At 45.9% G+C, this 235,907-nt stretch overlaps 2 protein-coding genes and 1 long non-coding RNA gene across 10 annotated transcripts; 2 read left to right on the forward strand and 1 right to left on the reverse strand.

The window, feature by feature from the left end:
• Window positions 1-1,013: 1,013 nt before the first annotated feature.
• Window positions 1,014-73,646, forward strand: RASGEF1C (RasGEF domain family member 1C). Of its 2 annotated transcripts, XM_044777520.2 has the most exons (14): window positions 1,014-1,169; window positions 41,832-42,014; window positions 42,172-42,294; window positions 43,448-43,585; window positions 50,358-50,558; window positions 51,619-51,693; window positions 56,659-56,748; window positions 58,048-58,150; window positions 58,640-58,719; window positions 58,800-58,895; window positions 63,542-63,637; window positions 65,470-65,593; window positions 72,465-72,537; window positions 72,944-73,646. In XM_044777520.2, the coding sequence occupies exons 2-14, from the start codon at window positions 41,838-41,840 to the stop codon at window positions 72,966-72,968; spliced, it is 1,401 nt and encodes a 466-aa protein (XP_044633455.1). In that variant the 5' UTR covers window positions 1,014-1,169; window positions 41,832-41,837; the 3' UTR covers window positions 72,969-73,646. The 2 variants fall into 2 exon arrangements, with proteins under 2 accessions (XP_044633455.1, XP_070373005.1); XM_070516904.1 differs by lacking the exons at window positions 72,465-72,537; window positions 72,944-73,646 and adding an exon at window positions 66,027-66,162 and having other exon boundaries at window positions 1,097-1,169.
• Window positions 73,647-94,075: 20,429 nt separating this feature from the next.
• LOC106843733 (uncharacterized) lies at window positions 94,076-108,870 on the reverse strand. Its single transcript, XR_011505692.1, has 2 exons — window positions 108,239-108,870; window positions 94,076-96,695 (listed from the first exon to the last, which is right to left on the reverse strand). It is a non-coding gene; the product is annotated as an uncharacterized lncRNA (long non-coding RNA).
• A 5,064-nt stretch (window positions 108,871-113,934) lies between these two features.
• Window positions 113,935-229,023, forward strand: RNF130 (ring finger protein 130). 7 transcript variants are annotated; one of them, XM_044777137.2, is made up of 9 exons: window positions 113,935-114,625; window positions 144,177-144,371; window positions 159,082-159,332; window positions 174,166-174,237; window positions 176,374-176,456; window positions 183,977-184,073; window positions 186,219-186,423; window positions 189,889-189,982; window positions 190,340-193,248. In XM_044777137.2, the coding sequence occupies exons 1-9, from the start codon at window positions 114,382-114,384 to the stop codon at window positions 190,434-190,436; spliced, it is 1,338 nt and encodes a 445-aa protein (XP_044633072.2). In that variant the 5' UTR covers window positions 113,935-114,381; the 3' UTR covers window positions 190,437-193,248. The 7 variants fall into 7 exon arrangements, with proteins under 7 accessions (XP_044633072.2, XP_070373007.1, XP_070373012.1 ...); XM_070516907.1 differs by lacking the exon at window positions 190,340-193,248 and adding an exon at window positions 196,845-197,029 and having other exon boundaries at window positions 114,304-114,625; XM_070516906.1 differs by lacking the exon at window positions 174,166-174,237 and having other exon boundaries at window positions 114,302-114,625; window positions 190,340-192,210.
• The last annotated feature ends 6,884 nt before the right edge of the window (window positions 229,024-235,907 follow it).

The raw sequence follows: 235,907 nt of genomic DNA on the forward strand, positions 1-235,907 counted from the left end.
CCCAGGCAGGTGCCTGCTCTCTCCAGGCCTCAGTTTCCCAAAGTGTGCAAGCACGGCTGGACTCTGTTGTTCTTGCTTGTCCAGTCTTCTGGAAACAGCCCTCAGCGCGTGCTTGGAGCAGCTGCACTGGAGAAGCTCAGAGCAGGCTGCACCCCCGTCTCCAGGCCTGGAATTCTCACTGACCAGGTCTGCAGAAATGGCCCGCGTGCAGCAGCCCTGGGCTCCCGCTGGAACTATCAGGCAGATGTGCTCTTTTTGAGATTGTCAACCTAGGGCTGCTGGGGGCCATTCTGCCACAGAGGGTCTGGTAGATGGGAGAGATGGATTCTTATTAATATTGTGCAGCTGGATCCAGCTATTCCTGAAAGCAGCATATCTTGGCATTTTTAATACTTCATGAGCCAATAAATTACTGTTGCTTAAACTGGTTGGATTTGGTTTCCTGTCACATCTTATAAGGCAGATCCTGATTGAAGCAGAGGACAGATGTCCTGACCTCTATGCCGGGACAAACCGGGAACTTCTAATGTCCACGTGGGGCCAGTTGAGGAAGGTCCCTGGATCCTGTTCAGGCCCCTCCCCCATTCTAAACGTGAAATGGCACACCTTTACACTCCTAGCACCCCAGTGTCTTCAAGCGGTGTCCTCCCCTCCCTCCGTCCCTGCCCGCAGAGGGCGCTGAGGGTCCAGTCTTCCTCGCCCCCTTGATGCCCACCTTGTGCCCACAGGACTCAGGGACACAGCCAAACCGCAGCTCAGTGGCCGTCGCAGAAGGAGGAGAGCCCAAGAGGAGGGCCCAGTGCCCAGCCTTGAGGAAAGGGAGTCCTGGGTGCCAGCGGTTGATCAGGCGAGGGCGTCGGCGGGCAGTTCGGGCGCAGAGACCGGCAGGAGCCGCGCGCAGAGGGGCAGCGTGCGGTGCTTGGGGGGGGTCCCCGCCACGGGGCGGGAGGCGAGCCTGCCGGCGGGGGCCCTGAACGCACAGCTGGCCGCCTGGCCGCGGCCCTGCGGCCTGGAGAGGAGCCGAGGACGACAGCGCCCCGCCGCCCCGCCCGCCGCGCTCCCCGGGCGGCCGCGAGGGGGCGCCGCGCTCTCCGGGCCGGGCCAGCGCACGGCGGGCGCGGCGGCGACCCTGCCCGGGGGCAGGCCGGGGTGCAGGCGCGCAGGGACCGGTGAGTGGGGCGCGGGGCTGCGGGCGCGCGGGGCGCAGGTGCGGGGACGCGCGGGGACAGGGCGCACGGCGGGCGGGGGATGTCTGGGGCGCGCGGGGCGCAGGTGCAGGGACCCGGCGCGCGGCGGGCGGGGGTGTCCGGGACGTGCGCCGGGCGGGCGCGGAGGGGACGCGCGGAGAGGCACCGCCGGCCGCGGTGGCGGGAGACCCGCTGTGCCCGCGTCCCCGGCCGCTCCGCTCGGCGCCAGGAGCAAGCCTCTTCAGCCGCTCAGGTGGCAGGAGAAGCCCGCCTGGACCCGAGGCCTCCAGCCCGCGCTGCACCTCAGTTTCCCGGTCTGTGAAGCGGGAACAGCAAGGCTGACCTGCCCCGTGCTTGTGAAGAGGGGAAAGGGCCTTGTCCATGGGGAAGAGGGTGCTGTGGGCTCTGAAGCTGGGATCGGAGGGACGACAGGATCAGTGCTTCCATCAGAGAGCCTGCAGGGACGGTGGGGTCAGCTCGGGGACCTGGGCGTGGCCCTCACGCAGTGACAGCGGACAGGGTCAGGGGACCCTTAGTCCACTCCGCTCTGTGCTCAGGCGGAGCAAGGGAGGCCTGGAGGGGAGGAGGGGATGGTCTGACCGTGCCCCACGCTCAGCGAGGGGGACGGTATGGGACAGACAGACCTGGCAGCTTGCGGTGGTGAGGGGCTCGCCCAGCCCCCGCCCTCCTGCCTCCTGGGCCCTGAGGCAGAGGTTCTGCTGAGCTTCAGGAGCCGGACAAGGGCCCTGGGAAGCTTTATCTGCCGGGCAGGTGCCGTGCCCCCCTCTTGCAGTTGAAGTAACTGAGGCTTAGAGAGATGACGGGACTTCTTCAAGGTCTCAGGACCACGAAGTGGCAAAGCTGGAGTTCCAACCATGGTGGGGCTGGCTCCAAAAGCCATACTCCAGCCACAGTGCCAGGGGACCAGGGGAGTCCTGGAGGTGTCCACTCACTCACCTAGAGCATTAATTGCCCACCTACTGTGTACTGTCTGCTCCCTGCCCCAGTAAGTGCTTACAAGCAGATGCCAGAGAGGGAAGCTGAACGACTAATCAGAGGGAAACGGGGTGTGGCAGAGGGTAAGTGCTCAGGAGAAAAGAAAACGGGGTGATGGGGGCGGAGGGAGACTGGGGTGGGCAGAGCCTTAGCCTGGCCGCCTGCAGTGAGGTGGCTGTGATGTGAACAGAAGAGCAGAGCCCACAGGAAGGATCTGAGGGAGCAGCAGGTGCCAGGTCCCTTAGGCAGGCACAGAGGGTGGATAGGAGGAGCTGGAACAGAGCCTGTGAGGGGAGCTCTGGGGTTTGGATTTTCTTCAGGGTGTAGTGGGCAGTCGCTGGAGGGTTTAGAGTTGCGTGTTGAAAGGATGCCCCCGAGGCAGGTAGAGAGGACTCAGGGAGCAGGAGAGGATCAGAGAGGAGGTCGCTGGAGTTGGCCAGGCAGAGCTGCGGGCACCTGGACCAGGTGCTGATGAGGTGATGGAGAGAGAGTTTTGAGGAGGAGCCCAGTGGATGCCAGATGTGGAGTCCACTCGCTAGGGCCGCAGCCACACGGAGGCCTCCACCCTGGCAGGGCCAGGCACATGAGGAGGGCAGGGTCTCCTGTGGGTGGTGGAGTTGTCAGCTGTGGTGGACAGGGAGCCTGGTTTGGGCTCAGCACTGCCCCGCTCCCTGGTGCGCCTGTGCAGCTCTCGGACCTCCCTGTGCCCAGCGCAGAATCTGCAGAGATCAGAGGAGATGCCGCTGGGTCTCGGGCTGGGTCTCGGGTTGGCCTCTGCATCCTTTTGACGTGTTCCCATAAGCATTTGAGCGTCGGTGCTGCTCTCGCTTGTACTTTGACCCAGACCTGCAGTCAGCCATTTCTCCAAGAAACCTTGGTGCCTTTTAGTGGGCGTGGGTTTTAGAAACGGGTATCCAGGTACTAGATGTGCTCATTGTTCCGTTGGTGTCATTGTGTTTGAATATCTGGTTGGGCTAGTCACCCTTCCATGGCTTTTTATTTTAGGGGTTTCCTGGCTATCCCAGTGTATTGCTTGTATCTTTTGTTGGAATCATATTAAATTTGTATACAATTTCAGGATAATTGATGTCATTATGAAGTCGAGTCATCTTACCCAAAAACAAGCAGTGTCTTTCTATGTGGTCAAGACTACTTGGTCTTTCATTTATCAGGACAACCTTCAGGAGCATTTTGAAGTTTTCCTCACACTTCTTGTTAAGTTTATTAATGAGTATTTTACCTTGTTTGTTACTATTAGTAATGTTTTTTCTTCCATTATATCTTGTAACTGGTTATTGTTTTGTGTATGTATTTTATATCTATCTACCTCACTAAATTAATTTTGTTGTTAGTTATCATTTAGATAAAATGATAAAGTGATTTAGATAGCTCAGGTATTCTGTCATCTGAAAAGTGAAATAGTTTTGCTTCTTTACTGATTTTTATGCGTCTAATTCCTTTCTCTTGTCAAATTGGCTAAATACCTCCAATTCAACATCAAATATTGGCTATAATGGGCATCCTTACCTTGCTTCTGACCTTAGTGAAAAGGCCTCTAGTACTTCTCCCGTTAAGAAAGATGCTGACTTTAAGATGGGGAGACTTTATTTATTTATAGTTATGGGAGTATCCATTAATTCCTGTTTTATTGGGTAGTTTCTTAAAATCCGAAATGGGTGTCAATTTTTGTTGAAGCCATATATGGAGATAATTATATGATATTTCTCCTTAGCACTATCAGTAAGATGAATCATATTAATGGATTTCCTAATGTCAGGTCCAGGATGAGAGTGAGGCAAACAATAAGACACAAAATGTATTAATGTGAATATTAAGCCATCCTTGCATTCCTGAAATAGAAACCACTTGGGCATGATATATTTTAATGTGATTGTATTAGCTATCTACTGCTGTGTAACAAGTTACCATAAACTTAGTAGCTTAAAACAACACACATTTGTTATCTCATAGTTTCTGTGGATCTGAAGTCTGGACGTGGCTTAGCTGGGTTCCTGCTGGTGTTGGCCAGGACTGAGTCCTCATCTAGAGGCTCAACTAGGAATGGATTCACTTTTCCACTCATGTGGTTGTTGGCAGCATTCATTTGTTTGTGGTTACAGGACTGAGAGCTTGAGTGTTTTGCTGGTGGTTAACTGGAGTCTGCCCACAGCTTCTGGAGGCCGCCCACAGTTCCTAGGGACCACCTGAAGATCCTTGCCACGTGGGCTTCCCCAGCATGGCCTCTTGCTCCATCAGGCCAGCAAAGAGAGTCTCTAGAGTAAATCTGCCGGCAAGACAGAGTCTTATGCGCAGAGTCACAGAAGTGACATCCCCTCAGCTGTGCCATAGTCTGTTGGTTAGAGGAAAGTCAGAGGGTCCAGCCACACTCAAGGCAGAGAATACCAGGTGACAGGGATTGTCGGTGCCCTAGAGTGTGTCTGCCACAGTGCTATTAGATTCTGTTTGCTAATATTTATTTTTGCTAGTTTCCCCAGTCATCCCTTGGTTTGATGAAGCTTGGCTTCTGTGGTTCTTCAAGAAGGGCTTGTGAGTTTGGCATCCCTGGTCTCTTTCGTGTTGAAATTGTTCTGCACCCTTGACACCTGCAGGGTAGCTTGGCTGGTTATAAAATCCTGACTCACACTTTCTTTCCTTGAATTTGTTAAAATGTTGCTCTAGGTTGTAGTGCTTTTTTTTTTTTTTTTTTTTGAGGAAGATTAGCCCTGAGCTAACATCTGCTGCCAATCCTCCTCTTTTTGCTGAGGAAGCCTGGCCCTGAGCTAACATCCATGCCCATCTTCCTCTACTGTATACATGGGACACCTGCCACAGCATGGTGTGCCAAACAGTGCCATGTCCGCACACGGGATCCAAACCAGCGAACCCTGGGCCACTGAGAAGCAGAACATGCACACTTAACCACTGCACCACCAGCCGGTCCTGGGTTATAATGCTTACGTGTTGTTCTCAAGAAGTCTGATAGAAACTGCTTTTCTTTCCTTTGTATGTGACTTGATCATTTTCCCTGGAGCTCCAAAGGGTTTTTTTTTTCTTTATCTTTGAAGTCTAATCATTTTACTAGGAAATGTCTTGGAGTTGATCTTCAGTATCAATTTTCTCAGAGTCACGGGGGCCCTTTGAATATGCAGATTCAAGCCTTCTTTTATTTCCAGAACGTTTTCTTGGATAATAATTTTAAATGTTAGTTATTTTGTTTTTCTTCTTCAGGGATTACAATAATATGTCTGTATGCTGGATCTTTTTTGCCTGGCCTCTATATCTGTCACTTTCTCTGTGATTCTCTTCACTGCGGTCTTTTTGTCCGTTTTGTTGTGTGGTAGCTGTCCTTCATTTCCTCAGTGAGCATCACTGAGTTCTGTCAAATTTGTCCTCCCTAAGAGAGCTTCCGGTTCAGTATTCATTTCTGAGATGACTTTGTCATTTTCATTTTCTTTCCTGAGTTTGGGCAACTCTATTGCACATTTACCTAGTTTTTTTGTCCATTTCTCTTCTGAGTCTTGTAATTTATACTTCAGATGTCTCAGCACGCTTTCTGAAGGCGATTCGAGCTACGGTGCCCTGTGAAGTGGTTTGCGAGGAGAATGGCTGTCAGCTCCTTAAATTGGTTTTGTGTGGCTATTGTCTGTCATCGTCTGTTGGCTTAGAAATGTCTTTATGTTTGCCTGGACTGGTGATAACGGAGGACGGTAGGCGGGAATTGGGGATTTGGGTAACGGCAGGTTTCTTGGTTCAAGAGTGCCCTCTTCTGTTGGTTTAGAGAAGTGCGGAGCCCTTAATCTGGGAGTCCTCAGTGCCCGGAGTGCTTGTCTTGAGTTTGCCATTCATTTTTGCTTCTGCAGGACCTTAGGTTTCCATGCTCCTTCTTCCTGTCCATTTACCACCAACCCTCTAAAGACCTGCACTTCTGAGCCACGTGCCCCAGAGGCAGGGCCTCTCTGAGACAGCCGCCTTGGCCCGTACACTTTCTGTGCCCTGTCAATTCCCCACTACCTGGCGCTCCCTCCCCACACCCCGTCTCAGCCCTGCTCTCAGAATCTCCCCAGCCTTTCTCCTGGTGCTGTTTAGTCTGAGTTCTTGGCCTGGGCGGTCCTCGCTCCTCTGTCTCCTGGTTTCTGCCTGAGCTCCGTGCCAGGGGCTCTGGGTCAGGCTCTGCAGGCTGGGTCTTCTTGCCTCATTCACACCAGTTTCAGGCAGCAGCAGCCTGTCTCCTGGCCCTGCCCTCAGCCTGGTGTGGGTGGCCGTGTTTGCTTCCTTGGTCGATCTGTATGGAGAGGTTTGCACTGAGGAAGCTGCCATTATCTATGGGACCTGGAGGTGTCCCAAACTTCTACTTAGGGAGTTTCACGCAGATTGGGGCACTCTCCACCCCAGCCCGACACTTGCTCTCGTTTTGCAGCGCTCGCTGCATCTTGCACTCGTCACCGCGGCTGAGCCACTTCAGGGTCAGCTGCCAGAGTTATGCCTCCCCAAACCCGCAGCACCCCACGGAGCAGGCACGCTCCTGCACAACACCGTGCTCACTGAGGAGCCTGGCCGTCACGCAGATGCACTTCCTCCTGCCTGGTCCTTACTCGACGACCCCAGCTGCCCCATTAGTGCCCTTCGAGCCTTCTTTGGGTCCAGGATCCAGTCCGTGGTCAAGCATTGCACTAGTTTATTGTGTCTTTCAGACTCTTTTAATCTACAACAGTTGCTCCACATTTCTATTCCTGTCTCCTGACATTCACTGTTTTGAAGGCTCTATGTCAACTTTTTCCCATAATCTGGATTTGTTAGGCTTTTACCTCAAAACTCAGTTCGGGCTAAGTGTTTTAGGTCAAAGTTGTTTTAAAATTACAGACTGTGATGCGTCTCCGGGAAGTGACGTACCCCCTACCTTCCACCTCCCCGTCCTGTGCCCTCCTGGGGGCCAGGGCATCTGCCAGCAGCTGTGTGGGAAGGGGGTGTTGGGAGGAGAGGCTGGGCCCTGGGGCTGATGGCTTTACTGGGATGTCCTGTGGTACTGTTGGGCTCCCGCCTCAGTTTCCTTTCCCACCCTCCAGGCATCCTTCCCAGTTCCCTTCCTGTCACTGTCACTTAGCCCTCCCAGGGCTGCCTCCCGCTCCCCTGGCCTCTGGTCCTGGCCTTGTGGGCCCGGCTCAGCCTCAGGGGCTTCTTCTTTCAGCAAAGGCGCCCATTCACACCCATTTCTTGCAGGCCCCCAAGAGTCCTCAGGGCACCAGAAGTGGCAGAAGGCGCCAGGTCGCCGAGGCCAGGTTCAAAGCCACCACTTCCTCGCTGGGTGACTGCTCCTACACTGCAAGATCTCTCTGGGCTTCAGACACCACACAGGGCCTGTAATGTTGGTGTCTGGCACAGAGTGGGCGTCCACTCAGCCAGGCAGTCTTAGGGACTAACCTGTTAAAGGCTCATGAATTTTGGGGGCAGGAAGCCTCAGTGTTATTGTTTTCAAATAAAACTAAAACAAGCTCCAGGGTTGCCGGTGAAAGACCTCTGCACCCCGTGCCGGGATCCTCCTAACTGGCAAACTCCTGCTTTGCATGCAACGGATCTCCCCAAGGACCAGAAGGAGCGCAGCCTCTTGGAATCCGCTAAGTATTGCCCCTGCAGAGGAGATATTTGCTTGATTTATTTGGCCAGTAAATTGCTCATTTGCTTGTTTTCAAATCCAGACAGCATTCAGAAGTGCCCGAGTCTGGCTAAATAATAACAAAATGGCCATTCCCGCTGTGGTGGTGGAAGCACCTGCACAGACATGGTGACTGTACCTGTGGCCTCAGGTGAGTCTCAGAGTAACTTCCATCTACTTTAGAGATGAGCAGACAGAGCTCAGGGGAGCAAGGGGACTTCACAGGCCCCGCCAGCATAGGCCTCTGATGTGAGTCTCTGAGCTCTAGACCTTCCTTTCAAGGGCTCACCTGATTAGGTCAGGATCATCTCCTTCTTGATTAACTCAAAGTCGACTGATTAAGGGCCTTAATTAAATTTGCAAAACTCCCTTCACCTTTGCCATATAACATAAGTAATCACAGGACTGCCATCCATCATATTCACAGGTCCCACCGAAAATCAAAGAGAGGGGATTATACAAGGTGTGTACACCAGGAGTGGGAATCTGGGGCCATTGTAGAATTCTTCCCAGCGCATCTTAACTTACCCCAGTCGAACCTCAAGTACTGTGGTGTGAGGACCTTCTGCTAGTGTACTTCCATTCTCCCCTCAGCCTTTGTGCTTGTACTTCTTTCCCGGGGCTGCAGAACGAAGTACCACAAACTGACATGGCTTAAAACAACAGAAATTTATTCTCTCACAGGATAGAAGTCCCAAATCAAGGTGTCTCAGGGCCAAGCTTCCTCTGAAACCACTAGGAAATCCTTCCTTGCCTCTTCCCAGCTTCTGGTGGTTTACTAGAAGTCTTTGACGCTCCTCAGCTTGCAGCTCCAGGCTCTGCCTTCCTTGGCACGTGATGCTTTCCCAGTGTGTCTGTGTCTTCAAGCAGTCACCTTCCTATGAGAACACCAGTTGTATTGGACTAGGGGCCCCTCCTCTTTTAGTGTGATCTCATCTTAACTAATTACATCTATAGTAACTATTTCCAAAGGACATCGCATTCTGAGATATGGGGGTTAGGACTTCAGCATGTCTGTCTGGAGGGGAACAATCCAACCTATAACAGTGCTAGTGTTGTCATACATTTTTTTTCCCTGTATTTACAAACCCCATACTACATTATTTTTTGCTTTAAATACTCAATTGTATTTTAAAGATATTTAAATGGAAAGAAAAAAGCCTTTATATTTACCCGTGTAGTTACCATGTTCTTGATTCCTTTATGTAGATATGGGGTGGGACTGAGGCCAAGCGGGCCTGGTGCATCACCACGTGGCCACCTCCTGATCGCCAGCGATGGGGGCGCAGAGCAGGGCCCCGAGCTGGGTGTGCAGCCCACCGTGGCCACACAGGTGGGCATGTGGGGCCTCTCCTGTCACCTCTTTCCTGCACTTGGTGTGCATATCCCTCTGGGCGCTGTGCGTCTCAGGCTTGGTTTTGACAGCGGTGGTTTCCTATGTGCTGATCCCTGTTCATTTTTCTTTCCAGTTGAAGTTAAGTGTTAATGCCTGTGAAGGGCTCAGGCAGGACTTCTGGGGAGCTGGAACTGTGCTGTTCCTCAACCTGGGTGCTAGTGGCACGGGGGTGTTTCCTTTGGGAGAACGCACCTCGCCACACACCTCAACTGTGTGTGCTTCAGGACGCTGGCTGTGCTTCAGGACAGAGCTAAACAAACCAATGACACAAACAAGGAACAGCTAAGGCCGAAAGAGAAGCTGAGGACCCCCGGGCCCTGCCCCAGGGAGTGGGCTTGGCCGTCCCTAGGGCAGCAGCCGGGTCCGAGACTGCCCCCTCGTGGCCAGCCTGGGGTGGGGGCTTAGCTCCCTGAGCCTGTGGGCGGGGGCTGGGACTCGGGAGCAGCGGTGTCTGTGCAAGGACTCTGCAGACTGCAAAGTGCGCCTGCCAGTCGGAACCCCGTCAGGACAGCTGGTCTTCTGACCGCTTTGGGCCTTGCAGCTCAACTCTGGGCCCGCCCGTGCGCCGGCCTCTGCCTTGACGGGTGACTTGGAGTCCAGCAGCCCTGCTTTTGGTTAAACACAGATGCTCCCTGCATACTTCTTGCTGTTGTTACCTCCGCAGACTAATCAGTGGCTGCAGAGAGAAGACTGTGTCCACTGCCTGTCAGTGGAATCGGCCGGCGGGCAGGGCAGCTCCAGCAGGCTGCCTCCTCCCCGTGCCCGCCCGGGACCTGGAGCTCCTGCCCTGCCTGCGGTGCCACCCTGCACCTCATCTGTCTGCTCTCTCTCTGTCTTTCCATTCTTCTTTTCCCAAAATGAAAACCCCTTGAAGCTTCTCTGTAAAGTAATACAAGCTCATTGGAGAAAAAAAGTCAGAAATGCAGAAAGGGGTAAAGAGGAAACTAGGACAACTCACTAGCCTCTCTCGTCATTGAACATGGGGGACTTTTTCTCTGGGGGAGTGGGGGTATACTTCTCTTTTGCAAAGATGAATTTGTACTCAGCACGGCCTGAAGTATAACTGGCTTTTCTCACTCTGTAGCTCACATTCTTTTTTTTAAAGATGGAATTTTTCCATCCAATTCATGAAACCTTGAATTCTTTTTTTTTTTTTAAGTATGCTTTTTTGGTGCGGAAGATTGGCCCTGAGCCAACATCTGTTACCACTCTTCCTCTTATTCCCCCCACCAAAGCCCCAGTACACAATTGTCTATCCTAGTTGTAAGTCCTTCTAGTTCTTCTGTGTGGGACGCCACCACAGCACGGCCTGATGAGCGGTGTGTAGGTTCGCACCCAGGATCCGAATGCACAACTCCCGGGCCACCAAAGCGGACTGTGCGGACTTAACCACTTGGCCACCGGGTCAGCCCCTCACATTCTTCTCAAGGTCTCCTGTGCCCCCGAGAGCTGTGTGGTGCTCCAGTGAAGGGAGGACTGCACTGTGCTGGAGCAGCCCCTGTCGCTGGGCACTCCGGGCCCGCAGACTCTCAGCAGGTGCTGGCGATGTTTGTGCTCTGCCTGGACAGGGTCTCGGAGTAATTGCTAAGGTCAGGGTTGTTGACCCAGGCTGGCTTCTGCTGTCATGCCATCCACAAGTTGCTCTGGAGGGTCCTCAAATCTCGGGGCATTGCCCGCAGGCTCGCTGTGCCTCACGCTCCTCCTCCTGCCCTGTCTGCACACTTGGTGCGCTGATCAGCCCTTGCCTCCTGCACCACCCTGCTCTGGGCTTCCAAGACCCCCTCCCCAAGCTTCCCCCTCTGCTCCCGCGTCCCCCCACCCCTCCATCCTCTTCCCGCTACAGTCACCCTGGTCTCAGTCAAGTCACCCAGGTGGTCAAATGCAAACCTAGTGTCCTTTTCATCAGCGATCCCTCTGCCATCCAAACATGGCCTGTGGGTGTCACCTTCCCAAACTGTCCAGAATGCAGCCATTTCCCTCCACCCCGATTCCAGCTCATTCCACACCCGTGACTCCCCCTCCACCCTTCTCCAGCAGTCAGAGACCCTCTAGGGCCACCGCACAGCCCTGGGACCAAAGTCCCCTCCTCCCAACCCCGTGCCCCAGGGCAAGGGTCCTCACCACCCCCTCCAGCCACAGTGGTCGTGCTCTTCTCGGCTTGCTCCCTCCTCAGGGCCTTGGCACTTGCTGCCCCCTCCATACACACCCTCCTCCATTCCCAGGATGTCCTTCCCACGGCTGGTCCTTCCTGCCCTTGTGTCACCTCCGCACATGAGCCTGAGAGCTGGGCCATTAGGTCCACTTTGTGAGAATGTGAGAGGGAGAGTGAGCTCCCTAGGGTCTCACAGCCAGGGCCCAAGCCCACGTCCTGCGTGTAAAGCCAATGCACTCCTCACAGCCCACAGCTGATTCCGTATAGCTCCTGCCTGCTGATGATGGTGTACTTGAGAAACAGGCCTGTCTCCAGAGCCTGGGGAATTACAGTTCTTTTTACTGCAAGTACAGAAACTCAGCTCAATCCGACTTAAGCACAAAAAGAGAATGTATTTGTATCTGTAAATGAAAAGCTCAGGAGTGGACTTCAGGCATGGCTGGATCTAGGACATGGTCTTAACCTCTCCGCATCTTGGCTCTGCTTTCTCCATGTGGGCTCCCTTCTCAAGAAGGCCCACAGCAGCTTCACACTTACCTCCTATCCTTTCCTTGACCTGAGCAGAAAGAGGGAGTCTCTGCTCTGACAGTTCAAACAAATGTCCCCAGAACCGAGTCTGGGGGCCCACTCAGGTGACATGCCTACCCATGAATCTATCCCAAAGAGGGGATGGAATTCACTCAGTGGCTGGGCCTGGATCACATGCCCATCCCAAACCATCATAGGCCGAGGCAATTCCTACTGTAAGTGGACACCAGGGCCATGTGCCCTCCTACTACAGGCAAGAGAAGGAGGACAAAATGGGCTCTGTTGACAAAAGAAAGAAGAACAGATGCTGGGCAGGCAGAAGTCACAGAGGCCTGTGACCTTGGGCAGCTGCAGCAGGGCCAAGTCTTGGCGTGGGACCAGGAGGCCAACCCGATCTCCCTCTGGCACGCCAGCACTTGCTACCCCCCGCGTCGCTCCGTCCATGTACTGGAGCGGCCTGGCCAGAAGGGTCATGCAGACACTCCTCTGAGGGCCTTCCCCAGCCTGCTGGAGCCGAGAGGAGGCTAGAAGTGGAGCCAGCTAACAGCCCGCTTCCTTGGGGAAGCTGCTGGCTGGGCAGAGCATAAGCCCTCAGTGAATTCAGCTTGAATAATCAGTGACCAAGACAGGCCAGCCCCTGCGCTGGGTGGGGGCGGCCCAGAGAGGGACAGGATTGCACCTGCTGTGCAAATGGCCCCAAGTTCATTCTTTCCCAGGGTGGATGTTTCTGGAAGTAGTGCCAGTTGCTCTGTGGCCCTCAGGCCAGCCTCCCCCTCCCTGCCCCTCACCTAGTCCCTCCTGCTCACTCTGAGGGCCGCCCCCCACCTCGGCCCCCAAGTGCTGGCAAAATTGCCATTCCTGGAAGCCCCTCTTGTCTGTAGTCCCTTCCTTCAGGAGGCCAGGGTGACTCAGGTGGGGCCGGGAAGGCCTGCAGGCAGGACTGGCCTCTGCCAGCCTGACAGCTGCAGTCGCCAGCACAGTGGTGTTTTCATGGCGTCTGCAGGCTGAATCTTTTCTGAAGAAAAGTGTTAGCCTGGGAAAGCCAGGGCCCCCTGACACCCAAGCAGGGGCAGTCTGCACAGGTGGCGATTCCTCCCTGCCGCGTCCTGGCAGGTCTGGGAAGTGTGACAGGTGGCTCCTGGGCCAGCCCACTAGTCCTTGCAGAGCCCGGAAGTCATTGTCCTGATGACAGGATTGACAACCGCCTAGGCCAGTCTTGCAAGATTCAGCCCGCAGGGAGGGGCGGGCTGCGGGGAGGGCGTGGCCTGCGCAGCCTCCGCCTCAAGGACCCCCCCGCGCAGAGGGGTGGCCAGCGGGGGCCCAGGGGCGTGGCCTCCTGCGGTCTCGGTCAGGTCGAGGAGGCAACGTGATTGGCTTTGGAGACCCCAAGGCAGGAGGTCTGGAAATCCGAGCCCCGACAGCCGTGTGTCCTCAGGAGCCAGCAAGGCTGCGTCTTCAGGCTGGGCTGAGGACTGAGCACAACACTGCCTTGTCCCCTGTTCAGTCGTCATCATGTGTTGAGGGTGTTTATTTTAATGCATTGTAAAAAGCACACAGCACGTTAGACCCGTGAGTTCACAGTTGTTATCGGTAAGGATGATGCTAATCCTGAAATGTGAATTGACGTGAGGAACATGATGAAGTGAATAGCTGTGCAGAGGAGTCAGGTCCTGAAAGTCACCCTGTAGTGGCTCGTCTGACAAACACCAAAATGAGTTTTGTGTCCCGAAGGTCCTGAGCCTGAGGCTGGGCTCTTGGAGGGACCCAGGGGCCTGTCCAGGGCAGGTGTGCCCAGGGGAGCCCCACCTGCATCACCCTGCCGGTACCTGGCATGCAGGTGTCCCCAGCCCTGCAAAGGCTTCTCTTCCTGGTGGGTGTCCTCGCTCCCCAGCACCCCGGGGGCCTCCACAAGCTGCCACAGGGGCCCAGGGCCAGCAGGGACAAGGAGAAATCGAGCGGGGCTCTGGGAGACACCTTCACCGTGCCCTGGCTCCCCAGCGCCCCGCACTGCAGGGGTGAGGCCCTCAGCCACAGTCGCCTCACGTCAAACAGGCGAGTGAGAGCAGCCGCATGGCAGGTGGGCGAGGACTGAGTGAATCCACATGATGGCTGAGCAGGGCAGCACTGCTGACGCGGTGACTCGCTTCCCACTGTTCTTGTGTTCACTCTTACTACCTCACTATCGCCCCTGCTCCCACTGGAAGGTGTGGCGAACCTGTGGGGGCCCTGCCGCCCCTATTTCCAGGGCGCTGTTGTGCTCTCTTACCATTTGCGTGTTCCCCTTCAGGTGCATGTGTGTCGGTGGCATCTGGACTGGGCATCGTGCACAGCGACTGGTTCACACCTGTGCCCTCCACCCACCCGTGTGATGTGGAGCCCTGTGTCCACTTTATCAGAAGCTCTGAGGGGGAAGGGACTTGGCCAGGGGCTCCTGGGCAGGCGGTGGAGCAGGTCTGTGGGTCCCCAAATCAGAGACTCCTTCTTCTGATGAAAGACCTGGCCGGGCTGAGCACTGGAACCGCCCGGACTGATGAGGAGCCGGGGCGAGGCCCAGGCATCCACATTTTCTGGCAGCTCCTCTGGTGCCTGCTGGCCTCCAGCAGGTGCTGAGGGCGGGGCAGATGTCCAGGGCCCACAGCTGACCAGGACGGCCCTTCCCCTGGTGGTGGGAGGTCTCAGCCTCAGAGGTAAGGGCTCGCCACCTCTGCAGAGGTGGCCGTGGCCAAGTGGCCTTGCACAGGACCCAGTTCTGGCACTCTCCTTGCCTGTGTCTCAGGACAGCAGCTGGAGGCCTCACACTGCCTTGATCCCCGGGGTTGACCCTGTGCAGCGGGCAGCCTCCAGGCCTGAGGTGTGAGTAGCCCACCATCCAGCCTTGGCCTTTCCCCACGCAGCCTGCCTGGGGCCCCTGCGTGGAGACCCTCCCAAATCAGAATCAGTGTCTGCTGCAGGCCCACCCTGGACCCATTTTCAGAAGATAATAAAAGCCTAATGATCAGTTGGAGTCCCCAGAAGGGTGGGGGCCCTCCTGTCTCCACCACGTTCCAGCTAGGTCAGGCCCTCTCTCCAAGCCTCACTTTCCCCTTCTGTGAAGCACAGATAATGACAAAACTGCTTTTCGGGGGCCCCTTTCACAAGGGGCCCAGATCCGCAGCCGTGTGTGCGCACACCACCCAGGGGTTGGCTGGGCGAGGGCCCCACCATCCCAGAGGCTGGGACTGAGCCCAGAATTCCAAGTGCAGCGCGGCCAAGGGTTCAGACGTGCACACTCGTGCTCCCAGCCTTTCTGACAAGGGCCTTTTCTCTGTCTGCTGGAGGTCTCTGAGAGAGCAGACAGAAACAGTATGTTTCTTTGTTTTGTTGTAACGCTGATGACTTCATCTTCCCCTCGTCTTCCCAGAAAAGAGATGACGCATCTCGAGTCCCACTGTGAGAGCCCCCTCTTACAGCGAGAACGAGAAGTCCTGAAAGCAGCTTCTTGCTTCTGGGAGTTCTTTTCAGAGAAGCGGTCGTGCTGGGTGTCACAGGCCCCAAGGCTCATGGCGGCTCTCGCCTGCCATCGTGGGGGGAGGGGAGGCTGGAGCGCTGCAGCCAGCTGCCTGGCCACTTGGCGCCGGCTTTCTGGGACTGCCCTACGTGTCCAGCCCCTCACCTGTGGATCCCACTCACAGGTCACCGCTAACAGGAAGCTGCACCACTTTTTAACTTGTTCCCCCAGATTTCCAGATTCAGAGGAGAAATGAAATTCTTTCTCTGTCCTTTAAGATGTTCCAGACCCTTGAGAGCCTTCTCTAGCTGGAAGGAAAGGCCCCAAGGGGTGATGTCTGTGCAGCCGTGACTCTGTCCTGACTCCGGGGCCCTGCCCCTCCAGACCCCACTTTGTTAGCTGGGTGACCCTGGGCCCTGACCAGCACAGCTGCAGGCGCACCAGGCCAGGGCCTGGTCTGGGCCCGACCAGAAGCCAGGGCAGGACACGTGGCAGTGGAGGGCCAGCAGCAGGCAGGGGGCACTTCATGCCTGAGGGGAGGAGGGGGAGCAGGCCAGGGAGACCCCCGGCTGTCTGGGCATGATGGGGGCCTCAGTGTCTCTTGTGACGGAGAAAGTGGCCACACTGGTCCTCCTCGGTCCACCTTCAGGCACAGCGGGCAGGGTGGAGGGGTGGGCAGGGCCACCCTGGCGGGGCGCTTACCTGCTCCTTGCCGGGAGAGCGGCCTGGAGCCCCGCTTCGCAGAGGCACCAGCCGGCCCAGGCAGCGGGGGGCTGTCCCACGCCAGCAGGCGGGATGGCGGCCGCACGCCCCCGGGGCGGGTCCGAGGCCCCGCGGTCTCCCGAACCACCCTCGGGAACAACTCCCAGAGGCCGCAGGGAGAAAGCAGACGGTTGTTTTGCCCACTGCCCGCCCCGCCGAGGCGCCGCGAGGGTCTGTCCGAGGCGGTGGCTCCTGCGGACACCGGGGTTCCGGCGGGGGTGGCGGGCCGAGCGCTCGGCGTGCAGGTCCCAGAGCGGCGCGGGGGGCCGGCGGCCGGGGCCCAGGGCGGGGAGGGTCCAGGCAGCCCAGTGTGGGGTGGGGATGAGGGAACAGGCCGCTGGAGGGCTGCGGCTGCAGGAGCCATCGCAAGGTGTGACAGCAGAGGGCCCTGCGGCCAGGCCGCTGGCTTCAGGCAGTGACAGGAGGGGGCAAGCAGGCCGGAGGGGCGCCCGGCAGGGGCGAGGCAGGCAGGGCTGCCTCTTGGCTGGAGGCTGAGGGACACTTAGCGCCTGCACCCTGGGCCCCTCATGCGTCTCAATGGCGTGTGTTTTCACAGGAGACTGGTATTCATTCTCTGCAGTAAATGAGACCCTCGTTGCCCCTCTCAAAACAGACCGTGCTCCTCCCCTCCAGCTGCCACCTGGGGGCAGCCTGGTCATCACCATCAGCCTGGGCTGCTGGCCAGGCTCCCAGAGCATGTCTTCTGCTCTCCTCTGTCTGCTGCTGCATCCAGTCACCTCCCACTGACTGTCCTTCATTCATTGATCCAGCAAGTGTTGACTGAGCCCTGTTCCAGCTGCTGGGGGAGCAGCCATGAGCAGCATAGACAAGCCGGGCCCCAGGGGAGCTCATAGTTCTATGGGGAGGAGAGGAGACAGACACATAATGAGGCACGTGAGACTTCAGACTCAGACAGATGCCGCAGGGACACGCAATGAGGTCAGGGTGGAGAGGGGCAGCAAGTGCTGTGTGGACCAGTGCTCAGGGAAGGCTGTGATAGAGGATGAGAGGGAGGCAGCCGTGAAGGCCTGGAGGAAGGGCATCCGCGGTGGGAGAACAGCAGGCACAGAGCCCCGAGGCAGGACTGAGCATGGCATGTGCAAGGGGAGAACTGGGGACGAGGCCAGAGGGTGGGCCTGGAGCCTCATCGGTGGGACCTCACTGGCCATGAGAAGGACTTTCGGGAGGGGCCCAGGCGTGTCATGTCGCTGGTGGTGGTGCTGACCAGGTCCCAGCGCTGGGCTGGGCACATCTGTACACAACCTCTTCATGTTTCTAGGGCCTTATCAGCCCAGTTGTGCATGGGGGTAAACTGAGGCTCAGGGAGGAGCGCACACACACCCTCGCCACTCACATCTGCCTGCCTCCCCCTCTCCCAGAGGACCGGCCCTCGGCAGGCCTCCGGCTATAACCCCAGCTGCTCAGAGGACCCTTCCTCACTCATCGCCTCTCACGGCACCTCCAGGTGCAATGGCCCCAGCCCCCTGTCGACTGCATTTTTGAAGGTTGCTTCCAGGAGGGGACACTGCAGCTGGCCTTCCAGGGGAACGGAAGGGTGTTCTGCAGTGGGGGAGCCATGCAGACCTGCCTCTGAGTGGGGTGCAGATGGCGTGATTGGGGCACAGCAGGCAGGCAGAGAGGTCTGGAGGTCCTGACATACTCTTTCATAAAGTCAATTCATTTATTAAGATGAACATATTTTGTAATGAAATTTTACATTCCTACCGAAATCCCCAGGATCACTTCCCATAAATAGAAAGTAACCATAAGAATGAATGCAATCAAAACAAACATTATTGATTTTTAAAAAGAATAAAATTACAAAATAAAATATAAGCCCCAGCATTATGGTTTTAGGACATACTCACTCTATCTTGCCCGCTGAAGGCAGCTTAAAATCTGACAGATACACAGAGCAGCGATTTAAAGACTTCAAAAACTAAATAATAGCAGGCAGATTAGGGAAGAAAGTCAGGATTTGGAGAACCACTGAACTGGCAGTGAGTCTCACATTTTTCCTCCACTGGGTGGTCCCCAGCCTGTGCTCCGCACGGCTCGAAGGCCAGAAGGGACGTCAGCACCAACAGAGAGCTCCAGGAGAAACCCTCTGGTTCTGCCTCACGGAGCAGGAAAGGTCTCTCTTATTGCTCAAAGAGGGTGGAAAAATCTATTTTAAAAATCTTCCCTCTGCTCTTTCATACCCAGGCCACAAGCAGTCCCACAGGACATTGCATGGGCCCTGTAAGCCTAGAACCCTGGGGGAGGGGAACGTCCTCTCTGCGGAGGAGCTGCTGCCCCACGGCAGAGTGCACTGCCTTGGCTCCTCCTCCCTCGGACCTCCTACCAGGTGGCCCCAGATGCAGAAAGAATCATGGGAGTGCATGGCAGAGCGGGGTGAGTAAAGCCCTAGCTCTCTGGCTGGAAGACCAAAAGGGGAGTCCCAGGCAACTGGAAAATACCACAGAGATTGTCGAGAGGGAGGAGCTCAGGAGAGCAGCCCCACAAAGTTGTTTATGAACTCCTGGGCTCACCCCCAAGCTGCACCGGTGGGGATCTGAGTCCACACAGCACACCCTGGGCTTTGATAACTAAAGGACAAGACAGACCACTGGCCTGGTCTCAGGCTGGCCACTATGTGGCACAAAATCTGAATACCAACTCAGTGGCTTTGAAAATTAACATCAAAACCACAACCATAGAAACCTCACGCGAACTTTTGGCACAAGCCCAACTAGGTCAGTTGCCTGCTAAAAGAAAAACATAAATATTCTCATAGGATGTAAACAAGACCCAGAATTTGAAAACATAGTGTTCAAAATGTCTAAAACCCCATCCAAAATTACTTGACATATCAAGAACTAGGAAAATCTCAACTCACATGGGAAAAGATAATGAGCAGATGCCAACGCTAAGGTGAAGTAGATGTTCAAATCATCTGATGAAGACTTTAAGGCAGCTGTAATTAACATACTCCAATAAGTAAGGGCAAATGCTCTTGAAACAAATGGAAAGACGGTAAGTCTCAGCAAAGAAGTACGAGGCATAAAGAACCAAATGGAAATCTTAGAACTGAGAAATGCAACTACCAAAATTTAGAAACTAACTGGATGGGCTCAGTAGCAGAATGGCAAGGACAGATAAAATGATCAGTGATATTGAACATAGTTCAATGGAAATTATGCTGTCTGAACAGCAGAGAGAAATTGAAAGAAAAATTAACAGAGCTTCAGGGACAATAGCAAAAGGTCTAACATTTATATCAGTAGAGTCCCAGAAGGACGGGAGAAAGACTGCAGTGCAGAAAAAGCATTTGATGAAATAATGGCTGAAAACTTCCCAATTTAGGCAAAGACATAAACTCACATATTCAAGGACCCGAAAAGAAGGTGAATCCCAAACAGTATAAAACAAAGAAATTCACGTCCAGACACATCAAATCAAATTGCTAAAAACTAAAGACAAAGAAAAAAAAGAAGCTGAGAAAAAGGATGCTTTCCTTATAAGGGAAGAGTTCAAATTACGGTGGATTCCTCATTAGAAACCATAGAGGTCAGAAGTAAGTGGAACAATATTCCGGGAGTAAATGCTGGAAGAAAAGAACTGTCAACCCACCATTCTATATCCGTAGAAAATATCCTTCAGGAATGCAGATGTTGTAAGACATACTCAGGTGAAGGGAAACTAAGAATTTATTGCCAACAGATTAGCTCTCTTGCGTTGCTAAAGGAAGTTCTCCTGGTGAAGGGGAATGACACCAGAAGGACACTTATAACATCAGGAAAGAAGGAAGAGGGACAGAAATGATAAATGTCTGTATAAACGTGATAGACCGTTCTCCTCTTGAATTTTTTAAATATGTTTGCTGGTTGAAAACAAAGATGCCAACATTGTCGAATGGTTCAGTTTCGGTGTAGGTAGATGTAAGGAATAAGATGCCTAAAACATAAATGAGAGAGGGCAAAGCCGCCTACATGGCAGTTACGTTTTCTGTATTTCCTATGAAGTGGTGAAATACTGATTCTAAGGAGGCTGTTGAAAGTTCAGGATGTCTATTGTAATCCCTAGTGCCACCTTGAAAAGAAATACACGGAGAGAGATAGTAAAAAACCAAACAGAGAAGTCAAAATGGAACGCTAAAAATTGCTCAGATGATTCAGAAGAAGGCAGAAAAGAGGAAACAAGAATTAAAAACAGAGGCAACAAAAGGAAAAAGTAAAATGGTTGCTGTGAACCTAAAACTGCTCCAGAAAATAAAATCGATATTTAGAAAATAATAGAATGTCAGCCCTGATCCAAACACACTGATTAGTGCATTAATTATAAGCAGTTTAACCAGACCAATTAAAGGGCAGAAATTGTCAGAATGGATTTTTTACATGATCCAACTTTATGCTATCTAAAAGAAACTCATTTCAAATATAATAACATAGATTAGTTCAAAGAGAAAGAATGGAAAAAGGATATAACATGAAAATACTAATCAAAGAAACCTGGTGTGGTGATATTAATAACAGAATAAACTTCAGAAAATTACCAAAGATAAAAAGAGACATTACATAATGATAAAAAGGGTCATTTACGAAGAGGACATCATCCTAAATGTGTACGTTCCTAACAACAGAACTTCAAAATACTTGAAGCAAACTGACTGAACTGAAAAGCAAAATAGACAAATCCACAAATACAGTTAGAGACTTCAATAGTCCTCACCCATTACTCGTTAGAACTAGTAGCCAGAAATCAGCAAGGATGGAGAAGAACTCAACACCGCCTGGATCTGATTGACATTTACACGCCATCCCGCCCAACAGCAGCAGAATACACAGAATTCCAGCGCACGTGGGGTATTCAGCAAAACACAGTGTGTCTTGGATCACAAAATACACCTTAACAATTACAAAAGTATTGCGCTAACACCAAATATGTTCTCTGACTGTAGGGGAATTAGATTAGAAATCAAATACAGAACAATGACAGAAAAATTCCCAAAAACTTAGAAATTAAACAACACATTTCTGAATTATCCATAGATAAGAGAGGAAGTGTCAAGTGTCATTTTGAACTGAATGAGAATGAAAATACAACATGCCAAAATTTGTGGGATAGGCCTAAAACAGTGCTTAAAAAGAAAATAATGGCATTTAATTCTCGCAGAAGGGAGGAAAGTTCTTGAATCAATAGTTAAAACTTTCACCTTAAGAAACTAGAAAGAGAAGAGCCAAATAGACCCAAAGCAGAGGGAAGGAAGGAAATAATAAAGATGAATGTAGAAATCAATGACATTAAAACATAGTGTGCTCATGGGTGGGAACACTCAACATAGTAAAGCTATCAGTTCTCCCCAAATTAATCTACAGATTTACTGCAGTTCCAGTCAAAATCCCAGCAGGATTTTTTGTCAATATAGACGAGGTCATTCTAAATGTATATGGAAAGGCATCGGAGCTAGAATAGCTTAAAACACCAAAATATGAGTTAGTAATAAACATAACTATTTGTGACAATGCATACCTGTAAAAAAAAATCCTTAATAGGACAAAGGGAGCCATTTATCAAATGTCACTAATGAAAGGCTGTTTGGTTTTGATTGTTTAGGGTGACACATAGGGGCTCTGAGAATCTGAGACTCCCACCTGGCTTGTTCTGCATGGTGGCACGTGGTCTGTTCTCTCCCTCCACCGCCCAGGAGTGGGCATCCTCGGGGCTGGAAGCCAGAGCTTGGATCTAGAGTGCAAATGTCCCCTCGCTGGCCTCAATTAATCCACTCCCGGCCCAGCTGGATTCTCACCCTGGCACTTTGAGACTCAGTGGTGAATGCCCAGCCTCTGCGTGGAGCCTCCATGGCCCAGGAAGATGGGCGGGTGGCAGGTGGCTAGAGGCAAGAAGACATCATCCTGCTTTTCAGAAACAAGGCAGCAGGGCCTGTGAGCAGGAAGCCAGGTTGCTGGTGACTTTGAACAGTCCTCGTGTCCCTGTGCAGTCCAGAGCTAGGCAGCCCCGGGGACCTTCCCACCCTGGTCCCACTAGTTGAGTGAGAAATGAGGCCCAGAGAGGGGAAGCATTCTAACCAAGGCCACACTGCAGGTCAGCAGCCAGATGGGAGCAGAAGGTAAGAGTCATTCATCCGCTCACTCGTTTGTTTCAGACGTGTTTTGAGGTATCCTGCACGTGCCCAAGCACAGTCCGGGCACCGGGGATGCTGCCGTGGGTGTGAGAAAGCATGTTCCAGGGCTCGCCGTCTTGTGGGGAGACAGAGAAGAAATAAGTAAACAAACAGAGTGAGAACCTCAGTAGGTGGCAAGGACGGTGAGAAAATGACCGCAGTGACGTGACGTTGAGGAGCCACCACAGGCAGGTCTGCATGATGCGATCCGAGAGGTTCCGGTGCGCGTTTCTCCTTTCCCCTCACGCTGTTCTCACACTCACTGCACTGCCGACACGGGGTGAGCGTCCGACAGTTTAACGCCATGCTGACTGTCCACCTGGAGACTGCATCAGGTTGCACAGGTTAAGGGCTCAGTCCCGCAAGACTGGCCCCACTTCCGACTCCAGGTTCTCACTGTGCTTCTGTCCGACTGGCTATAAATCAGAGGTTCCTACCACCTCCTCCTCGGTTCAATTAATTTGCTAGAGCAGCTCACAGAACACAGAGAAACATTTACTTACATTTACCAGTCTATTATAAAGGATGAATATATTTCTTTTCATAGGTCATGGTATCCCAGAGGCATCCCAGCGGGCTCTGAATGCTGGAGAGCCAGCCGGGTGAAGTGAGGGAAGGATGCTCCTGGCAGAGGGACCTGCAAATGCCGGCACAAGAGTGCTGTGTTCCAGGAGCAGGGCGATGTAGGGGGGGCGAGATTGTATCTGATTCCCCTCAGAGCCCTGGCAGTCCCCCAGCCTCCTCGGATCTCGGATCCCGGTCAGTATGGCCATCCGCCCTCCCGGGGCTGCATCCTGGACCCTAAGGTGTGGGGAGCTAGGGATAGAAGCTTGATGTCAGAGGCCCCAAGGCTTCCATGGCGATAACCACAGCCTGTCTGGTCCACACGGGGGAACCACGTGCCGGGCCTCATGGGTCTCTGGAGCAATTCCCTTCTGGCTGCCCTGCTCCTCCCGCCACTGGGAGCTCCCTAGGCCATCCTGGGCCTCATGGAGGCAGATCCTCCCATGGCCATTTCTCGCCAGCTCTCTTGGAAACTGGCTCAGGCTCCTCTACCTTCAGAGCCCACTCATCTGTCTGGCTGGTTTTCACCTCTCAAAAGGTGCTCCGGGAGCAACATGGTGGGGTGGCCGGGTGCCGGGATTGGGGGTGAGGGGGTGGATACCTCCTTGCCTGTATCCCTGATGTGTCTCCCAGGCATATAAAATGCAGAGGCCCCAGAAGAGAGTCCTGTTCCTCTGCTCTCTGCTTCCGCCCCCTCTCGGGGCTCCAGGGCTGCAGGGTTCCGTGCACAGGCTGGTGGTGTGAGTGGGGAAAAGGGAACGCTGTGGGGGGCAATTGGTTACTCTCTTAAGCCAGACGCCTCCTCCCTTCAGTATCCACGACCTAAGGTTGGCTGAATGTGGACACGGGCCCCTTCTGTTTCCTGTCTTCCCTTTTGTTGATGCATTTCCCTAATATCACCACCTAGTGTTATACTGTAAATACAAATGCTCTAAATATATATGGAAATGTCAGCACGCCAAGGAAAATAAATGCCTTAAACCACTCGCAGGACACATCTGTGGATTCATACTGGGGACCGTCCTGGTTTTCACAGGCAGGTCCTTGGGCCGGGTGTGGACTCTTGCTGGTATGAGACTCTGTGGGGAGTAGATGTGCTTCTCCGTACTTTTTTCCTCCCATTTGTGCTCCTATCTAGAGATTGATTTTCTATTTGTTAGCTTTAAAGTCATTTTAAAAGTTTTCCTAACACTGTATTGTTGGTCACAGGCATATTGTATATAGCTTATCTGAAATAAGGGGCCAGTTTTTTCTTCCCAAAGGCAAAGCTGACATGGATAACGGAGATGATGCTGGAACTGTGTTAGGATAGAAATCTGGGTGAGGGAAGCTCATGGGTCTTTCCCAGGAGGCTGTGCTGCAGGGCCAGGTGAAGTGATCCCAGGTGTGAAGCAATGGCCAGCACAGGGGATGTGTCCCTAAGACAGAGCCCAGCCCTTCACAGCTGGAGATGCTGTCTCAGCTCACAGGACAACATGTGCAGGTGGCTGGGCAGCAGGGGGCATCCAGTCTGGAGGCCCCAGAGGCCAAATGCACAAGGAAGGAAGTGAGTGCCTTGACTGGACCCTGGAGCCCTCAGTGACCCCTGTCTATTCCTCAGTCCCAGGCAGAGCCAACAGGCTTCTTGCGGGAGGGACGTGGAGGGGTGCTGGGCTGAGCAACCAGGAACGGGGGGCATCTGCAGGAAGCACTTCCACGTTAGCACAGAGAGACTGTTCCGCTGGTATGGCCCTGTCCACCTTGCATGGGATAAATGAGGCCACAGGTGGGCAGCTGTGAGTCCTGCAGGCAGGAGTGTCACCTGGAAGAAGTTTTTGGTATCAAGATTCTTTCCACTTGTAGTGACAGAGGCTCAGCTCAAATTGACCAAAACAAAACATGGGAATTTTCTATTTCACATAAATGAAGTCTCCCAGCGGGGTAACTTCGGGTGCAGCTGGATTCAGGGCCCACACACTGTGCTCAAGGCTTGTCCTCCTGCCCCCTCTCAGGCCCACTTGCCTTGAGGGGGCAGGAACGGGGCACCCGGCCTCCCATTGGTGGCTGGATAGCTGCTAGCAACTCAGGCCTTCATCTGTTCTGCCTCCAGTGCTGCTGGGAAGAGAGCATCAGGAGGGCAGGCTGAACACTCAGTCCCCCCGAAGCCCCCTAAAATACTGTAATGGCACTTCTGTTGACACACAGCACAAGGACAGGGAGAACAGGAGCAGTGACAGTAGCAAGAAACTTTAGGAAGGTGGCTGAGGAACCAATGAGAGAGCAGAGCTGAGGGAGTCAAATCCCCAGCCTGAGGATTAATTAGTGGCTGGCTACAGTCAGGAGTCACCCCCACAGCTCCACTTCCCAACCCCAGTATCAGAGTTCCCCCAAAACAGCCCTCCCAGATCTCCCCCAGTGAGATCCCCCTGCTCCCTCAGAGTGTGCAGTCTCCACCTGGCAGCCAGGGTTCCCAGACACAGAGGAATGCGCTCAACATGGCAGACGGAGACCAGGACAAAGTGGGGAAAGGCAAACTGGAGGAAACAGAGGCAATGCAGGGAGAAGGAAACCTCAAATAAAACTTGTTACTGATATCCTGAGGGAGGTAAGGGAAGATGCTACATCTATGAAAAAAGAACAAAATGTTAGACATTTAATAAGGAGCATTCAAAGAAAAAAATAAATCACAGAAATTAAAAATATGTCAGCAGAAATAAGTAGAAGATTTAGAATATAAACTTGAAAAACTCAGAAAGCAGAGCAATAAGATTTGTTTATTTATTTTTGCTGGCAGATTCACCCTGAGCTAACATCTGTTGCCAACCTTCCTCTTTTTTTCTTTCTTCCACCGCAGAACCCCAGTACATAGTTGTATATTATAATTGTAAGTCCTTCTAGTTCTTCTATGTGAGCCACTGCCACAGCATGGCTACTGACAGACAAGTGGTGTGGTTCTGCAAACAGAACCAAACCCAGGCCACCAAACTGGAGCATGATGAACTCTAACCACTAGGCAATCAGGGCTTACTCAATAAAATTTTTTTAAATGGAAAATAGAGAAAAGATTAAAATTGAAGGACAAGTCCAGAAGGTCTGACATGAATACTCAGAGTTCCAAACAGAAAAGGAAGGAGATGAAGTCATCAGTGGAATGACTTAATGAAATTTCCCAGCACTGAAGGGCGTGAGTTTCTAGCTGGAGAGACTGGAAACTGCCCCACACAAGGGATGGAAAAGACCCATATCAAGGCACATCACTGTGAAATTTCAGAAGACTTGGGATGGGGGTGACCAACCATCTTGGTTTGCCTAGGACTGAGGGATTTCTTAGGATTTGGGACTTTTAGCACTAAAATCAGGATGGTCCTGGGCAAGCCACAATGGTTGGTCACCCTACTGGGACAAAAAAATTCTACGAAGTGCAGAGAGAAGCCAGAAAACAGTGCATTCAAAATTCTGAAGAAAAATGACTTCTAATTTAGAATTCTATACCCTGCTGAACTATCAACCATACCAACAAGTAAGATGGTGATGTGAGAACATTTCCAGGCATGTAAGGTCTCGAAAAATTTATTTCCTAAGCACCCCTTCTCAAAAGCTACTGGGGGATGACCTCCATCAAAGTGAAAGAATAAACCAAAAAAGTGGAAGACCACAGATGGAGGAAGCAGAAGACCCAACATGAGAGATGAGGAAGGAATCCCTTGGTGAAATGATGATGAAAAGCAATCCCCAGATGGCAGCTCTGCACCAGACCTGGAGGGCAGCTGAGCCACACTGCAGCAGTGGGACCCAAGAGATGGACTGTCATCACTAAGACCCCACTTCCATCGGGCCGTCTTCTTACCCCGAGGACGGAAGGCCCAGGAGAGCTTGGCCCAGAGTCTCATCAGCCCTTGGTTTGTCTTGGCCATGGCTGAGGAGGGTCTCTCCCTCGTGCTCTGCTGAGGGCATGCACATCACTCACAGAAGTTCTCAGCTTTTCCCTGAGGGCTGCAGGGAGGCCACGGTGGGCTCAGAAGTGGAAAGTGCAGAGCAGCCCGCTCCCTCTGTCTGTACTGCAGCTGCGTGTCCAGTGCCTGGTCTGCACCTCCGTCTTGCCGGGCGCCCGACTGCGGAGAGCCCTGTGTTTCCCAAGACTCGCTCGTGACCTTGCTCACGACCTCCCCAGAAGGGGCCTTGTCAACTCCCAGAGAAGCAGAAGGCAGACCATGACCAGGAGACTGTTCCGCTCACCTCCACCTGGAGCCTCCGTCCAGCGGGGCAGTGCTGCCCTCTCCTTGCAAGGCTGGTGGGTGCTTGCCCTCCATTTTCAAGACTAGGCGGTGCATTGCCTGGGGATAGACTACATGAGGTGGGTAGAACTAGAAAGAAAAGAAGAGAATGATTAACATGAAAGTCAGGGTGGTGGTCACCTAGAGGTTGAGGCGGTAAGAAGTCGGCTTGATCAGGGAAAGTGCTTAAGGGATTTAAGGTCCTGGTAATGCTCTTCGTATTAGCCTGGGTATAGGTTCACAGATGTTCATGTAGTTATAATAACAATAAAAATAATTATTATTTAAATTGTAGATGTGTTTGTGTAGACTCTTTTGTGTTTACTTCTTTAAAAAGTAAAGAGAACACCTCTCTCTTGTGGTCCAAACAAGGCCCAGGATTTACTCTGATTGGATAACCTGGGTCCCCTGCTCAGGGATGGGAGGAGGGGATGCTGCTCTCATGGGCCAGGACTCAGTTCACCCCCCGACCCACCCCACCCTAACCAGGGATCCAGCCAGTGGGAGAAGTGGTTCTGGAAGTCAGGAAGCATGGCAGTTGGGAGGCCAAAACAAAACCCCTTTGCTCAGGTTTAGGGGAGCAATTGGGTCATATATTTTGATTCCCTTGAAAGGACTGATGTCCTTCGGCCCAGTGCCTCTCCTTCTAGAAGTGTGTCGTCAGGAAGTAATCAAGGATGTGGACCAAGATTAAGGGACTAGGATTATGGAGCAAGAGAGTGGCTGACTTTTCCCTCTTTGAAGAGCTCTATTTTTAGTTCCCGACCTGTGGTGGGTCTTGCTGCTGTCAACCTGCACTCGACAGATTGCCTGCAAGCCTGGCCCTGAGCTCTCAGAGCCTGAGATATGGAAGCAGAAGGCTCTGTCAGCAGGAGCTCAGGGCTATATGGAGCATACAAATAATTCAGGCCAGTCCTCTGCTCACAGGCAAGTCTGTTGGGTGGCCTCCTGAAGGCAAGGCCAGGTGCATTCCCAGCATAGGCAAGCGCAACATCTGGGCTCAGGCCTGAGGGAGGCCCTGGCACCCCCACAGCATCCCTTCAGGCGCCAGGGAACAGCGGGGAGCCCTTCATGGGACCCAGACTGGAATGAGGTAAGTGTTTTAGCTCCAGGCTGTGTCAGGGAGGGTGAAGCAAAGGACGACAGGGTTTATTGGGGCTGAACAAGATGCTGCCACCGCTCAGAGCAGCCATGCTTGAGCTGGCATGGTCCACCCCTACCCCAGGTGGACTCTTTCCTTCCCTGAGGCTCCTATAAGAGTTGGGGAAGGGCTTGCCTGTGAGCAGAGGTCTCTCCTTCACCTGAGTCCACCACAGACTGCTCAGGGGGCTCCCTGCCTCCTGAAGGCTCAGCCACTTTGGGGTTCCCAGTAGTCAGTTGCCCTCCCCAAGTTCCAAGCCACTGAGCCAAGCTCCCCTGCTGAATATCTGGGCCATGTCTGTCTTCCACTCAGCCTTTACCAATTTCCCTTCCCTGAGCCAGGGCCAGGAGCTTGGGCTGGAGGTGGGAGCCCAGTGATCCAGGTACTAGTCAATAGCTGGTAACCTTGTCCATTCCACTTTACTCTTCAGGGCCCAGGTGTGCTCATCTGTGAAGTGGGCAGTCATTCCCATATGGTTCTTGTAAGGATTAAGATAAGAACAAAAGACACATGAAGCATGACACAGAATCTGTTTCTTCTTGAACTGAAACCTCTGGGACTCAGAACCTGTCTGGGTCAGGTGGAGTGGGAACTTCATCCTGGACCCTTGCAAATGGCCCTGAGTTCAGCTCACCATCCCCTAAGGGCACAGGGACTGTCCCTGTTCCTGCAGATGCATCAGAAGCAGTCCCAAGCAAAGATGCACATTTGGCCCTCTCAACCATGCCTTGGGCCAGCTGAGGCCCCAGACACCTCACCTGGGGTGCAGGTCTGGCCTGGACTCTGTGAGAAAAGCTTGGAACTTAGGCAACTTCTCAGAGCTCCTAGAGGCCCTGCAAAGATAGAAGTAACACTGAACAGAGGCTGAAACAAGGGCTCTAAGGAGGCCCTTCTGGGTTGGGCAGCTCTTTCTCATGGCAGGGGAAGGAGGAGACCTGGGCATTCAGGACACATGCAGATTCAGGGGATGTGTGGCCCCAGCTGCTCCCAAAAAGCTGCGGGGGGACTAGGAACATCATCCTAGAAGGGCTCTCAGCTCTGTCCCCAGAGCACATGTGACCCTGATGGAGAGACAGAACAGTATAAGGTGTTTATTCTCCCCAGTATTGTTTCTGCTGTAAAGTTTTGTGCAATGCATTATGACAAAAAAAGGGAATGATGTTTCACCACCAGAACGGAAGAGATGAAATTACCATTAATTGTAGACATGATTGCCTTCTGGAAAACCCAAGACTCTTAGAACTAATGAGATTTAAAAGTCCATATTCCAAACCCAATAGCAATATCCAATTAAAGACATAATGGGGGACATCAGGGAAGAAAGTATAGTAGGAAGTGCCAGGATTCCACCTCAGCTATAGGACAGCTGAACCAGCAGAATCTGTGAGATGTAACTATTTGAGCGCTCGAGTCTTTTCAGAAGCTTGAAGCTTCCGGAGGAAAGCTTGGACTTCCCAGTTACTTTTGGTCAATTTCAGGTCTTAGCATGGCAGCAGCTACCCATCCTCCACCCCTCAGCCTCACGGCAGGCAGCCATGCACATGCTCTGGGAGCAGCTCGCAGGAGCCAAGGTGGGCAATAAAGACCTTGACTCCAAAGAGCAGGGCTCTGGATTCTGATGCTGATCGCTGCTTCTGACCACGGAGGTACAGATACAGGGGCAGGCCACTGTGGTTGTAATCCCCACTGAATGAAGAGGCTTCCAGGGGATTTAAAGGGCCAGAACCTGGGTCTTTTCCTCCTTCTTTTCCCCCTTTCTCTCCTTTTAGGAGCCAGGATTAGAACATTCAAAAGCACCCCATATGGGGGGAATTTTAACAGTCATGGCACATGCTCATGGAAAGGAGCAGGCTCAGAAAAGACCTTAAGTCTGCACCTCAGGCTGATCCCAGCACAAAGGCACCCTGCAACAATTAAAACAAACACAGGAAACACTGAGGAAATCTTATTTCCAGAGTTACCACATTATAAGATTCAAACATCCAGTTTTCAACAGAAAAATCACAAGACATAGAAAGAAACAGGAAAGTATGGACCATTGAAAGGAAAACAAAATAGATCAACAGAAACCATCTCTGAGAAAGACCAGATGATGGACTGGTCAGTTAAAAGATGAGTGGTCAGTTAAAAAACTATGTATGAACAAAATAAAAATATTAATAAGGAGATGGAAAACATAAAAAGGAACCAAAAAGACATTTTGGAGCAGAAAATTACACCACCTTAAATGAAAAATTCACTTTGGAATAGACATGTTCCAAATCAGATTTGAGCAGACGGAAGGAAGAATCAGTGAACTTGAAGACAGGATGATTTAAATTATTGGGTCTGAGGAACAGAAAGAAAAAAGGTTGAAGTAAAGTGAACAGAGCCAAAGGGACCCAGGGGACGCCATTAAGCAGACCAGCATACACACTGTGAGAGTCCCAGAGGGAGAAGAGACAGAGAAAGGAGCAGGGAGATTATCTGAAGAACTGATGGTTGAAAACTTCACAAATCTGGAGAAAGATATAAATATAAACATTCAAGAAGCTCAACAAACTCCAAGTAAGATAAACTCAAAAAGACCCACGATGAGACACATTATAATCAAACTGTTTAGAAGACAGAGAGAGAATCTTGAAAGCAGCAAGAGAGAAGCAACTCCTCACATGCAACGGACCCTCCATAAGAGTTTTGGCAGATTTCTCATCAGAAACCTTAGACGCCAGAAGGCAGTGGGTTGAAATATTCAAAGTGCTGAAAGTAAAAACATTGTCAACCAAGAATCCTATATACAGCAAAACTGTCCTTCAAAAAGGAGGGAGAAATTAAGACGTTCCCAGATAAACAAAAGCTGAAGGAGTTCATTACCACTAAAACTGTCTTATAAGAAATACTAAAGGGAGACCTTCAGGTTGAAATGAAAGGACACTAATCAGTAACTTGAAGGCATATGAAGAAATAAAGATCTCTGATATAGACATCTACATGGGCAATTATAAAAGTTAGATATTGGTAACTTTGGTTTTTAACTCCACTTTTTGTTTTCTACATGATTTAAGACACATGCATTTTAAAAAAATAATTATTAGTCTATGTTTTTGGACACCAAATACATAAAAATATGATCTTGTGACATCAACTGAAACAGGGAAGGGACAGCGCTTACAGAGGCAGAGTTTTGTATGCTATTTAAGTTAAGCTAGTATATGTTCAAAGTAGAATGTTATAACTCTAGGATGTTAAATAGAATCCCCATGGTAACCACAAAGAAAAAGCTATAGAATATAAAGAAAAGGAAGTGAGAAAAGAATTAAAATATTTCAAAACAAAACACTAACTAAACACAAAAGAAGATACTAATACAGGAAATGAGGGACAAAAAGCTAAAGGCATATAGAAAAAAGAGCAAAATAGCAGAAGTAAATCCCTCTTAATAGTTATTATTTTAAATGTAAATAGATTAAACTCTCCAGTCAAAAAGACAGATATTGGCAGAATGGATTAAAAAAAAAAAGCAAAAAAAATGATCCAACTATATGCTGTTTACAAGAGCCTCATTTTAGATCCGAAAATATAAGTACAGTCATGTGCTGCATAACAACATTTCAGTCAATGACAAATTGCATATACAACGATGGTCTCATAAAATGAGTACCAAATAGCCTAGGTGTGTAGTAATCTATACCATCCGGGTTTGTGTGAGTACACTCTGTGATGTTTACACAAGAACAAAATTGCCTAATGACACGTTTCTTAGAACGTGTCCCTGTTGTCACGTGATACATGATTGCATGTTAAAAGTGAAAAGATGGAAAATTATATTTTATGTAAATAGTAACAAGAAGAGAGTGAGATGGTTATACTAACAGCAAAAAAAAAAAGACTTTAAATCAAAAAAGTTTACAAGAGATAAGGAAGGACGTCATATATTAACAGAAGTTTCAATCCAGCAAGAAGATATAACAACTATGAACATTTACACAAGTAAAAACAGACTGTAAAAATATGCAAAGCAAAAATTATGAGAATTAAAAGGACAAATAGACAGTTCTACAGTAATAGTTGGAGACTTCAATACCCAACTCTCAATAATGGATAGAACAATGAGACAGAAGATAGGTAAGGAAATAGAGGATTTGAAGAACACAATAAACCAACTAGATCTAATAGACATATACAGCACACTACCCAAGAGCAGGAGCACACGCATTCTTCTAGAGCACAGGGGACATTCTCCAGGATAGACTACATGTTGGACCACAAATCAAGTCTGAATAGATTTAAAAAGATAGATATCATATAAAGTATGTTCTCTGACCACAGCAAGATGAAGTTAGAGATCAACAATAGAAGGAAAACTGGAAAATTCACAAATTTGTGGAAACTAAACAATGCGTTCTTAAACAACCAATGGGTCAAAGAAGAAATGAAGGGAAATTAGAAAATCCTTAGAGACAAATGAAAACGCAAACACAACATAGTAAAACTTATGAGATGCAGTCAAAACAGTGCTAAGACAGAAATTTGTAGCTGTGAAAACTTACATTAAAAAAGAAGAGAGATTGCAAATCAACAACCCAACTTTACAACTAAGGAACTAGAAAGAAAAAGTAGAACAAATAAATCCAAAGCTAGCAAAAGGAAGGTACTAATAAAGATTAGAGCAGAGAGAAAGAAAATAGAGAAGAGAAAAACAATAGAGAAAATCAATGAAACCTAAATTTCGTTCTTCAAAAAGATTAACAAAATTGACAAACCTTTAGCTAGGTTGACAATAAAAGAGAGAGAAGTCTCAAGTTACTAAAATCTGAAATGAAAGTGGGACACCACTTCCAATTTTACAAAAATAAAAGGATTATAAGAAACTACTATGAACAATTATATGTGAACAAATTGGATAACCTAGTGAAATGGACGAATTCCTAGAAACATAAAACCTACTAAAACTGAATCACAAAAGAGAAAATCTAAACAGACCTCCAACTAGTAAGGAGATTGAATCAGTAATCAAAAGCCTTCCAGCAAAGACAAGCCTTGGACCCGATGGCCTTTCTGGGTGAGTTCTACCAAACATTCAAAGAAGAGTTAGCACAAATCCTTCTCAAACTTTTCCCAAAAATTAAAGAGGAGGAACACTTCCTAACTCACTCTATGAGGTCAGCATTTTCCTAATACTTTGCTAGGCAAAGACACAGCAAGAAAAGAAAACTATAGACCACTCTCTCTTATGAACATTGTTGCAAAAATCCTCAACAAAATACTAGCAAACTGAATTCAGCAGCGTATTGGACAGATTATACACTACGAGCAAATGGGATTTATTCCTGGAATGCAAGGATAATTCAACGTATGAAACTCGATTAATATAATACATCACATTAACAGAATAAAGGAGAAAAAAACCCCATGGTCATTTCAATTGATGCAGAAAAAAACATCTGAGAAAATTCAATACCCTTCAAGGATAAAAACGCTCAACAAACTAGGAATAGAGGGAAACTACCTCAACATAATAAAAGCCATATATGAAAAACCCATGGCTAACATTATTCTCAACAGTGAAAGACCAAAAAGTTTTTCTTCTAAGATCAGGAACAAGGCAAGGATATTCGTTTTTGCCTCTTCTATTCAACATAGTATAAGAAATTTTAGCCGGAATAAGGAAAAGAAATAAACGGCATCCAAATTAGAAAGGAAAAAGTAAAATTAGTTGTTTGCAAATGACATGGTCTTATATGTAGAAAGCCCTAAAGATTTCACACAAAAAACCTATTAGAACTAATTAACAAATCAGCAAGTTAGGATACCAAATCAACAGCAAAAAATCAGTTGTGTTTCTACACAACTAATACTCCAACAATGAACGATCCAAAAGGAAATTAAGAAAACAGTTCCAATTACAACAGCGTCAGAAAGAGTAAACTTAGGAACTTATCCTTACCTCAACTTAGCCCAAGAGGCCAGAGACACTGAAAACTACAAAACATTACTGAAAAAAAGGAGAGAAGACAAATGAATGGAAAGACATCCTGTGTTCATAGATTGGAAGATTTAATGTCGTTAAGATGTCAATACTATCCAGAGCGATCTACAGATTTAATGCAATCTGTATCAAAATTCCAATGGTACTTTTCGCAGAAATAGAAAAATCCATCCTAAAATTCATGTGGAATCTCAAGGGACTCTGAATAGCCAAAGCAAGCTTGAAAAAGGAAAAAAAAATATGGAGGAGTTGCGCTTCCTGATTTCAGAATTTACTACAAAGCTACAGTGATCAAAACAGTGTGGTACTGGCATAAAGAGAGATATGTAGACCAATGGAACAGAATAGAAAGCCCAGAAATAAACCCCTGGGTATAGTCAAATGATTTTCAACAAGAATGCCAAGACCATTCAATGGGGAAAGGACACTCTTCAACAAATGCTCCTGGAAAAACAGGATATCCACATAACAAATAAGGAAGTTGGACCCTTACCTAACACCATATATAAAAATTAATTCAAAATGGATCAAAGACCTAAACATAAGAGCTGAAATTACAAAATTTTTAGAAGAAAACATTGGGGGAAAATTTCATGACATTGTATTTGGCAATGATTTCTTACATATGACACCAAAGGCACAAGCAACAGAAGGAAAAGTAGAGAAATTGGACTTCATCAAAATGAAAAACTTTGGTGCATCAAAGGACACTACCATCAGAGTAAAAAGGCAGCCCACAGAATAGAAGAAAATGTTCACAAATCACAAAGGTAATGAGGGATTAATATCTAGAATACATAAAGAAAATCCTAAAACTCAACAATGAAAAAATCAAACAGCTTAATTCAAAAAGGGGCCAAGGACTTGAACAGACGTTTCTCCAAAGAAGGTATATACAAATGGCCAATAAGATGCTCACCATCACTAATCATTAGGGAAATGCAAATCAAAATCACAGTGAGTTACCACTTCACACCGTAATGGACAGTTACTATCAAAAATACGGAAAACAGGCCTCCGCCCCATGGCCGAGTGGTTAAGTTCCTGCGCTCTGCTTCAGCAACCCAAGGTTTTGTAGGTTCGGATCCTGGGCACAGACCTAGCACTGCTCATCAAGCCATGCTGAGGTGGCGTCCCACACAGCACAACCAGAGGACCTACAGCTGGAATCTACAACTATGCACCAGGGGGCTTGGGGAGAAGAAGGAAAAGCATAGCAACAGAGGTCAGCTCAGGTGCCAATCAAAAAAAGAAAATACAGAAAACAAGATGTGTTGGCTTTGATGAGGAGAAATTTGGTACCCTTTTACATTGCTGGTAGCGATGTACAATGGGGCAGCCGCCGCTGAAAACTGTATGGCAAAGGTGGAAGCAACTCCAACGTCCATTAACAAGTGAATAAATAAAGAAAATTTGGTATAAATATACAACGGAATATTATTCACTCTTAAAAAGGAAGGAAATTCTGACATTTGCAATAACATGAATGAACCTTGAGGACATTATGCTAAGTGAAATAAGCAGCCACAAAAGGACAAATACCGTGTGATTCCACTTAGAGGAAGTACCGAGAGTAGTCAGATTCACAGAGACAGAAAGGAGAACAGAGGTTCCCAGAGGCTGGGGGAGGGGCATGGGGAGTTATTTAATGGGTATGGAGTTTTAGTTGGGGAAGATAAGAAAGTTCTGGAGATGGATGGTGGTAATGGTTGTGCAACAGTGTGAATGTGCTCAATGCCACTGAAGTGTACCCTTAAAAATGGTTACGCGGTAGATTTTGTGTTACGCATATTTTACCACAATTTTAAAAAAGATATAATGGGGGACTGGGGAGAAATGGTGGTATGAGAGTGTGAAAACGTGTAAACTTCTGCTACATCTCAAGGCAAGGCCGGAGTGGCTCTGATGTGGAGCTGTGGGCCCACGACAGCTGAGGCTGACTTGGCGGGGGTAGTCCCCAGCAGATGCCGCAGCTGCGGGGCTGGACGAGCAGGGTAGAGCCATCAGGCCACAGCGAGCCAGGACACCCTGCTGAAGCCCAGGAGTCCAGGTGACAGGCTTTTTTGGCACAGAACCTCCTTAGCAGTTGGAATTACTACCGGGTTGTGGTCCCAGGCCCTTGCAGGTGGGGAACGCCCGTGGGGGATGCGCCTTGAGGGCCCTGTCTCCTCCCAGGCACCGTGCTGGGGCTTTGTGCACGTGGTCTCACCAGCTCCTCTCCTAACCTGGGAGGAGGGACTCTTCACCCTGTTCTCAGCGTGAAGGCACCTGATAGAGCTCAGAGGAGCCCACCGCAGCACGGGGTCCCCATCTGGGAGTATCCTTTACCTCTGTCCCCTTGGCCACGGCTGGTCCAGTGCCTGCCCAGGAAAGGAAGCCCGAGAGATCATCTCCTCTCCAGGATCATCGCCCAAGACATGCTGCACTGACCCCTATGTGCTTCTCTTGCGTGGATTCGATAGATTTCCATCTTCTGCTGATTTTTAATGCCAACCACCAGTGCCAGGGGCCATGACAACAGAGTGGGAGTTGTAGACTGGCCACCTGGGAAATAGAGCTGTTATCTCTAAATGTGCTTTTGGCCCCTGGTATGGCTCCCACAGGAGCTTTTGTTGTTGTTGTTGTTGTTGTTGAAGAAGATTGTTGAAGCTGAGCCAACATCCGTGCCCATCTTCCTCTGTTTTATGTGGGTTGCCACCACAGCATGGCTTGACGAGTGATGTGTATGTCCACACCCAGATCCAAACCAGCGAACCCAGGCCAGTCAAGCAGAGCTCAAACTTAACCTCTGCACCATCCGGCAGACCTACAGGGGCTTTTTCTTTTTTTTTTAATGAATTAAATTGCCACTCTTAAAATCAGAATACAAAACATAGAAGTCAGGAGTCCTGGTGTCTCTTCAACCTGGAAGGTCTGAGCCTGTGGTGGCCCCAGGAGCTGGGTTTCCTCACGGCCACAGCCCTGGCTGCTCACTACCGGCCTCACACTGAGGAGGAACCCCAGGGCCCTCAACAGCCTCTGCCACGTGCTTTTGTATGACCAGATGAAAAAGAAAGTTACATATTTCTGGTACCCACATCTCCGTCAAAAGTTGGGGAATGAAAAAAAGATCATCCTTTAGGACTGTGCCTGCCTTGTAATCCTGACATGTCCTGCACTTGTCACATCTCCCCAGTTCCCATAGAGGAGTTCAGCGTAGGCCATGTAGTCCCAGAAACGTGGCGGGTGCCAGAGGCCCAGAGCAGGTGGTCTGCCAGTGCGCAGCCCTAGAAGGATGGAGGCCCGTTGGGCGCTGGTGGGGCACTGGCCGCCCACTGCAGGGTGGTGGGCAGGGTCCTCTCCCCTCATTCCACCAGCCTTCCCACCAGTCTAGTCCACACAATGCAGGCTGGCTGCCCAGGTGTAACTGTTTCGGGAGCCCCAGGACCTCCAGATGCAGGGCCTGAGACCTAAACACGGGGAGACACCGAGACGCCTGAGGGGGTGGGGCTGGGCAGGGAAACGGAGGCAGAAGCGCATGCCTAGGAGGGGGGAAGCTGTGACTCTTTCACTCTCTGAGCCTCAGTTTCCTCATCTGTGAGAAGAGAGGGCAAAGGGGTGAGGTGGGGTCAGGGAGCGGGGAGTGGCTCTATCAGCCTTCCCAGGCCGAGACCCGAGCTTCTCCCCAGCTCCTCCCTCCCACCACTTGAACGCCTGGCGTATGGGCCGCCCTCACCACCCCAGTGCTCGCTGTGTGACTTCAGGCATCACCGCTTCCCACCTGCCTCGCTGAGTCACTTGAATGCCACACATCTTGACCCAGCACCCACTATGTATGTGCTAGGCATGGGGCTGGGCCCTGGGGGTGCAGCAGGCAGCAAGCCAGGCTCCTCCGAGACAGCATGCAGTGCGAGGCCTGGGGGACAGGAGGCCCGGGGCCCCGGGAGTCAGGAGGCGCGCCCGGCAGGCAGGTCCAGGGCGTGTGAAGGGATGGTGCATTGCTCGTCCTGGGGCAGAGGGCCTCACTGGACAGGTCAGAAAGTGGACTTTGCAGTTCAAACTGTGGCTCGGCCACTCTCGGTTCTGAGCCAGAGCAAGATGTTTCCTCTCAGTGTCCCCTCGGTGGCCCCATCACAGGGCGGGCATGCCCCAACCCCCACCCCGGGATTGGTGCAGGTGTTCCTGGGGCCCTTCATGCTTCGGGTTCATTTGATGGCTGAGCTTACCTTCGGCTTGAACGAATGGCACTAAAACAGAAACAACAGCAGGGCAAGGGGGTGTGCACATCAACGACACGGCGTTCAGCACCCGGGGCGTTCCGTCCACTTGAATGGGTTGTCTGCATTGTGTCGGATGTGCAGTCCTTGCCTGCCTGTTCACTTTGTTATCCCAGAACCCGTTTCTGTGTTATCGCCGAGGCTTCATGACCATCATTTCAACAATGACAGAAACTCCACTAACGGGTATGAGAATGTCCTTGTCCGTTCTCATTTTGTTCATCATCTATAGCACTCTGGATTTTGTTCACTGCTTATAATTAACGCCGAAGCAAACTCCTTTCCATGCTTTTCCTCTTTAGATAATCTTCTTGGGTTATATTTCCAAGGATTGGGATTAAGGTGAAAGGGCACTATTGAACATAAGGCTCTTTGCACATGGAGCCAAATCGTGTACAATTCAGAGGGACCATGACAATATGCAGCCCCACCCAGCAGGGTTTAAAGGGCTGCTCCAACTCGCCAGGCAGCACTGGGTGTTTTCATCAGCCTTGTTCATTTACTGGGTATAAAGTGGACGCCCACTGGAGTCATACCATGCACATGTCTGTTCTCACACACAGGGCCCTGCGGCCCAGCAAGGCAGAGAGGGGACGGGAAAGTGCTCTTCAGAGGGCGCGGGCGGAGCAACCAGTCCGCCAGCCACCCAGTCTGTGGGGGCGCTCGGTGCAGAGTCCGTCCATGCTGGCCCCAGACTCCCGGGCCCACTCACCTCACCACGCAGGCTCTGTCCACAGAAGCACAGACTGGGGGGGCTTACTGGTGATTTCAAGGATTTTCAAGGGAAATTGTGACAATAAATAATTTTCCCATCATCATTTCCCATCATGGCTTTTTTTAAAACAATTGTGGTAAAATACACATTACATAAACTTTAGCATCTTAGCCATGCTTAAATGTCCCGTTCAGTGGCATTAAGTGCACTCACATTGTGGTGCAGCCGTCACCACTGTCCATCTTCAGAATTCTTTTGATCTTGTAAAACTGAAACTCTGTCCCCATTAAATAATAATTCCCCATTCTCTCCTCCCCCAGCCCCCAGCAGCCACCGTTCTACTTTCTATCTCTCTGTATCTGACTCCTCTAGGGACTTCCTGTAAGTGGAATAATACAGTATTTGTCCTTTTGTCACTGGCCAATTTCACTTAGTGTAATGTCCTCAGAGTTCATCCATGTCATGGCATGTGTTGGAATTTCCTTCCTTTTCAAGGCTGAATAATATTCCATTGTGGGGATGGACCACAGTTTGCTTATTCGTTCATCCATCGCTGGACACTGGGTTGCTTCTTCGTCACTGGCATTTAAAAACTATCCCCATCCAAACAATGGAACACTGTGAGGCAGTTAAAAAGTAAAAAGAATGAACAAGCTCTATCCTGCCAGGGAAAGCTCTCCAAAATGAGTTGTTAGGGAAAAGAACACAAGAGAATGTGTACAATGAGCTACGTTTTTCGTGTAATAAAGACCGAAAAGAGGGAATATGTATTTATATTTTCTTGTCCTTGCTTAAAGAAGCTCTGGAAAGATAGATAAGAAACTAACAAAAGCAGTTTACTTCTGGGAGGGGCATCCGGAGGCTGGGGGCCTCCATCTCCACGTGGCTGCTCTCACACCCCAGTGTGTGATGCCGCTCCACCCGCACTCTCCCTGGTCCCCCACTTGGTCGCTCACCACTGTGCCTCCAGGACCCACAGCCTGGCTCCTGCCACCTGAGCACACACTCCCACAATCACGCCATTTGCCCCCAGCTCTGCTGAGCCTTTGTGCACGCTGGCCCCCACCTGGCAAGTCTCTCTGCAGGCGCCTTCTGCCCTCTCCTGAGCTCAGACACACACACACCCTGCCCTCTCTGTGCTTCAGGCAGGCTGGAGCCCCTGCTAGAGGGAGGAAGAGGCTGGCTTGCACTCCCTGGAGGTCCTCATGCAGAGGCCAGCGGTGGGCCCCCGCCACCCTGTCTGCACCAGCACACCTGGGAGGAAAATAAAGTTGTGCTGTCCCTAGGGCCAGGACTGTCCGGACTGCCATCTAGACTGATTCCTGAGCCCTGCCCCGGCTGTAACTCAGTCCCCGCACCCTGCACACTTACAGCCTTGGGACGGCCCTCCACGGGGCTCCCTCTGATCCCCAGTGTCAGCTCTGATTCTCCATGTCCATCTGTCTCTACTCTCAGGGCCAGGTCACCCGTGTCAGGGTCTGCCATGAGGGCAGCAGGGGCGAGGTGAGCAGGGCAATGGGGAGGCAGACCCTCAGAAGTCCCTGTGGTAAGCCCACAGGACTCCATGGTTAAGAATGTGGGGGCAACTTGAATGTCCGGCAAAGGGGATGGTCAAACAGTCCCAGGCTTGGCCAGGCCTGGCTGCTGTGAAGGCCCTGGCAGGCTTTGTTCAGGAAGACTGGCCTATCGGGTCCGTAGAAGAGCCTGGGAGAGGCTGCACTGCACATGCGTGGATGGGCTCCTGCCGTAGGCCAGGCCCTTGATACAGTGCCAGGTCAGAGCACATGCCCCGACCCCTGCCCAGAGGAGGTTTGGATAGAGAAATCCCTGCACGACCATCGCGGGTGGCCTTTCTCTGACCAGGCACCAACAGCAGAGCCCCAACACTCACAGTGCTGACAAGAGCCTCAGCCGTGTCCAGATGGAGGGAGGAGTGAAGATGGCAGGGAGCCTTCTTGCAGGAGGGCACAGCTGGCTGAGTCAGCCAGTCCTAACCACAAAGAGCCTGGGATGCCAGAATACAGAGGGCAGCCATTTGGCTGCACCTGAGAGTAAACCCAAATTAAACAGGCTCATGTAATCAAGAATTCCACAGACTGGCTGCCGGCACAGCAGGATCCAGGGCCTCACACGCCAACCTCAGGAACCTGCCCACTTTCCTGGTCCCTTATGGGGACAAGATGTTTCCAACAGGGCCATTCTACCAGCTCAGGGGTCCCAGGGGAAAGAGTTTCCAGGCACCACAGAAGTTCTGGGATTGCCCCTGAGCTCTCCAGTTTGTATCAGGCCCATCTCTGATCCAATCTTTGTGGCCAGGGGCAGGGGGACTATGCTGACTGTCCAGGCCTTGTCAAAAACAACCTTCATTGGGGGTGGGGGTGGACACTGAAAAGAGTCACTCCCTAAACGGCTTGGACTGAGAGTGAAGGAGAGATGGTTCCCAGAGGATGCTGTGCTGTGGGGTGGAGGTCCCTGGCAGCCCTCCCAGGAAGTGATCACTGGCCTCAGGTGGGCACAGATGTGCTTGTGGGAGGCAGGGTCTGCCCAGCCAGGAGCCCAGGGGACCAGCAGGCCCCAGCTCAGGTGTGCCCCAAATGCTGCTTGCCGTTGTAGGCAGACATGCCGCGGACACTGAGCGCCTCCGACATGGTCACCCGCAGCAGCCTCAGCCCCCCGCCCACTGAGCCCACAGACGGTGAGCAGGCTGGGCAGCCTCTCCTGGATGGAGCTCCATCCTCAGCCTCCCTGGACACCCTGATCCAGTACCTGGTGCCCACAGCCGATTACTACCCTGAGGTGAGCGACCCAGTTGAAAGCAGGGGCGGCACATTGGGCAGCCGTGGAGAAGGCAACAGGGCTGGGGCTGGTCTGGGGCCTAGGGGATGGGGTAGGCTGGGAGGCATGCCCCCCATGCCCTTGTGAATACATGCTGCCTTTCTCTCTGTCCCCTTAGAAAGCCTACATCTTCACCTTCCTGCTGAGCTCCCGCCTCTTCATCGAGCCGCAGGAGCTCCTGGCCCGGGTCTGCCACCTGTGCATTGAGCAGCAGCAGCTGGACAAGCCGGTGCTGGACAAGGTGAGGGGCAGGCAAAGCAGGGGGCCTCTGAGTGTACCAGCACTCCCCTGACATGCCCTCGGGCATCAGCCTCTTGGAGAGGCAGTGATTGTGCCATTCTCCTGAAGGAGCCCACGGGGGTTTCTGACTTCTCTGAGGCCCAGAGCCAGAGGGACAGAGTCAGAATCTTTAATGCAGGTGCCATTATCCAGTGCCCTATGGGAGCCCTTGAGCTCACACCAAGCCCAGACCCGGGCCCACAGAGCCCCATCAGTAGGACCCCTGCCATCTGGATGGCCCTGCAGCATATGCCAGGCTCCCTGCCCCCAGCACCCTGCATTCCACCCTTCCCTCCCCTGGGGGTCCGCTGATGGCCCAGCCTCCTGTGGTTCCCCATATCCTTTCCTCTGTCCCTGACCAGGTGCCTCAGGCTGCACCTGTCTATTTATACATGTGTGGGTCAGGCTCCACTGTTACAGTGACAGAAACCCAACTTCAGCTGGCCCAAGCAAAGGGACTTTACTGGCTCATGTAACTGCAGAGTCTCAAGTACCACCTCCTTAGAACGTGGTCCTTCTCCTCCAGCCCTCCACTCCGTTCAGCCTCCTTCTCGGGCGCTCGCCGCACAGTGACAGGTGGCCTCACTGCTCCGGCTCTCAGCCCACCTTCACAATCCCTAGAAAGAGCGCCCACCCTTGGTAGGGTCCAGGGAAAGACCCGATCTCATTGGCTTAGGCCATAAGCCCTTCTGTGAGCCTGTCACCGCACCTGATGTGGGTGTGCGTGCTCTGATTGGCTGGCACTGATCTGGGCCCACTCCCGGAGCTGGGGTGGTGTCAGCTGCCCCTGAACCCCCGGCTGGGAGTGAGGGAGAAAAGGCAAACTGAGGTGCTGTCACCACGGAAAGGAGGACGAGATGCCAGGCAGCAAAAACAGATGACCCCTCCCCAAGTGTGCCTGCCCTCTCTGCTCCCTGTGGTCTGCCCCATCCCCACGACCCGTCCCTGTCGCCTGGCACAGAGAAGTCATGAGGCCTGTACCCGCCTTGGCCACTGCCACCCAGTGGCTCAGACCTGGGCACAGAACAAGCAGGGAGTGGCAGAGGTGGTGGCTGAGGTGGCCCCCCTCGCGATCACCCCTCACCCACCGTGGATGCCCCTCACTTGCCTTGCAGGCTCAGGTCCGGAGGTTTGGCCCCAAACTGCTCCAATTGTTGACCGAGTGGATGGAGACCTTCCCACGGGACTTCCAGGAGGAGTCGACCATCAGGCACCTGAAGGATGTGGTGGGCCGCATTGCCCCCTGTGATGAGGTGGGTGAGCATCCTTCACCTGTCTGTACCCTGACAGCAGGCTGGCCCCTTAGGGGCGTTGTCTTCCCACCTGCACACTGTACCTCCTCTCAAATCAACCCCTTTCTGCCCCATCAGGGAATTGGGCACTGCAGACCTGGCAGGCAACTCAGGCCTCGGGTCCAGGCCAGGGCTCTTGACCTCTCTCCTATCTTGCTCTCATCCAGGGCATCAGATGGTGGGCGAGGGAAGATCCCCTCACGGGACCTTGTGGTCACATGGTCAGGCTGTTGGTCTGTGGCCCGTTAGGCCAGCCTGGCAGAGCCCTCGTCCTGGGCCTAGTGCCACGGAGGCCTCCCCCTCCTGCCCCTGCACCACATCCAGGGCGGGGCTGGCAGTCAGGACTCCTGGACCAGGTCCCTCCAGTCAGGGACAGAAAAAGGCTCTGCAGGATGAACCAAAATAACAGCAACAGTGGGAATAGCGGCCACTTGCTGTCTGGGCAGGTTGACTGGCGATCCTCTCGGCCTCCAGGGGTAAGCTGTAAACCCTGCAGGGCTGGGCAGAGGAGGAGAGAGTGCCCCCTGCAGCTAAAACCACACTTCAGGGTAAATGGCCCTTGCACTCCAGTGGCTTGCGAGGCAGTCGGTGTACCTGGGTACCCGGTGTACCTCTGCGCCCCCAACCCTGCCTGGCTCTCCCAGCTGTGCTACACTGGGGAAGGCACTTAAAGGTCTCCAAGCCTCACTTCCCTAATGGAGGAAAGCAGGACAAAAATTCCCACCCCAGGATTATGGTGAGAATACAGAGAAGGGCCCTGTGAAGGGGACAGAGGTCTCCTGGCACCTTTAGAAGGGGCAGGTTTATTGGCCACTCCAGAATGATGCTGTGGCCAGCACTGATGCTGCTTTATCTGGAAGGAGAGAACAGTGCAGGGAGTGCATGTCAGCAGCCCTGGGAGGAGGCTGAATGTGGCAAGCTAGCAGCTAGTAATGTGCCCCAGAGTGCGTCTGGACATGGCAGAGCCGGCTGCACGTGGAGCACAGGGGAACTGCTAAGGCAGGCTGGACTATGGAAGCTCTAAAGCAGAGGGCTAACTGAGGCTCAGAGAGGGAGGCCCTGCCCCGGGGTCACTTCACAGAGCAGGCAAGTAAGCTAGCTGTTCTGAGGGCTCAGTGAGATGAGGGTCCTCTCCTCCTCCCTCTGCATCCCGATTCATCTGGGGATCATGTCACTTGGCTTAGGATGCAGCAGGGAACAGGGTCAGGGAAGGCTCCAGGATTGGACGGATCAGGATGGAGAGGTAGAAGCAGGGAAGGGAGATGCTTGCTGACTGGCTGGATAGACAATTGGCTACTTTGACGGATGAGTAGAGGCGGGAAGACAGATGTTTGAGTAGTTGGGTAGGTAGGTGAATTTATGGGACAAGTGGATGAGGAAAGACTGATGGAAAGAAGGGAGGGGGAAAGGTAGGAATGGTGGATAGGTAGGTGGGTGGATGGATGACTAGAGGGATGGGAGGGTAGGTGTATGGGTGTGTGTGGGTGTCAGTGGGTGGCTGAGAACATGGATGGGAAGGTGAGTGGATGGGTGAATAAGGATGGATGTACAGATGAGTGGGTAGGAGATACATGGCTGATGGATGGATGGATGAGTGGGCAGATGGGTGAGCAGGTGGATGGATAGTTGGGTGGGTGGATGGATGGATGGATGGATGGGTGGAGTAAAGGGTACATAAGGGGGGAAGAGCCCCGTCTCCTGCTTTCTCCCTCTTCCCAGGAGGCCTTCAGCTGCCTGAGGTCTAAGCCAAGATGGGATTACCCACCCTTATCAGGCCTGCCTCTGCCACTGGGGGAGCCATTTCAGAGGCAGACCCTGCCCTTCTGGCTGCACTGGTGGAGGATGGGTGTAAGTCCTGGGCTGGTTTCCTCCAGAAGCGGAGCCTCCTCACCAGCTCCCAAGAAGCTGTCAGGGCTGTGCTGGGAAATCTTTTCTAACCACCTAGTGGACGAAAATAAGGTACAACGGAGCCCTGTGAATGGAGAATGGTCATCCCCCAGGCGTGGGTTTTCAGAGCAGAAAAAAGTCATTCAGAACATTTCCTGCTCCTTCTCTTGGGATCCAGTTAGGTGTGCTGAGCAGTGTGGGCTGGAACCAGAGTTCCCCGGCTCCGCCCCACCCACCCTGGCCTGGGACGGGGGTTCTCCCACGTGTCTTTGTGCTCCTCAAGCTGCCCTTCTGCGGAAAGCACCTGCTGCAAGGGGGATGTCCTCCAGGGCTGGCCTGCCCTGAACGCTGTAGGTGGTCTGCGGCACCTCCCAGCTCAGGCCGGGGCTCAGCTCAGAGGGGAGCTGGGAGCCACAGGCCAGACTGACAAAGCAGGGCCTCAGGACTCAGAGCATGAGCCAGATGCAGGCTTGGAAACCATAGCTGTGTGACCTTGGGCAAGGTGCTTCGTGTCTCTGAGCTTCAGTTCATTCAACAGTCAAATGGAGACGACAACGGTCCCCACCACGCAGGTTTGCAGCAGAGTCCCTGAAGTCACCTGAGCTCTTATTTCAGCACCTGGGAAATGCAAGCTATGATGAGGGTCCAATTCTTTCCAAAATTCAGGCATATTGGGATTATTTTTAACTTTCATGGAACTTTTGTCATGGAACATTTCAAATATACACAAACAGAGAAGAGCAGCCATGAATTCATGTGAACCCTCAGCTGGCTTCAACAATTATCAGCATTTTGCCAAACTTGTTTCTTCTATGCCTTCATGCACGTCCCCCTCCCTCCAAATTATTTTTAAACAAATCATAGACATTATATCTTTTGCTCCAAAAATATTTCAGCATTTTCTTGTAAGGATTCTCACACAGGCATAGAATCAAATGACATAAAGTGCTGGGCACAAGGCAGTGAGATGAGCACGAGTGTTTTCAGAGCTGTGTATCTTTGGGCAAGTTACTTAACCTCTCTGAGTTTTAAATTCCTTTCTAAAGAGGGAGGATGATAATCCCTGCCTCATAGGGCTGTGAGGAGAACAATAAGCTCAGGGATGTGGAGGCGACAGCACAGGGCCAGGGTCAAGTGGGCCTCCCCATCAGTGCAGCCATGACAGGTGACACCTGTGCCTCCTCCTGTGCCCTCTGCCATTTCCTGGAAGGTTCACATCCTCACTGTCCTCCCCACCACCTCTCAGTAGCTGGGAACAGAAGGCTGGAAGGAGTGAGGAGGCCCTTCTCCATGACTGTGGGTTCTGGAGACCCGTGGAAACCTTTCCAGCACAGAGCTGCTGCAGCCAGACGCTGCTCCGGACCACCTGTGCCGGGCAGGGGAGCCTGCCTTGGAGGGGCTCCTGGTAGGTTAGACTCAGCAGTTTCAGCTCAGGGAAGCTAGTCCCGAGGCTGACGGAGGCTGGGGGAGCCCAGAGAAGGCCCAGAGGTCGCAGCTGTGGTGAGGGAGACAGGACAAGAGGACAGAAATGCTCTGGCCACACCCACTGGGCCGGCGGAGCAGGCTGACACCAGGCAGCCCTCCTGGGACTGATCTTACTTTCCCACCCATGTGACTGTCTGCTGGACCGACCCCACTGCCTCGGAGGCCTCCCCCGAGGGCACAGGTGGCGGACAGCTGACAAAGAGAACAAACTGGGCTCCGGGTTCAGAGCTCCGACTCATGCAGAGCTGCTGAGCCCACTGGACGTCGGCCCTGGGCTGCTCCGAAGGAAGTTTGCAAGAACTTCAGAGAACAGGGGTCTGTGCTTGTCCGGCCAGAGCCAGGGACTCTAACCACGACATGCCCGGTTCCAGAGAACCCGGAGACACCTGGAGAGCTGCGGCTGCCGCCCTTGGACAACCTCTGTACTGGCGCCGGGTCTGTGCACACAGGAGGCGGCCCGGGGAAAGGGACGAGAACACAGCCCAGGCCCTGTCCCCCAGGCACGCAGGCACGCTGACCGGGGTGCTGCGCCATGCCAGGCATGCCCTGTGCTCCGTAACGTGGGCTCCTGGCAGGGACAAGGGACGCCTCGACGGCCTCAGGGGGGCTCTGGGTCTGCTCAGACTCACTGAGGAGCTCTCCGGGCCTCCGCCCACAGTGTGCAGAAGTCAGCGAGAATGTGAGAGGAGGTCAGGGGAAGGGCAACACTGTCCCCAGCCTCAGAGGACGAGCAGAACATTCAGGAAAGACCAACAGCTAAGCTGGAGGTTGACCCACTGGAAGACTTCTAAATGATTTAGAAAACAGGCAACGGCAATTCTTTGGGGTGAATATTGGTTCAACAGAAACAAGTCCTGCTAAATTATCTGAGTATTTTTTAAGTAGCGTAAGCGCATGGTTTTGTCAAACCGTAGGCACAGGCACCCTGGACGTCAGGAGGGCCCCGCAGTCCACCCTGGAGAGGCTGACTGACCCAAGGCAGGTGCAGGCCACGTTCGTCCAGTCAGCAAATGCGGGCACCTCCTATGAGCCAGGCACCGCCCTTCATGCTGGCGATGAGCAAAGAGCGACCCGGTGTTGTCTTCACGGAGCCAGCAGTCCCACGAGGGGATACAGGAAGAGGGTCGTCCTCCGGCGTGGCGCGGGCAGGGGCTGCGAGGGAAGGGCCCAGCACTCTGAGCTCCAGAGATGAGAAGAGCATGCCAAGAGGGAGAAGGCTGCCGAGTAGGGGTAGAAAAGGGGTCCAAGGATGGAGGAGGGGCCTGCGTCTGGAGCACAGGGAAGGGGGGCAAGGGCCACGTGGAGGCCACTGAGCGTGGCCAGAGCTGACCTCAGGTCCTCCAAGCCATGCGGGGCTTTCGTCTCTGCAAAAGCATGGAGGCATTTTAAGGTCAGACGTGCATTCTGAACAGACTGCTCTGGCCGCAGAGGGCAGTGGAGAGAGGCCAGCGTGCGCGTGGGGGGCCCCCGCAGCCGCCAGGGAGATTACAATGGCCTGGACCATGGAGCCCATGGTGGGAGACGAAGCATGGAATCAAAAGAAAGCAAAATCAGGAGGGCTGGTGGCAGCCTGGGGATGGATCCGGGCCGTGCACCTGACGGTCGTGCTCCAGCCACCGAGACCAGGGTGTGGGCAGAGGACGCGGCTCTGGGTGAGGAGAGCCCCAGGCAGATCGGGGTGACCCCAGGCCACGTGGCACATGCAAACTGGGCCTTGTCCACACACGAACACCAAATAACACCCTGGACATGAGCCAGCGAGCCAGGAATGAGAAGAATGGACGAGGCCAGGAGGAACTCCACGTGCAGCCACAGCAGCAGCCAGGCCTGTGAACAGCCCCGCGTAGGAGGAACAGGGGGCTGAGGCCGAGGCCAGGGCAGCTGCAGCCTGAGAGACGGCCCCTGGCTTTCTGGACAGGAGGTGCTGGGGAGGCAGCAAGAGCAGCCCGGAGGCTGAGGGAAGTGGAGCCGTTGCGGTGGGGGAGGAGCGAGTGGGAGATGAGGGGTGTGATAGCCAGTGTAAGCCCCTGAGACACCACTGGCTGGGAGAAGGAGAGAGACGGGTGGCGCAGGGGGCTCACAGGTGGCAGACTGTCGCTGGGGCTGGCTCACGCTCCCACACACAAAGGCGGGGGAGGGGGGCAGCAGGCTGGCAGCACAGAGCGGGAGGGCTGCTCCTTCCGCAGCACCAGAGGGCCCTGGGAGCTGGCGTTAGGGGTCGGCTAGGCAGCCTCCTGTCCTGTTCCCTGTGTCGTGATGGCTCCACCACAGTCGACGGGGCCACTGCACAGAGAAGCACTTCCATAAGGGGCTGGCGAAGCCACCACCACACCAGCACTCTGGGCTCTAACAGTGCTGGACTCAGTGGCCCCTTGAGCCCCAGCAGGGACTTGAGGGACCGTCAAGACCCCCAGGCACACTGGGCCCAGCAAGCCAGATGAAGTGCCGCTGGGCTTGTGTTTTCCATCTGAAACTGCCTGGTCGTCCTGATGGCCCACCACCAGGTCTCCTCCCAGCCCCTGAGCCAGGCCGGCGGGGGCCCACCCATCTGCAGGGGGCCAGGCCCTGATGCCCACTGCCACCCCCACATCGGCTCCTGGGCTCGTGGGCTCGAATCCACCCAGGGGGGCCCTTTGCTGCTGACCTGGGGGCTCATTCTGCGGGTCACTGCCCCACCCCTTGGGAATATGCAGATGGCTTGCTTACTGAACCCAGCTGGTCTGATGGCGCCTTCCTTAGAAATAGGGGTCTCTGAGGGGGAAAAAATCAGCTTCCCCATGGGGGTGGGAGGGTGGGCGCCCTCGAGGGTGGGGTGGTGGCCTTCACCCCTGCACAGCCCATGGCGGCCCAAAGCAGGGGCCCAGCCATCTGCGTGAAGGTGAGGGGCTCTGTCAGCACGGCTGCCGTGGGCACACGCCCACTGCATGCGTGGCTCTAACAGCACAGAGATGGCAACACAGACTCCCTGCCCAGGCCAGGCTGTCATTCTCCTGGGGGTGTAAACAAACCGTAGGCAGGAGGGACCCCCATTAAAGCAAAGGCCAGTTACCCAGGGCAGAGCCCGTTCCACATCTCCTCTGTCCCTTCTTGCCCCTGGCAGTGCCCACTCTGCTTGCTGCCCAGACAGCAGGGGTGGCTTTGGACCCTGGTCACCCTCCCTGGCCGAGTTCCTCTCAGCTCCCACTGGTAACCCTGCAGCCTCCTCCCCAGCCAGCCTCAACTGTGGCCCCTGACCTGCCCTGGACTGGGTCCTGCTTCAGGTGGGGCAGCCCATCCCTGCCAGCCCGGGGCCTGACCCCTCAGATGGGAGAGAGGCAGAGATGGGTGTTGGGCCTGAGCGCCCCTCTCTCCACCCCTCTAGGCATACAGAAAGAGGATGCAGCAGCTCCTGCAGGCTTTGCACCAGAAGCTGGTGGCCCTGGGCCAGGGGCCGGAAGGAGTGCTGGGTGCCGACAAGCCCATCTCCTACAGGACCAAGCTGCCAGCCTCCATCCATAGGGAGCTCCTCAGCGTCTGCAGTGACCCCTACATGCTGGCCCAGCAGCTGACCCACGTGGAGCTGGTGAGCAGGCCGACGCTGCCCTCCGCCCAGATCAGAGCCAGGAACAACTGAGAACAGCTGACACCCTTGGCCCCATCCGGCCCCCGGCTTGTCTCAGCATAACCCAGGGCCTGAGCCTGTCACAGCAGGGCCAGCCGGGCACCTCCAGAGGGCCCTGGACGCTGGAGCAGCCTCTCACCACTCCCGGGGCAAGCAACAGGAGGGCTGGAGGTGCCAGCCCTGCCCAACTTTGACCCTGGCAGGCCTGAGACGCAAAGACTGGGACAGAGGAACTGGGTTCAAATCCTCGCTCCAACTCCCCTGCTGTGTGACCCTCCCAGGGCTGCTGCCTTCCTCACCCAGGCCTCAGCCTCCCCCACCGACCCCCCCCCATGACTCACACAGACATGCTGTGCCCACCCAGCTTTCCAGAGAAGCCAAACACGCCTTCCTGCTTGCGAAGGGGACGCCCTGGCCCAGCCTCCAGGGCGTTAGTTTCCTTGCAGATGCGGAGGTCAAGGGCAGAGAGGAGGCTGGGGAGTGGGTTTCTTTTAAACCTCCACATTTATGGTGCCCTTGCTGCCTTCCAGGCACTATACCCCACACCGCCCTGCCATGTAAGTACTATTATTATTCCCTTTTCACAAATGAGGAAACTAAGGCCCAGAGAGTTTAAGTGATTTGCCAGAAGTCACACAGCAGAAGAGCCAGAGCCAGGATTCAGTTCTCAGCCAGACCCCATGCTCTTAGCCATCAGGCCTCCCGCCGAGGAAGCAGGTCATCAGTTACCCCATTTCAAGCCTGGTTTCCCAGGTATCGCACCCCACAAGCACTCCCTATAGGACATTGCCCACTGGCCCCATGAATTACAGCAGCCCCGGGGCGTGGGAAAGAGGGGCTGCCTCCTTCAGGGACGGTGCTGAGCTCTGTGACAACCCAGAACAGGGTCGTGGAGCCCCAGTGAGAAGGGAGGTGCCCACTGGGAGGCAGGGTGCCCACAGGAGCACCTTGCCAGGCCCCCAGGGGCACCCCCTCCCATACCCTCCCCCTGACCTGACTCCTCTTCTCCTTCCCGGTGCAGGAACGGCTGCGACACATCGGGCCTGAGGAGTTTGTCCAGCCTTTTGTGAACAAAGACCCTCTGGCCGGCACAAAGGTAGAAGGTCCTTGGATGGGCTGTCCCAGCAGTGATCCCCACCCACTGCCCTGCGGGGAGCTCGCGAGCATCAGCTAGGCGAGCTTCAGGGGCCCAGAACGGGCCATGGGCTTGAAGAGGCGCGTCCACTCCGCCCGTGCCCCTCCAGCTCGCCCTGGCTGGAGTCCCGAGGAAGCCTGGGAGGGCAGCACGCGCCCAGCCGGTCACCCACCCAGCGAGGGCGGAGGGGTGGCGGGGAGCTGAGGGAGGGAGGAGGGTGCCCGGCGCTCCGGCCACGCGCGCCCTCCCCGGGCATTCCGGTGGGCGTCGGGCCCTCCAGTGGCCACTCAGGGAAGCGCCGGCTGGAGCGCGCAGCCCCCGGAGGGTCAGGGCGCGCTCTTGCCTCGGGTGAGTGCTGTGGCCCTGGGGCCAGGCGCTCGGCCGCCTCCGCACGTCCATTTCAGAGTCCGCCCCTCCACTCTCAGAGCCCAACCACCAGGGTGCCTGGTGCTTCTCAATGGGTTAAATCCTAGCAGAAAGTGGAAACGTGTCTTCTGCCCTGGCGCCTAGTAGAAGAAGTGCAAACTGAATACGCCATGGCTTTTTCACTGCTCACAGGAGCAAAGATACACTGTGACTCTGAGCAAAGATTAAACACTGTGAGTGCCGAGGGAAAGGGATGCTCTCATACGCGGCTGGTGGGGGTGACACTGGCACAGCCGCATTGGAGGGCAGAGTGGCAACAGCATCAACGCTTGAAGTGTGCACTCTGGACCTCAACTTTCCACACCTAATACTTTATCCTACAGATATGCACACCCATGTACACAAAGATGTACACACAAACGTATTTGGGATATACAGTGTTTTATGGCCAAAGGCTGGAAGCAAATTATTTTATCATCCATGGGGACTGGACTAAAAATTATAACACATCCGTACACAGCCAGCCCTAGGGCTCTAGTGGTTAAGATTCGTACTCTCAGCGCCACCTCTGGGTTTGTTTCCCCGCAGAAGTTGTCCGACACTGTGGCAGCTGCATGTCGCTGTGATGCTGAAAGCTCTGCCACGGGGATTTCAAATTCCAGCAGGGTGACCCATGGTGGACAGGCTTCAGTGGAGCTTCCCGGTTAAAACAGACTAGGAAGAAGGATGGGGCCGCCTACTTTCAAAAATACTGGCATGAAAACCCTGTGAATGGCAGCGGAGCACTGTCTGGTACAAGCTGGAAGGGGAGAGGATGGTGCAGAAAGACAGGCAGGATTCCGCGCTGCTGTCCACACGGCGCTAGGAGTTGGAATTGAATTAAAGGCAATAACGAAAATCCATGCAGGGAATGCTATGCAACTCTTAAAAAGAATAAGAATGACTGTAAGTGTGGAATAATCACCAAGATCCTTTGTCAAGAAAAAATTAGAGTGAAAAGCAGTAACAAAGCATATGTGACCATTTGTGTGACAACAACAGAAGGGTGCGTGTGTGATCCGGATGTGCTTCAAATGCGTGTCGCCGCCTCCAGGAACAGCCACCGCTTGGAGCCCAGCGCGGGCCGCGGTGGGAAGGCAATTTTGCTGCTCATAGCGGGTTGTTTGCTCTTGTTTTGTTTTGCTTTTTTGGCCATTTCCAAATATTTGTTATTTTTTATTGTAAAGGACATCAAGACTGCACGCGGCATTTACTCACCCGCTCTCCTGGAGGTGGACGTTTGTGTCGTTCCCAGCCTTTCGCTGTTGTGGATGTTGCTGCCATGGGCCTTCTTACACGTCTCCTGCTGCACACGGGTGCATAGCTTTCTAGGGCGTCGGTTCTCAGATGTTTCAGTCCCAGGATGCCTTTCCGCTCTTGAAAACTACGGTTGACCCCAAAGAACCTTTGGTTTTGTGGATTATATCTGCCGATACTTATCTTATTAGCCATTTACTTATCCCAAAATGACAATATCTCATTACATGTTAATATAAGTAACGTATTTTATGAAAAATAACTATATTTTCCAAAATTAAAAAAAAGTGCTGAGAAGAGTGACATTGTTTTACAGTATTTTTGTAAATCTCTTTAATGGCAGACAACAGAAAACAGCCGGATTCTCTTGCCTGCGTCTGCGTTGTCTCCTAACCTGCATTGTTCTGGTGGAAAATCCAACTTCACGCAAATACGTAGTTGGAAAAGGGGGCAGTATTTACAGCCTTTTCAGGGGGTTGTGAATATTCTCCTTTGCTACTATGCTGAAACTGAGCAAGTGGTAGTTTTTTGAGATCAATTGCTATTTGCAATCTGAAAATAAGCCAGTGGACGTTCTGTTAATTCGAGCCCACTGGTCCGTCTTGCAGCTCGAAGGGATTTCTTGCCCAGGCGTGACTTTGTAACATCGTCTGTTGGTCGTTTGGGAAATATGAGTTCACTGAACCAAGAAGTTCTTAGGAATGTTGGCACGCTTCATTACATGATATTTGTAAATCACATTCATTAATATCACTACTGATCTCAACCCAAAAAAGTCCTTAAATATTAGGAAGCTGTCAAGGTACTGAGGCGGATACATGTTCGACAAGTTTCCAATTTTCTCTTAAAAATGTGAATTTTATCATTGGCAACATATACTATCACTTGTTTTCCTTGAAGTGACAGGCTCATTTTGTTCGTTTTCGAGACAATATCAGTCAAATAGTGAAGTCTGGAAACCGTAGGTGGTCAGTCCTTCCGTCAGGTGGGAACGGTGTCTGTGGGGAAGCGGTCGTTCGGCTCCCGCGGCGCTCGCTCCGGGCCTTCCCTCTGGACCCCATCAGACCGCGGGCGGCAGAAGGCGTCCAGGTGGTCTCCTTTCGTCATGTAGAACACGCCAAAGACGTGTACTCAAGGGCTGAGATTTCATAAAAGTGAGAAGCTTTGCCTCCTCGAGGACGTTCTCAACTCACACTCGCTTTTGTCCTTTACTGTGAGTGTGTGGCAGTGACAGACGCAGTGACCACTGGAGTGGCCTGGGGCCTCTGCCTTGATTCCGGCTGAAGTGGCAGCAGTTTTTTGCACCATTCTTTTCCACATCAGCGCAAATGTCAACACCGAGAAAGGGCAGTAACACTGTGTAAACATGGAAGTTGCTTTGTCCTTGTGGACCTCTGAAGGGGTCCCAGGGCCCCCAGGAGTCCATGGACAGCTCTGAGCTCTGTTGCCCTAGGCTTACCTTGGAGGGGCTCGCTGCGTGCATCCCAGGCTGGGCACGTGGCTGCGCCGTTCACACTCCCAGCAGAGAGCTGTCCTTGCTCCACGTCCTCACAGACACTGGAGATTGTCAGACTTTCTCATTTTTGTTAAACAGTTAAATGGAGCATCTTTTCTTGTGTTTTGGACATTCTTGTTTTCTCTTCTATGAAATGTCTGTCCCTGATTTTTGTCCAGTTTTTTATTGATGATTTGTCTTTTTCTTAGGGATTTTTAAGAGTTTCTGTGAGGTTTTTTTTAATATGTACTAGTTAATTATCCTTTGTCAGTTAAACAGACTGCAAATTTTCTTCTCCTGGTTGGTTGCTTTCATTCTCACTACTATGTTTTTTGATGAACAGGTGTTCTTAATTTTCTTCTTATGAAGAACTTTATCATTATTTTTGCTTTCATATTTTGAAGCTATGTTATTTGGTGCAAACAAATTTAGACTTGTGACACATTCCTGATCAATTGGACCTCTTATCATTGTGCCAGTATCCTTTAAACTCTCCCAGTGCTTTCTGCCTTAGAGTCGTTTTTTTGCCCTAAAGTCTATTTTGTCTAATAGTAATTTAGTTAGGTGATATTTATCATATGTATTTTTCTATTTTTTCACTTGTATCCTTGGGCTTGGGGTGTGTCTCTCAAAAATAGCAAGAGGCTGGATTTTTTTCATTGCAGTGCATGTAATTGCTGATCTCTGTGGATCTGTTTTTACTCTCTTCTTTTGTACTTTTCAATTATGTTTCTCATCTTTTCTGTTTCCTTTTTTCCCTTTACTTCTTGTGGATTCTTTTAAATTATGGTACATTTATACAGTGGAATATTCTATATCGATTTAAAAAATTATATTTCCAAATGATAGTTTATGGCACATGGAAAGGTTCATGTGGAAAAATATGGACCTATATCTACAGTTACATACAGATAGATGGATACATAGAGACATACAGTTGATTCTTGTGGTTCACAGAAGTTACAGCCTGTGGTCGTCGTGAGCACTGAATTAGTGAGCACAGAGCCACCGTTTCTGTGGAAACGCAGAGGCAGGCTCCTGTGAGCCTCTCATCACAAAGTTTTCATCAACCAGTCGGTATATAACCTGTGTATGTGTGTTTCTGTCTAAAGATACCTTATTTAATGCACTTTGTTGATTCAGTAACATTGGGCTCATGCCTACAGCACTGCCACTCATGTCTGGACGAAGCCTTAGCATGTTCTCTCCTTCGGGCCCATCACAGCCTTCACGGGCTTAGGGAAGCGACACAGGGCGGAGGCACTGTGGTTGGGGGCCACTTTAAGTGGTGAAATATCCATGACACTAAATAGACCGCAAAAAGGACACTTGTTTACAGTGTTGGAGCTGAAATGAGAAGGCAGGGCGTCGCCCAGCTCAGCCTCAGCTGGGAATGCACAGGTGCGGCCGGCGACTCAAAGGTTTTGCCACTCTGCACATGCATGAATGACAGTGACAGTGATCAGAGTATTAATTTTGGGGTTACAAACAAATTTTTAGAGAGTAGACAGATTTACAAATACAGAATTCAGGAATAATGATCAACTGTGTAAATATATATATATATCTCATATTAATAGATCTCATATTAAATTACATCTTTAAGTGTATAGAAAAAAGGCTAGAAAGATACACATCAAATTATTGGTATTTGTGGATGGTTTTGAAGTTTCAACGTTTTTCCGGATTGTCTATAATGATCATGAACTGACTTCATGTTCAAAAAATTATTGACAGAAAAACTGAGTGTGGTCCTACGTCTTCCCCAGCCTTGTTTCAGTGACAAGACTAACAACCTAGAGGCTTATGTGAAGTGGTTCAACAGACTCTGCTACCTCGTGGCAACTGAGATCTGCATGGTGCGTAGAAAGCCGGGGGCATGGCCTGGCACAGCCAAAGGTGGCCGGGTGTGGAAGGAGCCCACGGGGAGGGAACCAGAGGGCATCCTGAGCCCATGCATCTCTAAGCCCAGGGCCAGGCTAAGCATCCCTCCAGGTCACCCGGTGTCACCCAGCTTACCTGCAGTGACATTTGCCCCCTGGGTAGAGCCTGGCAGGGATCCACTGGCCTCTGACGAGGGTGTCAGAGACTGCTTGCTGAAGGAGTGAGGGGCAGCTGATGTTCCCGCAAGGGGCTCTGCTTCCTGCATCTGGGCCTGTCTGCCGTGGTGGCCTGGGCTGCAGCCACATTTCGTCCCTGGCTGGCTCAGGACTGAGAGGTAGAAATGACCTAACTATTAAGAATTGGGAGATTGCACCTACAAAGTCTAGGTCCCTGGCTTCTCCTGGAAAGCAGGAAGACCCAGCAACGCTGAGCCAGACGTGCTTGTCCCTGGGCCACGGTCCCACCGGGCCATACCCTTCCACCCTCTTCTCTTCCTTACAGCAGAGGGACCTTCCTCTGAACCCACTCTCCCGTCAAGCCCCAAGGCCACTTGTCAGGGAAAGATCACAGGCAGCGTGGCTGCCAGGTTGGGCTCTCCGGAAGCAGATGCTGAGACAGAACTTGGGGGACAAGGTGTTTATGAGGGGTCGGCACCTGTGACAGAGAAAGGGGAAGAGGCAGGACTGCTCAGAAGGAGAAGCTGATCTGCGATGCCTCTCCCTGTGGGAGTGTTTCCTGTGGGACAGCCCACCCGGGGCCGGAAGGGTTGGCCTTTATCCCCCACCCGCGGGAGGACAGAGTTTGGTTCTGAGCCATCAGAGAGATTGATGTCTCAACCTCGGCCACAAGCTGGGGTTGAAGTCACACAGTCATTCTACAGAAAGCGGTGGAGGGGCTACTCAGAGGACAGGGTCTGGCGTCAGCACGTGCCCCCCCATCATGTGGGGAGAGCAAGCTTGGTGCTGGGAGGAGGGCGAGGGAGCCATGCTTTCTGCTTCTGGAGGGGGCGTGCTGGAGCTGGGCCTGAAGGCAGACATCCCGGGGAGCCCTCAGCCCCAAGAGAGTCCCACCAGGCCGAGCTGAGTCCTCCATGGCATTGGGCTCTGTGCCGGCTCTGCCCAGGACGTGCCTGAGACCCTGAGCCCTCAGTCTATGAATTGCCCTGGGAGAGCGCCTCTGCTATGAAACAGGCTTAGAGAAGGCTGACGAGCAGAGGTCTAGGCAGGGCCGGGTGGGAGCATGTCATCACTGAGCCTCAGGCTCCCTGTCCCCAGCCAGCCAAGAAGAAGCAGAGGGCGCAGGTGATCGAGTTCTTCATTGACGTGGCCCGCGAATGCTTCAACATTGGCAACTTCAACTCCCTGATGGCCATTATCTGTGAGTCTGTGTGGCCGGCCTGGGGCCCCCCATGCACGTGCCCCCAGAAAGGTTGGAGGGGGTGCACTCAGGCAGACAGGCTGCAAGCCAGAGTGCTCCTCTGGGTGGGGTCGGTGCCGGCTGGGCCCACCTCCCATCCCAGAGGTTCAGGGGAGGTGCCCTTGAGGCCGGCTGAGCCTCCTCAGGGTGCTTGGTAGGGCTTAGCAGTGCGTCCCCAGATCCAGGAGGAGCAGGGACCCAAAGCAGGCCCTGGCCACAGTATGGGGCCAGTGTGGTGGGGACGGGGACAGGGACCTGCATGCACAGAGTCACAATGTCCACCACCATCCATCCATAGTCTGGCAGGCAGAGGCCACTGCGGACCTCAGCCTTGGTCAGGGTACAACCTGAGGGGCTGGGCCAGCTGGGACCCGCAGAGGCCTCCAGCCCGAGCGAGTGAGTAGGACTGTGCAGCCCGAGTTGCCCCCAGCTCGGCCCTCCATCTTCCAGCCGGCATGAACATGAGCCCTGTCTCCCGGCTGAAGAAAACCTGGGCCAAAGTGAAGACAGCCAAGTTTTTCGTCCTCGAGGTAAGCAAGGTTGCTGGGCAGCCAGGGGCCACTGGCCATCCCCAGGATGCAGCAGTCCAAATGCCTCTGTCTCCTTGCAGCACCAGATGGACCCAACAGGGAATTTCTACAACTACAGGACAGCCCTGCGCGGAGCAGCCCACCGCTCGCTGACCGCCCACAGCAGCCGGGAGAAGGTAGGTCAGGGCCTGCCCGGCCCTCAGAGCTCCTCTCTTGGCCCAGGTGGGCTGCATCAGAGAACCTGGATGCTGACTGGACAGTCAACTGACCCAACCCCTTGCCCTTCTACAGCATTTGTAATAGACAGCCTTTTTTTTGTAATGTTGCCTTACTTGCATGCCTCCACCATGGGGAACTCACCACCTCCCAAAACAGACCAGCCCACACCCTAGCAGCTCAAACTGGAGAGCAGTGCTTCCTTACGGGGCCACAGTCAGCCCCTGGGGCCGTCTTCTCTGGAGGGCCACGCAAGCGAGGCTGCTGCCCCTTCTACCCACCAGTCCTTCAAAGGCCCCAGGCCCCTCCCTCCTCCTCCTGAGTCAGTGGCCCTATGCCCTGACCGGTCCTACCCTGGTCTCCAGTTCCTTTCTCACTAGGGTCCCTTTGACCCCTGAACTGCTCCATTGGTCAGAGTTCCTTCTGTTTCAGACCAAATTGTGGTGCCAAGCACACTGGGTCTTACAGCTCCGTATTGTAGATGCAGCACTTCACTGATGTGGCCTCAGGTCGCAGTTGGTCTCCAGCAATGACTACACCAAGCTGCTTGCTCACTAAAGCTGCCTTTCACGGGTCCTGTGCTCACACATTTGCATTTGGGGGCCTTCGCTCACCCCGACCAGTATTATTTCTCCTGCAAATTCTCCTCATGGCCTCTGATAAAAGAAACCATGCCCAGGCTCTGGGATTGCAATGATCCTCGGGCTTAACCCTGACACCAGCCCGATGATTAGAGTTGTTTGTCTTCACGGGGAGGAAACCTCAAGACTGCCAGGCCTTTTCAGTCTGGTCTGTCGCAGGAACGTTGGAGGAGCCAGGTCCCTGCCACGGTTTGTGGAGGTCTGTTTCCAGCTTGAGGGGTAATAGAACCACCTGTGTTCCTGAGATTCTAAGTCACTCTGGAATTGTGTCGCATGGAGGCCAGTGGCCAGGTTTGGGGAGCAGGCCGAGAGCGGCACGCTTGTGCCACCCAGCAGGCCTTCCCAGCCCTCCCCCAACTCTCAGTGGGGCGGTTCTACACAGACCTGGCCACTTGGATGGCTGTGGCCTGTGCAGCTGGCCCTTCCTGTGCAGGCTGTGAGCACTTCAGCAATGTGGTCCCGAGAGAGCTGATGTGGAGGGGACGGCATTCAGTAAGGCAAGACTCAAATCCCAGGGCAGATGAGCCTGTCCGCCAGGACCCAGGAAGCTGGAGAACCAAGGTAGCAGGGACAGGGACCTCGCGTCACTGAGCACCCACCACATGAGGGCCACTTGCCCTCCAGCCCTCATTTAATTCTGACAACTACTCCGTGCGATGGATTTCAGCATTGCCATTTCCCAGCTTAGGAGACTGAGTCTCAAAGAGGGGATCTCACTTGTCACATGGCGAGGAGGTGGCAGAGCCAGGAGTCGGACTTCAGCCTGCCTGGCTCTGAATCTTGGGGTCTTTGTGTACCACCGTGTTGCCTCCCATTCCCAGGGTGCAGGAGCTAGGTGGCAGGCACAAGGGCCCTGGCATATGGCCCAGTGTTGGACTGTGGTCTGGGGTGGTAGAGGTGGCTGCAGCCCTTGGTCTGAGGTGTCAGCCATGGCACTGGCACTCTGCACTGTTTTTCTTCCATCTGTGCTGAGGTAGGTGGCCGCGGGGCAGAGTGAACAGACTGGGACTTCGTGTTCCCATGCTCTGAGCCCCCTTCCAGCTCTGGGGTGCTGGGACGCTGTGCATTTAGGTCTGGCGCTGTCAGTGGGTGCTTTACAGAGCTGTGCATATAGTTTCACTGCATTCTCCTCTACCTTCCATAGAGACATGGACCATGAGCGAGGCCCACAGAAGATGGTTCATAAATGGATGGAAGGCTAAAGGATGAATGGATGGATGGATGGAAGAATGGATAGACAGAAGGATGGATGGATCAATGGAAGGATGGAAGGAAGGACAGAAAGATGGATGAATGGATAGAAGGGAACTTACAAGGAAGGAAGGATGGCTAGAAGAGGGACGGATGCTTGGGGATGCTCTTGCAGCCCCTAGTGCCCCCGACTGAAACTTTGAGGCCAGGAGGTCTCAGTGGTTGTGGCACTCTATGCTTTCTTCCTGCCTGTGGCCAGCTCCTCCCTCTTCCCTGGTCTCTGGCCCAGGGCCCGCTCTGCACAGGCTTCTCTGGGCCACCTCCAAGCTGAGCTGGGTTCTGATCAAACTGCTCAGGTCTGGAAAGCAAAGGCAGTGGGTTTACAGTCACGCCGTGGGGACAGGGAGACCAGCTAGGGCACTAGAGCCTGATGTGATGGGCCTGGACCCAGGTGGACATGGCAGACATGGTGGGAAGTGCTCATGTATGGAAAATGCTAGTGCTCTGGGCACCAGCTCCAATGGCCCTGCCTCCAGGAAGCCTGCATCAGGCCCGCAAGGAGCCGTCTCTGTCTGTGGAGTCCCACTGACCTTACTCCCATCTCTGTCCCAGCACTTCTCCCCATTCCGACCCCATTTAGCCTTCATGTACTGACACTGGGCCTGGGACTCGGCACCAGTGGTGGAGTTGGGGAGATGGACAGAGACCATGCTCCCTCCTGGCACAGTGTGGAGGCAGGCAAGACAGGGGCTCTGGGGCTGAGCCACCTGAGTCCTAGTCCTGCCTCTGCCCCTTATTGCTGTGTGAGCTTGTGTGAGTTACTTAACCTCTCTGGGTCTCGGCTTCCTCATCTGTAAGGTAGGGTAATAAGAGTTCTGCTTCACAGGACTGTGGCAAGGATGAAACACAATCCTGTGTGCATACAGCTCAATGCAGTGAGGCACTCAGGCCCACCACCAATGCCCCTGTGACAAGGGCGTAGGCAGAGGGCTCTTTGGGAGCACACACAGGGACTAAACCCAGCCTGGGGGAAGCAAAGACCTCCTCACTCCGTAGGCTGTGTCCGTGACTGTGTCCTGCTACACAGAGGTCAGGGATGAATGTGTCTGGCATGCCCTCACTGCCCCCAAGCCCTGGGCCTGGCACAGAGAAGACCTGAGCCAATGTTTGTGGACCCATATAAATCTAGGGTGACCAGTTTGTCCTGGCTTCCTGGGGACAGCCCCAGTTTTAGCACCGAAAGTCCTGCGTCCCAGAAAACACCAGGCAGTTGGTCTCCCTGCTAAATCTGGCTCTGGTCCTGGTGGTCACTAGCTGAGGGGCCCCAGCCAGGCCCTGCCACTCTATGGGCCTCAGGTTCCCCATCTGCCCTGCCCAGCTGCGCCATCCACACTTCTGTGCTGTGCAGAGTGCTCAGTGCTGAGGTCTTCACTCAGAGTCCTTGTCAGCTTGGATGGGGTTGACCTCAGCACTCCCTGAGCCAGAAATGTCAGGTCCTGGTGCCCAGTCCCAAGGGTGACGGGCTGGAGGCTGGTCCTGACTGGAGCCCCAGGGCAAAGCAGCGTGTCAGTTTCCTGGGCTGCCGCAGCACAGCACACACACTGAGTGGCTTAGAACAACAGAAATGTCTCCTCTCCTAGTTCTGGAGGCCACAGTCAAGGCTGGCGGGGCTGTGCTCCCTCCAGAGGCTCTAGGTGGATCCTTCCTTGCCTCTTCCAGCTTCTGATGGTCTTGGGCATTCCCTGGCCAGTGGCCACATCACTCCCAGCTCTGCCTCCACCTTCACATGGCATCTTCCCTGGTGTGTCCAAACTTCTCTCTTATAAGGACACAAGTCAGTGGATTAGAGCCCACCTAAACCAGTATGACGTCATCTTAACTTGACTCCATCTGCAAAGACTTCCTCCAAATGAGGTCCTGTTCACAGGGTCTAGGACTTGAATGTATGTTTTGGGGGGACACAGTTCAACCCAGAGCAGCAGGGTAGACCCAGCAGGCTCCCCAAGGGTGGGGTGAGCTGTGAGCGGTGCGTCTCTCTCTCCTAGGAGTCAGCAGATGCAGAGCAGAGAGGAGAAGCACGTCCACTCCTGAGACAGAGCCCGGCCCTTCACAGGCCCCGCTCAGAGCCGCCCTCAGGGCCCGGCCTTCCCACGGTGCAGCAGCATCAGATCTTTAGCATCAAGAAAGACATAGAATGACAAATTGTTAAATATATATATATGTTTTGTTCAAAAAGAGGCCACAAAACTTCACAACACATGATTCATAGTCCATACATATTTAACAGTGTGCTCAGCATGCACCGTTCCTCCTGGTGCACACGAGCTGGGAGGCCTAGGTCTGTGGATCCCCGGATTGTGGGGGGACGCTCCCACCAGCCTCTCCCAGCAGGCGAGGGAAGAAATGGTAAGGGTCATCGGAACTGCGTGTCTTTCTCCCAGCCCCAACACCAGGAGGAATGGCCCCGAATACGGTAGGAGCTCAGTCAGCCCTGGGGTCTGCTGGGGCCTGGGAGGGAGCAGTCTGGCCCCAGGGTAAGAGGGCCCATGCCTGCTCTCTCTGTGGTTTCCACATGGCCCCATGATGCACACTTAGTAGCCTGTAACCCAGGAAGCCCCGAGGCTGCCAGCCTCGCCCAGGGAGTCTCTCCAGCCCCTGCCTCGGGGTTGCGCCCAAGGTCCCTGGAGCAGGTGGCTGCTGGCGAGGCTGCCTCCTGCCCGGGCGGCCCTGCAGGGAGGCCAGTCAAGGGCCAACCTGCAGCGTCTCCCTTCCAGATCGTCATTCCCTTCTTCAGCCTGTTCATCAAAGACATCTACTTCCTGAACGAGGGCTGTGCCAACCGCCTCCCCAGTGGGCATGTCAACTTTGAGGTAGGATCTTGGAGCCCCTGTGGGTTACGGGCCAGTAAAAGCCCCCAAGCAGGCGCACCAGCCCTGAACAGTTGGACTAAAGGGTCCCCGAGAGGAGTGCAGCCAGCCACTCACAGCCGGCCCTGAGGTGGGGTCATCAGAGTCCCCCCACCTACATTGTCCAGAGGGGGAGACCAAGGCCCATGAGGCACTGACTCCCGCTCCGTGTGGGCCTTGTGCCCAGAACAGGCAAAGCAGACTCATTTTCAGCCCTTGAGGAGCACCAGCCTGGTAAGGAAGACAGCCCTGCAGGGCCACAGTGACAACTGGCGAGGTGCCGTGACAGGGGCTGCACACGGGCACAGTGCACGGGGCCGGGGAGGCCTCCCAAAGGCAGGGCCCTGAACAGCAGGAGGAATTGGTCAGGCAGAAGGCAGAGGGAGCAGAAGGAAAGATTCTTCTCCCTCTGCAGATGCTCGCCACTGTCAGCTCAAGTGTCTTCTCCTCCAGGAAGCCCTCCTTGACCTCCCAGGCAGAGGGAGGCCCATGCACAGCAGGTTGGACATCCTTTGGTCACAGCACTCCAGTTCTCAAGCTCCTCAGAAGCAGGGCCAGGCTGATCTGCTCTGTGTCCCAACCCTCTACACAGGCCCACGCAGCACAGGTGTCTCAGAGTGGCTGGTAGGCTAGGTATGGTGGGGGCGGAGGCCCAGGAGCCCTGAGGGCATGGGACAATGCGGCATGAGGTAGCTGCGTCAGACAGGCAGAGCACGCCACGCCGCAGTGTGCTCTCCCAATCTGTAAGGAGCGGCTCTTCTCCCAGAGGAGGGCAGGCCCCACCCAGCCTCCATCTCCAAGGGGCAGGCAGTCCTGGGCTGGCCCCTTGCTCTCTGAGTCTCAGTCTCTCCCTCTGCAAAACGGGGCTCCAACCACGGCCGCACAGAGGGGCCAGGAGGGACGGACATGCTTCGAGGCCCACCAAGGCCTCTGCAGGTGTCCCCTGCTGACAGGGCCCCCGGCCAACACCTGGGCCCTTTGGCTGGAGTCACCTCTGCTTTGGGGCCTCACACAGATACCCCACAGACCTTCACATACTGCCCACAGGGCTGGTGACCCCTGAGGGCCAGTGTAGCTGGAGAAGTCCAGTCCAGAGGTGGCCAAGGCTCTGCATCCTGGGGGGCAGTCCCGTGAGGCCACGTGAGAGACTAGGCTAGGGTGAGGCTGCAGGGCCCAGGGGACCCCAAAGCACACCAGGTGTGGGAGCCCTTGTCTTTGCCCTTCTTGAACCAGTCCTCAGAACTGAGGCCAGGGTGGGAGAGGCAAGACTGCAAGGTGCTCCTGTGGCCCCAGATCAAGGCACAGGCAGTGCGAGCTGGAGCTGGCCACCAGAATTTACTGAAAATTCTACTTAAATGAATTTCCTTAAATTTTATTTAAATATATTTATTTAAAGTTTTTTGCATCATTCTCTAAATAAACAAACGTGTCATACGTAGGGCTATATCACTTGTCATAAGTAAGGATGACCACAAAAACAAATGGAATGGAGCTAAAGTAATAGTCCCCTTGAGATGCGCAGCCAGCCAGCGGCCCAGCTGGCTGCTCTCTCCCACGAAGAGAGCGCCTGGTGAGCCCGAGTGTCAGGTGCGGGGATTCCTCAGGGGGAAAGAGGAGACGTGACAACCACCTGGGTTTTCCCGATGGGTGATTCGGTCATTTATTTCCCAGTGGTCCTGCCTGCCCCAGAGGTGGGCCTCACTGAGAGTGTTGAGAGAGCCCGGCCAGGGCCCAGTCTCACAGGTGACCTCCAGGCACTGGGGGGCACCCACTTTGTGTCTCTGTGACCCTGGCAGAAATTTCTGGAGCTGGCCAAGCAGGTTGGAGAGTTCATCACATGGAAACAAGTAGAGTGTCCCTTCGAACAAGACCGCAGCATCATCCACTACCTGCACAGCGCCCCCATCTTCAGCGAGGATGGTAAGGTGGCCCACGGCCTCCCTGACCCCCGGCTACAGGACTCTTGGGTGGTCTCATAGTCACATCGCCATTCAGGGCCCCTGCTCTAAGCAGAACGCACCGTACCCACATTTGCTGGCTCCAGGAGGGAGCAGAGAAGGCTGCATCCCCCAGCTGGATGGTTGCCACCCTCAGAGCACAGGACAGGGCCCGAGGAGCTGTGGGTTGGGACTCCAGGGCCAGGCGTCCCGCTGGACACAGCTTGGACGCTGTTGGGCATCATAAATCTGAACCATGCCTCTGTATGACCCACTTTCCTCATCAGTGAAGTGGGGGTGATGATAAGAACTGCCCTCCCAGGGTCACACGGGGCTGGCAGAGCACTGGGCTCATGGATCTTTCCACAGCTGATGTGCATGCACATGTGTGTGTGTGTGTGTGTGGTGCACAGCAGCATGAGAGCAGACACCCTTTCTCCAGAGTGCCGCTGCGGTCCATCCCTCCAGCAGACCAGCGTTCCCACCTGGTCGTTTGTCAGATACAGCACATTTGCTTCTGAATTTGCTCAGTGAGCGTCCTCCAGGACCCCCTCCTCCAGGAAGAGGAGTGCTGGAGAAGCAACTGGTCATCTGGGCCTGAGCTGATCGTCCCTGTGGGGGCAGTGTGGCCCCATGGCTAGCTGCTCTCTGGGTCTAGGATACTCTTGAACCACCCTGAGAGGCCCCCACTCAGCATGCCAGAGGCCTGGCTCCTTGCCACAGCAAGCATTTTACAAAAGGACCCACACCCATACTCAGGAGAAGATGTTCTGCCAAAAATAAAAAATTAAGGGGAAGTATTGTTTAATGATTTTATTTCTGAATTATTAATACTTTCAACTTTGCCATATTATTATTCATTTTGAAGCCTTTTGGTGGGGCTCTCACCTGCATCTGGAGTCCCTCCCCTCACACAAGAAGCTCAGCAACCTGATGTATTCATCAACCAGCCTGGGCTGCTACCACCCCAGTGAGCTGTGTGACCCTGTGCAGGTTCCTCACCCTCTCTGAGCGTCCACTGCTGCATCTATAAAGTGAGGAGAGAACATACTTCCCAGGGCCGCAATGAGAATTCCTTAAATTGGCACAGGCAAAGCCTATGGGACTACACTCCATCGATACTAGTTGTATCTGTTTCCTATTGGTGCTGTAACAAATCACTACAAACTTGGTGGCTCAAAGCAACACGAATTTATCCTCTTACAGTTATAGAGATTAGAAGTCCGAAATCAGTTCCACTGGGCTAAAGTCAAGATATTAGAGCTGGGTATTTCTGGAGGGTCTGAGGGGAGAATCCATTTCCTGGTTCTTTAGGACTTCTAATGGCTGCCTGTATCCCTTGGCTCATGGCCCCTCCCTCCATCTTTGAATCACATCAGTCCAACCTCTGCTTCTTCCATCATATCATCTTTTCTCCCCTGTAGTCAAGTCTCCCTCTTAGGACACTAATGACTGCATTTAGGGCCCAGCCTGGGTAATCCAGGATCGTCTTCCCTGCTCCACTTCCTTAACTAATCTCATCTGCAGAGTCTCTTTAGGCTGTAGATAGTAACATGGTCACAGGACCAGGATTCTCTGGGCTACTATTAAACCTCCTACACTAGTTGTTATGATGATTGTTGTCATTAGCCACTGACGTCTTCATGGAACTTGGGCAATAAGATGTGTCAAGGGCACGTTAGGAGTTGGGCAGGGGGGGTGTAGGGGAAGAGAGGGAAGAAAGAAAGGGGCATTTCATTCACTCGTTCAGTCTCAGGATTTCTAGAGAGTCTGATGTGTGCCAGTCAGCAATTCTGCTGTGAACATGCAGATAAGAGCCTAGCCCTTCTGGAGCGCCCTAAGAGAGGAACACCTCCCATTTTGACCCTTTCTCCTGTCCCTCCCCCCACCCCCAAAAAGCAGAGAAAAGCAAAAGAGACCTCAGATGTATTGAGCCCTGACTGCTTCACAGCCTCTGACAGAAGTGCCCCCGGGCCCTCAGCCCCAGGCCTCCCCTGGCAGGGCCCTCCTGGCAATCCAGTCAGCCTTGAGGCTCCTTGAAGCAAATAAAAATACAGAAAGTCTCAGCAAAGAAACAGAAGATATGAGGAAGAGCCAAATGGAAATTTTAGAACTGAAAACTACAATAACTGAAATAAAAACTGAGTAGATGGGCTCAACAGCAGAATGGAGAGGACAGAGGAAAGAATCAGTGAGCTGGAAGACAGAACAATAGAAATCATACAATCTGAACAACAGAGCCTCAAGAGCCTCCGTGGGGCTATAACAAAAGATCTAACACCCCTGTCATCAGAGTCTAGGAAGGAGGGGGACAAAGAAGGCAGGGTTGAAAAAGTAATAGAAGAAGTAATGGCTGGAAAGTTCTCACGTCTGGAAAAGACACAAACCTGAAGATTCAAGAAGCTGGGTGAATCCCAAACATAATAAACCCAAAGAAACCCATACCAAGACACATTGTAGTCAAACTTCTGAAAACCAAAGAAAAGGAAACAGATCTTGAAAGCATTGAGAAAGAAATGACACTTTACCTGTAGGGGAAAACCAATTCAAATGACATCTGATTTCTCATCAGAAACCATGGTGGCTGGAAGGCAACGGCACTCTTTTCAAATGCTGAAATAAAATAACTATCAACCCACAATTCTACATCCAGTGAAAATATCCTTCAGGAGTTTAGTAGAGATAAGTCAAAATTGAATTCTAAAAACTGTTTGGGCAACCTCCAGGAGGAAAAATAAAACAGAAACAAAACAAAGAGAGAACACACAAAAACCAAAAAAAAAAAAATGAACAAAATGTCAGATTTAAGCCCTATCAATAATTATATTAAATGTAAATGGTCTAATACACCAAGTAAAAGACAGAGATTGGAAGAGTAAATTAAAGCCATGGCCTAACAATATGCTGTCTACAAGAAACTCGTTTCAAATATAATAATACAGACAGGTTAAAAACTAAAAGGATGGGGAGACATTCATCAAAGGAAAGGAGGAATGGCAATATTAATATCAGAGGGAAGAAAATTCACAGAGACAGAGAGGAACATTATACAATAATAAAAGGGTCAGTCTCCCAAGAAGACATAGCAATCCTAAATGGGTTTCCACCAAAAAACAGAGTTGCAAAATTTATGTAGCAAAAACTGATAGAACTGAAAGGAGAAATAAACAGATCCACAATATAGTTGGAGACTTCAATGCCCCTCTCTCAACAGTTGATAGTACAACTAGACAGAAAATCAGCAAAAACATCAAAGAACTCATCATACCATCAAACAACAGGATCTAATTGACATTACAGAACACTCCACACGACTACACATTTACAGAAGACACATTTTTTCAACTGCCCATGGAACATATACCAAGATAGACCATATCCTGAGCCACATAAAATAAACTGCAAAAAATTGAAGTAATTGAAATCATACAGAGTGTGTTCTCTGATCACAATGGAATCAAACTAGAAATCAGTTAAATAAGACAACAGGAAAATCTCCAAACACTGAGAATCTAAACAACATGTTTCTAAATAATCCATGAGTCAAGGAAGAAGTCTCAAGGAAAATCAAGAAATAACTGAAGTAAATGAAAATACAATCAAAATTTGTGCGATGCAGCTAAAGCAGGGCTGAGGGAAAGAAATTTCACAGCACTGAATGCGTATGTTAGAAAAAAGGAAAATACTCAAATCAGTTATCTAAGTTCCCATCTCAGAGCCTAGAAAAGGAGGAGTGAAATAATCCCAACGCAGCAGAAGGAAGGAAATAAAAGCACCAGAGAGCAGAAATCAGTGAAAGGGAAAACAGAACAATAAAGAAAATCAGTTAAACAAAAAGCTGGTTCTTTGGAAAGAACAAAAAAATTCCCATCCTCTAGCAAAGAACCTCTTGACAAAGAAAAAGAGAGAGAAGACAGAAATTACTAATATCAGGAATGAAACAAGGGGTGTTACTACAGACTCTGCCAACGTCAAAAGGCTAATAAGGAAATACTATGAACAATTCTATGCACATAAATTTGACAAGTTAGATGAAATGGACAAATTCCTCAAACAACACAAATTACCACAAATGATAATTTGAATAGCCCTATGATATTATGGGAATTGACTATTAAAAATACTCAAAAACAGGGCCAGCCCAGTGGTGTAGTGGTTAGGTTCGTGTGCTCTGCTTCGGCAGCCCGGGGTTCACAGGTTCAGATCCTGGACGCAGACCTAGCACCACTGGTCAGGCCATGCTGTGGCAGCATCCCACATAAAGTAGAGGAAGATGGGCACAGATGTTAGCTCAGTGACAATCTTCCTCAAAAAAAAAAAAAAAAACCCCAAAATGAAATCTGTAAGCCCAGATGGTTACACTAGAGAATTCTATTAAACTTTTAAAGAAGAATTAATACAAATTCTGCACAATCTCTTTCAAAAAATAGAAGCAGTGGGAACTTCCCAATTCATTTTATGAAGCCAATATTAGCCTGATACCAAAACTACACAAAGACAGGATAAAAAAAGAAAACACAGATCAATATCCCTCGTGAATATAGATGCAAAAATTCCCTAACAAAACATTAGCAAATAGAACCTGGCAATATATTAAAAATAATTATACATCATGACCAAGTGGGTTTATTCCAGAGATGCAAGTCTGTTCGAGATTTGAAAAGCAATCAATGTAATCCACCAAGTTAACAGGTTAAATGAGAAAAATCATTTGATTACATCAATCGGTGTAGAAAAAGCATTTGACAAATTTCAACAACTATGCATGGGAAAAACTCTCAGGAAATCATAAAAATAGAAGGAATTTGTCCACTTGATAAATTGTATCCACAAAACCCCTTCAGCTAACATCATATTTAATGGTGAAAGACTGTCTGCTTTCCACCTGAGATGGGGAGCGAGGCAGGATGTCTACCCTCACCACTCTTATTCAGCACAGTAATGGGAGAGCTAATGCGTGCAAAAGGCAAGAAAAAGAAATAAAGACATACAGATCAGAGATGAAGAATTAACACTGTCCCTATTTGCAGAAGATGTAAAAAAATCCCAAAGAATCTACAAAAACTCCTAGAACTGAGTTCAGCAAAAGTCACAGAATGTAAGATAAACATGCAAAAATCTATTGTGTTTCTATATATTAACAATGAATATGTGGACACCGAAATTAAAAATACAGTACCATTTATGATTGCTCAAAAAATGAAATACTTAAGTGTAAATCTAGCGACACGTGGACCAGATTGACATGCTAAAAACTACACAATGCTAATGAAAGACATCAAGGAGCTCAACAAATGAAGAGACGGAACGTTCATGAATTGGGAGACTCTACATGGCAAACATATCAATTCTCCTCCCCAAAGTTAAGTACAGGTTTAATGCAATTCCTATCAAAATTCCAGCAGGATTCTTTACGGATATAGACAAGATTATTCTAAAATTTGTATGGAAAGACAAAGGAATTAGAATAGCTGAAACAATTTTGAAAAAGAAGAATAAACTAGGAAGAATCACTCTACCCCATATGAAAGCTGCTGTTATATGGCTACAGGAATCAGGAGAGTGTGGTCTTGACAAGACAGGCACACAGGTCAATGAGCCAGAACAGGGGGCCCAGGAGCAGACCTGCACAAATGCGCCTAGTGATTTTTGACAAAGGTGCGGAAGCAAGTGAGTGGAGGAGTGATAGCCTTCGCGACAAGTGGTGCTGGGGCGTTTGGACATCCATAAACCAAAAAATGAACCTCATCCTAAGCCTTACACAAAAATTAACTCAAAATGGATCACAGACTCAAATAGAAAATGTACAACTATAAAACTTTAGGAAAAAAAGCAAGAGAAAACCTTCAGGATGTAGAACTTCAGGAATTCTTATAAAACTACGTAGGCAGTGGGGCCGGCCCCGTGGCTGAGCGGTTAACTTCACGTGCTCGGCTTCGGCAGCCCAGGATTTCGCCAGTTCGAATCCTGGGCGCGGACATGGCACTGCTCATCAAGCCATGCTAGGTGGTATCCCACATGCCACAACGAGAAGGACCCACAACTAAAAATACACAACTATATACCGGGGGGCTTTGGGAGAAAAAGGAAAAATTAAATCTTTAAAAATAAATAAATAAACAAACAAACAAAAAAAACTATGCAGCTCCTATACGACAGCAGTTGTACTCTTGGGCTTTTATTTATTCCAGAGAAATGAATACTTACGTTCACACAGAAACCCATTCACCAACACTGATAGCAGCTTAGCATGTTACAACCGAACACTGAAACAGCCCAGATGTCCTTTAGTGGGTGAACAGTAAACCAACTGTAGTATATCCACACCATAGAATACTATTCAGCACCAAACAGGCCTGAAGTCCTGGTATACCCTACAGCATGGACAACCCTCCAGAAAATTACACTGAGTGGAAAGAGCCAACCCCAAAAGGTTACATATTGTACGATTCCATTTATGAATATCATATTCCTGAAATGACCAAATACAGACATAGAGAACTGATTAGTAGTTGCCAGGGGATCAGAAAGGGGTGGAGATGGGAGGAAAGTGGTGGGGCCATGAAAGGCTACATAAGGGATCCTCATGGTGATGAGATGTCTGCATCTGGACAGTATCCGCGTCAATATCCTGGTGCTGAGCCTGTCCTGTAGTTTTCCAAGGGGTTGCCATTGGGAGAAAGTGGATAAGGGGTACACTGATGGCTCTGTGTATCTTACAACTGCATGTGAACCTACAATTATCTCCCAGCAACAAGTTTGATGTAAAAACTTAAAGCAATTCAGACTCTGTGTATAAAATAGATTATCATCATCAACCACAATTGCCTAATTTTACTTCATTTGCTGACTAGGTCTTTATCTGGCTTCTTATGAAAGCGAGAGCCCAGAGAACCAAACAGAAAGAGAGAGGTGGAAGTCTCTAAGGTGAGTCTGTGCACCGCGCCGGGCCGGGTGGCCGCAATGCCTGCGTCTCAGCCCACAGGAGGCGGGCAGGTCAGGCCAGGGTCTTAGGAGTGGGGGCAGAACTCAAGGGCTGGGGTAGGAGAGGCGGCTAGGACCACAGGCTGCCCCTGCGGGTGGTCAAGACGTGTCCCGGGGCCAGAAACCCCTAGTCCCTGTTCTCACACCATAATGTGAGACTCACGCCATCTCCTGCTTGTTGGGCCTGTTAACCCAAGCCAAGCAGAGGTGGGAAACGATCCACAGCAGTGGGCCTTGAGGACCGAGCCCGGAGGATTGCACAGCACCCGGGGCGGGAGGCCGCTGCTGGAGGGCAGTATGGCCTGGCCGCGGCAGGCTCTCCCCACCCTCGGCACCTTTCAATCGGCAGGTCTTCTATTTTGGGGAAGACATGAGAAGCGCTGAGCTGCAGGAGGAGGAGCGGAGGAAGTCAGCAGCAGGCTTCTGCAGCCCTGCCTCAGCCGCCCCAGCGCAAGGCAAGGGTGTTGGTGCCTCACTGCTTTGCAAACCGTGAACCTGTGGTCTGGCGCCACCACAGCGACCACGTGGCACAGGAGACCTTTTTCCTTTTGTGGAACCTCAGCCCTGGCAGGGCCTGGGCCTCCAGACGTGTGGATGGCACCTGCCACGGGGGCCCTGCCTTCAGGACAATGTGACAGCAGGTCACATTGCTGGTCAGTTTGTCCATCCTTGGCAAGGACACAGCACGGCCCCAAAGTGTTGGACGACGGCAGTCTTGATGTCACTGGGTGACATGTGCCGCAGAGGCCGACACCCAGTCTGTTTCCAGGTGGCCTGGGAGCCCCCACCTCTCCAGCAGGCATCACAGTGATGTGAAAGGGACCAGAGCCCCCAGGGCCCCTGCCATTCTAGGATGGACCCTACCCTGCCCCTCGCCATGGCTGTTTTCTGAAGCCATGTGCACCCCCTTTCTGGATCCTGCTCGTATCAGGGGATGGCTTTTTGGTGACAGCTATGATGCAGGTCACAGGACAAATCTGAGTCACAGAGCTGACAACACGTACAGTACATTGTAAACTTCAGAGCCGGTATAAACACACATGAGTACACCCTGCATGTCCACATCCGCACCGTGTCTCTCACCCATGGGCCTGAGGTGAGCTTCCGCCAGGAGGCAGGCAGTTTCCATGCTCAGTTTCCCAGGAGTCAGGAGGGGGACGTGGTGGCCATTCCCTCCCCACAGACCCCACGTTGTGCTGACAGGACCTGGCGAATGGATACTGACAGCCTGTGCGGCCAGACGCCTCTCTTCTTGGGGAGTGGGAGGGGAGGCTCCTCTCATGGGCCCCCCCCAGCCCCTCACACACCGAGTCAAGCTTCTGTGCCAGGAAGCAGTGGTCATGGAGCTGCTGAGCCCCCACCCGGCATGTGACCAGGTCACCCAGCCAGGAAGTCAGGACGGGTGATGTGTGATGCAGGTCAGGCCCTGCCGGGCACAGCAGGGTATGTTGGGGGACACTGACCCACCCTGGCCAGCTGCTGGCCACGTCAGGCCACGCAGGGGCTGGGCCCGCTCGGTACCAGACTTGCATGTCCTGGCGCCATGGCTTCAGCATAGACACTCAGCACCTCAGATGCCTCCGCTGACGCAGGGAATTCTGCCTGGTGAACCGGGCCGGGACCTCGGCCAGGCCCCAGAAGAGCCTGGCAGCCTGGCAGAGGTGTGGGACCGCTGCATGTTAGGGTTGAGCCCCAAGAGCTTCCCCCCTTCCCATCTGAGCCCCAGAGAGAAGGTGAGTGGTGCAGGGAGCAGGTGGCAGGGCGGGGGCCGGGCTGCCACTGAGCTCAGGCTTCCACCCACCTCACACCATACTGAGATCCCAGCAGGGGCCTGGAGGGTCCCAGGAGCTGGCTAGATGTCTCCTCATCCCTTCCTCCCTACCCAACATGCTCCCTTGGTGCCTGGCATCCCCTGGGGCAACATTAGACAGGACCCTCTGCAAACATCAGCAGGGACTGTCCCTGCCTCCCAGTCACACTGAGCACTGCCTGTCAGGAGCAGGAGCATGTGGTGCGAAGGAGTCAGGCCAGCCTCAGAGACGCATGATGGCAGGTCCAAGTCCGATGCCCATGGAGCTCTGGGAGGCCTGCCCAGGGCCCAGCTCCCACAGAGGAGGTTGTCTCCCACCCAGCCTTGGGGAAACAGGACACTCTGGAGGGGCCTCCCAGGCCACCCAAGGGCCCAGGCCTTGCCAGTCGCCTGGCTCCAGCTCCTTATCCCTGAGCAACTTGGTACAGGCGCCTGTGAGGGAACCCCAGGATGCTCAGCTTGGGGAGACATCCGTTGAGGCTGAGGGACCTGGGGGCAGCTGGCCACGGTGCCCTCCCCTCCTCATGCGATCCCTCACCCAGGCCCAGGCTCCAGCTCTTTCTCCAAGGCCAGCCCCCAGATGCCTCTTCGCAGCTGTGCCCCCAGCAGCCGAGGCCCATCTCAGCCCTCTGCATCTCCTGCCAGGAGATTGCAGCTGCCTCCTCCCAGGCTGCGGGGAACATGAGGGAAGGGTGTTGGAGAAAGCAGTTCAGGGCCTACCATTGAAACTCCAGTGGTTAGACCAGGAGGCAGGTCAAGCTTGTCAGTGCTAACAGGGCAGGGCTACAGCCCTATTGCTGCTGGGCCTGCAGCCCCAATGCAAAGGAAACATTGTTTCCTGTTCTGTGGCCTTGCACATGCTGTTCCCACCACCTGGCATGCTATTCCCACCTTGTCGATCTCGTCAGAGCAGCAGCCTCAGGTTTAAGGCCTGTCTTCTGGAGTGGGATTCCTAACATGCGGCCCCTCCTCCACGCCTGCCCCCTCCAGCCTGCCCACTCTGGGTGACCCAGTGCAGAATGGGTGTCAGGGGAGATGTCAAGGTGAGGTCTGGGCTCACCCCAAGTTGGAAGAGGGTTCAGGGCAAGAGAGAAGGAGACAGCCCACGGCCAGCCTCGCAGAGGACGCAGGGCCAAGGGGGCTCGGGCTGAGTGTGTTTGCGTCTCCGGTTCATCCAAGGGGCCCTTGAACCCTGTCTCCACCTCCCTGAGCAGCCGCTGGGTGGCAGACCTTGTGCGGCCAGAAGTGGGGCTTCTCTCAGACGACCCACCCAGCAGCCCCCCAGGTGGGGATCATGGTGCCACTTCTCCAGGTGCAGCCTCAGAGCCCAGAGAGGGACGGTGCTCAGCTCACAGCCACACAGACGGTTCCTTAGCCACATCCAGGACTCGTGGTCCTTCCCTGCAAAGGTCCCTTTGTCCTCTTGCTCTCCTGGTCTCAGTCCCTATGGCCAAGTCAGATGGCCCACAGGGACTCCGAAGGTGGGTCCCACGCCTGTGGGGCAGGTGTCAGCAGCACTGGTGGTGCCCAAGACTAATGCCCGTGAGGCCCAGCACAGCGCTGGTGACACAGACCCCCGACCCACAGCACAGGGTCTGAAGCCACCCAGCTCAGCCACGAGGCAGGCATCTGGGTGCCAGACACCGGGCATGGGGACAGCCAGCAGCCCCACTGCGCCCAGGAGGCCAGGGAGAGGGCGGGGCCAGGGTCTCTCCTAGTGCTTTTCCCCAGCCCTGCAGAGAGGGAACAGCGGGGGTGGGGGACAGGAGGACGTCCCTGACGGCTTTGCCTCGGAGGCCGCTGGGCCTGGCTGGGGTTCAGAATCGGCCTGTTCTACACGGGTGCTCCGCACCTCCTCTGAAACCACGGCCCCACATCGCCCATCACTGGAGCCACACTCCCACCAGCCCCCACCCCGCCAAGCTCCCTGAGCGAGGGCATCCCTCTCACGACCAGCGACTCAGCCCTGTACCCCAGCCACACCAGGCCTCTGCAGAACCTGTCTGTCCCTCCAGGGCAGGACTCCAGGTAACCCCAGGGGACACCACAGACCGCCTCCCCCCCCCCCCCCAGACCTCAGGCCACTGCGTCCCTCACACTGCAGGGTGCATATGAGGTTCTTGAGGGCGGGGCGCCCTCCCCGGTCTCTAACTGCACCGACACAGCCCGCCGGTGGGTCGCGGGGCGAGGAGCCATCCCTCAGTCAAGAGCTGCGGCCGGGTGTCCCTCAGCTGGGGCTCCACTGCACCGAAATGCAAACACTTCCCTCGCCGGCGCCGAGCTCCAGGCCTGGCACCACACACAGCCTAACAAACCCCACGAGGGAGGTGCTCTCACCGTCCACTGGGCAAGTGACGAAGCAGGAGTTCAGAAAGGCAAAGCCACGGCCCGAGGACACCCAGCTCACAGGGACGGGCCTGCCCCTACGAGGGTCCGTGGGCTCCAGAGCTCTGCTCCTGAGGGTGCGGAGGAGCCAAGGGGGCTCCGACAGGCCGCCAGGTCTCCCGCAAGCACAGACACCGTGACACAGGTCTGTCCTCCGCTCCTGCCCCTCCTCTTTTCTGGGTCCCTGAGCCCCCAGTACCCCCTGATGTGTCATTGTGTTTAAGACAAAGCTCCCACTCCCCCTAGCTCCCCACTCCCTTCCGTGGGCCCTGCCGGGCAGTCATGCGTCGTCCCCAGCAGCAGAAGGGAGCAGGCTCACGTCCCATCGTGTCATCCTTTGTCACGGCACCCGTGCTGTGAGGGGCAGGCCCAGCTGCACAACGTCTTCAGTGAAAACGGCTTCACTTTCAGTTCTCAGGACTTAGGTGGGGGCCTGGGGCCCTGGGCCGAGAGACGTCCCACAGGGACACCTGGAAACACAAGCACGAGAGGCCTCTCAGCCACAATCAGGCCCTTGCCCAAGGGCTGAGCGGCTGCCTGACGCCATTCTCCTCTGGCATCCCACCTGGGCCTCCAGGTAGGAACAGAGAGGTGGAAAGATTAACTGGGAATGAGCAGACCTGAGGCAATAAGCTAGAACCCTCATGTTGACCAACAGACCGTCCCCACGTGCGCAAGCTGAGAGAATACTTCAACAAAGACGGAGGAGACAGACAGCGGTGTGTGGGGCAGAAAGCAGGGGCGGGAAAGGCCAGCAGAGGCCAGATGGTGAGGGATCCCACGGGGCAGACCCAGCAGCTTGAAGCTGACCATGAAGGGTCTGGGGGCCCCTGAAGAGTTTCAGGGGTGGATGGGTGGTTACTTTTATGTGTCAACTTGACTGAGCCAGGGGGCCCAGATATTTGGTTAAACATTGTTCTGGGTGTGTCTGTAGGGTGGTTCTGGGTGAGACTGACGTTCGAATCAATCAGTGGACTCAGTAAAGCGGATAGCTCTCCTCAACGTGGGCGGGCCTCAGCCCATCAGTCGGAGGCACGAATAGAACAAAAAGTGGAGTAACAGAATTCACGCTGTCTCTGCCTGTTTCCAAACTGGGACATTGTGCCTCTCCTGAATCTGGATTAGACTCTGCACCATTGGCTCTCCGGCTTGCACAGAGCAGATCGTGGGACTTCTTATCCCCCATAATCATGTGAGCCAACTTCTTATAATAAATCTCTATCATCTGTCTATCTGTCTGTCTATCTTCTGTCATGTCTCCTATTGGTTTCTCTGGAGAATCCAGACTAATACAGGGAGTAACATGGTCCGTTTTAGAAAGATCTCTTTGATGTCTTTTACCTCAATAGTTCTACTTTTGTAATCTATCCTAAAGAAGAAATCTGTTAGCACAATATTTGCATAATGGAGAAGTAACCAGTGATTACTTTATTCCTGTTCCTGTGGATTTTGCTCCCAGCCCAGGCCAGAGCCTGGAGAGCTCAGTCAGAGGCTCCCAGCTGGGGAGGAGCCGAGCCTTAACTCCTTCTTGGAGCCCAGAGGGGAGACTGGTGCGTTCTCCTGGCCTGCGCTAGCACACAGGATGGGCTGACAGCGAGCGGCTAAGTACAACACTAAGATCAGTGTAGCCAAGCGATGCAGAAAGCTCTCCAATAAATTTCTTTACTCCTATTGCTTTTGTGGACAATTACACTCTACTTATTTTAATAATTATTTACCCTTTTGGATTGGAACATAAATAACATACAGCAATGCAGAGCACAGTCTAAATCAACATGGCTTAATGCTAGCATGTACAGCCTCTCTGTCTAAATCTGTCTCTCAGTTACTCCCTGAATCTCACACACCAAGGCACTTAGCAAGGAGACCCTACTAGGAGCTGCTGACATGAAGCTGGTGAGAGAAGAGACAGGCTGGGCCACAGTGGAGGGGGCAAAGGGGGCCGGATAGGGGACATATTTCGAAGGTAAAGGCAATAGGGTTTGCTGATGAGGTGGAAGTCAAATGTGAGAGAAAGTGAGGGGTCAAGGCTGACTCCAAGGTTTTTGGGCCTCAGTGAATGGAGGAATGGAGTTGCCATTTACTGAGATGTGGGAAGATTGAGAAAGGAGCAAGAGTGGAAAGGAAAATCAGGAATTTGATTTGGAGCATGTTCAGTTTGAGATATCCATTAGACAGCCCAGTGAAGACACTGAGAATGGATGGGAATGACAGGATTCCAGGGTTCACAGGGGAGATCAGGCCTGGATACGTAACTCTGGACGGTTTCCATGTGCAGGTTGCTTGCACAGCCAGGGGCCTGGATAAAGCATCTGTGGAGTAGGGTACCGAGAGAAGATAACTGAGCCTTGGGGCATTCGAATGTTTAGAGGTTGAGGAAATAAGGCAGATGCATCAAAGGACATTGAAAAGGAGTTTCTAGAAGTTAAGAGGAAAATCAAGGAAGAGACAGAAGCTGATAAAGAAAGATCCAAGAAGGAGGGGCCCGTCAGCTGTGTCAAGTGCTGCTGAGAAGTCAAATAAGACAAGAGCCAATTGCTGACCTGTGGGTTGTCAACACAGACGTCAACAGTGGCCTCAACAGGAGGCATTCCAGGGAAACGTCGGGGGTGAAAGTCTGACTGAGATGATTCAAAAGGAAATGAGAAGATGGCCTATCCAACAGAAGGATGGGCAAGAGATTACAACTGTTCACAGAAGAGGAATTGCAAATGACTCAAAATTTTGAAAAGATGCTCATGGGTGATAGAAATGCTCAGTCTCACTCAGAAGACCACATTGGCGCACTGCTTTTACCTTTTAGCTTGACAGAAAAACAGTTTGTAACATTGTGTGGGCTTGCACCCCAACATTGCTGCTTGGAGTGTAGACTGATACACTCCAATGGGAGTGGATTTGGCCATTTTCATCAAAATTACAAATACATGTGTGCTGTGACATAGCAATTCCACCTCTAGCAATTTATCTCACCATCTCGCTTGCACACCTCCTAAAGAATAAGCCTGCATAAGGCTGTTCATTGCCGCACTGAAGGCAAAACGTTGGAAATAACCCAAGAGTCAATAAATAGGAAAGTAGGGGCCGGCCTGGTGGCATAGTGGTTAAGTTTGCCTGCTCTGCTTTAGTGGCCCAGGGTTCGTAGGTTGAGATCCCGGGTGTGGACCCACACACCACTCATCAAGCCATGCTGTGGCAGCATCCCACATATAAAACAAAGGAAGACTAGCATAGATGTTAGGTCAGCAATGATCTTTACAATTGCTTATATTACATTAAAAATCTCTTTAAAACTTTAAAAACATTTAAAAATACTCAAAGACCTAATAATAATAGTTAACTTTTGGGAGATGTGGACTGGGTCAATAGAGAAAGACCTTCTGCTTTTGAACCATGCAATGTATTACCTATTCAAAAATTAAACTAATCAATTAAAATTTAACATACAGAAAGAGAGAAAGTATATATTCCAAAATCTGAGGGGAGGTGACTTCCAACTTCCAGCTGTGGGAGATTTCTCTGCATGAGGACAGGATCTGTATATTCTTAATTTCACAGAATATTGCAATATTGCTTTCCAGAATGATTGTACTAGTCTATGCTCCCAACAGAACTCAGGGCCCTCCCCTCAAATCCTTACCAACAGTCACTGTCATCAGGATATGCTCCTGCTGCAAGATATGTGCACCAAAATGAGGAAATAAATCAAGGAAGATGATGAGGGTCAGCAGTCATAGGATCCAACACAGGGAGAGAACAAGGCAGGTCCTGGGGAGACAGCCCGGCAGCATCTAGAGAGCACCCAGTGTAGACTGGAGTGAATAGGAGGGCAGGGCTCCCAGAGAAGAAGCCTGACTGAGACCTGGCAGGTGTGACCATCCTAACCTTTACCACACAGAGCCTCTAGGGGGAGGAAGAATGCAGAGGATGGGGAGACAAGGGATGTCTGGCTTTTGGTATAAGCCCTTTAACACTATAAATTATTTTCAAGTAATACTTTGATTTAAAAAATTAATTTTAAAAATAATTTCTAGAGACAAGCCATAAAATTCCATTCAAGCATTGTACAACAAAAAATTACAGTAATTCACTGGGGGAGGTAGGGTGGGACTCCCAAACCTGAGAGAGCCTGTGGCCTTGCAAGGGACTCCACACCTAGAGTAATGAGCAGGAAAATGGGGAAGAACAGGGACTGCGAAAGATGAATTTATCCCTCGAATGTGTCTCCTTCCAAAATAATATGATCCCAAACACACAGGGCTACAAGAGCAGGAAACACCTGGGCACAGAGGACAGGGGAGGGAGGGCCAGGCAGCTTCTCAGGGCAGTGCTGGGGAAGGACCTCCTCCAGCCATCAGGAGAAGAAACCTCACAGAGCAGGCTGGAGGAGTTCCACCTCTAGCATGGTGGCATAAGGAGCTCCACAGACCCGTTCCCCAGTAAAACAAGTCTAAGTGGTGAAAATTATTTTTTTAAGTCTCTGGAAATTGTCTTAAGAGTATAGAGTAAATGAAGAAAATTTATTTAAGAAAATCTACTAAAATTTAGTAAGAACAGTGTGAGTTTATTGGGTTTGAACCATGACCCACCTCCTCACTCTTCACTCTCAGCTCAGTGTGACAGAAGCTCCACTCCAGGCAGGTGCAGCCAAGAACACAGGGCCCCCCTCCCCACCCCTCAGGTCACAGTCAAGGGCTAGTCTATCTCCCCAAGAGAAACAGACCACAAGCATTTCTCATCCCTACCCCCAGCTATGTGTTGCAAAAGTGGATCCTGAACACGTGCAGCTGAGAGGTCAGGGAGGCCCTTCTTCCACCCAGCCACCATCGCAGAGGGGAAACTCTACCCCAGGCACTTCAGTCAGAGAATATTGAGGCCCTCACTGCCCTCATACCAGCTCACTCATAGGGTGGAGTTTCCACATTGAGAGACACAAACCTAGAAGACCAGAGGCTACAGCCCCTACCCAGTGCTCTGCTCACAAGGCAAGGGTGTCACTCTGAGAAAGTGGGCCACTGTCCCCACCATCCACTATGGGGCAGTGGCTTAGAGATTTTTCCCGGGGGGAGAGGCAAGCCATAAGAACAGAAAACTCCCAAGCTCTGCCCAAAAGAAATGACTTTATCTGAAACAGAGTGTAGGGAAGCTCAAGCCTAAGGGCACTCTCAAAAACAACAGATTTTAGGGGCCAGCCTGGTGGTGCAGAAGTTAAGTTTGCATGCTCTGCTTTGGAGGCCTGGGCTTCACGGGTTTGGATCCCAGGCACAGACCTACACACTGCTCATCAGGCCATGCTATGGCAGCATCCCACATATAAAATAGAGGTAGATTGGCACAGATGTTAGCTCAGCAACAATCTTCCTCAAGCAAAAAGAGGAAGATTGTCAACAGATGTTACTCAGGGCCAATCTTCCTCACGAAAAAAACCTCAAAAAACTAACAATAGATTTTAGTGGTAAGCCATTAGTAGGAGACTCATGTAGCTTCATGAGTACAATAAACTGAACCATAAACCAGCTAGTTTACCAGAGAGAACCATGGAAAAAAACAGCCATGAAGAACCCACCTGGGGTCAGAACAAATCTCAAATACTGACCTGAAAAACTACTCCTGAAAAGGGGGCCTTCATTTAATTGGATCAGATTGTACAGTAGTTTATGTCCCAAGACATTGTTGAAAGCAAGAGAACAATCATCCAACAATTAGTGAAATCTAACATAGAGGTGTGATATGGAAAAAGGTAGACAGGTAACAGAGAGATGAGGGAAAGAGACAGTCAAAGAGAACCCTGCCAAAGCCACTGTCATCTCGGGATGACTGTACACACACCCAAGCCTGAACCCTCTGAGGAACAACATCAGAGCTTCACGCTGCAGAGGAAATAGATTTACTGCACTAAAACAGTCCACATAAGTCACCAAACAAGTAAACAAGCAAACAACCACCACATGACTAGCCCAGGGGATGGGGAGGAGGACCAGCACCCAGAGTTGCTAAAATATATTTTCCAAAATGTCCAGTTTCCAACAAATTTACAAGATGTGAAAAGAAACAGAAACGTCTGCCCATGCATAAGGGAAAAAAGCAGGCTACACAAACTATAAACGAGAGGACACAGATGTCAGATGTAACAAAAAGACTTCAAAGCAACCATTGTAAATATGTTCCAAGAACTAAAGGAAAACATGCTTAAAGAAATAAAGGAAGATACAATGACAATGTCTCATAAAATAGAGAGTATCAATAAAGAGACAGAAATTATAAAAAAGAAGAAAATTAAAATCTGGAGTTGAAATTATAACTGAAATGAAAAAAATTGCTAGAGGGGCTCACCAGTAGATCTGAATTGGCAAAGGAAAGAAACAGCAAACTGGAAGATATGCTGACACAGATTATGCAATTTGAAGAACAGAGAGAGGCAGGATTAAAGAAAAATGAACAGAGCTTCAGGGAAACATGGGACCCCATTAATCTCACCAGTGTATACATAATGCAAATACTAGAAGGAGAGGAGAAAGAGAAAGGAGCGGAAAAAAAATTGAAGAAATAATGGCTTAAAACTTATCAAATTTGATGAAAAACATTAATTTACACATCTAAGAAGCTCAACAAACTCTGCCTAGGATAGACTGAAAGGCTTTCACATACAGAGACATCATAGTAAAGACAAAGAGGAACAAGTTTGAAAATCTTGAAAGCATCAAAAGAAGAGCAATCTGTCACATACAAGAGACCCCCCCCACCCCACCCAACCCAGATAAGATTAACAGCTAACTTCTCATCAGAGACAATGGAGACCAGAAGGCAGTGGTATGATGTATTCAAAGCACTGAAAGAAAGGACCTGTCACCCAAGAATCTTATATCCAGCAAAACTATCTCTCAAAGAGTAGGTTGAGCTCTGGGAAGGGTCTTGTGACTAAATGGCAGGTCCAGGAGTGAGGGGATAGAAAGCTAAATAGGTGGCTGATGCATGAAGAGGTGTTTAGCTCTTACTGTCTAGGTCCTTGGGATGCAAGGGTCAGAGTCCCTGACAGAGTTACATTCTTCTCCAGAAATACAGTTCTATGGTCAGTATGCCAGGTGGGAAAGAGAGCACAGCGGGGGAACAGGGAAGCTAGCAAGGAACTGGGGCAGAAGGAAAGGAGGAAGGGGGGAAATGTGGCTGAGTGGATAGATGGACAGATGGAGCAGAAGTGATGGGAACAGGCAGTGTTAAGGAAGTAGATTGAACAGGACTTCAGCATTGATTGATGTGAGGGAGCAGTGAGCGAGTAGTGTGCTGGAGCCCAGGACTCTGGCACGTATACCCCAGAAGAACTGCCACCACCCTCTGCTCCTATCCTTGCACCCATTTATATCCTAGGTAATCAATATTAACAGCCTGCTGGGTGTCCTTTTTCATCTTTCTCCCTGTTCTTATAAATGTATACAGATGAATACATAGTAGTAAAGCGATTTTTAACCGAAATTGCATCTTACCATACACATTACTCTACAACTTACTCTTTTCTGTTAATGCAATAGATACAGATATTACATAGACAGATAAATAGAGAGAGATAGATTGATAGAGAGAGATACTCTCACTCTTTTTCTATAGCTGTGTGACACCAAGTATGGGTGTCCCTCAACATATTCAGCCTTTTTCCTACTGATGACATGGAACAGGGATGGAGGAGTGAAGGAACGGACTCAGTTTTTTATCACTATAAACAACACTAAAATACTATGTGTGTGCAACCTGCTGTAATGTTTTGTTAATTCTATGGAAATTAAATGGATGCAGCAAAAAAATCATTGGATTCGATGACACAAAATTAAGGATTTCTGTTCAAAGAAGTACACACGACAAAGTTATGGACAGATAATAGACTGGGAGAAAATATTTGTGAAGTCTGAAATTGACAAGGGTTTAATACCTACATTCTACAGCAAACTTCTGTGACTCAGTAGCAACAATATAGTGAACACAATTAAAAAATTAACAAAGGAGAGGCCGGCCCCGTGGCACAGTAGTTAAGTTCATGCGCTCTGCTTCAGCAGCCCAGGGTTTTGTGGGTTTGGATCCCAGGGGCTGATCTACACACCACTTATCAAGCCATGCTGCGGTGGCATCCCACATACAAAATAGAGGAGGATGGGTGGTGTTAGCTCTTCCTCAAGCAAACAAAAACAAAAGAGAGAGAGAGAGAAAAGGAGAAATACTGGCAAAAGCATGAAGCTTGAAAGAGTAATAACTTTATGAAAAAAATCAAAACTCTCTAAGAACCAGGAAAAAAGCAAATTAAAACCCAAATGAAATACCACTTTATGTCCAAATGTCAAAAATTAGGAAGGTAGATAATATCAAACATTGCTGAGAACATGAGGGGCTGGAGCCTCTCATGCACTGATGAGGAGGTTACAGGACCATCCCGCCAGCAAGGACTCCAGCAGCATTTTGAACAATTATGTACCTATATTTCCTTCAAACCAGTGACCCCAGTCCTCGGTATAAGTCCCCTTGCTCCCTAAAGTGATTGCACAGGGACATAGGATATAAATCGATCAGAATCCAGACAAAATAAAAATCATGCTAGCATTTCAAATGAGGGTGTTTAATATAAGGAGCTGATAAAAACAATTAAATGGATTTCTGAAAATGCAGTGACAGCTCCAAGGGAGAAGTGCGTTTTAAATTTTAATAAATATCAACAAATTACTTTCCCAAAATGTTGTGTCAACACCCAGTCTCCTCAGTCATAAGGGAAAGAGACAGTCAAAGAGAGCCCTGCTAAGGCCACTGTCATGCCAGGATGCCCCGGACCCCCAGGGAGGACATGATCGTGACCTTCCACGATGCCGGGGCCAGCGCCAGAGGCTTGTGCTCGCTAACTTTTGCTGAATTTCCAATAAAACTTTATTTCAAAAAAACAAATGGCCAGAACACTGGCAGCAGCTTCCTGATTTAACTTTTTAATTTTGTATTAAAATATTTCTCTTGCTCACCGAGTTTTCGGTGCCCCCTAGATTCTGCAGCTGGGTCACAGCCCTGTGGAGTTGTCCACCCGAGGCGGGGGCGGGGCGGGCGCTGCCCGGCCGCCAGGGAGGCGCGGTCCCTCTGGCCCCCCAGCTCGGTTCAGGCGTGCATCCGGGGAGCAGCCTCGGCTCCCTCAGTCCAGCCGCCGGACCCCAAAGCCATGCTGGGCCTCCTGCGCCACGAACGCCAGGGGTCAGGGTCTGCCTGGGCGGGGAAATCCCTCTGCCAACCCCCGATCAATTGCTCACGGATCTGGGTCCAATTCTTCTCCAAGACGCCGGGCGATCTCCTCCCTTCTCTCCATCGCGCAGCCCTCCCTGAGGTCTAGCCTCAGCCCCTCTCCCCTGGGACCCTGAGGGGCGTCAGGGGTCTGCGGCCTCGCAGCTTGAGACCCTGCCTCCCAGGTGAAGCTGACGGTATGCCCCCTGCTCACCAACAAGCCCGTCCCTCCACCGGGCGCCAGCGGCCTAGAGCGCGCTGGCCCCCAGCCCTCGCCGCCCGCACCCTGGAGGGGCCGAGGGGCATGCGCGCACAACCGCCGCCGTCAAGTTAGTAATATTTTAATGCAGTGTTTTTAAAAATCAAAACTAATGCAAAATATCCATGATGAACAGAATATCAACCTTTGAATAGAGACAAGATTGGATTTTGCCTTAGGCTCAGCACTTGGGCTGACCCTGTCTTTGACTTTTTAAAATATTGCATAAAAACATTATTTATGCCGATGACTGATGTTTTGGGCACCCATCTTATTTCGTACCTGAGGTAAGGGCTCCACTCACTTCACCCTGGCAGATACAGTCAACAAACAAGTCATTCCAGTAATAATTTCAGAAAGTGCTGAGAGCTCTAAAGAAAATAAAACATTACCACTGACCCAGCAGCTCTGCTCCTAGGCATATCCCCAAGAGAAATGAAAACAGACGCCCACACAAGGACACATCCACGAATGTTCATAGCGTGTCATTCACAACAGCCAAGGAGTGAAAGCAACCCCAATGTCCATCCACCGATGAACAGATGGACCAATGTTGTACATTCATACAACGGAGTATCCTCAGCCATAAAGAAGATGGGGCGCTGCCACGTGCTACAGCGTGGATGACCCTTGAGAATATGGTGTGAAGTGAAAGAAAGCAGACACAGAAGGCCACATACTGCATGACTCCATGCATATGAAGTGTTGAGCGTAGGCAAATCCACAGAGACAGAAGGTAGGTTAGTGGTCGCCAAGGGCTGGGGGAGGGGGATGAGCAGCAAATGTTGATGAGCATGGGGTTTCTCTTTGGAGTGATGGACATGTTATGGAATTGGGCGGTGGTGATGGTTGCACAATGTTGTGAATATACACTGCAGAATGGAAAATTTTATGTTATGTGAAATTTTATGTCATGTGAGTTATAGCTCAAGTTCAAGAAAAGGGAAATAAAGCAGGGTGATAAAGAAAGGCTGAGAGGTGGGGTGTTAGAGAGACCAGGAAGGCCACTCTGAGCTAAGGACACTTGATGGGATCTGAGTGACAAGAAGGAGCCAGCTGTGGCTTTAGCTAGGAGGAAAAGCACTCCAGGCAAAGGCACCAACTTACGCAAAGGCCCTGAGGCAGAAACCATCTTTCTGTAGTCCTTCATTCACTCTACAAATCGTTACTCAACAGCTGCTCTGTGCTAGGCACTGTTCCCTGGGGACACAGCAGGGAACAAACATCCTATAACATGATGTCAGAATGTGAAAGCAGTTCCAGGCTAGGAAGGAAAATAAAGAGGGAGAGGAGAGAGTGTGGGATGGGAGGGGCTGTGTTATATAGGGTGATCAGGGATAGCCTTGCTGAGAAAGTGACATTTGAGTGATGGGGTGGGGGACAGCGAGGGTCTGAGGCAGAGGGAGGACCGAGGACTAGACTGCGAGTGTCGGGAGCCGCTGGAGGTTGAGCAAACAAGCGGCAGGGCAGGATTCATGCTCAAAAGATAGAGATCGCTCTGGCTGCTGTGGGCACCACGCTCCCGCCCCTGCCTCAGCACAGCTGACGTCAAACTGTATTTTGCAGGTGGAGTTGCTTTTTAAAGGAACTCATGTCACATAAGTCCCAAATATGACACCGATTAGGGCTCAACAGCTCTAGATTCCTCAAGGCCCACAGTGGACCTTGGCTGGGCTCTGAAATCTGGCAGTTTTAAAGGAACTATTGCTGTGGCACTTATGGCAGAGGCAGGGTCCCTGGCCCCACCCATGGGACTCAGGCTCAGGGATCCCAAATGGCCTGGGAGTCAAGTTGTGACCTGTGTCCCCAGGTGGTGCTGACACAGGTGGTCCACAATCCCGGCGTTGGGGAAACAGCAGCCTGGGCTCTGCAGAGCACAGTGTCGAAAGCCCTGAGCACACAGAGGCCTGGGGGAAACACATCCCAGACCCCTTTAGCCTGACCTGTGTGGTGATTACAGTGCAATTACCAGCAAACATCTACAATTGGAGATGATACGTACAAATCTGGGTCTCAGGCTCCTCCTTAGAAGCTGCACTGTCTGCCAGCTCCGGGCCACATCTCCAGAAGGCAATTCTACACAGCCCCCAGCAGCCTTCTTGCCCACTCTGGTGGCCCACCTGGGCTGCGGTGGGTTGGGTTTGGGACCCTGAGGGGGCCCTGAGGATGGCATTCATGTGTTTTTGAATGAAAACAGCCTTCTGTGATCTGGTCTGGGCTCAATTTCCCATCCACTTGAAAATTACACTACTCTTTCTTTGTTTTTTACACCCAGAAGAGAAGTTTCCAGAGTCTGTCAGGTCTGTCTGGATGCCCTTCCTTAGAGGTGGATTCCGAGCTGTGGAATCAGGACTTTTGTTGGGAAAGTTGCACAGAATAAGTCAGGTTGGCTTCCAGGTAAGGCAGCCGTCCGTCCCCGGAGCTGGACTCACCACGTATCCCACAGGAGCAGCTGGTCAGGGAAGGAGGGCAACTGGGCGGCGTGGGCATCCAAGAGGAGGGCCTGGGCTGTGAAGGGTCAGGAAGGAAGACAGAGGCTCATATCCAGACCTCCAAGAGGACAGAGGGCTGGGTCATGGTCCCAGGCCAGAGGGGAACTGACCTCTTTCACTGTGGCCAGCAGGTGCTGTGGAGGCCTCATCGGTGCTGAGACAGGCAAGGGAGATGAGCAGTGGTCTCTAACCCTAGCCAGGGGGATAGGCACGTGTGGCAGGATGAATTGAACCTTTTGCCCTGGCCACTGGTCTTGGGGCTTAGAGAAGTCACACAAGCATAGCGTCGTTCACGGAGACACTCAGGAGGAGGCATTTCCAGTTCCTATGGGGACCCTCTGTAGGGCAGAAGGAGGCATATGCACCATAAGCATCATAATGCCAGGGCGACTGCAGAGTCTGAATAAGGGCTCCCAGAGATGTCCACGTCCTAATCCCGGGCACCTGTGACTGTTACCTTACATGGCAAAAGAGGCTTTGCAAGTGTGATTAAGGATCTTGCAATGGGAGATGATCCTGAATTATCCAGATGGGCCCTAAATGCCATTACGAGTGTCCTTATAAGAGGGAGAGGGAGTTCTGACTCTAGAAGAAGGCACTGTGATGGTGGAAGCAGAAGCTGGAGTGATGAACTTTAAAGATGGAGGAAGCAGAGACCGGCCCAGTGGGGCAGAGGTTAAGTGCGCACATTCTGCTTCGGTGGCTGGGGGTTTGCCGATTCAGATCCCGGGTGTGGACATGGCAGTGCTTGGCAAGCCATGCTGTGGTAGGCGTCCCACACATAAAGTAGAGGAAGATGGGCACAGATGTTAGCTCAGGGCCAGTCTTCTTCAGCAAAAAGAGGAGGATTGGCAGATGTTAGCTCAGAGCTAATCTTCCTCAAAAATAAATAAATAAATAAAATTCAAAATTAAAAAAAAAAAAAAAAAGCCATAAGCCCAGGAATACAGGGGGCCACTAGAAGCTGAAAAGGCCAGGGAATGGATTTCCCTGGAGCCTCCAGAAGGAACCAGGCCTGCCAACACCTTGACCTTAACCTAGCAAGACTGGTTTGGGACTCCTGGCCTCCAGAACTGCGAAAAGACAAATGTGCGTGGCGATTTGTACTGCAGCTGCAGGAAGCTAACACAGTGACTCTCCCTCCACGCAGTGGGATCTAATCCTGTCAGCAAGAAGAATGTGTGGAAGACCTCAGTGGTCTGCAGAGAAAGCTGAGTGGTCATGAGGTGAGTATGTTTGACTCTAGAGGCCCTGAGAAAAACCTGCTTCAGCTCTGCTGGTGCAAGAGCCTGAAGCTGAGAGTCCCAGCCCCTCCACTGGCCGGAAAGCAAAGCCCACCCCTCGGTGTTGGCAGTGGCAGCTGCAAAGAGGTGGGTCCAGGGCTTCACCCCAACGGGAGTCAGGACCCGCCATCCTGGGGAAGGGGCTGGCCCTGGGCAGAGAGGGAGGAAAGAGGGGCCACTGGGGACTTGTGAGGAGGACAGGAGGGAGGGCAGCAACTCCTGCGGTGCCCTAAGGGCCCATCTGGGAGTCACATCTTCCGCCTGCCCCAGCCCACGCTACCTCAGGATGTGACTCGAGGCCTTTGGCAAGAGAACATGCTGAACCTCTCGGCCAGGGCAGGGTCAGGCAGGCTTTGACAGGGAGGGGATGTCTGTGCCTTGTCTGAGGAGAAGTGCAGAAGGAAGAGCAGGTGGTGAGGGTTGTAGGCTCAGGGCCCCCTGGAACTCAGGGGCCTGGCTGCCCCTCAGACTGCCAAACTCTCCAATACATGCTGGCCATTGTGCCCCGGGATGCCCATGGCCCAGCTGCCCCGTGAAGAGTCTCTGCCGACCCTATGCCTCCTGGAGGGCCGCCCCCAGGCTGTGTGCCCACCCTCTGGCTCTAGGGGACAGGACGGCAACATCTGCCGCATGGGCTTCTGGGGTGAGGTGAAGCCACAGCGTGTCAGGCTTTGCCTTTGATTTCAGGAACCAGAACCTGGGGCATCTGTGTGGCCACTGGAGCAAGAGGAGAACCTGTTCCTGCCCTGTGAAACCGGCCTCAGGGCTGGATGTTCCCTCACCGCTGCGCTCTCCTCCCAGAGGAGCTTGGACTCAGAAGGAAACCCTCCGCCCGTCCTTGCCTTTTTTCCTTCCTTCCTCCCTCCCTCCCTCCCTTCCTTTCTTCCCTCTGTGCTATAGAGTGAATGTTTGTGTTCCTCCAAAATTCGCATGTTGAAGCCCTTGTGAATAGGATTAGTGTCCTTCTAAAAGTGTCTCAAGAAATCTCCTTTGCCCCTTCCACCATGTGAGGTTACAGCAAAAAGACAGCCAGTTAGGAAGTAGGCTCTCACCAAATTCTGCACCTGCTGGCACCTTGTCTTGGACTTCCAGCCCCCAGAACTGCAAAAAATAAATTTCTGCTATTTCTAAGCTACCCAATCTATGGTATTTTTGTTATAGCAGCCCACATGGACAAAGACACTCCAAAACCAAATAATGTTCCCACTTTTGGTTACTGAAATTTGTTCCAGTTAGCTATTGCTGCACAAGAAATTACCCCAAAACTTAGTGGCTTCATAAAAACAACCATTTTATTTTATTTCACAATTTTGTTGGTCATAAATTCAAGGAGGGCTCAGTTGCAGATTCTTCTGCTCCACGTAGCATCAACTGAGGTCACTTGGTGGTATTCAACTAATAGATGGGTTGGTCTCCGAGAACCTCACTGTATAAGAAAAATCCAGATTTTTCCTTCCTATCTTGGGAAAAATCCAGTTCTTCCCTATTACGAGTTTCTTCTCTCCTTTACTACTGCCTACCACTACTGAGTCTCCTTTACTACTGCCACAGAACGCTTGACTTCTGATTGACCACCAAATGTTTGGAGGTTTTTCCCCACAACAAGCAATTCTCTGTGACACCAGCTTGGTGTCCTACGACTCAACTCAATTCTGACACAAAGATAGTGTCAGATCCCACAGGTGAAGGGCTCAGTCCCACAAGACTGCCCCCCGCTTCAGACACCAGTTGCAGGCCCAGGCTATCACCGGTGCTTCTGACCAACCAGCTACAGATCAGAGGTTTCAACATCTCCTTCTTGGGTTGGATTAATTTGCTAGAGCAGCTCACAGAACTCAGGGAAACACTTACTTAACTTACCAGTTTATTAAAGGACATGATAAAAAATACAGATGAACAGCCAGATGCATAGGGCCAGGGCTGGAAGGGTCCTGAGCACGGCAGCTTCTGTCCCCGTGGAGTTGGGGTGCGTCACCCTCCCAGTGTGGATGTGTTCGCCCACCTGGAAGCTCTCCAATCCCCTCCCGTTGGGATCTTATGGAGGCTTCCTCACTAGGCATGATCAGTTACTAACTCCATTTCCAGCCCTTCTCCCCTCTCTGCAGGATAGGGGGTAGGACTGAAAATTCCAAACTTCTAATTATAGCTTGGTCTTTCTGGTGACCAGCCTCCACCCAGGATCTCACCCAGGGTCACCTCAACAGAACAAAGGTGCTCCTAGTGCTCTTATCACTTAGGAATTTACAAAGGTTTAGGAGCCCTGTGTCAGGGATGGGGTCAAAGACAAATACTAGAACAAGAGATGCTCAGAGTGCTCTTATCATGTAGAAAATTACAAGGGTTTCAAGAGCTCTGTGCCAGGAACCAGGGGCAGAAACCAATGTATATTCCGTATCATCTCATACTCACTCATATGAGGAGCATACTGGAGGGATGACGGTAAGGTTGCGCTCAGCTGAGACTGTCCACTCGAGTGCCTACGCTTGTCCTCTCTGTGTGATTAGCCAGCACTCCTCACAGCATGGTGGTCGCAGGGTAATCAGGCTCTTGCACGGCGGCTGGATTGCCCCAGAGTGAGCATTCCAATGGAGTAAGTGGAAAGTACATGATTTCTTATGACCTAGCCCCAGAAGTCCCAGAACATTACTTCCACTGCATTCTGTTGCTCAAGTGGGGTCTAAGCCCAACCCAGATGCAAGGAAAGTAGAGCAATAGGTTTTACCTCTTGATGGGGAAATTGCCTGTGTTCAGGGTGGGAAGTAATTGGTGAGAGACATCATGGAGACAAGTTACCACAAATAGAAAATATCTAAACTGAAGCAGAGATTTTAAAAAATAAAATAAAATACAGAAAAGAGTGTTAGAGACATGTGGAACCCAGGAATAAGAACTGAAACCTGAGAACTGGAGTCCTGTAAGAGAGGAGTAAGAATTGGAGCAGAAGCAATATTTGAAGAGAATGACTGAGAATTTTCCAGAATTAATTAGAGACATCAAAGCACAAATTCAAGTAACACTGCAAACCCCAGCAGGATAAATACAAAGAAAAACCACACTTTGTATAGTAAGAATGCTGAAAAACAAAGGAAAAAACAGTAAATCTTAAAAGCACCCAAAGAAAAAAGATACATTCCCTTCAAAGAAGCAACAAATAAGATTGACAGCTGACTGCTCAGCAGAAAGGACACACAGTGAAACAGCATCTCTGAAATACTGAAGCAAAATAATTCCCAACCTAGAACTTTATAACCAAAGAGAATGTCCTTCAAACATGGAGGGAAATAAAGACCTTTCAAACATACAAAAACTGAGAGAATTTCTTGTCAGTAAATTTATCATTAAACCTAAAACTTCAGAAAAGTTCTTAAGACAGAAGAAAAGTGAACCAATAGTGAATTACAGAATTGAAGAAAAGAATGAAAAGCGCAGAAAGGGTAAATATATGGATTAAAATAAATGAATATTGACTGAGCAGTGACTATACAAAACAATAATGGTAACATTATGTGGGGCCTAAAATACATGTAGAAACAAAACAGAAACTAACAGTAATGCCAAATCCAGGAAAAGTCTATGGAATTGAAAGGTTTTAAGCATCTGTAATTAATAGAGAAATGGTAAAAAGTAATAACTTGCATTAAGAAATGGTAAAAAGCAATAATTTGTTGCATTTGCAACAAGAATTCTTGTTGCAGTCTCTAGGTTAACTACTAAAAGAATGATAAAAGAAGTATAGCTAACTATAAAAGGAAGCAATTAAAAATATTTGATCGTCCAAAAGAAATCAATAGTAAAAAGAAAAAAAAAACATATAACCACCACCGGTTATAAAGAGAAAAAAATTAATAAGGTGGTAGATATCGACAAAATTATGCATTAAATATGAATAATCTAAATATTTCCAAGTAAAAGATCACAATTGTCAGACTAGATTTTTAAAAATCAATCATATACTACTTAAACAAAATAAACCTTAAATACAAGGACACAAAAAGATTGGAATTAAAAGGATGGGGGAAAATATACTAGGCAAATATTAACCAAAAGAAATTTAGTCTAATCACAGTAATATCAGACACAGGAGAATTTAAGGCAAGAACCATTAGGAAAGGTAAAAAGAGACACTGTATAATGTCTCAGGCCATCCGCGCTGCCATAACAAAGTACCACAGACGGGGTGGCTTATAAACAACAGAAATGTATTGCTCACACTTCTGGAGGCCAGAAGTCCAAGATCAAGTTGTCAGCATGGTGGCCTTCTGGCGAGAGCCCTCTTCCCTGTTCACGGCCAGTGCGTTCTCACTGTGCCCCTGCATGGTGCAGGGGCAAGGGAGCCCTCTGGAGCCTCCTTTGTAAGGCACTAATCCCTCATGACCTAAGCGCGTCCCAAAGGCACAGGGGTGAAGTTCGCATGCTCCGCTTTGGCAGCCTGGGGTTCACAGGTCTGGATCCTAGGCGCAGACCTACACACCGCTTGTCAAGCCACACTGTGACAGCATCCCACATACAAAAGATAGAAGAGGATTGACACAGATGTTAGCTTAGCAAAAATCTTCCTCATCAAAATAAATAAATAAATAAAAGAAAAATATGTGTATCCATCTGAATCTAGTCGGAGAAGGGAACCACCGAGAAATGTGGACAGGCAAAGTTTAACACAACAAATAACTAACCATTCCAGGGCATGGGAGTGACAAGGGGTTGGCTGGTAAGTGGTAAAGAGAACTTGAAAGAATAAGAGAATATTATAAAGAACTTCATGCTTTAAAAAAAATGACATGATAAAAATGTAGTTTCATAGAAAAACAGAAGTTATCAGAACTGACGAGAAGAAATAGAAAAATCTGAATAGGCCAGTAATCTTAAAGTATTCGAGAAGCTCTGCACTCTGTTTTATTAAAGAAAAAGGCGTCTTCTCAGAGACTACGTCTGCCAGGATTCTTTTGGTTGTGAAGAATAGGAATCCAGCACAAACTGGGCCCAGCAAAATTTCAGAGTCCTTGGCTCAAAAAACTGGCAAGTCCAGCTCAGCTGTGGCCTGAGGCCCACCTGCACCTGCGATGCTATCGAAGCCTGCTCTCTCCTCTTTACCTGACTTCCCTCTCAGGCAGACCCTCCCCAGGTGCAGGGACAGCACAGCCCCCTCCCCACTGTAGCTCAAAGCTGGGCCTCCATGAGTTTGGCAATCTTCCTCCGCAGAAATTCCAGCAAGGATCTTGGAGTACCCCTTGCAGTGCCCACTCTGGGCTTCCTGCTGGCCTGGGCAGGGCTGGATTGTGACTTCTGTGGGGCCCTGGCACTTCCGCCTTTGTGGGTCCCTTCCTCCATAAGATATATTTTAAAACTTATTTTACAACTGCATTTCTGTGAAAACAAATATAATCTTGGGCCCCTGAAAGGTCGTTTTTTTTTCCTTCTGATTTTAAGAAAAATTAAACATTTCCATGAGCCCCTGGAAGTACCATGGGCCCTAAGCTCTGTGCTTTCTGTGCCTAAAGGACAAGTCAACCCTTCATGGGGTGACCTGGTTGGCCAGGCCAGGGCAACGTGCCCACCTTGCATCTAGGAAGGTGGGGCCCACCCAAACCACATGAGTTCCTCAAAGAAAACTCAAGGGTCTGTCCCCAAAGAAAGCAGCATGTAGAGAGTTCCCGTGAAGGCAAACCACAGATGACCCAGGCCAGGCACAGCTGCAGAGTTGCGCCCTTCTCAGACCCAGACTTCCCTTACCAGGCCTGAGTCTGAGCTGGGGAGGTGGGGAAATGACAGTAGGGGTGAAGACATGGAGGAAAAGCAGCGTGAGCTCTGACCTGGAGGGCTTCACATGAAGGACATCTTTCCCTGGAGATCTATCTTTTTGAGAGTAAAACCCAAAGGCCCTTTCTCAAAGTGCTGGTTGGACAGCAAACCTGGGGCTGAATTCATTCATTCATTCTGTCAGTCAACTCTGGTGGAGTGTTAAAACCTTCAGTTTAAAAGGGAGGCACAAATAGGGCCTGCAGGCCACACGGCGCTTGACCCGGGAGCGGAAGGACACGTCATACTTCAGTGTGTCTAGTGTTTCCTTAAGCTTGGAAGCAGTTGCCTTCCCACTATATGGCCCCTCATCCTCTCTTTATATGAAAGTTGTCCTATGCATTATAGCTACATATATTGCAAAACCTATCCAACAATATTACAATTTTCTCTTTAACAGTCATTTATATTTTTAAAGAATTTAGGAGGAGAAAAATACTCTAGTATATCTACCCACATCGTCAGTGTTTCTGTTGCTCTTCTTTCATTGCCAAGTCTCAAGTCTCCCCCCTGTATCGTTTCCCTTCTCCTTGGCAAACTCCCTTTAGCATTCCTTTTGTAGCAGCTCTGCTGGTGACGAACCTCGGTGTGCTGTCCCCTGAGAACATCTTTATTTCACCGTCATTCTTAAAGGATATTTTCTCTGGATATAGAATTCCAGACTGACAATTATTTCCTTTCAGCACTTTGAAGATGTTGCTCCACTGTCTTCTGGCCTCCACGGTTTCTGATAAACAATCCACAATCCACGGTCATTTGAATTGTTGTTCCCTCATATGCAACATGTCACTTTTCTCTGGGTAATTTCAAGATTTATTCTTTTTTCCACGTTTATTGAGCTGTGACAGACACAAAACGTTGTATAAGTTTAGTGTACACAACGTGATGATTTGATACACTTATATATTGTGAAATGATGACCACATTAAGGTTAGTTAACACCTCTATCACCTCACAGTACCTTTTTTGTGTTTTTGTGGTGAGAACATTTAAGATTTACTCTCAACTTTCAAGTATATAATACAATATTGTTAACTATAGTCACCATGCTGTACATTAGAGCCCCAGAACGTATTCATCTTATAACTGAAAATTTGTAGCCTTTGACCAACATCTCTCCATTTCCCCCACCTAGCCCCTGGTAACCACCATTATACTCTTTGTTTCTATGAGTTTGGCTTTTTCAGATTCCACACGTAAGGGAGATTCTACACTTTTTGTCTGTCTCTGTCTGACTTATTTCACTTAGCATAATGCCTTCAAGGTCCATCCATGTTTTCACAAAAGGCAGAATTTCATATTTTTTAATGGCAGAATAAGAGTCCATTGTACTTATACATACCACATTTTCTTTATCCATTCATTTGTCGATGAACAGTTAGGTTGTCTCCATGTCTTGGAGAATAATGCTGCTGTGAATATGGGAGTATAGATATCTGTTCAAGAAAGTGATTTCATTTCCTTCAGATATGTACCCAGAGTGGGATTTCTGGATCATTTGGCAGCTCTAATCTTAATTGAATTTTTGGGAGAACCTCCATGCTGTTTTCTGTAGTGGCTATACCAGTTTACATTCCCACCAACAGGGTACAAGGGTTCCCTTTTCTCCACATCCTCAGTAACACTTGCTATCTCTTATCTTTTTGATAATAGCCATTCTAACAAGTGTGAGGTAGTAGTTTATTGTGGTTTTGATTTGCATTTCCCTGATAATTAGTGATGTAGAGCATCTTTTCATGTACCTGTTGCCCATTTGTACGTCTTCTTTAGAAAAATGTCTATTCTAATCCTCTGCCCATCTGTTAATAGGATTATTTAGTTGTATGTGTTGTGTGAAATGTATTATATATCTTATAAGTTAGATGGTTTGCGAATATTTTCTCCCATTCCATAGGTTGCCTTTTCATTTTGTTAATGGTTTCTTTTGCTGTGCAGAAGATTTTTAGTTTGATGTGGTCCCAGTTTTGATTTTTGCTTTTGTTGCCTGCACTTTCAGTGTCATATCCAAAATATTGTTGCCAAGACCAGTGTCAAGCAGCTTTTTCCCTATGTTTTCTTATAGGAGTTTTATAGTTTCAGACCTTATGTTTAAGTCTTTAATACATCTTGCGTTCATTTTTATGAGTGGTATAGGACAAAGGTCCAATTTCATTCTTCTGCATGTGAATATCCAGTTTGCCCCATATCATTTATTGAAGAGATTATCATTTCCCCACTGAGTATTCTTGACTTTTTTATCAAATATTAGTTGACTGTATATGTGTGGGTTTATTTCTGGGCTCTCAATTCTGTTCCATTGGTCTATGTGTCCATTTTTAAGCCAGTACCATACTGTTTTGATTACTATAGCTTTGTAATAAAGTTTTACATCAGTAAGTATAATGCCTCCAGCTTTGTTCTTCTTTCTCAGGATTGCTTTAGCTATTTGGGTTCTTTTGTGGTTCCATACAAATTTTAGGATTTTTTTTCTACTTCTGTGAAAAATGCCATTGGAATTTTGGTAGGGATTGCATTGAATCTATAGATGGCTTTGGATAGTATGGACATTTTAATAATATTAATTCTTCCCATCTATGAAGACTCAAGATTCAGGATTTATTCATAGTCTTTAGTTTTCATCAGCTTGTTTATGATGTGTTTGAGTGTAGTTTTCTTTGAGTTTATCCTATTTGAGATTTGCTAAGCTTCTTGAATCTATAAATGTTTGTCTTTCATCAAATTTGGGAAATTTTCAGCCATTATTTCTCCCATTTTTCTTTTGTACCAATCACTTTCTCTCCTCTTTCTGAGATGCCAATAACACGAATCATAAATCTTGTGATATTGTCCCATGATCTCTGAGGCTCTTCTTTTTTTAACTTTTTGTTTCTCTGTATTTTTTCAAGTTGGATGATTTCTAGTGCTCTACCATCAAATTCACTATTTTCTCTGTTGTCTCCATTTTGCTATATGTCCCACCCAGTGAATTTTAAATTTTAGATATTGTATTTTTTGGTTCTAAAATTTCCATTTGGTTGTTTCCAGGTATCCGCTGAGAACATCTGTCTCTCCATTTTTTTTCAAGAGTGTTTCCTTTTACCTCCTGGAGCATAGTTACAACAGCTGCTTCCACATCTAGATTGTCTTGGGGCGGGGGTGGGGGTCGGCGGGGGAGTGTGGCATCTTTTGTTGATTGTCTTTTCCCTTGAGAACTGGTCACATTTTCCTTGTTATTGGTACTTCAAGTAGTTTTGGATTGTACCCTGGACATTTTGAATATCATGTTGTGAGATGTGACATTCTGGGTACTATTAAAACCCTCTAGAGAATGATTTTTTTTTTGTGGCAGTTTTAGCAGTCAGTCAAACCTGGTTAGGTTCAGACCACAAGTTCTGCCTTACCTTCTGTGTGTGGAAGATACAATGTCACCTTAGTTTTCCAAGGCTTTGCTTGGTGGGAATGTAAAATGGCACAGCTACTCTGGAAAATAGTTTGACAATTTCCTGTAAAACTAAACATGCACTTATCATATGACCCAGCAATTGTACTCTTGGGCATTTATCTCAGAGAAATGAAAACTTAGGTTCATAGAAAAACCTGTACCTGAATGTTCACAACAGCTTTATTTATAATAGCCCAAACCGGAAACAACTGAAATGCCCTTTATAGGGTGAATGGTTAAATGATCTCTGGTAGAACCACACAATGGGCTACTACTCAGTGACAAAAAGGAACAAGCTCTTGACACATGTCACAACTTGCATATATCTCACAGGAATTACAATTAGTGGAAAAAGCCAGTCTTAGAAGGTAATGTCCTGTGCGATTCCATCATACAACATCTCAAAATGACAAAACTACAGACACGGAGACCAGGTTAGTGGTTGCCAGAGGAAAGGGAAGGGGATGAGGGTGGGTACAACTGTAAAGAGAAAGCAGGAGGGGTCTATTTGTGGGGATCGAGTAGTTCTGTGTCTTGATTGTGGTAGTGGTTACACAATACATGGGATAAAATTGCATAGAAACACACACACACGAAAATGCATATAAAAGCTGGCAAAATCTGAATAAGGTCTGTTGTCCAGTTAGTAATATTATACCAATGTTACTTTCGTGGGTTTGATATTGCACTACACTTACATAAGATGTCACCATTGGGGGAGCTGGGTGAAGGGCACAAAGGAGTTTCAACCTCCTATGAACCTGTAATTATTTCAAAATAAAACCTTTTCAAAAAACGTTTCCATGCTGCTTGGGTCTGTTCTGTGCAGCTTGGAGATGAGTCAGGGACAGGCATTGGCTCATCCGCTGAATTAGGGATCCCTCCTCCAGCTCTCTCCTCTCTGGGATTTGCCCCTCATGCTCTGGCTCACATGGGTTTCCTCTCAGAGTTTTAGGTGTTCATGCTGCTGGCACAATACTGCAGCTTTGCAACCAGGGCTGTCCTCAAGGCAGGGGCAGGAGAGAAAAAAGGAAAAATAAAAACGAGCTCAAGGATTCTCCCACACACACTTCATCTTGCAGAGGCCCCTTTCCCCGGCCTCTGGCTAGACAGATGGTTTCTCTGCACAGCTGTATATTGGACCTCAGTTCAAAAACAAGAGACAAGAGAGGAAAAGAAGAACTGAGACTCCCAAGCCCATATGGTTCATTCTTCAAGTTTTGGCTCTTCCTTCCAGTCCACCCCCATTGTGGGTGCATCAGAGTCCATGGCTGGTTACTTGTTTACTTTGTCCAGAGTTTTCAGTTGTAATCAGTGGGGCAGACAGATTGTAATGGTCTTTCTTCATCTTGGCCAGAATCAGAACCCATAAATTTAACTTTTAACCTTCTCAATTATCGTGCGAGATAGATATTAATTCCTCCATTTTAAAGCTAAAGAACTTGAGACTTAAAGAGGTATAGTCACCTGCCCAAACCCATATAGCCAACGCTAAGGTGAAAATATACATACAATTTGAATTAGCCTGTGGAACAGGTGTGTGGAGTGGAGTCAGAAAGCAGGAGAGGGCAAAGCAAAAAGGAGACAGGAAGTGGAAGAACAGAATGGTAGGGAGAAAGAGCATGAAATGGGAGAGAAAGGGAAGAAGAGGCAGAGAAGGAGGAGAGAGTGGAGAGAGGGGGAGGTCTCTTTCCCACAGGTCAGGGCAGCCTCAGGCAACAGCAGCTCTGCGCTGAGAGGACCTGTCCAGAGCTCGCCCCGTGACAGACATCCCTCCTCCATAAAGTTAATGTGAGCAGGCCGGCCAGTCTAAGCAACGAAGTAATCTTAGCCCCCTTTCCCATCAGGGCAATCAGTCTTGGCTTTTCTTTGTTGACCCTATTTGTCCAGGGGCAGCTGGACAGGTCACCTCAACTGTCTGAGGATGAGGACTTTTATTCTACAGTTGAGGGATTGCTTTCTCTCTCTGTACCCAACAGGAATGAGAAACTATGTTGTTCCAGCTACCGCTGGCATCTATCTGCAGCTGTGAGAGGAGACAGCCTGGGGACAAAGCCCACGCAGGCTAGCCTGCCTGGAACCTCCTTTTCCTCTGGATCTCCTTCCCAAGTGAACCAGTTTAAGTCAGGGCTTTTATTACTTGCAGCCGAAGCACCTTGATTGATTCCAAGCCTGAGCCACTCTTGGACGTGTTTCAGGGGCCACCCATCCCCAGGGTGCTGCTGGAGAACCACCTGACTCTGAGCCAGGACAAGAGCAAGCCTACCTCTGGTAATAGGTAGGGTCTCCATGTGCATCTGTTATTGTCCCTACCCAGATCTACATCCCATATGCTTACAAGTGCATGCTTGAGTTTTTGGTTTTGGTTTTTTTCCCCATACCAATAACCAATTCTTCAACTCCCTGGACACCAACCAATCCTGACACCAACTGAGTGTCCCACAATCCAATTCAATTCTGATGCCAACTCCAGGTAGTTAACTCCACAGGTTACGGGCTCAGTCCCACAGACTGGCCCTCCTTCAGATGCCAGTCACAAGTGTCAGATCCACACGTTACCTGCACTTCCATCTGACTTGGCTCAAAGTTGGGGGTTCCTGCAACCTGCCTCCTACTTCAAGTTTGATAGTTTGCTAGAACAATTCATAGGACTCAGAAGAACACTTTACTTACTATTACCAGTTTATTATAAAGGATACAACTCAGGAATAGCCAAATGGAAGAGGTGCATAGGCAAGGGATGGGGGAGGTATGTGGAACTTCCATGCCCTCTCCAGGTGTGCCACCCATTCAGCACCTCCATGTGTTCCTCAACCTGGGAATTCTCAAAACCCTGTTGTTTAGAGGTTTTATGGAGGTTCCAATACATAGGCACGATTGATGAAATCATTGTCCATTGGTGATTAACTTAATCTCCAGCCCTTTTCCCCTCCCGAGAGGTTGGCCAGTAAAGCTGAAAGTTCCAACCCTCTAATCATGCCTTTCTGGAAACCAGTCCCCATCCTGAAGCTATCTAGGGGCCCCTAGCTACCTCGTCTCCTTAGCATACAAAACACACTCTACCACTCCGTAGATGCCAATGGTTTTAGAAGCTGTGTGCCAGGAACCAGGGACAAAACCCAAATTCTGAGTCCATGGGGTTGGGTCAAGGGGACTCCATGTCTGCCTCCAGGGGTGAGCATGTGGTAAGGTCTGGCCAATCAGAGTATTTTATCCACTTGATCAGAGCAGTTGGCTCAGTGGTGAACTCATGTCATGACACAAACCAGTGAGACTCAGAAGATGGAATGAAAAGTCCATTGAGAAAGAGAAGGATTTTCTTTCCTGCTGTGCCCTTCTGGGATTCTGAGAGAATAGAATGTACCCCCTGGACCTACTGGGGGTCATCTTGCACCCAGATGAGGAGAGCCCACCTGAGAATGAAGGCAACTGAGAAGAGAGCAAGGTTGAGAGGTCGCCAGAGGAAGCCCAATGCTGACAATATCACTTGCCCTCCTAGATTCAGTTGTGCCTGAGGTTAGACCAACCTCCAGACTTTTCATAAGTGAACAAGTAAATTCTCCTCCACAGTGAGTTGAATTTCTGATACTTGCAACTAAAATGGCCCCAATCAGCACATACCTCCCTGCACTTGCAGGGCCACCAGCCTGCTGCAGGGCCTTCCCCACCTGCCTTCTCCACTCCTACCCAAGAATCCCAACTCCTTCTTCATTCCTATAGTTAGGTTCCCTCAGTCAGGAGGAGCTCCCTTCTCTAGGCAAGGCCTAATTTGGGAGTCTTTTAAAATGAGTAGTATGGGGAAGACTGCAGGATGCCAAGCTACCTAGAGCCCAGGCAGAGAGTTTTTCTGTGCCCCTCTGCTCCACTTATCTCAGTTAAATAGATAAATTTATTTTACCGGGTAGGACTGTGTTCAGATGCAAATAATGGGAATCTTTCCCACAGTGGTTTAAACAAAGAAGTGCAGAAGAATGCAGAGGGCACGGACCCAGGTGCCTCTGCCCTTGCTCCTCCGCCACCCTCGTTAGGCACAAAGTGGGGGTTCTCTGCCTGATATGTATAAAGAAAAACCAATTACAACAGCATCAGCCTTTGAGAAAAGAAAAAGCTTTTACTGTGAGGTCGGCCAGCAAAGAGACAGGAGGCAACACTCTCAGAACTGTGTCCCCAATCCAGGGCTTGGGGCAAAATTTAAGGGATGATGGGCAGGATGGTCTGAAATGTGGAGATAGATGATTGGAAGTAAGGAGAAGTGAGGTAATTGATGATCTGCACAAGCATAGTTACGCTCCATGGCTCTTCATAGGACCCATGTTTAAAGATGGTGTGTTAGTGTGATCTGAGGGTGGAGTTTTCAGCCCCTTGACGTCAAAAGGGTTACTCATCGGGCATTTGCACAGGCCCCCAGTTGATGGGTTGGTGGTCTCAACCAGCCTGAACTGGAAAAGGGATAGTATCTCAGTTCCTGAAAAACAACTTTTAATTACTCTGTTGATAAGATAGGGTCAGTTGAACTGGTCCTAGTGGACACATGGTTATACCCTTAGTGTGTGGCTACTATCCTCATGATCCCTTGTGGGCAGGAGGAAGGGGAAGTTGTGGCCCAGCAGACCTTCCCTCTCAGTACATTGGCCCGAAATGCATCTTGGCTGGGATGTGCCCTGAGGGTGGGGATCCTTGATCGTTTGCTTATATATTCCAAGGACCTAGAACTGCGGCTCAGTAAACATGTGCCGAACGAATGAGCTGTTGCAGGAGTGCATGGGTGTGTGCGTATACAGGAAAACTGGGTTTTTACTTCCTGTAGCCCCTACAGTGGGGTCAGGCAGGGAAGAGGTGGCTGGAGTGGCACCAAATCACCCCTCACAGCATCTGCCACCCATTCTCCACGTTGGCACGCAGTCTTCTGTCATTCCCCATGGGTCTTCGTCCTCTACAGGTGAAATCTCTTGGGAGATTTCTTTTTTTTTATATATCTGAGCACATCTAGAGACCCCCACCCCAAACTTTCTTAGGAGATTCTTAGCCACCATGGGGCATATACTTCTCTAGGGAGATGCATTCTCCACCTTTTTCTAACTTTCCCTGGGGCAAAAATGATTGGCAGGAATGAGACCCAACTGTGATTTCAGCAGAGGTAACAGCTGGCCCGTTCTGCCTTCAGTAAAAACCAAGCTGGCACAGTTTTTGAACAAGGACTTCTTACAGGAACATTGCCAGTATTCATATCCCATGTGCTACAATAACGTGAGATTTATCTTTAGCAAAGGTGCACACAGTCAATAGACCAAATTTATGTCGATTTTCTTCCCTCAAGGAATAGTGATAGAATAATTAAATGTATGGAGAGTATTAGGCCTGTGAAGGAGAATTTGACTCAGGATCATCTGGAGCCACCCACAACTCTGCCAGCCCAACCCCCACAATAGCCCCACCTTCCTACCCTTGGCTCCACCTGCCACAACCCACAACTTCTATTAGGTTCCTCAGTGGTCTCTTGATGGATCATCAGAGAGATCTTCTTTACATGTAATTGCAAAAAGCACACATTTTGAAAATAGAAAAAAAAAAAAGGAAAGTAAAAACAGTCACCCATAATCCTCCCAAACAAACCAAACTATTTTCATTTTGCTAGTTTCCTCTGGGCCTTGTTCACACACATGGACTTACTTTACAGAGTGACAAGAAGAGATTTATTTTGTATTCTGTGCCTGCACTCAACAGTACATCATAAGTGTTCTTCACGTTGCTACAGCTTGTTTGATATATTAATAGCTGCATAATCATCCTCATGTTTCTTGTACCATAATTTGCGTAACAAATAAATGAGTTTATTTCCAACTTTTTGCCCCTGTAGCTAATGCAGCAATATACATCCTTGTGTACATGGTTTTGTTTTATTTTTATCGTGTTGAATGTTGTTTAAAAGCAGCATGAAGGCTGCTGTCAGCTCTGGGCTGGCAGCTTGTGTTGCCCTGCTCCACCTGAATCCCCAGGCTGCCGGTCAGAGAAGAGCTGCTGGGGCCCTCATGTCAATCTCTCAGCTGACCACAGACCGACTGGAAGTGGCACTATCCCCCAGCTGGATGACATGTCTGAAGAGAGGGCCTTGGAAGCCCATCTCCACTTCTGGAAGAAATCAGTGGCGTTCACCTGGCCAGAAGTGGGATCAGGTAGCCTGTGTGGTTTCCCTGCCGCAGACAGAGTTGCCCTTGTCTCCTGTGCCCAATGGGCTATGTTGGCTCTTGGGGACTATTCCTCCACTAGATGCTCTCTTGGCAGGCTGGCTGTCAAGGTGTCTTGCGTTTCTAGGATCAAGTTACGGGCACCTGACTCAAACTAGACAGCTCAGATGCCTTCTTCCCGGAGGGACGTAACGCTGACTCAGCCTAGCAGCAGTGCCCTGATGAAGCCACCCCTCTGTTCCAGCTCCCAGATCCCCAGAGTCACCTGGGTGCTGTCCTTTGTGAGCCCGCCCCTACTACCTTGCCTTCCCCCAGATAAGCTGCCCTGCAGCCTTCCAAGAGTCTCTTTCTGTTCACATCTCTGCCGCCCTTGAACAGAGGGCCCTCCCAGATACAGCAAGATCCCAGACAGAGGTGCCCTGGGGACCCTGGGGACCATCTCAGGTCAGCCTGGGGACCAGCAGTCAGACACGAGGGCCCACCTGCCCAGGCCAGCTCAGCCCACCCCGCACCTCCTCTCTCAGCTCTTTCTGGCTCAGTCATTCATCACTCTGACCAAACAAAGCTTGACAAAAGACAAGGCGATGCCTTCGATCCTCTAAAGGCAGCCACCCAGCAGCCTGTGCCCACTCAGCACTGGCCCCAGGCCCCACTCAAATTCCTGGACAGAGACTCCCGCTTCCTGGGCTGGGCCGAGTACCAGGAAATCCAGGCGTCGGCTGCATCCTGGGCCTGGCATGACCTGTGGCAGTGAAATGCAGGGGTCCTGGAGCTGGGGGACTGGCTCCTACCCCGGTGCCACCACTCACTTCTTATTAGCTGTGGCAAGGTCACTGGGCAAGGAGCTCACTTCTCTGAGCTTCTGTTTCCTCATCTGCAAAACTGGTGTGAAAATCCTTGTGTCCGGGTTTCCTACAGAAAACTTAATTCCCGGCCCTGGACCATGACAGGTTTCAAATCTGAGCCATTTTGTCTGTCTACAGGGGTTTTCACAGAGCCCCCCCAACCCGATCCAAGCCTGCTCTCACCGACGTGGCCTGTGCACCCTGGGCTCAGAGGACAGCCGGCCGGCAGCCACCTGCCCGCCGCGACTGCCTTGGCCCCCAGGAGACGGAGGAGGCAGCCGCCTCCCTCCTCTGGGGAACTCTGGGAGGCGAGAGGAGCCTGGGCTGTCTCCAGTTTCTGAAGTTCCTGGTATATTAAAAACAAGGAAAGTTGCAGTAACTGTGGTATAACTTGTGTCTACACACAAAAAAAGTATGATACAATATATTCGTGTTATCAGCAGATAATTGCAGAACTGAACACATTTTCTGGTGAACTCTGAGTGGTACGGTCTGGGTCAGACACAACCTCAAAGCCACAGACGGGCCATCTACTTATAATCTGCTGGAGCTGGGGCTGTACCCTCAAAGTCTGAACTTCCAGAAAAAGATGCAACCAAACCCAATGCAGAACCTTCATCAGATCCCATTCAAAGAAAACAGTAAGGGGCGGGGACTACTTTTAGATGTTTGGGAACATTTGAACAGGGTAGGATGTAGGGTTATTTTAAGGAATTACCATTCACTGTCTTGTCATGACAATATAGGAGAACTGTCCAAAGTGTCAAAAAATGGTTCAAGAAAAAAATTTTCAATAAAAGCACTAGACAAGTAAAGCATTTATGACCAAACGTTAACCATGGTTGAACCCAAGTGGTGGGGAACAAGTGCTTCACTGTGTCAGCCTTCCGACTTCTTATACTTGAAGTTTTTCATTAAGAATGATTACAAATTTTGGGTTGCTGACACAAATGTATTGCACATTTTTCAAAATAAGATGCTATTATGTTGTGCGCCTGCTGGCAGTGCGGCACCTGGTGGCTGAGTGTGCAGGACAGCGGCCGGCCTGAATGTCTATTGTTGAGGGCGGCTCGTTCTGGGTGACGCCTGTGGGAGGCAGTGCTGCGGTCCTCACCCAGGCTGACGCCCGACCCCATCACAGGTCTCTGGGCCACCAGACAAGCCACAGGGGAGTCGGGGTGGCTGCGCTAGCTGTAGCCTCCAGCACCCATCATCCAGAGCTAGAGAGGGAGAGCTCATCAGGCCCACTTCACAGAGGAAGGCTGATCCCAGAGGGGACGGGAGCTCACAGAGGCCGTGCAGTTGACATGTGGTCAGGCAGGGATTTGAACCAGTGGCATTCTGGTAGACCACTCTCAGAAAAATAATAAAAAGAGAGAGAGCAAGCGAGGGAGGCAGGGAGGAGGCCCTGATGCAGTGTCTGCCGATTTCTGTGGTGTAAAGATAACCCTACCACCACAGCCAAGTTCAAGGCATCAGTGGTTAACAAACGGCGTACAAAACTCCTGAAGATTTAACAGTCAGCACCATTGATTTGAACCCAGTCCTGGGAGCCCGTCTCCGTCAGCTTTCCTACTCTTTGGCACTTTGCACACAACTTTTACAGTTTTGCCACACCTGTGTTTCACCTGACTTATTTATTAAGTATTTTTCTCTAAGACATCTTACTTTTTAAAGAGAGATGACATTGCTATCATTGAAAGCAAAATGACTTGCTATAAATTAGAACATAAAATTAAAGTCAACATTTAATTATTAAAATTAAAATGTTCTTTGCACTTCTTAAAATACCCTTCCCATGTGGGGCCAGTGACCTAGAGGCTGCATTTTGGGGACCTGGGTCCTGTTCCTCTGCCCGCCTTCTATAAAGGCCACCATGTGAAAGGCCCATGGCATGTCACTGGGTCCTTCAAAAGGAGGAGACAGCAAACCTGATGTGAGTGTGAAAGTGCTCGGCCAGTATTCAGAGACGTCTCTTGTACGGTCTTGATGCCTCTGCAGGGCTCTCCACCTGCAGCATCTCTCAGGACTTCAAGCTCCAGGAGGAACACACTGTGAACACCTTCTTCAGGACTGCCTGCCCCATGGGAACTGCACTGGGTTTCCCCAATCATTTTACCTGCAGCCACAGTTTAGGGGTGGTGTGTAATAATCAGCAGCAGCAATGCGGACAGCCAACGTGGACCAAGACCTTCAAGGGATAGAGCCTGGGGGAAAGCAGAAAAGAGAGATCAGACAGGGGTGAAGGGAGGGCATCTTAAAAAGACAGTGCTGGTATCCACCAAAGCCAGCTACATGTCTTCCATGTGATGCAGCCATTCCACTCCAGAATACAGACTCTCAGAGAGGCATACACATGTCCATCAAAGACACCCAGAGTCTTCATAACAGCTCTGGCCATAGTAGCCCCAAATGAAAATGAATACAAATGCTTATCAACACAAAAATGGACAAATCAAGTGTGGAATACTATACAGCAAAGAAAAAGATCAAACTACTACTACTACATGCAAAAAAATGAAAGAATCTCACAGATAAAACGTTAAGAAAAAGAAACCAGACACCACAGAGTACATATTGTGTGATTCTATTAAATCACACAATTTGATCTGTTTGATCTATAAAGTTCAAAACAAGGCAAACTAATCTATGGTGATGGAAATCAGAATAGTGGGTGCTAATAGCTGAGAAGCCTAGGGAAGCCTTAGCGGAGCTGGCAATGTTCTCCGCCTTGATCTAGATGGTAGTTACAAAGGTGTTTTTACTTACTAAACAATGGTTGAGCTGTACACACAAGATTTTTTGCACTTTAGCTAAGGTATGTTATATTTCAATATAAAATTTAATAAATAAGGTAAGAAAAAGTAAAAAAACATCAGCATAGTGCTGGGTGAAGAGAGTGAGAAACAGAATGACATAGATAACCAATATTGTTTTCTAATTAGGAAGCACATGTACACTAAACAACGCCACACATAATGCAAGAACGCAAATGTTATACATTAAGCACATTAGAATGGCTGCTTGTGGGGTAAGGAATGAGAGAGAGGGGTAGTGATAGAAGAGAACACGTAAATAATAAAATAAGACCAAGGCCTTGCTAGGACCAGAGGGGGATCATGTGCCATCTGAGAAAGAAAAGGAAGAGGAGAAGAGGGGGGAGGAGAAGGAGAAATTAGATTTTGGGCAACCCTCTGAGGTTCCTGACACTGCTCAGGGAATCCAGCTGGGGCTCTGATCCCTGGAGCTCCAAGTGCTACGTAGTCTGCTTTACACACAGGCTGCCCCTGTCTATGGCCCTGGAAAGGCAGACATTGCTCCCAGAGGGGGCAGATCGGCTCCTGAAGGACAGAAGCCCTTATCAGGACCCGGACCTGAGAGGCTGGCAGCTGGGACCACTGGAGCTCCGCAGATAAGGGCAATTCCAGCTGGAGCTTACAGGTGACTTGGGATTTTTTGGAAGACAGGAGATGGGAGCAAAGGCGGGGGGGAGTCATGCATGGTGGATTCAGAGAAATGGCCCCACAGAGGAGGGAGTTTCATGGACAGTATGGGCCTGAGTCAGACCTCAGCACGTGCCCTTCATGAGATCTGCCATAGCCAAGTACCACCTGTGCGTTTATTTACTTCAGACTTTTAATCAACTCACTTTTTTTTTTTACTTAAACCGTTTAAAAGGCAGTTTTGTCCAAAGTGTTGGTATGGATGTGGAGAATTTGGAAGCCTTATGCGCTGTTGGTGGAAATGTACAATTGTGTAGTTACTATGGAAAATGGTATGGCAATTCCTCAAAAAATTAAACATAGAACTACCACGTGATCCACAAATCCCACTTCTGGGTACTTAGGCGAAAGAATTGAAATAAGGATCTTGAAGAGGTATTTGTCCATGCATGTTCATAGCAGCATTATTCACAATAGACCAAAGGGGGAAGCAATTCAAGTGTCCACCAACAGATGGATAAAAAAAGAATGGTACAGTCATGCATGGCATAGAAACGTTTTGCTCAACAACGAACTGCATATATGATAGTGGTCTCATTTGATTATAATGGAACTGAAAAATTCCTATTGCCTAGTGATGTCATAGCCATTGTAAAACCTCAGTGAGAGAAAAGGAAACTGCAGGAGAAGAAAAAGAACTCCCAAGAAAATTCACAGTGAAGGGTGTAGCAGAAGCTTTTACAGATCTCAACAAGCTGCTTAAAAAGTTTGAAAACACGACCCCAAGACCGAAAGGTTTTCATTAATAGAGAGGAATGATCAGGGTGCATTATCTGCTTACAAGCAAATCTATGATGAAAAAAGAAACAAACCAAGCAAACACCATGGACGTATTTCTGAAAAGAGTGACTCCTCCTCAAGAAGAGCCTCGGGCAGGTCCCTGAGGAGGTGTTCCAGAAGAGGCCTTGTTATCACAGGAGAGGACAGCTCCATGCGTGTTATTGCCCCTGAAGACCTTCCAGTGGGACAAGATGTGGAGGTGGAGGACGCTGAGATTGATGATCCTGACCCTGTGCCGGCCTAGGCTAATGTGTGTGTTTGTGTCTTAGTTTTTAACAAAAAAGTTTAAAAAGTAAAAAGAAAAATAAAAAATTAAAAAAGAGAAAAAAGCTTATAGAATAAGGATACAAAGAAAATATTTTTGTACAGCTATACAATGGTGTAGTAAACTGTTACTGCAAAAAAGTCAAAAAGTTAAAAAATTAAAAGTTTATAAAGGAAAAAAGTTACAGTAAGCTAAGGTTAACTTATTACTGAAGAAAGAAAAATATTGTCTACAAATTTAGTGCAGCCCAAGTTACGGTGTTTGTAGTCTTCAGTAGTGTCCAGCAACGTCCGAGGCCTCCACATTCACTCACCACTTGCTCACTGACTCGCACAGAGCGACCTCCAGTCCTGCAGCTCCGTTCACTCGGTGCCTGTACAGTGTGCCCGTTTTATCTTTTATCCCGTATTTTTACTATGCTTTGTCTATGTTTAGTTATGTTTAGATACACACTGTGTTACAACCGTCTGCAGCACTGAGTATAGTAACACGCGGCCCAGGAGCAGTAGGCTGTACCACAGAGCCTGGGTGTGCAGCAGGCCAGACCATCTAGGCTCATGCAAGTCACTCTATGGTGTTCACACAACGACAAAATCTTCTAAGAATGCATTTCTCAGAACACATCCCTGGCATTAAGTGGCGTGTGACTGTATATACACACAATGGAATATTACCCATTCTTTAAAAGCAAGGAAATTCTGACACATGCTGCAACATGGATGAACCTTGAGGACATTATGCAAAGTGAAATCAGCCAGTCACGAAAGGAGAAATACTGTGTGATTCCACTAACAGGAGGTACCTGGAGCAGTGAAATGCATAGAGACAGAAAATAGAATGGTGCTTACCAGCAGCCAAGGGGAAGGGAGAATGAGGAGTTATTGTTTAATGGGTAGAGAAAGTCAGTTTTACAAGATGAAGAGTCCTAGAGATGGATGGAGGTGATGGCTGCACAACAGTGTGAGTGTGCTTCATGTCACTGAACTGGACACTTTAAAATGGCTACGATGGGGGCCGGCCCCGTGGCCGAGTGGTTGAGTTCACGCGCTCCGTTTCAGCAGCCCAGGGTTTTGCCGGTTCGGATCCTGGGCGCAGACATGGCACCACTCAATGGGCCATGCTGAGGTGGCATTCCACATGCCACAACTAGAAGGACCCACAGCTAAAATGTGCAACTGTGTACCCAGGGGGCTTTGGGGAGAAAAAGGAAAAAATAAAATCTTTAAAAAAGAAATGGTTACGATGGTAAATTTTATGTTACGTGTATTTACCACAATTCTTAAAAGGTATCACTACTATAAATGAAAAGCCTCTTGCCCCAAAGGCAACGTCTGCACACAATTGAAGACAACTACATGACCAAATGCAGGGCATTGTTAGCATCAGCCCAGGGTGTTTAAAAGGGAGGTTAGTAAGTGCCAGAGAAGTGTTAAAAGTATTCCAGAACCATCTCTCTCCTCGACAAATTCAGAAGGGCTGAGAAGGACTTTAAAGGAAGCCTCTTTCTTCTGACCTGATTTAACAGAGTGGTGTCTGGGGGCCTCTACAATCCGTTCTCTTGCCAGGGGCCATGGGCAGCCCACACTTTGAAAGACCCTTTAAAGAACAAGGAGGGGCCAGCCCCACGGCCAAGTGGTTAATGTTCTGTGCATTCTGCTTCTGCAGCCCAGGTTCACCGGTTCAGATCCCAGATGCAGACCTACACCACTCATCAAACCATGCTGTGGGGGCATCCCACATACAAAATAGAGGAAGATTGGCACAGATGTTAGCTCAGGGCGAATCTTTCTCACAAAAAACAAAAACACAAACAAAATAATAAAGAACAAGGGAGTAGAGGGCATGAGCATCACAGGCAAGGGCAGGTCAGGGCATGCCAAGCGAGAGGAGCAGAGCAAGGAGACCTCCACTGGGGAAGAGTCCCATGCAGGTCCCAAGTGGCCCAGGGCTGTTTGGAAAGGGAATTCCAGGTCTCCGGTACCTGAGCTTGGGTAACTTGGTCTCATGGACTCCTTGCCCTGTGAGGAAGGGTCCAGCTGGAGGAGGGTCAGAGCAGAGCCCCGTGTGAGTGCTGGCCAAGGGAGGCGGCCTGGTTGCTTTGGTGAAGGTAGGGGCTGTGCTTCCTGGAGGCAAGGAAGCAAGTACAAGCCAGTCTCAATAAGCCAGGACAGGGACTAGAGAGACCATGGTAGTCAGGGTGGAAGGGAAGGAATTGGAGGGAGAAGCTGTGAAGCACGTCCCTAAGAAGGCACTCATAGACATGTGATGTTTTAGCCTGCACTGCATCCACATCCTTTCCTTGGAAACAGCACCTCAGTTTTCCTTTCGGAAGCAGCCTCTCTCCAAGATCCGCAGTACACGTGGCTATGCAAAGCTGACTCTGCCCTTTTCCTACCATAGGAGGCAGGAGATCCAGGCCTGGCTGGTCAGAAGATGCCATCCTTCCCCCACCCCACCTCCCCACCAGAACGATGACGAGTACACAGCCCAATATCCTATAAACTCCTGAATTCAGCTGTACCTGAAGCTAGACCCACCCTTCCCCTTAGCTTACGCTTTAGAAGGGTGCGTAACTTTAACTGACACGCAGCGTGTGGATGGTGGAGTGTGTGCGTCTAGGGGATCTCACCACAACCTCCTCCTTGTCCAGGGCCTCTGAAAGGTTCATCTAGTCTGTAGTGGTCCTTCCTAACCACTCAGGCGTCCTTACAGTTCCGAGTGCAGCAGACCCCCGATAGTCTTATTTACAGAGAAACACCCGCCGTGTCAACTATAAGAGTTGCAGTTGACCAGCTGAAACGGGAAATCTCATGGACGTTTAATTTTTTAAGTTAATTGTAAACCTTTAGCTTTTTTTCTTCTTTATTCTAGTCTCAAACTTCTCCATAGGCCCTTGGAAAGCTCCCACGCTCTACGCCCCGCGCCCGTCACGCCGGACTGAGGACCAGGGCCCGGCGCGGGGCGGGCGAGAGGCGCGGGCCGAGGGGTGAGCCGGCCCGCTCGGACCCTCGTGCAGGCGGGCGGGAGCGGCAGGGCCTCGGCGCATGCGCGCGGGGGCGGGGCTGCGCCGGGCCTGCGCGTTGCCGCTCGGCCGGCGGCGGGGTGGCGGCGAGCGCGCGCCGGCGGCGGCAGCCAGGAGCGGGACTTTGTGCTCACAGACCCTTCTCCGGGCGCGTCCTCCCGCCCCCGCCGCGTCCTCGCGAGGCGCCCCCACTGCGCGGGCCCGGGCCCGGGCCCGGGGGATGGAGCGAGCCCGCTGCCAAAGCCCTGGAGGGGGCCTGAGGAGACGGGCGCGCGCAGCCTGACCGGCCGTCCTCGCCGAGGCCCCAGGGGCGCGTCCCCGCGGGCGGGCCGCGGACGTGAGGGCGGCGAGCGGCGGGGCCACGGCTCCGAGGAGGGCCGTGCTCGTGCCCGGGCCCGCGCAGGCTGCGCGCGCGCGCTCCCGCCGCAGCGCCGGCCGCGCCCGCCCCGCCCCTCGGCGCCGGCGCCGGAGCCCGGTCCGCGAGCGGCGGCGGCCGGAGGGACGATGAGCGCGGCGCGGGCGGGCCCGGCCCGGCTCGCCGCGCTCGCGCTGCTCACCTGCAGCCTGTGGCCGGCGCGGGCCGACAACGCGAGCCAGGAGTACTACACGGCGCTCATCAACGTGACGGTGCAGGAGCCCGGCCGCGGCGGCCCGCTCACGTTCCGCATCGACCGCGGGCGCTACGGGCTCGACTCGCCCAAGGCCGAGGTCCGCGGCCAGGTGCTGGCGCCGCTGCCCATCCACGGAGGTGCGTGCGGGCGACGGGAGGGCGGCGGGGGCCGGCGGCCCCGGGGCGGGCGTCCGCCGTGTGCGGCCCGGCCGCTCGGCCTGGGAACGAGACTCCGGGCGCGCGATGGGCGGCTTTCTGCTTTTTAACGACTTCGGGAACGTTCCTTTCCGTTGAGGTAGCTTGTTGACGGGAGGGCCCTGGAGCGCGAGTTGGCGGAGACAAAGGCGGCGGCGAGGAGCGCCAGCCCCGCGCGGAGGACGCGGCGGGCGCCGGCGGGTGTGCCCGCAGCCCCGGGCGGCGCGGCGTCGCTCTCGGGGTCGGCCCTTCGCTCACGTAGAAGCGGGCCGTTTCCCTCCGGGGCGCGCGGAAGGGGGAGGAGGAAAACGGGCATCCTCCCTGGTGCTCTTGGCTCTTGTCTGTAATTGACGTCTGAAAATCTCACGTTATGAGGAATCTGGTGCCAATTGGAACTAGTAGCCAAGTCTCCAGGTCGCGGGTGCCGGCCGGAGGGGAAACAGGTAAAATTTTCCAGAATTGACTTTGCCGCCGCTTGGCTTATCCTCGTGTCTTCCTATAAACGTGGGCTCTGTGCAGTTATTTCATATAAAACGTATGTCTGAATTACTGGTCACGTCTTGAAGGAAACTTTTCCACACTGTGGAGTATGATTTTTTTGTTTTTTGACCCACTGCGAACTTTTTGGAAGACGTCTGCTCTGTTCTCCACCGCCACTCTCACCCTGAGAATGCTGAGAGGGAATTTTTTTTAAAGCTGCTATTCGTGTTAAGATGACCTAAACTATGCAGCGTAAATAAGGTAATGGTGTCTGTTTTTATTCTGTAAAATATTGAAAAATCGTGCCCCTAGTGAGATCTGTCTTTGCGTGCTAAAGTGCTGAGCTGTTTTCTTCTGTGAGGCGGTCTGGCTGAGGAAGGAGAACCGCTGTCGGGCTCTCACTGTAGTCTGTCCCCACTTTAGACCCGCCCTTGGAAAGTTCACTTTTACACCAGTGATCAGGTGCTTAGGGTGCGTCTCTCATCTCCACTTTGTTCAGATGGCAGGCAGGGTCTCAGCTTGCCCACAGAAACGTCTTTGGTCCTTGGTTCATTCAGTAAATATTTGTGTATCTGTTCTGTGCCAGTCACTGTGGCTGGGCCGTGTTATGTTGCCAAAGCATGGCACTAACAATGGTAGCCTATTTTCTGGTGCGGAGAACTGGGAGGGTCACGTGGAAGGGGAGGAAGAGGAAGAGAGAGAGGCAAGCTGTTCTGGAGCAAGAGCTGGCCCTGTGCAGTGTTTTGAAATCTGCGGTTTGTCTTTGGGGCTTGGTTCCCCCAGGCATCCCAAATCCATGACCCTCACTTTAGATTCTTGCCTCCAACATGTTCCATGTGCCAGAACTACTTGTTGCTTGCTTGTCACCCCAAACAAAAGCCCCATCTTTGAGAAAGCTTCTTTAGGTGTTCGGATAGACGGGTATTGGGAACTGATGTGCACTGGTGTGTACATGAAGGTTAGTCCTGTTGCCCTCTCACTGGGGGATAAAGGTTCTGAGTCGTGCTCTACATAAAGCGTGTGACACCAAGAAAGTACTGTCTGACACTAGGAAACTGATTTGGTCACTTAGCCTCAGTTTCATCTGCAAAATAGAATGATGAAATATTTATCTTGTAAGGTTGTTGAAAGGCTTAAACGGTTCCTGCATTCTTAAAAGAGGAGGCTTGTTAACCTAAATGAATCCTCAGTTGGTGGGGTTTTAGACTTAGCATCAAATGAACACATCAGGACAGTGTGTGAAGACCGAGTCTGGGTTCAGTTCCCCTGAGTGTCCATCTTCTCTTCCTGTCCTCCATTCTCTAAGATTCCTTTTGTATTTGGACAACACGAGATTGTTCCAGATTTTCTCGTGGTGGTGGTGGTGGTGGGATCCTGCAGGTGGTTTGTGTGGCTTTGTACCAAGGGGTCTGCACACATAGGTTCTTTCAGTCCAGCAGTCCTACTGTGTAAGAAGCACCATTCAAGGCATTGTGGAAGAGAGGGGGGCAAGAGCAGTGAACGGATAATGTCTCTCCTGTTCCTGAAGCTCACATTTTAGTGGGGCTCTTTATAAGTCAGTTTACCTGTAAATTGTTTCTAAACATATGGGTTTATGTGAAATCCAAGACATTTTTCTGCTTTTGCAGCAGGAAGCTAAGAATATATTTTAAAACAAGAATGGTGATAGAAATCCATTAAAATTATTCGTGTTTAAGAAAATGGCTTATGTCAGTTATATAAAAAAGAATGAAAGAAAATGGCTTAAAATTGGAATAATGTTAAGGTATTTCACATTATGATATTGATTGAGTTTGAAAATTTTGTATTTTTAGAAGAAATATTGCATTCCCTCTGACCTTTATAGCTGTTAAAATTTTGAATTGAAGAGAATTCTTAACATGTTTGTTGAGGGCTTACTGTGTGTTGACACTGAACAAAGTAATGTTCAAATTACAAAAAAATGATATGAGGCAATTTCTGGCAAAAAAACGGCTATGGTCAATAGATGTGAGATTAATGAAAATTTATTTTGGGGATAAGTGGTAGAAATGAACATAAAAACAAAATAACTTTACAGTTTTCGTAGAGCTTAACGTAATGACTCATTTTAAATCTATGATTTGGTTTATGAAAGTAGACACCTTTCTTGTTATTTTGCAGTGCTCCTATCAATTAGGCATGTATGGTTAATTACTGAGCAAGATTTATTTGTCCTATACCTTTAAAGGGAAAATTGGCAATTTTTTTCCTTTCATGCTTTGGTATTTTCGAAGTACATTTTGGAAAGTGTTAAACTTTATATTTCATCAACAAGCAATGTGCTTTGAAAATATATTCTTTATCACTAAATAGAATGCATTAGTAGATGGAGATTCATTTGGTGCTAACAAATTTCATATTTTAACTGATAATTTATTTTTAGAAATGGGCTTTTGGAAGGCAGCTGTGCTCACCACCGTACCACCAACGCTGTACAGCTAGAAACAGACTTCTGAAGGAGCATGTCCTGCATTTGCAGATCACAGTTGCTTTTGTCTTACTAACTTACTCAAAGGGGTGAGCTTAGAACTAGAAAGAAAATGTAAACCAGCCAGTGTCTTCTGTGGAGCAGACCTTGTGCATGAAGTTTGTGTGTGCACGCTGATTTTCTGTCTGAGCCTGTGATGGGGGTTGGGCCAGGAGGAGGCCCTGTGTTGATGATGTCGTTATGTATGCAGATATGCTGCTGGGAAGAATTTGGTATCTGCCGCTTTTGCTTTACATAGAAATTTTCATGATTGGGTGTTACAGCCTTAGAGAATGATTTTACGAAATGATAAACTTTTTTGTATTTGCCATTTTGCTGACTATAGGGGTGCAATAAAATTTTTTTTTTAAATCTAAGGTTTTTGTGTTTAAAAAAGTGATTCTGTTTGATGAGTCCATTAAACCTGAACGTGGTTTTCAAAATTCTGATAAAGAGTGAAGGACATTAATGAAAGGGATCATGTAATATTAGAATTCATAATGGCAAAGGCTGGGGCTATAGGATATAGTTAGAGATTTCAGAATATTCAGAGAAAAAGTTGATATCATCCTGGGAGCACAGCCTCTGAAAGGAGAGAGAATTCAGATGGAGCTGGAGGCTCTAAAAACCAAATTTTGACATGAATTAACCAAGCAAGAAGATAAAGGAGATATATACAATAAATTTATATTGAATTTTACAACTTAGAAACTGTTTTTACGTACTGTATTTTTCCTTCACTTTTGAATGATCCATTAGTATATAAATATTTGAATATTTTTTAAAAAAACATTTGACCTCCCCACCAAATATCCATCCTGCTACCATCCCATTTCTGTTTCTCTTTGTGGCAAAGCTTCTCGTAAGTGTTGTCTATACTTGCTGCCTTCAGTTTTTCCTCCTGCTCTTCTTTACATTGCAAAGGTGTTTGCTGTGCCAGTGATTTTGTTAAAGACATGGCATATTTAACTGATGTTGGACTGCAGGATCCCTAGGATCTCAGTGTGTGGAATGGTGGGCTGAAACTAAAAAAAAGTTAATAACAATGAATATATAGTCCTGCACTGAAGAGAATTGAGGAGAAATAAGGCCTAGCTACATGTCACAGGACACAGCCTATGAGCTCTCACTGGCCAGCCCAGTCTAATTTTGTATGCGTTTGGCCATGTGGATCCTGGGCAGCACTCGTCCCACTTCACATAGGCTAAACACACCTTTAGTTTATATTCTGAATGAGCTTTAAGAGATGAACAACCTACAGAGCAGTGTTTTGAATATTACAAGAGGAAACTACTTCATTTCAAGAAAAGTTAGATTAGACAGCTTCCAAAATCTTCCAGCTTGAACAAGATGTGACGGACTATAAAGTAGTTAGACAGATGTCTTTAAACAAACCTGCCAGAACACACCCATTAAGAAGAGAGTAGTTCTTTTCAAACCAGTCACATGGGGATGTCTGGGGGTGTGCATATATACACACACGTATTGTACAGCGATGAAAACATAAATTTAAACACTTAGAATTTGTTTTGTTAGGTTATCTTTTTGATTGAATAATTTAAAAAAATATGTGCAGTGTATCAAATCTTTGTCCTTTGTAAACAGATTTGAATTTTGACAGCAATTGAAAGTTATTTTGAGGCACGTTTTTTTATGTGCCTGTGAACTCTCTCTCTAGCTCATGCTCAGAGAGGAAGCCTGTAGTGTTTGGGCCATGTCCACATCAGTGGGATGGATGGATGGTCCTCAGAACTGGTTCTTTTAAGTCTAGCAATCTTGACTTATTTACAAAATGAAACTAAGTTTTTTAGGACCATAAGATTTGTTTGTTTTATCATCCTTAGAGTATTTTCTGCAATAGACATTATTTCATAAAGAAAGTGAAGCTTTCTTTACTGTTGGAAGCGATTTTGAATAAAGTAAAGGGAACCCTTCAAATGTCAAATGAATTCAAGTACTTAGTAAGCTCCTACCTTGTGCTTGTGTTATGCAAGTCCTGTGGTGTATACAAAAGACATGGTATGTGATTCCTGCCTGGGAGAACTTGGTCATCTTGTTGAGATCAGCCTCGTCTGGATGGCACAACTAGGACATGCCATTGTAGAACATGATTTGGGCTGTCTTCAGCTTACAGGTGGGTTTTGTTCTAAAGCAGGAGTCTGCAAACTACACCCAGGGGGCCACCCACCCTGTTCTTGTAAATAGAGTTTATTGGAACACACAGTGTCCATTCATTCACATGTCTGTGGCTGCTTTTGAGCTGTACTGGCAGACTTGTGACAGGAGCCTATGTGGCCTACAAGCCTTCTCTATTTACTCTTTGACCCTTTAAGAGAACATTTGACAATCCTTTTTCTAAAGGTTTGTTTATACTGTAGTTTTTCCCATTAAAAACTATGTTATGAATTTATAGATGAGAATTTGATTCCTGAGTTGTCCCAAACTGAGCTCCTGGACATGAGGAGCAATGTCTTCTTTGTTTCAGCCGAGCATCTAGGACTGTGCCTGACACTAGCAAGCCCCTGGAATGTGTGATTGCATTTCTTCTTGTGGGGGTTGATGTGGTAGTGAAACTGATGGCAGGCATTGTAGGATGGTGGGGGGGTGGGGGCGGGGGGAGGAGTTGATGGACAGTGTGTACTATAGGGCCTCTGTTATTGTATTAGATTGTAAATGGCACAAAGACCAGAAAAATTTAAAATTATTTGGACTTGTAGTCTAAAAAGGTTTCATTGGAAATGTGGAATTTGAAGTCAAACTTGATTAGTTCTGCTTCCAGTCATATTGGAGTAAAAGGCACCAGGTTTACCTTTCCACCTTAAGTGACTGGAAAACCTGACAGAGTTATGAAACAGCAGTTTTAGAAATAGGTCAACAAACAGCACAGGACAGAGATCCCCGAGAGAAAGGAAATAAACAACAGAGCCAGCCCTGTGACTGCCCCAGCTTACCGCCTGGATGTTTCTGAGCGGCAGCACAAGGAGCAGGAATCCAGGAAGAAGCTGGTGGTCTCCCTGAGTTGATGAGACAGAGTCTAGAGCTCAGGTAGGCTAGTGTGGCTCTAATGGGCTGGAGTGTGTGAGAAGGGAAAGTACTGGTGAGGAGGGAGCTGCATAGAGAGAGGATGAGCTCTGGAGAGCTGTGAGGGTCTCCTCAGGCCTTTGGTTGAGTACTGATCTGCACGTTGTCTGAGGAACTCTCAGAATTAGCAGGTGGAAGAATTCTGGGAGTTCACACAAGGCTGGGAATAGTTCATATTCTTGCTAACCGGAGTACAAAGACTTCCTAATGCACAGGGCATAAAGTGAAGCCACATTAACCCTAGAGGAAAGCCTGTTCTGGACCCACCTAACAAAGCTTAGAAGCAAACCTTGAAAGGAGCAGACTGATTCCAAGTAGCTTAACTGGTCTAGAACAAAACCAAGCAGTAGGGAGGCGGCCCCATGGCCAAGGGGTTAAGTTCGTGCACTCCACTTCAGCGCCCAGGATTCACTGGTTCGTATCCTGGGTGTGGATCTACACACAATGCATCAAGCCATGCTGTGGTGGCATCTCACAAAGAGAAACTGGAATGGCTACAACTAGGATATATAACTATGTACTGGGGCTTTGGAGAGGAGGAATAAAAAGAGGAAGACTAGCAACAGATGTTAGCTCAGGGCCAATCTTCCTAGGAGAAAAAATAACCACATTGGGGGAAAAAAAAGTACTACCTCATATGTTGAACTTAAAAAAAAATCCAGCAGTATTTAAAGGAATACAACAAAATCTGGCTCCCAAAAACATAAAATCCAAGGCTAACATCCAATCAAAAAGTACCAGGCATGCTAAGAAACAGGAAAATATGACCCATAACCAGCAAAATAACAATCACTAGAAACAGGCCCAAGAATGGAACAAATGATGGAATTGTAGAAAAGGATATTAAAACAGCTATTATAAATTTACTCAGTGTGTTCAAGGAGATAAAAGAAAACATGAACATGAGGAAAGAAATGGATATAAAAGACTCCCATTGAACTTGTAGCAGTGAACTCAAACCTGATGAAGTGTAGTATTTATATTGACAGAGGAAAGAAGAGGATAGAGCATGCAGAGAGGGTGGCGTTTTCTGCTTTGGTGCTCTCCATTCATCTCAGGCAGTGATCAGTTCACACGCATTGGGCACATACTGTGTACCAAGAGTGGTATCAAGTATTGTACATGGGTTGTCATTTGATCCTTGTGACAGCCCTAGCTGGTACGGTATCCTCATTTTGTGGATGGGTGGATGAGAATTCAAGGCACTCCAGTCTCTCACTTAGTGTGTTTTTTCTTTGTAGCACTTAACATGATTGGAAATTATGTATCTATTTTGTTTGTTTCTGAGGGCAGGGATCCTGTCTCTGTGTTGGCTCCTGTCTACTCAGTGCTTAGAGTGGCATAGGGTGAAAGTGTTGGATGAAGTAGAGCAGTGAGGTGACCCATCAGCTGTGTGGCGCTGGGGACTTAGTGGAGCTGGGGCTTGATGGAGGTCTGTCTGACTGCAGGCTTATAGTTTAAGCAATTCTTTGTACTGCGTCCCAAGTGGGTTTAGTAAATTATGATATATCCACTCAGTGCAGTGTTACACAGCCATTAAAAGGGATCGTCATGGGGGCCGGCCTGGTGATTAAGTGCACACGTTCCGTTTCGGTGGCCTGGGGTTCACCAGTTTGTATCCCAGGTGCGGACATGGCACCACTTGGCGAGCCATATTGTGGTAGGCATCCCACATATAAAGTAGAGGAAGATGGGCACACGTGTTAGCTCAGAGCCAGTCTTCCTCAGCAAAAAGAGGAGGATTGACAGCAGATGTTAGCTCAGGGCCAATCTTCCTCGAAAAAAAAGGGGGGGATCATCGTGAAAGCTGTGTATTTCCCACAAAAGTAAATATATAGTGATTGAACTGTGACTGTATTAAATTTGTTTACAGTGGACAAGAACTCAAAGTAATATGCAAAAATAAAAATGGTGTTATAGTGATTGTATCATCAGTGACATTTCTCATTTTCTCTCTTTTTTGGGAAATTGTTCATTTGCAATACAAAGCCTTATTCATGGGGGAAAGTCAGACTCTGAAGGGAACAGGGTAAGTGTCTACAGGTTTATTTTTTTTTAAATTTATTTCCTAGCTTCAAGAAGAACAGAGTGAATTCCAAGCAATGGTTAGAATGAGTGGGAAACTGGAAGATTCTAGGAATATGTTGAAAAGGGCCTGTTCTTCCCTAGTAAGAAAACGAGGAACTCTGAGGCCAAGAATACTTGGTCCAAATGTGAAACAAGCTAAAATGTGTTTTGGTTTTGAGCAATTAGTCAATCCTATAGAGGGAAATGGAATCCCAGCACCAGACTCAGCTTTTTTGTAATTTTTATGATTATAATATTAATGTTTTTGTTGGTTTTGTTGGGTTTTCATTGTTTGAAATCAATCTATAATTAAAGCATGGAAGACTTAATTATACTTGCAGAACAGAAAGTAAATGTTCTCAACCTCACAACTATCAGTAGGTGACGAAAGTGGAGAAATGCAAGAGAGAGAGGAGTCAGGGATGGACGAGCGAGCCAGTGTCTTCATCTCATTGCACAGGGGGAGGATTCACGGGATAGTCTGTAGTTGCAGAAACTGGAAAGGTTTAACCACAGAGGAAAATAGTAAAATAATGAAATCAGGAGAGAGGGAAGATGGAGAAGCCTAAGTGAGCAGAATCCTAATTTGTAACATCATCAAACCACAGATAATATATAAAGTTGACAAACTAAGAAATAATGGCTATAAGCCTTTTTGGAACTGTTGGAGGGTGACCACCAGAAGAACTAAAAACAGATAAAAATGACTGCCTCTGGGGTCTGGGGTGATGGGTTGAATGGGGCAGGTGCAGTTCATCGTATGCCAGTGGACAAATTTGTCTTTTTTCATCCGTATGTACAATTAGAGTCCTACTCTTTCCCCTTTGCATACTGCAAATGAAGAAGCTCCCTATTTTCCCAACATCTGAGCTCTTCTCCAGCTCTAGTGACTTGCTATGGTGTGTAGGATTCTGCATAAACTGAGCAGTATTTCAGGAGATCCACTTAGTAAGCACTGACATAGACTGTGAAATCAGGAACTGCTAGCATTGAATTAACTGATTTTATTTCATAAACAAATCTAAGTCCATGGACCCCAAAATAATTTATTATAGTAGCTACTACATTGCCTGGCTTATAGTGTTTCTCTTTTCTCTGGCAACTCCCTCTCCCCCCATCCATTGTCTAAGCCATCATTCAGCACTGATTGAACTGAGCATTGTATGATCCCATCCCTTGACCCCCAGTGCATGGAGCGCCCTTCTTGGCTTCTCACTTCTCTCCTTGTTTGATGTAAATTCCGTGCTTCTTCATGAAAATCACCACTTTTTCCTTCTATCCTGTATCATAGTCACTTGGCAAAATCTCAGTCCTGGATGAAACCATGTACCATTCATCTTCTCCATGCTTCCTATTGCCAAACAGCTGAATGTTGCTGGCGAAAATCTTAGAACCCAGCTGACTGAGGTTTGAGATCATAAAATTTAAGCAAAAACAAATGAGCGCTTAACCATGTCCAGTAATTCAAAAATATTTTCTTCTAAAGAAATGACAGCTCTCTGCGACAACAGTTTTTTCTCTGTCCACATGCCTCCTCTTGCCTCTTCCTGTATCTTTACTTTTAGCGTACTCCCCTCCTCTGAGTTCTAGATTCATACGTTCAACTGCCTGCTTGGCATCTTTAACTTAAATGTCTCAAGGACATCTCCAGATTGATAAGCCTCAGATGGAGCTTTAGATATTTTTTTTGCCTTCCGTTCTGCTACTGCCGTTCTGCAGTCTTCCCCATCTCAGTAAATGACATTGCTGTCCACTCTTGTTATTTAAACATATTTAGAAGTAATCCTTGATTCTTTTCCTCACATTCCTCATCTAATCTGTCCTCCACAGTTTACCCTCAGGATGCATCATGTCTATCTGTTGCTTGCCATTCTCACTCTTGCCATCTTAGTACAAGCAGCTGTTGTCTCTTACCCTTTCTTGGTCTCTCTGCTTCTTCTCTTAACTTCCATCAACCTTTTCTCCCTACAGTAGCCAGAATAATCTTGAAGCTTCACTCAGTTGTGTCACTCCTTGCTTAACCCCCTTCAGTGGCTTCTCATGGTCCATAGAATAGACCTTACTGTGGTGTGCAAGGCTCTCGCTGCTGGGTCTGGCCCCAGCCTCTCCCTCCCTCAGGACATTGATATTACCTGCTCACCATGTTGAAGCTGTTTTGATGTTCTTTAGTTTCTGGGGCCTCCAAGTTTTCTTTTCTTCTTTTTCTTTTTTTTTTTGAGGAAGATCAGCCCTGAGCTAACATCTGCTGCCAATCTTCCTCTTTTTGCTGAGGAAGACTTACTGTCGATGTCTGCCTTCTGGCTGGCATGCCACCCATCTCCACCCCCTACTCCTCCACACAGTGTTTGCTGTATCAATGGAGCTTTATGGTTCTTTGGTTCTATATAGTGGCCAGTTAAAGGGGCAGATGGAGACATGAGATAGGAGTTGTAGAATCTCAGAACTTAGTGGTCATCAGTGATCATCAAGTCTAGCCACCCATCTGAGGTCTCAGCATTTCTATCCGATGATTGTGCAGCTCCAGCTTGAACAAATGAGTAACAGAAATCTACCACATTCATCTCTGGAAAACAATGTTAGGAAGTCTTTCATCTGGAAAAATAAATTGGTTTTAGTATTTATGGTCAATAGTTGATTTCCTTGTCTGACTCAAGTTCTCTAACCCTTAGTCTTCATATCCCTATTTCTTTGACCCTTCTTAAGGATATGATGTCATAAACCTCAGAATGCATTTGTCTATCAGTATTCCACTTAAAGGATGCAGTGGGTTGAATAGTGTCCCACAAAAATTCATGTCTACCTGGAACCTCAGAATATGGCTTTATTTGGAACTAGGATCTTTGCAGATGTAAGTAGTTAAGGATCAAGATAAGATTATACTAGTTTAGGGTAGACCCCAAATCCAATGACTGGTGTCCTTATAAGGAGAGGAGAGGATACAGAGAGACACACAGAGAAAAAGGCCATGGGAAGATAGAGGTAGACAGAGTTTGGGGTTATCCTGCCATAGCCAGGGAGTGCCATGGATTGCTGGCAACCGTCAGAAGCTAGTAGAGAGGTGTGGAACCATTTCTCCCTTGGAGTCTCCGGAAGGAGCTAACCCTACTGACACCTTGATTTTGACTTCTGGCCTCAAGAACTGTGAGATAGTAAGTTTTTCTTATTTTAAGCCAAACAGCAGTCTTAGGAAACAAACACAAAGAGAAACCCAGAATTCAACGAAGTATTACAATTTTGTTTCACCAATGCAGAAGAGAGTAGAACTGCTTTTTTCCATCGTTCTGGACGCCTGCCTAGAGTCATATGTTACTCTGGTAGGCCTAATCACTAACTCATATTGAGCTTACTGTTGATTTACTGAGTCTTTTTCATAGAGGCTGCCCTAAGCCATCAGTTTTATCTTTACTGGATTCAGCCTGTTCATTCAGCCTTTCAAGATATTTTTCGAATCCTGATTTGTCATCCACAGTCTTCACTCTTTCTAGAGCTTTGTGTCACCAGTGTGTATCATGAGCATACTTTCTGTATCTTCGTCTAAGTCAGTGGTTCTTAACCTTCTGGGGTTATGGATCCTCTTTAAGACTTGAATGAAAGCCATGGACCTTTCTGATGAAAAATACATATTTGTGTAGATGTACACAAAATTTTCAATAAGGTTTAGGAGGTTCTGGTCCATGGACCCAAAGGTAAGAACCCCTGCTCTAAGTTAAAAGTATTGAAGAGTGTGAATGCACAGATCCTTCTTGTGCATTATTAAAAAATCTTCTAAGGTGGTTGACATTATTCTATTAATCAGCACTTTGCTGGGGGAGGCATTTCACGGAGTTTTCTAATTCACTTTACTCTCTTTGCATTTGGTGCATTTTCTTTATCTTATGATACCATAAAAGACATAAGTGCTTTGGTATAAAAAACATAAAGATGTTTTATTTACTTTCTTCCTGATTTGCTAGGTCAGGAGCTATGGCAAGGAACAAAAAGAAGCAAATCTTGCATGGCTTAGCCATGGTGTGTTAGTTTCCTATTGCCACTGTAACCAATTATCACAAACTAGGTAGCTTAAAACGACACAAATTTATTATCTAACAGTTCTGGAAGTGAGAAGTCTGAATGGATCCCAGTGGGTTAAAATCAAGGCATTGGCAAGACTGCATTCCCTCTGGAGACTCTAAGGGAGAATCCATTTCCTTGCTTTTTCTAGCTTCTAGACGCTGCTTGCATTCCTTGGCTTGTGGCCCCTTCCTCTAGCTTCAAAACCAGCATTGAGGCATCTTCAAAGCTCTCTGTCTGAGTTTGACCTTCTGCCTCCCTCTTCTACATTTAAAAGACCCTGTGATTACATTGGCCTATGCACATAGTCCAGGGGAATCTCTTTATTTTAAAGTCAACTGATTTGCAGACTTCATTCCCTCTTGCCGTGTAACCTAACATATTCACAGGTCCCAGGGATTAGGATGGGGATATCTTGGGATGGGGGCATTTTTCTGCCTCCCACACATAATGAACCTATGCTAGCATCCCATGATTACAGCTTTCTCTTCTCAGTGTCTACAAATTGTTCCTTTAATAATCATTTCTGAAATTTCGCTAAAGATTAGTGGTACGCTAACAGGTCCATGATTTGCATAATCCATCTTCGTCGTTTTCTAAATATTGCAGTGCTGTTTACACAGGTTAGTTTTCTAATAGCTCTCTTATGTGATTCCTCAAAGATCATGGTCAGTGATGCAGTTTCTTATTTGCATGTTGCCACTGGACTGTAGTCCATCTGGATCAGAAATCCTAAATTCACGTGGGACAGCAGCTTCAAGTGCTCATTCAGCAAATAGTACTAAGCACTTACTGTGTGGCAGGCAGGGCAGGCGGTTCCGCTGTGCTGTCTGAGGGGGAGGCAAGGTGAGTCAGCATCTGTGTATTTAGTGGTTATTAAACAGATAACACAAGTAATTATTTAATAACAATTCTTAGGGGAAGTATGAGGGTGCTAAGAGAGCATACATGAGAGAGCTAATGCAGTCTAGGATGGTCAGGGAAGGCCTCTCTGAAGAAGTGATGTTTAAGCTGAGACGAAAACATGAGCAGACACTAAATTAAGAGGAGTGCAGAAAGGAAGGCCATTCCCGGCCAAGGGGACATATATAAAGACCAAAAGGCACAAAAAGCCTTGGTGTGCTTGAGGAACTGAAAGGATTTGGGGAGTAAGGGAGAGAGTCGTATCCAGTGGAGGTGAAAAGGTGGTACTTTCTAGGCTGTTAGGATTTTGGACTTTATCCCAAGAGGAATAGAAAGCTATCGAAGGGTTTGTTTAATTTTTAATTATGGTAAAATATATATACCATAAAATTTACCATCTTAACTATTTTTAAGTGTACAGTTCAGTAGTGTTAGGTACATTCACGTTGTTGTGTAGCCAATCTCCAGAACTTTTTTCATCTTGCAAAACCGAACCTCCATACCTATTAAACAATAACTCCTCATTCTCCCCTCCCCCAGCCCCTGGCAACCACATTTCTACTTTCGGTCTCTGATTTGACAACTCCAGGTGCCTCATTATAAGTGGAATGGTGCAGTATTTGTCTTTCTGTGACTGGCTGATTTCGTTCAGCATAGCGTCCTCAAGTTTCATCCATGTTACAGCATGAAATGTAGTAACATTTCAGTGCTGTTGAAGGGTTTTAACCTGGGGAGTGAGATTACCAGATTTTTAAAATTTAACATTTCTACTAGCTGTGACATACACAGAGAGACACACAATTGTAAGTCCATAGCTTGATGAATTACCACAGTGAGCACACTGCCGTAACCCTGACCCTGGTCAAGAGATAGAGCAGAAGTCCCCTGCTAATCACCGCACTCCCACCCCCAAGGTAAATACTGTCCTGGCTTTGAACACCACAGATGATGCCTCTTTGTTAACTTTGTATGCATGGCGTTACAGATAATGCCGTCTTAACATTGTGTACATGTCTTTTGTACACACATGTAACATTTTATGGCTGTATGCTTAGGAGTGAAATTGTTCTGTCCCTCTCAGTTTTCTTTTGAGCCCAGTATGTCCAAGACAGTTGATCATCTTTTCTCCAAAAATCTGTTCTTCCTCCAGTGTTTCCTGTTTCGTTCAACAGCACCACCTTCTAGGCAACGCATTATGCTGGAAACTGAGACTTCTTCTTTAGACCCCTGCCCCCTTATCTCATTAATCACGGTCTTCTTTATTCAAACTCCTAAATGTCTCTAAAATGTGTCCATGTCTCCCACATCTATTGTAGCCTTCTCTAATCTCTTACCTAGACTGTGGCCTCCTAACTGGCTGCCCTCTGTCCCCTGTTGCCCCCTCTAACCCATTCCCCATAGTACTGGGACACACTTTTTTGTTTGTTCATGTACATGTATCCCTAATTTATGCATTATACTTATAAATGTTGTACTATATTATTGGGGTTTTTTTGGCATGGTATCTTAAGGCCCAACACTTAGGTTAATAGTTAATAACAGCTGTAATAAATCTGTATTTCTAATAGTCTTCGTGTTAATTTCTAATTTTTTGGCTTTTTCCCCCAAATATGATTAGTTAGATTTTTTAATAGATCTTTTATGGTATCTAAAAAGAGCTTGTACAAGAGTAGAAATGTCAGCCTTGTCAATTTCTGTTTGGTTTACTTTGCAGGGATTTTTTAAGCCATTTGTCCACTTAATGAGGGACAGTTTAAATTAGATGGTCTCATCTATAAATCCATGCAACTGAATATGTGCTATTTTGCAATAAACTGAAAACAAACATTTGCATGAGGGAGTCACTGCCGTCCCCTTTACATTGTGAAATCCCACTCTTCATTCAGGACACCTCATATACCATATGAGAGACACAACCAGCTGTCATGAATTGAGGAAAGCAGCCAGCGTTAATTCATAATTAAACATCAGAAAAGCTTAACTTCCTATTACCTCTCACAGTGATTTTTTAATATTTCAAATAAATTTAGAAAAGTGACTAGATACAAGATCAAGACACACAAAAAAAGATTAATTGTACTTCTGTGTGCCAGGAATAATTAGAAAATAAGTTTTTAAAAATACAATTTAAAATAGCATTGGCACTGAAAACTCCAAAACAAGAAGTTACAGATCTAAATAAATGGAAAGCCATCCCATGTTTATGGATCCAGAGACTTAATATTGTTAAGATGACGGTATCCCCAAATTGACCTACAGGTTCAGCATAACCCTAAGGAAATACCAGTGGGCTTTTTGCAGAGATTGACAAGCTAATCCTAAAATTCATGTTGACCCAGAATGGTCAAACAATCTTGAAAAAAGAAAAAGAACAATATTAGAGGGCTCACGTTTCCTGATTTCAGAACTTACCTACAAGACAGTGTGGTACTGGCATAGACATATAGATCAGTGGAATAGAATTGAGATCCAGAAATAAAACCTTACGTTTATGCTCAATTGATTTTTGACAAAGGGGCCAAGACAATTCAGTGGGAAAAAGAATAGTCTTTTCAACAAAGGGTGCTAGGATAACTGGATACCCAAGAAAACAGAGAGAGAGAGGTAGTAGGCCAAAGAAGTGTGTATTGTCTCAAAAGTCAAGTAGTTAGCTGCCTCTGATACTGCTGAGGAGGATGATATGCTGTGGACTGCAAAGTCTGCTTTGCATTTGGTGATATAAAGCAAAGTGACTAGAAATTTGGTAGAAAGCAACTGTATCATTTTTAAGTTTGCACATCCCTGGGCAAAGAAAGCTGGATAATTACAAATTATCTTAATGAGATGGGAGATTACTTGAAGAAACCAACATGAGTGCACAAGTTATAAACAGCAGTTTTACTGAGATGAAATGAGAGTGTGGAGCAGAGAAACCTATCCTAAGAATGTATTTGCTTTCTTACAATCTCTGCACCCGTTTTCAGAGTCCTTTAGCCTTGCTCTGATCATCGCAGTTATCAGGTTATTCTCCTTGATAGAGAAAACAAAAGCAAAAAAGGTGAAATGTTTTCATTCCTTGTTTTATTGGCCCTCAGCAGTTGACTTATTTCTTTCCTATTCTTCTTACTCTCAAACACTTGAAACAAAATCTTTTGGAAAGGAGCTGAGAGAAGCCCCTTTACTTGCGCCTGTCATTCTTAGCAACCTTCAGCTCATTCTGGGCGTTTTGATTTTTGGAAAAACATTTTATAAGTCTGTACTGTTATCCTGTACTTGCCTTTACAGCTTTTGTGTGTGTCTTCCTTAAAGTTTAATTTATCTTATGCATTCTCACTGGCTTCTTCATTTTCTTTCTCATCAAGATGATTTGTAATTACCCAGCTTTCTTTGCCCAGGGTTTTGCAAACTGTAAAATGATAGGTTGCTTTCTTCCAAGTTACTTATCACTTCACATTCTGGGTCTGTGTTGATTCTGGGTAGCAGTTTCCCCTGGTTATCCTAGCCATCATCCTGTGGGAGACTAAATGAACCGTGAAGTGGATCAGGAACTTGTTAGACACCTTACTTTTAGCTGAATGAGGTTTCTGCAGTTCTGTAGATAGCTGGAACCCCTCTCAGTGCTCTGTCTTGTCTGCCAGTTTTGTGGTCAGCTAAGAACTTTCATATTTACTCCATTTGGCCAGTTGACCTTGATGAATTGCCCCCATCAAAGTCTCATGTCCGTATCTTGGACATGTTTTTGAGTTCTGTTCTCTTGAATTTCCTTGAAGGACATACATTGTCTTGATAGAAAATATCTGTTCCCCTTTTTTCCTTCTGAATAGTAGTTTCTCAGGTAAAGTATACTTTTCTATCATTATAGGCCAGTCTTGAGACATGCCTCAACAAGTCTCATTGATTGTTTTTTCTTTTTTTTTGAGGAAGACTGGCCCTGAGCTAACATGCGTGCCCATCTTTCTCTACTTTATATGTGGGACGCCTACCATAGCATGGCTTGCCAAGCGGTGCCATATCCGCACCCAGGATCTGGACCAGCAAGCCCCGGCCGCCAAAGCAGAACATGCACACTTAACTGCTGTGCCACCAGGTTGGCCCCTGATTATTTTTTATATTTAAGGTAAACTTTAAAGCTTTTTATTACTTATATTTGTTAGTTTATGGACATCTCAAATTATGAAAACTTTAAGCCTCCTCATTTGTTTCCTCATGTCAGTAGTGGCTAACAGTGTAAATTTTTTTCTAATTTTCTTCCATAGGGACTGATTTCATGATTTTTTTTTTTTTTCCGTGTTCTCCTACTTTCTTCCTCAGCAGTTTAGCTTAAAGTCCTTTGGTCACTGGTCAGCCAACCTCTGGACAAATACTCCCCCCCAAACAGTGAGCTGTACTGTTCCTAGCTCATCATTTTTTTTTTCCCTGTGAGAATGACTCATTTCTTTTAACTCACACATCATTCATTCAAGGGATAACAACAGTATCACACACTTAGCTAGCACCTGTGGAAATGTAAGGAATGGTGGGGAAGTGTGTGAATAGAAATTTGCATAAACAAGGACCCTAAGATGAAGAAATGTTTTTGCTATTGAGTTGTGTGAATTCTTTATGCATTGTGCATATTAACCCCTTATCAGATATATGAATTGCAAATATCTTCTCCCATTCCGTAGGTTGCTGTTTCATTTTGTTGATGGTTTCCTTTGCTGTGCAGAAGCTCTTTAGTTTGATACAGTCCCATTTGTTTATTTTTGCTCTCATTGCTTTTGCTTTTGGTGTCAAATCCAAAATATCATCCCCAAGACCGATGTAAATGAGCTTACTGCCTATGTTTTCTTCTAGGAGTTTTATGGTTTTAGGTCTTATGTTAAGTCTTTAATCCATTTTGAGTTGATTTTTGTGTATGGTCCAAGATAGTGGTCCAGTTTCATTCTTTTGCTTGTAGTCATTCAGTTTTCCCAGCACCATTTACTGAAGAGACTGTCCTTTTTCCATGTATCTTCTTTGCTCCTTTGTCATAAATTAATTGAGCATATATGTGTGGGTTTATTTCTGGGTTCTCTCTTCTGTTCCATTGATCTGTGTGTCTGTTTTTATGCCAATACCATGCTGTTTGATTACTTTAGCTTTGTAATATGGTTTGAAATCAGGAAGCATGGTGCCTCCAACTTTGTTCTTCTTTCTCAAGATTGCTTTGGCTATTCAGAGTCTTTTGTGGTTCCATGCAAATTTTAGGGTGGTTCTATTTCTGTGAAAAATACCATTGGAATTTTTATAGGAATCATAATGAATTTGTAGATTGCTTTGGGTAGTATGGACATTGTAACAATATTAATTCTTCCAATCCATGAGCACAGAATATCTTCCCTTTTATTTGTGTCGTCTTCAGTTTCTTTCATGGACATCTTAGAGTTTTCAATATACAGATCTTTCACATCCTTGTTTAAATTTATTCCTAGGTATTGTATTCTTTTTTGTTGTAAATGAGATTGTTTTCTTAATTTCTCTGATAGTTTGTTATTAGTTTATAGAAATGCAGCAGATTTTTGTATATTGATTTTATGTCCTGCAGTTTTACTGAATTTATTAGTTCTAAAATCTTTTTGGTGGAGTCTGTAGGATTTCTACAAATAGACATATTTTTACGTGTTCCTTTTAGATTTGGATGACTTTTAGTTCTTTTTCTTACCTAATTGCTCTGGCTGGGCCTTCCACTACTGTGATTAATAGAAGTAGTGAGAGTGAGCATCCTTGTCTTGTTCCTGATCTTAGAGGAGAAGCTGTCAACTTTTCACTGTTGAGTATGGTGTCAGCTGTGGATTTGTCATATATGGGCTTTATTATGTTGAGGTATTTTCTCTCTATACCTGCTTTGTTGGGTTTTTATCATAAATGGATGTTGAATGTTGTCAGATGCTTTTTCTGCATCTATCGAGATGATCATATGATTTTTATCCTTCATTTTGTTAATGTGATGTATCACATTGATTTATGGTGGTTGAACCATCCTTGCATCCCTGAGATAAATCCCACTTGATCATGATTATAATCCTTTTAATGTATTGTTAAATCCATCATTCTGATATTTGAAATTATGTTCCAGATAGCCCAGTCTTTGTCAACACTGTCATTGTTTCAGAGTCATTAGTACTAGAAGTACTAGTACCAGAAGAAAGAAGTTATAAATAAGACAAAATAGAAGTGCTCCCACATTCTTTACTTTTCTGCCCAAGAATTAGTAATGCCTTCTGATGTTGCATACTTTCAGTTATAAGATGAATATGTTCTGGGGATCTTATGTACAGCGTGGTGACTATAGTTAATAATACTGTATTTTCTACTTAAAATTTGCTAAGAGTAGATCTTAAGTGTTCTCACTGCAAAAATAAGAAAAGTAACTGTATGAGGTGATGCATATGTTAATTCACTTGATTGTGGTAATCTTTCACGCTGTATAGGTATATCAGCTCATCATGTTGTACATCTTAAATGTATATAGTTTTTATTTGTCAATTATACATCAGTAAAGCCAGGGGAAAAACAGTGCCTTCAGCTACTCCTCGGGGCCCTTTGTGTTCATACATCCTTCTGTGCATCAGCAGTGTTGAGTTGCAGTCAGCGGCTGTGCTCTGTCTTGGTGGGCTCTTGGTGGCAGCAAGAAAACTGAACACTGTTGACTCAGCTGAGTCTCTTTACAGCCGCTTCCTTATTTTTCAACAGGGATTTCAGTCTTGTGTGTTTAGAGAGATGGTGATGCTGTCCGTCAGGACTTCCAGATGGGAAGATCACATTTGAGGGGGGAAGATAATGAGTTTGAAATACTCAGTATTCATGGAGAAATACATAGCAAGACTAAAAATTAAAGACTAAAGCTTAAGAGAGAGATTTAGATTGAGACATTATCTACATATAGGTACATAGTTGAAGCCATGGGAATTGGTGAGGTTGTACACTGAGAAAAGAGGGTCTAGGGCAGAACCTTGGTGAACACCTCCAGCTAAGAGGCTAACGATGGGAAAATAAGAAAGAATAGTCAGAGGTGGGAAGAAGACGTGGTGGATACTAGCCAGTAGAAAAGAGGCCCTCAGAAAGAGTTGTACTCAATACTGTAATACTTTTGTGAAATGGAGAGTAATGAGGATTAAATAATTAACACTTACTTATGTTGTACTATGATACGTGTTTGTATGAGGACCTAGCTGTGATTTTTAGTTCTTTTGATTTGTAGCATCTCTCTTGCATGAAGTATTTGTTGCATTGGTTGTAATAGAAATTATCTTTGAAGATGACTTTTCAGGTAAAGTGATTTGTATTAGCCATCATTTAAAATGCTTTTTATTATGTTATGGAGAACATCCAAGAGATATATTTTAGTTCTAAGGATGTGAAAAATAATCAAAATCCATTTGACATATCCAATAACTAAGTGTAGAAGACAAACGATAATGGATAGCTATTGACAATTAAACTTGCTGACAGTTCAGCTGTGTATGACCTTTCTTGCAATGTTGATTGATATATATGTAGCATTTTAGGTATACAGAAGATATTTTTATTGTTGCCTTCTTCTTAAAAATTCTGTGCATAAGAGTAATAATTTATTATAAAATTTGTTGCTTTAGAATATACTCAAAGAAGTAAAAATTACCAATTAGAAAAATAGGAAACGTTTTATTTTTTTTAAATACTAGATTCAAAAGTAAAAAGTAGGTAAAGTAACATTTCAGAGCCTACACAATTAAAAATGTTTTGTTCAGCCTCTTCTCAACATAAGAAGCAGAAGACAATGGAATAATATCTTCAAAGTGCTGAGAGGAAAATAATAATAATAATAATAAATAATAATAATAATAACCAATCAGTTGAAGGCCTGAATAAAATAAAAAGCCTGATTCTTCTCCAAATAAGAGAGAATTCCTCTTGCCTGCCTTTGAACTGGGACACTGGCTTTTTCCTTTGCTCAGACTCAAACTGAAACATTGGCTCTTGGTAGGTCTCAAGCCTGCCAGCCTCTGGACTAAAACTGCACCATGAACTCTCCAACGTGCTGACTCACCCTACAGATCTTGGGACTTGTCAGCCTCCATAATCACGTGAGCCAGTTCCTTATAATACATCTCCTTATACATGCACACATTTTACTGGTCTGTTTCTCTGGAGAACCCTTTCTAATATAAGGACTGATGAGCGTCTGTAGGTAAAGTTTAACAAGCACTGTGACTGTATGAAACATTAAATATTAAGGAAGGGATAATTAAAGTAGAAGTGAATACAGAGCAATTAAACATAAGGTGGAAAGGGGTGATTGAAGCTGCACTCTGGTGGGTTGGATGGTGGCGCCCAAGTGATGTCCATGTCCTGATCCCCAGAGCCTGTGAGTGTGGAAATCTTATTTGGAAGAAAGGTCTCTGTAGATGTAATTAAATTGACAATCTTGAGATGAGGTCATCCTACATTACCCACATAGGCCCTAAATCCAAGAAGTCTTTATAAGAGACAGAAGTCAAGAAGACAGACGTAGAGAAGGCCACGTGAAGACAGAGGCAGAGATTGGAGTTATGCAGCCCCGAAACTGGTCACCTGGAGCTACCAGAAGGAAGAGGCAAGGCAGGATTCTCCACTAGGGCCTTCATAGAACACATGGCCCTACAGACACCTGAATTTCAGACTTTTGGCCTTCAGAACTGTGAGCAAATAAATTTCTGTCATTTAACCCTCCAAGTTTGTAGTACTTTGTTATGGTAGCTCTGTGAAACTAAGACATATTTTAAGAGCCTTGTGTTATTCAGGAAGAGAATAGAGATATTGGTTAAATGTAAACTTCTCATCAGGTGTGTATGTTAACGTTTTAAGGATAACCACAAAAAAGTAGAACTTAAATATATAAATGCAGGAAAAGGGGGGAATAAAGAAAATTTGATCAGTGCATTCAGAAGCAGAGAAGGAGGGGCAAAAGTTATAAAGAAGCTTAGGAATAACAGGGCAGATAAGAACAAAGTAAAGTAAAGAAACAGATCTAAACATGTCATGTAAATAGTACGGATGGACGAAACCTGGCAATTGAGACACCTTTTGCAGTCTAGTGAAGAAAAACCTGTAGACTGCTTCTCAGAATAACAAATGCCAAATAGGATTAAAGGAGACCAAGTGCACTGAAACATGATTTCAGAGTGTTTCAGATAGTTTTGACATAGTAATATATGTGCTTTATTGACACGTTGTGTTGCAAGCTCTGGCAGTGAGTCTGATTAATTAGCAGTATTTTGTGATATCTGTAATAACTAATGTTGATTGCTATTGGTTATAGAGTTATAGATGTTTTATTGTCTACATTCATAGATGAAGAAAATGCTAGATTTCAGTTAGAGCTTATTGAAAATAAAAATGATTTCCCCTCATCCAAGTTTCGCTGACCCCCTGATTCTGCATATGGATCCTTATCAAGAACCTGTGCTCTGGATGTCAGTCTTCAAGCAAAACTCTTTTCTCCCAAACAGCTACCCCTTCCCTCCAGTGACGGAAGGAAGGAGGCAAAGGTTTGGCATCTTGGCTGCCTCCTTGTGTCAAAGAACTTTTCCAAGGACGCTTGCTCCTTAGGTTTGACCGCCTTGGTGGGCTTGAGTTGCCAGATGTAGATCCTGGTGGGTTAAGAGATAACACCCCAGCCTTGACCACTGCTGCTTGACTCGCACAAGCACAAGTGCTCCAAGTAACAAACTCCTGCTTAGATTGCCTACAAATACTGAGGACATTTACCCTGTCTTAGAGCTAGAAGCTTAAAGGTAGGGCTGTGGTCAGGGCTCAAGGATTCAGCACTCAGCAGTGCTACCAGGGTTCCTTTTCCTTTCGATCTCTTTCCTTTGCCCTCATAGTTAGCTTTAACTTCATCCTAAGATTGATCCCCCTTTCTCAATGGCTGCTAGCAACAGCGGGAGTCATATGTTTCCTTGTTCACATCCCAGAGGAAACAGAGAGGAGGCCTCTCCTTCAAATGTAATTTGAGTTCTCACTTCTATGTGACTCATGTTTGATCGTCATCTGTCTCCCTCCCCGCTGGAGGTGGGGCGCAAGTAAATGTCACTTAACGGATATGGCTGTGTAGAGGTGATCTGTAGATGCTTGAATTAACTAAGGTTTCTGTTTTTGTTTTTTGGCAACAAATGGAGTTCACTTCAGACCCCAAGGTGATCCCATGGCTTTGCCTGGAAGTGAGGCAAAGCAGCCTGGAAACAAACTGGTTAGACAGAGTGTCCACATACCTGCCTACAGAGATACCCTTCCATGTCTTCATCCGTGTGCACCAGTGTAGACATTCAAGAAGGCCTCTTAGTTCTTCAAGATCAAGAACAGTTTCTGCTTGGAATGGGAGGGAATGGATCCCTTCTGTGTGTGCAATTTTCCATATTCCTCTCCTGATTCTTAGCATACTATTGACCCGATTTAGTTGTGTGTATTGGGAACTGTGGATTTATGTAAGTAAAAAAATAAAAGATAGTTTCTCAGAAAAGGGCTGATTGACATGAGATGTTAGTAAGCCTCATTATTCCAGGAAGAAAAAAGTGTACCATCAATTCTAACCCCAGAGAGTCCTAGATCTGTGTCCCAGTAGTCTGAGTGCTCAGGAATGTCAACATTGAAGGTTCAAATAGAGGGAGAGGAGTCGGTACAGACTAGGAAGGAGGGCTGTGGAGGAGGAAGAGGAGGAGAGCCCAGAGGGTGAGGACCTGGGAGCCGAGAGGGGCAGTGCTCAGCTGAGCCAGACCTTGCTGAGTCATCAGTTTGGAGGGGACGGAGTGTTCTGGGATTTAGCAGCACTGAGGTTGTTGGTGCTTGAGGTTGTTGGTTGAAATAATAATGTGCACCTGAAATTTCACAATATATAATATAACCCATTATGACCTCAAGTACTTTAGTCAGAGCACTTTTTGTGGAGTGGCTGCATGCTGAGATGAAAATGTGGTGAGGAATGAGGGGACTGAGGAGATGGGAACAGCAGATACAGGCAGCTCTTGAAAAAGTGGCAGTAAAGAGGAGTCTTTTGAGATATCTCTTTTTTTCTTCTTTATTTTTAAAAAGGAAGAGACCAGCAGGTTTAAATGAAAGGAAAAAGAAAAAGAGAGAATTATCATTAATATAAGGTTCCTGAGAATCAAAAAGGGATCCAGGTCATTTTTGCTGGCCATTATGGGAACAATTCCTGCCAGAAAGGAAAAATGTAATAGAAGTGGAGTAGGGGGAAAGAGGGGATAAAAAAATTTGAGGAATAAAGTGGATATAGGGTTAAGAGAAAATTAAAACTTACAAATAAGTTAAAAAATTGAGAGAAGAGTAAAACATTTCAACAAGACTAAACAAATGATGAAGATAACTAATAAAAAGAAGTAAGATGTTAGATTTAACATCTAATTTTAATGAAAGTATAGAAATAGGAAGAGAATAAGTTATATCCGTGGAAGTGGATGAAAGGATGAAAGCTACACATTTAAGTCCAGTAATGAACATTAAAATAAAATTAAGAAATTGAGAACAAAAATAAAGAATCGTATTTTTTCCTTTGTATCATAGAATTTAACAAAGGGAGAATAAGAAAAGACAAGGTAGAAACAGGAAATCTAAAGAGTAAGAAGATTATAATCTAGTATGGAAATAAGAGAGCAAATAACCAGAACATAGCTGACAATGGAAACATCTAAATCCAGGGTAACTAGTTGGGCTTATTTTTATTTTTACTTATTTTATAGGAAACAGCTGATAGAAAACATTACCCCAGGCAGAGCATTACCATGTAAAACAGAGAGGTCTTCGGCACCCACAATTTCCTGTCGCTTCTTGCTTAATCTCTCTCTGTCATTCTTCCCTTTCTCCCTTCATCAAGTAGGTAAAGCGTCCACTATGTGCCATACATATTGGAGGAGATGCTGGGTCTCACACGCCAGGAGAGACTCAGAATAAAGGGCCACTTGCCAATAGAGGTACGGTAAGTGGCAAAACAGATGTGAGCTCAGGATGCCATGGAAACGTGAATAAAACGCCAGCTCAGCCTCAGGAGAGTGAGAAGGTGTTTCGGAGAAGATATCTCAGTGGAACGTGAGGCTTAGGAGGTGGTCAGCAGCGGAGTGGTGGGATTGGTATTTCTGGTGGAGGAAACAAGACATAGAGGCTCAGAGAGCGAGAGGTGTGTTGGGCAACTGCACTGTGCGCCTGGAAAAGTCAGCCACCTACCATCATGTGCCCCAGCCCCGAATGACTGTCACAGCGGTAGCAGATTGTTGGGTCCCAGGGCCTGGAAGGAAACATTACCCACACAGTAACATGGTGAATGGTACTTATTAGGTGGGGTGTTTTCACTTTTAAGAGATGAGGGCTTGCATGATTTCTTTCACTCATTTGTGGAAGATAAACAAACACATGGACAAAGTGAACAGATTAGTGGTTACCAGAGGGGAAGAGGGGTGCGAGGTGGACAAAAAGGGTAAAGGGGCACATAGATATGGTGACAGGTAAAAACCATGGACTATTAGTGGTGAGCACAATGCAGTCTATACAGAATATGGAGAAATAATAATGTGCACCTGAAATTTCACAATGTATAATATAACCCATTATGACCTCAAAATAAAGAGATGAGGTCTTTTAAGTCAAGTGAATCAAGGTGGAGAGTACAGGCTGCTGGAGTAGGGAAGACAGATTGTATTTATTTATCTACTTATTCACTCAGGGAACTCTTTAAATACTTACATATTGTTTGTGCCAGAGTATTCTTCCTCTTTTTCCCATTACAGATGAGGTCTTCTTTTCAGAACTCGATTATCGTACAGCATTGTATTTTTGCTTATGTGTCATCTTATTTGATTTTCATAAGAGTTCAAGAGAAGGCTTAATCTTTGTTCAGTGTTCTCATGCTCGTCACGTCCGCACCCCTCTCTTTCCACTTGAGCAGTTTTCCAGGGCTCCATTTAGGTACCAACTCCCACTACAGCTGTAGCACTGTGTTGCTCTTTTCCTTCCTAAGTTTCTAAGCGCACTTCACGTTGGTGCTTCCTACCACCTTGTGGCCATTTCACTTCTGTGTCAGGCGTGCCTCTTCAGTACATTTAGGGGTTCAAGATTCAAAACCAGGGTGTTTGGTTCCATTGTATTTCTCTTTGGTACTTAATGTGTTTCTGAGCATTTAAGTTAATATTCTTTGAGGTGAGGATTCCATAATTGGTTGTTGTCAAGGAGTAAATAAAAGTCTTGTTACTATTTCTGGACTCAGCAGGAAGGGCCCTACAGAAAAAAAATTGAAGTTAAGTTTCTCTGTAATATAATAGTTTTTCAGCTTTATCGAGGTATAATTGACAAAATTGTAAGATATTGTAATACAATATTTTATATCATCTATAAATTCACATTTTCGTGATACATTCTAAAAACTTCCTGACACCATAACTAATAAATGCGAAGAAGTCAGAGGCAATGTCCACTTCTGAGTTTGGCAGGTAAAAAAAAATCAGAAGTAAAATGATTTTGAATTTGAGCAAAATCACTATTGACAAATTTTAATGGTTCATAATTACATAGGTTTTTATGTCATACTCTGTACTTAATAAACTGCTTCAAGTATAAGCAACTGATATTAAGTGTTGAAGTAGTGCCACTTAATCACAGACAGTCATCAGTCTTCTTGGGGAGTTTTTTTAGAGCTGTTAACATCATTTTCATTGTTCAAGTTATTTTTTTAATTACAGGAAGAGATAAATAAAATAAGGATATGCAGTATTAAGTGGTTGTGAAAATCCCTTATTTTCTCTTTCTGATAATGAAAACTGCTGCTTTGAACAGGAACTTGAATATCTTATTCTTATTATTGCATATTCTCATGCAAATGTTTTCAGAGACCTGTTATGGATCATGATTTGGTGAATTTGGGGAACAGGGACATACTTTTGCTGATACAGTCTGTTGCTGCAATTTGTTTTGATCATCAGTTGTTCCCAGCCTCTTAGTGGGCAGGGATTCCTTTAAGAGGGTTTTAAAGCCCTCCTTCGTTACGTGTGATAGATGTTGCTCCACGGTTGCACTTCCTGCTGTGTCTTTTTAGTCTTAGCCATTGTGGCTATTCGTGAACTGCTGTTCTTCCAGGTGGACAGTGACACCACTGGAGCAACAGAGAGAGAATGAAGCTGGGGAGTGGGAGCTGTTGGGAACTTGAGGTGTGTGCTGGAAGTGTACTGCCAAGCTGTGCTGTCCTTCATGCCAGAAATCCCCACGGCCCCAGACTGGATCACTAGGACAGGCTGCAGTGACACTCATAAAACTAAAGGAAAGGGAATTAATTTTTTTAAGCACTCAAGAGTAGAGGGATTATTGTAGACTTTTTCACATATATAACTCTTGTGAGATAAGAATTGTATTTCAGTCTTTGTAAATTAGTAAAAATTGAAGATCAGAGAATTGAACCTATGCCAGCTGCTCAGCTAGTAAGCAGTTGATCTAGAATTTGGACCCCAGGTCTTGCTGGTTCCATGACTATGTTGTTTCCTCTTTACACTGAATGCTCTGAGATCATAGGGAGGACGGAGTAAGTCCCAGAAAAACGAATGAATGTTTCACAGAAGACAAGCGTACAGATTCTTTAAATAGTCTTGATTTGGCGTTTTCTTCATGGTTTGTGTAGCAGTGTGTTTTGAAAAATAACAAATGAAACACTTCAAACCAGTTCTTTGATTGCTCCCTATTTGGATATGGTATTGGAAGTTTTCCCAAAACAATGAGGTTATCATAACACATCGCCTAAATGCTTATGTTTTAAAATAGCGTAATTATCTGTGAAACAGATATCACTGGATGCGTGAACAGTCGGCCTCAGAATTTCGGAGTTCCACAGCGCCTGACTGTCTTTCAGTAGTTGACTCCTAAAAGTGCGGCATTGGCTTTTTCCTCTCTATTTAATTTGATTGCGAAAGGACTGAAGTTTCAGGATGCAGAAACTGAGGAAGAGGATGAGTCATAGTTGTGGACAGTATCAGTCACAACAGATTGTGAAATCATTTCTCCCCCACTTACTGTGTATTAGGAGACCTCTGAGAGAAGTACGCTCTCATTGCAATCCCTCACCATGATAGTAAGAGAATTTGGGGGAAGGTATTAGTCAAACGGGAAGGATAGAGGTAACATTTCTCTGAAGTTAGTGGCATCTCTGCATTTTACAGTTTCCTTAAGTAGTGTAAGCAGTTTCATTTCTTTGCTAAGCAGTGTGCTTCAGTGGGTGTGGAAGGCAAACGTTTTCCCGCTGGTGTTGTCTTCATATAAACTCTTTATACCCTTTGTTATTGATTAATACTTATGTAGTATTTTCATTATTTATTTGCTTCTGGTGTTACCCTGGTGTGCTGTGTTCCCCTCTCCAAGTCCTGGCAGTGACTGCCTCCAGGAGGCTTGGGCCTGCTGTCCTCTGGCACTGCGTACTGGCAGTCTTCAAACTTACGTTTTGTGACTTCTTTCCTCCTCTGGACTGCCCTTCCTTTGCATTTCAACTGATTGTAAATGTGAGGATGGGAATGGGAAGAGCAGCCAGGGGTGGCTTCTTAAGATTTACAAAGGGTGCCAGAGCTATGATGACCATATTTGCAGAATCAAAAATTGAGGACCTTGCCCTGACACATTCAAATATGCTTAGAGTATTCGAAACAAACTGTCCCCCCAAATCTAGAACAATGGCCGTGTAATTTGTAGTCCCAAAGGATAGTCTTGGTGTCTTCATGTATCTTGTTAAACTAGTGAATATGGTACGTTATACATGTATCCTAATGTGGCATGGTAGAGTAATTTTCACCAATAAATATTAATTAGAGGAATAATCTATTTATTCTAGTTTCATGTTGTTTTAGCTACTTAAACTTGCACATATAAGCCAAAACTGAACTAATTTCCTTAGACACTACTTAAGAAATTTGTTCAAGCATGCTTGAATTTCACCAAGACCGCTTGGTAACTGAATCAGAGATTAGTTTGGCTTCCTCATTTACCCCATGCACAATCATCTCCTCCTGGTGGCGGTGGTGGTCGGAGGTGGGGTGTGGAGAGACGAGTAAGTGCAGATGAATGAGCAGAAGTCACGAGTAGGTCAGTCACCTGGGTTTGTGGGGGTTTTCTGTCTTTGCCTTTTCTTCCTCCTCTCTTCACTAACCTACACTGGATAGTATCAGTCTTTTTTATTTTTGTTAATCTATAAAGTTAAGCAGAATTTTTCACTGCTTTGTTTTGCATTATAGGTAACGGTTTAATGGAGCGTCTCTCCCTGTACAGATACAGATTTGGATATATTGTGCTGTCCTCTGTGGGTGTATTCATAGTTCTGTTGGCAGTGAGCTGCTTGAAGTGCTTCAGAGCTATAGTGGAGCACTTTGATATAGACTTGATTGATTTCATTTATCTTGAGAAAAAATTAATTTTTTCTTTTCTGTTTAGTTGCTGATCATCTGGGCTGTGATCCTCAAACACGATTCTTTGTCCCTCCTAATATCAAACAGTGGATTGCTTTGCTACAGAGGGGAAACTGCACATTTAAAGAAAAAATATCACGGGCTGCTCTCCACAATGCAGTTGCTGTAGTCATCTACAATAATAAATCCAAAGAGGAGCCAGTCACCATGACTCATCCAGGTAAACCAAAAAGGCTGTAGATTTTATTATTCCTCCTAGAAATCATTGCTTTATAGGTAGGCATTCTACCTCCGCTAAAACCATATCATTTCAACATAATTCTATTATTGTATTTATTTTTGGTGTTACCGTTTGTCTGTTGAGATGCATGTCTTTTTCCCTTAGTTGAATTTTTTTCTTTTTCTTAAATAATGACCACAAGAGCCTGTAACTTTGCACTTATTAAGTAACTGGCTGTGATTGAATCTTAGTCATTTTACATTTCTGTATTTCATGTGATAACTTTGAAAAATACTCTGTTAGATTTAGAATCATTTGTCCAGGTTATGTCATGGATTCTCAAAGATTACCTGTTTGAGAAAGAAGCTTTTTTATCTTATCAGGATAAATGTTGAGACTGACTTAATAATTAATATAATTACAGTAGTAACAATATTTCTTCATTTCTTGTGGAAACAGGATATTTATAATGTAACTTTTAATAACAATAGTTTCAATTTATTGAGCACTTACTATATATATGTATGTAGCAGGCACTCTGCTAAGGGCTTTTTTTGGTTTTTATTTTTTGGTAGACTTTAGTTTTTAGAGCAGTTTTAGATTCCCAGCAAAATTGAGTGGAAGGTACAGAGATTTCCCATATACCACCTACTCCCACACATGCCCAGCCTCCTCCATTATCAACGTCCCCCACCGTAGTGGTACATTTGTTACATGGATCTCATAGTTTACATGAGGGTTCACTCTTCATGTTGTACATTCTGTGGGTTTGGACAAATGCATAATGACATGTATCCATCATTATGGTATTATTTTCACTGCCCTAAAAATCCTCTCCTCTGCCTATTCATCCCTCCCTAACCCCTGGCAACCACTGATCTTTTTACTGTCTCCACAGTTTTGCCTTTTCTAGAGTGTCATATAGTGGGAATCATAGAGTATATAGCCTTTTCAGACTGGCTTCTTTCACTTAATAATACGCATTTAAGTTTCCTCCCTGTCTTTTCAGGGCTTGAAAGCTCATTTCTTTTCAGCACTGAATAATATTCCATTGTCTGAATGTACCAAAGTTTATCCATTCAACTACTGAAGAACATCTTGATTTCTTCCAAGTTTTAGCAATCATGAATAAAGCTGCTATAAATGTTTGTGTGCAGGTTTTTGTGTGGACATAAGTTTTCAGCTCCTTTGGGTAAATAGTAAGGAGCACAACTGCTGAGTTGTATACTAGGAGGATGTTTAGTTTATAAGAAATTGCCAAACTGTTTTCCACAGCGGCTGTATCATTTTGCATCCCCACCAGCAGTGAATGATAGTTCCTTTTCCTCTATATCCTGAGCAGCATTTGGTGTTGTCAGCTGTTCTGTATTTTGGCCATTCTGATAGGTTGTTTTAATTTGTGTTTCCCTGATAACATGTGATGTGTAGGAGCCTTTTTATTTATATTTTCTTGGACAGCCTTTGCCACTTACCCCCTCTTACAGACCGGGAGGCTGCAGCAGGTGAGGCAGAAGAGGGCTCAGACCCATGCCTGTTGATGTCCTTTCAGGTCACCAATCTCCCTCTCAACGTTGAAGCCTACATAAAGTTTAGTGCTGCATTTGTAAAAATTTTAAAGATTAATGACTTATTTAAAGAATTAACTTTTAATCATATAATTAATTTTTACATAATCGATATTTAGATAGTTATCTTACAAAGACCTGTTCACTCTAATTGAGTCATTGATACTTTTGTGTGTATCTTGATAGAATAATGCAGATGGATTTAAATTTTATTGCTCTGTGACTTGTTTTCTTCCTTTCAAATTAAGCCTTTTAGAACTAACATGTATTTTTTCTAATTGCAGAAGTAATACATGCTCATTAAAAAAGCCTGAAACTAAAGAAAAGCACAAAGAGTAAAATAGAGAGCATGTGTGATTTTCATCATCCAGAGATCACCCATAACTTTTCTTCAGGGAAACCTAAGGAGGATTAGGGGCAGTCTACCCTAGCTGGATGTCTGTGTAGGACACTGGATTCAAGACAGTGGTTTTTTTGCTGTGGTCTCAGAGCAGGCGCCAGTTTGCTCTCCTCAGCTGTTTTAGAGGAAAGAAAAACAGTTTGAAATTTTGGATCTAATCATTCTATAGTGATTTCTTCTTACTGAAAACATGAAGAGAATGGAGAGGGAGAAATTCTAGTGAACAAAATATGTTTTTCTTTCCCACTGATGTTATTTTACACACAAAACCAGAGAGAAGTAGCTTGAGTGAGAGTCTTTAAGTATGAGAATATCTGAGGATTCTAAGAAAGGGAAAATTGAGAATTGAAATTGAAATTTTTTTTTTATTTTTAAAATGATTTTTGTTTAAAATTGTTCTAAGTAGATACATAGGAAATTAGAAAGGATGATGTAAGAAAGTAAACTGGTACAATAGCTAGAGAAATTTGACACTATTGGATATTGTTGAAGAACTCATACGTTGTGATCCAATAGTTTCACGCCTAGATACATGTTCTAGAGTACTTTTCAAACTTGAATGAGCATACGGATCACCTGGGAATCTTATTAAAATGCAGGTTCTGATTCATTAGGTCTAGTATACAGCCTGAGATTGTTTCGTTTTAACAAGTTTCCAGGTGATGCTACTGCCACTGGTCCACAGATCGTGCTTTGAGAAACAAGGAAGTAAAGACAGGAAAGCTAGGTTTTAGTCCTAGATTTTCCACTGACTTCCTCTGTGGCATGGGTCAAGTTGCCTCCTGTGTGGGAAGGCTTCTTGTGACTCTCAGTCTAACTTGGAAAGGCCATGAATCTCTGTCAGAGAGGACAACAACGTAGAAAGTCTGTATGCACTGAGAGCTTGCTTTCCTGGCTCGTTGAGATGTCACTGCTGCTCTCTACCTCCACAGATCCCCAGTGCTGTCCATGTGAGGTTTAACGACCCTTGCATCAGAGTCACTAGATGCCCCCCTACAACCTGTAACTCCAGATCTCAATGAGTGGACTCAGAGATCCATGTTTTAGCCCTCCCTTGCTCACATGTCAGTTATGTCCACCCTTCATTTGAGTAAAGAAACCTGTGTTATGCGTTGTAATATGAAGTGATCGGAGTTGAAAAAGAAAGACCCCTGCATCACACCCTCAGTGAGTTTACAGTCCAAGGCCCCTGCAGTCTGCAGAGTGCCTTTTTGTGCCCTTTTGACAGTATTGTCCTTTTCCTTTCATGTTGTCATTATTTGCATACTTGACTGACAGTAGGGAAAGGACTGCAGTTTACGTTAAAGTTCGTGTCTTATCTTTCCGTTCTCCGCTGTGGTCAGCAAAACACCTTGAACAAATAAATCTGTGCTGCATTGAAATGATTTCATGAAGACTTTTAATTTCCTTGAGCTTTCTTTCCATCTAAGGATATATTTTATGACTAATTTTAAAATTCCACATTGCTAAAGATCAGTATTTTGTTTTCTTGCCTTGTCAACAATGTTTCAGGAGCTTGCTTGTGTTTGTTCTAAAGAACGCCCTTCATCTGTTGACTGAAGGACATCTTTCCCAGGGCAGTGTCCATGACTTCATTGACAGGAAAGACCACTCCATTTGTGGTTTTATTTGTTAGCTCTAGTTAGCTGAATGAGTTCTTTGTAATGTAGGTAGCGGATATGTGGTAGTATAAAGGGGAAGTTATTGGCTCCTGGGTAGTGCACATTTGTCTGAAAGTTAAAGATTTATTTTCCTGGTTTAAAAAAATTTATATAGACTTTACTGTTACTGTTTAACAGTCGTAAATTGTGTCAAATCATTGTTAAATTGGGCATCTCCTTTATAGTTTTGTTTGTATGTCTATAAGAATCCACGTATATTGTTTCCATTGTTAAAAGGAAGATGAGGTAGTTTAGATAAACGTAACCAAATAATGTTGCTTTTCTGTTTTTCTGTCAGTCAGCAGTATCTAATGCCTCTTATTGTTCCTTTGACTGACTGGACAGAATTAGATGAATAGCTCTTCACCTTTTTCCCATCGTATTCTCTTAAAAAAAACTCATCTATCTCTATATTTATTATCTAGCAATGAGTAGAAAAATACCGCACTTTGTAAAATATGGAATATTCACTTTATGAAAATAAGTAAAAAGAAATCACAAACACATTGCAAAATACCTTTAACTATCAATAATTTGGACCACTTAATGTAAATCTATCATCTTTATTCCAGAAGCCCATCAGGAAAATGAATAAGAGTCATGCTCTTGTTTTACTGTTTAAAGGTTCTAATTGAATATGGATGTAATTATCGCAAAAAAGATACAGCCTGCGGTTTAAACGTACTGCAATGACAGGAAATAAGAGTATAAATTGTGTGTATCTTTTTGCCTGAGTTTGAAAATATTTCTTCTAAATCTTCCATGTGATCCATACACTTTTTAAAAATTCATAATTGTCAGAAAAGTCTAAAACTGAAACACTTAAGCAGTAGCTTTTAAAAAATAAAAATAGCTTTTAAAAATAACTGCTGATGATTCTGTTTTAAAACCTTTGCATAAGCTCTGAATTTTTCCTTTATTTCTCTAAATCTGAAGTGGAAGTGACAAGCCTTCTGTGAGACTCTTGAGGCGGCCTGTCTCTCAGTCCTCCTGTCTAGCTCTGATGGCACAGGCTCCATGTCCTGAGCAGGCCATTTGAACTCCTCACTGGCTTTACCTTTTTATCTTTCCTGTGCTTACCCTTTACTTTCCAGCAGCAGAAGAGGAGGGAGCTGAAATAATAGAAAGGGTCTGGATGGGTTTGAATCCCAGGTTAGAAATCAGTTACATAGGGTACAGGTTGGAAGACGTTGTTTACTTGATGGCTGTTCATATGATGATTACCCTAGACTTAGAGCTGCAAGCTCTGAGTTAGCTCCACGAGCACAGCTGCTAAGGAAGATGACGCAGCCTGGCTGCACGTGTTAGAGGTCTGGTGAGGCTCCCTTCCCCTTGACTGATGCCTCACAGCATTCCTCAGCACAGGTTTTGGTGGGGTGGAGACGGGTGTATTTGGGGCAGGATAGTTCTTTGCTCAGCAGGGCTGTCACGTTACAGAATGGTAGCCCCCTAAGCCCATGCTGTACTAAATGTCAGTGGCACCCCTCCATGTTTGTTTTAATGCAAACCCCTCCACCAGAGATTCCAGAGAGACATTCCCGAGGAGGGCTTCCCTGTCCCAAATGAGACCCACTGTCAAATGCTAAGTCCAAGGAACCTTCACAGGAGGATTGAAAAGGGTCCATCATTGGTGAGGGGGTGGGAATGGCACTGATGAAGGAAACTGATAGGTTTTCTGTTTACCAGCATTTTAGCATGTCTGGTGTTCTTTATTCCTTTCTGCAGCTCTGGGTTCCATCTGGTATCCTTTCCCTGTCAGCCCAGATAATTTTTGTATCATTTATTACAGTGCAGATCTGCTGGTGATGAATTTTCTCATCATTCATTTGTCTGAAAATATCTGTCTTGCCACCATTTTTCAAGGACATAGATACAGAATTCTGGTTTGACAGAACACTTTAGAAGTGTTTCTTTGTTTTCTAGCCTCCATTTTTTCTGATGAGAAGTTGTTCCCTTTTATGTAATGTCTTTTTTTAAAAACAAACTTTATTTTTTAGAACAGTTTTACATTTACAGAAAAATTGCAAAGATAGTTCAAAACATTCCCATAAACCCTGCACCCCATTTCCCCCGTTATTCACATCTTACATTGGTATAGTGCATTTGTTATAATTGATGAACCAATATTGGTGCATTATTATTAATTACAGTGCATACTTTATTCAGATGACTTGGTTTTTCTCTGCTGTCCTTTTTTGTGCCAGGACCCCACATGACATTGTGTCGTCGCGTCTCCTTAGGCTCCTCTTGTCTGTGGCAGTTTCTCACACTTTCCTTGTTTTTGATGACCTTGAAAGTTTTTAGGACTACTCTTCAGGTATTTTGCAGAATATCCTTCAGTTGGGACTTGTTTGATGTTTTTCTCGTGATTAGACTGAGGATATGGGTTTTTAGGAGAAAGACTACAGATGTGAAGTGCCAGTCTCATCACATCATATCAACATACCTATGACCCACGTGGAGTGATCAGTCTTGGTGTTGACCTTGACCACCAGGCTGAGAGAGTGTTGGTCAGACTTCTCCACCATCAAGTTCCTTTTTGTCTCTCCATACAATACTCCTTGGAAGGAGGTCACTATGCATAGCCCTCAGTTAAGGGGTCGGGGGTTAGGCTCCCCCTCCTTAGGGCAGAGTATTATATACTTACTTGGAATTATTCCACATAGATGATTTGTCTCTTCTCCATTTATTTATTCAGTCATTTATTTATATCAGAATGGACTCATGGATATCTATTTTATACCTTGTATTATAATACAGTACTACTTTGTTTATGTACTGTTTTATCCTCAGATTATTCTAGCTTTGGCCATTGCGAGCTCTTTCACTTGGCTCTTGGGTCCTTTGACATGCTCCCATTAGCATGTGTGTCTTGTTTCTTTTGTTTGTTTTGCTTTTTGATTACTTTCTTGCTTTCTAGTACTGTAAGATATTTCAAGCTCCTCTTGTTTATATTCCCTGTCCCAGTCCTAGAATCAGCCATTTCTGCAGGGAACCCTGGTTTCCCTTTGTTGGAGATGGTATTAGAAACCCAGATCTGGGCAGTAGGTGTGCTTGTTAGTATTGAGGTTGTGTTGCTTATGGGCCTTCTTAACTGACAGAGCAGAGCAATACGTGTGTGTACTAATGCCTGTATATACACATATCTATAAATATTTCTATATATAACCATATGTGGCTATATTAAGCTAGGAATGAGTTCCTACTCAGGTCTCCAAGTCTCCTCCATGACCACATGGATCCTTCTAGCTTTCTCCCCTTGCTCCTCTCTAAACTCCCATTCCAAAAGTGAGAAACCTGGCTCCCAGCGTCCACCGTCCATTTTCTTAACTCTTCAGCTCACTGAATTCTCAGACTTTGAGATTTTTAAAGATTAAACAGATTTTTGAAGGCTTTTAGAGTTCTGGTGCTTGGTGCGAAAGCTAACATAGGCTGCTTCCTTCTCGATGGAAATCTTCTCTGGGTAGAATGCCTAACTCTGTACTTAACCTTTCCTTCCTACCCGTTTAGAACTTTTTTCTCAAAAACTTGTAATAAAAGAATCTTAACATAAAAATGACATACAGCTAGGTAAAGCTTGGAACACGTAGAACAACAAAAAGCAAATATTCATTAAGTCCATCTGCAGTTGGGTTCAAAAACTAGTAACGAGTGTTTGTGGAGCCTGGCTTAAGTAGCAGCTCAAGTGGAGGCCTCCTGCACTTCAGTCACGGAAGCTCAGAGTACACTAGTGTGTGCCTTGTCTGCTAAAATGTGTTGAAGGCTTGGGCTGTATCCCTGTGGACGTAAAAATACTCAGATGGAGGAAGATTCAGTCTCAGGCTGCTCTTGACGTTGGAAGTATTGTGTTCATTTTAGCATTTTGTTTTAATAAAGACATTGAAAAACTGATGTCCAAAAAAGAACAGGATGAGAAAAGTCTGTAAACAGTGCTTTATCAAGCACAATTTGGAATTTGAGCATCAAAATGAATGATAGTAACTATTTTAGCCCATTCAATAAAATAGACTATGAGTTCATACTGATCTACAAAGTAAGAGTAAATTGAAAGTTTGGTGAGAAATGGAATATTTACCTGGTCTCAAAGTACCTCCCCACAGAATACTTACTAATTACTTACAGAAGGGAAAAAGAGGAACTTCACAGTGGAAATGCCTGGAGGTCATCACTTGTACCAGATGATCAAAATGCATGTCATTGGTAATGGGCTATGTCGACACTGCACCCCCTGGTGGTAGACGCTGAGAAGAGCACCGCGTCACTTCTGTGCCGTTGCTGCCGAAGGCGCACGACCTGAGTCCACCCATGAGAAACACCAGATAAGTGCAATGAAAGACATTCTACAGAATAACTGGGCTGTAACCTTCAAAAGTGTCAGGATCATGAGCATCGAGGAAAGTCTGAGAGTCTGCTGCAGACTGACAGAGACTGAGACGTGACTGCTAAATGCGATGTGTGGCTCTGATCTGGACTGGTATAAAGGACGTGGTTGGAGATTGTGGAAACTTGAACGGACCCTCAGATTAGGCAGTAGTAATGCATCAGTGTTAATTTCCTGATTTTGGTGGTTGTACTCTGTTTACAAATGTTTTTTGTTTATAGGTGAATACACACTAAATGTTTGGTGGTGATGAGGCATCATGCTGGTAACTTACTCTTGAATGGTTTTGGGAAAAGATGTTTTTATACGATACTTAGCATTAGATTCTTTAAAACTATTTTTTTAAATGAATAATTTGGGACTACAGGAATAGTTAGTATGCAGGAAAGACTGAGGTGGAATCCCAGGGAAGATGAAGGACTATTGTGTGGAAGAGGAATTTTCATTGATTCTGGGACGTAAACTTGAAGTTGGAGTGTTTTGTACATTCGATGACATCTTAAAATTTATTGACAGGATTTTTTTTCTCCGTGATATACACAGTAATGATGCACCTTACAGTTGATGGTATCTTATACCATCAGTAAGTGAGATAGAATTTGTTTGGTGATGCTTCTCCAGAGAAGAGAGCCAAGAGCCATGAATGGGCATTTAGGAATCAAGATTTTAATTACATATAAGGAAAACCTTATACACTTATATTAAGTGTTATAAACACTTAAAGCTACCTGTGGATAGAGCCAGCTACCTAAAGAGTCAGTAATTCATAGGAGGGCCCTGTATTCTGTTGAAGATGACCCCAAAACTCTTAACTAAGAGATTCTGTGACTGGTGATTTGTCTTCCTCGTTACCAACCCCTACCTCTCTGCCTCTCTACTTGAAGCAAGAAAGTGACTTTCTCTTCCATTGAGGGCTTTCTTCTGACCACCTTTTCTTTTTCAAAGAGAGATTCCATGATGAGTTCACACGGTCAGGAGATTGTAGAAGAAACTGACGTTTGAGTGCTGGGCACTGAGCCTTCCTTGTGTGAGATTGAAGAACTGCCTGCCTGAGGAGTGAAGGAACAAGGGGTCAGGACACCTTTATTCTTTTTGAGTACAAACTGCAGCCAGGTGTCATCAAGAATTATCAAATCACTGTGGAACCGCTCAGTGACACACACACTGAGCTCCTGTATGTTGGCCTTGTGGCAGGAGGTTCAGGTTCAAGTTTCAGCACAATTACGAGTTAGCTTTGGGAACCTTGGTTGGTCCCAATTGGATACCATCGTGCTGACACTCTCTTCCTTCAGAGAAGCTGCTTTCAAACTGGTAAAAGCGCCTCTGCACTTGGGGCCTGGTGCCTCAGACAGCTCATACTCCCTCTTCCTGGATTTGCAGTTCTGGGGTTAAAGCCTCTGCCCAGCTGACCAGGGCTTGCCTGAGACTCGTTCCAGGACTCGGTGAAGGGGGATTGTGTGTAGGGGGAGCAGATTTCTGATACTTCCCAACTCCGGCGACTCCCTGAGCTTAAGCACCGACTCTGGGAAGTTGAGCATATTGTTGGTCAGCAGGTGCCTGAGTGCATCCTGAGGTGCTGGGGAGGAATTGAAGAGGGAGTAGGAGTTCCAAAATTCAGTGGGAGGGCTTTGGTTTCCTCCCGAGAGTCATCAAAAACAAGGAAAGTGTGATGTAATTACCTGCAGGTGATCTCATTTTTTGAAGGAAGAAAGTGAAGTTCAGAGAGGTTAATAAGTATCTTGCTACCATTTAAACCTAGACATTCTGACTGCAGAGCCCAAAGGAGGTCAGTTCTGAGATTCCTTTCCTTGGCCCCTGAAAATTGATTTTGTAATCAGGATTACAGCAGCATTACCATATTTTTCTACTTATCTTTTTTTCCCATTGAAAAATGGAATTTTCTAGGGGGCTGTTTTTTACAGAAAAATTGCCCACCCAGCAGTTCTGTTGTTTTAATGAGAAAAAAGATAAGTAGAAAAATATGTTACTGCCTCTGATTACAGAACCACTTTACAAATGTGGAAGAAATTGTAGCATTAGAAAATCACCATTTTGCAAATGCAGTTGTAGTAACTGTTTTCAAGTGAGCATCAGTGGTGCGGGATCACTGGGGAACTAGATGTTCTGAAAGCATCACCCCACAGATCGCTTATTAATTGAAAAAAGAAGAGCAGGGGCTGGCCCTGTGGCCGAGTGGTTAAGTTTGCTCGCTCCACTGCAGGCGGCCCAGTGCTTCATTGGTTCGAATCCTGGGCGCAGACATGGCACTGCTCATCACACCACGCTGAAGCAGCGTCCCACATGCTACAACTAGAAGGACCCACAACAAAGAATATGCAGCTATGCACCGGGGGGGTTTGGGGAGAAAAAGGAAAAAAAAAGAAAGAAAAAAGAAGCGCATTCGTTTACAGTGGAGGAATCTGGCAGATACCAGATTAGCCAAGTGATAAAATTCGCCATCACCAATAAAGGTAAAACTTGCATGTGCTTCCTGCTGTGGCGCACTGAAAGGACGCAGCATCACCTGTCTAGCATTCCTACAGACATGTTGACTTTGGACATCTGGTCATGAGGAAATGGGCAAATCCAGATCGAGGAACATTTTCAAAAGATATGGCCTGGACTCACCAAAAAGGTCAATGTTGTGAACGACCAGAAGTGGCTGAGGACCTGAATTAGATCAGAGGAGACTAATGAGATGAGACAACCAAACACCATGCATCAGGGCCTGATTGGGTCCTGGGTACTACACCAAACAATTCTGAAAGTCACTTTAGAACCAGGCAGAGAGATTTGAACACGGACTGTATATTACAGAACAGCCTTGTATCAGAGTTCAGTTTCTTGAGAGTGATGAACCCATTGTGTCCTTTTTCTTAAGAGATAATGCTGAAGTATTTCAGGAGGAAATGTCATGATGTTTGCACCTTACTCTCAGTTGGTTCAGCAAAAATAAATACACATATAATAAATACATAAAAAAGGTAAAATGTTACCAGTTGACAAATCTAAATAAAAAGTGTGTGAGGGTTCATAGTATTAAAACTGTTCTGTGGGTTTGAAAATTCTCAAAATAAAAGGAGAAAGAATAGAATTGTTTATTACAGTAGCCAAATTCAGTGAGTTTGATTAACATTAAAGCATTAACATTAGCATTAAAAACCCTGGAGAAAGTTTTCAAGAAAACAGGTGAAAGCAGGTATCACAACCAAGTTTTACTTCATTGCTATGTCTGTCAGGTTAATCCTGGCTGCCAGGCATGGAAATGCACAGGATTCTGAGGCCATGGCCTGGTTTATGAGCGGTGTTTGCCCGGGGTGGAGATGGGAGTGATGGGAGTGGTGGTGGAGGTTCCACTATTTGCCGCCTCTCCTTGAGTGTTTACATCATTACAGTCTAATTAGTCCCTTACTCTTATCAATCGCCACTTGGTTTTATCCCAAAGCTTGCATTTTCTCTGACACTAATCTTCCCCAGAAGCTGGGCCAAGGTTTCACAAATCTTTAAAAGGCAAGTGTCTGAGGCATCCTTAACTCAGGGTCTTTGAGCCCAGATCAGCTTTAGGGGTGGAAATGAGGGGTGCATGAACCTCTCCTGAAATTAGCAGAATTGTGGAGGAACTTTCCTTCTAGAAGGGGGCCCTATCATCAGATTCTCTAAGGGATGCGTGACCTAAAATGGTTAAGAAACTAGTACCTTTCCTAGTATTCTGATGATCTGCTGTGATGATTTTCCATCCTGCTTGACCAGCAGTGTCTTGGTCTCCTTTCCTGTGACTCTTCCCAGTCTTGTCTCTGATACGAGCTTGATGAGACTACCTGTGTTTGGCTCCTCTCTCTAGTCCCTTTAAGATTCTCCTTTGCCCTTTGAGGGTAGATGCACTTTTCACGTAACCAAGAGCAGGTGTAGTGGAAAAACACTCCTGTGAGTCTTCTTTACTCCGCACACAGCACGCTTCACTCTCACATTCCTGGTCGCCAAATGCATGTGGGGTTTTCCCTGTATCAAGCAGTTCTCAGCAACACCAGCCACGTGTCCTATAATTCAGTTCAGTTCAGACACTATACCTAAAGTTAGCATCTGATTCCGTAAGTTAAGGGCTCAGTCCCACGGCACTCCCCTCCACCCCCACTTCGGAAGCCGATCTCAAGTCCCAGATGAAGAAAGAGAGAGGGCAAGATGTAGGAAGGGGCCTTCCGGCGCACCACCCTCCCAGCACTTGCACGTGTTCACCAACCTGGAAGCTCTCCGAATCTCATACTTTTGGGATTTTTATGGAGGCTTCGTTCTGTAGGCATGATCACTCATTAATTCAGTCTCCAGTTCCTCTCCCCTCCCCGTAGGATGGGGGAATGAGGCTGAAAGTTCCAAATTTCTCATCATGGCTTGGTCTTTCTGGTGATCAGCCCCCATCCTGAAGCTGTCCAAGAGTTGCCTCGTTAGAACAAAAGACACTCCTGTCGAACACAGGAAATTCCACGGGATTTAGGAGCTGTGCGTCAGAAACCAGCATCAAAGACCAAATATTAGAATGAAAGATGCTCCTAATGCTCTTATCACTTAGAAAAATTGCAAGAGTTTTAGGAGGTTTGTGCCAGGAACCAGGGGCAGAGACCAATATATACATTTTCTATTACTTCAAAGAAGGTAATTTTCCACTCTTCTTTGAAAGGTGAATGTTAGGGAACTTGATCATAGTATGTGCTCAATAAATATTGTTGAATGGATGGTTGAAATAATTAAATGTTTCTTTTCCCAAACAGCTTTCCCATTGAAATTAGGTGGTGCTCATCTAGTGCTCTTTGAATGCGTGAAATTGCATGGATGGTTCCCTGGGCCACCTGTGCAGCTCTCCCTGCTCCTCCTTCAGCTTGTGTCTTCAAGGGAGCCTCAGAACTGACTCTAAACCGCTTGTACCTGGTGTGGTTATAAAGCAATGAGACTGATTGTCATGTGTCGCTTGTGGGATCCGTCTCAGTTACTTTATAGCCATACCTGGTATCTTATACCACAGATCATTGCCTGTTGAACAACATGTTGAAAGAACAAACCTATGGTTTCTAAATGGAAATTTAAAATGGCTTAGCATTACTTTATGATTTTATGTAATTTACTGATCAGATCTCTTACTCAGAAAGATAATTAGATGTTAACTTTGTTGCTTTCTTTACTTTTGTAGTTTTCTTTTTGTTGTTGGGTTTTTAGTCAGTATTCTGATAAACTGATGTTCTGATAAAGTGGCTGGCACAATTTTGAATAAGTAGTACAAAGCTGTGTGTTCCATTGGGTTAAGCTTTTCATAAAACTCCTTTTAGTTACTGAATTTCTTTTCAGTTCCATGTGGTCCTTTGACTGCACATGATACTAGCATAGTCCTTTTAGTTAAATATGATAAACAAAACGTAGAAGCCAAATATTCAGTATTATTCCTTGAAGAAGCCTTTGAAAGGGCAAGTTTGGGGAGTTTTATTTTGTTTTGGTGATTTATATTTATATGCACAAACCTCTTTAAAATTTGAGTTAATGGTTATAATTTTCTCTTTCCCAAAATAAAGTGTGTGTTCTCCTTCCTCTGACCCCCAGAGTCCTAGGGGCTCTCTGAAGAAGGCAGGTGGGAGCAGTTGCACGTTACCACAGGCAACTTCACTTATGAAAGGACGATCGCTGACAGCTAGATTGGTGGTAGACAGACTTCTTTTTTTCCTTAAAAGAAAGTAGGGAATTATTCCCTTTGTGGAGGAGGAAAGGGAGAGCAGTTTCATGCTGTGCATGGGAGAGAGAGAGTCACATGCCCTTATTGTATTACTGCTTCTGGAAATTACGTAAGTGAAAGAACTAGATGACTAGAAGAGCGACTTAAGAACATCCTTACAATTAACTTAAATAGTTTGTGGCTGTGGCTGAACTTCTGGACAGCTGTTACAAGTTGGAAGTACTGTGATGCCAAACTAGTCCAGAATGTTGAAGCCTGTACTTGTCTCAGGAAGGGTTTGATTTCCAAGGGCTCTGGGGTGAACTAGGAAGGAACCTTCCTCCAGTCAGGTCTAGACATAGGACCAAAGTTGGTTCAACTGTTATTAATAAAAGATGCCACCATTGGCATTTTGCTGTTGCAACTCTGTTATCAGATTGGTGTCCTAAGTCTCAGTGATATTATGAAACCGCATGCCCTGTACTTCTTCCTGTACTAGTTCTACCCGCTGTAGATGCTTTGTAAATGTTTCTGAGAATGTTTAGTGCAAAAAGTAACCAGTTTGAAATAAGAGTGTTCTTTTCTTAAGGAGTTGGGACCTTCTAAAGTGCATTTTAAGATGGAAAACGTTTGACAATGAAAACCTGCTGTGATTTTATTACATTTCTGTTGGCTGTATAATATAATGTTTTGTACTGTCTGTTGTCACATTTGGCTGATTTAGTAATCTGTTTTTTAAATATAGTTGTAAGACAAGTTAATATGGCTGTTAACACTGCCATCATGTTATGCCTAAAGTGTGTTTAAATCTTAAGTGCTACACAACAAACTCCTGTTGCCACTGGTGCCTGCATACCACACCGCAGCTTCACTTCATTTGAAAAGTTGAAGCTGTAGACTTGTGCCATCAGCAGAAATCACAGTGGTTGTTCTAAGTAGAATTTTTGTATAGTTGATGTTTCTACAAATTTTAAATGTCACTTGAGTATATTTATTTATTTTACATTACAGGCACTGGAGATATTATTGCTGTCATGATTACAGAGTTGAGGGGTAAGGATATTTTGAGTTATCTGGAGAAAAACATCTCTGTACAAATGACAATAGCTGTTGGAACGCGAATGCCACCTAAGAACTTCAGCCGAGGCTCTCTAGTCTTCGTGTCAATATCCTTTATTGTTTTGATGATTATTTCTTCAGCATGGCTGATATTCTACTTCATCCAGAAGATCAGGTACACAAATGCACGCGACAGGAACCAGGTGAGCTGCAGTGCCCTATAGTGATTGATGCCTACCGGCCGTAATTCATAGACTTCTATTGTGATCGTACATAATACAAATATTTTTTCATTTGAAAAAAAAGTTGTAACCCTTACCCATTTTAGTATGTTGAAAATATATCTGCACAAATATTTAAGGGTATTTTAAATGCCTAAATGGGGAAATTATTAAATTTATAGTGACCACTTGGAATATTCTAGGTAGATGGTTAGCTTACTATAGTATGATCTAACTAATTCTAGTGATTTGAAGAAGTATCCCACGATTGCATTTTGAACCTGGCAGATTGGTTGTCAGAGGTGAGGGGAGCTGGGAGGACGGGAGAGGGAGACTTCACTGTACACCCTTTGGTTCCCTGTGACTTTTTTTCCCATGTGAATTTTGAACTATGTATTCTCTATTCAGAAAAAATAAATCAATTAAAAATAAATTATCTGTCCTATCTAAGCTTATCTGTGAATGGTGAGGTAGGGAAGGACCAGTAGAAAAGATACTTAGTAGAAGATGCTTAGAAGAGATACCAGTAGGAGAGATATTTCTTCATCTGAAAATAAGTATAAAATTTGTTGAACATTTATGTGCCAGGCTCTGTGCAGTATCCTAGACACTTTTAAAATTTTTTATTATTTTAGACTTATAGAAAAGTTGGAAGAATAGTATAAAGTATTCCCTTACCCAGATTCTCCAACTGTTAACATTTTGCCATATTTCCTCTTGTGTTGTGTATAAACTTTTTTTAACCATTTGAGAGGAAGTGTGAGATATGATGCCCCTTTACCCTTAAATACTTCATGATGTATTTTCTAAAAGCGAGAACATTGTCTTACGTAACCTCAGTATGATTGTCAAAATCAGGAAGATAATAATGATACAATACCATTATCTGATCTGTAGACCTTTTCTAAGTTTTGTAAGATTATCTTGTTCGTGTCCTTTATAGCAAAAAAAACCCTGAATTGATCTGATCAGATGGTATGTTGCATTCATTTGTCGTGTCTCTGTGAATCTGTTTGATCTGACATTGGCAGTTTTGAAGAGTGTAGGCCGATTGTTTTGCATTTGAGTTTGTCTGATGTCTGATCTTCCTTCATGATTAGATCCAGGTTATATGCATTTTTATCAGGAATACCAGTCCTTTATGTTTGTTAAACTTCTGGTTTTGAGATAATTGTAGATTCACATGCATTTGTAAGAAATAATAGAGATCCCATATACCCTTCACCCATTTCCCTCCAATGGTAAAATCTTGCATAACTATAGTAAATATTACAACGAGAGTATTGGCTTGGACACAGTCCACTGATCGTACTCAAATTTCTCCAGTTTAACTTGTACTTAACCAAACTGTTGCCAGTTTTGGGCTATTATAAATAAATTGGCTGTGAATATTTATGTACAGGTTTTTTTGTGAACATGCCTTTTCATTTGCCTGGAATAAATGTTCAGGGGTGCGATTTCTGAATGTTATGGTAAGCACGTATTTAATTTTGTAAGAACCTGCCATAGTCTTTCCCAAGCTGTGTTATTTTACATCCCCGCTAGAAACATATCCTGGATCCAGTTCCTTTGCATTCTGGACAGCATTTGGACATTGTCCCTATTTTTTATTTTAGCAAGTATGATAGGTGTATAGTAACATCTCTTTTTGTGGTTTTACTCTGCATTTCTTTAATGGCTACTGATGTTGAACGTCTTTTCATGTGTGTGTTTGCCATTTGTATATCCTCTTCAGTGAAATGTCTGTTCATGTCTTTTGCCCATTGTCTACCTGGCTTATTTGTTTTTTGCTGTTGAGTGTTGAGAGTTCTTTTTTATACATTCTAGGTAAAAGTACTTTGTCAAAATTGTGGTTTGCAAAAATTTTCCCCCAGTATGTATCTTGTCTTTTCAACTTCTTTAACAGGGTCTTTTGAAGAACAAAAATTTTAAATTTTGATAAGGTTTAATTTATGAGTTTTTCCTTTTATGAATCTTGCTTTTGTTATCAAATCTAAAAACTCTTTGTCTAGCCGTAGATCCCAAAGATTTTCTATTATTTTTCTAAAAGTTTTATAGTTTTATGTTTTACTTTTAAGTCCATGATCCACTTTGAATTAATTTTTGGATAAAGAGTGAGGTTTAGGTTGAGGTTCATTTTTTTTGCTTTTGTATATAGTCCAGTATTTCACCTTGGTCGAAACTCAATTGGGCATATTTGTATGGGTATGTATCTGGGCTTTCTGTTCAATTCCACTCATTGATGTGTCTTTCCTTCTGTCCATACCACACTGTCTTGATTACTGTAGCTATATATTAAGCCTGAGTATTAGGTAGATTGATTCTTCCCACTTTATTCTTTTTTTTTTTTTTGAGAAAGACTAGCCCTGAGCTAACTAATGCCAATCCTCCTCTTTTTGCTGAGGAAGACTGGCCCTGAGCCAACATCCATGCCCATCTTCCTCTACTTTATACGTGGGACACCTACCACAGCATGGCTTTTGCCAAGCGGTGCCACGTCCGTACCCGGGATCCGAACCTGTGAACCCCGGTCCGCCAAGAACCAGAACCTGCACACTTAACTACTGCGCCACCAGGCCAGCCCCCCTCCCACTTTATTCTTATTTTTCAAGATTGTTTTATCTATTCTAGGTCCTTGAGCCTTTCTATATAAATTGTCTGTGTATCTACAGGAAAAAAAAAAAACCTTGCTGGGATTTTGATATGACTGCATTAAACCTATAGATCAATTTGAGGAGAATTGATATATTTACTATGTTGAATCTTCCATTCCATGAACTTTGTATGCTTTTCCATTAATTTAGGTCTTTTAAAATTTCTTGTATCAGCATTTGATAGTTTTCAGCATACAGACCCTGTTCGTGTCTCATGGCATTGTTCATGGCATTCACTTGTTCTCCTTTTAATAGCTGCAACGTCTGTAGTGTCAGCTTTAAATAAAATAGCCAGTTATCTTGCCAAGAAAATGAATTTATTCAGGAATAGCCAGAGGAATTAGAGTTTCGGAAATGCAAGCTATAGTGGACCATAGGCAAATCCAAGAACAGAGGAGGAGAGCTTGCTTTTAAAGAAAAATGGGGGGAAGTTGGGAAGGGCTGTTCTAAATGAAAAGTCGTTGGAAGAAAGTAAGAGTTCAGGGTGGCGACGGCTTCTGCTTGGCTGGGCTGTTGCTGGGCAAGGAGAGTATCTTCCTTGCCACTGGAGCAGTAAAGCAGTTGCCCTTCCTGCTGAGATGTCAAGCAACCCATGGCCTGTGTGGGGGACCGCCCCTACAGGACTTCCCAACTCCATTTTAAGTGAGGTTCCCCTGTATTAATTTAATTTTGCAGTGGTGATATTCCCTGTTCATTCTTGATTTTAGTGATTTGTATCTTCTCTCTTTATCTTTGTCAGTCTTGCTAGAAATTTGTTGATTTTATTGATTTTTTCCAAAGAACCAGCTTTTTTCCCATTTCTTTTTTAAAGAACGGACTTAATTTGTTTGAAACCTTTCCTCTTTCTAATGTAAGCATTGAGTGCTATAGATGTCTCTCTCAGCATTAGTTTAGCTATGTGTGTCTCACTTTGATATCCTGTATTTTCATTTTCCTTCAATTTTATGTGACTTTTTCTTTTGAGACTTCCTATTTGACCCGTGGATTTAGAAGTGTGTTGTTTAATTTCCAGTTGTTTGGAGATTTTGCTGTTATCTTAGTGTTAACGATTTTTAGTTTGATTCCATTATGATCAGAGAAATACTCTGTATGATTTCAATTCTTTTAGATTTGTTGAGGTTTGTTTTATGACCTAGGATATGGTTGTCTTGGTAAATGTTCCATGGATGCTTGAAAAAAATGTGTATTCTACTGTTGGGTGGAGTGTTCTGTAGATGTCACTTAGATCAGTGCACTCACTTGTTTCTGAGAGCAGGTGGGGTGGGAAGATCGCCTTCCCGCTGGGCCCTGCTGAAACTGTGGTGGGAAGCAGGGTGAGGTTTTCCATTGGTGCTTGTTAGAGAGTAGACAGGTATGGGCCACTCTTCCTGGTACTTTGGCGAGGGGCAGCAGGCTTTTTTTTGGTCTGTTCCTGTTGACAGTTCCAGTTTGCAGGCTTCTGTAGCACATTGTCTCAGATATATGAGAGGCATAAGGAAGCCCAGGAAATTCACCACTCTGCATTCTTCAAGTCTCAAAGTCCTAGGCAACCAACCTCTTCTTTCTACCTCAGAGACTCCTTGTACTTGTTTGTTTTTTAGGTGTAAGGGGGAGGACCTGAGAGGAGTGGGACTATTCCATCATGGCAGGACAGAAAGTCCCCATAGCATCTCACATGCATTTTGACTCGGACACGGGTGATTGATGTGATAAAGGAATACGAAATGAGAGTGTTAACTGATCTAAAAACATGCCACTTTCATAGAAAAGATTATTGGATATACGTGTATGAAATCAAATGTACAGCCTTCACATAGAATGCACCAATTTTACAAGACTTTTAACAAAATAAATAGTTGTGAAATCAAGTTCTGATGAAATGGAGGAATGCAGAGTCAGATCAACACTAACAAAATGACAGCATTTGTATATTTACCATCAAAGCATCTGGCAAGAAATTCTGTCTAAAGATGTTTGAAGAAAATAGATGTCAGCTGAAGTTCTTCAGCTTCTTGAAGGACAGTACAACATTTAAGTGTTTCTTTAATAAGCTTCTTTATTCAGTGATGTTGCTTTCATTTTTTAATTAAAAATTTTAACCAATATAATACATGAACATTATTTTAAAAAATAAACAGTACCACCAGGCTTGGTTCCCTGCCCAGTCCTTCCCTCCTCTAATTCTTGTTTCTTAGAGGCAGCTCACCTCTTTCAACTCTTTTGTCTGTTCCTTCTCTTATTAGCTTCATATGTCGCACGCTATACTCCTTTTTTTAAATTAAAGATTTGGTTTTTTGATATGTTGCCATTATGAAACACTAAAAGTATAATGATCAAGAGTTGCTCTGAAATGATATTCTTGAAGAAAACCCTGTAATAGTGGGTTGGATATAGCCATCCCAGGGCCTTTTGAAAAAAGCAAATGGTTTGTCCCTAGAGCCTGCTGTTTGACGGTAGTGCTTTAATTAGCACGCGGCGTGGGGCCCGTGTGTGATGGAGGAGTCAGCACAGTCACCATCTGGCACAGGCCACAAACGGAACTTGTTTCCTAGCGTTTAGTTTGCAGGTGGCTATGCTCAGGCTTCCAAAGTGTTCTCCAGACGCCACTGTAGTGGACGGTGATGTTCTGACCTTTTTTCCTCCTTCCGTTTTTCCTCAGATTGAGAAACACTTGATGAAATTTTTATGTCACTTAAAAAGCTTAGCTTATTAAAGTTTAATAAGGAGGTGGCAGCAACTCAACTGGTTGAAACCTTTGGCTATTTTAAAAGAGACGCCAGAACTATTAGCAAAGGAAACGCAGTGAGTGTCAGGAGAAGCTCATTTTCTCCCACAAACTGTCATCATGAAGCAGTCATTTCTATGGAATATGCTACCAAAGAGAGCCATTTATTGTGAATAACTCTCTGAGCACAGTGTAAAGCTCACGATTGCCACCATTTTATATGTGAAAGAATCTCCTGCTTTGGTGTTTTAGTTTACTGCTAAGTATCTGTGGTTTGCTCTTCCTGAAGAACTGTTAGGATGCATCCAAATGCATTCTGACCCAGGCACAGATAGCTCAGATGATGGCTGATGGTAAACTTCAGTGTCACCTTCTAATAAGTCAGTCATAGTTATTTCACATAGCAGGATAGATGCTTGGTGTCTTATACTGAAAGGGTACCTAAGGTTTTTCTGAAAAATATAAACTTTTTCACAATTACATGGTTAATATTGCACCTTTAATCACAAAGTAGTCAAGTTTGATTCCCAAAACAGAAGAACAGAATTTCTATTTTACTGTTGAGGAATAGGGCGGATATAAACAATTCCACAACCTGATGGACTCCTGAGCTTAGGGTGTCTTCTTATGAATATTCCCTGTGAAAACACAGTTTTTAAGGCATTTAAAATTTGTTAAAACTCCTTGCCAAAATGTATATACAGTGTTCTTAGACTTCATAAATATCTCAAGGTTACTGAAACAAAATATGCTTTTGTTGCCCATTTTTGTCTTGGAACATAGCTAAATGGAGTATGCACTTGCTTTTTGAGAGTATGCAAGAATACTGAATGTTCTTCAGAGGAAGGCTAACACATTGCATATATACAGTTAATCTTTGAAAAATGGTGGGTTAAAAAGTTTTTTCCTTCCAGATTGGGTGGGAGGATGGGGGGTTTTGTGCATACTGTCAAGATTTCTCCCCTAGGAAAAGATTTTGTAATCAAAAGAGACAGACTTCTTTTGTCATTGTTGGATGGTAGATTGAATTTTGTTTATTATGTTTATTAGGGATTAACAATTCCAGAAGCCCAGAAAAGGAAAATAGATGTTTGAGCTGAGAATATGTTATTTTACCACACTTTTTATCACATGCCAGGACCTGGCATGTCACACTGACTCAGTAAAAGTTTAAACGAATTAAAGAATGAGCTTCCATTCTGCTGGGAAGGTGGGCAGGCACAATCAGACTACCGTGTGGGATAGGGGCTGTTCTTCGGGATAGAGTGTTATTACTCTAGGCGAGTCAGGCCACTTCGCAGAGGAGGTAGTGACATTTGAGCTGAATTTTAAAGAATGAATAAGCCTTCAGCAGACAGAGACTGGCAGGAAAGTCAGGCAAAGGGGTCATTTTCCACAAAGCCGTGGAGAGATGAAAGGAGAGAGAGGAGAGCTGAATGGCATCAGGAATAGTGGGGAGGAGACCTGAGACTGTGAATGGATTCTGGATGAGTACATTGACACTAGATGAAGGGCTTGAATCTCATGCTGAAGAGTGTAGGCTTTACTCTCTGAGCAGTACAGATTCATCAAAGGTTTTAGCAGTGGAGTGATGGAAGGTTTTTTCTGATGGGAGAGGCTTAGGGGAAAGGTGCTCTTAAAAAGGGAAATATCAAAGAGCAAAGGAAAACAATATTAGTAAAGCGTGAGTCTGTACAGAGCGGGGGATGGACTAGGGGCACAGGCAGATGGTTGCCTTGGAAAAGCATTGCGCGCACTTATTTTGAGACAAAAAGGAAAAGAAGGGGTAGTGAGGAGACAGTGAATGAAAGAGAGTGCAGACTACAGACTATTTTCACTCAGGGAGAAGTTTTATTCACAGCACCTGGATCTCACTGATGTTTAAAAGAAGACCCTACTGCTGATACAGACTTAATTCTGTGCCTGAGGGAGAGTTCTGGTGACTGAAAAGAGAAACCTGACATGAGTTTCACTGAAGTGACTTGTCCTCAGTACACTGTGAAACATCTAGCTTTGAGGAAATTATCCCTGGTAGATTAAGCAGTATGAGTTGTTTCAAATTGTTTTCTACCAATTTAAAACTTTTGGACACTCTGCATCCAGTATAGAATAGTGTTCACATTGGTATCAGATAATCTGGCCCCTGAACACCAGTATCTCTTCTTATTTTATAATATGGCAAGTCTTTTGAGCATTTATAATGGGAAAACAGCTGGACTAGAAAGGCAAGGGACCTACGGTTCTAGTCTCAGCACTTTTACTAACTTTAGATAGATCACCCCCGCTTTCTCTGGCTTTGGGTTTTCTCCTTGTAAAATGATGCATCCCTGTGGTTTTGTCCCATTCTGACATTCTTTGTGTGGCGAGTTGGAAACTTGAATAGTTTTATTACCTAAACAATAGGGCACAGTCAGAAGTGCAGAGAATATGAGAGAGTGGGTGGAGCGTTACAGGAAGTGCTTTGGAAACTGGGGTTGGTAGTTATACTTAGTTTAGTGAGTCTCAAACTTTAGTGTGTAAAAGAATCATATGGGGACATTTTCTTCTTCTTCTTTTTTTTTTTTTTGGTGGGGAGAACACGTGTGTGTGTGTGAGACAGAGAGGGGAAGATTGTCGCTGAGCTAACATCTGTTGCCGGTCTTCCTCTTTTTGCTTGAGGAGGATTGTCGCTGAGCTAGCATCCGTTGCCAGTCTTGCTCTACTTTGTATGTGGGACACCACCACAGTGTGGCTTGATGAGCAGTGTGTAGGTCCTCGCCGTGGATCTGAACCCGAGAACCCCAGGCCACCAAAACGGAGCGCACAAACTTAACCACTACACCACCAGGCTGGCCCCAGAGAACACTTTTTAAAACTAGAAATTCCTGAGACACTTCCCCCTTCCAGTTGGAGTTGGGAAGTCTGGATAGAACTTACCAGTTTTCAGTCTGGGCAAGTTACTTAATCTCTCTGAGCCTCGATCTCCTCTTCCCTAAAATGAGCATAATGTAGTTCCTTTCTCATAAAATGATTGTGAGGGTTACATGGGTCAGTATATGTGGAGGGCTACCTGGCACAGGGTATGTACTGAGTAAATCTTAGTTACTATAAATACCGTCATTAGTTCGTATTATTGTTATTAAGCACCCAGGGTGGCTTTAAAGCATTTGCCTCACGGACCACACCTTGAAAAACAGTGACTTAATGACATGGTGGTCTGGTGGAGGAAAGGGACCATAATAAAAAGTGATCTTCATGAAAGAAATTTGTGCTTTGTCTTAGATGTTTCAGAGTCAGCAGGATGCAAATAATATTAAAACTAAGAGGCAAAAAACAGTGGCTTTTAGACAGATTCAAGTAAGAGACAAAAATCATAGCTGAGGTCTACTTGTCACAAAGTGATGAGACTGTTGAGGGAAGGAATTAAAACTCAGGGATGATCTAGAAGGAGGTAGTAACACAGAAGCCAAGTCCCAAGAAAAATACTACAGTGAAGATACTTGACATTAATGTCAAACGCAGAGAAAAGATGTTTTTTATTTTTGCCACAGGAGGTTTTGAAAGTTCAGAAATGGAGGGGTGATGTGTCCACACATTTGTGGGAGATCTCTAATTAGATGCCCTACATGCATTCATGTCGGCTCCCTGAAGCCTGAACTCCGTCTCCGAGCAGCGCCTGCTCTCCTCTTTCTCATGGTCCCTAATCTGTGTGACGCCACTCCCACACAGCTAGTCACCTAGCTGAAAGCTGGGACAGTGTCTTAACACCTCTCTACTCTCCTGCCCCCATGTCAGTCAGCCAGCCACTAGGTTCTGTCAGTTTTGCCTCTTCAGTCTTCCTTCGCTTTGTCCTGTCCTCTCTATCCTTACTGCCACTTGCCCAATTCAGGCCCTTCTTACCTCTCCGAGTACTAGGCCCTAAGTGATGAGGGAAAGGTCTTCATGGAAGAATTCCAGCTAATGTATAGAATTAGAAAATCACCACTGTGTAACCCGTAATGAAATGATGGATTTAGACAGTGGTCATCAGTGGACGCTAAAATTATTTGAAGGACTGATGGAGCTTTATAATGGATGGATCAAGCTGACAGAACCTGAACCACTGATCCTGCTTGATATCGCTGAAAGTTGGACCATCTAACATTATACCCTCACGGTGGGTTATTAGGAAGTACACTGCACAATCTAGGAGGTATTCTTGCCAAAGCAAGGGAACCTGAATCTAACAACCATTTCCTCAGAAATGGGCCAAGGAAAATGACACCAGGAGGAAACAACCAACTAAATTTAGGATGGGGGACATTCTGTAGGACAAATAACCCAGTTTTGTCTTATAAAAATAGCATTAAAAAAAAAAGTATGGTGGAGACTTCTGCTTTTGGCCAAGATGGAGTAATGGACTTGGTTTACCCTCCTGCCTGAAGCAGTTAAAAAAGAAAAAAAGCAAATATATGAAACAATGTTTTTGAGACACTGAGCAACAGGCAACAAAGGCCAATGATCCCTAAGAAATGGGAAACAAAAGAGATCAGCCCTAAGATTATCCAGCTTAATGTTTTGAGAGAGTTTCCAGGCACTTAATAACAAAGGTTCAAACTAATACGAAATGAAAACTGATAGAACTGAAGTGAGAAATGGAGAAACCTGCAGTTAGAGTCAGATTTCAGTACCCTTCTCTCAGTAGTTGAAAGAATAAGTAGACAGAAAATCAATGAGTATGGAAAAGATTTGAACGACATAGTCAGTTAACTTCATCTGATTGACGTTCATAAAGCACTACAACAAAAGCACAATACCATTCTTGTAAAGTGTACTCTGAGCCATAAAACAAGTCTCAATAAGTTTAAAAGGATTCAAGTCATAAAAAAATATATTCTCTGATCACTTGGAATTAAATTAGAAATCAATAACTGGAAAATCTCTGGAAAACTCTCACATATTTAGAAACTAACCTCTAAATAACCCATGGGATAAAGTCAAAAGGGAAATTAGAAAGTCATTTGAACTGAGTGAAGGTGAAAACATAATATATCAAAATGTTGAAGATGCCACTAAAGCAGTGCCTGTATGAAAAAAGATGAAAAGTCTGAAATTAACACTCTCAGCTTACACCCTGAGAAACTGGGGAAAGAAGAGCAAATTAAACCCAAAGTAAGCGGAAGAAAGGAAACAATAAAGATCAGAGCAGCAGTCGGTGAACAAAATCAATGACTCCAGGATCTGGTTCTTAGAGAAGATCAATAAAATTGATAAGCCTCTGGCCAAGCTCATCAGGAGAAAAAGAGAGCAGGCACAAATTAGCAATATCAAAAATGAGAGAGATGACATCACCTCAGATTATAAGGATAATAGGGGAATATTGTGAACAACTCTATGCTAATAAATTTGACAACTTCAGTGAAATGGACAAATTCCATGAAAGGCTAAAGACCAGAGCTCAGTCAAGATGAATAGATAAGTTAAATAGCCCTATATCTATCAAGGAAATTGCCTTTGTAGTTTAAAATCTTCCAAAAAAAGAAAGCTCTAGGCAGATGGTTTCTGGTGAATTCTACCAAACATTTAAGGAAGAAATAATAGCAATTCTACACAAACTATGGAAAATTGGAATGGCAGGAATACCTAACATTTCATTCTATAAAGCCAGCATCATCTTGATACCAAAACTAGTCAAAAACAGAAAACTGCAGATCAGAATCCTTCTTGAACCTAGATGCAAAAATTCTAAACAAAATTTTAGCAAATCATATCCAACAATATGTAAAAAGGTTAATTCATCATGACCAGGTGGTGTTGTAAAAAGGTTAATTCATCATGACCAGGTGGTGTTTATCCTAGGAATGCGAGGCTGATTTAACATTAAAAATCTAATCACTGTAATTTACCATATTATCAGACAAAAAGGAAACCCATACAATCTCAATACACGCGGAAAAAAATTTGCCAAAATCTAACATCTGTTCTTGATTTTAAAACTTTTAGCAAACTAGGAATAAAAGGCAACTTTCTTAAACCTGATGAGAGGCGTCTATGAAAACCTGACAGTTACCATTATACCCATATTAGAAATGAAGAAGTAAAAACCATCTTCATTCATAAATGACTATGTAGAAAATTTGATGGAGTCTGTAAGCAAGCTGCTAGAACTAACAAATGAGTTTAGCAACATTGGGAGATATAAGATCAATATACAAAAATCAATTTTATTTCTATACAAGCAATGAATGAGAATTGAATTTTTTTAAAAAAATACCGTTTTCATTAGCATCAAACAGGAAATAGCATAAACAGGAAATTATTAGAAATAGATTTGATAAAAGATGTGCAAGAACCTGTACAGTGAAATTCACATAAAATTTTGCTGAGAGAAGTTAAACAAGAACTAAATAGATGGAGGATACGGTGTTCAAGGGAAGACTCAATATTGTTAAGATGTCACTTCTCCCCAAATTGTTTTACACATTCAGTGCAATCCCAACATAGATCTCAGATGGCTTTTTAAGTGGAAGTTAACAAGCTGAACCTGAGATTCTTAGGGGAATGCAGAGGATCAAGAACAACTGAAAGGATGTTGGAAAAGAAGGAAAAAGTTGGAAGATTAACACTGCCTGATTTCAAGTTTGTTAAAAAGCTACAGAAATCATGACTGATACTTGCTTAATGGTAGACAGATATATGGTATAAAATAGTGTTCAGACTTAGATCCACACATTTATGGGCATCTGATTTTTGCCAAATGTACAAAGGCAATTCAGTGGAGAAAGGACAGCCTTTTCAACAAATGGTGCTGAGACAATTGTACATCATGGGCGAAAAAAAGAACTTTAAACAATATCTCATGCCATGCCAAATTAATTCAAAATAGATAAGAGAACTACATGTAAAGCCTACAACGATAAAACTTCTAGAAAAGAAAATAGCGGAAAATCTTGTAACCTTGCGATAGGCAAAAATTACTTAGATATGACACCAGAGTACAATCCACAAATGAAAAATTGATAATTCATCAAAATTAAAAACTTCTGCCACAGAGTGAGAGAAAATATATGCAAAAGGAGTTGTATCTAGAATATGTAAAATACTCTCGTCAATAGGAAGACAAAAAACTCAGTAGAAAAATGGGTAAAAAATTTGAACAGACACTTCACCCAAGAAGATATGCAGATGACCAATAAGTGCATGAAAATATACTCAGCATCACTCATAATTAGGGAAATGCAAATTAAAACCACAACAAGATTCCTCTACACACCTATTAAGAGTGGTTACAATCAGATGACGAAGACTGGCCGTATCAAGGGTTGGTGAGGATTGGAGGAACTGGGTTTTCATACACTGCTAGTGGAAATGTAAAATGGTACACTCACTTTGGAAAACATTTTGGCAGTCTCTTAAAAAGTCAAACACGCCTACCATGTTAGCTAGTCTTCCCTACTTCATAGGTATTTACCCTGGAGGAAAAAACATACGTCCTTAACAGGGACTTGTGTAAGTAAAAAATGTTGTTTTCAGCTTTATTCATTGCAGCCAAAAACTGGAAAACAATACAAATGTCCCATCAACAGGTGAAAAATAAATTTCGGTGTATCTATATAACGGGATACTACATAGCATAAGAAAGAAATGAAATGTTGATACATGGAACCACATGGATTAATTTCAAGATAATTATGCTAAATGAAAGAAACCATACACAAAATAGTTCATACTGTATCATTTCATTTATGTAAAACTCAAAAATACAAACTATAGTAGCAGAAAGTGGGTCATGGGGGATAGGGTGAAAGGGTGATGGGAAGAGGGGATTAGGAAGAGGCACAAGGAAGTTGCCGGGATGATAGATAAGATACACTGTCTTGATCTTAATTTAAGATGGTTTCATGGGTCATGTCAAAACATCAGATTATGCACTTTAAATATTTGCAGTTTATTTTAGGTCAACTATATCTCCCTAAGGCAGTTATATATATATATATGATAGAGGGGATTCTTGCAGGTTAAAAGAGACTTGAGAGGCATAGCAACCAAAGGCTCTGTATCCTTTGTATCCTGATTCAAATAAGCCGTTCTGGAGACAACTAGGGATATTGTAGTATAGTCTGAGTATTTGATATTGTTGATTAATTATTGTTGGTTTTGTTAGATAAGACGGCACCAATCAAAGCCCATATCTATTAGAGAGATGTAATGAAGACTCTATGGGTGAAATAATTCAATGCTTGTGATGTGCTTTGAAATCCTCCAGCACCATAAAAAGGGGTTCCCTCTTACAGATGAAAATATGGGTAAAATATTGACACTTGAAGCTGGATGGTGGATACTTAGAGGTTCATTAAATTATTGTTTTCTTCTGTGTATTTTTAAATTCCCCTAAAATTTTTATGTTTTTATGATTTTTTTTATCCTGAGGATAGCCCCCACAATTTCCTTCAGCCTCAGCACCTCCTCTGCTCACAGTTCAGGATCTGGTTATGTGTAGGGTGACCATCTGTCCCAGTGCCTGTTTGCACCTGTTTTCCCAGGGTAATTGTTAATAGGGCTCTCTGACTCTCAGAGCATTGTATTTGAACAATAAAATATATACTCAGCCTAGGTATATCAAACTATAATTTCTTTCACATCCCTGTGCATCCTACCTATTTGTCTTTACTTGACTATTCTTTTGTCCAGAAAGGATGCCTATGCTTTCCTTATCTAACTCCTTCCTACTCAGTTGTCCAAGTCTTAGCTCAGGCATCGTTTCCTCAGAGCCTTCCCTGATGTTCCTCCTCTGCCTGAGCCCCGCTGCCTGCGTTAGGTGGCCTCCTTTGTGCTGCCACATCACTTGGGCATGCTCTGCTCTACAATGTCCTATTAAAATGTGTTTACTAGTCTGTTCCCCAATTCAGTTGGCTTTTCAAGATGAAGGGTACACTGTCTTTTTGTCTTTGGGTCCTTGGTGTCTAGCGATGCTAGCAATAGCTGGTAAAATGTTGGTTAAATCCAGCCTTAGAGATTCCCTGACTTGACCCTCTCAGATAAATGAGCATAACTCACCTCTGGAAGGTCAGTGCACCTTCCTAGATCAAAGAGCATTATCATAGCAGATGGTGGTAGGATAAACAATTTCAAGGGGCTTTGAAGTGTCCTTTTACTAAGACAGAGTTATACATCTAATAGTGTCTGACATATACAAGAAGTAGATTTTGATAATGCTGTAATACTTCAAATGTTTATTAACTACAAAATGCAGTAGTAGTTATAACACCTGGCTTTTTCACTGTGTGCACCTTTTAATTATTCAACCAGAATCTGAATCTATGGGAAAACTGCCAGTTTTTCTAATTTTTTAATAGCTTTTTTAGAATCCTCCCATATGATATGACATGGAGAATGATGTAAGACAATAGGGACTTTATACATATAATTATTTTAAAATAAAGAACATCATCCAGAGATCTTGCACTTGTATGTCTGTTTTTCTTTGCAATTTTTACAGCGTCGTCTTGGAGATGCAGCCAAGAAAGCCATCAGCAAATTGACAACCAGAACAGTAAAAAAGGGCGATAAGGTACAGTAATGAAATAACTTCTAACACTATAAAAATAAAAAGTAAGGGGCCAGCCCAGTGGTGTAGTGATAAAGGTCACTTGGTGGCCTGGGGTTCACAGGTTCAGATCCCAGACATAGAGTTACACATTACTCATCAAGCCATGCAGTGGTGGCATCCCATGTACGAAAAATAGAGGAAGATTAGCATAGATGTTAGCTCGGGGACAGTCTTCCTCAAGCAAAAAGAGGAAGATTGGCGGCAGATGTTAGCTCAGGACCAATCTTCCTCATCAAAAAACATAGTAAAATAAAAAGTAGTTTTGCTTTTGAGTTGTTGGGAGAGAATATGCACTAATCATCCGTGTCTCCTTTGTTAGAGTATTATTTTTCTCTAAGTGTACTATATAATGCTGCATTTTAAACCAGTGTCTCTTTGAAATCTTATTCTTAGTGTGCCTGTCATTTGGAGGCCTTCCATACAGTTCTCTAACTTTCCTGGACTTTAAAGGCTCTTGCCATTATTTGCTTCACCGGGCTGCTTATAGTTACGCTGGCTGTGCTGTTCAACAGCGTTCTGCTAAAACCTAGCATACTTTTAAAGGGAAGAACTCTAATGGGGCAGTTGATGCACTAAGTAGACAGGAATATGCATTCTCTTCCTATGCTTCCTGAGACTTTGCCACATCTCCTTTGTGTTTTTATTCCTTCACCAATTAAATGGAGAACTGGAGACCCACATTTCAAGGGAGTGTCAGTCAACAAGGTGCTTTCTGTGCTGAGCAGTTTGAAAGAAGGGCACAGTGAGTCAGGATTGGGCCTGGTGGCTAGGGGGCGCAGAACCAGAGGCAGTGACAGGCTACGGCTGAGCCCGCCCACCACCATTCCCCAGTAGGCTCTCAAGTTACGGCAGAGCCCTGCTTCTGCTCTGTAAGACAGAACAGCAGCTTAAAGTTACACCTCCATTTGATACATCCAAGGTTATCCAAAGTGAAAATACTGCATCTCTGAAGGCGTAAAAGCAAAACTGTCTTCTACCCCACGCCCAACTCTAATATTTTAAAAAAAGAATCTGCAAGGATAATTTCGATGATTTTCTGTCCTCCTAAGTTTTACCACTTTCTCGACTTTACTCGTTTTTATTCCCACTGCCTTAACACCACCACAGCTAGTTTTCTTTGACACTGCTCCGGAAAGTGGAGACATTTTCAGTGAACTTGACTGTACACTAAGGAAAGAAGAAAGTAGACACTCTGGCAGAGAATGTAAGCGGTACTGCAACCAGAGGGAAGTGGTCGCTGTGTCAGTGCTTTCTTGGCCTGGTGGGCTTTCAGTTGTCACGTTGATTTGAAATTCCCTGGAGCTGGTCTGACCTACCCCAGGCTAGCACAAAACCCTTTCCTTGTTAAAACCAACACCTTCTTAGTTTGTACCTCTTGCACCTGCCAAGAGTTGTTCCACTGAGTTTCAGTCTAAGTGACAATGGCACAGCAAAGAGTCTCACCTTTCCTGGCTTAGGTTCCTGGTAGTGCTCTGTTTCATGACAGTTCAGGGGAACCGCCTCCTCAGTCAAGAGGAGGAAGGAAATCACTTACTCTGAGTGATACTTGATAAGGACCCAGTACTGAGCTGAGCCAATGGCTGTTCTCTACCCCAAATCTGTGACCAGATGCGCAGCTCCCATCCTTGGGGCAGGTCTCCAGATAGCAGTCTTTTGGGGGCTCATCATCTCTGCTGCCTGTACTTAGCCATGTGGTCAGATGAGCCTCCTAATGAGTACCCAAACTGTGGAGGGGTGTGCACTGTGACCCATTAGACCCGAGTAGTGATGCAGCAGTGGTGGGGAGAGGGTATCAGAGTGGTCCAAGGTGATAGCTGATTTGAATCTTGATAAAAATTAGAATTCTGACTTCTAAGAAGTTTCACAAACAGAATTAGTATTACTTGTCACAACACAGTTTAAAAACAAAATAGATTGGCTTAGATGTAATTTTTATAGTTAAGCCCATGGAAACATTAAGTTTTTTTTAACCTTTCACTTTATAGTCACTTGTTTACCATAGTTGCCACAGGAAAATTCTTAGCTAGGTTGTATCTCCTCCATTTATGTACTTTTAACCTTAGCGTATGGCTTTTGTCCCTGTGCTTTTCATTTCAGGAAACAGACCCAGACTTTGATCATTGCGCAGTCTGCATAGAGAGCTATAAGCAGAATGACGTTGTCCGGATTCTCCCCTGCAAGTATGTCAGCTTCCTTCGTTAAAAAAGAATGATGCTAACGTAGTTTGTATGTCTCCCTTTCAGAGTGGGTCGCTCCCTTGCTTTTGAGAACTACTCGGTGGTTTTCTGGCAGGCAGAGGCCCAGCTGCACAGTGTACATAGCAGGAGTTGCAGTTCACAGTGAGCCGTGCTCCCTCAGCAAGAACTGATTGCACAAGCCTTTCTCTATATGAGAAACACAGGGCACAAACTCTGGACACATCCACAGCCTAAGGTCATTAATGTGAAAAGTTTTTAATGCTCTGACTTCTGTGGGTTTCAGAACTATCTGCTGTTCCTCTCCTTCTTAAATCAGAGTACATCACTAGGCCATCCAGTAAAGCCTCATCAGTGTTCGCTTGGCTCTGGGGACCAGAACTCTAGGGACTTGGAGTAAGTCTTTTTGTGAACCTGGGTTATGCACAGTCGGGAGGACTGATATGTGCTGCATGCCTGCTCCTCGTCGGGGACTCTGCTCTGTGCAGTTTACGTTTCTCTCTCCTGTAAGAGGGTTAGTGTTTTTCTCCCCATTGTGCAGTGAAGAGTAGTGAAACCAATAGTAGCTGCTGGAGTCACACAATTCAGAAATGGCAGAGCCGATATGAAGGTCTGCCTTTAATGTTGGTACTTCTTACATGAGGCCACATACCTCCTTCCCAAAGGAGGGTGTTCTCCTGAACTTGATGCCCTGAAAAGAGCACATTTGCTTCATAAGCACATTGTTGATTTTTCCCATGGTGCTGTCCCAAGCTGGGGATGTGAAACAGTAAGATACACAGTTCTGAGTGCTAACTGGAAAAATATGAAACCACCTATTGAGAAGCCTGAAATCAAAGATTTTTTCCTCTTCCTTCTCCCCTCTCCTTTAAAACACATCCACACAGCGTCAGCCTTCCGATAATGCAGAGCGTGTGCATGAATAAAATAATTAGTAAGTGTCTCCATGAGGCTACCGGTATTACTTTACTTATTCACAAAGTAATCTATTTTGAGCCTAGAAAGTTCTGGTTTTTTAAAAAAATAGTAGAAGTTAAGAGTAATTCTATATACTGAAACAGAAAACCAAGATTCTAGAAGTCAAGTCATTCTAGTTTACATATAAAGGAAAATCTATAAAACTCAATATAAGCTCTTCTATGGAAAATTAAATTATGTAATAACCAGTTTTTCTTCAGCTGTAGTCACTTACAGTCTAAAACATGAGGCTAAAGGAAATATACATACCAATTAGGAAAAGGATCAGTAGGATGTTTTATAAAGCATCATCAGCTCTTACCTGATTTTAGAAAATGTTTTCATCTGCACAGATTTCTTTTGACACCGGAATGACCAGGAGGAAGCCCGGTCTCCCCAAATTCGCTGTCTTCCCATTTCAGTGCAGGGCCTCCCAGAACTGTCTGGGACCTAAGAACAAAGGCCTCCAAACAATTCCTGGTTATTCCTAAATCAAAGTGTCTTCCCAGGGAGCGTCGGCAGGAAATAGGTTATTGTGGGAAGTTTCCTCCCCATCCTCTCTGTCCCCTAAGCATTGGCTTTTCCACAGCTTCATTTTGAGTTCTCCTTTTTTTCTGAGTTTGGTCCAGTGCTTTCCAAATCTGACTACCTCGGGGCCAGTGGAGAGCTTTCAGAAACACATCCCAAGTGGAGCCGGGCATGTTTATTTTTAATAAGTATCTGCGTGCTTCTGATGCTGCAAGGCCACACCCTCCATTGAGGTCCCAAACTTTGGTTGATCTTAGCCATTTCTATAGCTGTACCTACCACCAGAAGAGTGGTCTCAACCTTTGTGTTTGTGGTCTGCGTTTGAATATCATAATTTTGGTAAACTTAACAGCATTTCTTTGCACCCGTGGTTAAGGCACTGCTCATGCCTGCCCTGCCTGTGTATCAGACTTCCCCTTTTGCTTTGGAGCGGTTTGATGTTTCTTACTCTTAACATCTGGAGTCTCAGTAAGCTGTAGCTTTCTCTAAACTATATTGCATAGCCTGCTCAGCAAAACTGAAGTGGTAGCAACAGCATGATTCTCAGGTGTAGTAGAAATTAACCTTCACATTGAGCAATGCTCTGTGGGACCTGAGTTGACAACTTTTGACCCAGAGCAGGGTTTTTCAGCCTTAGCATTGTTGACATTTGGGACCAGACAGTTCTTTGGGGAGGGGGCTATCCTGTGCGTTGCAGGATATTTAGCAGAATCCTGGCTCCAAGCAGTAGATGCCAATAGGTCCCCACACACAGCTGTGACAAGCACAAATGCCTCCAGTTGAGGACCACTGACCTAGAGGATAGCTTCACACAAATATTCATCTTTACTCCAAATCTTCTCCAACACTCTTATTTCCAATGAGTTCTTGTCAAGTACCTTCAGATTAACTGTTGCCTTGTGCTGCTGCTGACTTTGTTCCCTCTGCCTGGGATACCTTGCCCTTGCTCTTTGTCTGCTGTCTTTGAAACCAAGCCAAGGTGTGCCTCTGCTGTCTTCCTTTAGCTCATTGCCTGACAGTTCTGCCAGCTGCTTGCCACCCGTGGGCTCTGGTGGACCCAGCTGTGCCTGGGGCACTGCACAGAGCCCTTCTCTTTGCCTGGTCAGCTCTCTCTGTTCCTCACAGCAGCACTTCTGGGCATATTTGTTCTTAAATACCTTAACTCATCTCTTTCTTCCTCACCCTCAGCAGATAACTTCACCATCAGCTTCACAGAGAAAGTAACGGCTGTTAGACAATTGAAGTTCTCTTAGCTTCCTGACCCAAAGCCTCCAGACTCACTCTTACAGCCTTCCCTCCTGTCAGGACAGAGGAGGAGGCCTCCTTTATTCTGTGCTCTTCCCACCTGGACCTCTGCATGCCAGTCCTTCCCTTCCTCCAGGACTTTGCTCTGTTGACTATCTGCTCCCTCCAGTTTTTGTTCTTTCTGTCTTACTTACAGCATTTTATCACTTTCAAGCATTTCCAATTCCAGTTTTCATAACTCTCAAACCCATCTCCAGTACTACCCTCCAGCTTCCTGCTTCACAGCCAGATTTTTTTTTTTCAAGTTTCCCCAGAGAACAGGGAAAGCAAGACGATCGTTTTTTTTTTGTTTGTTTGTTTGTTTTTTTATTGAGTTATTGATAGGTTACAATCTTGTGAAATTTCAATTGTACATTAATGTTTGTCAGTCATGTTGTAGGTGCACCACTTCACCCTTTGTGCCCACCCCCCACCCCACCTTTCCCCTGGTATCCACTAAACTGTTCTTGGTCCATAGTTTTAAATTCCTCATATGAGTGGAGTCATACACAGATTATCTTTCTCTCGCTGCACAGCCAGACTTTTAAAAGCATCCACAGTCACTGTCCGTCTTCACCTCAGGAAGGGAAGAAGAAGAGCCCAGGTGGCTCGTGTCTGTCTTTCCCTCATTTGAACAGGCCTCTCTGGAGACTGAACTGAGACTTTCTGTCTGGAGAGGGCAAGCCTCTCATGGAGTGCTGGCTTTTTGCTGCATGACCTTTACTCCTCATCTTCTGTCACGTTAATTTACAGTGCACAGATGACAGTTGGCATTGCCTTGGGACCTCCTGCTTGTGTCAGTTGATTACAGTTGATCATCTTTTGGATGTTAGCCAACACATCTTAGAAACTAAAAAACTGTCACCTTATTTAGACCTCTTTTATTTAAAGGTCAGCCACAGAAATTTTTTTTTTTTAAAGATTGGCCCTGAGCTAACATCTGTTGCCAATCTTATATTTTTTTTCTTCTTCTCCCCGAAGCCCCCCACTACATAGTTATATATTCTAGTTGTAGGTCCTTCCGGCTCTGCTGTGTGGGATACCACCTCAGCATGGCTTGATGAACAGTGCTAGGTCTGCGCTCAGGATCTGAACTGGTGAACCCTGGGCTACCAAAGCCAAGTGCACAAACCTAACCACTCAGCCACGGGCCCAGCCCCCAGAATGTTTTAGTGGTTAAAAACTTTGCAGAAATAGAGTGCAGCAGCTTGGATGAACGTATGTCTAAGATGCCACTGTGGGGCTCAGTGGGTCAGTCATCAGGCTGTGGGTGAGGCATTTCTGTGAGGCCCTCGCTTCCGAGGGAGGGCCTGTTTAAACAGCACCTGCTGTCAGTCCCACCCAGGGAGAGAGAGTGCTTGTCTCTGACCTTTAATAATCCTGGGTCCTTTTATATTTGCCAGGTTCTTTCATGGCACCAAGAGGCTGCAGAGCTGTGAAAACAACTCCTTCAGTGTAGGCATCTCACCCCACCCCCAGCCATTGTTCTGGTCATTCTCTAGTTTATGGCGTGGGTGGGAAGTAGGAAGGAGAGAGGGTACTGTATTTCGTTGTTATTGGTTTATTCCTTTTATGTTCTATACGTTTTGCATTCTGCATCCCAAAGTATTTCTTACAGGAATAAAGGGCTTTTTTGGTGAAGCTCTGATATACTTGTCCTTTTCACGTTTCTCTGTTCCTCAACACATCACCTGCCTTCTGTCCCGGTATACCACTGAGCCCTACATATGCTGGGCCCTTTTCTGCTTTGTGTGTACTTTTATGATTTGAGTCTTTTAGAACAGCAGGAAGGGGCTTTTCAAGGTCTGGCTGGCCCCCGGTGCCGCCCTCTGAGGTGTCTGGGTCCTTGTGGTTTACCTGTAGGCTAGTAGGAGGCTCTCTGGTGCTGGGCTGCTCGGGTGTTCCGACCATTTATTGGGATATTGTGGGAAACGTGAACGTTACTTTGCCGGGTGTGTGTTAAATGATAACTGTTCATTCGCATGGCCTTGGTGCTTTTCTGAGTATTCCACGTACGGTTTCTCACTCACTGCTCCACACAGCGCATGAAGTAGATTACACAGAGCCTTCCCTGCTCCTCCCCACCCTACAGCTTTCCGGGAGACAGCGAGGAGTCAGGAGGGCAGTTTACCGAGGCTCAGACCGTGCAGTAGCAGGACTTTGCCTAGGAGGAAGGGAAGGGCTACGTCATGCTTGTTGAAACAGCTGAGGAAATAGAAGCAAGAGAGTCACGAGAGTGGTGATGAAAGAAAGAAGCAACAAGTGCAGGGCAGCTCCTCACCACAACCCCAGCAGCAACCTGAGGAGGGCGGTGGGCTGGTGCCACAAGGGCCCCTGGGTCAAGAGAAAAGAGGCTCGGTTTTGTTTTCACAAGAGAAGGATGTGCTGTGGGAATTAGACTGCTGGTCTCCAGGTAGGGTACAAAAGCTGGACTGTTGGGGAATCTGGAAAGATGGCCTCGTCAGAGTGGGGAGTGTGGGAAGGAGGGCAGTTAGCTGACTGGCGTGGAGTCTGGGGTAAGAAAGCAATGAATGGGGTGGACGGATGAGTCAAAAGGAAAAGATTTTTTTAAAGAAAGAAATATTTCTTTCGGATTTTGAGTCAGCCAAGGAAGGGAGGCATTCTCACTTTGTCCCTGAGGACCAGTTAGTCTTTGTTGTCCCTCTTTACAGTTCCCACAGCAGAGGGCCAAACACATTCTTTCAGATCAACGAATCTGCAAGGAAGCAATTAAGAACCCCAACATAAGAAAAACCCATTTATAACTAAAGTTAAAGGAATAGATAAGCAGAGAACACACAACTCATGCAGCTTTAAAAATTGAATATGGGATTATACCATTTTGTTCTTTCTGAATCAACAGTAATAGAAAAGAAAGTCAGGACAGTAAGAAGAGGGGGAAGCAAGAACACTGGTGAGAGTGGGAGGGCCAGAGCCAAAGCACTGTCCCGTAGGTCTGCTGCTGGCTTAAACCACGGCCTCCACAAACAGCTGGTGAGAGTCAGCTGTCGCCCCCATCCCCACCCCGACCACCACCAAAGCAGCCCCTTCAGAGATCACAAAACCTTCTCTCTTCTTTCACTTGGCCGAAGTCCGTTGTCCACCCTACATAGAACTAGAGCATTTTCCCAGTCACCTACTCCCACCCAACACTGACCTAACCCTCAGGGGTCCATAGGCCTCCCGAAAACATATGCCAGATATTAGGCAGAGGTGCCCTCGTAAGGAGGAGGATCTGTCATCTCTGTCAGACCCTAAAGGGATGTATATCCCCAGAAAGGATTAAAATCCTTGTTCTAGTCTTTGTTAGCTGGCTGTAGTCTGACAGCTGTGCTCTGAGAATGCCTCTTCAGTAGCGTCCTGTAGTAGAGGCCTTCGTCTCCCTACTGGAGCACTCTCGTGTGAGGATATGAGGACCAAGAAGCAGATGTGACAGTGCCTTTGGTGCGCTAAATGAATTCAGTCTCGCCAATGGGTCGATGACTTTGATCCCTTAAGTAAAAACCTTCAGGTTTGTATAAAAGCCTTCAGGGATAATGAGGTTCTGGTTTATGCATTATCTGCAAGTTTCAGACTAGATTGTTAATTTAGTCTTCAAGATCGTTATTCTTACCTCAAAGAAATTGGTACAAGGCCACCAAGTGGTGAAAGGTGGGTGGGTATGTTTTGTTCAGGTTGAAGCTGTAAGCACGAATTTTTCTTCCAAATCTCAATTAAAACTGAGTTTTCTAGACCTCTTTTTTATATCAAAACTGCATTTTTAGCCAGCTATATATAAATTATAAATTAACAATGAAAGCTTTAAAGGCATACCACGGTTCAATTTGGTATCTTTCTCAAAGTTTCTTTGATCTTATCCCATGATTCCGATTCTGGTTCCTCCAAAGGTGCTGGGAATGTCTATCCCTGTTTGGTAGGACTTTGGGGCTTCCACGTGGCTTACTTTCAGCTTCTCAGAGCTCCTCTGGGGCTGCTTGAGCTTGAGAAATTATTTCTGCAGCTCCCTCAAAGTCTTTTCTCCCTTCCAAAGGGCACGAGTCTCTTATAAGAATACAAGTCCCTCCATGACTGACTTGTTTCTAGTCCCACCAAGGTGACTTTCTACTCTCCTGAATGAGAGAAAATCAGCACCCATGCTCTCTCTCACCGTAACATTTTAGCTGAAAACTGCTGGCTGAGCATTGTCTGCTTCCCAAGCCCAGGTCACCCCTAAAAATAGCCGCGACTACCCCTAACTTGACAAACATTTAACATAGGTTACTTAGAAGTCTTTTAAAAGGTTTAAACAATGTTTTAAATGACATTTAAACAGAGTTCCATGAAACTGATTAATAGTTATACAGAGAGCTCTTTTCATTTAACCCTTGTTTAATATCTTTTTGAAATTCCATTTTTCTACTTCAGCTGTTATGGAAAACATAACTGATTTATAAGATACGATTCATTATCTTCATTCTTAATAAATTCTCTCAAATCTTTTTTGGAATTTGGTGGAATAAAAAGACCAAACAACCAAACACTGCTTCTCGGTTCTCATTATACAGTGCTGTCGCTGTAAGATCGGGTTCAGTTCTCTGCTAACTGCCTTTACGACATCCCCAGTATTTGCCTCTTGGGACTTGTGAACATGTCCTAAAAGGAGGGGAAATGGACTAACTAAAAATGTCATTTCCTTGGTTTTGGCCTAACAGTTTTTCAGTATATAATTTGTGATACAATTCTCCATTTTTTTATAGGCATGTTTTCCACAAATCCTGCGTGGATCCCTGGCTTAGTGAACACTGTACCTGCCCTATGTGCAAACTTAATATTTTGAAGGCCCTGGGAATTGTGGTATGTTTCCTATTTTGTTACTACTTTCGTGTAGTGTCATCTCTAAGTGTAACCTGTTAAACATAGTCCAAGGAGACGGTTAAGTCTCACGAGAAAGCGCTGGCTTCCTTTGCCATGTAGCCTGTTAGTCTAGCAGCGCCTCTCTTCTGGGACACTTAAAAAGCCCAGCCCCTCTCAGGGAACTCCTGGAGGAGGACAGAGAGAGCTGTGCTTGTCCTCTTGAAAGCTGCTTCTCCTAGGTGCTGGGTGTGTGGGGAAGAACTGAGGCGGGGAGAAGAATGTGATCTTCCTTTATTCCAGTATCTTTTTTAAAAAAAAATAAAGGGATAAAATATAAACTTGGCTCTGGTCCAATAGTAAATTTTTTTTGCATTCAGCACAATGTAAAGCTGTCATCACTCATGTTCCTTGCTCTTGAATTTGGCTTTGCTCTCCTGGGCGTTGGTCAGTTGCAGGCAGTGGAGGTGGGCAGTGCCAGCCCTGTGCCCACCTTTCATAGCCTGGCAGGGCTTGAGTCAGGTGCTGTGTAGAGCTTCGGCTCTTTCGGGAAAGCCCATGCTGACTGACCGAGGACCTTGGAGACTTCTTATAGTTTCTTCCTCAAGAGAGGTATATATCCAGGATTATTGCTTTTTAGAGGAAAATAAAATACTTTCTGGTCTCAAAAAAAGTGAAAATAATCTCCTTATGGAGCAGAAAGGTTAGTTTGACCCAACAGATAAATTCTGCATTTTAGCTTTGCAACCCAAAGAAGATCTAAATAGTCCTATTTGAAATATGCTGTCAGATGACAGTTTAGGTGCAGTCCAGTTGGGCAGTAACCACCCATTTATCCTCCATCTCCAGGGATCACATCAGTGACATCATAGTTTAACACAGGTTTCTCCACCTCAACACCACTGACACTTTGGACGGGATAATTCCTTCTGGTGGGGTTGTCCTCTGCATCGCAGGCTGTCTAGCAGCATCCCTGGCCTCTACTACTAAATGCCAGTAGCATGTCACCCTGGTCACACAATCACTAACGTCTCCATACATTGCCAAATGTCCCCTGGGAGGCAAAGTCACCCCAGTTGGGGAGTTTAACTTAGAACATCTGCCATAATGCCTGGCACGTAGTAGACTCTTTGGAAAATATTAACTTAGCCTCTTTTGTTGCCTCTAGCCTTCTTGGTTGTTGTTTGTTTTTTTGTTTATTTTGTTTGATTGTTTTTAATGAAAATCCTTCTAAAATATAACCTATCATGGTTCCTTAAATATAGTTAGCATAATAAACCTCCTCTAACAGATGTCATTGTAAGCATCAGGTCTTGCACTGTCCTGTATTTTTTCACTGGCCTGTAGAGTGACCTAGAACAGACTCTTGCCCAGGCAGCCATTGTCTGGGTTTGGTGGGCCCTCACTTCTCTGCTGGCTTCTCTCAGCCAGCCTTCCCAGCTCTGCTTCTAATGTGCTGTCTGCTGTCAGCTAAGAGAGCCAAAGGTTGCTAGGGAAACCACATATCCGTAGTGTTACATCAGAATACTGTCATAGCCACTTTCTAGTTGTTAAGCTTTGTTCCCAAGGCAGCTCTAATCCTCTCCCTTCATGAGTAGATGCTTAGGTTTTGAAACAGCTAGTTTTTACAGTTCAAAAGTCTTTTCAACACTGATCTGCTCTTGGTTGTGTGCTCTACTTGTGTTTAAAGGTAGAAGATATTTCAAAACTCACTACCAGATAAATGGGACATTAACAGAGAAGTTAATAGGATGAAAGAGTATTTTATCTTAGCTTCTGTCACTCAACGTTAACGTAAGAGCCAAAGTGATACACTTTGCTGTTTGCCAGCCCTCCACTAATGTTAATAAATCTCTCTGCCTGTGAGCCATGTCCACAGAAGGTTGTCATTTCTGTATAAAGATGAAGTATCCAGTTTTCTCACTTCTGCAATGGAGTTTGGTTTTCCTTTGTGCCATTTTTTGGAGGATATCATCTCTTTCTTTTAAAGAAAAACTTGGGTGAGAATGAAAAGGGTAGGTGGGGAGAGAAATGAGAGGAATTCACATGGAAAAACTTAAAAGTCTTCAACAGGGTGTCAAACATTTAGAATTTTATAGAAAGATTTGTTATTCTTACAAGTACTTTTAATCTGGAACTGTTTTGCAGCCAAATTTGCCATGTACTGATAACGTGGCGTTTGACATGGAAAGGCTCACCAGAACCCAAGCAGTTAACCGAAGATCAGCCCTAGGTGACCTCACCAGCGACAACTCCCTTGGCCTGGAACCACTTCGAACTTCGGGGATCTCGCCTCTTCCTCAGGATGGGGAGCTCACTCCCAGGACAGGGGAGATCAACATTGCAGTAACAAGTAAGTGGGCCCGTGCCCAGGCACAGGCGGATCTCCTGCTCATGTTTGGTGTATGATGACTGCTCCAGAGGAGATGTGAGGCAGTCACCAGGACACGACTTAGTCTGTAACTGAGAAAGCAATGGATACCTTTGTTAACACAGATATTTGAAATGATGAAACTTTCTTTACAATAAGGAGCTTGTGTATTTGTGTGTAACTATAACAGGAATAGCTGCCGTTTGGCGGTGGTCGTTCAGAGGTTTATCCTAGTAGCTGTTTATATACCTGTTTTGAAATGGTTGCACTGCACACAGGCGTGTTGAGATGTGACTCAGGGCCTCGGCAGTGTCTCGACTGTGTTGTATAACTGAGCACGGTGCTCTCTAGTTCCCAGGCTGCAGCCCACCTAGAAAAAATGAATCCAGCATTTGAACCCAGAAATTCACCATTTTAGGAACAGTTGAGATGCCCTGTTGCTGCTCACCTTATTTTGCACTTTTTATGTAATTTGGTATCTTGGCATTTACCTCTTTGGTATCATTGTGCACTAGGTGGGAGAAAAGCCAAAGAGTAATCTGCGTTAAAAAAGGCTCTGGGGGCTGGCCCTGGTGGCCTAGTGGTTAAGTTCGGCACACTCCGCTTCAGCAGCCCAGGTTTGGTTCCTGGGTACAGACCTTCACTGCTCTGTTAGCGGTCATGCTGTGCTGGCGGCCCACATACTAAAAAATAGAGGAAGATCAGCATGGATGTTAGGTGAGGAAGAATCTTCCTCAGCCAAAAAAAAAAATGCTCTGGGCTAGTTATGAATGTCGCGGTTGTTGAACTGTTGATGAGAAGAGAAGCAGCGCTCCGAGTGTCTGATTGCCATGCCGAAGAGCCGCATGAGTGGGCTGGCAGGCGTGTGTGTGGGCCCTGTTGACGTTCACCCCGTAACAAGCCAGCTGTTTTCTTCAATTCCATTCTTTATGTGTTATTTTTTCATCTAACAACCTTCACCCCGTCTTCCTGTCACCACTCTGGTGCTGCCTTTTCCAGTACACGCTGTTGCTTGCCTGTAGCTTTGAACGCAGGGCCTCATGGGACTCTGCCTAATTCTGGGAGTCAGTGAAAGGGGGACGCTGTCACAGAAGGTATTTCCCTTCACACAGCAAGACTCATGTGGTCTGTTCAGTTGAAGTGTCCATGTGTTCACCCAACCAAAAATTATTACTAGAGAATGATTTCCCAGGTTTTAGTCTGCCATTTGTCCAAATTCAAGGAGGCTTCATTCAGTTATAAAATAAAAGGCTATTCTTTGATATAGTTTGACTCTTTTCTTAATTTCCCAGTGATTTGTTTTAACAAGAGTTCATGTTTTCCTGCTTTGACATTTAGGTTTTATGGTCTAGATTTTTACAGTTGGTCTAGTAGTAATAAAGGAGACCAAGGTTGTTTGTGTATTACTGAGTGTCCTTCATTGATCGACATTCATTGAGCACCTACGACCCCATTATATTTTATATAGAAATGTTCTTTCAAAATCTTACGTTTTGATGATAAAAAATACTACTTCGTATATCAAATTGCTCACCTTTAGCAGAATTTACATGTTAATAAATGAAATTCATGTGGTTAAATTAGACCAAAGCTCCCTCTACTTTTCCCTCAAAGCTCTGTAGTGCCATGGCAACTGCAGTGCCTTCAGCCAGCATCCAGTGAGTGCCAGGCACTGTGCTAATACACACAGGGGAGACAGAGGCCGCCAGACTCCAGCTGCAGTGCCTTCAGCAGCATCCAGTGAGTGCCAGGCACTGTGCTAATGCACACGGGGGAGACAGAGGCTGCCAGACTCCAGCTGCAGTGGATTGCTGTTAAAATACCCCTGGGCCCATTGGGTGTTTACTTAACGGTGTTTACTTCTCTTTGGTTACTGGTGTTTATAACTGAAATGCCATGAATATATGTATGGTATGTTCAAAATTCAGAAACAGGGACATAATTGAAGTTCTAAAAGTCTGCTTATCATATATAAAAGTCTCAAAGAAAAAAAAAAAGAAAGAATGCTGTATTAAGCTTCTTGATATTGATGACCAGTCATCTCTTAATTTTTTTAAATACCAATATACATTTTTCCTAACCTAAATTCCTTGTGGGTAAAAGTGATGGGTTTTGTATGGGTTCTTGAATCTTCATTTTGACTTAAATAAAAACGTTATAAACTCACACTACTGATGAGGAATTTATGATCTAAGAAGGAGTGTCTGCACTGTTAGCCAAAAAGAGAGAGTTTGCTGAGCATTTTAATGATAGAAACCAAGGTGGGCGGAGAAACGCTCATAGAACAACTCGGAATCCTGAAGAACAGTTCTTAAGCTTTTGAAGATCTCTACCTTTACAATCCAATGAAAGAATAATGACCTTTTTCTAGAAAAATTCCTTGGCACACACAGTTTTGCATAGTTGTAAGATTAATGGAAACCAGATTGAGAAACACCCATGTTATACACAGGTTTTGCACATAAATATTTGGCATTCCAAGTGTACATTTTTTCTCTCTGCCTTATTACAGATATATAGGGAATTTTAATGTGTGACATGTTGTTAAACCAGCCCTACTTAGTGTATACTCTAGGAAATATTTTGTATTTAAGACTTTTTAGGAAATCAGATTGATTCTCAGGGTATTTTTGAGGTTCTCAGTAAACATTTTTAGAATGTTACCTTGAGAATACAGACTTTGAAAAGTTATGGGAGAATGTTAATGGACCTCCTGGACCTAGAGAGAGACTAGATAAAAGCCCTTAGCATTCTGTGTACCAGAGCTTGTGACCCACCTACCCTTCCTGCTGGTGCTTGACAAAGCCAGAACAGCCAGTGCTGCTTCCCAGCGGTGGGGTTGTGGAGGGTGGTCCTTTCCAGAAGACACCAATAAGATGTCTTTTTAAAGTACAAACTATAAGTAAGCCCAAGCATGAGAGAAGAGAACGTGTACGTCAACGCCATGGAAGGCTAGCCCGTGGACGGGGTGGAATACCCACAAGACCTTTGGGAACCACTACTCCATATTTCTAAGCCTTTCTCTAAGAATGAGCGACACAACCATGCGGAAGTGACAAAATGAAGAAGGCAAGGGTATAAGCCTGGGTAGTCTACTTTACTGTCACGTAAATTAATAATTAAAAAACCTACGTCCATGTGCAATTTTATCTACATATTTTACTACACACTTTTTAGTGGCCACACTCCTCACAAACCTTAGGACCTTAACTGGAAGAAACGTTTGGGCCGTGCTTTCCTTTCTCCCTTGCAGCTTTCACCACTACTTCCACTAACCTTCTCCAGTTAGTAGCTCTGTGGCAAACCTCCTCCTGCTTCACTTCCTTGGGCCAGTCTTGGCCTACACCTCTGCTGACGTCTGCTTCGTGGCATTTGAGGGAAATGTTGACATCGATTTGACTTAAGCCTTCTCCCCAGAGTGATTTCCTCCCTTTCCTTTGTCAACAGAAGAGTGGTTTATTATTGCCAGTTTTGGCCTCCTCAGTGCTCTCACGCTCTGCTACATGATCATCAGAGCCACAGCTAGCTTGAATGCTAATGAGTAAGTAACAAATTGTTTTTTGGATTGCATGTGCCAGATGATCCCAAGAAAATTATGTAGAGTAATTTTTGTAAAGATGGTGAGAATTGGCTTCCACCAGTTTCATGCTGATCCTGATGGGATCATAGCTAGCAAAATAATTTATTTCACCAACATGTATTTTTAACCAGTAACACAGATTGGGAGTTCACCTTGTTCAGCAACAATAGGTCAGTTGAGAAAAGATCTAGGGGCTTTCATTAGCCAAAAGCCTAGGGGGAATCATCAATGTCATACAAATGCCAAGGGAAGCAGTACAGTCGTAGGATGTGAAGAATGTCCGTGTCCTGATCATTGACAGGAGTCCCTCTTCACTAGGTGCTCATCACACTTTACCTGGAGTCTTACACACTTAGCTTGTGGTGGAACCTGGCACCCGGGCCTGTGGTCACAGAACAGTGACTTGGATGTTTAGCCTGCAAGAAAGAAGCAATCAGGAAGACCTGCTGTTTCCAAATATGAGGAAGACCGTTGAGGGGGAGAGAAAATAAGTGTAAACTGTATTTCCGTGGGGCAAAGTGAGGTGAAAGGGGAGGACTCAGAGGAACAACATCCGTCAGTGAGGCTGCTCCCCAGGGAGGGGTCTGTTGTGGGAGTGAGAGTGGGAGTGCCCAGGACTAGTAAGACAGGCAGAAGCCAGATGTCACCTGGCAGGGCTGCTGTAGGTAGGTGGTTTTTCAGAGGATGGAAAATTGGGCCAGATGACTAGTAAGGTTCATTTTAATCCCGTGATTTCCCAAGAGTAGCTTTCCACAGGGTAAGGTATAGAAAAGGCTTTTTAAAGGTTTTATTTGTTGTATTTTAAATTTTGGGCATTTACCGTAGGATATTATTCACTCATTTCTTTTACCAGTATTCATGAAAACTAATTTGAGGTGAAAGCAATCCTGGGACACTACCCAATTTTGAACCTAAATTGTTACAGGTAGAGAATTCATGTGCTCTCCATATTCACTTATGTCCTGGCGTTTTAATTGATTAATGATAACCAATCAAACTCATGTGATTGGTATCATTGAATGCCCATCGTCCAGCTGTGGAGATAGTGGGCAAGTAACCGCCACTTGCAATGACATGGTTTTATTCCCTCTCACCTGATCTCTTGGCTAGATATTTATTTATAAAGTGCCCTTTGGCATCCCTGACCTGTCACCTATTGGGAAGATGTCGTGGTCACTTGGTGTTCTTCAGCCTTCAGATAGGTAGTGTCGGCCTCCCCCACCAGGTCAACAGCTAGCTGCTTCCGTTGGGCCCAGCTGACACATTTTCACTTCAGCCCAGCACAGCATTAACTGCTCAGATTCTAGAGACAGACATACCAGATGTGACTCCCCACTCCTCCAGTTTTTGCTTGTGAGACTGGGCAGTTTTACTGAGCCGATGCTCATTTTAGTCACCCCCAACATGGATAATGATAGGAGTGCATCTTAGGGGTGTTATGAGAATTAGCACATAAAGTGCTTAGCACGGTGCCTGGTACATAGTAAGTGCTCAATAAATGTCAGCCCAGCAAATCCACTGAGATTCCTTCAAAGTCCTGTGAATAAGATGGCCGTGTGCCTTCATCATTTGGCAAATGAATGTAATTTTCTTCCATGAAATAGAAAACAGAATCATAGGAGCTCTGTGAGTGCCTACGATTCAAACCTCAGTTCAGAGGGAAATATTTATTTCACCTGTGATCACCTCTTTTGCTTACTCCCATCCTGACCCATTAGACTAGATGACAATGTAAGCCCGCTTCTTAAAATCTTCACAAATGAGCTAAAGCCAATCACAGCGAGTAGTGGCGCTCAGGGCACTTTCAGAGACTCATTAAGTAATTTAGTGGTCACCTTGCTGCCTGCCGCTCACAGTCTGCCAGATGCTCAGTTCGTGCAGCAGATATTTTAGAGAATGCTCAGTAGACATGTTACATGTCAGTAATCAAAGTAATATTTCAGTTCCATAAATGCCTGCGTCACTTAGATCTAAGTCAGAGATCTTAGATCCGTGTCTTAGTCCAACCCTTCTCCCACTGGCTTTCGTGGAGGGTTGATACTGCAGTTGTTCATTTGATATTATTTCTGTGCCTTCAGTCAAAACCGCTCTTCAGAGCCGACAATTTTCATGATCCCATTTAGAAAGAGAGAAAGTGTGTGTGTGTGTGTGTATGTACACATTTATGTATAAATAAAAGGGTGGTCACCAAAATATTAATGGTGCTTATTTTTAATTTAGTAGAATTTCGACTGATGTTTTTCCCTCCTTATTGTGCTTTTATGTGTTGATTTTTTTTTAATAACATGAATTACTTAACTTTTTTAAAGGCTCTTTTAATTGTAGGGAATAAAAGATAATAATCAACTCTTACTCAATGTCTCTTTCCCAGAAACATTGATGAAAACTTCTCATGTGATTTTAATTCCAGAGAAAAGCTTATTTTAGCAAAAAATTTAATTATTATTAATGAATTCTTTGAAATTTATCTTATTTCCCTTTTTTCCTTTACCAAAAACTTAGAGCCAAAAGGAGATCGCCTTTTGAATTTAATTGCTCTGTTTTAATTTTCTGGGTAACCTCATCCGTTTGTAAGATAGTCCTCTACATAAATAGATTCCATGTTTTCACGTTAGTTATTTGTTTAGAAATTAATAGTAAACTTCACGTCTACGCCCATTGCTACTATTATAGTTTACTTTTCTAACAGTTACACTGAACTTGTGTACTGTGATTTCAGCAAGACCTTGAACCAGTGTAGTCGCTGGTGAAACCCTGTGGACAAGATGAAGCAGTACAGGCCAGAATTAAGAGCAGGCATGTGGAACCCCGGGGGCCAGCCTCCCCCTCAGGGTGTGGCTCGCTGCCCCGCTAAGGGTGAAAGCGCCCCCTCCGCCCTCACCATGCTCTGCACCTTTATCCAGGGCTTGATGCTATTGGCTTCACTCAGAAGTCCATGGATCTGGAGTCACTTCCCTTGTGTTGTGATGAAATACTGTTTAGGTATTCAACCATGACTAATTGTGCTTTAAATTTTTTTAACACTGAGAACAAATCTAATGAATTTTGAGACTTTGCAAATATAAACAGGGTAGTAGTCAAAGAAGCAAATAAACGCAAGGTAAATATATTCATATATATTAGCTTCTCATACCTCTGTTAGTACCTAAAGCAAAGTTATTAAACTTCAATTCCCAGAGGAGGTTTCCTGCTCTACTTCATTATTCAAATAAACTTTGTTAAATCCCAACATTTACCAGCTTATATTTGCATCAGTCTGTTTCTATCTTAACATAAGAAAAGTAAATATTTTCACTGTTGTTTTTCTTTGAGGAACAAGTTATAAGATGCGTGGGTGATGTAGGAGAGAGGTTGGGTTGATGGGAGGTTCAGCTGGGTGTCCTCTACAACCCTTTCTCAGTTCCTAAATTCTGAGTCATAGAAATCATGTCCTAAGATTTGCAGACAAGAGTAGCCCAGATGTTCAAGATTCAGAATAGTCCCAGCAGGAGGAAATGAATCTGATGTGGTTAACGTGACAAAATAACTGGAACAAATATGAAATCCTAGAGCATAACCCAAGACTAAGAAGCCCTGGAGCTGCAGCCGGTCAAAGGCTTCGGTTGTCCCCCCAGTGCTCCCCATGAGCTGTCCTCTAAAGCGTAGTGGGAGAAATTTATAGACTAGGTCAAAGGAATCCATGTGTCTATTTTACTCTCTACTCACTGTTTCTGAATTGTTCTGCTGAGACTCTTGAAGAGCAACATTGACATATCTCAGTATGAAAGGGTCTGAAAACTTAATCATTTGATATCTTGGGGATGCTTAGCCTTAGGAAAGAGAAGACTGAGTGCTGTGAGAGGTGTCTCCAGGTATTTGAAGGACTCCCAAAGATGAGGATGGCTACTGTTTATTGAGTGTCTACCAAGAACAAGTACTGGGCTGTGTTTACTACCCACATTGCCCCCGTTTAATACTCGTAGTAGTGCCATGGTGACTAACCAGTGCACACAGAAGGTGATACTTACTGTGTAGTTCTGGAGACATCTGCAAGGACATAGATTTCCACTTGAGGTCAGAAAGAACTTTCTGCCAGCCAGAGTTGTCCACCCTTGACACAGGATGTCTTGAAAGCTAGTGAGCTTGCCAGGACCTGCTTATTGAGACAGAAGCTACAAGGCCGGAGCTGTTCAGAGGGAGACCCTGCGTCAGGTGGAAGTCTAAGACGCCTTCCAGTTCTGAGTCCCTCTTAAGTTGTCTGTCCTAAATGGTCCCTTCCTAGGCGAGATCAGAGCCTGAGGAGAGGGATTGGGTTCTCTGCTGGCTGCCTCTTTGAAAACCTTAAGTATCAAAAGCGATGTTTTTAAAGCTTTTTTTTTTTTTTTACCATCTCCCATTGTAAGAAATACATTTTAGGGGCCAGACCCGTGGCCGAGTGGTTAAGTTCATGCGCTCTGCTTAGGCGGCCCAGGGTTTCACCACTTTAGATCCTGGGCATGGACATGGCACCGCTCATCAGGCCATGCTGAGGCAGTGTCCCACATGCCACAACCAGAAGGACCTACAGCTGAAATATACAACTATGTGCTGAGGGGATTTGGGGAGAAAAAGCAGGAAAAAAAAAAGAAGATTGGCAACAGTTGTTAGGTCAGGTGCCAATCTTTAAAAAAGAAAGAAAAGGAAAATACATTTTACATTGTGACCCAGTGCTCCCACATGTATAACTGAAACAGAAGTTTCCCATTTTCCTTACTTCGTGCAATATTCTCTGATCTATTCTTCTCTATACTTGGCTGTTGTTGTTAATGCTAGTCAAGAAATCCTACATTGATTTTACAATCCATTAATAGGTTGCAACCCAAGGTTTGAGAAACACTGATCTAAAGAATTTTGAATTTTTAGTTGTCTAATATCTTTTGCTCACACTAACACCCATTTCGGATTGTTTGTTATTTTCCTGAGACAGCCTTTCTGGTAGCTGTGCCAGCAAAGATGTGAACTTGCTCCCAGTTTGATAATAAATCCTATTCTTCCTCTTAGTATTTACTTCTCCTTTTATCCACTCTGAGCTGACAGACATACACAAGGAGTGACCTGAGGCTGAGAGGGGCCTACTGGCCCCTGAGAAATGCCGTGGGAAGAAGGGCGTGGGATCCACGCCCAATATTTCCGGTTCCAGCTCTTCCCTTGACACCGCCTGTCTTTGACTACTCTGCAGAGCCTTGAAGGGCTCCGAATAACATGGCTGAGGACAGGAAATTGGGGTTTCTAAAGATGTGATGAGAGAAAGAGGGTTAGAGGTTGCAAGGACCTTTGATTGGACTTCTGTGCTGTCCGTGAGTGGTCATTTTTTTATTTTTTAGAAGTATTTCTAATATTTTGGCTTCATTAGTTGTTGATAATTTCATAGAAAGGCAGCAAAATAACTTTAAATATCTTAATTTGCCCATTAATATATTGTAAATATATATATTAGATAAAGAAATTATATCTAATATCCAGTTTTCTGAGTAAAACAAAGTGTTATCTTAAATATGAACTACAATAAAGTATAGAGCTTTATGTGAATCCCATCACTTAGGCATCATCTTGCCAGCGCTCCCCGGGCGCCAGACCCTGCCCTGAAGGAGCGCTGGGGAGAAAGGGGCTACACCGCTCAGTGCTCTGCACTTAACGGCGCTGGTGGAGGTGGGGAGAGCAAGGAGGGCAGTGTCTGGGGACCGATCACATTATGAAGCAGCACAGCCCCTCAGTGTCACAGACACAGGGGAACTGCCACTTTTGCCCTGGGGGAGTTGAAAAAGGCTTCCTGGAGGGAGTGACTTAGAAACCAGGCCATGCATAACTAGGGCACAGAGTGAGGAAAAAGCAGAGCAGGTTCAAGGAGTTGTGTGGTTTGATGTGTCTTCTGTAGGTGGTGGTGGCGAGAGGCTACTGCAGAGTTTGGACTTATAAACAGTGGATAATGTCTGAGGTTTTTCAGGAAGATAGCTTAAGGGAAAATAGAGTTGCAGGAGGAAGTCAAGGTGATGGGGAGGAGATGAAATCAAATGATGCTGGAGAGGTGTATGATCACCACAGAGGGTTTGAAATCTGGATCTGGAACTCAGCAGAGAGAGAAGAGAGCAGAACTGAAGACATGATTTAGAAACCAGGAAATTGAACCAGACTGTACAAGGGCTCAGGAAGCCTGGGCGTCCCAGGGGCCAGCTGCAGGGAGCCAGTGTTAGCCTGAGGACAGCGCAGGAAGCCTCAGGAGACTTCAGGTACCTTTAGGCACGTGATGTAGGCACGTGCGCACACACGCGAACACAGACACACACACACACAGAGTCTGGGGGCTCCTGTAATAGGCCATGTAACCCTGAAAGTCTGTACTCTTCAAATCTTATTTCGGAATAATTAATGACATTCTTGTATGAGGTATGAATAAGGAGCATATTTTAAAGACAACAGCTGCAGATTTCAGGACATTCAGCAAATGTGCTCAAATCAGGGAAAGTTGTAAATTGTAGGATAATTGTCCTTGCTTTTTTAAACAAGATACTGTCAGCCTGTACTTTTTTTCCCTGTGTTCCTTTTGGAAGTCCGAACACACATCTAAGGTGACTGAGCCATTTGACCCGAACACACATCTAAGGTGACTGAGCCATTTGACCCCGAATCTGAAGCACTGAGATCAGGAAAGTGCTAATGACTTACTGCCTTTAACCAGGTGGGGTGGGAAATAGTTGGGGACAGCCCCAGGCCACCCTTCAGTTAGGATCACTTTCTCTGTTATTTTGTAACATTGACAACTACCCTTTAACTAATTCTTGACCTCTTTTTTCCTTTTATTCCATAGGGTAGAATGGTTTTGAAGAAGGAAAAAACTGCTTTCTGACTGATTGCCTTGAAGGAAAAAAGAACCTATTTTTGTGCATCATTTACCAATCATGCCACACAAGCATTTATTTTTAGTACATTTTATTTTTTCATAAAATTGCTAATGCCAAAGCTTTGTATTAAAATAAATAAATAATAAAATAACCCCCTGTGCTGTTGAATGTTATTTGCCCACGTGCGTTTGGAAGGCGGAATGGGAGGCACATGCCTGAGTTCCATTTCTCCATGTTTCAGAGACAGAACACGCTTATGACTCCCCATTGGGAGGCACAGTGATGCTGTGTCTGCGGTGTTTTCACTCCTACTGTGTTTCGGCTCCTACTGTGCCCAGATAGGACCAAGGGTGGGGACATCTTGTGTGGTGGTGCCCCCTGGGCCCTAAGTCGAGTTACTCCATTGTTATTTTCTTCCAGGTCGCCATTCACTCTGATGATCTCTTGTTTCTTTGTTTGTGGTTGAGCTGCCTCCAGCACAACATCAGCTCCAGAGCAGCAGGGACATTTAACTGCACTGGCCACTGTCCCCCTGTGCCTGGTAGAGCACTGTGCACATAGTTAGTGCTCACTAAGTGTTTGTGGGAAGAAGGGATGAGGATGAGAAAATGTTTCCAAAGTACACACTGAGTAGGAGTAAATCCTATCTGTTTCAGATGTTTCACCTCGTTTATACAGTATTCTAAAAACAGCAAAATCTAAAAAGTTGGATAAGAGCAATTTTACATGTGTAAATGAAATATTTTGCTTTACTGATGAGGAAAATGTTGAAATACTTGATATCATTTTGAATCATATGCTTGAAGAGTTAATAGTATGTGTAAGTTTTGAGCAGTGAATTCTCAGCCTCAGCATCAGCATACCTGAGGGATGAGAATGCGCTCCAATTCGTTAATGGTTCCCTCCAGCAGTCATACTCAAATCTGTAGAAGGTGGAAGTTTTTTCTTTTCTTTTAATTGAGGTATAATTCACATACCATAAAACTTACCCGTTTAAAGGGTAAGCTATTTTAGTAATTTTCAGTATATTCACAAGGTTGTGCAACCATCACAACTATCTAATTCCAGAACATTTTCATCATCCCAAAAAAGAAGCCCCGTATCCATTAACAGTAACCTCTGACCCTTCCCATCCCCCTGCAGCCCGGAAACTGCTAGTCTGTTTTCTGTCTCTGGATCTGCCTATTCTGGACATTTCATATAAATGGAATCATACAATATGTGGCCTTTTGTGACTGGCTTCTTTTGCGTAGTATGTTTCAGGGTTCATCCATGGCATGGCGTGGCATGTGTCAGTACTTCATTCTTTTTTGTGGCTCAGCGATATTCTGTTGTATGGATATACCATATTTTGTTCATCCATTCGTCCATTGATGGATGTTTGGGTTGTCTCCACCTTTCGGCTGTTATGAATAATGCTGCTATGAACATTTGTGTACAAGTTTTGTGTGGACATGTTTTTTCAGTTCTCTTGGATTTATCCCTAGGAGTGGAATTGCTGGGTCATATGACAACTCTAAGTTTAACTTGTTGAAAAACTGCCAAACTGTTCTCCAAAGCAGCTGCACAATTTCACATTCCTACCAGCAATGTGCAAAGGTTCCAATTTCTCTATGTCCTCACCAGCGTTTATTTTTTTCCCTTTTTAAAAAATTATTGCCATTTCTAGTGGGTGTGAAGTGGCACCTCGTTGTTTTTTATTTGCGTTTCCCTAATGACTAATGATGTTGAGGAGCTTTTCATGTGCTTATTGGCCACTTGTGTATCTTCTTTAGAGAAATGTCTGTTCAAGTCCTTTGCCCATTTTTCAGTTGAATTGTTTGTCTTTGTTGTTGAGTTGTAGGAGTTCTTTATATATTCCAGATACTAGGCCCTTATCACATACATAATTTGGAAATATTTTCTCCCATTCTAAAAGTTGTCTGTTCACTTTCTTGATAGTGTCTTTCAAAACACAAGTTTTTAAATTTTGATGGAGTCCAATTTGTTTATTTTTTTCTTTGGTTTGTGTTTTCCGCGTTGTATCTAAGAAACCATTACCTAACTCAAAGTCATAAAAATTTGCAAGAGTTTTATAGTTTTAATTCTTACATTTAGGTTTTTGATCCATTTGAGTTAATATTTGTAAATGGTATGAGGTAGGGGGTCCAACTTCATTCTTTTGCATGTGGGTATCCATTTGTCCCAATACCTTTTGTTGAAGAGATTATTTTTTACCTTTTGAGTGGTCTTGGTACCCTTGTCAAAAATCAGTTAAGCACAATATATGAGTTTATTTCTAGACTCTGACTTCTATTTCATCCATCTGTTTGTCTGTCTTTGTGCCAGTAATACACAGTATTTGTTATTGTTGCTTTGTAAGTTTTGAAATTGGGAAATGTGAGTCCTCCAACTTTGTTATTTTTCAAGCTGGTTTTAGCTATTCAGGGACCCTTGCATTTCCATATGAATTTTAGGGTCTGTTTCTCAACCTCTATTAAAAAAAAAAAGTCAGCTGGTATTTTGATAGGGATTGTGTTGAATCTGCAGATCGTTTTAGGTTAGTAGTGTCGTCTTGACAAAATTGTCTTCCAATCCATGTCTTTCCATTTATTTATTTAATTTCTATAGAAGTACTTATTTTTGTACATTGATCTTTTCCTTGCAACCTTGCTGAACTCATTTACTAGCTCTAGTAGTTTTTTAGTGATACCTTAGAATTTTCTGTATATGAGATCGTGTCATCTGCAAATAGAGATAGTTTTGCTTCTTTCTTTCCAGTCTTGATGCCTTGTATTTCGTTTTCTTGTTACTCGCCCTTGGCTAGAGCCTGCATTAACGGGATGTTGAATAGAAGTGGCACAGCAGATGTGCATGTCTGCTCCCAATGTTCGGGGGAAAGCTTTTCAGTTTGTCACCATTGAGTTTGATGTTAGCTGTGGGGTTTTCATAGATGCCCTTCATCAGTTTGAAAAGTACCCTTCTATTCCTAGCTTGTTGAGTGTTTTTATCATGAAAGAGCTCTTTGTTTTTCTGCCCGAAGCCCCAGTTCATGGTTGTATATCCTAGTTGTGAGTCCTTGTCGTTCTGTGTGAGCCACCGCCACAGCATGGCAACTGGATGGGTGGTGTGGTTCTGTGACTGAGAAACGAACCTGAGCTGCCAAAGCGGTGAGAGCACCAAACCTTAACTACCAGACCATCGGGGCTGGCTTTTTTTCTCTTAAAGTGGAAGATTAGGTTATTGATTTTTACAGCTATAAATTTCCTTCTAAGCACACTTTTACCCATGTATAAGTTATGGTATGTTGTGGTTTTTATATCATTCATCTTAAAGTATTATTTTCTAGTTTCCCCTATGCTTTCTCTTTTGACCTGTTGGTTATTTAGGAGTATGTTGTTTAAATCCCACATATTTGTGAATTTCCCAAAGTTCCTTGTTACAGATTTCTAATTTCCTTTCATTGTGGTTGGAGAACATACTTTATATGATTTCAGTCATTTTAAATACACTGAGGCTTGTTTTATGACCTAACACATAGTCTGTCCTGGATAGTGCTCCCTGTGCTCCTGAGAAGTATGTGTGTTTTGCTGTTGTTGAGTGCAGTGCTCTGTAGATGTCTCTTAGGTCTGAATGGGAAATAGTGTTGTTCAGATCTTCTCTTTTCTTGTTTGTCTTCTATCTAGTTGTTCTATTCATTATTGAAAGTAGGGTATTGAAGGCTCCAATGTATTGTTGAATTGTCTTTTTCTCCCTTCGATTGTGTCAGTTTTTGCTTCATGTATTTTGGGGTTCTGTTGTTAGATGCCTATGGGTTAAGGGATGTTTAAAGACTGCAGAAGTTATTCATTACGTCTTTACCCCTTGCGATGCGTTGGTTCAGTGGCCCTCCTGGTATTTCCAGCCAACTCTGAATGCTCGAGAGTTCAGCTGAGTGCATTTGATGTTATGCTTTAGAGTAGGCTCTGTTGCCTTGACACCTTCCTCAATACCTACAAAGTTTCTTTCTTCTAGCAGTATTTTCATAAATTAATAGTGCAGTTCCCCCCTACCTGGCTTTGTTCTAGTGATATCAGAGTAGTAGTTTCCTTTCCTCTCCTTCCTGTTTCTGGGTAGTTGTTATTTTTCTTCGTCAGCAGTCAAGGGATGTAGGACTGTTAGTGACATTACCATTTCTATTAACTTAATATACTTTCACCTTTTCAAATTATTTCAAGTCCCAGCAGAGAGTAAGACTTTTTTCCTTAAATAGTACGTGCTGTTCAAGGCCAAATACAGAATTTTTACAAGAGCTAAGAAATTAAATGAGTAAATTAATAGGATGGGGCTTCCCATCATCACCCTTAAAGATTTGTCATCATCCACTGAAATTTGAACCTGCTGTTTTGTGGCTTTGAGATTTAACCGACATCATCAAGTTTGATGTTTCAGTTGCTCATGGTCTCAGTAACTATGAAAGTGGTGTGTCGTGTGTGCGCACACATGTACACATGTGCTTTTGGGGTTTTTTTTAAGATTTTATTTTTCCTTTTTCTCCCAAAGTCCCCCGGTACATAGTTGTGTATTTTTAGTTGTGGGTGCTTCTAGTTGTGGCATGTGGGACGCCACCTCAGCATGGCTTGATGAGCGGTGCCATGTCCACACCCAGGATCCTAACTGGCAAAGCCCTCGGCTGCCGAAGCAGAGCACACGAACTTAACCACTCGGCCACAGGGCCGGCCCCCACATGTGCTTCTTAATGGGTGGGCTTTGTTCCTTAGAGCAAGAGTTGGAATTAGCATCAGAATGCAGTTGCTTGTTTCTTCATGGGCATGATGCTACCAACCAAGAAGTCAGCTTTATGAATAAGAAGCAATGTATGAGGTTGAATAATTTCTTGTTTACTATTTTTTAAATTAGAGAGTGATCAGAAGTTAATCAGGAACAGATGTGGTATTTCAGAGTTTTAAACCTTTCTTAGACATCTGTAATGCCTAAGGCATAGGTTATTCTGTTTTTTCGGGGTTTTTTTACACACACACAAAATGTTTTTCAAGAGTATTTTATTTCAAGGAAGCCTCAGTGTTTTAAGAATTTAATCCAAAGAGCCTCCAACAGGAATGCAGCTCACTTGATCCTACCTGGTGCCTTTAGGCAGCCTTGGGCCTCAAGGAATTAAATCTTGTTTCTCTTTGGCCAGCTGAGTTATAACTGTAGACTTTTTAAATAGTTGAGAAAAGATCCTGAAGGTTCCTTGACTTTATATCTACCACATTATTTGGTTACGCTAAATTCCTTATCAAGGCAGTGTAGGAAAAGAACTTAATGACAACAAATAGAACAAAGAATTCAGTTGAAAGAGACTGCCATTCTAGATCTCTGCTGTGGAGCTGGGCTGGGGAAAGCTGTTAACAATAGCCAGCAGTTCACATAGGGTGTGCCAGACACCATGCTACGTGGTTTACACGCATCATTATTTTAATCTCGGCAGCATCCCAATGAGAGAAGGTATAGTTATTTTTCTCTTTTACAAGTAAAGAAACTGAGGTTTAGAGAATGTCAAGTAACTTGTCCAAGATGATGCACCTGTTAAGTGCCAAAGTCAGAAATGAGACCCAGGCAGCCAGGGGTCCGTGTTCCTAACCCCTGGCCTTGTCCAGCCCTGAGACAGCTGGGACAGCATTTGCTAAGTTGTACACAGTTGTCCCCCTTAACAAATTCAGAGTCTCAGGGCAAAAACAGGAAAATGCACAGAGGGAACTATTTGAGCGCTGAGCTTTGTATACACGTACACATTTTATGTGTATTTTATGTATATATAAGTGTACATATATGTATAATGTATGTGTGTATAACAGGAAATGAGCAAAGAACTCTTTGAGAGCTGGGCTCTCTATATAAGCACACAATGTTTTTTTAAAGTTAATGAGTAGTCACAGTAGTAATAGTTAACATGTAAGTGCTCACTATGTGACAGGCACGCGTACGCATTTTGCATATATTGACTCATTTAATCCTTGGCACAATCTATTAGTAACCCCATTTTACAGATAAGGAAACAGGTTTAGAGAAGTCCAGTAACTTGCAAGGTTGCTGTGCTGGGAAGTAGCTGCGGCTGGGCCCAGTGCAGTCTGGCTCCAGTCCCGTGTTCTAACCCCCATTCCATGTTGCCTCTTAGAGAAGATCACCAAGTGGAAGGGCAGGTTATGGGGCCTGCTGACCACTGGACCCGCGTGTGCCAAGCATGATGGTAGGAAAGGCCGGGAAGGGGGATGGGCTTCAATTTAGGACGTGAGCGGGTGAGAGAGGCTGGATGGCGATGCTCTGTTACCGAGCCTGGCCTTTCCAGTGGGGAGCCATGAGGAGGCTTATGCGTTTTTGAAGGTGTGAATTAAATGCAGACTGGCTCCTGAAATTAAAATAGTGGGGTCACTAAAGAAAGTAGGTCAACGTGCTGGTTTAGAACATGCAGCTTAGAAGCTGCCTTAACAAATAAGCCAGCAGGTGAAAAGTAGGATTAAATCAGTTGTGTCAGTGATGAGGGGAAGATTCCAGCAACCCATGGGTGAGGAAACCTCCGGAAGAATTTGCTTAGCACAGGAGAGTATCAGTGTGGCAGAGGTGCGTCCATGCGTTTATGCCCACTCACCAGTACAGCTCAAAGAGAGAAGTTCTGAGGTCATGTTGGGGAAGTATTTTGTTTACTGAGGAGTCGAAAAAGCAGGTAGAAATAGCAGGAGCCAGGGCGGCAGTTAAACCCGAGTTCAGCCTGAGGATGAGAAAGGATCATGGTGGACCCAGGTGACAAGAAGGTGCCAGGACAGGTGTGCTGTCCTGGCAGCAATAGCCTGGCCAGTCTCTGATGAGGCTTCGAGAGACTAGAAGAACTTTAGTAAATCTGTAAAAATTATACAGTTCCTTTACTCTTGTTTTCTTTACCTTAAAGCTTTTCATAAAAGTTCTTTTGAGGAAAATGTCAGTTGGTCTTGACTAACCGAGAGAGAAAGGGTTTTCTCACCCCGGGTCAGGAAGCTGAGGCGTCACTGCCCTCTGCCTCCAGGTGATACCTCTTCCTACTCAGGCTGCCCCGCAAACTCAGGGTGCAGAGGCATAAGTGAGACGTCCGGCTAGAGGTGGACCTCACCTGAACCCTCTCTCCAGGGGCTACTTTTCTCATGAACCCCACCACAAATCACCCATGACCAAAAGATCGGCCTAGACATATGGACAGTGAAGAGTCGTTCAGACTTCAACCATGTAAATGATTCATTTCTCTTCAGACCCAGAAAAATGGGTTTCTGACACCTAGCTTATCATATAGGAAGTTACATCTTAGGGGTTTGGGGTAGTTTACAAAGGCAAAAAGCAAAACGTCCAATTACATTTGAAGAATTCTTCAGATCACAGTGAGATGCTGAGGAGAAGTACAGGAGACTGTGACTCGGCAGGAACATCTGAGTCATGTGCTGCTCCCGTCACGCTCACGTCAGGGCGGACACTCCTGGTGTGGAGCGCCAGGCAGAGTCACCCCCACTGTTTAAATGCTTGCTCTCTCTTCCGCGTGCCCCTCTCTCATGGCGTTGACTGTTGAATGGGCATAAATACACATTGCAGCTCAGGCGCTCATGCTCTAAACTGGGCTTCCAGCTGGAGCCCTCTTCACCTGGAGGATGCATGAGCAGCCCAGGACAGATGAAAGAGTTCACAGCAGCAGAACATAGTTTTTAGCTTCCTGTGGAGGTCCAGCGCTGCCAAGCTTTGGGCAAAACAATCTGAATTTCCATTGTCCCTCTGAATCTTCACCACAGCCAGCTAGATTAACTGAAACATGCCAGGCAGCGTCCCTTTAGATTGACATGAGCTACGTATTTGAATGTGCAGTCAGGCGACTGGATGTGAATCCCAGGCCAGCCCCTTCCTAACTTGGTCAGTCACTTAACCTCACGCAGCCTCAGTTTCTCACCAATGGAATGAAAGTTCCAGTAACAGCCACATAGAGCTGTGCATTAGAATGATGATGTTTGTGAAAGTGCCTGGCATATAGTGTTGCCCAGCAATACTTGTTTCTTCCTTCCTTGTATGAAAAGGTGAACTGATCCATAAAAGCCCCTAGTGATATTGGGAAAGCCTTGCTCAGGCCACTTTCGGCCCAGGAAAGGTCCCACACCACTCAGGTTTTACAACTGGTCTTTTCCATATTTGGGTCCATTGGGCACCAATGCAAGAACTCGTACAGCCCTTTGAAAGGACTCTTGGAAAGGCTGGTTCACCTCTAGTGATGATTTCCGTTTTACATAAGGCAAGCTATATGTGAAAATTTTAGTCATTTGTCACTTTCAACAGGTTTAGCTGCCATTGAGCCTAAGGCGTAGTGATAAAACATAGCTTTGCCACTTGTGAGCAAATAAATATATGCACCTGATCTGGAAGTGGGACCTGCAGTTAGGCCAGAAATGGTGCAGAGAAAATAGGTGGAAAGGGGCCTTGGAGAAACGTAGCCCCCATTCACAGAGCCAGACACAGCACTACGGAGCCTGACTCACTTGAACATAAAGAAGGCTTGAGCATTGTCTAATTCTTTAAGAAGACACAAGATACAGATTTGTAGACTATATTGTTACATTAATTATAGGAACACAATGAGGTTAGCATAATGCAAGTAATTCTTAAAATTTGCCAGATCCTTTAGTTATTTAGCTGGTTCTATTATAGCACTGAGTGCTGAAAACTTGTCTGTCTTCAGAACTTGTGTGATATTTTTTAAATTTCTCAAAAAGAAAGAAGCAGTAGCAACATTGTATTTTTTAAATCAAAGTTGTCACCAGGACGTTTGTAAAATCCTTGGAAAGGTTTTGAATTTTAATTAAATTTTGATTGTCCTAGAAAAAGTATTCCTTCTCTTTTACTATTGCCGTTTCTTATGCAGCATAAGACATTCAAATTAGTCAATAGCGTTGCACCTAGGAGTTTAAATTGTTGTTCAGTGTTTCTTCCAGTTGATGAGAACTGTCATCCCAGTTGCTTATTATTAAGAGTAAAACTGAAAGATTAACTGAGCCTTGGATTCAGAGTCACCTGGATTCTACTCTGAGCTTCATAATTTTGAGCAAGTTGTTTCAGCTCTCCGACCCTTAGTTTTCCTCTCTGAGAAGTAAGAATACCATGTCTATCTGGTGGGCTGTCTTGCAATTATATATGAATATTAAATTTTTCCCCTTTATGCCCCTTTTCTTGTACTTAGAAGTCATTTTAAATTGTTTTTCTGGATAAATAATATATGTACATGGTAAAAAGAAAGAAAAAATAGTACAAAAGGGAGTGAGGTGAAGAGTGCACTGCCTTTACCCTGACCCGGTGCCTGGCCTCTCCCAGCCTCCCTGCGGCCTTTGTGTGCACTTCCAGAAATTTTGTGCATATAGAAGCATATTCTTTCATACACACCTTTTTAAGACTATTATCAACATAGAATACCCATTGCCCTTCCCCAACAAAATCCTACACATAGCTTTAAAACAAATTATCTATTGGTCACTGACCTATTAATTTTCCTTTAGCCCAAAGGAAAAAAAAAAAAGGACATTACCGAAACTTTTTGCCAAACAAAAGCATCCCTACCTGATATCCACAGAAGAGAGTTATAGATGACAAATTAGCACAGGATGTTTTAAGAATTAAATGTAACATCCCCGAAGAAAACTCCAGAAACTTCAGGAAGGGACATTCTGTCACAAGACACTCTAATGTGTAAGCAGTTAGGACTTCTGCTTTTGTGGATACTTCCTGTTTTCATCTTAACCTTACAAGTTTCTCCCAAATGGCTCTACCTATAGAATTCTGTGCCCTTTTTGCATCTGCATCCACAATCCCCTTAAGGGTCTAAAATTCCTTCTTACGAAAGCTTGCAATTTCAAAGCACAGAAGGCTTCCATTTGCTCTTTGCTAGAACTAAATCAGAAAACAGCTACCTAACAAAATTTGAGACCAAGAGTATAGGAAACAATAGATTACCCAAAAAAACACTATGTGGGCCATAATGTTATTCTTCCCCAATATTTGGAGATTATTCCACGTCAGTGCATACAGACCTGTCTGCCTCATTCTCTTGAACATTAAGTATATTGTATATTGAAGCAATTCTCAATTGATGGACATTTCAGATATTTAAAATCTTCATAATCTTTATGAAGGCCATATAACTATTAAAACTGACAATACACCAAAATAGCAAGTGGTGGTTAATTTCTGGCTTCTTGAGTGTTTCTTAATGCAAAAGCTCTCCTTGTTTCATACTGAGATAGTTCCAAGTTAAAACTATTTGGACACAAATTAATGATCTCTAATTGGGACAGTGTACATTCCAACCAACTCAATTTCACTGGCACAGTGTGAAGAGACTAAAATAAAATATATCTGAGTTGCACCCCTGAGTTGCTTATGGTGTAACTGGGGAAGAAAGATATAAAACAGCAAATAAGACAACACGCGTAATCAGGTACTTATATTTTGCAGAAAATTGCAGAAATCTTCTCTTTTATTTTTTTAATTACATTTATCAATGTCAGGGTTCTAGAGTCTAGAAGGGACTTTAAGCCACACTAAGGGAACTCTGAGCCATTGATAAGTTGATGAGGTTTCTGCTCCTGGTAATGTCATACTAGCTTATTGCAGTCCAACCATCATACTAAGCACAACCAGAAAATATGGAAAAAGCATTTTTAAAAACATTCTATTTTAAGACATTGAAGAGCTATCAATGCAGTGAGGACTTTAGGAGCCAAGAACCCAGAAAAAAGGGAAGTTCAACACTGGGCATTGGAGACATTTGTTAATTCATAAACAATAGCTATGTAGTGACCAAAAGGTGGTGGCTGACAGAAGGAGATGAAGAGAGCTCAGGCCGCCTTACTGGGCTTATGCTCAAAACTTAGAGTTCAGGGCCCGTCAAGGAGAACGAGCCTGATAAACACCCCAGGCTTTCCAGTGGGATCCCCAGAGGGCTACACCCTGCAGCTGGAAGATGAACCAGAATTTGAATAGCCTTCTCAAAGACTGAAGCCCAGCTATGGACCTGCTTAATTTCTGCTTGGATCTAAGTGATTTATCCACACCTTAAAAGTGCTGTGTCCCTTCCCAAGGCATTAGGAAGTCCTCTGGGGGAAGTTACCACCATCAGCAGCCTCAGCTTATCTCTGCGTTTTTCACGTACAACGTCTAGCAATCCATCAGAAATACCACGCAGACCAGGAGACCAAATGACCAAAAAAGAAGAAAAAACAAAGAATAGAAATATATCCACAACAAATACAAATATTGGAAATATCAGACATAGACTTTAAAATAACTTTATGTTTAGGAAACCAATTACAAGTAGATAATTTCAGCAACTAAATGGAAACAGCAAAGAAATGGAATGTGAGGACTGAAAAATATAGTAATTGATAGTAATAACAGTAAAAGGAGGGGCTGGCCCCGTGGCCGAGTGGTTAAGTTCGCACACTCCACTTCAGCGGCCAAGGGTTTCCCCAGTTTGGATCCTGGGCGTGGACATGGCATCACTCCTCAGGCCATGTTGAGGCAGCGTCCCACATGCCACGAGAAGGACCCACAGCTAAAATATACAGCTATGTACTGGGGGGATTTGGGGAAAAAAAAAAGATTGGCAATAGTTGTTAGCTCAGGTGCCAATCTTAAAAAAAAAAAAAAACAGTCAAAAGTTTAACATCAACTTAAATATCACTGAAGAAAGGATTTACGAACTGGACTACAGGGCAGGAGAAAATATCCAACCTGAAACACAAAAAGAAAAGTACAGAAAGGGGCATAAGAGAGTTTAGATCATGATAAAAACAATCTAATAACACGTGTAATTCAAGTCATAGACAGAAAGGAGACAGAGTGAGGCACAGCAGTATTTGAAGAGAGAATGGCTGAGAATTTTCCAAAACTGACAAAAGGCATCAAACCACAGATTCAAGAAAACCACACCAAGATACATCATAGTAAAACTCCAAGTGAACAAAAGGCAGCAAAAAACTTAAAACAGAGAAAAAGGATACTTCTTTTTAATTCAGAAGAAATTCACATAACATAAAATTAACCATTTTAAAGTTGACAGTGGCATTTAGTATATTCACAGTGTTGTGTAACCACCACGTCTACCTAGTTCTAAAACGTTTTCATCACTCCAAAAGGAAGCCCCCTACTGATTAAGTAGTTGCTCCTCATTCCACTCTTTCCCTAGCCCCTAGTAGCTACCTATTTGTGTTCTGTCTCTGTGGATATACCTATCCTGGATATTTCATGTAAGTGGAACCATACAGTATGTGACCTTTTATGTCTAGTTTCTTTCACTTAGCATAATGTTTTCAAGGATCATCCATGTTGTAGGATACATGTATCAGTACTTCATGCCCTTTTGTTGGCTGTGTGTATATATATATACCACATAGTATGTATATATATATCACAGTTAGTTCATCCATTCATCCACTGATGGACATTTGGGCTGATTTCACCTTTTGACTATTGTTAATAATACTGCTATGAAACAAAAGACCCCAAATGGCCAAAGGATTCCTGAGAAAAAAGAATAAAGCTGGAGGTATCACACTCCCTGATTTCAAAATATACTACAAAGCCATAGTAACCGAAACACATGGTACTGTCACAAAAACAGACACACAGATCAATGGAACAGAATCAAGAGCCCAGAAATAAACCCACACATTTATGGACAGCTAATATTCGACAAGGGAGCCAAGAGCATACAATTGAGAAAGGAGAGTCTCTTCAATAAATGGTGTTGGGAAAAGTGGACAGCCACATGCAAAAGAATGAAAGTAGACCATTCCCTTACACGATGCACAAAAATCAACTCAAAATGGATTAAAGACTTGGATGTAAGACCCAAAACAATGAAACTTCTAGAAGAAAATATAGGCAGTACGCTCTTTGACATCGGTCTTAGCAGCATATTTTCAAGTACCATGTCTGACCGGGCAAGGGAAACAAAAGAAAAAATGAACAAATGGGACTACGTCAAACTAAAAAGCTTCTTCACAGCAAAGGAAACCATCAACAAAATGAAAAGACAACCCAAATATTGGGAGAAGATATTTGCAAAGCATATATCAGATATCCAAAATATATAAAGAACTCATACAGTTCAACAACAAAAAAACCAACAACCCAATTAAAAAGTGGGCAAAAGATCTGAACAGAGATTTCTCCAAAGAAGATATATGGATGGCCAACAGGCATATGAAAAGATGCTCAACATCATTAGCTATCAGGGAAATGCAAATCAAAACTACAATGAGGTATCACCTCACTCCGGTCAGAATGACTATAATTTATAAGACAGGAAACAACAAGTGTTGGAGAGGATGTGGAGAGATGGGAACCCTCGTACATTGCTGGTGGGAGTGCAAACTGGTGCGGCCACTATGGAAAGCAGCATGGAGTATCCTCAGAAAATTAAGGATAGATCTACCATATGATCCAGCTATCCCACTGCTGGGTATTTATCCAAAGAACTTGATAATGCAAAGGTATAATGATACCTGCACCCCTATGTTCATTGCAGCATTATTCACAATAGCCAAGACTTGGAAGCAACGTAGGTGCCCATCAAGGGATGAATGGATAAAGAAGGTGTGGTATTTATACACAATGGAATATTCCTCAGCCATGAGAAATGATGAAATCTGGCCATTTGTGACAACATGGATGGTCCTTGAGGGTATTATGCTGAATTAAATAAGTCAGAGGGAGAAAGTCAAATACTGTATGATCTCACTCATAAGTAGAAGATAAAAACAACGACAAACAAACACATAGCAATGGAGATTGGATTGAGAGGGGAGAGCAAAAGGAGTGGTTAGGCTCACCTGAGGGGATGGACTATAACTGGTTTTTGGGTGGTGAACGTGATGTAATCTACACAGAATTCGAAATATATGATGATGTACATCCAAAAGCTATATAATATTATAATCCAATGTTACTGCAATTAAAATAAATAAATAAATAAAATAAAAAGATCTAAATAAAAAAATTTTTTAAATTAAAATAAAAAATAATACTGCTATGAATTGGTGTACAGAATCTGTTTGCATCTCTCTTTTCAGTTCTTTTAGGTATACATCTAGGAGTGGAAGTGCTGGGTCATATGGTAATTCTGTGTTCAACTTTTTGAGAACCCTCTGAACTGTTTTCCACAGTGGCTAAACTATTTTACATTCCCACCAGCAGTGTACAAGCATCCCAATTTCTCTACATCCTCACCAGCACTTGTTATTTTCCTTTTGTAAAAAAATTATGGCCATTTCTCCTGAGTGCGAAGTGGCACCTCATTGTTTTTTATTTGCATTTCCCTAATGACTAATGTTGAGAAGCTTTTTATGTGCTTTTTGGCCACTTGTACATCTTCTTTAGAGAATTGTCTATTTGAGTCCTTTGCCCATTTTTTAATTGAATTGTTTGTCTTTTGTTGTTGAGTTGTAAGAGTTCTTTATATATTCCAGATACTAGGCCTTATCAGATACGTAATTTGCAAATATTTTCTCCCTTTCTGTAAGTTGTCTATTCACTTTCTTGATAGTCCCTTTGGAAGCACAAGTTTTTAATTTTGATGGAGTCCAGTTTGTTTTTTCTTTGCTTACTTGTGTTTTTGGCTTCATATCTAAGAAAGTGTTGCCTAATTCAAGGTCACAAGAACTTGGAAGAGTTTTATAGTTTTAGTCCTTATATTTAGGTTTTTGATCCGTTTGAGTTAATATTTGTAAATAGTATGAGGTAGGGGTCCAACTTCATTCTTTGCATGTGGATATCCGTTTGTCCCAATACCTTTTTTGGAAGAGATTATTCTTTCCCCCATTGAGTGGCCTTGGCACCCTTGTCAAAAATCAGTTGAGCACCATGTGTGAGTTTATTTCTAGACTCTCAATTATATTTCATCGATCTACATGTCAGTCTTCATGCTCATATCACACTACATTGATTACTTTTGTAGTGGCCCTGAAATCAGAGCATGAGTCCTTCATTTTTCCCTTCTTCAGTGTGAGATACATTGCGTGTAAAGTAGCAATGGAAGACTGCCAGTTGGTGTCCTGACAGAAACAGTGGAAACCAGAAAACAGCGGAGTGAAGTGTTAGGGGGAGAAAACTACCAACCTAAATACCTAGGGAAAAAGTTCATCAAAAAGAAAGATGAGGGAAGGAGCCAAGATGGCGCCGTGAGTAGTCCTCTTTGTCTCTCGCCCTTCGAGTCTACAATTATTTGGACACTTATCGCTTGACAAAGGATATCCAGACAGCATCTCAGGACGTCTGAGACACCCACGCGACTATACATCGGAAGGCGGATGGACTTTCCTCCGGGAGGATGTGGAAATAGGTGAGGGCTCTCCGACCCCGACGGGCAGCCTGGTACCCGCAAGCGGCTTTCTTCCAACGGACGCCCCCAGAGGATCCACGCACGTCTAGGGCAGGAGCGAGAACACAACAGAGGAGCGACGGTGGAAACAGGTGACCAGAACCCTACCTAAACCCCCTGCAATTACTCCTAAACGCAGAGGGAAACTTTGGAGTTGCACACCTGAGCCCGCGGGGAGAGTCTCTCCCCGCCATTGGCGGGGGGATCCAGCCTGGTGCTCGGGGCGCCCGGAGGGTCCCAGAGAGAGACACGGAGGGCACGGAGATCTCCCAGCTGCCGTTGCCCGCCCCGTGGGACTAGGGATTGCCGGAGATCTCGGAGAGGACCGGGGCGGGGGGAATTTTCAAAGGCCGGTCCTGCGACCCGGAGGGGAAGCGCCGGAGCTCCGCCCGGTCAGCAGACAAAACTCTCTGTCTGCCATTAGCAGAGGGGCCACGCTGAGCATTCACGGCTCCGGGAGAGGCCCGGAGAGAAGCCCTGAGGGCGGGGCGACCCCCAGCTGCCGTTGCCCGCCCCGTGGGGCTAGGGATTGCCGGAGATCTCGGAGAGGACCGGGGCGGGGGGAATTTTCAAAGGCCGGTTCTGCGACCCGGAGGGGAAGCGCCGGAGCTCCGCCCGGGCAGCAGACAAAACTCTCTGTCTGCCATTAGCAGAGGGGCCACGCTGAGCATTCACGGCTCCGGGAGAGGCCCGGAGAGAATCCCTGAGGGCGGGGCGACCCCCAGCTGCCGTTGCCCGCCCCGTGGGGCTAGGGATTGCCGGAGATCTCGGAGAGGACCGGGGCGGGGGGAATTTTCAAAGGCCGGTCCTGCGACCCGGAGGGGAAGTACCGGAGCTCCGCCCGGTCAGCAGACAAAACTCTCTGTCTGCCATTAGCAGAGGGGCCACGCTGAGCATTCACGGCTCCGGGAGAGGCCCGGAGAGAAGCCCTGAGGGCGGGGCGACCCCCAGCTGCCGTTGCCCACCCCGTGAGGCTAGGGATTGCCGGAGATCTCGGAGAGGACCGGGGCCGGGGGAATTTTCAAAGGCCGGTCCTGCGACCCGGAGGGGAAGCGCCGGAACTCCGCCCAGGCAGCAGACAAAACCCTCTGCCTGCGGTTAGCAGAGGGGCCACGCCCAGCATTCACGCTCCGGCAGAGGCCCGGAGAGAAGCCCTGAGGGCGGGGCGACCCCCAGCTGCCGTTGCCCGCCCCGTGGGGCTAGGGATTGCCGGAGATCTCGGAGAAGACCGGGGCGGGGGGAACTTTCAAAAGGCCGGTCCTGCGACCCGGAGGGGAAGCGCTGGAGCTCCGCCCAGGCAGCAGACAAAACTCTCTGTTTGCTATTAGCAGAGGGGCCACGCTGAGCATTCACGGCTCCGGCAGAGGCCCGGAGAGAAGCCCTGAGGGCGGGGCGACCCCCAGCTGCCGTTGCCCACCCCGTGAGGCTAGGGATTGCCGGAGATCTCGGAGAGGACCGGGGCCGGGGGAATTTTCAAAGGCCGGTTCTGCGACCCGGAGGGGAAGCGCTGGAGCTCCGCTGGGCAGCAGACAAAACTCCCTGTCTGTCATTGGCAGAGGGGCCACGCCCAGCATTCACGGCTCCGGGAGAGGCCAGGAGAGAAGCCCTGAGGGCGGGGCGACCCCCAGCTGCCATTGCCCGCCCCGTGGGTCTAGGGATTGCCGGAGATCTCGGAGAGGACTGGGGCTGGAGAGAGTTCCAGAGACCCAGCTTAGTAGCCTAGGGGGAAACCCTACAGGCTCACAGCAGCCTTAGGGAAAGCCTCTGCACAGCACCAGTAGAAGGCACCCAGCCGCCAGCCACAAGGCTGGAAGACCCCAGGGCAAAAGCAGCATAACTAGGTGTACTAACCACAGACTGTAGAAGATGCCAATAGCTCTCCTGCGACCTATAGAGGACAAGTGAGATTTGGTGGGTGCCGACAGCAACGGAGCGACAAATATAAGTGATCCCACCCCTGGCTGCTGGAAAAGCCCATAACACCGTTGCAGACCCCAAGGAGAGAGCACATCTAGGTGGGCTGCAACAGTAGGCACCTGCAGCCTGAAGCCCCCCTGTGACGGCCCCCACAGCAGAGGAGGGAATCCAAAGGGCCACTGTGGCTACGAAGAGGGGCCCAGGCCCAGTTAGCAACTACGGACAGGGTTCCTGGTTGGTGAAATATAAACAGCTGCTCCTCCCACCGCAGCAGCTGAAACAAGTGAAAGGAGCAACTAAACTCTATCTCCATGCGGAGGCACAAATCAACAACATCAAGCAATATGAAAAAATACATCAAATCTCCAGAACAGAAAGAAAGCAACAAATACACAGAAAACAATCCCAAAGAAAATGAGATGTATAACCTAAATGACGATGACTTCAAAACAGCCATCATTAAGATTCTCAATGAGTTAAGAGAGAATTCTGACCGACAACTCAACGAGTTCAGGAGCTATGTCACAAAAGAGTTTGATACGATAAAGAAGAACCAAACAGAAATATTGGAAATGAAGAACACAATAGAGGAGATTAAGAAAAATCTAGATGCTCTGAACAGTAGGGCCGATAATATGGAGGAAAGAATTAGCAATTTGGAAGATGGCAATATAGAATTGTTGCAGGCAGAGGAGGAGAGAGAAGCAAGACTTAAAAGAAATGAAGAAACTCTCCGAGAATTATCAGACACAATTAGGAGATGCAACGTAAGGATTATAGGTATACCAGAGGGAGAAGAGAAGGAGAAAGGGGCAGAAAACCTATTCAAAGAAATAATGGCTGAGAACTTCCCAAATCTGGTGAGGGAGATGGATCTTCAGGTGACAGAAGCCAATAGATCTCCAAACTTTATCAATGCAAGAAGACCAACTCCACGGCATATAGTAGTGAAGCTAGCAAGAGTCAACGACAAGGAGAAAATATTAAGGACAGCCAGGCAAAAGAAACTAACCTACAAAGGAACCCCCATCAGGCTATCAGCAGATTTCTCAGCAGAAACTTTACAGGCTAGAAGAGAGTGGAATGATATATTCAAAAATCTGAAGGACAAAAATCTACAGCCGAGAATTCTCTACCCAGCGAAAATATCCTTCAAATACGATGGAGAAATAAAAACTTTCCCAGACAAACAAAAATTAAGGGAGTTCATTGCCACAAAACCTCCTCTTCAGGAAATCCTCAGGAAAACCCTCTTTCCTGAAAAATCCAAAAAAGGAAAGGGGCTACAAAACCAAGAGCAGAGGAGATAAGTAGAAGGACAACAACAGAGAGTAGTAGCTCTACATCAGAACAGATTAAACCATGGGACGAGAAACAAAGGAAACTGAAGAAAACCGGAAAACAAGACACAAAATGGGAGTGGTAGGCCCCCACGTCTCAATAATCACTCTAAATGTAAATGGATTGAACTCCCCAATCAAAAGACACAGAGTGGCAGGATGGATCAAAGAACAAGATCCAACAATATGCTGCCTCCAGGAAACACACCTCAGCCCCAAAGACAAACACAGACTCAGAGTGAAGGGATGGAGAACAATACTCCAAGCTAATAATGAACAAAAGAAAGCAGGTGTCGCTATACTAATATCAGACAAGGTAGATTTCAAAGCAAAACAGATAAAGAAAGATAAAGAGGGACAGTATATAATGATAAAAGGGACTCTCCACCAAGAAGACATAACACTTATAAATATATATGCACCCAACACAGGAGCACCAAAATTTGTAAAGCAACTCATAATAGAACTAAAAGAAGACATCAACAACAATACAATAATAGTAGGGGACCTCAACACACCATTAACACCAATGGACAGAACATCCAGACAGAAAATCAACAAGGAAATAATAGAATTAAATGAAAAATTAGACCAGATGGACTTAATAGATATATATAGAACACTTCATCCAAAAACAGCAGGTTACACATTCTTCTCAAGTGCACATGGAACATTCTCAAGGATTGACCATATTTTGGGAACCAAAGCAAACATCAATAAATACAAGAGAGTTGAAATAATATCAAGCATCTTTTCTGATCATAACGCTATTAAACTAGAAATCAACTACAAGAAAAAAGCAGAGAAAGGTGCAAAAATGTGGAGACTAAACAACACGCTTCTCAACAAACAATGGATCATTGAAGAAATTAAAGAAGAAATCAAATATTATCTGGAGACAAATGAAAATGAGAACACGACATACCAAATCATTTGGGATGCAGCAAAAGCAGTCCTAAGAGGGAAATTCATCGCAATACAGGCTCACCTCACTAAACAAGAAAAAGCTCACGTAAGCAACCTCAAACGACACCTAACAGAACTAGAAAAAGAAGAACAAACAAAGCCCAGAGTCAGTAGAAGGAGGGAAATAATAAAAATAAGAGCAGAAATAAACGATATTGAAACAAAAAAGACAATAGAAAGGATCAATGAAACAAAGAGTTGGTTCTTCGAAAGAATTAACAAAATTGACAAACCCCTAGCCAGACTCACCAAGAAAAGAAGAGAGAAAGCGCAAATTAATAAAATCAGGAATGAGAGAGGAGAAATCACAACAGATACCAATGAAATACAAGAGATCATAAGAGAATACTATGAAAAACTATATGCCAACAAATTGAACAACCTGGAAGAAATGGACAAATTCCTAGACTCCTACAATCTCCCCAAACTGAATCAGGAAGAAATGGAGAATCTGAATAGACCAATCACAAGAAAGGAAATAGAAACGGTAATCAAAAACCTTCCCAAAAACAAGAGTCCAGGACCAGACGGCTTCTCTGGAGAATTCTACCAAACATTCAAAGAAGACTTAATACCTATTCTCCTCAAACTGTTCCAGAAAATTGAGAAAGATGGAGAACTCCCTAACACATTCTATGAAGCCAACATCACTCTGATCCCCAAACCTGACAAGGACAACACAAAGAAGGAGAACTACAGGCCGATATCACTGATGAACATAGATGCAAAAATCCTCAACAAAATTTTGGCAAACCGATTACAGCAATACATCAAAAAGATTATACACCATGATCAAGTGGGATTTATACCAGGGACACAGGGATGGTTCAACATCCGCAAGTCAATCAACGTGATACACTACATCAACAAAATGAAAAACAAAAACCACATGATCATCTCAATAGACGCAGAGAAAGCATTCGACAAGATCCAACACCCATTTATGATAAAAACCCTCAGTAAAATGGGTATAGAAGGAAAGTACCTCAACATAATAAAGGCCATATATGATAGACCCACAGCCAACATCATACTCAATGGACAAAAGCTGAAAGCCATCCCTCTGAGGACAGGAACAAGACAAGGGTGCCCACTTTCACCACTCCTATTCAACATAGTACTGGAGGTGCTGGCCAGAGCAATTCGGCAGGAAAAAAAAATAAAAGGAATCCAAATAGGTAACGAAGAAGTAAAACTCGCGTTGTTTGCAGACGACATGATCTTATACATAGAAAACCCCAAAGAATCCACAGAAAAACTATTAGAAATAATCAACAACTACAGCAAAGTAGCAGGGTATAAAATTAACGTGCATAAATCAGTAGCATTTCTATACACTAACAATAAACTAACAGAAAAAGAACTCAAGAACTCTATCCCATTCACAATCGCAACGAAAAGAATAAAATACCTTGGGATAAACTTAACCAAGGAAGTGAAGGATCTATACAATGAAAACTACAAGACTTTCTTGAAAGAAATTGTCGATGACATAAAGAGATGGAAAGACATTCCTTGCACATGGATTGGAAGAATAAACATAGTTAAAATGTCCATACTACCCAAAGCAATATACAGATTCAATGCTATCCCAATCAGAATCCCAAGAACATTCTTCACAGAAATTCAACAAACAATCCTAAAATTCATATGGGGGAACAAAAGACCACGAATTGCTAAAGCAATCTTGAGCAAGAAAAACAAAGCCGGCGGAATCACAATCCCTGATTTCAAAACATACTACAAAGCTACAGTGATCAAAACAGCATGGTACTGGTACAAAAACAGGTGCACAGATCAATGGAACAGAATTGAAAGCCCAGAGATAAAACCACACATCTATGGACAGCTAATCTTCGACAAAGGAGCAGAGGGCCTACAATGGAGAAAAGAAAGTCTCTTCAACAAATGGTGCTGGGAAAACTGGACAGCCACATGCAAAAGATTGAAAATCGACCATTCTTTTTCACCACACACCAAAATAAACTCAAAATGGATCAAAGACCTAAAGATTAGGCCTGAGACAATAAGTCTTTTGGAAGAGAATATAGGTAGTACACTCTTTGACATCAGTTTCAAAAGAATCTTTTCGGACACTGTAACTCCTCAGTTGAGGGAAACAATAGAAAGAATAAACAAATGGGACTTCATCAGACTAAAGAGCTTCTTCAAGGCAAGGGAAAACAGAATTGAAACAAAAAAACAGCTCACTAATTGGGAAAAAATATTTACAAGCCACTTATCCGACAAAGGGTTAATCTCCATAATATACAAAGAACTCACACTGCTTAACAACAAAAAAACAAACAACCCGATCAAAAAATGGGCAGAGGACATGAACAGACATTTCTCAAAAGAAGATATGAATATGGCCAATAGACACATGAAAAGATGTTCATCATCGCTAATCATCAGGGAAATGCAAATCAAAACTACACTAAGATATCACCTTACCCCCGTTAGATTGGCAAAAACATCCAAAACCAAGAACGACAAATGTTGGAGAGGTTGTGGAGAAAGAGGAACCCTCATACACTGTTGGTGGGAATGCAAACTGGTACAGCCACTATGGAAAACAGTATGGAGATTTCTCAAAAAGTTAAAAATAGAAATACCCTATGACCCAGCCATCCCATTACTGGGTATCTATCCTAAGAACCTGATATCAGATATCTCAAGAGTCCGTTGCACCCCTATGTTCATCGCAGCATTATTTACAATAGCCAAGACGTGGAACCAGCCTACATGCCCAGAAACTGATGATTGGATAAAGAAGATGTGGTATATATACACAATGGAATACTACTCAGCCATAAAAAAAGACGAAATTGGCCCATTCACAACAATGTGGATGGACCTCGAGGGCATTATGTTAAGCGAAATAAGTCAGTCAGAGAAAGACGAACTCTATATGACTCCACTCATAGGTGGAAATTAGTATATTGAGAAGGAGATCTGATCGGTGGTTACCAGGGAAAAGGGGGGGTGGGGGGAGGGCACGGAGGGGGTAGTGGTGTACCCACAACATGACTAACAAAAATGTACAACTGAAATTTCACAAGCCTGTAATCCATCATAACATTAATAAAAAAAAAAAAAAAAAAAAAAAAGAAAATATAAGCTAACATATAAAAAAAAAAAAAAAAAAAAAAGAAAGATGAGGGGCTGGCCCCGTGGCCGAGTGGTTTAGTTCGTGTGCTGTGCTTCAGCGGCCCAGGGTTTCACCAGAATCCTGGGGCATCAAGCCATGCTGAAGCGGCGTCCCACATGCCGCAACTAGAAGGACCCACAACTGAAAATACACAACTATGTACCGGGGGTCTTTGGGGAGAAAAAGGAAAAATAAAAAATAAAGATGAAATAAGACATTTCCCAACAAACAGAAATACCAAGAGAGAGTTCTTCAGGCAGAAGGAGAATTATTCCAGATAGAAACATGGAGATGTAGAAGATTCAAGAGCAACAGAGAGGGTAAATATGTGGCAAATCTAAATGACAATTGATGTATGAAATGCTAGTAGTAATGTCTGGTGGAAGTTACTTGACTTCACTTTCACCAAAGATGGAAGAAGATAAATAGAATAAAATTGCTCTTAAGATACATTGTCCAGAAATAAGTAATAGTACCGATTTATATTAGACCTGAATAAATCAAGGACATATGTTGTGATCCAGAATAACAACCAAGAAATATAGTAAAATAGTCTCCAGGCTAGCATAGCCGTTAAGAGAATAATAAAATAATATATAATAAACTTATAGAGGGAAAAATGAAATAATAAAATCATCCGAAAGAAGAGATAAAAATAAAAAGGAGAGGAAAGGAATATAGAACAGGCAGGACAAATAGAAAACAGTAAGTAAAATGATGGATTTAAATCCCAGTATGTCAGTAATGAATAGAAATGGACGAATAAATACTCAAAGATAAAGACAGTCAGACTAGATTTAAAATTTATATACACACACATCTATGTATATGTCATACTTTTTTTTTCTGAGGAAGACTAGCCCTAAGCTAACATCTGCCACCAATCCTCCTCTTTTTGCTGAGGAAGACCGGCCCTGAGCTAACATCCGTGCCCATCTTCCTCTACTTTATATGTGGGATGCCTACCACAGCATGGCTTGATAAGCGTGGCCATGTCCACACCCGGATCCGAACCGGCGAACCCCGGGCCGCCGAAGCAGAACGTGCACACTTAACCACTGCGCCACTGGGCCGGCCCCTATATGTCACACTTTTTAATATAAGGAGACAAAAATATTGAAAGTAAAATGATAGAAAAATATATACCTTGTAAACACTAACCAAAAGAAAATTGTTGTATAAATATCAGACAAAATGTGCTTTAAGATAAAGAAGGACATTTGATAATGATGCAAGAGTTGAACTGTCATGAAGAAGACAGTTCTAAATTTGTGTACCTAGTGTATCCTCAAATATATGGAGCAAAAATGGACAGATCTAAAAGGAGAAATAATTCCACTATCATAGAGGGAAATTTACACGCACCTCTTGGAAATGCGTAGACAATACTCATCAAGGATCTGGATCTGAGCAGCACAATTAACAGATAAGGTGCCGTTGCCGTATTTGTAGCCCTCTTCAACTACAGGATGTGTATTATTCTCAAGTGCACGTAGATCACTGACTAAAATAAACCATATGCTGGGTAATAAAGCAAATTTCAACAAATATATGAGGATTGAAATCATAGAGTATGTTTTCTGACCAGTGGAATTAAGTTAGAAATCAGTAACAAAAAGATAATTAGAATGATCCATAAATGATTGGAATCAGGTAATATACTTGTAAAAAACTCATGAGTCAAAAAAGATATTGCAATGGAAATTATTTAAAATTTTTTAATTGAATGCCAATAAAAGTATGACTTATCAAAACTTGTGTGATGCAGCTAAAGCTGTGTTGGAGGGAAATCTGTGGCCTTAAATGCATGTATTAGAACAGAGGAAGGGACAGGAATCAGTTTTCTAGACACTCCTCTCAATAAAGAACAGGAGGCTCAATCAAAGGAAGGAAATAAAAAAGATCATAAATTAATTCAATGGAAAACAAACATATAATAGAAAAAAACCAACCAAGTACAAAGTTGTTTCTTTGAAAGACTAATAAAATTAACAAACCTCTGCTGATCAAGAAAAAAGACCCACATGACCAATATCAAGAATGAAAAATGGGACATTACTACAAAGCCTATACACATTAAAAATAATAATAATAGAACTTGTAAAAACAGAAAGTCGAGTAATAGTTCCCAGCAGTTGTGTGTGGGGGGGGGGGGGGGCAGTGTTGTTTAATGGGTATAGAGTTTCAGATTAGCAGGATGAAAAAGTTCTGCAGATCTGTTTCACAACAATGTGAATACACTTAAGCCTACTGAACTGCACGTAAAAATGGTTAAGATGTCAAATTTTATGTTTTTTACTATAATAAAAAAATTAGTATTAAAAGAGCATTATGACAACTTTATGTTAATAAATTCTGAAAGTTAAATGGACGAATTCCTTGAAAAACACAAAGTACCAAAATTGACACAGAAGAAGTAAGAAATCTGAATTCTGTTGTGTCTAAGCGATAAATTAAATCCATAGTTTAAAATCTTCCCTCAAAGAAAAACTCTAGGCCTAGATGGTTTCACTGGTGAATTCTTTCTAACATTTAAGGAAGAAATAACATGAGTCTTACACAAATTTGTCCAGAGAACAGAAAAAGAGGAAAACTTCCCGAGTCTTTTGATGAGACCAGCATAACATTAATACCAAATCATGACAAAGACATCACCAGAAAGGAAAATTACAAGCTAATTTCTTTTATGAATATAGATGCAAATATTCTAAATAGAATATTAGCTAAATGAATCTGACAGTATATTAGTAGGAAAAAATTACAGCCAAGTTAAAAAATAGGTTGAAAATCTGTGTGATTCCACACATTAACAGAATAAAAGTGGAAAGTCGTGTTTTTATCTTAATACATACAGAAAAAGCACTTGCTAAAATTCAACACTCTTTCCTGATTTTAAAAGAAAATAACTTTTAGCAAACTAGGAAAAGAGGAGCATTTCCTTATCTAATAATGGGTATTTTCAGAACTACAGCAAATATCATACTTAATGGTGAAATATTAAAGACTTTTCCCTAATATTGGAAATCAGGATACCTGCTGTGGCCATCTCTCTCAACATTGTATTGGCAGTCTCAGCCATTATGATAAGGCAAGGAAAAGAAATAAAAGATGTAAGGATTGGAAAGGAAGAAATAAAACTGCCACTATTTACAGACAACATAGTGGTATATGTAGAAAATGCGAAAGATTCTACAAATCAGCTCTTCAAATGAAAAAGGAATTAAGCAGGGTCCATTGTATTTCCATATACCAACAATAAGCAATTGAAAATGAAATTTTCAAAAAGATATCATTTACAAAACATCAAATAAACACCAAATACTGAGGAATAAATCTAAAAGAAGATGGGCAAGCCTTCTACACAGAAAAGTATTAAGCATTATTGGGAGAAATTAAAGGTGACCTGAATAAATGAATATACCAGGTTGATAGGTTGTAAGACTCAATATTGCAAAGGGGTTAATTCTCCCCAGATTGATCTACAGATTCACTGGAATTTCAGTCAGATCTCAGCAGAGGTGTGTGTGTGTGTAAGTAACTTGACGAGCTGATTGTAAAATTTATATGGAAATAAAAAGGGCCAAGAATAGCATGATAATCTTGAAGGACAGTGAAGTGAAAGGACTTACAGAACTGGATATTAAGACTTTTTATAAGGTCCAGGATTAAGACTGTGAGCTGTTGATGCAAGGATGGACACAAAGCTTAAGAGAACAGAATGTAGTGCCGAAACAACCATGCATTTCTGGACCCTTATTCATGCAAAAGCACTATATGGTAATGGGGATGTGGGTGGTCTTTTCAATAAATGTGCTGGGTCAACTGAATATGTATAAAGAAAAAAATGAATCTTGATTCCTCCTTCACACAGTACTCAAAAATGAATTTGAAGTGGAGTATAGACCTAAATGTGAAAGGTAAAACAATGAAACTTCTGAAAGATAGTCTATCTTCAAAACCTTGGGATAAGCAAAGATTTCTTAAACAAGACTCAAAAAGCACTAACCACGAAAAAAAGATGGATAAATTGGTTCACACTAAAATTAAGAAATTCTGTTCATCAGAATACAATATTTTGGAAGAAGATAACCTGTAAGACTTACAACAAAATACTAAGTAATGTTATAAGTAATACTTATGACAAAGGACTCATACTCAGAATAAAGACGACTGACAGCCTGATGTGAAAAATGAGCAAAAGAAATGAATGGACATTTCAGGATGAACAGGATGTACAAATAACCTAAAAACATATGAAATAGTGCTCATCCTTTTTAGTCATCAGGGAAATGTAAATTAAAACCACAATGTAATACCATTATACATCCACCACAAGTGGAAAAATAAAAAGACAGAAAATATGTAATATTAGTGTAGATATAGAGCAACTGGAATTCTCCTCTACTGGTGGGGATAAAAATTGGTACAGCCACTTTGGAAAACTGCCAGCACCTGCTGCCCCTGAACAGGTATATACCCTAGGACCCAGCACTTCCACCCATAGGTCTAACCCAAGAGAAATGCATGCACATGTGTACAAAAGAGATGCACAAGAGTGTTCCTAACAGCAATATTCAGAACAGCTCCCAAATGGAAACTATGAATGTCCATCACTAAGAGATGAGATAAATAAATTGTGAAGTGGTCATACACTGGAACATCATGGCAGCAGTGAGATGAAGAAACCACTGCTCTGTTCAATGACACAGATGAATGTCAGCGTCATATTGTCTGAAAGATTCAGACAGAATATATACTCTGTTTCTATTTATGTAGAATTAAAAATAGACTAAAGCATGGTCTGACAAGTCAGGATAGTGGTTTCCTTTGGAGGAGAAGAGAAGGCCTGGTGATTGGGGTCAGGAGAGGGGACTTACGGGGTGCCAGCAGGGTTCTAGTTCTCCATCTAGTGCTCTGTGGGCGCGTTCTTTATATAGAAAGCGCTGTATACTTAGGATAGGCACACATTGCTGTATGTAGGTTATACCTCAATTAAGAGTTTACTTAATCACATTATGTAGCCAGTAGCAAAAATAATCAGTTAATCAGTAAATAAGGGTGTGTTTCCAGGTGTTGAAGAATATGCTGTGCCTCCCTGCCAAAGCCAGCATCACGCCTTTCTCTGAAATTCAGCTGCTTGTGTGTTCCTCTCTTGATAGCATATTTTTCTCAAGTAAACAAATTAATGGCGGGTAGATTACTGAGTAAATTCTGACCCATTTTTTTATTGCCAAAGATTTGGTGTCAGCTGATCAGTACACTAATCCAAAAAGTTAGGTCATGTCCACTTCTGATGGCTTTAGTTCTTCCCGCAAAGCAGGAAAGCTCCTCAGCTTTTGTTATTTGTTTGTTTTAATCTTTTACCCTTCAGCCCTATTGGATTATGCAGACCCCTTTCAGCTGTCAGAGGTTGAACATCCCAGCTTTTGGGGGAGACCACTCTCAGAGGGCTGTTTTGTATGGAGAGGAAACATCTTTGAATTCATCCCAGGTTTTTAAGTGCAGATTTTTTTTAAAGCTTGGCGCCTGAGCTAACATCTGTTGCCAGTCTTCTTTTTCTTCCTTCTTTCCTCCCTTTCTTCCTTCCTCCCTTCCTCCCTCCCTCCGTTCTCCCCAAATCCCCCCAGTACATAGTTGTATATTTTAGTTGTGGGTCCTTCTAGATGTGTCATGTGGGACGCCGCCTCAACATGGCCCGATGAGCAGTGCCATGTCCGTGCCCAGGATCCAAACCGGCAAAACCCTGGGCCACTGAAGCGGAGTGCGTGAACTTAACCACTCAGCCATGGGGCCGGCCCCTAAGTGGAGATTTTTAATATAAGAAAGTTAAACAAGAAAATAGAAGTAGTCCTACCACTCACACTAGCTTGCAAAATGCTTTCATTTAATACTTGTCTATATTCTGCAACAGCTTTTCTCTCCTCCCTACCCATCGTGCCATTTGAAACATAACAACAATGTTGCAGAACTTACAATACCTGATTTTAAGACTTACAAAGCTGTAGTAATCAAGACAGTGTGGTATTAGTGTAAAGACAAAAGGATTGCTAAAACAAAGTAGTGCCCAGAAAAAGACCATACATATACGATCAATAGATTTTCAACTAAGGTGCCAAGGCAATTCGATGGGAAAAGATAATCTTTTAAACAAATGATGCTGGGGCAATTGAAAATATCCATATGCAAAAAGCTGAACTCTGACCTTTATTTCCCACCATGTACAAAAATTTCCTTGAGGTGGATCATCTAAATATAAGAGCTAAAACTATAAAATGTCTAGATAAACACATAGGAGAAAATCTTAGTGACCTTGGGTTTTGCAAAGCTTTCTTTATTCTGACACAAAAAGCACAAACTATAAAAGGAAAAATCAATAAATTGGATTTTATCAAAATTTAAAACCTTTGCTCTTCAAAGGACATTATTAAGAAAATTAAAAGGCAAGCCACAGACTAGAGGAGAATATTTACAAAGCATGTGTCTGACAAAGGACTTGTTTCTAGAATATATTTTTTTAAAAATCTTACAACTCAGTAATAGGAAGACAACCCAGTTTTAAAAATGGGCAAAAGATTTTAACAAAACCCTTGACAAAAGAAGATATATAATTGGCTAGTAAGCACATGGAAAGATGCCCAATATCAGGGAAATGTAAATTAAAATCAGGATGAGATACTACTGTGCTTCTACTGGAATAGCTGAAATGTCAAGACCTACCGTCTGAGTGTTGGTGAGGCTGCTGGGGAACTGGAACCCTCACGCACTGCTGGTGGGGTGTTCATGGGACAACCATTTTAGGAAAGTAAGCATACGCCCACCCAGTCATTCCACGCCTGGGCGTCCACCTGAGGGAAGTGAAGGTGCAAGTCCACACGCACTGTGCCCAGATGGTCACAACCGCTGTATTTCTAAGTGCCAATGCATACTGTACAATTCCACTTATGGAAAAGTCTAGAAAGGTGCAGACTAATCTGTGTTTACTTGGGGATAGGAGTAGGCAGGAGGAAAGAGAGGGGATTACCAAGAGACCCTGGGACACTTTTGGGGGCAGTGGAGATGTTCACTATCTTGAATCTGGTCATGGTTTCCTGGCTGTGTACCTATGTCAAAACTCGTCAAATTGTACACTTTAAATATGTGCATTTCGTTGTATGTCAATCATGCCTGAGTAAAGCTGTAAAAAAAAAACCAGAATAGTTCAGAAAAGGAAATGTAACCATGGTTTAGCTCTGAATAGTACAAATAGTCAAATAACGTAAACTGGATTTTTTAATCAAAGTAGAATTATATTTGGGCAATGGAGAGTATGTGTGAATGTGGTAGCAGGGGAGGATAGGAAAAAACCCCTCATCTTCCCTAGTGGAGTTCAGCAGATAAAGTCGAAGACTGAAAGAATCAGGAAGGACCTACACAGGCACATTATCTAGAGTCACGGAGGCAAATGCTACAAGAATAAGCTCAAAGCAGCTGTCTCTGAGAAAGGGGGACTGGAGATGGCTGGTCTTAAGACATGTGGAATTAATTATCTAAGCCATCTGAAGGTAGAACTTTCATGTAAATACAGACTTTTTAATGTATTATTAGAGCCTTGGGGTCACAGCCCCTGGTCTGCCCAGCTAATGAAGAGGCTCTGTGCCCAGCTCACCCTCGGGCTCAGCCCAGGTCAGGGTCTGAGAGGAGAGGTCTGGGGCCGGGGGGGGGGGTTCCTCCATGTGGTCATGTGTCCCCAGGCAGAAGTCTTCAGGTTTGTAAGTGGAATCTTTTTAAGAGCACCAGGCAGCTTTTGTTTTGAAGAACTCCAGTGGTTAATCTCTTGGGATCCAAACATTGGGATTTACATGTTTAAGGTGGGCTTAAATTGAGGGGTGCATGAATTCTTTTTATTTCTCTCATGATAAATCCATGTTCTTTCCTCCAAGCCATGTGGGAAAGGTTGGCCTGATGACCTAGTAAGTCTTTCTTGTTTCTTTTCCAGGTGGTCACTTCTTTCATCGGAACTCTTTGTCCCCACGGAGCCTGGTGTATGAAAGCGAGTTCTCCACAATTGAACCTTCTCTGGATATGTATGATGAGAACAAAACCTGACGTTTCAAATGGGCCGTTGGGGGTGACCTCTTATGTGATTTGATTTATGATCACCTTTCTTATTTTGTATTCTTCTGTCAGCGTCCATTTTGGAAGAATGACAGCCCTTTCCAAGCACAGGTTGGGGTTCAGGGTTAAATTGCAAAGTTCCCCCGAGGTCAGGCTTTGAGGACAGCATTATTGCTCAGGGGACCTCATGGCACCAAAAACACGCCCAAAGCTGGCCACCGAACGTGGGCGCCCAGTAAGCCTGGCTGTTTCCAGAGAAGAGGCGGGGTCCAGGGATTAATGTTGCATTGCAAATGTGTCTCTGAATAATCACATGCTATTCTGTGTGTGCTCCCCACTTATAATGCACACTGAAGCCTACAGACGCGCCTCTTACTGATGCAGGGCGCACGTTGCTGTCACATGCCCACTCTATTTTCCTGTCTCTTATTCTACTTTCTGTTAAAGGGCCTCTTTCTAAAGGTTCCTGAGAGAGAGCCTTGCCTTTTGTCCCTCCTCTGAGACTGACCACCCAGAACACCATGATGGGGCTGCAGGCTGTGCAGGATGGGCAGCTGTCCTCATTGTCATTACAATCCTCACTCACAGAGCATGACATGAGGTGACAAGTGCTTATGTGATCACTGAAACACTGAAGGTCCTATCCCTGAGGCCTGTGGGCTTGTCTGCTTGTCAACTCCTGAGGTGTGTGGGCAGGTGGTGCCCGGGAGCCAGCCGGGCAGTCTTCTCTGGGCACAGTTATCTCGGGGACGGCCAGCAGATGTCAAAATCAGAACCATTCTGAGTTCTTCCTTGAGAAGATCAAACACCATCCTTGCTATTGGATACCAGATACACCCCACTCTCCAGTCTTCATGGCTGCAACCTAGTCCCCTCCACCGGCCTTGGCATCAGCATGAAGAAGGCACAGGGGCTTATAGAAAAAGACATGGTGGCCAGCATGGTGGACATCAGGGACACACGCCTGAGATGATATCAAGTTAATGTCACGAGAAATGTGTATCTTAAGAGTAATCCCAACACGGATTACCATGGGCAAATTTATAAAACAAATCTACGCATCCTTTTTGTTCAAGGACACACCACAGTTCAGCCCATTGCTCCTGTTGGTATGAGCTATGCGGAGGTGTAAATGCAGTCAGCTCCTCAGATCCTTGTTATGAGAATGGAAACCAGTTTCCATAGGCCTGGAGTTAGACCTGGCAGCAAACCATGCAGACCGATGAATCTCCCGCCCTGTTATGTGTATTGACTCTGTGGAACAGAAGTGTGAGGTGAACACTTGCCGTTTCCGTGTGCATCTCTTCTCATGACATGTTGCTAAGATGCCTCTGACATAGTTATGCCCAGAACAAAGCCCTCAGAGAACCAGAAGTTGGGGGGGTTGAGGTGGGGGGCGGGGGGCGGGGAACAGCTTTAGGAATGTCAGCTTGGAGTGACCAGCAGCATTTGTTCATGATCACTTGAGGCTGAAACAGTGCAGATTTTTAAGGTTTTAGCAGCTTTTCCTTTTTACCTTTTACCAAGGGCTTTTGTTTGTTTGTTTTCCTTTTTATAGTCTTTGTACTATAACAATATTTTTGATAAACGGTTTCAGGAGAGCACTGTTCAGAAAGACAGGCTGGCCCCACGGGCTTTGCGGTGAGAGAGTGCGTCTCCAGGAGACCAGAAGCCCGTCTGCCGGAGAGTCCAGACTCACCCCTGCCTTTGTCATTGTTCTGGCTCATCCGACAGAGAAGCTGACTCAGTTCCCACCATGTCGTCCACACCACGACCTTGTTTTCCTGAACCAGAACTCAGATCCCAGTGGAGCATTTTCTTCTGATTTGTGCCATCTTACAAAAGCATATACATTAAATTTCACTCAAGACATTCCTTTATTGAAAAGAAAGGAAATTACTTGAGAACCTAAAAATCTCCCTATTAATATAATATTTGAATTTCTGGTAAATCTAGGGCACACTTGCACTGTGGAAAAATCAAGGAGGCATTTCCTACAGGGTAATTTACTCAAAATAGTGCATCACATCACAGCTCGACACCTTGTCCCTGAAAACTGGGGCAACTTTCCTGCGCAGCAACAGAACGTCCTGCCTTTGTCAGGAGGGTTAGTAACTTCTCCGTGAAGGTCATGTACTTTGGTAATAGCGAGGGTGGCACTATTTGTCCCATATAACAACCTCTTTGCTGGTGGCTGTGCTGAGGGGAAATCCTCTGCCGAACCCCACCAGGGACCTAGCCGGGGGCAGGGACCCCAGGGCTGCCTGCATGTGAACTTTGTGAGAACACGCTTCTCAGTGTGGGCGTCCCTGCCTCTTAAAGCTCGCCCTTTGGGGAGCAGTTTATTGGCCGTGCAGGCATGGCTGGCAGTACAGAGAGGTGACTCTGCTGCAACATGTAAGTGTCTCCGTTGTTGCGAGTCTTACAGCCACGGTGGTCCTTAGCTAGGAAATGTATGATAACATCTGATCTTTTTGGGGGGGTTGGAGAGACACTATTTGAAGAATGGAAAGAGCAAAGGAGCTAGCTACTTATAGCACAAACCCTCATCCCTCCAGTGGACTGCTCTGAGCTGGGCCTGGCGCCATCCTCTTCCTCCCCGCATGGCCTCCACGCCATCCCCAGGCTGAGGTGGGTGCAGAACCGTCAGCATATACCGCAGGATGCATGTAGAGTGGGGTCTGGGGCAGCCAGAACCATCAGCTGATCAGCTAGGAATTGGGTTGTGACAATTAGAATGCAAATACTTACAATTTGGTGATTTTTAACTTCTTAAGGGAAAAACTGCCCAAAGCCCTCCTTTCGTATTATTTTAGGAAAAGAAGAGAGGTAGCTGGGCCGAAAACAGCCAAGCTGTCCAGGCTTGGGGTCACCCAGTGGTGGCAGTGGTTAGCAGGCGGTGTATCTGTCCAGGGCTGCCTGGCTCTGCCCCTCAGGGGAAGATAGGCTTCACCACCAGGTTGCTAAAAGCCCCTCACAAAGCCTGGTGAGCCCCGCTTCTGAAGGAAGCCTCCGTGTCCCTGCCCCTCCTCAGGCCTGGCTCAGGGGCGTCCACAGGCACGTCCCAGAACACCAGTGTGGACCCGGGGCTGAGCCCACACCTGCCAGCCGCCCTGATGCACACAACAACCCAGCTTCCAAAAGATGTGGTCACAAGGGGTTTAAACAAAAAGATTACTAAATTTGACTCATTTGATATTTCCTCTGGGTTTTATAAACTCTTCTTGTATTCTTATTACCCCCTTACATCCAGTTCTTTCCTTGATCTGTGTCTTAAATGAAACTGGTTTTAACTGAAGAAAAATCACAATGTTGTCTTCCTGTTAACCACTATTGTTTAGGCAGTGGTTCTGCTCCAGAAAAACTAGGAGGTGGTGTGAATGTCAGGTCACCTTGGCAAGGGGTTGCTGCTCATAAATGTCATGAAACAAAAACACTGATCTCCAGGAATTAGGATTTAGAAGGAAAAAGCTAGGATTATAAAACTGATTTCATCAACAGACCTTGACTTAGTTCTCACTATGTGCTAAACACATATACTCAGAGGTACGGTGAGTCTAGTGATGGTTAAGATTCGGGCTGTTATAGAAAAGTGGCACATTAACAACCAACGGGGATGTGAGACCAAATGAAATGAGGGTGATGGTAAAGGGGAGATTTCCCAGGGTGCAGATGGAACAGGGCAGTGCAGCCAGAGAGGCCCCACAGGACCTGTGGCCGCTGGGAATGCAACACCTCAGCGAAGACGAACCAAGAAGAGCCTGAGACTGGTGTGGGCCTCACTTCCTGGGCGGGGAGGCTTTGCTGTGGGGAAGGCCCAAACCTCTGTTTTGGAAAGAGTGAGCTGGCTCCTGCCTCGGGCCAAGGAAGAGCAGAGGACATCGCCCTTGGACCCAAGACTGGGTCTGGCTGAGAGCAGAAAGGAGGGAGCCATGAGATTGAAGGAGAAGGCAAAGTCGCGAGTCTTGGTGACAGGTGGGTGTTGGTGGGACCCAGGGAGAGTCCTTGTGGGGACACTAGACCTCAGTGCTGGCAGAGCTCTAGAGGGAGGCATAGAGATGCGCTCTGGATCTCAGGAAGGGTTTTGGTGAGGGGAGGGTGGGCACTGTGTGGCCCTCTGTGCATCAGAGTTCCTGGGAAGCTGTTTTAAACGTCACGTCACCTAGACTCACCGTTCTAGTCTCCTGTGAGCACAGTCCCTCAAGTGCCCCACGTCTTCTCTCCCTCGCTCCCTCACACACACACACACATGTGTACACCGGCATACGCACTCTCAAACGCACACACACTCGCTGGACTCCCCGGTAGGTATCCAGCCAGGCCTGCTGTTTCCTTAGTTCAGATGATGGTGGAAGCCAGAGGGGGGCTGAAATTGTCTAGCGACAGAACCAAGCTTGGGATAAGCCACTGATATTTAAGGTAGGGACAGAAGAAGCTGCTGATGGCATCTAGTTTAGAAAAACCACTGAGTGTAACTTCCCCATTCGAGAAAGGCAGTGTTCCCCTCACAGCTGTGGCCAAGGCAGAGAGGCTGACCCTCACGTGCTCCAGAAACAGGAGTGCCTAAACTCAGCATTCGCTCCCAGCTCCACACATGAGTAAGGGATGGTTATCACGGGGTGACTGTCATGACACCCGCAGCTTCAAATAAGTGTCCTCCCTGTTGAGGGCACTTGTTAGAAGGGAGGGGCATCTAGTTGTGCCCTTCCTCTTGGCCCCGCTGGTGAATCATTCCAAAGCCCATTGGGCAAAGGATGCAATGGATGTTGAGTATACATGTTCACGTGACACCCACAGAAGTGGTTCGGATCCTTCCAGCAGGACTGGAGAATACCTTATATGCTTTAAGTATTGTAACATCAGAGAAAATGCAGAAAGAAGGATGCAGAGGTAAGGTGCCTGGTTTGCGGAGGGGAGGCGTGCTTTACTTACTGTCCTGCCAGACAGGAAAAGTGAAGCGTGCTGGAGCCCACAAGCCTGGGCCTGCAGGGAGGGCTTTCTCCTGCAGAGGCCATGTCCCCTCCTGGCCAGCCCTTCTGGCTTCTCAGGGGCTCCAGGTCCTCAGAACACACCCAGCAGACATGGTATGAAAGCTGTCACCTGCGTTCTCCAGAACTGTGTCCCACCAGCCTTCAGTGACATAGTGGGGAAGCGATGCCGTTGGCCTCAGCAGCTAAAAGGACCACACGTCTACACCCAAGACTTGGCTTTCGTGCTCCTGTGGGGGCCCCCAGTCTGTGACCTGGGACTCTCTGGGGTTTTCCCTCTTGCAGTTCAGCCTGGTCAAGCCATTTTTTTCTGTTTATTCTGACTTGGGAAAGAAGGAAGATATTTTATGATTAAAAAAACAAACTTCATGCACACTTGAATATTAAACTTTTGTTAAGGATTCTGTGCTGCTGGAATCGCTCAGACCTCCATCCTGGGCTTTCCTAGTTCCTCCCACTAAATCTTCCACATGCATATACTGCGAAAGACGCAGGTTTGAGGGGGCACAGACCCAGTTTGGCAGCCTGAAAGGAATGACTTTCTCAGAAACAGCCAACCTGGGGAGGCATTGCTGGTAGCCCAGAGGCAGCAACCAGAGCACATGTGCTCAGTCTGAGGGTGGCGGTCCAGCTCAGTAGTGAGCACTTTCATAAACCACACATGTTTTCCTGTGGAAAGCCGAGAGCTGGAGGATGTCATTAGCACCCTTTCCTCAGCTGCAGAGGACCCTTAGCCCCGTGGGACACAGCTTCCAGGGTCCCCCGCCCGTGTAATGCTGACCTGAGACAGCTCTTTCTCACTAGTCCACTACAGTCCACTTGGGTGGGTGCGTGTGCAGGAAAGGGACATGTCGGTCATCTGGCTAGTCTGACTGGCCTTCATCAGCAACTCACCCCCTCAGTGATTATCACCCTCTCTTCAGCTCTCTTTACAGCTACTGGCAACTGTCGAGAGTTACAGATGATTGTTCTGAGCTATTTTTTATAAATTTAACCAAACACAAAGTGAATTCTAATTTGCTTTCAGAATTATCCTTCATCCACAATTAAGTCCAAGTATATTCGCGCTATGTGATATTAAAGGACTTTTCCTGTGACTAGAGGTACTGAGCCAACATGTTTGTGAAAACAAAGAGCAGGGTGGAGGTAGGTAGAGATTACATCCAGGCCATTTCTCTCCCTTAGGTGAGAAAGCTGTTCCTAAACAGAAAGGCTCACTGCCCACTGACTGCCAGCAGGCTGTGTGGACCAGGCCACTAGGTGTGGCCAGTGCCAGGGTCCCAGCACCTTTGCTGGGTGCCCAGCCTGAGATGACACATGCCATCCTGGAGAGAAGCAGAAGGGGCACTGTGTCCGCTCATCCCCCTGGCTTACTGACCCAGCTGGAGGAGGGGCACCCTTGGCTGGTGCTTGGGGCCAAAATCTGGTGTCTTAAGCTGAGAATGGGAAGCAGGGTCTACTCCCAAGTGGCAATGGCTCTGTCTAAGCAACCAACCAGTGTGATTCCAGAACCAGGAACAGACTTTGGGCTAGGAGATGCTCTTTGGGGGCCACCTAATAGAACAGTCCTGTCCCTGTACAAGAGGAGTTGGTCCAAACTCAGGCTACATTTGTCACAATAGTTTTTGACCCGCAGTAGTTTTTGTACTCATATAAAATATTAAAGTTACTCCCTTTATATTTGGGTCATTCAGAGAGCTCCTCTTACTCTGGGTTCCTGCTAACTATGCACAACATCTCAGAGGATGGCATACAGAACTATTTTTCTAACTATAGCACAGGTAATTTGGGGGGGGGGGTGGCTTGGGATATACCTAAATGTGGCAAATGACTTATTTATCTTCACCTGGAGGGATGAAAGGGGAACCATGCGCTTGAATTTCATTCACCATTGGATAGCTTGTGCCAGAAAGAACACACATCAAATATCCAAGAAGCAAAACTGCTAATTAGCTTAATGGGGGCTCGCTGTAGGGGGAGTTACCTTCTCAAGAACACAGACACCTGCATTAGAACGTGAGCTGATTTCTCGGCAATCAGATCTTATACGCCCTTTGAAATGTTCGGGGCAGCACAACTCCTAGGTCCATTTGGTTGATGTAAGTATAATTAAGTAGTGAAATTGTATGGTATAGCCCTGTATGCTGATAGTGTATACCTGTATGTTCGGGATTTGCTAATATAACCATTTCAATAAAAACCCATTGAAAAAGCTGCTTTGGCCACGTGGAGTACTGTGGGTGGTAACCTGTGTCAGGACTTTGGTTGCAAGTGACAGAAACCCCAACCAAAACTGGCTTAAGCAAGAAGGGAATGCAGTGGGTCACAAAAGCTACAATGCCACAGGATACTTGTGTTCATTACCACATGCTTTGGCCCTCAAACACTGACACCAGGACACATTTGCTAGCTTGCTTCCTCTAAGTAAACTCCATTCTCTGGCTCCGGGAGGTGGTAGCCCCGTCAGCACAAAAGCTGGTATACTTCTCCAAGAGGTAAGCAGACCAGAATAGCCTCTTCTTGGCCCTGATTGGCTTGGTTGGAGGCACATGGCCATCACTGAACCAGCCACTGTGGTCACAGAGGTTGAATGTGCTGATGGCCAAGGCCAGCATGGGCTCCACTTCTGCAGCCCAGGAGTGCATTTGGCTTCACCTGAAAGGCAGGAGCTGAGAGTTCTAAGGTGTGGTTCCCACAGCAAAATCTTGATGCTGTACAGGAAGAAATGGATGCTGGGGCAAAAGCAGCAGATGTCCAGTACATGTAGAAAAGAGCTGGAGCCAAAAAGGCCTGGACGTCAGTACCACCTCTACCATTTACTAAATGAACTTCGCAAATCATTTCACCTGCCTGAGTTCAGTCTATCTCTATAATAGGGATCATAAAATACCTATTTCATGGGGTTAAGGTGTGGGGATTAGATTTAAAATAATGTAAAAAGTAGGCTTAATATCATATACCCTATAACCATCTAGTATCTGGGATATATAAATAACTCTCACAATTCAACAATAAAAAGACAATCCAATTTAAAAATGGGCAAAGGATATGAGTAGACATTTCTCCAAAGAAGATATACAAATGACCATCAAGCACATGAAAAGATGCTCAGCATCGTAAATCATTAGGGAAATGCAAATCCAAACCACATGAGATACTACTTCATATCCATTAGGATG

The sequence above is a fragment of the Equus asinus genome, chromosome 9, assembly GCF_041296235.1.
Source record: "Equus asinus isolate D_3611 breed Donkey chromosome 9, EquAss-T2T_v2, whole genome shotgun sequence".
Taxonomy (NCBI): Eukaryota; Metazoa; Chordata; class Mammalia; order Perissodactyla; family Equidae; genus Equus; species Equus asinus.

What these genes read in the sequence shown, in the direction of transcription:
- RASGEF1C (XM_044777520.2), top strand. Translation starts at nt 41,838, where the DNA reads ATGCCGCGGACACTGAGCGCCTCCGACATGGTCACCCGCAGCAGCCTC. An exon ending in CAGCCGATTACTACCCTGAG is followed by an intron (nt 42,015 to 42,171) that starts GTGAGCGACCCA and finishes CTGTCCCCTTAG; the next exon opens with AAAGCCTACATCTTCACCTT. An exon ending in GAGAGGTGGAAGTCTCTAAG is followed by an intron (nt 72,538 to 72,943) that starts GTGAGTCTGTGC and finishes TTCAATCGGCAG; the next exon opens with GTCTTCTATTTTGGGGAAGA.
- RNF130 (XM_044777137.2), top strand. Translation starts at nt 114,382, where the DNA reads ATGAGCGCGGCGCGGGCGGGCCCGGCCCGGCTCGCCGCGCTCGCGCTG. An exon ending in ATGCACGCGACAGGAACCAG is followed by an intron (nt 159,333 to 174,165) that starts GTGAGCTGCAGT and finishes CAATTTTTACAG; the next exon opens with CGTCGTCTTGGAGATGCAGC. An exon ending in TGAAGGCCCTGGGAATTGTG is followed by an intron (nt 184,074 to 186,218) that starts GTATGTTTCCTA and finishes ACTGTTTTGCAG; the next exon opens with CCAAATTTGCCATGTACTGA.